Source organism: Rissa tridactyla, chromosome 2 (genome assembly GCF_028500815.1).
Source record: "Rissa tridactyla isolate bRisTri1 chromosome 2, bRisTri1.patW.cur.20221130, whole genome shotgun sequence".
In the NCBI taxonomy this organism is placed as follows: Eukaryota; Metazoa; Chordata; class Aves; order Charadriiformes; family Laridae; genus Rissa; species Rissa tridactyla.
In genome coordinates, this window is record NC_071467.1 from 54,557,448 (window position 1) to 54,845,805 (window position 288,358).

At 42.4% G+C, this 288,358-nt stretch overlaps 3 protein-coding genes across 16 annotated transcripts; all 3 read right to left on the minus strand.

Annotated features, from left to right (window-relative positions):
- Window positions 1–6,532: 6,532 nt before the first annotated feature.
- AKAIN1 (A-kinase anchor inhibitor 1) lies at window positions 6,533–23,607 on the minus strand. Of its 2 annotated transcripts, none has more exons than XM_054192548.1 (2): window positions 23,472–23,607; window positions 6,533–8,811 (listed from the first exon to the last, which is right to left on the minus strand). In XM_054192548.1, the coding sequence occupies exons 1-2, from the start codon at window positions 23,485–23,487 to the stop codon at window positions 8,621–8,623; spliced, it is 207 nt and encodes a 68-aa protein (XP_054048523.1). In that variant the 5' UTR covers window positions 23,488–23,607; the 3' UTR covers window positions 6,533–8,620. The 2 variants fall into 2 exon arrangements, with proteins under 2 accessions (XP_054048523.1, XP_054048522.1); XM_054192547.1 differs by lacking the exon at window positions 23,472–23,607 and adding an exon at window positions 10,509–11,188.
- ZBTB14 (zinc finger and BTB domain containing 14) lies at window positions 8,677–43,448 on the minus strand. 7 transcript variants are annotated; one of them, XR_008465023.1, is made up of 6 exons: window positions 43,357–43,448; window positions 40,924–41,007; window positions 37,963–40,647; window positions 27,980–36,193; window positions 26,580–26,684; window positions 8,677–8,811 (listed from the first exon to the last, which is right to left on the minus strand). XR_008465023.1 is itself a non-coding variant. In XM_054192545.1 (3 exons), exons 2-3 carry the CDS (start codon window positions 40,924–40,926, stop codon window positions 39,304–39,306), a joined length of 1,347 nt encoding a protein of 448 aa, XP_054048520.1. In that variant the 5' UTR covers window positions 40,927–41,007; window positions 43,357–43,448; the 3' UTR covers window positions 36,211–39,303. The 7 variants fall into 7 exon arrangements, 1 of the variants encoding a protein (XP_054048520.1); XR_008465020.1 differs by lacking the exon at window positions 8,677–8,811 and having other exon boundaries at window positions 24,120–26,684; window positions 27,980–36,014; window positions 36,127–36,193; XR_008465021.1 differs by lacking the exon at window positions 8,677–8,811 and having other exon boundaries at window positions 24,120–26,684; window positions 27,980–28,138; window positions 31,732–36,193.
- A 26,486-nt stretch (window positions 43,449–69,934) lies between these two features.
- EPB41L3 (erythrocyte membrane protein band 4.1 like 3) lies at window positions 69,935–171,054 on the minus strand. Of its 7 annotated transcripts, XM_054192578.1 has the most exons (27): window positions 170,925–171,054; window positions 139,577–139,809; window positions 133,775–133,972; window positions 113,892–113,996; window positions 111,428–111,470; window positions 107,372–107,447; window positions 105,699–105,917; window positions 105,292–105,379; window positions 101,631–101,783; window positions 99,521–99,618; window positions 98,019–98,194; window positions 95,654–95,874; window positions 91,475–92,041; window positions 87,215–87,268; window positions 85,092–85,127; window positions 84,865–84,930; window positions 84,188–84,379; window positions 80,749–80,823; window positions 80,244–80,345; window positions 78,770–79,498; window positions 78,109–78,231; window positions 77,190–77,579; window positions 76,001–76,132; window positions 75,464–75,562; window positions 74,174–74,254; window positions 73,792–73,908; window positions 69,935–72,535 (listed from the first exon to the last, which is right to left on the minus strand). In XM_054192578.1, the coding sequence occupies exons 2-26, from the start codon at window positions 139,796–139,798 to the stop codon at window positions 73,798–73,800; spliced, it is 4,356 nt and encodes a 1,451-aa protein (XP_054048553.1). In that variant the 5' UTR covers window positions 139,799–139,809; window positions 170,925–171,054; the 3' UTR covers window positions 69,935–72,535; window positions 73,792–73,797. The 7 variants fall into 7 exon arrangements, with proteins under 7 accessions (XP_054048553.1, XP_054048547.1, XP_054048548.1 ...); XM_054192572.1 differs by lacking the exons at window positions 85,092–85,127; window positions 87,215–87,268; window positions 91,475–92,041; XM_054192573.1 differs by lacking the exons at window positions 78,109–78,231; window positions 78,770–79,498; window positions 80,244–80,345; ... (2 more) ...; window positions 91,475–92,041; window positions 170,925–171,054 and adding an exon at window positions 154,592–154,649.
- Between the last annotated feature and the right edge of the window lie 117,304 nt (window positions 171,055–288,358).

Consider the following 288,358-nt stretch of genomic DNA (forward strand, 5'->3'; position numbering starts at 1 on the left):
GGTAAGATAACGGTTTTCTGTTACCAGCAAGAGAAAGACTTTTTAAAAAGACAAAGCATAATATAAACCTGTGTCTCTCACATACATTTACATGCAAAAGCCTGGTCAACAAACCAGAAACAACAAGGAGTAATGTGCAAGACTTTGGATACAGAATTGTACTGGGCTATGAAAGCAGTGTTGACAGTCTGACATAAATGTGCCGTTGTGGGCTTCATGTCACATAATATCACAGGCTTTCTCTTATCATGCACAGGCACTAGATTTCCTTTATCATGGAGTGTTCACACTAAAATTACTGTGTTGTTTTGTGGTGTTTTTTGTTTGTTTTTTTTTAGTAAAGGCTTCAAAGCAGGCAAGAAAGACCGAGCAGTGAGAACCTGCTTGGGGCTGGGCAAGTTTCCGTTGGTAAGTAATTTATTTCCCCAAAACAAATCTCTGCTTTATTTCACCAAAATATTGTTCTCTGCAAAAACATACTGAAGTGATTTACATGATAAGAGATATAAAGATCTATAGGAAAAGTATGTAGGAAAATTATTTCCCCAGACCATCCCTGTAGCTCTAGCATCATCTCAGAGTTCGGACTGTTGTGTTCAAGGGTCTTCATTTCCCACTTCTGGCCTTTTTTCCTGTTCTTTTCTGTGTTGGTGGTCTGGTGGGGTCCTTCTATACTTTGATCAGGAAGGTCACGTCACAGAAGATTATATGGTCCCCAGAACCCATCACTGCAGCTGTTGCTCCATTACTGCATGCCAGAAAGACTGGGGAGGGACTAGGTGTTTTAGCTATGCTCTTGCATTGCTAGGGCAAAACCATGGCTTGTCCATGTCCCTTTATACCACCTGTTATTCTCCTTGTGTCTGCACTGTCGGAGTTTCAGTCCAAGGTGGAGGCAAAATGACAGCAGGAGAGACATAGTACAGTCTAATACCCAAAGTGACAGTTGCAAAACAAAGAGCAGTTGTCTGTCTCCCCTAGGTGTCTGCAAACATACACTGAATTCTTAGGCTGATGCATTGTTCCTCTAGAGAACAAGAAATCGGCTTTCTTTGCCCTTCTGCAGGACATTTGGCATCTCCCTGAGTGATGACACATTTGTTGTCACCAACAATGTGAAAATTCATACACGAAAGCACGTTTTGCTTCTGTAGATATCGACACTCGGGTGAAATGAACGGATCACAAAATAATAAGGAGTGGGGCGATTACCAGGAGAACTCATTTTTTATCTGCTGTCGAGCCTCAGCGGTGGAGGGAACAGTCTCATCTGCGCGCCCTAATGAAATGTGACAGGCATTTAGAGACCGAAGGCTGACATTTCCTGACAGCATCACCATCTGCACACTGAAAGCTGCTAGCATCCGGACATCATAATCTGTTAAGGACTGCTTATTATTGTACCTCCAAATCACAGGTCACGCAGATCCTGGAGTTATATGTCATCAGCTTTGTATGCAGTCCCCTTACCTCGGCGAAGATCCTAATTCTCAGTCTCTCACTGTGCTCCCTAGTTTAATGTTTAACTTTCCAAATAATCAAGGCAATAGCCTAAGATGTAGATATTTAAAAGGGTGGGGTGTGTGTGGGGGAATCCTCTAGCCTGCCAGCAGACCAAATAGATGTTAACCTAGTTCTTACCAGGGCAGATAGAGTTACATAATCTGATTTCTAAGAATAAGGGATTTTTCAAGGAAGTAAGGATTTAGTATATATGATGTACAACAGTTTTTGCAGCTTCAGAATCATAACGTAGCAGTAGTTTCTACAATCCTACACACAATGCAGGTACAGGGACAACTGTTTAAAGAAAGAATGATGCGACAATATCAGGGTTTTTTACCTAAATCAAGGAAAAGCATGTTACCTCAGAAATTCTGTAACACAGAGACGAAAACAGGGATTACAGGACTGATCCAGTATTTTTTTCTCAAGCACTTTTTTCAGATTGAGGAAAAAGGTGACCTTGAGAGACAACAGTATAAGTAAGTGGTGTAAAGAAGAGCAGGCAAGAAAAACCCCACAAACAGCAGAGGAGGTTAAATTTAACTTGCAGACTTCAGGGTTTCTTTGCATTATATAGAAGAGGAGAAAAAGCTGAAGGCACAAGTCAAGTTACAGAAGCAGATGTGCCAATTTGGCCTTGAAGAAAATGGTTTTTTCTGAGGTCACGTACCTGAAGAGTGGTCTTGAATTCCAAGCACGTTTGTTAGAGTACCTGCCTGGTAGTGAACGTGAAGCACCCAAGAGTTTCTTTTTTATTATTTAAATTAAATTAAAACAAAAAAAATCAACACAACCCCGGGCAAGGAGGGACTTGTTTAGCTGCTCCACCTGGTGGAGGAACATTCCTGGTCAGGTAGAAGCCCAGTGCCTTCTGCAAAGTTTCACTTGGCGCCTGGCTTGAGACATGCCTGATCTCATCCCTCCACCTCCTCTGAGCAGTGATGAGCAAGCTGTTACCTGTCTCAGGCACTGATCCTTGCAGCCAGCTTTAGCGGTCAGAAGGAAGAGTTTCTGTATGAAACAGAGCTCCTGACTTGGTGGCATCCCAGTGTTTCAAGTGCTGAGGAAATAACAGAAATTTGCAGCCTTGTGTCCTTTCACCCAGTTACCAGAGACAAGCATGGCATGAGGCTGATTTTTTTAAACTTGAGGCTGATGCAAGGACACACTGGGTCCTTGCACCTCTAGTGTCTCAGGTATCTCTGTTTTGTGGATCTCTCAATTTGACTGCTGTCTGGAAGTGTATACATGAAAATAAAGAAACATATGAAGTCAAGAGAAGAGCCACAAAAGCAGCTCAGTGCTGAGAGGGTCCTTTTCCCAAACAGTGCAGCTTCTGTTGCTCACTGCAGGTTTCAGTGATCTAAACAGAAGAGGACAACAAACTCCCTCTTCCTGCCTATGGATCTAGGAAGTCTAATGCTCAGTAAAACAAAGTGGCTGATTAAAGGAACTAGAATTCTGGGAAATGCGATGGGAGGAGTTACAAGATCTGACAACTTGTTTTCCTTAAGATTGCTGGACTGCACACATATAAACGTCTTCAGCTGGCGGACTACCAAGCAAACTAGTAGATCCTCACCACTGTAGATACTCAGATCTGAAAGTCTGCTCTTCTGTAGTGGGGAAAAAGCACCACAAACCAGGTATGCAGTCTATGGGAAACCTGAAGTCAGATGGACCTAGTAAAGTGTCACAAGTCAGGGCAAACTGTATCCCGGGAACAGTTTTTTCCTTGGAAGCGAATATTAAAGATCACTGCTTTATGGGTAATCCCTTGGCAAGAGAGGGCAAGGAAGGGCTAACACAGTTGTGCTCCTTAGAAATAAACACATGCAGTGAGCTGTGGGAAAGGGTCAATATCCCACCAATGAGGCAAAGAAGATTTATTATATTCACTCTCCCTGATCTGGAAGCAGATGGCTTTCATAGTTCATCTTGTAGCTGAGGATTTTCAGAATGACCTGTCTCGTGAAAGAAATGAGGGGAAACAGCATTAGCAGGAGGTATGTTTACCAAGCAAATACAGAGCAAGTGCATCCACTATAGCAACTGGAGACAGGGGCTTAATCTTCTAGGATGTGTGTATACACATGAATGCATGTGTGCAAAGAATAGCAGCTATTCACTCCCTAGGGCAGTAGCAAAGTCATCCCCCTGCCAAATTCAAAGTCTTCTGTAGACAGAAGAAGACAGCATTTAAGTCTTCAGAACAATGCAGTAATGTTCATCTTCCACCTCATGTCACAAAGCAAACAATTACAGTCTTCACTAGCTGGTGTTTCTAAATGGGTTTCAACTCTGAAAGGACATGGAGAACATTTTCCTTAAAGCTACCAGGAGTGTCTTGCTCCCATGCTTTAGAATCAGCTCAGGTGGATTCAGTTTCCAGCTTGCACAAGAGTTAATTTTCTCTCTTTCTGTACAAGTTCTACACTCAGCTACTGCCACAACACATGTGAATGATTCATGATGATCTGCCCCGTGTGTCCTCCTGCTATAGGCAACTGAGAGGGAAAAACACCCCCACAACACAAAACACCCCAACCACAACACCACCCTCCCCCTCCACCCCTTTCTTTGCTTTAGGACATTATTTATTGTTGCTACTCAACTTTAGCGAAAGAAAAGGCAAAAGCCATACCACAATGGAATGTGTGATTCCACAGGGTTTCTAATCAAATCCAAACTAAACATGAATTATTGTTGGTTTAGTGTTAAAACTAGCAAGCTCATATAACAAAATCCAAGTAGCAAGTCACTGGAGGAAAAGTTATTAAAAAAGAAAAGCTGCTTATGTTAATTAAACAAAGAAAATCTGCCTGGCAGACACAAACAGCTTAGAAGCAAATGCATTTAAAATATGTATCTATTTCTTGGTGTTCCCCAGAGTTCTCAAACACAGCTAGTATGTGTACTCATCCATTCAGTCTTAACAATTAAAGAAATTGTTGGTCATGTTGACTAAATCCAGTGAAGATACAGTGGTCTTTAGAAACAAAAGCCCATGCACATCCACCAGGTTTTGTGAACGCAGCTCTGGAAGTAGAAAGAAGAGACCCTAATTCTGCTCCCTTTGAAAGGCAGGATACAGCACAAATTAAAAACTTATGAGGCCTCAGAGAATCCTTGTCTTCTGGAAAACCCAAAATAGGGAAAAAGGTTCTGCCAGAGTTTATCATGAGGCACCAAAAGCCAACAACAAGAAAACCCATCCATTAGAACGCAGGCTCCATCAGTACTGCTGCTTACTCCTTACTGAACGTCAGGCAAGGAAGACATTATCAACAGCTCTTTTTTTCCCCCATCACTCACACAAACTCTTTTAACAAGTTGATCCATGTGTTGCAGGAACTGATTGAGAGAAATTAGGCTATGCTAATATTCAGGGTTTCATTAATTTAATTTCTTCTCAGACCTGAGTGGGTAACCAAGAGACTTAGAGTGAATCCCACATCCTTTCAAGAATTTATTCTACTTCCTCTTATTTTTTTCCCCTAATTTAGATTAAACTTTTTTAGAAAAGCTTCAGAAATGACACGTTAACCCCTGTATTTGACATTAGCACACATTTAAAGCACAACTGCAGCATATTTTGTGGTAGTCATATTGAGAATAGTTACATAGCTATTTTTATATACGTGCCATTGTAGGTAGATTCCAAGATCCTTTAAAAATATCCCCCACAAAAAAATATAGACATGACCTAAGTAGAGATTGTAAGATTTTTGGTGTGTTGTTTGTTATTGAATAAATATTCAAGAATTTTCAACTCTTAACTCTAATACTATCACAGAATGCTTTTATTTTTCTGAAATGATAGAATTAAGATGGCTGTTTCCAAGTCACAGGGTTTTTTTTGTTTTTTGGTTTTTTTTTTAATTTTAGGGCAGAGATTTCCAATGTAACCACACAGAACCAAAAACTTTATGAACAGTGGTATTCAGCAATCTCTTAACAACATCCTGCTGTGTCTACATGAATTTCCATTTAGGTGTTGCTGCTTGCTTGCACTACAAAGAATAGCACAAGTATGGTAATTAAATTGCCATAATCAACCTGAATGAAACTATAGCAAGCCCATTGCAGGACAGCCACGGACACCTGATTCTTCTTCATGAAAGGAGTTGTGATAAATGTACTTTCAAATGTTTGTGCATCCTGCTATTTACTACTGACCAGTGCTAAAAGGTGGTTTGTTTTAAATACGTATTGATACCATTTTGATTGTCTTTTGAAGACATGAATTATTGTGCTGAATAATGCATTAATTACTACAAACCTCTTGAGCACATTGCTTGCTTCATACAATTGTCTAGTGAATCTGAAAACTGCTTCCCTTCTTTTGACAAGAGAAACCAGAGACATGTAAGGTATTAAGACTTTCTTTAGGAGTTTCTTTATTTGTAATCAGACCTGCATCACATCTGTAATAATTTCTATAGTCTGTATTTTCTCCAGAAAATATAATCTGTCAGTGAAGATACCAAAAATACCCGCTTTCACCATGTAGTAAGCATATAACAAGCCAAGGGTAAAGTTCTCTTTTGTGCAGTTCTCTCACACGCGGTACGGATCTCAACTACGTATCCTGTATGCAAGTGGTGTGCAGAACACCCTTTGTCAATAGGAGACACTAAATGCATGCCTTAATTTAGGGATATATGCTATAGACAGGAGACGTGTTATTTGGCTTTCAGGGAAAACTACGGTTTTGATGCTACAGTATTTGTTTTTCCTCAATAGGAGACCAAAGAAGACTTCCTTAAGGCTCTGTTAGGCTTCCTACCATTTTTATCTTTCCAAGACATTATACTTCAGACAGCACTGAAAAAGATGGGCATGGTTTAATGGTTGAGTAATAGTGTGTCTAAAAGGGCTAGGGCAGTAAAGGAATATTAGAGAAGAGCACAGTGGGAGGAGGAGTGGAACAGGCTCATGTGAAGCAGTGGCAAATGCCTGGATCCACTGGCTTTTGAAATTCCTCTTTTTCTAACACAGTGATTTTTAAAAAAATGGACATGTAAACAAGTTTCCAAATTACAGGAAGATTATTAAAATAATTACCAGGAACATAGAAAAAAAAAGACATATCACAAATACGTCTTTTAAAGTAAAAAGTAAAAGTAAAAAAAGTAGAATAATCCCAAAGAAATGGGGATTTTGCTGTCCTATAGCTCTCCTTCCTACAGCACCATACGTGAGTCCATGGCAAACACCATTTTGCAATACAGAGTCTCCCTCACAGGCTTCCTCTGCCTCATCCACTAGACTTGCCTGTCCATCAGCCTCAGAATTGAACCTTTACTCATTATCAGTTTTCTTAGGCTCTCAGAAAGCAAAGATCCAAACAGTGCTTAGAAAAGAGCTACCTCTCAACCAAAGGTCAATTTATGAAAACACTAATGTTAAAAAAATGACTCTTACGACAAACACGCACATGTGTCAGGACTCAACTACTTCCAACTTTCAAAGTTTGCTGGGCTGGGAAAATTCACCCAGTGTCTATAGAAGTGAACAAACTGTGTACTTGCAGTCCAAGTCAGTTTTCATTATTAGAGGATTTAGAACAACTTTAATCGTGTCAAATTCTTCTTTGCATTTTTAAGTGAAAGAAAATTGAGCTAAATCGTTATCTGGTATGAGTCAGTGCTGTTAAATTAAAAAAAAAAAAAAAAAGAAAAGGAACCAAGCAGGGTTCACAGGCTTAATATTTACAGTATGTGGCTATTCATGACTAAGCCTCTGGCCATGAGAAAAAATGCTGAAATTGTTTAACACAAGCAGTAGGACACAGTAAGTAATAACCAATTACTTAAACCAAAAGGTTTTTTTGAGAATCATCTAACTGAGTCGAAAAGCAATTACAGAAGTTTGTCTCCTTTGCAGATCCTGTGCATCTGATTCTCTATATTTCTAGGTGTATTACTACAAGAATTCAGCTGAATCAGAGCTACAAGCCATTTCTAGAATTAAATATACTGTTATTAATTTCAGATGTATAACAGTGCAATCATTATTATTGTAAGGGAGCATAAAAGTGAAAGCTACATTTATTTAATTTGTATTTTCAGAAACATCATGGATTTCTTCAGCTATATAGAGCAGTTGAAGGATAATTCTGTATTACCAGCTTAAAGCAGTGCTATTTAAGGTGAATCTATGTAACAACTGCAAATATCTAAAGTCACTTTATGCCCAGCAGGTGAGAAATATCTACCATGACAGCATTCAGACACAGTATATTTCCACCCTTCAAGATATTAATAATTTCAAACACTTTCTTTTTAAGACACTCCAGCCTTCACTTTCTGTAAATCGATCCCCAGCAAACTTGCAAAACTGAAGGAAAAGCTGGTGAACTCCATGTCAACACATCAGTTGCTCTTCTTTCAGTAACAAGAAAAGTAAAAGGAATAGTCGAGGCACAAGTGATTCTTATGCAGAAGTATAGAAGTATTTCAAACAAGTAGACTAAAACTTCAGTACTTCTTTTAACTTCCTTAAAAAAAGACATAGATCATAGGTCTATAATCCCAGTCATGGATCACAGTTACTGCAGTCTTACCGGATTACTTTTTTTTTTTCCCCAAGATGAAAAAAGAAATTGGTTCATGGAACTTAGCAAATCCACTTTATACTAGCATTTCACATAGTCCGTGTTTAATCAAAGCAAAGTACAAATTCACGCTTCAAGGCAGCCTGAAAGTATTCTGCTACACTCAACAGGAAATTATTTCTTCAGTGAACCCAGTAACTCAAAGAAGAGTCTGTCCAGCTGAACTGACATAAACGTTGCACGCAGAACTTACATGAAAGTGCACTGACAACAAGCTTTTGAGAGTAAGTCCATACCATAACAGCTTGTGCTTGGAACTACTTTTATAGCTATGGTTATTGTTTCTGTTAAGAGGCACTGCATAAACATGGAGTTAGTAATCTAATGCACTTAATATTTCTCAGCTGAGGACTATTGCAGCTTTACCCTACTTCTAGGTGTGATTATACTTTGGTTTGCTTTTCAACAGTAACATTGCACTAGCAATACAGCTGATACTAAAGAGAAGGCTGAAAACGCTGCAGACTGGAGGACTGAAAAAACCAATCCGCTCCTTTACTTCTTTTCATGCTTCTTGGTTAATTTTCCTCTTTCTATCTGGAGGCTTGTACTGCTGTTTGTTCGCTTCTCCTTTTGCTGGCTCTCCTGGGAAACTTGCTGCACTGCTCGGAGGATAGCAGTCTGCACAATCTGCTTGCTGGCGTTCTGCAGCTTAACTTCGTCTTGCTCCGTCCCTGGCTTCTCACCTGTCGGAACCAAACAACAAAGAAAGGGAACTAAGCATTTGTGGCTACTCCTTGAACACCTGAAGGATGAAAAAGAGGAGGGGAAAAAAACGCCACTGAGGCATTTAGGAAAACGTAGACTCAGTTTCTAATTGAAATGCTTAGGCTAGGTGCTTGCTTATTTACATCACTACATTTGATTTTAAAGGTTTTTAAGATACTAATCTCAGTTTATTCTTAATTGACTGTTGTGCTCAAGTATTTCATTAAACAGGATTTGTATTTTACTGTCTGGTTTGAAGCCATGTATTAAGACTTATGTCCTGAGAGAAACAAACCAGAATGAATTAAAGGTGAACTGCTTTTATGAGAGGTCCACATCTAAAATTGTGAGAAAGTCCCAACATTCTTTAAGAACATTCCTTTTTTGCAAGGAAATTTAAGATAGAGATTAAAAGTAGAATCACCTGTTTACCTTAGTGATATACTTGAGCGAAGGGACAAGGTCCTGCATCTGGGTGGAGGCAATTCCCAATATCAATGCAGACTGGGTGGTGAATGTACTGAAAACAGGTTTGTGGAGACGGATTTGGGGATACTGGTGGATGAAAAATTGGACATAAGCTGGCAATGTGGGCTTACAGCCCAGAAAGCCAACCATATCCTGGGCTGCATCAAAAGAAGCATGAGCAGCCTGTCAAGGGAAGTGATTCTGCCCCTCTACTCCACTCTGGTGAGACTCCACCTGGAGTGCTGCATCCAGCTCTGGGGCCCCCAGCACAGTAAAGACAGAGACCGAGACCTCTCGGAGCATGTCCAGAAGAGGGCCACTAAGATGATCAGAGGGCTGGAGCACCTCTGCTATGAGGACAGGCTGAGAGAGTTGGGGTTGTTCAGCCTGGAGAAAAGGCTCTGGGGGGGCCTTATTGCGGCCTTTCAGTACTTAAAGAGGCTTATAAGAAAGATGGGGACAAACTTTTTAGCAGGGCCTATTGCGATAGGACAAAAGGTAATGGTTTTAAACTGAAAGAGGGCAGACTGAGACTAGGTATAAGGAATAATTTCTTTTACCATGAAGGTGGTGAAACACCAGAACAGGTTGCCCAGTGAGGTGACAGATAAGCCACCCTTGGAGACATTCAAGGTCAGGCTGGATGGGACTTTGAGCAACCTCATCTAGCAAAAGATGTCCCTGTCCATGGCAGGGGGGTTGGACTAGATGATCTGCAAAGGTCCTTTCCAACCCAAACCATTCTATGGTTCTGTGATCCTACAATCTGTGAGTCCAAACCAACCACCAGCAAAATAGTCTTACTGTGTGAGAAAGAAATTATTCATTATGTCTAATGTTTCTTTGAAAGGACTTCAAAATATACTTATTTCTATCATGTCCATAATATACATGTTCTGGCTAAAAGTAAAATACAAAGATGGTTTAACTCTACTGAAATTGAAAAATCAAAAAAACCCCAAACCTGCAATTCTACTGAGATGACACTTTGTCTACAACTAAGAGGTTAAAATCACAAAAACTTAGAAAACGTATTTTATGCTAGAAAAGCTGACTGAATGGAATCACTTGAATTCTTGGCACAGTCAGCTTCCCTGATTCAGTTTGTTCCACTCCTCAGCACTTGAAACAGTATTTTTTGGACAAAATTCAATGTTACTTAACAGTAAAGTACAGATATTTCTCTGTTAATAAAATATGAACTCACTTTGTATCACACAATGAATTAGTCTTCTTGCTGGGCTGAAAAAGATCAGCCAACTCAGGTAGTGTTCCGAAGATAATATGTTAACAAAAGTGTGGATGAACATGGAATTGTAAATACAAGTTAGTATGCTGGAATAGGCTATGAGGCTATATGAAATGTGAAAAATTTGACAACCCCTACAGCCATAACACCCCCCTCGAATTTATTGTTAAAAACATACTGTCGTTAAGCACATTGCTGTTGAAAATTACTCAGTTTTCTTTCCTTAGGGGCGCTTCATTATTTATTTGGTTCTTGACACTTAATCTACAAAATCTGAACTTGAAATGTTTTTACGTTAGGAGGGTCATCCAGAGCAACACCCAGTTGAAAAAAAGGACAGTTTTCCAGTTAATTTCTACTGGAGTTTTCCGTTGTTTATCATGGAGCAAAGCCTGCCTGAAAGCACCACTCAGCTAAGACCTAGATTACCTCTGTCCAGCTCTAACTCGTTAGGTGATTCTTTTATTTGCTGGGAAAACAAACCAAAAACAGAGAGCCCCAAACCTCTGGAGTACTTCTGCCCTGCCTGTGATGACTTAGGTATAGATATGAACCGAAAGGAAATAAGGCAGTTCAAACTAACTCGTAACAATTTTACATCTATATAACACGGTTAGGGTAACAGTAACCCAGGTAACAACAGCTAATCGGCTTTGGACATGGAGAGAGTCAAGACCTTGGCCTGGGGTGATGTCATGGTGTCACCAACGAGACCATTGGCAATTTATGCTGACCATCTACATTAGAAAGCAATAGTGAAAATACTAGCCTTTTTTGAGGGAGATATCTGACACTGCATAGACATCTTACCCTGCATTGGGACCATTACTTGTAGGAGCTGGATCCAGCCAGACCGGATCCAGACACATCAAGTAGTCAGACACAAATGTCCAGTTCACCTGGGTGTGTGCTGGCCCATCTGGACAAGATCCTGGGCTAGGTGACCCTGCTTGAGCAGTGATTTGTACAAGATGATCTCCAGAGGTCCCTTCCAACCCCAAGCCTTCTGTGATCCTATGATTCTAGTTGGTGAGGATGCCATAAACCCAGCTTTTCCAGTTCCTGAAGGAGTAAACAGCAGTCTCTGGAAGAGTATCCTGACTACCTCCTCTTCTTTCAATTATTGATTTCAAGGAAATCAGTTAGCACAAAGCTGTTTTCTGAGAAGCTCATTTATTTATTGATATGCTGGACCTACTCTGAGCAAGAAGAGAGGGATTGACAAGGAAAGCAGAAATGACTCATGCAAGGATCCCAAAGGTGCTAGGCTGGAACGTATCTATCAAACTGCTCCACCCTGCTGAAACGCAGACTGCTGTGGACATAAACAAAGGCAGAAATTTGAGTGCCTATAGAATTAATCAGGCATTTTAAGAACTGCATATTTTCAATTAGGTAAAACAGAGACGTCGCCCCTGTTGTCTAAGTGTTTAGCTAATCAAAATAAGAGTTACTAGGGTGATAAGATACAATTAATCTTTATCTATGATATTTTTTTTAAGATTTGAAGAATAACTAGCTTAATTAAAATTCCATGACAAAAGGTCACTTGAAGGAATTGCTGGGAAAAACTTGCAGGATAGCAGAAACAGCATTCTGCCTACTAGTTCTTCTTGTCTAATGACTACTTTTTTTTTTCTCTTGATGTCAGAAAATCTTTTCTACTTATTCTCTAACTTTAATGCTCACCTGATTTATACAGGAACCCAGCACCTTAATTCTGTAAATAGAGAACTGAAAAATCCAGGTTAAGTGATGTTAAACGCAAGGTAGCAATTTTATCGTTAAGACGTGACAAAGTCAACTCTTTAGCATGTTTTTATTACCTTATCTTTCACTTGGTAAGTTTTGTGCCAACTAACATAGCAGATTAAAAGCAATTTGCAAACACCAGCCTGGTTCTTCAATCTAAAGTATAGTTTGAGAGATTAAAAAAGCTCAAAATCTTGGACTGACTGCAGGAATCAGTCACATATTCCACTTTCATCTAAAGCTAGTGCCATATATCAGTACCTCGAAATTCTCTTGGCTTGCTTGAAGATGTTCCCTGTGAAGGAAAATATGCTAGCAGTTTGGAAAAAGGCTAAAAGCATTTGAAGTTAATTCATTACAATTACTAGAACTAATACTAGTTTAAGTCCAAGAGCACCTTGTGTGGGAGACGTTCTCTGTGATGTTTCTGGACTATGGAATATGCCTAGAAAAGTATGCATGGAAAATAATAGCTACAGAGAAAGAGCATTTAGCACAGATCAAATCTTGAAGAACTTCACTCTGGTTGCATATGGACCTTTTCTCATTTACACACTTCACTTCCAGCCTGCAATCAGTCTCCTGCACTTCCTGTTGATATTCCCTGTGCCTTTTCCCTTTCAGCTTGCTACAAGTTAAATTTAATATTCTTATAAATAACACTTATTCTTATAAATAAACACTGCTACTAAGTAACACTCAACCACAGTTCATTTGTTTGAATCAGCAGTTAAGTTCTCCACCATATCTTTTCATAGGATTGCTGGGAATACTATTATGAAGCTAAACTACCACAGGCATGACCTTGCTCTTGCAAAGATGCAAGACCATTCCAGATCCACTAATGCTGGCAGTGAACTGTGGGGGAACGAGACACCTTTCAGTATATGCAGAATCAGTGATTTAGAAGGTAACAGAGGCAACATTTCTCACGTGGAAAGAGAGCAGGGGCTAAATGGTGAATGAGTTGTGATAGGAAGGAAATTTGGACCCTTGAAGAACATGGACTAGAAATAATTTATCCCATACTTTTTGAGAAGACATTAGTTATGCATGAGTGCGCATGACCATGAATGTACATCCACTCTCAGGGAACTTCTACTGTCCTTCAATTATCCCTTTTGCTTCTTCACCTGTATGAGGTTATTGCTTTTCCCAGGAGAAAAGGAATGCCTTTAATTTTAATTCCCCTTTCCTCAAAGCATGTGACATTTATGCAGCTCATCATGTCTTCCTGCAGGTTGGGTCTCATTCTGTCTTGAGGCACAATACAAACATTGCATTTTAAAAGAACAGCTTTGCTTATATGACAGGTTCCATGAATCCCAAGGGCCATGCAACAGAGGACAAAAGTTTATGTTGTTCTTCACAGGAATAACAAATGCAGTTTAATTCCAGCAAATGAATACCAATAAAGCTGTTCTTCTGGAAAAAAGAAATTTTTGTTTGTGTAAAAAACTTTGAGCTTAACCATATTCAAAGCTAACAATAAAAATCACATTCCTCTAAGCAAACTCCTGAGCAATTTAGAACTCACACTTAACCAAAATATTCCCCTCTTAGCTACAATTTTAAATTATGCAAAATTTCTGAAGCTGAAAGAGCCATGAAGCAAATATTCTTTCTTCATTTTTACATGGGATTATGCAGGTATATCCTTTAACCAGAAAATTTACTGTTTTTTTATCAATATATTGCTTTGGATTCCAATAGTTAACCACTATACTATATTCTGAAGCATTGCAACATTAGAATTTTTTTTTCCATTATTAATAAAAATTAATAATAAACCTATGAAAATACTGCTTTCTGGTAAATCTATTTAAATTCTATTGAAAATTACTACTGTGATTTTTATAATCCAACTGTCAGTACTAATGACATTTTAAATGGAATTGAAGCATAAGTAAGCAAGACTGCGTTGATGAGACTTCATCACAAGGTCCAGTATGGATGCATGGGAGCTGTATTTATGGAAAAAAGTTGCAGATTATTACCTAAATTGTGTTTACAAACTGTAGATATTTTGAAAAATTAAAGAACCTGGCAAGTTTGTAATGACATAACGTATGTGTATATGTTGTAGTAACTAACAGTAATATTCTTTGCATCAATATTGTAATTCTTCTACTACAAGAAATGAAGTTCAGTTCTTTAACCTCCCATTGGCACTAGGCAGTGACCTATCTCTCCATCTTGCCGGCCACAGCATAGAAGTTTCAGGTGAGCCGCTTCTGGCGAATATTTTGTAACCTGTGAATTGAAATGTTTAAAAAAAATCTTCTTTGATTTGCCTTATAGGTTGGTGCTAGGATTTCACCACTAGAAGCCTGATTTGAAGAACACATAAAAAATGAGGCTGCACAGCATCCATAATCAGGAAGTGTTAATGAGTCATGTTAATTACATACAGAATGAATGAACACGGCAGTCAGCCAGGGTTGAAGGCTTTCCAACACATGTGCACAAACCCAACTTTATGCATAAGTATCATCAAACTATTTACAAGATTAGAAACCCGATTTGTCTCAATGTCAGTAACGATGCCAGTTCAGAGACTTCATGAAGAGGTCCTGCAATGAAGTTGTAAATTTAATCTTAAAACAATTAAATAAGAAATGTATTCTTAACTGTATTAGAATTAATTCTATCCAGTACTGCTTCTCATGCTCTAAAATGGAGCTATCCTGACTGATAGCTGTCATGTATCCGAGGGCAATCCTCAGTTGCCTTAATTCCTTGAGGAAGAAGGGAGGACATTGAACTGTATCAGAAATACTAAAAGTACTTTCATATAAGATTGTTGTGTTTTTCCAATTCCCTAACCTGTGGTGTGCTGGGAATTTTAACACTCACTTCCACTAGAAAAGTCACGGCTCAGTTCAGTTATATTTTCTGGCCAAACCTCACTCCTTAACTCCTGCTGTACAACCAGCAAGGAAGAGGAACTGTATTAGGAAGGGGGCCAGCGCAGACTACTTTGCTCTTCAAAACAAATTATAAGAATGAAGCAGGAACACCCCTGCTCCAAACACAAATCCAGGAGGAATGGAAGGGCAAAACAGAAGAGCAGAAACGCAGATAAACTGTCTCAAAGGACATAATAATATCTCCATAGTAATACTTAATTGTATCTTTTTGATCCAGACATTAGCTATATCTGAACTGAGTTTTCGTAATTTTTTTTTTCTACTGAGTTCTGCTCATTCTTAAGAAAAAAGCATATCAGGAAGTCTCTTTGGTTTGTTTGCTATATAAAAGCCATCTTTTTGAAGACTCCAGTGAGTTATTTCATACTATTTGAAATACACAAGCCAAAATGAAGCTTCCAAAGTTTTTTAGATTAAGAGGTTGTTGGGATCTACAGATACATTGTCTATTCTTAAGCATTTTCTCAACACATTTTAGTAAGATTTCTTGCCTATTTTAATAAGACTAACTAAAAACAGATTATACACTTCAATCTATATGTTTTCTAGATATTTTCACATATAGCAATAAATTCGCTCCCTAAGGACTACGTCTTTTCAGCTTTGAAGACTGGATGAAGTTCAAAGTAGTAGTCACTGCAAATTCTGCCACACCCAAACCCATAAGTGTGATACTCAGATTTTGGTCCTAGAAGGAAAATATCTGGATCTAATACTGCAAACTAACCTTAACTTATGAAGATTTTTAACTCCTAGGCTCGGGTTCAGTGTATTAAAAATCAGATACATCCTAAAGAGCATCTGGGACTAGGTGCTCCAAAGTTAATGCAAAACTTAAATTCTCTTCATCTGTAAAATGTTCCTATTTCTTTTAGGGAACATGCTTCAAATACAGAAACAAGAAATCTCTCTGCATCACCTGCTGTGCTTCTCCCATGGAGGGAGAGGTCCAATGGCACAGATAGAGGTAACCCATATGTCATCTAACTCCCCCTGCCTTCTATTTCTACTGTTTAGGTGCTCAGAGATTCCTAGCGAAAAAGGAAACATTAAGCACAAAAAGCAAGACAACATTTAGGCTTCTGAATCTGTACCAAGAAGCTTATTGGTGAACTTGCACAAATTCCCATTGAAGTACCTAACTTTGCCAGGTGTTAGAAGATTTTTGCTATCTACCACTGCATAGCATAAGTGAAACGAAAAAGTTTTCAATGAAGGCATATTCCACTACTTAAGTTTTATTTTGGTAGCTGTTGTGTTTATATTTCTGCAACTCTTGTGGGTTTTGGTCTTGAAGGACTCTGCATGGGTTAATTAAAAATCTGAACCTGACTGTTTGGCTTTTTTTAAGTGAAGAAAATAGGGAAGAGGTTATGCAACCTGTCAAAAGCCAGCAAGTCAGTGAAAACATCCTGCTACATTTTAGATGTGTTTCATTTATATCCGATTATTCAGAGTCAAATTTCAGATGTTGTCTAGTTAAACCTCAGCTGAAGCAGAGCCCTTCCTTATCTCTAGAAAAAAACCCCAAAACCCTAAATTTGCACATGAACAAAACAGTCTAGAAAAACTTTCCTGCTTATTTTAAAATGTGAGCAGAGTTTGAAAGCTGTACATAAGGCTACTACTAATTGAGGCTGAGATTTTTTTGTATATATATATATATATGTATGTATGTATATACACAAACTCACAACAGAAAGTGAATCAAAGATTATATAAATTTAAAGTGTACCCTGAAAGAATAAAAACCATGTTTTTTTCATAGCTGTAATCTTGATGGCATCCCTGTTTGCAACAGGATGCCATGACATGCTGTTTTCCCCTCTTGGAGCTAATTCTTTAACTTCACAGAGAAATATTTTCAGCTCTATTAAGAAAACTTACTTTAAGACAAAATGTAATGAAAATCTGCAAGTATCTAACAGAAGCAGTAATGGATATGCACACTGTCCATACTGACAAATGGTGAGCAGATTCACTGATCAAAGTAAGAAAATACAGTGTCATTATATCAAATATGCATACCACAAAGCGAAGCAAATGTAAGTAACCCACAGGAGATTATATTTGCCTTACCATTAGAGAAATATTTGAGCAGAATATGGCTCTTCAGGCTGAAAATTTCAGACTCTTGACGAAGAAAAACAGCATCTACTGATAACATGACTACAGTCATTTGCAGGGTCAGAAGACAGCAGCACAGGGCTCACCTGCCTTGACTTCCCCGGCAAAGCATTCTAAGAGAACCTGAAGCATTTTATGGCTATTCAGGTCAGCTTTTCATTTCTGCTAACATCAATAAAGATTCTGCTCCAATTGCAATCCCTTAAATAAAATAAATCTTGTGTAGGAGCTTGCAAATCATTATGGAAAGAACACACTACAAACGGGTAACCAGTACTCAGATAACTTAAGAAAGCTTATAAAGAAATTATTAGTACATTGCTTGCAAAGAATTTTTGCTTAACTTAGTATTTGTAAACTTAATACAACAGATTATGTCCTCAATAAAATCCTTAATAGACAAGATTGTAGGTACAGGAATAAATCTACCCCTCGCTGCATTTTACAGTAAGTGCATTTAATTTTCATTATCATGATAAAGCTTACAAAGTTGGAATTATATTATTTATGTCTATAACAAGTACAACAGAGCAATTCATCTAGAAGAATAATGATTTGGAGGGACAAATTTTAGAGGTCAGTGTAACTCATTCCTTTTGTACATTCACCATTTGACTTTCCTGCTCAATACATGAGGTCCATACACCGTCCCAGTAAGGATGTTAACAATGACTGTATCACTTAATACCACCATCCCCCGACTATGAACAGCTCCTTCACTACAGGCCACTATACAGCCACCGAGAAGACAGAATTCTTTTCACTGCTAACCTGAATGGGATTCAACAGTGATATGGAAGTGAAAAGCGCCAGCCTTGTTTCTTTAAGCCTTCAGTTCTGTTAAAAATAATTTGAAAAAGTAAATTCCGTGTCAGTTTTTAACACTGTGTTGATTCATAGTTTAAAGAAATATTGTACCTATGACTGTTGACTACTTTTTAAGCTTGCTAATTTCATCACATTTCTGAATATCCGTGAACTAACTTTCTTTCACCTCGCTAATGAGATCTGCTAGTGGAGTTTCACAGCAGGGGAAAGATCAATGCATCATTAGGGAGAGGTCAGCACAAGAAACAGTTTTTCCTCAGTAAAAAAGAACAAGAAATTTCCTCCTATATGATTTCTTCCTACCAGATGACAAACACTTTGATGTATTTTTGAGATCTCTCAGCTGCAAATACACTCAGTTAGATACTTTTGGGGGGCAACTGGCCTGCATACTCATACTCATCACAAATTCTGGACAAGAAAACCATTACATCAGATTTCATGTGTTCTGCCGAACAGTCTTGCCTGTAGCCTCTGAATTATGTCCATGACATGGTCTTTGTCAACACTAAGCTCATGAGAAAGAATTCTACATGTATATACTATTACACCTTATATAGGGGAAGGGGGAGGCTGGGGAAGGGGGTTGGTTGGTACTGCAGAACTTAGAGCATTAGCAGAATGTAGCACAGCAGTTAACCAGTTAACACAGACAAGGATTGTGCCCTGCCTTACTACAATTGTTACCATGGGTGAAAAGCACTTCAGAACTGAGAATCACAGAGTACAATATTCAGTGCAAACACTGGCGATATCTCACAACAGGTTATCTTCAAAAAAGTAAAGTTATTGGTAGCAATTTTGCCATTCATTAAAGTCCCTCCACAGTGTCTTGATCTGTGCATTGCAGACAAGGTTCTCCACAGTACCTGTAACGCTATAATCAAAAAAGAAAAAGGCTATCAAGAAATTTCATGTCTTCACACCCAGCAGCACAACAGGTTTGTTGCTTTCCCAGCTTTTCCGCTAGATAAGATCGGGACTATTCAGACAAGTAAGCACATCTGTTTCAGCGTGCAGCTGCTATGTCATCAATTGCAGCTTAATGAGATTCCTAAAATGTTTGGTACAGGATGTGCTTCTGATCTTCAGTGTCATTATGCAAGTCTGCTATACTGTTCCTAGCTTAAAAATGTCAAGAACAGCTGTGCTGCTGAAAAGCTAGTTGAAAAGCTATTGGCGTTGCTATTGTAAGAAAAAGGTGCTGAGCAGTGAATATTCTGACCTCTCTAATGTTTATCTTCAAACTTAAAGTGTGCTCACACATCTTTTTTTTAAATAAAAATATTGATGCAAAAAGTGAGTTCTACCTCCTCCTCCTCCTTTTGGGATTGCAGGCTCATAAGTAAGTCCTGTGTGTTCCTAGTTACAGAGAAAATGTCAGGTAAGAATGAATTCTTCAAATTACACTGAAAAATAACAAGATTCACCTGAAAGATGAAATCACACAATTCAAAGTAGATACAAGCTTAAAGGGTGGCAGCATTCGGACACTGGAAAAAGCTGACAATGTAAATGTTACAATCTTTCTTGATGTATTCAAGATCAAAACTGATTCCTTTCTAAAAGACATTATTTAGCCAAAAATACAAATTCCTATTCAAGCCAACATAGCTCTGTACAGTACCGACTGGGTGAAAGAGTGATGGCCTGCAATTAGGCTCTGTAATTTGGTAATTTGTTACAGTCTCACATTAAAAAGTAAAATTCTCAAAATATACTAAAATAGTCACTGAAATTGTAATCTAGCAAGAGTTGCTTAGAAAAGCCATTAGGTAGCTCAAACATCCTTACATGTTTATAACTTTATTCCCAAGCTAGTTTTAAAAATGCAGGCCATTTTTGTGCTATATTAATACACACACATAAGGGCAAAGTTCTAAGACATAAGCATTTGAGTGACTTGTGCAAAATAGCATCAGAAAAAAGATCCTTGGAGCGTGAAAAACATGTTTGTATCAGGCTAAATTGGCAGTAAACAGTATTATTTTAAATTTTATTTTAGCTTTTCACTTCAAAAAGTTTTAGGGCTGAAAATAAGCATAGGATATGCCCATAGTCATTTTTGGGGAAAGTAACTGAAAGCAATTTGCAAAGAGGTTGTATGATATAGATTAGCAATATTTAAAATTATTGTTAAATCTTATGGGTTCGTTTAAAAACAAAAATAAGATTATTAATGATCAGTTAGCTTGATATTGCAAGTGATCACTCCTTTGTAACTAATGACATGGTAACAGGAGGCTTACTGCCTTCTATATTTTTTGCTGATGCTTTAGAACAAATAATGTTTTAATAATGATTCTTTCCTTACCTTAAAATGACAGATATTTAATCTGTGGAATTATTTATATTTATCAATCTTTTATAAGCTAGTTCAGCATTGGTATTTTTTTTAAGTTCTGTAATACACTTTCTTCTGAAGTCTTTTAAGAAAATCTGCTAATTCAAAAATGATGACTTCTCTTTGCTTTTTGACCTAACCCAAAACTTTGAAGTTTCATGCTTCTCTACCACAGTCCCATGCATACATCCATCATTACATCTGACAATCAGTGACACTTTTTTGTCTACTTGTCAGGCTACCTAAAGCGGTTCAGTCCAAGAAAAGTAAAGAAGCTAAACTTTGCAATGTGTACTTCGTCCGCATTTCCATTACATGGATCATCCCTTGTTGTAAAGGCAGTACATCATCTGGGAATCCTCCAGGTGTAATGAACTCACAGACATCTCATAAAGTGCATTTCCTATACACCAACCTATCATCAGTCAAACAGCACAACAAAGTGCAACGAAGCCCCATTCAGATTAAACTAAGGAAAAATGTACTTTTCTCAGTTACTTTTTCTGGAACAGATTAAAGTTAATTAACACTGGGTATGAAGAAAGGTCACATATGAATAGTAGCTTTTTGCATACCTGTAAATAGCAACATACTGTCTACAATGAGCCAGAAAGTCCAATTTTGAACATGAAATAGTGGCCTTGTAAAAATTTTGACCTATCTATCTCAGTAATATTCAGGCCTGTTTTGGAGGGAGGGGGGTGGTGGGTGGTTTTTTCTTGGTTTGTTTGTTTTGTGGGGTTTTGGTGGGAGGTGTTGGGTTGTTGGGTTTGGTTTTGGTTTTTTTACATATTAGCTGGTTGTAAGATTTAGGGAAAAGAGCTGAAGCTTAACAGGAAAGTATCTATTCAGTCAATAGTCAGTTGGCTTCACCTTTTAAAAAGTATATTTAAACCGGGTAAGCTTCTTCTACTTGACAGTTTATAAACATAGCACACTAATTCAGTACTCTGCAACAATGTAGCCGCTAGCTGAAGGAAGTGAGCATCATCTTATTCATATGCAAAATCTTATCTTTGTCTTCAGGTAAGCAAGTTCTGTTATTTTTTCTGGAAAAGAGTTTCCTTTTCGTTGTTGTTGTTTTCTTCTCTTTTTTTCCACACCCCTTCTGGAAGGATGTTACCATTCCAAGCCTAACCATTTATAGTTAGACAAATCTTTTTCTTCCTCCTGCCTCCCCCCGCAACAAATAAAGAAACAGAAAATAAGGTCATTTATCACAGTGAGATAAAATCAGAAAGTTGACTCAAGAAATGAAACTCAATTTCTTAGTAAACTTAGAGAATTCCTATATCATATAGCCTTAAGTACTATGAAGATGCTAAAGATGTACAAAATCCTGATTATTTTTTTTAAATATCTGGAGAAGAGATAATGCCAGGGCAGGGCTGATTTACAGTGAAGAAAAGTGATAAAAAAATGCAGTCTACTCAGACTTGCTCTGTCTGAATACAAGAGACTGTCAAGCCGCTCTGACTGCTTTATCATCTCTTCTGCAAATTCCTACTTAGTTACCCTACATATATTATGACAACATTTGCAAGGAAACCATGGGCTTTTCTTTGTGTAAAAGCAGACTGAAGAAGAATGACTATACAAGACAGATTTTTTTTTTCTTTATGGATTAGAGTTATGAAATGAACAATTCATGTAGTTATTAATGAGATTTGGGGTTTGTTCATTGTCAGCCTTTGGGGAAAATAAGCATGTTTCCATTATTTTAATCTCTTTCTGCAGTATTCCATCCCGTGGTGCATTTCAAAAATGAGTTCAGTTAATGGTGACAGACTGCCAGATAAAAGGAGTTCAGAAAAGAGACACTAATACTGAAAGGTGTAATACGAAAAACAGTGGCTGGTTCTACTAAGATAAATAACTTGGTTCCAATTTCAGAACAGGCTGTATGGGAAAATATCAAATTAGACAACTGTGCCATTAAAGAGACAAAATGAACTTCTGGTTGTTGAAAAAGGACATTAATTTCTCAAAAAAATTAGACTTTGTTGAGTTAGCAAAGTCAACACCAAGATCATTTTTTTAAATGAAGGTATAAAGCTTTTGGATTCTTATCCCTTCAAAACTGGATATAGAATTTCAAAGCAAGACAAAATTTTTATTAGCTTTGCAAAACAAAGGTATTAATAGTTACTCATTGTCAAGTTGCAGACTTTACTTTCTCTTTTCTATTGACCTACTATTTTTACTGGCAATTATACATCTTTGAAGAAGTTAATTGCAAGTCATTTCACTACAGAAGGCATTATGCATGGCTTACATTCATATCCTAGAGCTCCCGGGCCTCTCATCCCTTTCTGAACAACAAACTGCTTATTTCCCAGTGTACCAAGTCCAATTCAGATCCTCTGTATCTTCCCTTCTTCTATGGTGTAGCACATATACACTACACAGCAGATATTCTGCACCCTTATAAAGCAAGGTCTCACATTAGACATGAGCTCCTGCTGAAGTCTTCAATTTTGTTTCAGTAAAAAACAGCCTGAACAAACTTTCTGTTCTCTTCCATTTAAATACTTGGGGAGGAGGGGATGGAATTTGTAAAATATCTCCATGAGTTTCAGAGATTGTCTCATTGGCAGCCGCCAGTGTGGGTGCCAGGGGAGACACATTCTCCAGTAACTACAAGGCCATGTCCCATTCCTGACCCTTTTGTGCAGTCTGACAAACACAGTCCCCTGCACTCTTCTATAGGAGGCTCCTGTCCCTGATGGGAATGACCGGGGTGACCCTCATGACTTCTGGCTCCACAGCTAAACACCTCCTAAGCTAAGCCACCTTCTTTGAAACCTCATGTCTCTGCTCGGCGGCAGCTCTGGTTCAGCTGTTACCCCCTCCCCCGCAGTCCCCGGAGCAGCTCTCCGGCACGGCCGGGGCCTTCCCGCTGGGCTCCCCCGGCTGGGCACGGGAAGCGGCTGCCCTTACCTGGAGCGAACACCATGGTGCCGCCCGGGCGCGGCGCAGATCAGCACCTCGGACAGCTCCCCGGTTCCCGCACGGCTGAACACCTCGGACAGCAACCCAGTCGCCGCAAGGCTCAGCACCTCGGACAGCTTCTCGGTCACCGCACGGCTCAGCACCTCGGACAGCGCCCGGCCCCGCACGGCGGCGGAGGCGGCTGCGGGCCGCGGTCCCTCCCTCCACAATGCGGCGGGGCGGGGAGGGGGCCGGGGCGCCTCCACCGCCCGCACAGACACACATGCACACCCCCCCCACAGACACACACACGCTTCTCAGGGAATCATCACTGCCACAACTCGTTGCCCTCCCCGCAGCGGGAGCAAGGGGGAAGGGCAAAGAGGAGAAAGGTAATAGCGATCTGCCCAGCAGGGAGACCGGCTAATTGCTCCCAATTACCTCTCGGCAACAGCCCCGCTGCCTGACATTTCGGGGTGCGCTGCTTTCACCACAAGCTAACAGCCCTGCTAATAGGCTCTGGCAGCACTGGACTTTGTCACAAGATTTTAGTTTTCAAAGGTTCAAATGCTGAGGAATTTATACTCTGATTTCATGGGCCTGTTAACCCAGCTCTGCTGAACAGAAGCACTTTGATTTAAGAGGGAACATGAATGTTTCAGCATATAAAACATGACCTCAGGGCCAAAAGGTAAATAAATTAATGAATAAGTAGTAAAATAAAGAAGAGGAGGGTAACCACAGAGAGAAGACAAAACTTAGATTCTTCCACCAACTTTTATATTTCACATTTAATTTGCTTTTATTTCTAAAACCCATGCTCAGAGTTCCTGTGGACCCTGAACTTCTGCAACAGAAGTGAGAAGCGCAACAGCCAGATGGGACACAACTCAAAGAAACTAACTGTCCTGTTTAAGCCTACATGCGCAAGGGGTATTTTAAAAAACACTGATTAATCAGTGCAAATTAGAGAAAGCATTAAAAAAAACCCCAACGAAACACAAAAAAAACCCAACAATATTTTTAGCATGAATGTTTGCATGTAAATTTTTGCAATATGAAATCCATTTTCCAATCACATGATCATAACAGATATTCCTACAAGCCTATTTCGTTATTTTCATAATCAAGCATTTTATACACATAGAATTCTCCAATTAAATCTGGAACATTTTAAGTCTCCAAATAAGGCCTTATTCTTAAAGTACGGATACCAAAAAGCACTGACCTGCTTAAATTATTCTGCCTATATACTTTGGTATGAACTCAAGAATACCACCACCATCACAGTCAAACTAATCATCTGGTGACAGTTTTTTCTGGTTTTGGAACACTGTACAAGATAATTTCTCCTTGGGAATGTCTTCCAGATTCATTATCACATATCATTTCTACTATCTGATTTCTAGATATACCTTTTATCTTCCCCTTAGCAATTTCAGCTTCTTTATTGCCATTTGTTTGTCTCCTGTCTTCTATTTCAGAGATTCAATTTCAATTCTCTCAGATGGCAACTGAATTAACTAACCTGAACCTTATACCTCTGATTACTGAGAAATAGTGCTCCCTCTAAGAATGTTACTTCAAATATCTTTAATCTATCCTTTTTTCATTTTTCATCGTCCTCATCCACCTTATGTCAGAACTAACAGGATACCTGCAAACTGAATTAGAATAATTTTTAGTACAAGTATCCCACATAAAATACAGAAAAGACTACAGTCAGCAATATTCAGCATTCTTCACAGATAGACCAAGGACACCCTATAATCTTTACAAAATCAGGACTGATATAGGTTTTGGAAAGACTGTAGGAAAACTTTCACTGGTGTTTTTTATGATGCATATGTTATGTGGCCCCTACATACTTGATTCATGTGTTCAATGGAGATTCAGACATCACGAAAAAAAAAAAAAGATGTTAATACACTTTTCTCAAAAAAAAAAAATTATTGGATATATTTCTATTACATATATCCTCAAAAGAAATTAGATGTATGTTTCTAAGGGAGTGGCTTTTGAGATGGTGGAGCAGCTTGTTAAAAGATTTTCAAAACAGTAAATATGATTCAGTGATGCGAAGGTCTGTAACTAACCTCTAAAATTTTCCAAAATTATTCAACTTGGTAACAGAACCTACACAATTTTGGTGATAGAATACAGGTCATTAACAATAATATTCTACACACGTCTTTCTTTAACTGATATCTGTATTTAATCTAATAAATTACCCAATCAGGCACATTTTATTTGAGTCTTTAGTTTTCTTGCTGAAATTAAAAGCTACCAGCAATTAATGTTTTCTGACAGGGGAAAAAAAAATGTTATCAAAAAGCATCTTGGAATTATTTTTTTTCATTTAATTGATTTTTGAACTTCAGATTTGGTCCCAAGTTCAAATGTACAAAAATCACTGAAATAAATGCACAGGACAGAGTTTTGTAGTGAATTGTCATCTCAAAAAAAGTGCAGTTAATGCAGTACAACAACCAAAACAAACAGTGTGCTAATAATTATTCTCATTCAACTTCAGATGAGTAGAAAACAACATCAGTTATGTCCGGTTATTCAAAAAAAGCCCTTAAGAATGAAGTACAGTGCTAAAAAAAGATTATAACATTAAAATACAATACATGGCCTTGTTCATTTAAAAATGTACCATCAACTTGTATGAAACAGAAAATACAAAAGCACTTACAAAAACATCTGTATATATTTTTATCAGTAATTATACAGTCCCCGCCTTGTGTATCATTTAAGTTCTTACTGTTTGAGTGAGGAATTACTGGTTTCTGTATAAGATCAGAAGACTTAAAAATTCTTGGGTATATATCTACAAAGATTTTTTTTAAGATGTCTTTTTAAGTAAGCCTTGACTTACTTAGAGAGTACTTTGCTGTTAAGAACTTTAACATTTTAAACAGTTAACTTTAACATTTTTAGACAGTTACAAAAATCAAGTTGACTGATGTCACTTTAAATCATTCATTGCTATTTGTAATTCTGTGGTTTTACATCTTAAGTAAACCCTTTATTCTAATGGAGCTGAAAACAATTACTTGGCCACATAGATTCAGAAGCTTAGTAAACATGTTTTAAGGAAGAAGCCATTTTTACCTGAAGACGTTCAATGTTTCAATGTTTTGTTAACAAGACCATACAGCTAACATTTTACAGGCAGGCATCTGAGTGTTTCTGGAAGAATCATTTGGAAGCAATCACCTAAATATAAATGAAAACATTTTATAATAAAATAATATAAATATAAAAAGAGATAATCAGGAAGATTTTGTTATGTCTCTATCAAATGCCAATTCTGTATCTTATAAAAAAGCTTTCTCCTCAACTTTGAGAATGAACTAGCTCTGAGCCATTTTTTTATTTCCTCACACACATCAACATTAATAATCAAACCTAGCTCTTTGGGAGGGAAGATTAACATGATCAGTAAACTGCCTGAACTACTTGATGTCTTTTGCTAAAGAGGGTACTATCATAATGGCCTTCAAAAAGCAATTACAGTCTTCTTATGATTAAGTTTAACAATAAAAATCCTTACTAGCCAAGATGCACACATTACATCTGAAACTGCAAGGAAACTGTTTAGAGGAAATAATTGTGACAGAATATCAGCAAAAAATATCTAAAATTATTTAGACGAATATTTGAAGTGTCAAATGGCAATTTGTATTACAGGGATCATAATATTCAGTGTCCTAGATCTAGACTAGAACAATTAACGTCTCTGTGATTAATATACCTCTAACAGACAGATGTAGGGAATAAAAACAGAAGGGAAAAGAGAAAAATCCAAACTGGTAGAAGTGCCATTCTCCTGAAAAAGGAAGTAAGTCAAAGGCAGCTACCTTTCCATGAATACTCCAGAAGAACAGCAACACACAGATTTTCAGTAGCCAAAAACCTTGAAAGCCTGCAGCAAGAACATGCAACATTTCCAGACACAGGAAAAAGTGAATTCTATTCGATCAAAGATAAATGTGGCCATTAGAGTTCCAATACATTAGCCTATGTATTTTTCGTAATTAACCTGATAAATCGTGTAGTAGTCCAGGGCTGAGATTTACAAACGTGTATAAATTTTTAGATAGAACCTAAGAGAAACAGCTGTTTTGGGTTCTTTTTGTTTTGTTCTTTAAATATCACAAAGACGAGTCCACCCCAGGACTTCTCACAGAATGTAAAAAGATCCCAAAAGCCCCACTTCTATCTAGGGAATCTCTCATGCTGGTTACATCACCACCCTCACAATATCTGAATGCCTCGCGCTCGTTAATTATTATCTTCCAACAGTCCCATAAAAAGTAAATTGGTATCTTTATGTTACAGATGGGAGTCGAAATTACAGAGAAGCTGAATCCAAAGCAAAAAACAACCAGTAAGAAACAAAGACCTAGATAAATTTAGGTCTAAATACAAGACTGAATGATTCACCTAAAACATTACTACACATAGAACTCTGCAAAAATCAGTGGAGCCAAAGTAATTGCTGCTCCCACCTGCCACACCTCTGTAGACAGCCAGTCCCTTCACCGAGACAGATGAATGAGTCACAGTCCAAATTTCAGAGCCTTTAGATCACACAGGAATTCTTTTATACAGCAAGGAATTCAGTCCAGGCAAGTCCTTGGCTAATGACTCTGGATCTAGCAGAGACACTGTGAAACGCAGGAAGAGAATTTAAGGACCTCACACACAACCACTGACTCATGACATGGACAAGGCCATACCATTCTGAACCATGCTAAAGACTCACAGGGTACGTTGGGAGTCTGCCACAAGTAAAATTCTCATCTTCAAACCTTTTCTGTTCTACTACCATGACAACACATTTGTTAGACTAAAAATGAGTACTTTTGGCATGTGACTTCCTCTTTTCTATAAAAAGAGTTTTAAGACCCTGATTATACTACAGCTTATTGGGGTGTGTAACTTGACACAAGTCAAAATTAGGCATATCCTCTAGTCTTCAAAGAACTTAAAAGGAAAGAAGCAAGAAGCATTTATGACTCATGTCAAAACCCCTAGCCAGTGAGCAAAGGAGAAGTCAGCTTTAAAATAAATGAAGAAATTTTCAAACATGCAAGAAAATACTGTTTCATTAAAGTCCTCAATAAAATCAGATATAATATTTTGATAAATGTAAACAACCTAAATATTAAACTAACTACATGCTTAAGTTAATGCTCAAAGAAAAGAACAAAGATACGTAAAACGTAATTATCAAAATCATCATTTTAATATGCTACTAAACAGCTTAGATTGTTCAAGAACTGAGAATAGGAAACTATACTGAAACACACCAATACAAAATACAAACAGTAAATAAGCAATGTGGTTTCCTAACTTATCCTGTAGAGTCAAAATGATGAGAATTTCATCACGCACGGCTAAAAATTAAACAGTTTGGCCAAATAAGACAAATATATGAGTTTTAAACTATGTTTGAAAATATCAACCTTGTTACAGAAGAAAGGATTTAAAACAGTAGAGTATCAAAACTTTAAATTAGGTTAGCAAGATTCACAGAGAATAATCCATGTCCAATTGAAAAGTATCTATAATAGGACATCCCTACTCTAGCAGAATTTATCACATCCATCAAATCGGGGCTCCCCTCTGCATTTAATCCACCCTTGGAACAACGAGAGATCTACAAGAAAGTCATACAACTGGATAAAAGAGAAGTTAGTTACTGAAGTGGAAAATAAAACCTATGTTTCATATTGAAAACATTTACTAACCTTATAAAATGGGTAATTGTTAACTTTAATGAAAACACTTCTGTCTAACATACCTCTGTTTATGATGGCAGTCATGACATTTTCAAGCAAGAGCTTCTGATGTATTTCAGGGTTTTTTTCAGACTGAATGGCAAAACTAGCATAAGCAAAATTGCCTGTCACACACTTTAAAAACTTTAGGTTTTGTTACTATGTGTATAGCTGTACATAACTGTTACTCCACTAAACAAGGTCAGTTATCTTCAGACCTCTAATTCATCTGAAATATAAAAGGGTATAGCAGCTCCTTCCTTCTTGCCAACTAGACGGTTGAACTCTTTTCCTTTATTTGCTTTAAGATCAAGAATTCCAGAAACAAAGTTAGAATACATTTAAAAGAAAATAATCAAGTCTCTCCAATAAAATCATTCAATGAGATCTTTTCAGGGGTGTCAGGTTTCACGTACAGTGCTGAAAAGTTAAAGATTGAAACCTTATACCAGCATTACAAAGTTTAAGTCTCAAAATCCTGGTTTAAGTTCTGTTTTACACTTGAAGTGCAAGAATACAGTGACCATGATTGTTATAAATCATACTGGAAAATCTGAATGAATTAGTAAAGTATTACTGGGTACAATAACAAAACCAATAATAGGTCTAATATAAAATAAGGCATCTTGCAAAAAGAAAATATTCAATTGTTGTTACTTCAGATGGGGGAAAAGGCCTTGTTAAAAGTAAGGCACAGAAAATTATCAGAAATATCAGAGAACTGAACTGATTTCCGGGGAAGAACTTTTCACTGAAAGAAGGCAACTCTCAACAAAGAATGCCTTCCATGGCCTCAGCTACACAACTAAAGAACTACATTTAAAACTCCTTAATCTGAAGTACCAAATGGAAATGTAAGAATATCTATGATTTTTATATTCAGGCCTTCAAATGGATTCATATTTATACCTGGAAAGAAATCAAAATCAATCTTTCTAAAAACTTCAAGTTTGCCACAGAAGCCTAAAGTAGAAAGACAGGAAAAAAAAAAATCTTAGCATGAAATCAGTCTATCTGACGTCACCTAATGAAATACAGAATCTATCCCTACATTTTGGATTTATATTATTTGCAATAACTAAAGGATTGTTTGATAATTTTTACACAGTAAGTGATCTAAAATAGACCTAAATAAGTATGAAGTGAACATTGTCTACTGCTAACCCTCGTAAGCATTACCATATGTTGCAATAATATAATTTTTCATCCCTTTGGGGTCAGTCTTGTCCTTCAGTGAATTAAATACTCATTGTCTTTTACAGCTATTCTTTTATCTTTAACCTGAGCAATTTTTCACAATTCAAGGCTTCACAGGATTGTTGTATGAGGCAAAAAGGGTGAAATTAATTTAAATAATAAGATAGAAAGAAAACAAAACTTCCCATTACTCTAAATCCCAAATGCTGTTCACCTGAAAAAGCAGAAATGAAGCACACACATCTACCTCTTCAAAATCCCACAAGTCTACCACCAGCGGTTATTGCAAAGGAGTTATCTCTCTGTTCCTTTCTGTTTCCTGTCTGCTTCTCACAAACACTTTGCAGCAAGTGCTGTGATTCATCACCTTGTATTTAATGTGATGCCAAAGTTGGCCGAGTCCTGCTCCATTCGTTCCCCCAACTCCAGCTATGTGCTCCTGACACTTGCCTTGGACCAGATCTAATGAATTGGTTCAACAAGGTAGGTCAATGTAAAACTAACTCACTGAAGCACTGAATTGCTTTGTTATAGAAACTCACTTGACTGGCTTATCCTAAAGCCACAAAAGCCATTAAATCTGAGGCAAACAAGATGGAAGAAAGAGGTGCAAAAGGTAACAGCAAGAGAGGAAAGGAGAGAAGAGGATTACCCCTTTCAGCAACAATTTGCAGTTTTACTATGGCAGGCAAAACAGAAAACTGCTGTCTTAGGAGGCAGTTCTACAACAGCCAAAGCCGATCTAAACTGGGGCTGCTCTTCTGCTGACCCTAGCACTGAGGCAATCATGTGGGGCTGCTAAGAAGGTTAAGAAAAAAATGCCCCAAAATGGTTATTATTCAGGTGCTGTGGCTCTCCCTGAAGTGCTTCACTGACACATTGCATGAGTGCTACTGCAGGCAAAAGAACGACAATAAATTGCAGCAACCGCAACTTTAGTTGTTTGAAATCACCATGGATCTGATGCCTTGACCTTGTTTAGCTTTTCCCTTAACTTGCAAACAGGGAAACATCTCATGATTTAGCTGTGCCCTGGACATGAAGCCTACTGCCTTAGTGCATTACTTCTCTCTTTTTCTGTCACCTAGGATAGACAAGTAGGTTTGAGCTAAAAGGAGTGCTAAGCCTGTTCCTGTGTTCTAAGAACATTGAGAGCAGATCATCTTTGGATCAAAGCCGACAGCCATTAGTTTGTTAACAAAATAGCACATACTATCCAGCATATTAACAAGTAATCAGAACATTAGCTCTACCATAGTTCTATGCATAGTAAATTCTACCTGGAGACATAGGCGAAATTCTTTTCAGCTTCACTTGAACCTCTCCACCCTGAAAAGTCTTCAAAAAGAGAGAATTCAACAAGAATAGAAGAACATAACTTAGGAATGAGATTTGTCCAGACAAGATAAACTTTAAGGAAGTGACTATATAAGACAGAGCAAGCTGTCACTCATTTCACTACAGTTGAAATAAGAAGGTCCTGCTCCTCCTTCTTCCCTGTTTACCCTCATCCCTGCTTCTGCCTGAAGACCGTCATCACTTACCTTGCATTGATACAGAAGTTCACCAGACACCTTTTGTGAGCCAGAAAGGAAGGGAGACAGAACAAGACTCACTCTTTCAGCAGAATTAAGCTTTACCATACAAAGGCTACTTCGCTGTGCCTTTAGAAGACTGTATTCTCAGAAAAGAAGCTTTATAGCATAACAGAAACAAATAAAAAACAATTAAGTTTTGAAATAATTACAGAGAAACATTCCATTGTAAACTATTTTTTCCATACAGAAGAAGGCACTTTCTATTCACTTTACCTCTTTGCAAAGTAATCAGATCAAATCCTACTGCCATCTGAGAAAAAATTCCTTAATGTCCTAAGCACATCACATGAAAACTTCCATTATTTTGTAACAGGAAACGGGGGAATGATAGTGGTCTTATTTGGGATACAAAGAAGATCAATCCTCTAGTGTAAAGACAAAAAGGGTTAAATGTTGCTTAGATATAGCCAGTCAGTATAACTAGATATTCCTAGTGTAATAAAACTGTATGAACACATACTCCATGGCTTTCATGAAGGAAAAATAAATCTATACACTGATTCTAAATGTTGCAGGGTAAGGTAATGAAAACAAATCAACAAATTATCATCTGAAGCTACTGACTTCTTAAGCAAGTGAAAATCTGTTCTTAAATATAATGTACCCTAAATATATTAAATAAAAATCTGCATTGGAGTTTGATAAATGCAATGTTTAGAACATTTTCCATAGCATATTCTTGCTTTTACTCCAACTCTTCTCCCAAACTTTGCCCGTGCAACCTTAAGCACAACAGAAGCCTGTAAACAAACTTTAACAGTATGCAAGATAGAACCAACAAATATCTTTAAAGACACAGTCCTGAAAACTCTACTCTGTAAACCCCAGTTATGCTGATGGCAAGTACAGAAGAGACAGAAATCATCCACAGGCAACTGATAACTTCCCTTAAAGAACTCCTGCCTGAAGTTACACAGGGTCTCCAGTTAGTGCCATTTCCAATTCTAGAGCAGAAGTGAGTTTTTGATCTCAGACTGGAGTTCCACCATTTTACATTCTCTTGTCTGAGCCATCTGCAACGTCACTACAACAGTTTGTTCCTATAAGCACTGCTTGTGGTACCGTTGACCCTGAAAAAATGGATCTTTAATAGTGAAGCATGAAAACTTGGAGTATTTTTGTCTTTTAATATCTTCTAAAGATTGAGCTTCCTGGCATTTAAGTTGCTTGCATACACAGATTACTCAAATATATAAATAGGCCACTGGGAGAGGGTCAGAAAAATACAAATGTAAGCACTGTAGGATTTTGGGGGGTTTGGTTATTGTTTTTAACAGAATGGGTTTGCATCAGAAAACAAGTTTTTCTAAAACAGGAGAGTGCTTTTATACTTGGGTGGAAAAAGTTGAAATGACCAATTTTTTTAACTCTCATGATTTTATGATTCCATAAAGATGGCCTATATTCAACACATTATATCCATTAATTTATTTTACTTCTGCATTAAAATACAGCTTTAAATCTATTTATATGCATAATATGTAATATGTAGTTACTGTCTTAAATACTTCTTCAAAATGACTCAGTATTATTAAAAAGAAAATACATTTGGAATTTATATTCAGTAAGAATTTCCATTTCTTGTTAGTACCACTCATTTTACAAACTTGTGCTCTTTCAAGGACTATGGATGTAAAAAAGTAAAATAAAATTGTATGTATATCTTGGAAAGAATCTAGGATACAGGCATCCAGAAGTTCTGCTTTGGCCACGCTTTTTGATATCTATATACTGAACAGGTCAGACATGGTACAACTTTATTCATACAGTCTACGTGTTTTTCAAGTTTATCTGTAAAAAAGTAGATGCTTAGCTACAGATTATTAAAAAAACCCAGTAAGACTTCAAAAGTCTATTTCCATTTTAAAGACGTCTAGTGCTGTTCATATTAGAACTGCTGAAGTTCATAAATTTTCAGAGTTCCATAAATATCTAAAGGACCAAGGCTTGCAAGTAAAAAAATATAAAGTAACAGTGGAGAAAAATATATTGAAAAGCATATCAATATTGTATAAATCACTATTTTTAGCTATTCTATTGTTTCAGATCTCTTGTATAACATCTAAAAAATCACTCCTGAGAAGAGATGTCTCGACTCTTATGACACATATCTAACAAAATCTATTCATGGAAATCCTCCATCTGTTCTGAAATGAATGTTATTATAATTGTTTTAGATCTATATGGAGACAAATGACAGACCAACTGCTCTAATGGAATTTTTAATGGAACATGCACGTTTCTGGCTGATTGGGCACACTACTGTGATCTACGGACTGACTGTTTGAAAAAGATGAAAATTCCTTAGATCTGTCTTAATCTTCTAGCTAGCATTATCCTATTCTGTACTGATCTGTAAATGTTTACATTCAGAAAAGCTGTATGTTGTTGGCAGTAGATGTACTTCGTTTCAGAAATGCTTTGTCTCTTCTGTAAGACAGAGAGGTGTCTAAATTGATGAAAGACTTAATAATAGATAATCCGTCTCTAAAAATATACTCTAAGCTTAGGGGAGACTTTCTGATACCATCTGATATTTTATTCTGTATCTCACCCAACTCTATTAACTTAAATATTCTTATTCACCAGAATCATGAAGAATACCTCTAGATTAGAAAATTGGTGCCTGATCTTCAAAAGAACTCTAGTTTGGGTAACTAAATGGCAAGATTTATGGCAATGAGAATTTAGTATTCTGTACATTATATGTAAGAAACAGAAACTGAACTCCTCAAACTTTCGCTACCAAAGTCAGCATGAGGCATTTTCTTTCACACAACAACCTTTAAAACTCTGATCTCCAGGCCTAAACCTTTTAAAAAGATCAAAGCAGAAAAATGAAAACCACAAGTACTCAATTGTGAATGGCTTCATTTTCTAATGTTTGTTTAAAATATTGATAGGAAGGGTGTGTAGAAGAGGGGGTGGGGAGTTGAGAAGGGCTACAAGTTATTCTTTCCTGAACTTTTACGGTTTCCAAACGGAGCTGTGCCAAATAACAAGCAGTATACCCATGGATAACACAATTTGGATCAGAAATTAATCAGATGCCGGAGTTCTAAATGCATTCTCTTTGTTCCTTTTCTCTTTACAGAAAAAAAATGCACTATTTTTAAGAACACACAGTTCGCAGAATAGCAAAGTTCTTATTTCAAGTATTTCTTTTCACTCTGAGTTATTTAGTCTTCTAAGGCACAAAACCTTTTAATTAAATGGTTATACTTCCTTACTTGCAACTGAGAAGACTTTGGTTTAGCATCTCAACTGGTGTTGACCTTATAGACCCATTTGGGTCACCAGAAGAACCTCATTTCACATCAGCTGACATGCTGCTGCATAGGTAAGCCCTGGTCATGCAAACACCTATTTGTATACTTCATTCCAATACACGGAGAGTTCCATTGAAGCCACTTGGTCACCTAACATCATAACTGAGACAGATGTTCAGTACAAGCCAAAAAAGTAACCGAGTTTTTGCTATCCTATGTATATTAGACATAACTAACTCTGACTTCACAAAGCATAGCTGGAGAAGTGTGTGTTTAGTACTAATTCCATACACGATATTTTTGCTACTCAATTCTGAGAAAAACAATTAATATCTAATGTTATTTTAGCCATCTATGTTTCCATAGCATCCTGTCATTCCTGCACACACACCAATTAGCTAATCTGCCTGCTGTTGGAAACCTTGTTAGTCTGGCCCGAATAAAGTCAACAGCAAAATTCCCACTAATTGGACAGAATCTCATGCACTGTCTCATAAGGTCTGAAAGAAGTTGCCATCCTTGTAAAAGCAAAAATAAAACCTTGCCCATTCCTCCATCAACAGCTCATAGCTTACGGTTTATCATGCTGGAAAACTGTGGCTTGGAGCTGACGTACATCTGCTTCTGTACATGGTGTCTTCCGGCACAGACAGGAGAGAGCAGGGAGCAGTAGGGTCTTAAGATGCACAGATTTACCTGAACGTCACAGACAGACCCTCATAACATATAAGCTAACATCCTTTCAGAATGTACACAATGAACAGGATTAATTTAAAACACATTAACAATAATGTACAGCCAAGTTTACCTCTACACTTGCTCTCTGAAACCTTTTCCAAAAGTTTAAGCTTAAGTATTCTAGGCCTTCTCCCTGTCTTGAATAAAAACAATTGAGAAGGGAAGAAAAAATTATCTATTGGCTTTCAAAAAAAAAAATAAAATTCACATACTTCAAACAGACAGCAGTAGTAGAAATCACCAATAAAATTCTCAACTTCATAAAAACAACTAAGCCTTTCCCTTCCTGATGATTATTGTCATCATTGGTCTCAGGAACATTAAGCAGTTTTCCGGCTCTAAGCAGCTAAAAGCCAGTAAGAGGTCAAGGCCCCTTTCAAAACCTTTGACATGGGAACAATTCCACTGGTTTCACTGAACTTTTCCTGTGACAGACTGTTAAGACCAAGTCTCATGTAAGGTGTTTATGCCTGTCCAAGGAATGTGAGACAGTAACATTTGTTCCTGCCTCTGCACACTTTTGTATTACGGTATGTATAACATCAATCGGTCCTAGTTTTAAAAAGCTACAAACATCATGTAAACCTTACAGATGTAACCTCGTATAATTCTTAGAGCTGTAAGCTTTAACAATAGCAAAATTTACTCTGATGTAAAACACAACATCATCACACTTTCAGTTGTGTATCTTTTAATGCAAGCCTGGTTTTCTATAACAATTTCAAATTCACAGCCTGACTGCCTGTGCTCAAATGTCAGAGGACGATTTTCTTCAACCATAAGCTTTGAGCTCTGTCTTTACATTCAAGCATCTGCTGTCCCAAGGATCTCCATTTTCATTTACTACATTTTTTTTCCCAAAAAAAAATGATGCTCTTGTTGAGAGGTTATTTAACTTATCCCTCAGCTTCAAGACAGAATTAACTACATTTAAACCATTCCTAACAAATGTTTGTCTAACCTGTTCTTAAATATCACCACTAGTGAAGACTGCAGTGCCTCCCCGGGCATTCTGTTCTAATAACTCATTATTCAACCCTTTAAAAGTTTCTCCTAATGTCTAATATAAATGTTCACTGCTGTAATTTAAGCTCATTACTTCCTGTATTCTTCATAGAAGACCTAGAGAAAATTCACTTTCTTCATCTTTTACAATTTTGAACTCTTATCACAACAGATCTGTTTTGTATGGACTTATCAGCACCAATTTTATCGTTTAAGAAAAACTGAAGACAATTTTAGATAAGAAAACGTAGCAAGGCTAGTACATTTAGAAAAAAAAAGTAGATCCCATTTTGGACCTACTATCTTTATATCTATGATCATATACAGTAAAACACTTTAACAATGGTCATTTATCATGTTCCTCAAGAGAACCAATAAAATGCAATGAATACACATCCTCTGATGTTGCACAGATACAAAATGTATAGTTTGTTTACAAACTAATATTACTGAATGTAAAATGAAGCAACAGTTTAAAAAAATATATTGGTAAAGGTCCAAAGTTTACATTTTCTAAAGTATTAAGTTCATGTTTTATTTACAGACCAGCTTTCAAACAATTATTGGCATTTTAAGATAACTGCTTAACCTGATGAGTACATGAATAAAATGAAGCTGTAAAAAAAACCCAACCAAACAAAAAAACAATAATCAAAGTTCCATATAACAGTTCCAAAAATGCTATTTTCAATTTCTATTTAGAAAAGCAAGATGTGATCTACCACACAGTAACTTACCAGAAACTGGTCTAACACTAGGTATCGCAAGTGATCAATGTTATCCAACCACATGCCAAAGAGTGCATTTTTTTTCCCATTACAACTTCAAATGAAGTTTTGACAACAGTTATAGTATTTACAAATTTAAAATAAAGGCTCGATATCCCTTTGGATTACATTACCGCTGTTACTGTGTCTTCTCTCCTTGACTACACGTAGCAGACTGCAATCCAAAGACCATTTATTTTGCCGACTCTGTGAGTTAGCAGTTAAATAAGCAGCATCTACCCCAGCTTGTCTGAAAAAAAAATAGGCAACTCTAAGTAACAGACTATTAGCGAACACTGATTCTGGATCAATTATGACTGAAATCTCTCTCTGAAGTCTCCCTCTTGCTGAGGTGTGCCAGAACGCAGAAGCTTTTAAACTTGAGCAGGACTTATTAGCTGGTATGACCAGCCATGACACAAAACTCAGCCTGAAAGCTGTGGGCAGGTATGCGATAGCCCATGGCTGTGCTCTGCAGCTGCGGAGGTCTGGCAGTGACGCTTGGTCACTCACCAATGCAGCTAATCCTCCCGCGCTGCCAGAAACACTCCTTTGCCTCAGTTCTGCTAGCTTAGGTGAACTGAAAGATGCATAATAAAAACTACAGCCTCAGGCTGTATTGGCTTTAACTAATTTCCACTGGGTCTGAGTAAGGAAAATATCTCCTTCTCCATGCTGCACCCTTTGTTCTTCGTGGCTCTGTCCCATCTCCAGGGGCCTGCCTAAGAGTGAACGTAGAAACAAATGAGGCAGACTCTTTTCCCCACAGACAGGATTTGTGAATGCCACGACCCTTCTGCTTTGCCAGCCAGGACCACTGCAAATAATGCATTTTTTTCAGGAAAGCAAGTATTTCATTAAACTTGCCACCTTGATTAAAATAAGAGGATGTCTGAGGGAATGGAGAAAGAAGCAATTTCATTTTGATCACCATCCTCCCTTACACTCTGTTGTACCAACCTCTAGCACCTGCATTACGTGAAAAAGGACGAACTAAAAACCCTAGGGCATCAACATCTGTTTCTCAAAAGTTGCAGGTATAACATTTTCAAACTTATGTAAAACAAGTATTTCCTTTCCATGGTTGTTATTTTATGAGATCTCAGCATTTTTAAACGTAACTCACTGATTTCGATGTCTACATCGTATGCAGTATTCCATACTGGATGAAACAAAACGTCAGCCAGTGACGATCCCTGTTTTATAGGGAACTTGATCATATTCTCAAATTAAATCAGGTACTAGTGCATTATACTGCTAACGACAACAAAATGATTTCATATTCTAAGAATACCCATCTCTGAAATGTTTTAAAATACCTAAACAAGCAATGCTATGTGTTCCTATGTAGCATTCAAATCCTCTAAAAATATGTTTTCTTGAAAAGATAATTCTCAGTCTAAACATATACCAACAATAGATTTTGTTCAATTTAATTTCTTATATTATTTCTGATAAAGTTTCTGCTTTAGTTTTTAACTACAAGCTATAGTTTCTAATTGCTGCTCTGCTTCAGCAGCCATAGCTGCTGCCTGTAACTGTTCTGTTTCACTCTGGATGGAATTGGCTGTAGTAACTTGTTTTCTTTCACTGTGCATATTGTTCTCATGCCTTTTTAGATCCGACGCTTTAGCAAATGCTTTAGTGCACGAACTGCAGACAAAAGGTTTCTCTCCTCGGTGTCTTCTTTCATGGTCTTTGAGGTGGGACTTGTGCTTGAAGGCTTTATCACACATATGGCATGCAAACGGCCTCTCATTACTGTGAACTCTCTCATGCTTTTTTAGATCTGGTGCACGAATAAAAGACTTTCCACATACCTCACAACTGTAAGGCTTGTAACCTGTGTGTATTTTCAGGTGCTCTTTCAAATGAGCTTGTGTGGTGAAGCCCTTAGTACACATTTCACAAACAAATGGTCTATCAGCAGTGTGTAATTTTTCATGTTTTCTCAATCGCGCTTCATCAGAAAAGGTCTTACCGCAAGCCTGACATACAATGTGTTCCCTGTGACCGTAAAGCAAATACTCAAACTTCATATCCCCAGCTGCTGTGGTCCAGCCTGGTGTCTGTTCATCTTTCACTTCACTTATGCCATCATTAAATGTTAAAGCCTGAGGGGTCTGAGATCCTAAGTCTTTCGATTCGGTTGTTTCCATAGGCTCTACTTCTTGGCCATAGCAGTTTACTTTTCGAACCTCTTCGCTTCCCAGCTCTTTCAGAATTGCCTCCTGCACTCTCAGGGTAGTGGTAGGTGATTTTCCATCTTCCTGACTTGGGGGAGTTCCTTCCACTGTCACATCTGATGGACTATCATCATGATCTCCAATTTCTTCCACCTCATCATCTTGGGTATCATTAGGTTCCCCCATAGGACGGTTTATTTTTAGACAATACTTGCTCTTGGACTGTGTGTTTTCTTCAGGACTAGATACATCACGTTTTTGAGAGCAAAGTTTATCCAAAAATCGAATACCAAGAATCTGGCCTGAAGACATCATCAAATTTACATCCTCTTTCTTAACAGAAATCTTTGCAGTGTACATATAATTGAGAACTTCCTCAAAAATATCAGAACGAAGAAAATCTATTTCTATTACTGATGAACTATCAACTTCTAGTTTTTTGAAAAGCTTTTTGAAGTAGGTACTGCAGGCAGCAAGGACACATCTATGTGCTCTGAATTTAACATCTTCAACCACGATAGCTATGTCACAAAATTCTCCTTCCAAACGTTGTTCATTTAATGTTTTCAGGAACACAGTTTTGTGATCGTCGTCATTATATTTAATGGTTTCAGACATACTGATGAAAAACTCCTGTAAAATGACAAGGGAAAGTTTTTCAATTTTTAGTATAAATAGTATAAAGTAGTCTAAGTCATAAAATCCCAACAGCCGATGTCATCTACACACTAAAAGAATTGCCGAATGATATTTTTTTTCTTAATATGACCAGAAAAAGCCTTTCAGATTATAAAAGCATTACTCTTAAACTTCTTCTAAAATGTTAATACTAACAAAAATGTACACAGGAAATACTCTAAAGGTGTGAGCATACCAAACTAAATGTGAAATATCAAATATAAGCCTTACCATGAACAATGCGGGAAATTTTCTGTACAAATGATTATTAAATATTTGACAGATGATTAATCCTTACAATCGTCCAACTTCAGCCTGAAAGACAGGAAGATAATAACATTTTAAGAAATGATAAAATCTATTCCAAAAATTGTTTTAAATTTGTGAAACACAGTATTTTCAATTATTTAAAATTACACAAAATGCACTGTTAAAATTTTGACGAGTTCTACAGATGACTGCATAAATTGATCTGATAGTGCTGTTGTCATAAACCACGTGTTTACTTTCCTCTGGCTACTTCACTTCCCTGACTCCACTTCCCTGCTACTTACTTTGCACTGCATCTAAAAGTCTGAAAAACCTCTACAAGAATCAACAGCTTAAATCCCATAACCAACCCATCAAAAAGGTGTTTCATCTTCTGCTGAATTAGTGAGCTGAGCAAGCCTAGTGGAGGGTCTGGCAAGCAGAGCAAACATCGCAAAGGACAGCAGACTGGTCTGTGGATGGATGTGCATCCAGGACCAAGGAAAGAGTCACCGAGGATACCAGATCTCCAAAAATGGAGATACTTGAACAGCAGCAGGCTAAGGCAAAACAAGTAAGTTAAATTATTCAATCTCCCATAGGCATCCAATTATGACAGAAGCTGTAAATGTGGTGGTGTGGAAAGGAGGGAAATTCAGTATTTGGTTCAGACACTTCTCTCCATCACCTGGCACAGAGCTACTGGGAACTCCTTTCCTAAATTCTAATTTAACCTTGACCATATATGAAATGTAAGCAGCTGACAGGTATGCAGCTTCCACTCTTGGTGCTAGGCGTTTCACGTGCTATGGGAACACTTGGCTCCCTACAAATACCTTTGCAGGTCTGTCACCTCAGCATATAGAGACACAAAAGAACTGAGGAAAGCCAAAATCATTTTCTTAGTCCTCAATAATGAGATGTTAAGATAGCCAGACAGGAAGTGCATAAATATTTGAAATAGACAAAAGAAAACAAAGCCAAGAAACACTGTGTGCATTTTTCTAGGCTGTCTGGATCTACCATCCCAGGAAAATGTATCAATCCAGCACTGAAAAGGGCAGGACCGACTATTTCAACAGGACCCCTTAAGAGTTCTTTGCAAGCTGGCAAAAATGCTGTTTTCTTTTTAAGCAAACAGCAAAATGTCACCGCGAGTAATCTAGCAGCAATCCCACCCTGTTTTGTTAAACAATATGCAGTTTTGCGGCAATACTGTTGAGACTTGGTAAACGAGAACCAATTACAGGAGAAGTGACTGGCTGAAAACAGTGTTGCTGAGTACACAGGGGTGTGCAACTGGTGAAACAGTTACTTCTCTGCCAGTGGAGCAGGGCAGGCAGTTGACGGGCCAAGGCAAGGGGAAACTCCCGTTGCCACTGAGCTACTTACTCCGCAGGGCCATTCTCATTATTCCTACACGCATACGCGCTTTTTACACTGCCGTTACCACCACAGGAACGGAGATGGGGGCGAGGGGAATATGTCTGGGGTTGTAACTTGTTGGTACAGCTCCTGCCGCCGCCGTCCCAGACACGCTCGGTGCCTCGCCGCGGCTCCGAGGGCGCACGGGCGCGGCGCCGACCGCCGTGCCCGCCACCGCCGAGGCGGCCCAGGCGCACGCCTGCTCCACGCACCCGCCGGCGAGGACGCGGCGCGGGCGGGTTCCCGGCGGGGACGGGCCCTGCCGAGCCGCCGCGGCCCCGCTCGCCGCCGCCACGGGAACCCGCGGGTTGCCGGCGCGGCCCTGCAGCGGGGAGACGCCGCCCGCGCTCCCGGCCCGTCGTCGGGGGCGCCCGCGAGCAGCAGGCGGCCCGTCTCCGGAGCGAGCCCGGCGCTTCTCCCCGCACGGCGACGCCTCACGGGGCTGCGCGGGGTCGACAACGGCGGCGGCAGCGGCATCGGTGGCGTCCCCCTCCCCCCCGCGCCCCGCTCCCCTCCTCGCCCCAACGGCTCTCGCGCGACGCCCGCCCCGCCGCTGCCGCCGGCCGAAGCACCGCCAGGCCGCGGCCGCGCGCCCTCTTTGTTGCGGCCGCCGCGCGGGGCCCGCGCGCCCCAATGTGCGCATCCGCCGCTGGACGCGTCCTCCTCCTCCTCGCCCTCCCCCCGCCCGCCCGCCCGCCGCGCGCGCGGGAGGGAGGGCAGGGCGCGCGACGGCCGCGAGCTGCTGGTGCTGACGGCGGCAGCGGGCGCGCCCGCGGCACCTCCATCTCACCCAGCGCGAGCTGCCGGGGCTTTAACGGCTGCGGCCGTCAGCAGCGGGAGGGAGGCGGCGGCAGTGAGCGGCGGCGGGGGGGGGGCGGAGGGGGGGGGGGGGGCGCGCGAGGTCGAGCGCGCGCAGCGCAACGGCGGCCCTGCCGTTGGGGCGGGGGGGGGGGGGGGGGGGTACGGAATGGGGAGAGGGCTCGCGCTTACCTGCCGCGCGCGCACGCGGAACCGCACTCCCCCGGGAGCGCGGGAGGGGGGGGCCGCCGCCGCCACCGCTGCCGCCGCGCGGGAGGGGGCCGGGGGGGGCAGAAGGGAGGGAGGGTGGGCGGGTGGGAGGGAGAAGGGGGGGGAATTTGGGGAGGAGGGGGGGGCCGGGGGGGGAAGGGGGGGGTGTCTGCGCGCGTCTCTCCGGCCGTCACCGCCGCCTCCGGCACGAGCACTCAGTGCGCGCGCGCGCGCCGGGGGCGGGCGAGGGGTACGTGCATGCGCGGTGCGAGCGGGGCGCGCCGGTGGCGGCGAGCGTGGCGGGGAGCGTGGAGGTGGGGAGGGGAGCGCGTCGGCTCCATCTCGCTTTTCGGGGGGTCCCCCTCGGAGAGGAGGGGAGCGGTGGCGCGCACCGCGGCTTCCCCGGGGGCGGGGGGGTGGCGGGGAGCCGCTCCCGCCGCGCCGCGGGCACCCGACCCGCCGCCGCGCCTGCGTCCGCGTGGGCGAGCCCGGCGCGGGGAGGGGGGGACGAGAGGCGACGCGGCCGTTGAGCGGCGCGCGGCGGGGCGGGGCCGCGCGGCGGGGCGGGAAGGGGAAGCTCGCGCCCGGCGGCGGCGCGGGAGCGTGAGGCGGTGCGCGCGGGGTTAATTTCGGGGTTGAATTTAGGCGGGATTTTTAAAAATGGGCGATCTGGCGGGTGGGGGTTGGCGGGCGGACATAACACCCCCCGGTGTTGGAGCCGCGGGCGGCCACAGGCATGTTACGGCTGCGGGGCAGCCGCCGTGCTGTCGCCGGGTGTGCGGTGACAGGCTGCGCTGTCCTCTGCCTGTCACAGAGGATGGGGGGACACGGCTGCCTACCAAAATCCGCGATCCCTCACTTTCCGTTGTTCAAACGTCCGGGGGGTTGAGTTTTAGAGAAATAACAGGGCCACTAGAAAGAAATGGAAGCTATTACTTGCGCTGCTCATCTTCCACCTCCGATTTTCCTTTTCAAAACCAGTTCGTGGTGGCACAGCTTTCAGTGAGATAATTTGGGGATAAATAGAACTTCGACATGTTTCTGTCAGTGTAAAGACCAGCAGTTCTGCTATTAAAAAAAAAAAAAAAAAGGTGAAATAACCACTTCTGTTGAAAATTACAGCAGTATAAACAAGTTACTGGAGTAGTGGAAGCATCCTCTGGGAGCAACATAGTGACTTTTTTCACCAGGTTGATAACTCCTGCCTCTTCCTGAGTCATCTCTGTGATGTTTTTGTGTCATGCACTCATATGTAGTGAGGTGCTCTCCAACTGGATCACTCTGTCTTTCTTTTTTGAATTATTAATTGAAAGATTTTTCTTTTTTTTTTTTCCCACCCACCTTTAGGTAGAATGAAATAAAGTTCATACTTTGCCTGGGTAGTCAAAACTGCCAGCCTTGTTTTTGTAGTAACAGCAGTGATTTGCATTCAGAAGGCAGAACTAATCGTCTTCAATCTTTTAAGTATTTTTGAATCCTATACAAGAATTCCCTCCGGTGTGGAGGGAGCTTCCCTTTTGCAGTTTTGTGACATGCTGTTTCTTTCTTTGACAGTGCCTCAGACACTCTTGCGATAACCTTATTACTCTTGAGAAACATGTAACTGCTGAGTTTACCACGCCGACCAGCAAATTACACCTCTTCCTTTTGTTATGCTGTCTGATTCTGCTCTATCTGTACAGCACCTGGCACAGTATGGATACGCTTAATATTTAGGGCCGGGTTCTGCTGTAATGCAAATAATCAGAATTAGACTCCGGGTGGAGAAAGGCAGGGTACCATAGGAAAGGTACGGCTATTCGTTTTTCTCTCTGCTTTCCTGTGTCACAGGCTACTTCTGCATGGTTTGAATTGTATCGTTAGTAGCTCTCACTGAGATACTAAAATAGAGGAAGTGTATGTTCCAATATCCAGATGTGTTAACTGTGAATTGCGCAGAATGAAAAATAAAGCATTGTTACTGCCTGACTGTGTCATATTTTTCATTACGTGCGATGTCCCAGGTATTTGACGTGTGGTCTGAATGTGGCAGTGCTCTTTGGTGAGCTTGCAAACGGAGAAAGACTTCCTTGTTTCTGTGTGGAAGTGCTGGGACACTGACAGATTATAAATGCTATAGATAATATTATAAAGTGCGTACAGTGAGCAGCAGGAGTAAAGGCTGTTAAAATCTAGCAGTACCGAGTAATAATAATAAAACTGCAAGTGCAGTTCAAGGAGCTGCTAGTAAGTAGCTTATTTAAGCTACTGCAAGTGAGACAATTACGCATTTACACGGAACTACTTTTGCTGAGTGATTGAAGTGGGCAAGAAATAGAAGCCACCGTCACATGAGAATCCAAGTTTCTGGTGAAACCTGCTTGTCTAAAGCGCACCTGTGAACACGTACCCTATACACCCCATGCACACCGTGTGCTGGAAAGTAGCAGAGGACCCTAGAAGTCGCCTCAAGTGCTGGTAAGTGGAAAAAACAGGCAGAATAGCTGCATGTATATAAGTGAATCGTGATAACAGGTCTGAATCTGGGCGACTTGCACTGAGTTTTGGAAATAAAAGGTAAAGGCCACAGAAATTTCCACTGAAAAGACCTGGGATTGAAATTATGTATTACTGAAGGTGAAGCATAAGAAAACACATCTCCACTGGCATGTCTGCAGACTAATGTGTCAGTTGCCAACAGCAAGTATTTTCTCAGCCTACTGGAAAATACCCTTCTGCAGAAAAAGTGTAACCAGGAGGAAAAAATTGTCCTGATCATGTGTCTGACTGAAGCACTCTTCCTGTGAAATTACCCTGTACCCAGCCAAACAGATTAACATTGGGGCTTTGAAGCAATTTTCATGTTTTCCTATCGGATGAGCCGAAATGTAGACACTGTGGAACTGTTGAACCAACAGGCTGTTTCCAGACTGTTTGGATTGCAGAGATATCTGTGGGGGGGAAAGAGCCCTTTGTAGGATGCGCTTGTTTGTTTAGAAAGTTGTGTAACGGGAGTGAAGAGTGACAAGTGCCACTTTCTGCAACCATACGTGTGGTGTGGGAGGTGGCGTGCAGGAAGGGTTGAAGGTTTGCATCTAGCATGTTCCAAGTGGCGACTGGTTTTAAAATGTATATTGAGCATCAGTGGGTTTTTGTGTGTTTGTGATGGTGAGGTTTATAAAGTCTATGTGAGTTACAAGCGATGATACAAACATCGCAATATTATGGCCAGTTTTCATGTATTCGAATTGTCTCTTGGTCACGCAGAAATGGTCATCATACAAAGACATAGATTTTCTGTGTTCACTGTTCATGGGTTGGATTTCTTGTTAGGCCAAGCGGGAAAAAGAAAGTGAAGATACAAAACATCCAATATTTGTGAAAAGGAATCGCAGAGCCTGTTAGTATATTCCCACCCATCAGCAAGGGCCGTCTATGGAAGCCTCCCAAGAGCGCAAGTGAATGCGCTAGGACAGAGGAGGACAGTCAGGGAGCAGATGCTCCTTGCAGTGTGTGTTTCCCATAGCAACCTGGCAAATTTCCCAGCAGAAATTTGCGCGTGAGTTAGTCATGTTTTTGCATCACTTACTCACTTCTGTATTTTCAAGTATCCCCACAAAAGAGGGAATAGGAGGGGCAAATGAGTAGGAGCAGAGCACAGACAACGGAGGTTGGTGGCACAACCCTGGCTGAGCTGTACGAACGGGAAGAGGTGGTGAGAGGCCACCTCACCACCCGAATGGTTGAACTTGCACTCGTTGTTGGCACCTGTGCCAGGAGGGACACGAGTCCTCTCTAGAGACCCTGATCTCTAAAATCTTATTTACTAGTATTGTATTCTAAGTAGAAGAGCATCTTAATTACATACTTTTCTTATCAATTAATTCTAGTACACCTTGTGATGTGTTTATCTACAGTCATGCATAGTAATGCATGATGATACACGTTTGCAAAAGTTGCGGTAGGTAAGAGATGTGGCCACGTGAGCACAGCACTTCACGCTCTGTGCATGCACAAGGCAGTCCATGTTCTTTTTGTTTCTAAGCAAAATAGTCAGGTCTAGCTGTAACTTGTGTAATTTTACACATCTTATTACTGTCCCTGTTGGACTGTCTCTCTGTCTCTATATGTCCCTACCACCACCTTTTTGGGGGTATATTTCTTCATGGTTTAGGGTTTGCACTCCATTCCTTTACTGATTTTCTCTGTTTCTTCTCTATATCCCCACCGTCCTCTCATTTTTCCTTTTCTTTCATCTCTCACTGTCAATTTCCTTGCTCTAGACCCAATTCTTGACTTTGTCTGACATCTTTATTTGATTGGAACCATGCGAACAGTGAGTGAAGAGGGATGGATGCCACTTTCTGGCACCAAGTGCCGGAGGAATTTTATGAAATATCACTTCCTCTGCCTCTCCCTCGGTGTTCTCTCTGGGTCATCTTCTTCCTGCCTTGGTCAGTTGTGATCCTGTGCCCTGGTGCTGAAGCCAGCATCTGCTACGGGTAGAGGCGAGGCTTTAGGGAGCAGCAACATGTACTGTCATCCACAGCACCCAGTGGGAAGCGGACACTGAGCAGAGGTGAGATGTCCGAGGGGAGAAAGAAAGAGCGCTACATGTATTGGGATCCTTCACTCTAAGGAAAGATGGTATCAAATGAACAAAAGCCTAAAATTACATATTCAATCTTAAGCCACATATTTATTGACTTTTAAGTTGTAATATGTAAGAGGAATAGAAGGCATATTGGTGACCTGGTTAATACTCACTAGTCAAGAGCTGTTTCTGTGCTCGGTTCCTGTTTGTATTGCAGATCTGCCAACGTTATGAACACATGGCTAAGAAACAACCGGTCCACAAGGGTCTAACAGCTTCCTCGTGCCTGGTCTATCAAAAAAGAATAGATTTCTCATTCACAGGTCAGGTATATTTTTGATATACGGCACACACATACCATCGGGTCCTGAAACACTAGCACGGTGATCTCGGTTTCAGCCATGTTTCCTGTTCGAGGCAGAGTCTTTCATATATATTCAGTTAATAGAAGAGACTGCTATTCCGTGAATTATTTATGTGATGGCCAGTTTGTTTGCATAAGTAGGGCAAACAAATTTTTTTGGATGAATGCTCTGCTGGTGTGAGGAAGGGCAGAGCGGAACAATTTAACCCTTCTTTGGGGTGGAGTTGTGGTTACCAAGTTATCGTGGATCTTGTCGTGGCTATGCGAAGCTAATTTTTATCCAAATGTGAATTTTTGGACGTGGCGTTTTCTGAAAGAAGCCAAGCTTGCCAAATGTAAATAAGTACTGTTCACTATGATGTATTTGTTTTGTCAAAAAAACAAGCCTTTTACTTGTATTTGTTTATTGGAAACTGTCCCTCACAAAGACAGATAGGCTATAATTGAAAAATCAGTCATCTCATAGCCCCAGTGCCCCTTTACCCTCATCTTTGTCAACCTCATGTTTTGTTATTCCTGAAAGTTAGATGTTTATTGTTTACAGCAAGGATAACTCGTTAAATTCTCCATTGCTATTTTTGTTATTTAATGCCCTATAAATAAACTAAAAGCAATATCTAATTTGATAGTTTCACTTCAGTCAGCTATACAACAACAGAAGGAAATGGAGCCTTGTCCACGCTACACAAAATACTTGAAATTCTGTAGCTGGGACTGAATGACCAGAATTCCTGCATTCATAAACCTCTCACAAAATGCCGTCAACAGGGAGGAATCAAGCCCCCACAGTCGACAGCTTGCCTGCTTCTAGGTAATACAGCTGCGATCTTCACTAGTTGGTTGCAGACACTGATTTGTGGACATTTTTCTAACCAGTAGAGCGTATTTTGGCATTCATATGCTCAAAGGGAGGTGGAAAGTTTCACACAACAAATAAGTTGTGCGGCTTTATGCGTGACATTTTATTTAAAGGTAATTGGGTTTTCTGTACATTTGCTAATAATTGTGAACTTTCACTTTTTTAAAAGTGTAAATTTCAGAATGGAGAGCACTTTCACTGACTATTCTAGTTTGCACATTTCAAGCCTTTGTCAGCACTTTCCCCCAAGGAGATTGGAAAGATTTTAGCCTGTTAATGCCTGTTAATACTCATTATTTATCTGAATATTTGTAGAAAGCATGGTAATAATTTTATGATAAAGATTTTAGCCTGTTAATACCTGTTAATACTCATTATTTAATCTGAATATTTGTAGAAAGCATGGAAATAATTTTATGATAATGCAAGTAGAATTCAGAACTGATCTCATCTAACAGTGAAATCATTAAACATCACTGGAAAACACATCACTGAAAAAAACCATAACCACAGAAAAACATTTGACCTGAGCTGGATTCAGGCTACAGGCAAAAAAACTTTACTGCTCTGTCAGAACAGTTAAATGTCATTGATTGTAACCTGTTCAAGAATAAGAAAGACTTAGATAATAGGAGAAGTGTTTGATTCATTTTGAGGGAATAAATGGGCCTAGAAAGCTGAAAGAGTTATCTTGGTGTCATACAACGTTAAGGAGTCGAGATTTGGCTTTTCAACTTTCTCAGTCCCATGGACAACCACACAACCTTTTAAACCAGTCATTACAAGTACAGAAAAAGAAGGAAAACCTTCTGTATCCGCTTCTGTTCCCTGGATTGACAGTCTCTTTTGTTGTATTGAAGGTGGCATTAACTATCCTGGAGAAAGAACTAATTCTAGTAGTCTGTAACATAATTTATTCGAACTAACTTCCTTTTAATTACCTTCTAAAGACAGGCATACATAAAATAATAGCAAACATAGAAATAGAATTTTAAATTCATCTGGTGCTTACTCTTGCTTACAACCTTTTGCTTTCAGAAGAAACAGCCTCACACATTGCCTTCAGGCAACTCTGGGATGCAAGTCATTTGCACCAGCAATAAGCACGTTTAAGATACCACTTTTTGCTGATGTTTTTGGCGACATGGTTAAAGGAATGCTGCAGAAGATGGTGTCTTATCTGCCAACCCCAATTGGTTCACAGGCAGAGGAGAAACAAGAAGAGAAACAAAAAGAGAAAAGCTAAGGTACAGAAGGACAAATAATACAGAAGTGGGAAGGTGAAATCTAAGGTAGGGCTGGCACAGGTCTGGTAAAGGCAGCGGTACCAGTGGTGTCCCCCCCAGCTTGGGCTGGTCAGAGCATCCTTGGAGCAAGGACCAGTGTTTCTATGATGGATCCTGGCCTTGGAGCAGTTGCAGGTCCCGTGGTAAAGCGTTCCCCTTACCATCTGCTTGTACTTCTACTATTGGTGGCAGCAGGCCTTGTTGTTGGATGAATTTGGTTTTCTGTATTTAATGTTTTGCAGATATCATAATATAAAATGAAACTCATGATAGGTCTGTACATGTCCCAAAGAGGCTGCATAATATTTGCCCAAGGATACATAAATATATGTGCATACATATATATATATATAAAAATATATATATAAAAAAAGGGTAAGCTGAGATAGGGAGGTCATGTGCATGGTTTTGGCTGGTGGACTCGTGATGGATATCAGTCTCTCGCTGTTGAAACACAGCACACAGTTCCGGTTCCCATGCTCTGAAAAGGATGCAAGGGAAAAAAAAGGAGCAGAAGAGCTTCAAAATTATTCGGAGGGCTGCAGGAAGTGTTTTACAGTAAGAGACTTGAAAAGTACAAGCTATTTAGCTTCTTCAACAAGAATGCATTAGGATGATTTGATTACAGCGACTTAGACACTTACTTAACTTAATGGAGAGAAAATACTGAGTGAATAAAGGGATCTTTAGTCCAAAGAAAAAAGACCTGAATTGCCCATAGCTGGAAGCTGAGACCATGAAACCATTCAGATAGGCAATGAAGCATACATTTTTTAAACAGAGGGAGTGATTAACTGTTGGAAAAAAACAGCAAGAAAACTAATGGATTCTCCATCTCTTGAAATCCTCAAGTGAGAAAAATGAATGCCTTTGAAAGTTATGCTTAGTCACACGCTAGTTAATTGGCTCAAAGTAAAAGCAGCAAGTGACATTGTGTCCTGTTTTATATAGGAGGTCAAACTAGATGGCTATAATAGTTCTCTTTGGCTTGCCAGTCTATGAAATACTGCAACTGCCAAAGCCCTACATTAAAAGAAAAATAATGCTTTGAAGTTAAGCAGTCCAAGAGTAAAGAAGGCAGAATAAGGGTTACTCTAGTAATCTTCACTATGATCCTCTGTGCATTTCCATTATGATGCACTCTTAACTGCTCAGTCACTCAGATTTTCTTCTCAACATAGACCATTACCAAAGTTATAATCCTAAATCCTTAGAAATCAGACTCTTTTATTGCTTGGTCTAAAGAAATAGCTCCTACCTCTTTTCTTTTATGGGGGTCAGCCCTTAGTGAGGGGTGCAATGAACAAATAATTGTATAAAGGACTGGCAAAATGAAAGGCACTTTATTTATATCAATGTCAAGTTAATGAAAGTATGGGTACTCTGGACCTTTAAGGAGGGGATACCCCATTAGGCCATCAAACTTGTCCTGCCTATTCTGAAAGGCAACATGGGTATGGAGAGGGCATCGTCCTGTCATATTAAGACCAAATATTCTGTTCATAAATGCAGACACAGGATACTGTTTACAGCCCAGTTGCAGAATGCAATGTATTTTTGCAGGGAGGATTTTCTTTCTCATATTTATGTGTGTTACGTCAGAAGCAGACAAACATCATGAGACTACCATATGTCTGTTAGGAAAAGGAATGAGGTTAGGAGAATTTGCTGCCTAGCATTTTGCTTGAACCCCTTCTCCTTACAGGCAGTGTGAATGTTGCCAATCATAAGGGAAGTAGATGTTAATCCATAATTTATAATCCAGTGTACAGATAAAACTGGTTTATCAACTAACATGAATTTTTGAACGCTTCATATTTAGAAAGTAATACCAAATTTTGATTGAGAAAAATGTATAAAACTATGTAATTATCTTTTAAACCCATTATAAAGATATTCCTTTCTATGTCTCTGTAATAACAGAGTATTTAGCAAATAGATCTACTAATTTAAAGTAAAATAATGGTGTTAAATACATGTTTAGGGGAGAGAGGAAAGACGGTTTTAGTTTGTAATGTTGCCTGCAGTTAGCAGGCAGTCTCAACTGCTGTTGAGAACTGCTGAGAACTGCTCAAATGTTGGCAGTCTCAACATTACATTAAAAAGTTGCACTTTTTAGTACAACTAAATGAGTACATTAGTACATGAGTAAATTAGTACAACTAATAATGAGTATGAAAAAATCCCCTAAACCTACATTTTGTTTATTTCTAGTGTGCCCCGCGATTTTTTAGGCCCTTCCCAAATGTCTTACTGTTCAGAGATCTCATCCAACATCCACTAAAGTAACTAGAATGGCTCCCACTGTTTTCCATGGGAGACAGTGTCAAGCTGTGTTAATGATAGGATTGAGCATGTTCTAGCTCTCTTTGGATGCAGTGGAGTTTTATTCTGATAAATCTATAGCTATTACTATAAACTATCGGTCTCATTTCTTATAAGATGAAAAAGACTATGTCTCCTTTTAGTTTGATGAGAGTTTGGAAAGATAAAAATCCTCTTAGAGTCAATATAAGTATTATTACTGCATTTCCCTTTCTCAGGACTGGACTTTGCAAAAATTGTATTTAATTAAGTGATTACTTCTAATAAATGTTGAAGCTACTTACATCCTTCTGTGTTACTCAGTATGAATAAAGTTTGTGGAATGATACGATGACTATGCTGAATCCTATTAGATGTACTGTTTAAAACTGAAGCAGTCCCCTGTGAACTAGTCTGGATATCCTCCAGTGTTCATTATTAGTATATGCTTCATCTCTGTATCATATGGCTACTTGTCTTCCCCAAAAGAAACAATGCATTAACTGCTTGGTGGTTTTGGCTCCATCCCTCTATTAAAATTTACAGGCCTCAAGAATCCCCAAATACTTTTATTTTTAATTCACTACCATGTCAGAATATTGGAGCTTACCTTTAATAGTGTAGGATTACATAGTTTATACAAGTTTATATTTCTTTGCTTTTCTAAAGAGAAATAAAAACAATAATACCATTAGCTTCTTAGGTCAAATTAAAATAGTAAATTATTAATAGGCATTAAAGAGTAAGACAAAAGGAAAAGTATTTGCTTTGGTGATGGATTGGGAACTTGGCTGGGAATCGTAAAGCTGCATTTTGTCCTTGATTCTTCTCTAAGAGGTCATGACCTTGGTCACTCACGTCTGTTTCCTCCTCTTTCTTCCCTTAAGCTGTGCCCATTTTGATGCTTAGGTTATAAAGGTTACCAGAATAGGCATTGGCTCCAACTACATTGCCTTCCACATTGAAAAACAATATTCCTGTGATCATTTTTGGACCTTGTCATGATATTTTAATATAAAGAGAGATTAACTGTTGGTTATGGGATTTGGTGGGTACACAGAAACCCTTACTGTATATATAAGTTTATATACTGTAGATAAGAATGATTTTCATCATCTCAGATACACCCAAAAAAGCTTTACAGAAGATCAGAATTTAATGTCATATTAAGTGAAAACTGTAGGTAGGATAGCTAAGGGAAAATAGTTGGCTATCACTCACTTTGTGTACACCAGCCATTCCCCTCTGTAAACGCGTTGAGTAATCTCTCGAATACATCCAAATTAATAGTTCTGACTTTTAATGCAAAAACATATCCAGAAGGAAAAGGGCTGTCTGATAGGAATAATAGATTTGAACCATGATCAATAGTCCTTTTTTTGTGCAATCTTCAACAAATTGCTTTGCCGCAGTTTTCTAAATTGTTAAGAGATCCAAAGATAAGTATATCAAAGTGAAGATGTGCAGAAAATACAAACTTAAGATAACACAACTTAAGCAGCTCTTCCCTTTTCTCCCCCTTCAGTTGTTTCTTCGCTGATCAGCATCTTCCACAGGCTTGTTAAAGAGTCTTCAATATTTGCTGGACTGCAAAAAAAATGCAGCAAACAATAGGTAGTAGTCAACAAAATACTTTCCTCCACTATCAGTGTGGACCATAGTGACAAGTACTGTGGTGGCCACAAGTGATTTCAAGGGATCATATTATTCAATAGTTTAAATTCTCCTCACTTTGTAATGACCTATTCATTTTGCCTTTGTATGACTGCGTCATTTGTGTCAATTCCCTCAAGGAATTAACAGAGTAGAATATTCCTAGTGAAGAGACTAGGGTTTGGTGTTGTTTTTTTTTTTATTATTTGTTTTGTTTTGTTAACCTACTCTTACCAGAGCTAGATCCAGAGCACACACCACCAATTCCTTTTTTTTGAACTAGTTTCCTGTGGAGTCCAATGTCAAAAAACCTAATACTATGGCTTTCTGAAGCTCAGGTCTGCCTGTGTTTTACTCTTGTCTTTAAATACAGCACTCTCCAACAGGGTTTCAGGGCACCCTAATAGCTGTAGGTTGGCTTTGCTACCATTGGAGAAGCTTGAAAAGATCCCAATGCCCTGTAGCTGTTTAACCTATGGCAAAATAATCTGACTTCGACCTCTAAAAGAACTGTTTAGATGCATTCGACTGACGTACAAAGATCCCCAGGGATAACATATGTCGTTATGTATACTGGTAAACTCGGTTACCAAAATTAGAAATGCAAGGACTACAGCATAAAAAAGGTATAGTGCAACAGGTACAGCAGACAATTCAATTTGCAATTGGTCTGCTGCAGCAAGAAGTTATAGCACTGCCGAGTGCTTTTTGCTGAGGCAGGAAACCTATGAATTTTACAAATTTGAAGAGCTTGCATAAAAGGGGAAGATTGGAAAAGACCCATGGGATGCAGCTGCTGCACGCTAGAATGATAATTGGCTGTGGTGTGCCACTTCTTCTGTGATGGTGTCGTACTGTTGGACTTGGTCTGAGAACAGTGTTGCTTGTTCAGCCAAAGGACTGTCAAAATTTCTGTCAAAACAGACCTTTCTTACCAGCTTGGTTGACCAAAGTTCTTTCAGATGCTTGTGTCCCCAGTATAAGTGTATGTATTTTTCAAACTGATACACGATGTTGAATGCAGATGGGCTTTGCAATCACAATCAGGTTGTGTGCTTTTTTACTGTTCAAGTTGCATGAAATACAGGAAACATAACTTGCAATAAATTACGTAGGCTTATGTGGATTATTAGTCCGATGGGAATAAGTAGAAGTTACATTTGCTTGGTTTGAACAATTTATGTTTTATAACCACAGTCCGTTACGGTCTTTTCCACATATAAATATTTCCAGCAGCTGTGACTGCCAAATTACTTGGAGCAAGTGAACATTGCTCAGTCTTTGTAAGTACAAAGAGACTTAATAACAATCATGCCTTATGGTCATCCCAAACATTACTCATTCTGCTTTACCTAATGCATACTTTGGATTTAAATGCCCACCAACACCTCAGCCAAAGCTGCTAGTGGTATAACTTCAGCCTGTGATGGGAATATAACAAGACTTTTTGCTTGATATGTGCTAGTTTCAAAATAAGGTAGGGTTCTATTAATGATTTATGGTACATCTGCAGCAGGATTTTACAGCAAGTTTACAGATGGATTATTTTATGCATTGGCAACTAAACTAATCTGTATTTACTGTTCAATCCCAACTTCTTATTCATGGAATTCAAGGTGGATGGCTAAGCATCATTCTCTGCTTTCTAGCTTCTGCAGTTTTCCTTCCCATTTTATTTTGACGTGAATGCAGAGAGATGATATCAGAAATGTGGGAAGAGAAACACATGCTAAAAAAAGAAATTCTTTTTGGAAAACCCTAGAGGAGCTTCCCAATCAAGATACCAGTCATCTGACTGTGATACTGGAAAAGATACAGCAGCTGCAAAGACCTTGCATAAATAGCACAATATACATACACAGTCCAGGAATGATTATGACAGCCCTTCTCAGTCTCAGTACCTGTATGTAACGTAAGTCAGAGGAGGAAGGGATGGGGAGGATAAAGGAGAACAATTTTCATAGTATCAGCATAATAGCTCTGGCTACTGTCTGTCAAGTAGTACAATTTACAGAAAGTAACACTTCCGGTCTGGCTCATCCTTGGGTGATGGGTCTCACGCAAGTGAAATCAATGGAAAGTCTAGAGAGGTTCTACCACTTCATAGGCTTTTCCATCTCAACTATCATCTCTCCCTAAATCAAATGCAACTAAGCATTGCTGATGTTCATACCCGTTAGGTGGAGATGTGGGCAAATAAAGCAGGTGTGTGGTATGCTGCTATTGCATTTGGACTATCATTCTCTGAGATTACCATCATCAAACCAGAGTTTTCCATATGTTGGCCAGTGCTGTCCATAATGGTGGCATTCACTGAAATTATAATCAGGGTTATTTATGCACTTTTTTTAGTTAGAAGTATTTTCTGTTTGCAGCAATTTCCAGATTTGCTCTCATATTAATAAGGTATATGGTTAGTAATGGAAGTAAACCAAACTTCTTTGTGTCAGCCTTATGTGTGCACAATTACATGCTGTCATAGCTGAAAAAATGACAACAAGGAAATTTCCGTGAACATTTAAACAAATCCAAGTGCTAGGATAATTCTTGCTTAAAATATATTCATATGAGGGAATGTGGCTGTTGTTTCTGCTAGACCATCCTGTTAATTTCTCCCACCAGTGCCTATGGGAGTGCCTATGCCACATGTGCTGGAAGCAGCTTAGGCCATATGATTGGTACCTTAACAATAAAAGCCCTGATTTCAGAGAAATCTTTCAAACAGATTGAAACTTGGCAGAAGCAAGAGTGAAATGACAGCAGCTATAAACAACACCTCTTATATTGATATAGGTTCTGAAGATGTCATTCATTTCAGTAGGAGAAGCCCCTCTGTTTAGGTGTATGATGTCCACAAAGCATTTCAGTAACATCATAATTTCCTTTTTATCCTGTGTCATAGCCTTTGGCAGTTAGGAGGGCAAATGCTTGTAAGGTGATGTACCACATACAATCCACGCTTAGCTCTGTTGTAACCTACTCCAAAGCCAAATTTAGAGAAACTTAGCAGGGTTTTTTTTGTTTGTTTGTTTGTTTGTTTGAAGATCACCATATGTAAGTGTGCATTCTCCAAGATTGTCATTTGCTAACATAATTGTCATCTTGTTTCTGGAGAACCTGAGACAGCCCTTATTGACTCACTAGCTTTAAAAGCTCAGGTGCAGCTGTATTTAATTAAAAAAAAAGAAAAGGAACACCTGTTAGAACTTTGGATCAGTACGCTGTTTATTAACTTACCACACTAAGTGTTAACATTATTATGTACGTTTGCATGTTTTGCTGTAATAGTTACAAGATAACAGGATTATGTATGATCAACTCAGAGGCTAAATATGTCATAACAGCCTTAGGCATTGCAGGCTGCTTTGGTTCAGCAATATTCTCTTGCAGTCCTCTAACATGCTTTTAAAACTTTTTGCTTGCTTGTTTTGCAGGAGCAATTTAACCATGAATTCTGCTCAGGCAAATATTTTGCTTTGCCTGAAATATACAATATGTCGCTCACAGGAGTTCCACATAAGCAATAACTCAAGTAAGACTTGGGTGCCATTTCCCCCTTATAAGATCACTGATGCAGAACAGACCAGAGTGAGGATATGAGAGCTTTCCCTTTTCATTCTTCTTATTTTCAGATAATCTCGCCTCCTCTGACTTTTAAAGCATTTGGTCTCACCTGACTTTCCTCTTATTTTCTCCTGGGTACCTGGACCATATAGGCCACTATCTCTAATTTTGACTTACAGTCCTCTGTTGAACGTCTTTCTGCTCGTCTTAAGGCCCCTCATGCTCAGACATCAGTGACCTCATTGATGACAAGATTTAGGTGCTTGTTTTCTCATCCTCACCTCTGCTCAATTTCTAAGCCTGCCTCAAAACTCCCCACAAGGTTAATTATCCAATTAGGGTCTTCACTGAATAAAACCCTCTGTGATCTTTGGCTATGTTCTCCCTTGGCACAGTTCAGTTTCTTGCATCATTGCTCTTGGCCCCTATCATCATGTCCTGTCACTAGTCCAGCCATCAAAATCCACGTCTTAATTTCTCTTAGTTTACCTTGGTTTTTCTCCCAGGCAGTCCATTGTGGGACTATTTTGGGTTTGTTCTGGGAATTCGCTATAAACATGCATAAAGTATTCCTAGAGCCCTGCTTAGAAATTCCCCTTTCAAAACTCTTCATAATAGATAAGCCATGTGCGCTGGGATCCTTTATTACTAATATCACTTTATAGTCATCTGTGTGTTTTTATCCAGTCGTGTCCTGCATTACTGTTTGACTGTAAGTTTTTTGGTGGAAGAATCCACATTCTTGCTCTGCATATGTGTTATAGCTCGCAAAATGCAGTCCTGGTCCATGACTGGGGCTCCAAGACAGAATGGTAAAACAAACCATATACTATAATTATGATGAACATAATTGGTTATTAGTTCCTCTCTTTTTACTGTGTTTCGTTATGAAATAAGTTAGCAAACATCATGCCAGATGTACAACTTGTGCTCAATACATTGCCTTAAACCTAGTGGCATGATTAGGAGGTTCTAGATTGTGTATTTGTGCTGTTCCCTGTGGGAGAAAAAAATACTAATGCAGTTCAAAGCATAAGCATACTTGCCTTATGAATTACATTCACATGGTAAATTCAACTTCACCTATTCAGGCTCTCAAATATCTATGGTCTTCAGACCATGCCTGGCTTGGTTTTCATTTGAAATCTGTGCTGTAATTATAAGGTTGCTCTGATATTGAAGTTCTAGTGATTTGTTTTGGGTTACTGCCAGATAGCGGGTGGAAAAATCCCTTTTATAGGAATATTGGTCTTCCGAAGGAAAATTCTGAGACAAGATCATATTTCAGAGAAATGCTATACAGTTTCATGAAACATTTGGAGAACTATGATTTTAAAGGGCAAGAAGGCTTCAAAAGATTGAATTGTAGTTCCTAATAATAGTGGAATGTATACATTCTGTGTACCGTTTATCAAATACCCAAAACATTGTATCTAGAATTAGGAAGACCTTGGAGAATTCAGTTTGCTGCCCAAACAAAACTTGCCATAGCAGAATTCCTTTCTTCTTTTCTCATTCAGTTTTGAGTCATGCTCTAACTGTTTTTCATTAATAACACAAATAATGTATCCTGCAAGTTCTGTTCACAAGTTTGGTTTTCACAGCACAAACACATAGTAAAACTTCAGTTACAATTGACTTTTCCCGCTTTCAGTACAACCTGCCACATCTGCTATACATCTCCTGTAAGCTATAACCTTCTTTTAGGGTTATATCCTTCAGACCTGTTTGTTTGGGCTAGTTCGAATCTCAGACCTCAGGGTCTACAGACTTTCTTTTCAAAACTAAACCTCTTTTTAGAGACAAATATTTCTGTTCATCTGGGTGATATAGGCAGATGTTATATTTTCTTCTAGATGTATCATAACTCTTTCCCAGTCTGGCATTGAAGAAAGGAATATGCATTCTTTAATACCCACATGACAAATTTCCATGTTGTGAGATGGAAATCTAGCAAGATTTCCCCCCACATGTTTGAAGCTGTTCCCCCCAACACCCTCTGACATGCCCAATTCATTTGCACTTGCAGTGGGACAAAGACACAGAAAATAATATCAAATCAAAATAACAGGTTTTCCACCGAGCTGATATGTCTTTGTCACAGGATCCTTCTGGCTGCCTATGATGTATGTTGATGATGATGATGCCTATGATGGCTGCCTGTTGTATGGCCTGTAAGGCCATATCCGCACTTTAATCTGTATTTACCCTTGCCCGTCACAGATAACTTCCTCTGGCTGAAGCACATTTAGAGCTGTGCCCCCAAACTTCACCACATCTGTTTCAAATACCAAATCCACCCTAGCAGCTGAACCCGCCGACCTTCTGCAGGATAGTGACACTGTTATCATTCAAAGTGCAAATGTCATCAACTAAGTTCTCATTCTGTTTTGCTTGCATATCAGATGAAAATGGTAATTAACCAAGAAAATTGCCAATTTTATATGGCTGAGCTTCCAGCAGTGATCCACTGTGTTGATTATTAGCAGCCATTTGAGCGCTGCAGAGCAACGAAGACAGAGAAAGTCACCAAGGACAAGATCTAGAAAGAGAAATTACTTCAGACGTAGTCTTCTGGAAGACCTGAGAGCTGTCAGTTGCCTCTCAAATATATTTTAGACCTAGAATAAGATTTTGTTAAATCTAATCTGATTATCCAATACTATTATTTACTATTATTGCTAGTCCAATAGTATTATTGGACTATCCAATAATTAATAGTGCAATACTATTATTGGACTATCCAATAATTTTATTTAAAACATGAAGTATAACAGTAAAGAGAAAGGAGAAGTAAAGGAGTTGCTCTTAATGTTCTGGTAGTCCTAGGACCTGCAAAAGCAAGATCTTGTCAAGCTGTGCTGTTGAAGAGCATAACATACAACATGGGCATGTGGAGGAATCTACCCTTGAATGACAGCAGATAGCTGTTGTGAACTGGATGGGCATCTCTTGCAAGTGAAGCAAAAATACATTGAGACAAAACCAATGTATTTGTAACCATTTGTGAGGTTGATGTCTCTCTTACTTGCTGAATAGTAGGAAGTGCCCTTTTTCATTGATCCTGATAATTTTAGGCTTTTCATGAGTTGCTACGATTTTCTGGGGAAAGATACTAACTTCCTTTTCACCTTTGCTGTGTTGAGCTGTGGATATTCTTCTTACTGTTGATGTCACCTATATGTGAATTTGAAAGAGCTGGATGTTTCTGTACACCAAATGACTGAGCTTAGTCTAAAAGAAGTTCCTATTAAATATATTGAAGGATATATTAAGCTTGTTCTCCATCAGCAATGAGATTAATCATTTATACCTTAATATTTGCAATGGAATATGTTGAATTCAGGCTGACATGAGTTTTCCAATTGGCTCTGTCTGGCAATAATAGTAACACACCCTACATTTGTGAACTTCTGCTCATCAGCCGTAGCAGCAGGGTATGAAGTGGTATCAATGGTGGTTGGCATTCATAGGGAATAGTTGTTAATAAATGGATATAGACAAGTTGCGCCTATCATTGAAAAAAAAAACCCAAAAAACCAACAACAAAAATAGAAAATTGTGGAGGAGAGGGATACATTATTTAGGTTTGAACTTCCCTTTTGGTAGCGAAGTATGCATTTCTGTTCAGCTCACACAAAGATTAATGCTCAGTCAGATCCATTGGGAACTAAAACCCAATACCTAGGTATTTATGATGTGGTAAGATCCTAGCCCTGTTTGCCATCATGGCAGGCTCTGAACAGGCCACAGGTATTGACTAACAAGTAAGTAGGCATGAGAAAATTTTCCCTGTCAGCTTGCGTGGATATGGTTGCCTATGAAAATTTCTGTCATTGAGGTAATAGGAATATTGTATTTGTAGGTTGAATCCAGAAGACTAGTAAAGTCAAATCTTCAGGTCTTGTGATTTGTGTCACTGTTTTCTTTTACCAGGAAAATGACAGTAAAGCTCAGCTTGAAGTGTGGCCATGACTCCATTCCAGAGAGGAAAGACATAGATGAAGCTGAAAGCTTTGTTAGAAGGTGATGGTGGGTGATGAATGCCAGAGGCCCATAATGCATACAATGAGAAACACTGCAGAATGGTTGGGGGGAATATAGAAAGCAGAAGCAGAATGAAGAGAGGCGGGTTTCTCCTCACTGCAGTTCTAGATCAGTTAAAGTGTAACTAACTGAGCAGGGAAGTTACTCTGCTGCAAAATAGATAGATAAGACACCAACAGGTCCAATGCTCTCAAATACCACATCTTCTGAGGACAAAGTCTTGCCCTGTCAGAAGCAAAGCCTGCATGGGATTATGACTTCTATCCATCAGTATGTTCAAGAGAGAGATCCTGCTGTCTTTGTCTAATTTTTCCTCCCCTCGGGGAGAAATGGATGCAGAGGATGAGGCATCTATATTAGAAATTCTTAGGCGTAACTATTGTTTCTGAAGATCATTATTTCTCTCTCCAGCAGCAAAACATTGCTGGAGGCAGGAAGGATATGGGTGAGTTTTAATTGTTGGTGCCAACACAGTGCACATCAATTTTGACAGATAGATTATTTAAGATTTGCTTTACCGATCGATATGTAACAAATCTACTTGCCAGCGTAGCTGAGCACACAGAGGTCTTCTTTGACCAAGCAAAGATTTTAAGGTGGACATCATTAGCCAAGGATGTAGAGCTGGAATCAGATCATTTTGTAGTCTCAGCAATAGCTGCTTTGCATAATTGCATGTAGGTGCGGAGATATTACGAGTTTAGTGTAGAAATACTTTGAGCTGCTCACACTAATTTGTAGTTTCATGCCTGCTTACGTAGGGGCAAATGCAAATGAGCATAGTACTGCATCAAGAATCTAGCTGCCACTTGACATTTGTGCTCATGACTGAGTCAGCAACAGTACCTTCACTATGATAGCAACTGGAGCTGTGCAGGCATTGGATACAGACAGTCTTTCCCCTAGTATCTCCCTGGTGTATGTTAAAAATATCATCTAATAATAAGACAACTGTCAGTATATAAAGACAAGATTGGAGTTATGCTTTAGTACTATATACACTGAAAACATGTTTTGGAAGTTAGCAACGTTATGGGGATGGCCTTTTCTATTCCATCTCTGTCCATCAAGATTTTAAAGTAACAGCCTGCAAAGGTGAAATCTGCCTGTTTCAGATGGTGAATGGTTATTAGTCCATCAATATTTTTACTCTTTTTTGAGACAGCAACTTGTAATTTATGATTGCAATGAACACTAGGAGCACATCAAGCTGTTTTTACAGGATACATGCTAACAGAAGAGATATGCTGTACTGTGTATATGAATATTTTATTACTCCTGCTGTACAACATTTTGACCAAATGTCACTTAGACAAATAGGTTGTGTTTTCTCTACAGAAGTCCTGAATTAGCACTGTACACCCTGCCTCATTTTCCATTAAAAAAAACTAAGAATTTTACAAAACCCACCTATCTATTGATTGTTGTGTACCACCTTGAAGTACTCCGTACTGCAACGCTATTCCCTTATATTAATTGCACATGTCTGGAGGTTTTCTTTTTTCCACATGACAGTTCTGTTATGAACAGCCACAAGATTTTTCTAATCCTCTGCCACCGTGGTTTTTTGTCTTAAAGAAGCACAAAAATAGTGCTGTAGGTAAAGCACAACATTTGACATTATTGCGAAGTCTTTTTACTGAGACTCAGTGGTAAGAAGCAGCTTTCTTGATCCTGAACTGTTACCACCTACATTATCTTTCAGTCATATCATCTTACCCAGGCTCACAAATAAGTTCCGTCATTCATAGTGAAGGAACTGATTTTCCCACCATAACATGTATCCCACCATAACAGTACTGCTGCTGCTGGAGGAGTCTAGTTAATGCAGCTGGTAGGTTTTTTTTTTCCCCATCAGCAGAATTTTTTCTGTTTTGGCCAAATTAGGTTTCCTATAACAAAAAACCTTGTTCCAAATCAGTAGAGCAATGGGGTTTGGCCTGCCACACACCAGGTGGCTTTTCTAACATTGCAGGGTTAGTTGTCAATAGGAGATTAACCTACTTCACTGGAGAAACTGGAATCAGCTCTCCGTGATGTACTTATACTTCTGGCCAAACAAGGACGTGTAATGATAAAATTTGGATAGGGAGCCAACTGGTGTTGCTGTTGTCCCAACAGTCATTAGCTTTAATTGCTGGAGTGGTTGATGTACTTGACAACACAGATGGAATATGCAGGGTGTCAGCCAAGGTTTCTGTCATCCACGGGGCTATGGCAGGGCTTTTGCTCTTCCTGTCTCTCTTCAGCTGTCTCTTCCTCCTCCTAAAACCACTTGGACTTATATGTGAATGCAGCATTAAATGCCCTGAAGGAGAACTTAGTGGCATGACTGAATAAATAATGCTGATGCACCATTTCAGTACAAATGCACCAACGTATATAATCAGTGAGTTGATACCTGACTTGTTATGCCTGTGTCACAGCAGCGGGCCTCACACGGATAACATAATTTTGCTGCATTCCTAGGGTTTATGTAAGGGTCATGTGTACAAGAATGGGAGAAGACAGTCCTGTTCCTCAGCCCTTGCTCAGAGCAGATCAGATAGAAACCAGCTCCAGTTCAAAGGCTGCACAATGCTGGGCCCCAGTGAAGATGCCCTTTTGGTCATGGGGCTTCTTTATTGGCTGAAATAAAACTGGCTGTTTATTCCAGAACAGTTTAGGTGTCAACATACAGATGATGTTACCTCTTTATTCTCATACACTAATACATATCAAATTTCCTGGCAGTGTTTCCATTTTGCCTTCACGCAGGAGTTGTAATGGGGTAATGATGCGAGTGGCAGAGCAGTTCCTGCTAAATAGTGCTGCAGCTGTAAATACACACAAATTGGTTAAAAAGAAGCAATATTAACCTTACTTTCAACAAATGAGACAGAAATATGGGCTGGCTGAATTCACATTCATGGGGAAGATCACAGTGAGGCAGTGTAAAGGGAGACTGGACACACACCATGAGCTCCGAAGATTCCTCCAGAAAGGTGAGTAAAAGAAGGGGAGCCTGTTTCTAAAAGAGCAGTTGGAGGGTCAGGAGGACTTAACTGAGCACAGAGAGGAGGATAGGATTCAGATAGAAAAGTCAAGTATGTGTCTACAGAGAGAGAATGGAGAGAACAGTCATGGAGAATGACAGTAGAATACTGGTCCTGAGTCTGGAGAAGACAACCAGACATGCTGTGGTAGCTGTTGTGAGGGAAAACATGCTCACCTGCAGAGTGGGAGAGAGCAGCTATAGCCAACAACATGGCCCTGGATGTGAAATTCAGAGTTGGCGAGGACCAGAGGAGACATTTTTAGAATGAGAGGAACTAAAGATTTAGGAAATAAACCTGATATTGTAAGGAGAATATGCTCTCATTGGAAGGTATGGGCTGGACCCCATGCAGAAAATAGAAGAAGCAACAAGGCAGCACATATATTATCTGCTGGGGGCTGGGGAGGTGTATTTAAATAGAAGAGTGTTGTTTAACGTTGTTAGAGAAAAGAATATTTATTGTACTGAAGAAAAACTATCTACGGGATTTCCCTCATGCATGCTTTTTAGTGATGGGTCAGAAAGAGGAGCAGAGAAACTAGGGCTGGGGTTTGAAAGGTCTGAAAGCAGATGACAGCCCATCAAAGCTAATGGACCAGAAAACATGAAAGAGCCAAATGTCAGTGTGAGAGAGAGTGGGCTGATGCTGAAAGAGATCAGATGATGGCTGAAGAGGGAAAGGGTCTATATAAAAAAAAATAATCAGAGAGAGTACTGCTCGATAAAAACAATCATGGGAAAGACACCAGTGATAAGAAGAGAAGAATGAACCAAGACTGAAATTTGAAAAGAGATATGAAAGCAAAGAAATATGCACTTAAGGGTTGGATGTATCATCATTGTATGAGTTGAAGTTGTTAAGGATGAGTGGGGAAGACTGCAAGACAGAGAGAATTAGCAAGACTTTAAAGAAGGTTGATAGGTAGGATAGGATGTAACAGCAGAATGAATGGAAAAAGAAGCAGCAGATGCAGTCTGCTCAAAAGCCAGGAAAAGTTCCAGGAGAGAAGATGCAGAAAAGGGAGCCTGATAGATCAAACGCAGATGGGTTAAGTTGGAGATTATGAAAGAAAGCAAGAAGGGACAAAGAGAATTTAATATAACTGTGAAGTGGTGGGATAAGCCACTATTACAGGCTGTCTTCCCAGAGTTTGCAGAAGCCTCCTTGTCACAGAACCACCTCATGCAGATGTTCAAGACAGTCCTTTATTTCTGTGATGGTAGGCCACATGTTGCAGTGTTTTCATGTTACATATTCACTTTCATAGATTGATATGACAAAACGTATTTGTATTGACACATTGCATCTGATTATAGGAAAAAAATAATCTTGTGACATGTCAATCACCAGATGGCATTTTGAATGTAAAACCAAATCCGTTGTTTAATGTATATTCAAGGATGATTTCATAGAAATACTGTTAGAACAAAGACTGTTCTGTGGGAACATGTGTGTGTGTGTATTTGTCCAGTAGCTTGGGATTTAGGAGGTCTAAGGATTAGTGGTGAAACTGTCAACTCTTTTGTGAGCATATAACAAGATTCACGTTTCTCTAAATTGTATATGGATTAGAGAAACGACTGAAGGAATATAAATGCCTTTAGAAGCCTTCATACGCCAAATCCATCACCGAGTTTGGCCAGAAAACCAGTGTGTCTGAGAAAGAACCTCGTAAATCCATCAAGGAAGGACATCTGTGATAGTAGCACTCTTGATCTAAAGAAAGAGCGAGCATCTTATTAGCTGGACTCTTTCTAGTGGCAGAAGCTTTGAAGGTTTCTTAATGATTTGCTGTTGTACCTTCAGATATATTGCTTTCATTTTTTTCCTTGCTCTGTTGTATGATTTATGATGTGTCCTTCCCTGAGACCTTTAATGTGTTTTGTCTACTGTTGTATCTTTTACACTATTGTCACTCAGGATTATCCACCAAAGAACACACGCCTGGTACTTAAAAGCAACATGTGCACTGTAAGGCAGGACTGGTTTGGAAAAACAGCACTCTGGGTTGCAGTTCAGGCAAAAAGCTCCACACGTTCCAGGATCTGTGTTTTGCAGTTCAGATTAGTTGGCACTGTTGCCTGAGCTTTGGTTGTGTGCAGAAGTTAAGAGCCGCAGTGCACCTCACCACAGACACAGACAGCAAAGATAGTTCTAGAAAATGAAAAAGAAATTCTTAGTAAACTCTGGGCAACAAGAAACGAGAATAAAAGGTTCTTATTTAAAAGTTCTGCACTGGAGAAAACAAAGCTGGTAGACTGTACAGATAAAAGTCTAATGTGTTTAAAATGAAAATAATTTCTAGTGTCAGAACTCTTTTTTCTCTTTTTTTTTTTTTTTTAGTTTTCTCCTCTATGTCACTGTAGTCATTCTCAAAGACAGGCCATTAATCCTCCTTACGGTGAGTGATGGTCATTTCAGCTGCAAGAGTGAGGTCATTGATTTATGGAGGTTACAGCTGCATTTGGGGGCATGAGATGAAGGAAGAGAGTTGACTGAGATCTTTGCATAATTTGAGCATATTGGTTTTCCTTTAAACAAGGATTTTTGAAATTCTGTTCCTAACAGTCTTTACAGCAGCCATTAGTTCTAGCTGAGAAGCAGGACCGATGTTGAATGGGAGACACAAAAAAGGGTGGAGGAGGAATGAAATGGCATAAGCCAGAGAAATTTACAGTATGCACAAGGACTAATAGTACTTCCAAGATAATAGAATAATCTGGTTTCAGTTAATGAATACAGGAATTTGTGGAAAATATTTTTATATAAAAACTATTAGCAATATTCCTCATTGTTTATTTAAACCTAAATCCCTATTTGAGACAGAACTAGAAGATGCATAACTATCTTTTTAAGTGTATGACCAAGGTTTTATTAGGAAGGTTAGTATTTCGTGTTACTCTGAGGGAACCCAGAGCAACCGCAGACAACCTCTTTGCTGATACGGCATAACACTAATGACAAAAGACACAGCAAATCATCACTTGCAATGAAACAATGGTAGAGCCTTTGGAATCTGTAGATTTATGAAAAGTGCTTCATTTCCTCTTTCTTTAAAAAAAAATACATGCAATGAGTAAGCATTTCTCACAGTCATCCATTAGTCCACCCCTAGTCATCTCATAGTCCATCCATAGTACCTGAAACCACCACTATACCTTGGGATCTACACAGGACTTCAGGAGGTCCAGTTCAGCTCCTGTTGTCACAGGAAGCATTTCTTCATGTTCATCCATTCCCAGATCCTGTTTGAGAGGACTTTGGTCTTATTCCACTTGATGGGGAGTTTGTTTGGTGTCATTTCATCAGCACATAGCCATAAAAAACATCAACACTGAAAGTCTGTAACTAGAGAGAGTGGGTTTCAGGAGCAAAAGAAATTGCAAAGGCATCTCCAGAGATTAGATCAGTGGAGCCAACTGAAGGAGGCTCAGTACCATCAAAAAATACCTGAAAACAAGTATCTGCTTCTTCCTGCAATGGAGGGGAGGGGAAAGAAGAGAATCTAGTAATTGTTTTTAATCTCCTCTCATTAGACAAGTGTTACTCTTGTATGTACTTCAGAAGAATATGGATCTAAGACTTGGGAATGGGAAATTGCCCAATTAAGGATTTTCCTTAAAGTTAACAATATAAAAGAGCTCAGACCAATTTTCAAAAAGTGAACTGTAGTTTGGGACGTATTTACCTTGAAAAACACCACTTTTCTTCTTAATGCTTTGTAATAGCTAAGTCAAATGAAAATAGTGTTTCTTTTGGTATTAGTTTGAACTTTGTTCATTTGAGATAGTCTTTTGTGTAGGGTCTCTGAATGTATGGTAACTAACAATATAAAAATGATGCCAGCCAGTTTGATCAAACACGTGGTTGTCTGAGCAGGATTTTGTTTGGGCAATACAGTTAAGAGTATATACTATGTGCTGCTGGTGTGTTCAACAAACATTAAAAAAAATTAATCATGCAACATTATCTCAGCATTGCCTCAGGCAGGTCACAAACTTTTAATGGACTAGACTAGGAAAAATGATTAAAAATTAAAGTTGGTTCCTAGCTCTGCAGAACCTGGCCATTATTGCTCCTTTATAAAAAAGGGGAACACGTTTCTTTACCTCATTCTTATTACCTGTGAAGAGGGAAGATTTAAAGGTGAAGCCTGTAAATGGACCTTGTGGTCCTAACTGATGGAACTATTTTGGGTTAAGGTAAGAAATTTGCAGCAAGATTTGCCAGGGTGAAGCCTGGACTCGATGTCCAATTTATTTGTCATGGAGAACTATTTATAAGGAACAATAAGTTCGGCAGATACAAATTGTTGTACAGGTGAGCCACATCACCTCACCAGCTGCCTACATCTGCTCTGGGAAGAAATAAGACTAAGCTGTTAAACCCTCATTTTGATCTAATATCTGGATTTAGAGGCCCATTAAATTTTTTTTTACATGTTTGGGCAGAGAACAGCATTACTTGCCATTTGTGATGAGACAGCCTTAAAAACCTTCAGAGGGATAAATGTTAAGTGATTCCAAACTGCCTTAACAATGCCAAATCAATGTATTCATTCTTTCTGTATCTGTAATGGTCACAATTGCTGTGATTGCTTGCTACGCCCAACCTCCCTGGCGTGCAAAGCCCTGCCTGGCCATCCTGGTCCCTCCCCGCAATGGTGCAGGGCACCCAGGTCTCACAGGGCGGAAGCTGTGACTCCAGTCGTAACAAGTGAGGCTGTCCCCAGTACTGGTGTCTGCGTTGGTAATGGTGCTTTGAAGTAACACAATGTTTGATGGTTTGTTTTTTAAGCTGTTTAACGTCGAGAAGCCAGACAAAGACCAACAATAAATGAGAAGAGACGGAGACAAAAGATGGTTGGTAGAAACAGGCAGGTGTTCTTTATTTCATGTGGCACAGCATTAGGCAGACAACCCATGAAACAGTTTCTAACAAAAACCAAAGCTATCACTTCCAGGAACCATCCCCCAAACAAGGGTCTACTGCCAACAGTGGCACTGAGATGTCCTTGCCTGTCCACTCTCATCTCCTCATAGTTTGCATATGCTTAGGCCGTACCTTAGCTGTGAGTGTCCTTTCCAAGGAGACTAACTTCTTACGATACAATATCTTTAGACAGCATACATACTGTGCAGTATCACCAAAGTACAATCTCCTCAAGCCATGCTAAAATATAACGCTAACTCTGGAGAGAAGGCTGTGCAATCGCCTCGGTCTCTCTGAGGTAATACAATGCTGTTTCTTAGCTGACAACATGAGGGGCACCTGAGGGAAGATCAATATGGCTTCAGAGTCTATTTTTAAACTCCTGATGCAGTAGCGAGAACCTGGCATGTCGTCTGCTGAGACACAGGGCGAATGCCTCCTCCACCCCCGGCTGCCGCCGGGCGCTGGCAGCACCAGAGAGCTGAGCCTACTGTCACCGAGGGGGCTGAGAACATAGTTGCTCTTCTACACATCTGAAGGACCAGGAGGAGGAGAGGTCAATCAAAGATCACAGCAGACCATAATCTTTGCGTTGGTCTTTAGGCGAGAGGTGAGCGATGATGGCGGTAGGGGGAGTTACATAGTTAGCACTCTGGATTAAAGGCATAAAGAATGGCTGGTGGAAGGAAGACGTTTTAGAGACTAAGGGCAAAGCTTTAAAAGCATTGGGATATTACTTTTAGTTATTATCTACAGGTTATTCTCTCTATATATACTATTTTTTATTTCTAAATTAAGAAAATAAACATTTATTAATAAGTCACTGGGTCAAATCCTGCTCTCCACTGAAGCCAAATCCATTGACTTCAATGTGAGGGAGCCCTGTGTAAACAATGATGGGCAAATTTGGCCCTTTATGTCCTGAAAAGTCTGCTTGTACCCATTCCTTTCAATCCTGCAAGGAAATACAGATAGAAGGATTAATTAATTGTTACAAATTTCTTTCGAACTACCAGGGGAGCGTCAACGGGATGTGGCAAAAGAGCAAGAAAAAGGAACTGTACAGTAAGTACAGTTTTAAAGAGAATTTTATCCATGTTTCAGAGCAAAAGTACAAAAAGAGAGTGGATCTGAATCAAGCGCTACTGGCCTTTACTTTCTAAGCAACCACAAAATCCTTCATTTAGACTCGGTGAAACAGTAACAGAACTAGAGAAAACAGAAGGAACCAAATGCTCCTTTTCCTCTGCAAACATCACTTGCCCGAAGGTGTGAACACTGTCATCCCTTCGGACGCTGCGCTAACTCCAACTGTCTGCACAGTGCAGTGTCAGCCGCTGAAGACAAAACGTGTCTACTGTGCAGATGAGGAAAACCTGTGGTGTCTTACGAAAGTAACTTACGGTTTTGAGCATTAAAAAACACTAGGTGCTTTTTAGACACAGAACAATACGATTTTGGATGCATTTACCACTTTTATTTCACTATGCAGAAACATACATTCACCATGTGTTGTGATGCAGCTGACAGTGTAATGGACGCTATCCCTTCAGTGGGTATTATAGCTGGACACTAACGAGTTTTCAGTGGACGTTCTGTACAGGTTAAGGCTTGACTCTGAACTAGATAGTAAATGCTGACCGGATTCTCAAACAGATTTTTTTTTTTTTTTCATTTTTTCCTCTGAGAACAAAAGGGAAATCAATAGAAAACCATCACGGTTATTTCAGATTAATAATTTTCTAATGCTGCAAACTAAGTAAAATACAGATTTTTTTTTTCTTCTCCAAAATAACTACATATAATTTACAAGGTTAGGATCTGTGAAGGGTGACTGGAAGCTGACTCTGAACAACGCTGACAAAAATCGTTAAAGTTAATATACTAAAATCATTACTACCTCATAAGGTATTCAGTCAGGTATACAAAGCACACTTTGTAAGCATTTAAATATTTTGATAAGAGTAAAGATTCGTCATTGTTTATCGGGCAGTAATAAAACCAGCTGAAACAAATATAAGATTCAAGTTGTTTACTGAATAAACTGTGTTATTGGCACATCTAATGTGTGGTAAAACATTATACACAGTACCTATACAGCTTCTAGCATTTGGGGGGTAATCTTCATTTACAATATCCGTAAACAAAAGGCTTGCCACCTAACAAATTTTAATTTGTTTAGACTTTCATAAACTGTGAAAGGCATGAACTGTTTATGTGTTACATGAGATCACTGTTTATATTGTTTATGAACGTGCAGGTATAGCTGAAAACTTAGACATTTTAAGAAAATTAAAAATGCTGCTTTTCTGTAATTTTATCGTTGCTTCATGCAATATTGTTTAACTGCTGCTGATTCAGATTGCTTTCTATGGGAAGGTATCTCTGCCAGTTTCTTTATTAACAGTCAAGATCGATTCTTCTGTACTGAAATTTTCCATAGACAGATACAAGTCAGTCAGGTTGGAACTGAGACTCCGTATAGGTTCTCGTATTCCTACTGGTGTGTATGTCTGGATTCATATGCAATTTAGGTTATTCCTGCAGGAGAGAGAACCGAGTTAATTATCTGAAGCAACTACTCTCTTGCCAAAGAGGTTTTTGTCAATTTGTTCGTTTAACAAAAGCTATTTGAAAACAGCATCACCCCAGTATAAGCAACTTGGCGCAAATCCAAAGTCCACTGACGCGAATGGAAAGAATTCGTGACATCAATAGACTTTTAAGCAAGCCACATTGCGTTGTCTCTGAAGCAATTAGCAGAATACCACAAGAATCACAGCTACTCACTCCTCAGTGACTGGTTCCATCTCCCTAATAAATAACAGACACTGCAATTCAGTTTTCTTTAGGTTCTGCATATCCAAAGGCAGGAGAGCAAAACAGCTTCAGAAGGTGCTGTGCATCATACTCTGTTACTTACACCGAATGCCAGGGAATATCTATTGTTTTAAGAATAAAATGCTGCTATCGATTTAAACAAACCAGACAAGCAGCTTTTTTTTTCCCCTTCTGCATACAGCATTCAAAGCAATTGGTGCAATGCTGCTGGCATTAACGGCTTTTGCATAGCAGGTTAGTATGCATGACATGTTTTTGCACACAGAACAAATATAGTAATATTAAGACGTCTGTTTAGCCAGCCACAATTGGAGAGCATGCCTTTACTAAAAAAAAGCTTGACACGGGAAAAGCTGCATTATCATCTCATCCTGATAAACAATGCTGCTTTAAAACATAAAATGTTCTTCCAAATACAAGAAAGCCAAGACACCCAAATTCCGACACGCTAATTCACTGGATTTAAAAGAAAAATCAAAAGCAAGTTGGATCACATTGTTGCAAGTTCGGAATTAAAGCTTAACTTGTAACATATCCGCACGTGACGTTTAAAAAGCGGCTGTAGGTTTTTCCCTTGGCATTTTTAAACAAAACGCATACCTTTAAGAACAAATTATCTTTGTTCTTAAATGATATAAAAGCAGACAACAGACTTTTTTTGACTTTAGAATTAGAAAATTAGACTCTATCAAAGCATGGACAATGAGGACTTTCCAGAGAGCCAACAAAAGCAAATGAGCAGTTTCTCTTTCTCCAGCTGGCACCACTAAATGAAGAAAGACGTTTAGGGCTGAATGCGGTTTACATTCAAACACCAGAACTGATAACCAGCACAAATGCAACTTGCAAATGCCAGGGAGAGAAAGCGAAGAGTTAGAGGTGAATTATGGTAGGAAAACAACCGTTGCAGCATGCCAGCCCAATCAATGCCTAGGAAAATCATCTAGTCCTCTTACCTGTGGTCAATCCTCCCCATCTTCTGGTGTGATTTCTGTCTCTTTATGTACCACTACTTTGGTCACTGACATGTCAGGGTGCTGCTCTTTGGCTTCTTTAATTGCCTGAGCCAGCGCCTATCCCAAGGAAACCACAGAAGGGCAAAAACAAAAAGGAGGTGGAACATGCATGATCAGTAGCAAGGTGGAGAGATTCATGAGATATTACACAATTTACAAATGAGGAAAATGATTAAAATATGAAATATACCATCACTGATTTAACTACTAATCCAGTTTAATTTAAGGCATGCCAGCATGATATAGTATCTTTTAAAGCAATGTTTAGAAACGTTCTCTTTGGCAGTCTTCAGAATAGCCTTTAGCAGCTTAGAGATTTTACCTGATCATGATCAATATCTGCATCTCCTGTGATGACTATTCGTTTTTCAATTCTTGTCTCTGAGATGCCTCCTTTCACAGTCTAGATGGGAGGGACAAATGCATGTCAGTAACTTACTTTAAAGAGTGCTACTACTCATCCAGGGAATGATCGCCCAGAGCTTGATCAGTGCAGGAACCCAGATGTGACTGGACTGAACTATCTCGAACAGCGTGCGCGGAGGGGACAACCCTGAACCGCAACCTGAGCACCTCTGAAGTTGGCCTGCTCTGAATGGACTAAATGACCTACAGAGGTCCTTCCAACACAGATAATTTTATGATTCTAATCAATCTGCACATGTGTCAGGAGGGATGTTTGTATGTATGGCAGGTATTTATGGTAAATTCATAGAATCATAGAATTGTCTAGGTTGGAAGAGACCTTTAAGATCATTGAGTCCAACCATCAACTTAACACTGCCAAAACCACCAGTAAACCACGTCACTAAGCATCACGTCAACCCATCTTTTAATGGGTTCATCCCACTCACCCCATGAAGAAAAGAATGGACATACAGACAGCTCATATTAAGACCTAGTTAAGTCCAACTGCAGCTCATCTACTGAAGGGTGAATTTGGCTACAGAAAAATGAAATCCTGTCCTCAGGGAATACTGGTGGGAGAGCAGAGGGTTTCTGCTTAGGGAGGAACCGTTATTTAGATGCTATCTTGGAACTTAGAAGACCCAACATCATTTTTCTGTGTAGCCATAAGCTTTTTGCCTGGCTGTGGGCAGGTGCCTTAGGGTACCACCCAGCAATGCAGCCGCAGTGTCTGAGCTGGCTGCTTGTCCTGTTATGACTACATGATACAGATTTACTATGTGCTTTCAACACCATGCAGGGATAATAGCTCAGGACTCAAAGGCAGTATAGTCATGTCAATGGAGCCTTATGCTCAGCCAAATTATTCCTTCCTGGCTACCATATGATGCCAACGTGGCTACTCTGCTTCCAGGTCCAGACAGTATTTGTAGCTAACACAAGTGTCTCTGCACAGCAACGTTTTGTGCTTGCACAGACATACCCTAAGGGTTTATGACTCTCAGGACTCTTGTCAAGTCCCTGGATGATGCCCTAATGAAGCCAGTATAGCCAAAGACATGGGAATGAAGACAGGTACCCAAAACAGACAAGATTTTGTTGAGAGTATAAGCAAGTGTCCACTTTTAAAAATAAATAGTAGAACTGAAGTTAAGAAAACATACACCCTTGTGAAAAAAAAGCTCTCTGTTTTCTGAGGACTCACTTTGGTGATATGTGTAGTGGTTGTAGTGCTGGTGGTTTCAGATGTGATAGTTTGTGCACTCATCAACACACCCGGTTCTGAGTCAGCACCACAATCCACCTAGGAAAGAGAAAACCAGTCATCAAAAACATGCTCCTGAGCACAGGGAGGCAAGAACTGGACTGGCTGAACTTCCCTATTTCTTCAGTTTTTGATAGAGTGAGTACCTAATGGCAGGGAAATAACTGCGATAAGGGTGAGACCATGTGTCAGTACTTCTCTCTGCATCTGGAGACTCCCCTTCGCTTCTGGAAGGACAGATGAGAAGCTGGACTTTCAAATCTGTACTTTCATCAATGTTCTCAAAAGGCCCTAGACCAGGACATGAGAGTCACCCTCAGGTAAGCTATACTTACGTACATCCTCCTCAGGCTAATATTTAATACTTGAACAGCTTAGAACAGTTGACATTAAGGCATACACTTAAAGATGGGTGAAGAAACATGGGTTCCTTAAGGGCATCTTAAATTAGACCCTAGCTTTTGCAGAATTTCTTACCTGAGAAGACTCATACGTAATGGTTTTTGTTTCTGTATGGACTACTGGCACTTCCTTTGTTGAAATTTCAAGGTTTTCCCCACCAGCAGAAACACTACTGAAACTGATAGTCTCAGTCTTCACAACTGGTGACTGCATGAACAAAAAAAAAGGAATTGGAACATTTAGCAAAGCTCATGGATTTCTCAGGATGGTTTTTTTTTTTCTTGGGAAAAGGCAGGGGAACAACGAAAAAGTGCTGTGTTTATAAAAAACCAAAAGAGAAAATTCACTTTGTTATAGTGGTACCTACATGTATATAATGCTATCAACATTTACCACTATCCTGGATTTCAGGAAAACAAACTTCAAAAAAGATCTAAACACTACAAGAGACAATGGGCACAACCTGAAACACAGGAGGCTCCCTCTGAACATTGGGGAACATTCTTTCCCTGTGAGGGTGACCGAGCACTGGCACAGGTTGCCCAGGGAGGTTATGGAGTCTCTGTCCTTGGAGATATTCAAATGCCGTCTGGACGTGGTCCCGGGCAACTGGCTCTGGGTGCCCCTGCTTGAGCAGGGGGGTTGGAGATGACCTCTGGAGGTCTCTCCTAACCTCAACTATTCTGTGATTCTACATTTTCTTAAAATGACAAGAGAATGAATCATCCTATTCAGGCTTAGTCTTCCATTCAGCTCTCAGAAAAAAGAGCAAGAACAAGGTTTTTTTTTTAACCCCTCTGCATTACAGTTCTTGAAAATCTGCTAATGGGGTTAAGATAAGGAACCTGGGTTGTTTAAGACACAGGAAACTTATTGACAATTGTACCAGGCATAGAAAAACCAATATATTTTCTGTCATTGAGGACACATGAACTTTGCCAATCTTGATGGACTTTCCCAAAGAGAAGGCCAGCTGAATCCTTTTAATCCATTGCATAAAATGTCACCAAATTAGGTATTTCTCTGTAGCATGAAAAGCGCTTTTAGGTAAAATAGGCACAGCATTTTGCCAATAATGGAAACCAGCAACAAGCCTTGAAGGTGCCATGCAAGGAGGAAATAAGAGGAGAAACAAACTGCCTGCTGCAAAGATGCAATCATACAAGCTTGGTACACTTGGCTTTCCACGAGAGGAATTAACTTAGTCCGCTACTGCCTACGTTTACAGTTCAGCACAGACACGACCGATTTAAGAACGAGTTACCTCAAAATGAGGTTTTGTTTCCAAAGACTCTGAAAGGTGGACTGTTGTACCGTGCTCCTCCGCCTGCTCACACGAAGCAGCAGCCACTCCTTCCAGTTTGGTTAGGGCTTTCCCAGCCTCCTCCCTTTTTTCCTCCTTCGCCCCCTCAGTCCCAGCAGATCCCTCCTTCCCTTTGGCGCCAGCAGCCACCGCCGACGCTGCCTCAGCCTGGGCATCCAGCGCAAGTCCAGCTGCTTTAGCAGGATCCCCGCTCACATGCACATTCATCCCGCGTTTCTCCTCGACAACCACAGTCTCCTGTACAACCTTCTTCACCGTATCCTGATGCGGCTGAGCGGTTTGCTTCGTTTCACTGGAAGTTACCTCCTGAGATGTCGTCGTGTCTATTCTCTGCAGGGAAAGAGAATAAACCCCCCCCGCTCAGCATCACAGCCCCCCTCATCAAAGACAAGACTGCCTGCAACAGCTCCCCAGCTTAATGTACTGTGAACATAAAGATAAAAAAAATGGGTATTACATTTTGCCAACTTATTTCTCTCACGCTGCATGGGATTTGCATCCTCAGGACGTTATCAGAATAGTAGAAATGAAAAACAAAGCAAGATTCACAGCTTTTAAAAGTGAAGAGAAATGTCACAGTGTGTTTCTCGTTGGTATTTTTGCGTGAGTTGTATAAAGGCAAAATACAGCACCCTGCAAAATGACCAAAACAAAGTGAAATGAGGGAAAACCTGGGTTTGTTTGGTTTTTTTTTTCCAGTGAGGTTTCTGTTGCAGTGTATTGTAACAAAGGAAAAGGCACACGAATACATGCATTAGTTATACAGGTCCCGAGTTAATGCACAAAACCAGGAAACAAAAGAAAAGCAAAAGTAATCGGTGTGCAATCGTAAGGCTGATGGAGGGAATCAAACGGCCACCTGAGCCCAGCTATGCGAAGTAGAAGTAACCCCTCCTATGAACTCAGTTGGTTTTCTGGCGGACTCTATTAAACTGAAGATGTCTGAACCGTCCAAGGTTTTTTCACCGGTGGACTGTTTAGTCTAAGTAGACAAAGAAATGCAGAGTCATACACGGAAGAAAGGCAGACCCACACGCACAGACATATTAGTTACCAAAACCGGAGGCAGGGACAGAGGAACGGGAGAGAAGGTTGCGGGGGCACGGAGAGGTTGGAAACAGGAAAAGAATGGGAAAATAAATCAGTGCAAATTCATAATGGCTGTAGTAAGCAAGAGTTACAAAGCATAGTTGTTAGCGTTGGCGTTTTGCTGGTTCAAGCAAACCTTTTTTTTTTTTTTTTTTTTTTTCCTTTCATTAACAAGCCACAGCAGCAATACTACACTTCGGTAACACGGATCTTTAAATAAACCGGAAAGGTTGAAAGCCTTATATAATGTCTGCTTCAGACCGTGGGACGGATTCAAAGTATGAGGGGAAAAAAAATAAGCTGGGTCGGCTGCTGTCAACATAAAGCCAGGCAGCAGGAGAACCGAAAGGTAGGGTGGCGTGAGGGGATTGCCTAAAAGAAGTCATGCTTTAATCTTTAAACCGTGGCACGAAGTCAAAGCCACTTGTTACCACTACTTTTGATGCAGACGACTCGGTAACATAGTGAGCAGTAGCAATGGTAAATGGCTGTTCTCTGGAATATCTCCACTCAGACAGGCTCTTATCTCTCCGGGCAAACGCCCCTGCTTTTAGAGCTTCACTGCCAAGGTGTTTTTCTGCTTTGCCAAGCTGCAAGCTTCCCAGTGTACCATGTAACTGCAAATCCTGGTCCATCTTTAGGGTCTTTTTCAAACTCTCTTCTTCCGGACTTTGCAACTGAGATTCTGCTTCCTTTATGGGTGTCAGAGAGTCGGACAGCTTTCTTTTCGTGCTCTGCACGTCGGATCCCCGCCTGGCTTTCTCATCAGTGACAGGCTCGAGGATTTCATACTCAGCCACTACCGGAATGGTTTTCACAGATTCTTGCACTTCCCTTTCCATTTTTTGCAAAGCTTCTACTGAAGGCTGTACTGTTTTCTCGCCCTCTTTAGCTTTGCTTGCCATGGTTACAATTTTCCCAGATACGGTATCATAGGACTTTCCTAGGGTGAACATTTTCTGCTTATTCTCCTCTTTGGATTGTATTTCACTTTCCAAGTCCTCAAAGCTCTGCATTAGAATGGTACTGGATTTTAATATCTCAGGTGGAAAGGCAGTTTTACTGCTCACAGTCACTACTTTGTATGCCAGATTTTTTTTCGATTCACCATCAACTACCTCAGAGGGTATTTTGTCTATAATAACCCAATCCTCAGTGCCCTATATTTGAGATATAAAAGCTAAATTAGAATAACTGAAGGTTTAGCTGTACTTCAGGAGCACTAAAGTATGAAGACTTTTAAGAAACCAATGCTGCCACTTCTGAAATCATATAATAACTTTTACCCTTGTACCTCTTAGAGCAGTTATCAAACAAATAAACAGCATCACCTCAGGCAAAGCATAGTTCCGTTGTAGATTCCCTCCCCACAGAGGCCCAAATAATGTGGACACAAATATTACTTTTGCCACACTATTTCCGTAGTAATTTGAAGCAGGGTAGCGTTTTAGTGCACCATTTAAAACGATAATTGGAATAATTCTGAGGTTAAAAATCATATATTGCAATGGTTCATAACGTTACAGTCAAAAACAAATTACAAAAATAGGGCAAATAAGCCCATTCAATGGTTCCCCATTTGGCACAAACACACTGTTGATGCGGTTTTAGAACAGTATGCATTTATACGTAGATGTAGCCTATACTGAATTTCCTTGTTCTCATTAGAGTAACATCAACCCCCTTCAGCGTTGTTTAAATTGAGTAGTACAACACAGTAAACGCCATACTGCTAAAGATACTGAACCGAACTTAATGCAGCATCTTTTTTCCTCCTTATGCGAATATGCTATGTGATTCGCTTTGACTATGCAATCAGCATCCACTTAGTTGACCTTAAGACTGTAACTTCTGCATTTAACTAAGCGAAGGCGGTAGTTTAAAATCGAAGGAATTAAAAATAACCTCTAGGGATGATGGGATACTTTTCTGGATAATGATTTGATGAGAAGTAACCAAAGTGCCAGCAGATTCTCCTTCCTGCAGCTTCTTCTCTATCACACTTGGCTAATAGAAAAACCAATAAGAATACAAAGTTCACCATCACTCAGCACAATCTGAATTCACTTGACAGTATAAAGGAAATTCATTCTAATGACAGAAGTGCCCCATTCACCATAAAGTTCTCAGTGAAGCTTATGCTGGAAATGCATGCACAACTGCAAACAACATCCACAAACAGCACCGTGCAAGTAGATTTCTAACTAGCAGAGAAATCAGTCTCTATTAGGAAGCCATAAGCTCTGGAGGGGACTCATTCCTCAGAATTTGGCCCCCAGATTACATCTCTCTCTGGAACTTAAGAAAATAAATTAAAAAAAAGTGGTTCGGAAAGGAAAAACCATAATAAAATAATAAATAATTGCCAGCCTATCTGACTGCATTTCAAGAAAGTATTATTTGCTTTTACCTGAAATTCAACGAATGTAGTACCTCCCTTCTGCAAAAATATGAGTTTTTCTGATTTTTCTCTTTCTTCTTTGGTCTAATGTCAGGGGAATAAATGGTTTTAGTAAACGGAGGGTATAAAGTCCACTTACTTTACAATAGCTCATCATATTTCTCTGCTCTACAAATTATTAATTGCATGGTAAACTAGGAAACAGAATTAAATAGAATAATTTTACAGCAAAGAGGTTTCCAATAAGAAGTGAAATCAGTGTCTCTGTGATGAATGCCGACACGAGTATATTGTTTGTGTAGCAGGAAAAACAGTAAATTGAATAACACCCAGGCGTGGACGCACTGTGTTCATTTCACCTTATATTATTCACTTAACTGTGTCTGGTGCCAACTTCCAGGGCTTCCATCAATATCCTAGAACAGGCCCCTCCACCTTCACCCTGGCTTTAGCTCTTTCCTGAGTTTGCAGCCTTCCCTGCAGGGAGCAGGCAGAAGGTGTGTCCTCCAAAGATTTCAGCTCTGCTTTGACCCTTACAAGAGGTCTCAGAGTCCTTTTCCGATGCAGGAAGCTAACTGTTACTGTATGATCAATATAGTGTGACACCAAAATCCTCCTCACTTCTATCCCATCCATGCCTTCCCAATGCCGTGACAATGCTAAGAGTATCTCCACAACTTGACCAACTGGGAAAATTTTAAATGTTGATAAGACTCAATTTCCTAAGCCTTTTGAACCAAGCTTCTGGGCTTGGCCACCTTTTGCCTTTGACCGGAGCAAGTAAGCCCCTGCAGAGCAAAGCAGTTCCTTGCCAAACCCTTTCTACCCACTTCAATGGCTAGTGTACTCATTAGACATGCCAATGGAAGTACTCTGACCGGCATGATAAAAGGGTACTGTTTTAAATACACATACTCCATGTACTCAAGAAGAAAGGTAGACATTTACAGAAAGATACAAAACTAGAAACAGAGAGGGAGAAACGACTCATCTACCTCACTGCAATGAGACGCATAACTTCTTTATTTCTAAAATGCTGGTTTAATCCAATACAGGTCAGACTACACACTGTCAAGAAGTTTGTCAATTTGATGGGTCATTTTCTGCAGCTATCTGGCCCACCATTATGGCAGATATTTAAAACTGTATTTTTCATAACTGAAGAAAACCCAAGTATTTCCCCTATTATTGTAAGAAACCAACTGGTGACTAAACAGGCTTAAAGTCCAACTGACTGAACACACACAGGTGCCAAATGCTCAAAGCATACATTTTGAAAAGCCGTATGTTCCCTTCTGCTCTTGTTTTATTATATTAAAGAGCTACAGGTAACAGCACTGAATAAATTTTTAAAGTGTATATTTTAAGTTAAACATGTAACTTCTTTGACTAGAAGAAGCTACTACATAACGCAGTGCTCTCTATCCTGACTGCCTCCACGTTTCTCAGTAGACATCAAGGTGCTGATTTTGACCTATACACAACTTCATTTTTTCCCTAACAGACTCCTCTCTCAGCAGGACCCATGAACTGAAACCACCCCGCTCAGCAGGACCAAAAAGGATGGTCAGATGTTATCTACAGCAGGGGTCCTTTAGTGCCAGAAGTCACCCCAGAGTTAGGCTCTGATAGCTCAAATCCACTCACATTTTTCCACAAAAACACCTTCCTTTGGATGAGATTCTGTGGGACCGCTGTAATTTACTTAGATGTATATAAGATACAGTAACTGGACACTGCCTTTGAGCAAGTCCTCTTCCAGTAGGAGAAGTGGTATCAGATAAAGATAACTCCTGCCCTTTTCCTTTCCAAATGAATGGTTAAATTCAGATGTGTTTCCTCAGGGTGAAGCCTACATAACTGTATAATGCTTTGCTGTTGCTTGGGCATTTTAATTAAAAATTGTTATTAATTTCTAAAGCCATAAAGACATGGAACGAAGTGAGGTGGTTATAAGTTTGCTTCACCCAGATTCTTCTGATTGAGGCTCAGCTAGCCAGCTGCCCCCTTTTCAACAGCACCTTACATCTTTAATATGTTAAATGCATTCAGTTTATTACACTTACAATTTTACTTTTAAGAAAGAAAACCCGTATTTTCAACTACAATCAAACATGGTTTTAGGGTCTATTATGATTCCTGAAAAGGGCAGTAGGAGCAACATTAAGACTCCTCCAAAAGGTAACCGAGTCTGCTTTTTAGGGATTTTAATCCAACTTGGTGGCCATTCTAATGCATGTCTGATGCCAGTTATCAGCCACTGGTTAGATGGGTATAATGTGGGAAAAGAGGAGCTGGGGCTTTTTTTCTTGGCAACATCCCTTTCCCTAAGAGAAGTTGACACGTGGTGTCTGTGCGCCTCCAGGGATTCCCTTCCCCTGAGAGCTGTGTGTCTGCAATGCCAACCTCCAAGGTGGGAAGCATAAGACTCTTCCGAATTATACTCTCAGGCCAGTTTTTGCTGAGTTCCTTACAACATTACATCAGTGCTGGGGGGACAGAAGCAGATTTTATGACCGCTTATTGGTCTGTAATGCTACAAACAAGTAACCATAAAGATGATTCCTGCAAGGCAGAAACCAGACATCCATCCGCAACAGAATAAAAAGATTAATCTTCATGCAGACCACACAGCATATTTCTTTTTGCTTCACTGGATTTAAACCAAGGCTGTCTGCTTTTTTGAAGATCTGTGTGTTTTAGCGCAACATGAATGTTACATTGTTACTCTACGTCTCATTATCTAGCCACAAACTAAATAAAAGGCAGTTTTTTAATTGGCAAGTTTCTTGCACGCACTGCAAGACTGCACAGCGAGCAAGATTTTTTCACGCATGCACACTGCATGAAAATGCACATGCTTAGCAATCTGCATTGGGTCTTCAACAAAACGATATCCTGCAGACTGCAGCAACTATCAGTTCCCTTATGGAACTGGCCAAGCAGGTCTAATCATCATCATCATTTCTTCCCCGTCTTCAAAGACTGAGACAGTGCTGCCCTTTGCTTGGTATTTTCTTGTCAAGCTTGGTACCGCACCCCCGATCCATCCTGCTACACCGCTGCTCCCAACCAGTCACCATTATTTAAATTTTCTCTCCATCACCTCCATGGTTCCTTTCACGCATGGCTGGACCTCCTCAAGCTCACCCAACCTGTAAGGAAGCCTGCATTTTTGCACCCTCAGAGAGACCCAATTCTGCCATGTGGCTTACGATGAAATTCATACGCTAACTATATATATTATATGTGTGTATATATATATATATATATATAAAAGGTATCTGTTCCTCCTCGTATGTTTACTGCTAGAGGCCAAGTCCTGAGAAAAAGGGAGGACCTGCAAGTGGGGAATGGCCTCTAACTACAGCCTCTAAATCTACTGAGAGCTACTATAAGTAAAAACGAATAGACAAATATGTAATGAAGCCTTTCAGCTCACGCTGACCTCTTCAGGCACTAGTGGTTCAATCATAGGAGCTTCCTCCTGCCTCGCTGCAAGCCGAACGGGAGATGTGGAAAGCCTCTTCTCCCACTCATTAGACACAGCCGTTTCTGTGGAGGTTTCCAAGAAGGTGCGTTTCAGCTCGCTTATATTGGTCTGATGTTTCATCAGATCTTCCTGGGTTTTGTCTAGGTCCTGGACAGTTTTAAAAGAATAGAGCAGTTTGTAATACATCCTAAGCCAACCAAATCTTAGAGCCAAAACACACAACTTGGTTAGTAAAGAGGGAGGTAACATCTCAGGGAGCCGGGGAGCACAGCACTAACACAACACTCTGTGAAAATGTGGCATTTTGAGAGATAACAGCATAGCATATCTCGTACAAGTGAGTATAAATATACTCGTAAAGAGCTTAATCGTATCGTTATCGTTTACACCTGATAAAGAGGCTTCAAACCAACATACATATATGCGCGTGGACGCACACACACATACGTGCACGCATATATATATATTTATAGTACAAGTTAGAGGAGTCATCATAATCTGAGAAAAAAAAAATCTATTTAATTTATTAGCAGGTGGGAATACACAGTTCATGCATCATAGTGCAGATTCACAGTTTACCACTAAAACTAACACACATGTACGTACATGCACTGGTATATACCAATACCAACCTCTAACATAAGATTACTATGTTTGACATACACATTTTCACCCTGTATTCGCTTAATCAGACTATTCTGAAAGAAGTGAAAAAGAAAGGGAAAGGTAAGGGACACAGTATTGAAAGGATACAAAATGCTGTTTCTACACATTTCTTCACAGAGAACCAACAATACCATGCTGAGAGAGGTGAACACCTCCAATACTTGGGCAACATCTGGGCCTTTGGTTTCTGTACCTGTGCCTTTAGATCTCCGTCCTCCTCTTGATCCGACTGCCAGCATGAGAAAGATTGGAAAACAACACCTTACCCACTTGTATGACCAAAGGCTTTACAAAAACCAGTGAGAGGAACGCGCTAGGTTAAAATCACATTTTCTCTACGTTAAGGTCTTCAGGAGAAGGCGTAGACACACTGGTTGACTTTGCACGGTTCTCCTGACGCAGAGCAAGGCCCCTCTTAGCAAACTTGTTAATTGTGAATGGGGAAGTATTAAACATTTTCCTTTGATAAATATCATTGGTGTGCCCCATATTCATAAATCTCTATTTAGAGAGCAGCTGTTGGACCTTCTCACTGAGACTGCGGCTGGTTTTGGACCACATGGCAACAGCAAATTCTTTGGAAGCCCATAATCCCAGAATTTAAACATATGGCATCTGCTGGGCCACAGGCAAAGCTTCATATTAACTCACCACAGGTAAACGACCCACAACACTTTCTACAGAATGAAGCACATTTTATTTGCTAAAAATATTATTTCCTTAACCTCGGTCTCTTTCCATATTTATATAGTTTTATTTCATATTTAGTCTGTATATATTCTTTCAGGATCTATCTGCAGCGGTGGTGTTCTGGAATTGCACACATTTCAGCTCAAAATTCACTTCAGCTCACATTTTCAAAAGCAATGCAATATGGACTGCCAAAGCAGCCCCCTTTCCGAGGGCAGAGTTTTCAGATGGCAAGTATACCACACGTTTTGAAAATCAAGTATCCAGAAGGAAAACTGAGGACCACAAAATCTTCTCCCCTAAAATAAAGACGGAGGACAGGGAGATTATCATGCCTTTTAAATGCCATGGGTTTAGGATTATGTTTTACTTTCTGTATGGCTCAAGGCCTGAAGCCATACAGCGCAAGAGGCACTTCGAAGCATTTTGTACTCCAGGCTCATCTCAACAGACTTTCTGTTGTGGCTCCATTTGGCTTCTTCTAATGCTCGTGCCACTATTTCATTGTTAATTTTTCACATAGTCCTAATTAGTCAAATGACCCATGGGAAAATCTTTATCTGTTGATTACTTTATAACACAGCTCAAATCTATTCTATTTACAGTTGAGGCCGAATTGCCCTGACGCGTCATAGAGAGAATTCTTCCTTGACGGTACTTTTAACAGTCTGAAATATTAATGAGATCCTACTGAAAACCTACAGTAGTGACTGTGGTAAGACTCTATCTTCTACCAGATGTCAGATCAAATTCAGCTCATGTTTGCAGCTGCAACCATATTAATTATGAAAGCATTATATGCACTTCACTGGAGTCACAGAGGGTTGAATTTGCCTGCTCAGTCTGTACACCGTGTTGTGGAGATGAGGCTTCTCAGTGTGGAGAAAATATAACAGTGCCTCCTATGAAGGCAATACCTGGACTACTGGTGGCAATATGTGAAGATGACACGTGAAATTACATTCACGGAAACACTTTGGTGTTTATAATCTGGAAATACCTTTATTCAGAAAATTTGAAAACTGCTTTATACTGTCTTTTCCCCCTCTCTTTCCCTCCATCTCATACAGGCTGCAGATGATAAGAGCAAACAAGCAAACTGAACAACCCGGGGCACAACCTGTCCAGCGTGACTGTTCCCAGTTGGAGTGGGTGACGCTGCCACCACCCTGCCTCCTGCACAGCACAGAGGCCTGCCCATTTCCAAACCAAAGGAAGAAATAAGAGGAATCATAGAATGTGTTGGGTTGGAAGGGACCTCTAAAGGTCATCTAGTCCAACCCCCCTGCAGTAAGCAGGGACATCTTTAACTAGACCAGGTTGCTCAGAGCCTCATCAAGCCTGGCCTTGAATGTCTCCAGGGATGGGGCCTCCACCGCCTCTCCGGGCAACCTGTTCCAGTGTCTCACCACCCTCATCGTAAAGACCTTCTTCCGAATGTCTAATCTAGAGGAACCTGCAGGGAGCACCGAAAACTCCCCGAGCAAAGCTCTCGCACATGCAGACGCGCGCAGAGAGGGGTCCTGAGCTGCCGCGGGAGACATGCGGTTTGGCACTCAGGGTCAGGGAGAGACGAGGCAAAACGCTCTCCCCCTGCCAGAACTGGGTGCCGGCGACTGTACAAACCTCGGTGGCAGTGGTCTCACCATCAGCCGCAGTATCCGTCTGCTCACTGTCAGTCTATTGGGTTAGACAAGTAACCGGGTCCCAAGAGGAAGGCAGGAATAAAGAATAAACCCAGCTCATCAGTACACACGGCTCACACGGGGGAGCTGTTAAATTCAACATCCCTGCGAACTGCATTAGCATTGCTTTTCAAACCACGCACAAGTCAAAGAAGCAAAATAAAAATGCTATATTAGTAAACAGAACAGACTCAGAGGAAGACTCGAGGCGTACTGTACACAGTATATGGCTTTACTGGAACAAATTTATAAGCCAAACAAAACATTACTGGAAAAGTGTTATTTGAATAGCAGATTTTTTTTCTTAAGAAAGCCAGGTGGCTTTAAAAAAAATGGGGAAAAAAAAATCTAATATTTTTCTAAACAAACTTTTCCTCCTATAATCTTTTTTTTTAAAGAAAATTATTGATCAAATTTTTGTTCTAGCCAATATAGATTAATGTGGTATTTGACTTTTTCTCCAGAGGGGGAAAAGATAATTAAAAAAAAAAAAAAAAAAAAAAAGGCTACTTTAACAGTCACCTGACTTTCAGCCCCTCATTTGTACAGAAGTTGTTCTTGTCTCCACATTTATACACCATGAGGCTGTCTGCATTACCAAGGAGTTCAAATAACCGTACCCCCAGCCCATCTACTGTCTGTCTGTGGAGTAATGGTAAGGCTCAGATCCCATTCGGTTCCAATAAAGAGCAGCTGTTATTGTTAACGATAGTAAAAAAAAAAAAAAAAAAAAAGAAAACTACCATTAAAAGAATCAAAAATACTTTCTCATTCCATTTAAGAATATGGATGAAAGCAGGAGAAAAATAAAAGTACCCCCCCCACACACCCAAAACACTTACTAGGTACAAGTGATAGAAATGAAACAAAGCACAGCATTGTACAGACTGATCTATCCCTGTTTTGCTTGGCACCGTGAAGAACATTTTAGTGGAGAACGCAAGTGTTGAGATTTAATAAATGGAGAGTCGAGCGTAGCTTACTACAGGCCGAGAAAAGAGTTCAAATGACTATTTTTGATGTTATGCAAGCTTATGGAAAACTAGTAAGTAAAGAAAGTGCTCCCTACTGCCCCAGATTGGCATATCCAAGTCATTTTAACATCAGTGAAAGCTCTGGTTTTGATTAGAGATTTTCTGTGATCCTTAGATAATCTAAAGTAAGCCAGGCAGGTAATTGAAAGCTAGGAACGATACATCTCATCCTCAAATCACAGCAGTACGAAACAAGAGAAAAAAGCAGCCTACTGGTGGATGGAGTTATCAGTCTTAACTTTGAATTTCCTATCTTCTGTCATTTTCTGACAACTGCAGTGTTCCATAAAACTGCTTTTTGGATATTTTTTCATTGCTTTTCTCTCTATCATTCCTTTCTTTGAATAATTTGTATTGCTTGTATGACAGGCAGGAGAATAAGCAGGTATTTTGGACTATTCGGTAAGTGCATGAATGCAAGTTATATGCAATTTTTCAAGCAACAACCACTCACTAGACAGAGTGCTTTAATTTTTAAAATGAAACTGTCATGCCAAACAGTCTACCTAGCTGGTCAAATTGCTTTCAATAAAGTGTTAGAAAATGGTTTCTTTATTAAGGAAGAATCTCACATAACATTATAGGCAATTGTAAAGGTATAGCAATATTAGAAAAAAACCCTATGCATTGTCATTTCTATTAAAAAAAAAAGAGAGAGGAATTAATGAATCTAGGCATTTAAAAGGAATTACAATATTTGTATCAAGGCATTGTAACACTTGAGTCTGGCACATAGCGTTCATTTAAGAACTTGAAATTGGGAACATTAGAGGAAAAAAATCAATAGAAATATTAGCTGCTAAGGTACGAACACAGAAACTAATTAAATCTAAGGGGAGAAATTCTGCTTCTGACTGCACAGGCTGCCTCCAGATGCACTGCTGAAGGGAGAACGGAGCTCAGCAAGGTGTGAGATCGGTTCAGGATGCTGGCTGCCGCCTTCTGCATCACTGTGTGTGCCATCTTTTGTGACTGGGGGGAAAATAAGGTTTTCTATTTCTTTCACCACAACAGCACTGAAATCCCGAATAAGGCGTAAAATTCACTTCATTGCAACACACGTGTCTGCTAATAAGCCAATCAAGAGCCACGGAGTCAAAGTCAGCATTACTGAGTTACTTGAAGTAAAGACCTGGGGTTGTGGCAGAGCAGGGAATGGCGAATTAAGGCTCAGGAAGGCAGGTCTCCTGCGGAGTGGAGGGCAAGAAAGGTCGGGCTCAGCTCGGAGATGGGCTGTGGGGCACTGAAGGACAGGGACAGGCAGCTGCTGGTGGGGCTCGTGGCGGGGCGAGGGACGGAGCAGGAAGGGAAGGCAGCAACCTCCCGAGATGCTGCGGCTGCACCTCCTCTAACTTGCGATTGTAATTGCTGTGATTTGTTTTGCCAATGTAATGCAGACATGCCCGAGTCTAAAAACATACTCACTTTCATGCAATATTTTGAACAAGAAATACCCCCTGGATTAGGCACAAGTCTGTGTTGTCTGCCAGGAAGCACCGCCAGAGTAATCACCCTCGTAACAGAGCGACACTAAAAAGCCTATTTTATACGTTTTTATGCTCAATACTTCCTAACTTTACTAACGAAAAGAAGTGCTCATTTCTGAAAGAGGAACAGACCAATGTATTACATAAACACTGCCTCATTATTGCCTCTGGAGCTGGCACTGTATTAATGCTGTTATTGCTATTAGATTAATCCAAGTGCAGAGCTAATGCAAATTGAGACGTAAATGCTATCTCAAAATGAGGACATGAAATGAGACCGCAACATTTTGGATGCCTTTTATCAGAAATTGCACATTATTATTCAGTTGTTAGGCTTCACAGAGCCAAAAGCATCTAAAGACAATGTTTTTACAAGATAAATTAATGCGACTTTTGGCTTTCCATAAAAAGGAAATGAAATCTTGCACCAAGTCTTATAAAACCAACAACGGCACAAATGTTTAGATGCACAAGCTGGTTTATTCAAGACAACTACTGCAACGGCATTGACAAGTGGCCAAAACGGCTTTTTACAAATGGCCAACTGGTCTGCGATTACCTGATCTGGGTTTGTTTTTGTTGTTTTTTTTTACATACAACACAAAACTGTATTTCTGCATTTGAAGATGAAAGGGAAAAAGGAAAAACGAGGAAAACCCAAACTCATTATTTTATTCTGCTAACAAAGAATAGCTAGGCACCAGTAGAAACTGCGATGCCAGTCACCCTGTTACTTAAACAAGCAGATTCCTGGATATATATTATCCTCTCCACAGTTCCCAGAACCACTGTGGACTCCTCTTCTCCTGCAGTTGGTTTATCTGCCTGTGAGAACCCTGGTGGCTTGAGGCATCGTTTTTGGCAGTGCTAATATAACACTGCAAATGGCAAGACGGCCCACATGGCATGTTCCCCCCAACAGCTGCAGAACAGCTGTCCCAATCTGACCTCTCGCTGATACGTTGGATTTAATCACGGGAAAACAATTTAATCTGCAGCAGAGACGGTATTAAGGCTGAAAATCCAGATCCAGGTTTCGCTGGACCAGAAAGCCTCTTCTAGGCTCGGGCTACAGCTCACAGCCTCTTGCAAACAGCTGAGTCCACCTCTATTTTGAACATCCTGAAGTCTGTGAGGGTGCCTATAATTATTGGCTAGCTATTTATATAAATATAATGTATATACATACACATATAAATGCATGTATATATAATTATGCAGGAAATTGTACTTAATTCCCACTATTTAGATAACTATTCTAAGCCTAGTATAAACTGACAGGGGGAAGAAAAAGGTCTCGGTGGGTTCAGATACAATACTTCAAGGCTGATGAGTGGCAATTTGTTTAGGGCGAGTCACTTTGCATCAGCCGACACAGTTGAAACCAAGCCACTTCCACACAGTGTTGTGCCTAACCCTGGGCCCCACGCTGCACTCCCAACACGAGAAAAAATGATAAAAAAAAGGAGAAAAAAACCCCAACCAACACCCAAGCCCCAAACCAAAAAAAAAAAAAAAAAAAATCAAAATCAAACCAAACCAAACCCGCCCCTTCTAACATATCAGCACAGACAGAAATGAGGCTCTGAAAGTAGGACCACTATTGCAGCAATCTAACACTGGTTAGGACTGAAGCACTGAACACGAAAAAAAGAGTGTGTTCGATGCCGAGGTACACACCTCTTCCTCTGAACTGTCACTCAGGTCATTGGCAAGTGAGGCACTCAAGGAGGCCGCCTTGGGCTCCAGGTAGCAGAGGCACATAGCCAGAGGAAAGGAGAGAGTGAGGGCGTATGGCACTGAGAAAGAGGCAGAGAGCAGAAAGAAAAAAATGAAGAGGAAGCAAGGCACCAGGGAGGGGGAGCGGATGGGAAGGTAGTGCTGCACGCTGGCAGGCAGGAGGTTGGTTTCGGAGAGGTTAGGGAGCGACAGGTAGCCGTCGTCATCCAGGAGGGAAGGAAATGACTCTGGAAGTTGCAAGGAGAAGGAAAACAGCGTTCCGCCTTTGCCGGCTTTTTGCTTATAGCCGAAAGCCACGTCTTGCTCGGCGGAGCAAACTCGCCCCTTTCTGTCGGAGTCCGGCTCCGGCTCGCCGTGCTTTGGAGGGCTCTCTTTGGGCGCCTCACAGCCTAAGGATTTTGTTCGAGCGCTCTCCTTGCATCTCCTGCGAAGCTTTGCTGAAGATGCATGGGGGCCAGGCTGCGAGGATGGCGAGGGGTGGCGGGAGTCAGTGCCAAGCAAAGATGGCTGGTGACAGAGGAAGAGCAGCAAACAAGGCGCAAAAGCAAAAGGACAAAAAGAAAACTGTAATTAGTTAATTTTCTTCCGTGATGATAAATTATATATATATATATATAAAAAAATTATAAACAGTATTTTAACACCACAGCTTTCCACTTGGTTAAATGGTGCGTGTTCCCATGCCGCACACCACAGGTATTAGGGAATCGGGGTTACAGCTTCCAAAAGGCAACTTCTTGGTTCAGCATTTGTCTAGCCATCTGCAGCACAGGATCTACACAAAAACCTTCCCGGCCGTATGCGGAGTTTCAGGTGCCACCAGTTTCCACTTATTCTAAGACTGGCTTCAGATCATACGGAGCGTTCAAACATGAAGTACATGGAGAGCAACAAAGAAATGAGGGAACATATTTCTAATACCAACACTGCTTGTGACAGCACTCCTGCGGTCAGGAGGAGACCCAGCAGGGGCCAAATGCTTCCCATCTATGCCTTAGACAGTCTCAGCAGTAATAATTAAAACTCTATATGCCCAAATTCTTTCATTACAACACCACAAAAAAAAAAAAAAATTCTAGGTCCTAAACCTAAGTAAAACACTTTTTGGTTTGGGTGGGGGCATAAATCTCTACACTAGCCATTTCCGATGGAAAAAACTGTACTAGCTCAATACCCACCCCAACAGCCAGCTCCTCAGCACGGCTCCCATGGCCACCTAGGCTGGTCTCCACACAGCCCTGCCCTCACCTCTGCCCACCATGAGCCACAGCGGGGTCCTGGCCACCCACCCTGCTGCCCCCCACTGCTTCGGCAGCACATTGAAAGAAGAGAGCTGAGGGTTTTGGTTAGGCAGACCCCCTGCTCTCTCGCTGGGGACATGAAGGGGGGCCTGACCAGCGAGAGGTCCATGCCACACACAGGCACATCTCCCCATAGCCAAAAAGTGACTCTTTACCCATAGCGAAGAGGCAAAAATGTACCCAACACTATTGCTGCAAATTTTACCGCAATGCAAAGAATATTGGCTACCAACTAGCAGGATTTTCTTTGATACACCATTTGTAGGGCATTCAACGTGTCTTTAAGGTCACTCAAGGGCAAAAACTTGGTAGGAGCAGGGAGGTGATTCAGCAGGAGGGGTGCTCACAACTAGCTGACTGTCACCTAACACGCTCCCTGCAGGCTGCCACGACTGCTCTTTGGAAGGACAACAACAGCCACTGCCAACAAAACACCCCAGTACAACATCCTGATGGATCGGAGATGTTTTGGCCAAAGTCAACTAGGTGCACTTAGCTAAAGTGGCACGCTGGCTCCATGACCAAACCCTAAGTCCTCCATCCACCATGCAATCTCCCCGAGGAGCTATAAAAGGCATTTCACTCCCACTGCCACCCCCAATTCCCCAGAGCAGAATGGCTTCAAAGCCAAAACAGCATTTGCCTGCACAAGCTGGCGCCAAATCTGAGCCAACAAGCAGAATTTAGGAACAGGTTGCAGCAATGCTAGCTACGAAGCCTAATCTTTACCAGATAAATTAACAGTAGGAATGGGATTTAAGCCCAGTATTTACTCCTTCTCCTCCCCTTAATATTTTGCTTCTCTGTCTTCTCTAACCAGAACAGTTAAAAACCCAGTCTATCAGTTCAGGCAATCTGCATTCCCAAATAAAGCAACCAAAACCAAGCCTAACTTCAAACCGCTTACAAGTGTCTTCGTTATGGGCTTAATGTAGTAAGCTCAGGTCAAAATTTAATGCTGACGGACTGACAGAACTTTATGTGAGCTGAACACACAGAACTTCTCTTTATATTGTAAAGGCAAAAAAGCCAAAGTAAATTTATTCTTTGCTAATACAGACTATTCACTTACTGACATCTTTGCAGTGTTAATATTTAGAATAACTTCTGGTACTTAAATATATATGGACAAAAAAAAGGAAAATGTCTTAGTGAAAAAGCTGAAAACCTACCTAATAAAATTTATATACCCTTAAAAAGGAATTTTATTTCAAATTTGTCCTGTGTTTCTTGAGACCCTATTGTCTTTATAATGATCGATGAAAGTGTTACCAGATCCAGTGGAAGCAGGACTGAGATCTCTACAGGCTTACAGAACTGAAGCTGTATTAGTGGGTGCTTTAAACAGAACGCCCCTCTTGGGGGAAGGGGTGCAAAAATAATTCATTTGTGCATGTTTAAGTACCATCAAAATATTCTCCTAAAAGTATCTTTGACTATTTCTGGCCATATGTAAGGAACAGATGATCTTCAAAATGCAGATGATGTCTCCATTTACCTAAATTAACAAACACTTGGAACAGAATTAGTTTCTATTGGATATTTACTACGTATTTGATTTTCGTCAATGTTTCTCCATGCAGAAACCAATGGCGTTTCAAGAACACCTCAGTGAAATTTTACAAAGATTATCTTTTAATGCTACAATTACAGTGCACAGTTTCAAAACAAAATATTTTCTCATCTGCAATTTCCAGTAATTAATTTTTTTTCTGGTTTTTGGTACCTTAATTGCAACTCTTTTTGAGGACTTAATCCTTTAGCTATGTAGCTCATTGTGGCCTTATATGATAAGGCTAGAAGTTCAGGTTCTAACATTTGCATGCCTGACAGTTTTGTGGGTGTAAAGGTATACATCAAGGTTTTTCCTCATAAACGAAGAAGGTAAATCCTACTTGTTTAGCGAGTGCATTCCATAGTACCCTTTTTGAATGATATCCTAGATTCAGTATTTCATATTCTGCTTTCTTCTCCTTAATGTAAAAGAAACAGAGGACATGTTACACTCAATCTTTTCTTATTCTACCTTATTTCCCTTCACTGTCAGTCTCTGAAATTCCGTATCTTCTCTGTCTCTCTGATTTGCCCCTTCTTAATAAGTCAGTAGATATAATGCACAGCCATGTGTGTACATGTATACGGTAGTGGTGGGATTGGAGACGGTGACAGATGAATCAAATCTAACAACTGAGCAGAGAATCATCAACAAAAACACTTTTCTTCAGTGCAAAACTTCACATGAGGGAAGCAAATGCTTTTCTAAGCCAGGAAAAAAAAAAGCTTATAAAGTATATTAATACCCAAGAGTCAATAGAGAAAAAATGCCTGTTGAAATACATGCGAGGAACCAGAGCATTATGAGAAGTAAATGAGAAAAATACAATTGTTTAAAGCACAGAGCTACATATAAGAACACAGAACTATTTCGTTGCCTGTCAAAAAATAACAAAAATGATGCCTATACTGAAGCCAAAATACGACTGAAGACCAAAGGAACAAAACATGCACTGCTGGGCTACTTTTGGGTACCTCCTAAAGAGATCTTGTATGCTATATAAAAACCACTGCGCTGACTGTTAAATGGATTTACTTTTCAAAAAACAGTCTGAGGCAGGAATTGACTTTTACGACATCATGCAAAATGTGACAGGACTATAAAAATACTGATTCAAGACACGTATATACACGTACATACAACCGTGTACATTCCAGTTTCCTTTCACTGAATTAGGTATCTTCTCTCTCCTTAACAATACTGCGTCTCTCCGAGCGCTCTCCAGGCAGGTCAGTTTAATACAATACCCCCCCAAAACTCTACCTTGGTGTCATGGCGTATTGCCGAGACTGGAGTGACTTCTTCTGCTCTTTTCTTTTTGCCCTCTTCGTCATCTTTCTCTTCTTCTGCCTTTTTCTCCGGAGTCACAGTGGTTATCAAGTTGGTCTGAGAGATGCCCTTTGTTGTGGCGTACTGGCCAGTACCAACCTCTGCAGCAGACACAGAATCCTTCATGTACATTTCATGGTTTTCATTCACTGATGCTAAAAGCAAATATTTAAAGAGGGAAAGTCTGAAATAGCTTTTGCTGAGAAGCTGCGTAAATTTAAAAAGCTGGGTTAGTAAAACATTTGAGATATTGCTGAAAACACAACTGTGTGTCATGTTTCAGGAAACCAGAAGCGTGTGCATACATTTAAATAAACTGTTTACTTGAAATAAAGCTTGTAGCTCTTATATGCGTAAACACATATCATGGGTGTGTATACACACATTGCTGTAGCTAATGTGCGCATTACACAGTTGTTAAATGTTAGCAAGCCATTAAAAGAGCTACTGTAGTAAAACATCAGAAAAAAAATTGATGCATTGCCACAGTTATCAGGCAGGAAACATAAGGAAAACCAGCTATGACATCAGCCATGGGGGTGGAAGAGATTTTTTTTTTAAAATCTGTCAGAATATAACAATGCAGATCAAATACACGGTAAGTAGCACGCTGCATTGCAGGAAATTACAATATTGATGTAACACAAGCAAAATATCTGAGAATCAAGAAATGGGATCTTTGTATTATTGAGTTTTAAAGTCTGCCAGTTAAGTGAGCTCATTATCCTAAAAAATTCTGGGAAGTGATGGCATTCGATTCAGTGGATCGAACCAGAATATTTCAGGATGTGAACGTTCGATAATTCAGCAAACTTAAATATACATAAGTGATTTTGAAATAAATAGTAAGTTTACAGATGGAATGTGATCAAAAGATTAATGTATTCCCAGACCCTGCTCTTGACAATTGCATAACTAATTTCTAAGTCAATAGGACTATTTAAATTTAGAAAGTTACTTGCATCTGTAACAAATGACAGGGCTGGGATCACAGTGTAATCACAATGCAGAATGTGACAGACACATTTGTGTTATAGTAACAACATCAGTGAAGAAATCATAAGCATTGATTAAAAAAAAACAAACCTCTTTCCCCCATTTGCACTTAGGCAAATTAACATCATAAAAACCTTGCAGAGCCTAAGAAATGCTGGGGGAAAAGCGTTTCAGATATCTCGTCTCTTGGGAATGGGCTTAGGAGGCAGGAGAATGCGAAGGGAGTAGAGGGAGACATCTTGTTTAGATGTTACAAACAAAATAACGCAGAAGGATAATTTCTGCTTTGAGACACATGCACAGCAATCAGGTCACCAGTTGCTTGGTAACGAGCAAGAAGCACATCAGAATTAGAAGATTCCAAAATAATTAATGACAAGCAGCACCTTTAGGGGAAGAAAAGAAGGCTTGTCACTAGTACTTTTAAATCAAAGCTTCTGCCCCTCCCCATCATCAGCTATATTTGTTGCAATTTGTTTGTGATATTCTGTGGGAGAATTCACCTTTTCTTTTTTTTTTTTTTTTAAATTGTAGCAATTCCGAATTTAGCCTCAGTCTTTTTTTTCTACAAAAATAAACTACAACCTCTTTTCACTCAATAGCTGACAACAGTAACAGCTGATGAAGTTGCTGAGACTGAACCACACGCTGGTTTAACCTAAGAGAGCAGCAGAACCATGACCTCCATGAACTGCAAAGAAAGAGAGGAGGAGGAAGGACGTACTATAAACCTGCATATGTCACTCTCCATCTCACACCTTCCAAAGCAATGTATGGAAAAAGTCTGTAAACGCTCATCCAACTGGGACACGAAGTAATGGGAAGCAAGTGTTGTTACTCAATAAAGGGAAATAATTCATTTATGAATTGTAACATACACTCAAAGGAAAAGGAAAAATTACATAGGAAAAAAAGCCAAGTTAAACCAAAACCCAAAGAGTTACTCATGCAAACCCTGAAAAAGCGTTGAAGCCTGAGTTGCTTGGGCAGGTTGGCAGGTCCAGGAGCCGTGTCCTTCCCCAAAAGGGGTTAAGTCCTTTACAGGCGTGAGGACAAGGAGCGGGGCTCCATGAAGAGGGGGCTCCCAAGGACCTCCTCCAGGCAAACACTTTGTAAGGACTGCAGCAGTACATTTAGCACAGTATTTCTCTGCATCCTCCCCTAGCCCTGCAGTGAACGCGCAAGTACTCACAGCCTCCGCTCTGCTGAAGCTCAAGGAGATGAGAGGACAAGAGGATTATACCTCACCTAAAGCAGTGACCACTGTGATAACTTTTGACAAAGTCAATTAAGAGGACCTTACCCCCATCTAGACTGCGAGACATAGTGTAACGTTTACTAGAAGACCGCTCAAAGTAAGGTGCGGGACGGTCTATGAGGGCGCTGGCTCTTCTCGTCTGGGCCTGCGTCCGGCCGCTGTAGCGAAACTTGGAGCCCAGTGTGAGGAACTTCTTTGGAGGCGCTTCTGGCAGCAGGAGCCTAAAACACACCAAGCGGCGCACCCGTTACTCCCCCTCCTCCAAAAACCAGTCCACTATGTCTGCAGAGGAAAGATGATGACTGTTGGGTATCACTCTCCATCATAACTTGTGTCTCTGTGGCTAAAAGGGAATCAAAGGATGTCCCTCACAGAGCATGACAAAACCGCTTAGCTAATCCATTTGAAAAGCTGAGTTCTTCCTAATGGGCAAGAATCACCCAGCTCCTTCGTGCTTGAAAATCAGATTTATTATTTTCTAACCACTAAAACTAAAAATAAGGCATTCCTTGTATCAGGGACACTGATCTGGGCTGAAATACACACATATTTCTTATACTTGAAATTTATGACAGTGCTATATAGCTGAGGACAGGGCCAGAACAGATTTCCAGTGGATGCGGGACAGATTCATTCACAGGGACGCAGACATTTTTCAGGTTAGAGCCTTCCCACCCTCTGTATTTTGGCTATGGGAGTTTGCTGAAGAAGCCATTCTCCTGCTATAGAGTTTATGCTTTAGACATTGGTTTTCCATTAAAAATCAGAAAACACCCAAAAAATGCAAATTCAATTTCTTGTTAGATCTTGTGCTACTGAGACTGCATTTCATATGAACATACAGACAGCCTGAACCAATAGTTTTAAGAAAGGAGAAAAATTCTTCAGTCCCCACAAACATTTTGACAGGAGTTTTTAAGCGTTGGATGCCCTTTCACGCCATTGAAAATCTCATCCTTTTGGGTTCCCATTAATAAGTCTCTCCGTGCTGACTATCTCAGCACAAATTAATTACAGCATTTATTCCACCATCCCAAGCTTTTCTCGGGTCTTCTTAGATGTCAAAAACATACCTACAAAATTCCTCAGTAACACAAAAATTACAGCTATGGATTGGTATTCACCGACTACTGTCTGTATTTTCATATGTAAATAAATAAAAATCTCCTTTTTTTTTAAACTCTTACCCACATCCTCCAGTAACTTTGCATATAAGCCGTTCTCCCTATACAAGCTTATGTGCAGAAGTGCAGCAGAGTCTTCCGTCTCTCTAATTATAGTGGCCAATAATATCGTGGCACAGATAAAGCAAAATGATTAATTGAGACCATATAGTGATTTTAAATATTCAGCATCTATCCGAAAGAGTATGAATAATTTGGGTGAAACATTTCAAATTTTGAAGAAGCAATAACCTTCCCTTGTCTGCTCAGAGATACCTTGTAATCAAAAAGACAATTTGATCTGAGGGGCTTCGTCTCTGCTGACAGAATTGGTCTTTTCTGTTGCGTTTTATATCACAACTTTAGGAAAAGAAAACCACATACCTGAAAAATGTATGGTGCTCAACACACACTTTCCATAAGCGCTTTGCAGCACGATGATTTGGCAACTTAAACCCAATAGTACTTTCAAACTGCTCAAACTGGGTAGGAAAAAAGAAAAAGTACGTATTTGATGCTGTGCGTCTATTTTTACAGTGTACACAGGTTCATCTTAATTTCCTCCATCTGTATCATCTCATTGCAAGGGTGAACATATGTGCTCACGTGTATAACCACATATATACATATTCTACAGACTGCTGTCTGGGAAGGAAGCTGTGAGTGATAATCAAAGGCAACCTCTGAGGACTGTTTTTCGGGGGAAACCCAGACAACGAGCAAGAGGTTTTTTGATGGTGACAGGGATGTTTTATGGCGTATAGTAACAAAGAGATCAGTTAAGACTTGGGAGACTTCTGAGAAAAACATCATTTAAGTGTTTTAACCCTGTCGGTTTAACTTCACCAGTTTAAGCAGCGGGAAGCCTGGTAGCAGCCTGGAGGGGAGCAATAGTCCCCCAGGACTGATCTGGTCTCACACAGCCTTAGATTAAGGAGATTTACAGTGAAAGAACTAGAATTTGTAAATGATGGTGTTTTTAGCTAATTTATCTCCTGGGGAGGAGGGGGAAAAGACAGGTAATTGAAAAAGTCATCTGGGGATACTAAGAGACCTTTCTAGGTTGTGCTGCAGATTCATATTCCAGATGCAAAAGCTGTGCCACCTACAACCGCTGTAACGTGTTGAAGGCCACATGCAGATAGCTGAGTAGGTGGAATAGCGTTGCTGTGACAAGGGAAAGGTACGCAGAAGGGCACTTGTAAGGAAGCCTAGGTCCCTATGGAGAGCTGACAGAGAGAAATAAGGCAGGAAACAGCAAAACAATAAAGATGATATAAGCGACACATGGGATGGTGACTCACATCATCATTGAATGTGATTTGGAAAGAGACTGCATTGATTATTTTGCATAAGAAACTATGACCTGGTCACAGGATGACTACATACCAAGACCAGCAGAGCCCAGCAGGACTTCAGTGATGGAGAGCTTGAGTACAGGCATTGGGAACATCAGTGGCTATTCATTTATTTTAAAAATCAAACTCAAGACTGGGAAGTTGGTCACTAAAACTGTGTCTGCTGAGAGGCAGGAGATGTAGGTTTGTGGATTTTAGTTTAGGACTCTAAAAAAAGGCTCAAGCCCTGGGGGCTGGTAGCGGGGTGGGGCCCAGCAGATTTCCCATGTCATTTATGAAGCCAGCACTGGAGACATTGGCTCGGGACTCCCAAATGACATATTGCACTAAGGGAGAAACACCAGTCCTCATCCAGGTGATTTCTGCCCTGCTATACAGCTCCACCCTCTAAAATAGATATGGGGTTTTCATGTACCACAGCACTTAAAATGGAGATGCTCCTTTGCCTCTGATGCTCCTGAACTCCTCCTGGAGTTTTGCTAAGATTTATCATCTTCTGCGTTGGTGCCCGCTCAGCCCATGAGGTAGGTATTTGCTGTGCATCCGGCTGAGCCACGAGAGGGCACTCACTGTACGAGATTTCACATCACCTTCTCCAGAGCCAGAACGTGTGCTCCTGCCGGCCTGGGAGGGCTCACGCCCGGAGCTACCAAAACTGCTGAATGGTGGATGCTTGACTCCATTTTTATCAGTCTCCGGATTTCTATCCAGACTCCCAATTTACTAGGCTGATACACTTACAAAATTTCATATGCCCTGTCTACATCTCTTGGTGGGAAGATGAATAGACATTAATTTAATATGAAACATGATGGTGGGTGATGAGCACTCCATGAATAAGCAATATGTTACTTAAATTCCCCAACTATTCATAGTACGGATGAGCTTTTTACCTGCAGATGTCCATATTTATTCTTTATGTTAGTTCATGGGTGTAAACAGAAAAACACCAAAAGATGATTTTACCTGTATTTTAAATAAAGTATTTACCTAATCTTTCCTAAGAAAATCAGCACAAATTAAAAAAAATAGAAATGGAGGTGAATGTTAAAGGCTTGTAAGATGTGACAAATCAAAGAGAACATGTGTTTTTTTTGAAAATGTTAATTCACTAGAGAGCGTCAGGATGCCCTTACCTCCCCTGGTCGGATTTTGATGTAGAAGTTGTTCCTCTTGTAGGAAATTTTCAGAACCTTTGGCCAGGCAAACCTATTTATTCTGAGTCTGTCTCGATATATTAAGAGACCACTTGCACAAACTCCTAGCATGATTTCCACTCCTTCAGAATCCTGGAAAAGCAAGCAGTGCACTTTGTTGAGTATTTCTCTCCTTATGCCCCACAGTACTACAGATTCTTGTATATTGTGTTTCTGTCTGAGCTACGTCTTTTTAATGCACCAGCTGTAGTGACCTGATTTCTGAGAGCTACCCTGCTCATTGACTGCATTCATGCAAGTAATAGTAAGGTTGGGCAGGGTGAGAAAAACTGAGCGTTGTGAACGTTTCCTTATATTTTAGAAAGATTCCAAAAGAAGGGGGAACATTGTAGACGTTATGAAAAGAATTACGCTTACCATATAGCAAAATTTTATTAGCATAATAAAAAAAGGTGTTATTAGCATAAATACCAGGTTGAAAGTAAGTAGGACAGCATACAAATTTACTTCTCCCAGCACCACTCATCTCCATGACTAAGCCTTGTGAATCCTTAGATAGATATTTCTTCTGTGGTTTGCTCATCATGGCTTCAGTTGGTTTGCTAGTTTCTTTAACGCCGTTGTGCCTATGCTCAGTATTTTCACTTTAAAATGACCAGTGGGCAGAAAGTTGGGCATCTGTACCAAGAAGAGTCTTTAAAAGTGTGCGACTGTGCCTGTGCTATAACCCATTTTTGACAGGGAAGCTGTAGGTCGGACACATTAGCACTATAAAAGATTTGGCCGCAATCTTGTCAGAATATACCCACAAATACGTATTTTTAAGTAAGAATTATACACTTCTCTTTCCTTTAGAAGCCTTCAAACAGTCTAAATCCAATCTTCACTGTTTGCTATCAGCACTAGGCTGTATAATTCTGTTTTTTCATTTAGCTAAGTAATAACACTGCCGGAGAAAAGAAAAAAGCACAGAGTTCTTCGTTAATTATTTTAAAATAACTTAAAGTTACAGAAGTCTGACAACAGAAGCTATGAAGATGTCACCCTACGATAATACGAAATGAATTCATCATTTTCCTCTGGTTTTCCTGACAAGCCATCTTTTAGACACACAGTGAAAATCTGATTACATTTTAAGATGAACACAAAGGCATGCATGGTCAGTCATGATGAAAAGGCTACAGCGCAGCTTGAAATACAAAAAAACCCCATGTTTAAAATCCGAGACAGAACATAGAATTAGTGCCACAAAGTCACTTCAGTGTTAGAAAACACAGCAATAGCGGACGTATGTTGTAACAATGATGGTATCACCACTTAAAGGTAGACTTTTTTCTAAATAAAGCTCTCAAGTGAGATCATTGTCAGGTACTACAGCAGAGACCAAGCTGATTTTTTTCAGTGGACTTCAATTTCACAGTTTCCTAAGCAAAGCGTCACGTCTAAGTACAGTGAATACATTCTGAAAAAGAAAGTCTCATTGCCAGTAACCCCTCTGCCTGGCAAATGCCTGCAATGCAGGCGCACTCACATACGGCACAGAGCTGCAGGTGCAAGGGGCTCCTTCTTCTGGTAAACCTTCTCAAAAACTTGCTGAGAAATGCTGCCTTCTCTCAGCCCCACCTGTGCAGCAGATCTAAGTGCATTCATGGCTTCTGTTACTTGTGGGGGTCAGAGACTGCTTCTCAATGCGACACTACTGGTGTAAAATTAAACTCGAATGAAAGAATTTGGCTTTCTTCAGGCGTGGTGTGGTTGCATGGAACAGAAGACTGCTAGCATCCCTGCAGCTCTGCATACGAATGGAGGGCTTTATCAGAGTGGTGACAGCCCAGAGGACAAATCTGTCTATTTGAACACATTTTTTTATCGTAGCCTTGTGTTGGATAATTGAGAATTAATTTTAACAGCAGCTGGCGAGTCCAGCATCTGTTGAATACCTAAGATACTGGCACAGCCTTAATGAATTGACATCTGCATAGAGACATCTGCCACAACGCGACTTCAAAAAGGCATCCACAGAGATACTTGTCCCCTAGCTTGATACCATCAGATCTCCCTGGCAGACCTAATTAAAATGAAGCATTACTTCTCATGCAGACTCTACTTTTCCCACCTGCACCTCAGTTTTCAAGATTACTGTTGGGTTTCTTAACCCACAGGCAGACCTAATTTGGTGAGCACTGCAGCTTGTTTAATTAAGAACATCACTTTACAGAGAGATCGGCTCTTCTACCAACTTCTCTTGCTCTGAGTCTTTCCACATGAAAAACAGAAGAGTAAAACTGGATTCTAACATTTTTCAGAAAAAAAATAAAATGGTTACCTCCGGATATCCTGTCTGAAATTTCACCGCCTTTCTCCAATACTCTGAAAAAAATACTTGGGCCTTAATGCTACGCTATGTTAAATTTTCAGTAACGAAGCCTGTAACGTATTTAGAACAGGAACTCACTTTGCTGCTGCTTTGCAGATTTCTTTGTCTTGGACAAAGGATGCTGGAAAAAAAGCTACTGAGAGACATTCGGCAATCCGTTTCTATCTCTGCTCCAAATGTGCCTCAAGATTTTGTGCCTATCTGCAAGATGCAGGGAAAGCAGCGGCATGCCTCCTGGTAGAGCACTGCCCGTTGAGCCATACCCAGATTTTTCATTTTCAGTGAAGGCAATTAACAGAACACAAAAGATTGCCTTGAATTCAGTAACACACATGCACAGCTCCTACAAAATGCCCCAGGGACACGGTTGCAGGCCTTTTCAAGATCCAAGCTGCAAATTTATCTCGGTTCTTGAAAGGAGCTGCTGCAGCATAAAAACAGGCTCACAATAACTTAACCTTTACAGAAAATGCAGCACTCTCCACAGCTCAGGATTCTTTGTTCAGTGCTCATTTGCCAAGGATGCTTGCTAACCTCAAAGATGTTAAAATCCATTAGCCTTACTTTGAAGAGTGACGAAAAAAAAAGTAATTATTTATTTGGGGAAAAAAAACCTAAAACCAGACAACCAACGCAAGGCTCTCCCAAGCCACAATAAGAACGACCATGTTTTATTCATAACTTAACCTGACGATGATTAAAGAAACTACTTCATCATGGGAGAGTGTTTCCAGCAGAACTGCTGCCCTTCCAGTCAACTGCAACGACCACACTTCAGAAGAGAGACAAGCCACTGTCTCCCCATTACTATCAATCTGGTTAGGCTTCCAGCAAGGCTCAATACTTGCTTGAAAGTTCTCTGCGGTGTTAGAAATGATCCGCTTATCTAGTTAAGATACCACAGTTGGCTTTATTAAATTGGAAAATGTAGCCGAATGAAATGACAATTGATCACTCTCTGGACAGCTTCTAATATCCTTCCTCATTACTCTGTCCATTCAATGTTTTCCCAAAGGATTTGGCTATTTAATCAACGTGAAAGGTTGATGTGCAACATCTGGGAATCTATAGGCTAGTTTATGTTACAGTTACAAGATATATTTATGCTTATCCCATGAGTCATCTTTCCTCATGTTGACACATGATTTATCCCACAAAATGTCTGTCTCAAAACAACAAGAAAGAATAAATCAGGGAATCCATGCAGATTCAAGTACTGTGCCAGAGGAGAAAGGTGACCCGTGAAAGAACTATAATCCATACCTTGGCATGGTGGAGATCTACTCCATACATTGACAGTTTTTTGGCGTTCTCCAGGAAATGCATCTCAGCCTCTGCAGGTGTCATTCCCCTGAGGAAAAGCAACCAATTCTAGCATCAATGTTAAGGAAACAGACCGAAATAAAATCCAGCGCTTGGAAAACACTTTCAGCCTGTGAGAACTTCAGCCGTACCCCTTAGATGGCTGGGTACCTACCAGAGCCAAAGCTCTGGTGCAGACAGTGTTATCTTTCAGATCTGCAAACCTCTTCTCTAACCAAAGACACGGCGAAGAGTCTTGTCCGAAAAATTTTCCTATTAGGTATACTGCAGCAGGTTTTAATGTTTTCTGATGCACCAGGATGGTACCTGAAGGCAGGCTACAGCCCCCACCGATGCCCTCCGCCTACCTGTGGCTCTTGTGCAGCTCGATCACTTTATCCTCCAGCTCTTTCGTGTGATTCGGCGCGAAGCGAAACTCACTGACGTAGTCGCTGCCGTACTCGTCGGGGTCATAGTCGCCGAGCTCCGACTGCACGGTGTAGGAGCCCAGCAGGGCCAGCGTTACAAACGAGCAGGGCAGCCGACCCGACACGATGTCATCTCTCAGCTGCAAGCAGAGGTAGTACCTGCAACCGAGCACCAAGGGGGTTCAGAAAGCGCTCCTCCACCGCTGTCCCCAAGGGAGTGCCCCCCAAAGGACCCGCAAGAGGCCTTAACTCCCCAACTGATTTACAGACAACTCCCAAGCCCAAGGTTTTTCAGGCATTAACAAGCATAATAATAATTTTGAAAAAAAAACCCTCACCTTGCCTAACTTATGAGTAGCAACATCTAATTTATCTTTATAAAGTACCATGGAGATTTCTCAATAAAATCAGTTATTACTTTGTCTAGGGACCTAGATGGAGAATTACCCATTAAACCTCCCAGGTTTCTATCATAAATCACTAAGATATATAGCTACCTGATAATTCTTTTCTTTTAGGAGAAAAAAGTAATTAAAACCCCCAAATACTGTTCACTAAAGGTAGCTGAACTCCAAGCTCTTCAAAAACTGTAAGGTGTCTCTTTAGCAAACTGTTGAGCTTTCTCAAAAATACATTTAAACAGTAAAAGCCATTAAAACCACAGTGATAAGGAGTGCAAGGGGTCACCAGATAGAAGAAAACAGAAAAAAAGTGAAGAGCATTGGCTTGGTGGTGAAGGCACAGAGTTCCCAGGGGCGATTTGAGGGCGACAAGAGATAAAAAGCAATCCTTTCTTTTGGAAGACCTCTGTTGGAGCGTGAACTCTTGGCACCCTGTCTTTCTGCACAAAGCCCAGCACAGGGAAGTCTGATCTAAGCCAAAAGGCTTCATGTTACCTTAAAAGCAACAAGTAGTCCACAAAGCAACAAAGGTTAAAAATACCCACAGGTGGCAAAATGTTAGAACAGGCTCAGCAACGGCTTGCCAATGGCATAAAACTCGTCACGGCTTCAAGGTTTTCCTGCCTCATTCCAAGGAGGAAATCAGGTGAAGTGTTTTGGGTTTGTTTTGGTTTTTTTTTTTGGGGGGTTGTGCTTGCAATCTCTGTAGAAAACCAGAGAGCAGAGGTGCAGATTGCAGAGCTGACTGACTTGGATAGCAGGGAGCAGCCATTCGTTACCACCACATTCCCTGTATCAGGTGCATCAGCTGCTCATCTCGTCCAATGACATACCAAATTTACACGCGTGCTTATTCCCATCCCACTTCTTTCCTTTCATAGTTATGATTTTACTGACAATAATAACTTGTTTCCACTAGCAAAACTGGGCAGCAGGCATCTTTGTGAAAATTAAAATCAACTCTCAGGAATATGTATACCGGAAAAGCTTGGGCTTAGGGTTAAATTATAGAAAAGAAAAAGTCTTAGCTCAGAGGACAAACACTGTTCACAGCATCTTTTCTGCCAAAGCATCGCATATTTTCCATAAGCTCATAGAGAAAGGAAGCCAATGGGAATACAAAACATTCCTTTTCTTGGATAATTAGAGTGCTAGCGCTACTATGAACAGCTTTTAAGCCCCCTCTGGAAAGGTATTTAACGTTTTAAGCACCTGGTAATATCTTCAGATAGCTGGGCAGGGTCTGGAGGGTAGAATTTCACATTAAATGCAAACTGCCAAGCACCACCTGCAAAAGAACACAGGTTGACTGAAAGTACGCTCTAAGTACAAATGGAGATGCGAGATGCCCACGCCGTTTGGTTACCAGCAGACTTAAAAATACCCCAGCCAAGCAATTCACAAGAACAGGACATAGTATCTTTTTCCCATACATCATTCTGAAGAAACTACTTTTCCCTCTCACAATTACAGCATTAGATCAGAGTTTACAACTCTTTTCTTATTTAGTAAGATTTGCACTGAAGCGAGGACCCTAAGGGAGCAGTAATTTATTACAAACACTAAAAAAAACCCCTCAGTCTGAAAACAATGTTTACTGGAATTAATCATCTGAAAACACAGCCTATGCAAGCTTTAAAAACCAATAACCCAAAAGACAGAGGCACTGGGAGCACCGCAAGCCGGAGTCCAAACGGGCTCCGGAGCAGGGTGATGTGCCGAGGTCCGGCTGCCCAAAGCAGCTCACAGCATCCTCGCAGAGTGCTGCCTCAGCACATAGCTCCTGTCGCTGGCAGACATAAATTATCCTGCAGACAAATACTGCAAGGGCAAACACAGAGAGCAGGACTGAAAACCAGTACATAGCACCGAGGAATTCTCGTTTAGTTATTTCAGTACGTTTAGGTGACCCGTGGGACGGATACTGGTTTGCGTCACCACAGTTTGTGATTTTTTTTTTTTTTTGAGTGTTAGCTTTAAATATTGTAAAGAAAGAATATCAAGACTAAAAAAGAGTTGAGCATAGTACGCAAATATAAATATAAAAGCAGGTATATATAAAATTTATTTATATAAAAATATAAAATTTATATTAAAAATAGTATAAATTCTGAAAAAAGGGACAGGTTATACTAGCGCATGTCTCGAATACAAATAAAAAGCAATAACAAAACCCCAAACCACAGTGTTCTTACAAGCAACAGAGTGGTTTTTCAGTAACGAGACTTTTCACCGAGGCCTTTGTTGTGGGATAAACCTCTTATACGGACTTCTACCACATAAATTACATGGAGAAGAGAAGGCTGAGGGGAGACCTTATTATGGCATACAAGTATCTAAAGGGTGGGTTGAAGGAGGATGGTGCCAGACTCTTTTCATTGGTTCCCAGTGACAGGACGAGGGGCAACGGGCACAAGTTGGAACATAGGACGTTCCATTCAAATACACGGAAAAACTTCTTTACGGTGAGGGTGACAGAGCACTGGAACAGGCTGCCCAGGGAGGTTGTGGAGTCCCCTTCTCTGGAGATTTTCAAGACCCGCCTGGATGCAGCCCTGAGGGATGTGCTCTAGGCAATCCTGCTTTAGCAGGGGAGTTGGACTAGATGATCTCTAGAGGTCCCTTCTACCTCTGAAGTTTCTGTGATTCTGTGAAATTACAGTATTCCTGTAGTCAAGAAACCAAAGCCAAAGTAATGACACTCCTGTTTTCTGAAATGCATTGATGTCAAATCACAAATGTAACTATAAATAAATCTCTCTCTTGAAAAGTCCCATATTGGCTGTGTAATTAGAAAATTCTCATGAACACTGTGAAAAACATGACTTTTCCTTATAAAGCTGACAGGGTTGGGCTTTCCCATGATCTTCAATGGAGGGGCACCTTCTGCCTAGGTACCTCCTAAAGAGTACGGGGTTTGAAGCTGTATCTGGTACGCTCTTCGGTCAGATAGCTTATATGCTGGATAAGTCTGTTTGCCTGGCAATACTATATGGTTGTCCTAATTGGGTGTTTGGGAGTATTTATTTAGAGATGACAGGGAAATTTCATCCCACACAAAGCCGCATCCACTCTGGTCATCCATATACCCAAGAAAACAGGCTCAATGTGCAAGAAGACTTTTGACATTTACCATGAGGACTTCAGCTCTTGGTGAGACTTCTGGGCTCCTTGATTTTAGGACCTTTTCCACTCTCTTGGGCCATAGGAGCTGGCGGGAGGAAGATCTGGCTGGCAGCGAGGATGGGGCATGGTCCCACCGGGGAGTGGACTGGCCCCAAGGTGGGAGCAGAGCCTGTGGGTGACACCTGGACCCACGACAGAGGGAAGGGGCCATGGCCCAAAGATCTATTCCAGTGGCACACACACAAAATAAATCAAACTCTATGATACAGCCTATCAGATAACATGGACAGTTAAGATACCAGAGTAGGAGACCTTCACCCCTCACTTACCCTAACTCTGTGCGAGTTTGTGGGTTATAACTAATGGGGTGCTAACCAGGGGCCGCACGCACGGTGACAGCCTCATTTCTCAACCGCTGGCATGAAATCCCTGTGGTTTGCAGTGGAATCACAGATATCTGAGTGTTGTACAACTCAACCAGCATTTAGCAGATTATATATACGTGTTTTGGAAAGCGTCATAGGTAACAGCCCTACTTTTCCACCGTTGTCCTTTTCCAAACTTCTGGGGTGAATTGTACAGAGCAAGCAAATTATTGCTGTCATCTTCTGCAAATACAACCGTCCCCCATGTCAAGTCCAGGACGAGACTCTTCTGCCCCGGTTAATCTCTCGCTGTCAGAACCTTTCATCATCTATCTCACAGCTCAGGCACATATTAAATTTCAAATCAGTGGTGTGGAGCTGAACTGCTTTACTTGCATTGACCATCAGCACCTTCCTCTCCAGATCCACCTTCTCAAGAGACTAAAGAAAGGCAGATTTTTCATCACTTTTTATTTAAGATCACTTACTTTTAATGAAAATGATACTGGCGGAAAGGTGTGGCTGCTCATAGTAAGTGGGGAAGTTTTCCAGTTAGTGTAAATTAACCCTTTGAATCTTGGAGAGGGAAGTGATTCATTTGCCAGGCCTGACCCAACAAATGTGAACTACCAGATGTATTTGCTTGTGAAAGCACAAGTTCTAGAAGAGATCATTTACAAAACATGCAAAGATAAAAAAACAACTGTGGAGGCTTTCCTGCCCTAAGAAATCACACACGCAAATATTTCATCAATTTTAAAAAGTGAGGGGGAGGAAAAAAAAAAGGCAGGTCAAATTTTGAGCCTGGCAGTCTTGACAAGGTTTTCCTTCGAGAGGTTTTTGAATTTCTAATGTCGCAGACGGCTAAATTTAACAACCGAGCTTTTTAAAATATTCATGTGAAACAGAAAATTGACTGGTTCTCTGTGAACTGAATGGTCATTTTAGGAGCAAAGTTCAAGCTTTTGAAACGCAAGAAGGAAAGATATTTTAGACAGAGTGCTACCTTTGCATCAGTGAAGTATTTCAATATGGGGCATGAGCAGCGTTCCTGGACATGATATAAATATCAGTAACACAAAGAAATAATTTATATACGTGGCCTAGTTCCTAAGGTTACACTGCTTAATGTCAAACTTCAGGTTTCTGCATCTCTGCAAATGTCAAGTTGTTTTCAGCAATGCAAGTTCACGTGTTACGAGCCTCAGTAACCGCCTGCACTCATTATGAGGTACAATGCCTAAAAGATTCAGGTAATTCCTGTGCCAGAGACTCGGGACAGGATGCAAACGATTGTGAAATTTGCTTTATCGCCCTGGGGGGAGCACGCTCTCCTGGGGGCAGGCATCGAGAAGGGGGCTGTGGTCCCATCCCACCTGTCCCCTCACCCTGTGGGCAGCGGGGCCGGGGCGAGGGGCTGGGAAGAGGGGGCTGCCAAAACCCCCCAGGTGCTGGGGGCACCCGGGTGGGACGAGCCCTTGGAGCCAAGAGCGGCGAGTTACCCCAGACATTTAGGAACAAGCCCAGAGGATTGGAGGGGCCGGGCAGTGATGGGCATGTGGTGCCCACAACATGCCTCCTGCGTGCCGGGAGCCCCCTCTGCCTCTCGCATCCCCGCTCGGCACCACAGGGATCCAACACCTCAACACCTGCACAAATACTGCTGGCAGTTTAAAGGAAGAGACTTTTTTTTGCGCAGATTTTTGGGGTCCGGATACCCCAGACTGAAAGTTTGCCAGACGCCCTGAAACAAACGCGCAAACGATAACAAACTTACTTCGGATCTGCTTCTTGATTTCCTTGGCAGGGTCCAACCAATTCTGCAAAGAAAATGTTTCCTTGTTTCAATTTGAATTAGAAAACACAATAAACATTATTTTTACAACAGTGCTATGAGTCAAAGCTAGAACATGTAAAGGTCTGCCACCCCTTTCTCCTTGGAGCAGCAGTAGGCAGGCATAACACTAACTTTCAAGATGTGGCCCTGGGTAGAAGCAGGATTTTTATTAACCTTCCCAGACATCGAGGGGCTGAATGGTTTGAAATAAAAAACAGAACAGAAATTAGTAAAATAAATCCACAGCAACCATTTTTCCAGAGTATCTTCTGGGAAAATTAAATTTCTACGAGCCTGTTAAGAAGGGGTTGGGGTTTTTTTTGTTTGTTTGGTTGGTTTTTTTGCTCTAATCCTGGAAGGTCTGAAAAGCCTTGCTAGAGGATAAGCAAGTGTGGTGTGGGGTACGACCCCATTTGCCACCCGGCGTGGACACGAGGGGCTCCCCAGGGGCAGAAGGAGCCCGAGGCGGGGGGGAAAATGAGAGGCAGAACTGCAGCACTGGGGCTGCCCCCCCATCCATGCTGCGCAGAGCCCAGCGATCACACACAAGAAAAAAAACCTGCCGAGGAGGTGGGCAAGTATCACGGCGATGTGCTACTACTCCAAGGATGCCAAGGAGCAGATGAGACTCCCCTGGAGGAGGCGCAGAGCAGCTTGGGGTCTCTCAGGGTCACTGCCACAGCCAGAGCTTGCAATTAAAAGAGCAGCCTGCTCTGTACCTGCCTCTCGGGCACCGGGAGGTAAAGACCCTGTGCTTCTGCCTTGTCCTCTAACAGAATCAAATTGATATTTAAAATGCATCAGCAGAGCCCAGAACAAAAAGTTCGCTTCCCCTCGGAAAGTTCCACTTTCACCACAGAAAGATAAACAAACGTATCAGAGAAAAAAAACAACAACAAACTAAAGAAATATCAAACAAGTAGAACACAACAATCCCGCCCCCCCAACAAAAACAACCAGTTTGCAGCTGTCCAAACCCAGTCTGTGGTGCAAAACATGAGCCTGAAGAGCTCCAGCTATCGCTGAGCACAAAAGCACACTATGCACCAAGAAATTAAAAGATGCATCAGGATTTCTGTTTTCAAAGATGACATGTGATGTGGGCACATGTATTGTCTGGCTGGAAGTTATCTGGCAGAGGATGGAGGTAAATTGCTAAGTACTTGGGCGTTAAAAACATGCACGTTAGTGATCAATAAATGTGGTGGCAGACAGTATTCTTTTAGCTGTTTAGCTCTGTAAAGTAACTGGCGATCTATAAATGTTTAGTGCTTCTAAACCACCTGTTAATAATGAATACATTCTTCTCTTTCCAGTACAGGAAAGCACACCTATCTGGAAATGCACTTAAACATCTGCCTAACTTTTACCACAACTCAAAACTAAGCACATGCTAAAGTGTTATCTTGCGCTGACAAGGACCAAGCATCTGCTTAAGTGGTTTTCTGACTCAAGAAACAAAATCCTTATATTTAGAAGTCCGTAAAGAAAGGGGAAAAGACAGGCAAAAAGACTGATTTCTTTCGTATCACATATAACCAAAACAAAGGGAAGCCTAGAAAATAAAACTGTCCTCACTAGACATAAACAGCTGAAGAAGCTCCAGCTTCATCAGGGAAGACCTTTCAGGCCATGCCAAGCACAAAATACCTTCACCTGGTGAGCTCTGCTGGGCTACGGCACATACTACTACAAAGTTCTGTTACTATTTTTCTTTCAAAATATTTCTCTTAAAATGCCAAAAACACACAGCATATTTTAGATTATCCTTTGCAACTCTTTCTTTCACCGTAACGTCTCTAAAACAATATATATATCGTTTGCACATCAGATCTTCTTGGACACTGTTAATACAGAGGTTATTCAGGACTGACGTTGAGATGCAGACAAGCAGAATGTGATTCACTACTGCTGCCAACTGCTTCTGAAGGCTTAAGTCTTTAGCCAAATCAACAATAACACTCAGATAAAGCAGGTCAAGACTCACAACCTTACTTTATCTCAGCAGTTAGCAGGAGGAGTCAATCAGCTCCTGCCTATCTGTATTCCAACCACGGTAGTATTACGACTTATTTTAGCATTGCGTGTTTAATAGTGTATCTATGAACGTAAATCCGACTTTCCTCAATGGCAGTGATGAAATAAATCATACTAGAAAGAGAATGTGATTAACTTATTTCATGTCATAAATAGCCAACATGGAGGAAAGTCAGGGAAACACAGGGGATGCTCTCAAGAGGTAGAGAGTTACAAAAACCAGTACTCAAGCTGTGCCTATGGAACTTGGCAAGGAAGATAAAAACAACTTCTGGACTGTTTGCAACTGTCTGGGGGCGGGGGGGCGGTGTCTCAGGGGAGCTCTGAAGTCCACGTGCCAAAGACCAGCTGCAGTTTTGTGGGTTACCTTTTGGTTTTCCGTGTCTCTGTACGTTAGTCCAAAGTAGTCTTTTTCCAAAAGGTTCAGATGCTCGCATACTTTGTCGAATAGCACTTGACCTCTGGAACGTTTCTGTGGGAAATGAACAGGAAAAAAAAAATAATCAAGTTTGCAAAATAAAGTAATATAAGCCTTAAAATAGCACCTTTTCTGTTTAATCCTCAAAGCAATATCCCCCAAATGATTTAATTCAATTCATCTGTCTTTCAAACCTATTGATCTGGAGCTTCATAAGAATATGCTGAATGGGGCAAATCTGCTTTTCATAAAAGTTCAAGTCTTCTTGCGGAGTTAAAAATAACACCAATACACGTCATGTTTCAAGTTTCAATGAGAAGATCCTTTCTGTCTTTCAGAAATTCCAACTTCAAATGCATGCTGAGGTGGTATCTCAGCAAACCGGAGCATTCTTTGTGTGCAACAGTAGCAACAAACAACGGCACAAAACATTCCCGCTCATGGACTACGAGAGCTGCGACTCGGGGGTGATCCACTGGAGGAAAAACCATACGTGGGGATATTTCTTGCTCCAGTAACAATGCGGACTGATTCCAGGATCCTTTTTTGTGTAACATGTGAGGAAATGTGACACACTACATCATCTACTGAAATCACTGCCAGAGCCTGGTATCTCACTGGGAAGGCAGCTGGTTAAGCAAGCAGCTTTCCAGTGTCCCACTAACCTTCTTTACTGCTAACGCGTTAGATGAGAAGATCTCTCACTGTCAACAGCCAGAGCCCTTTAGCAGAAGCTTTGTAGTATCTCTCATATTGGACAGTAAAAATTCAGGTTATCTGAGTTCCCAGCGTTACATTTGACACTGAGAAAAATTCTCCAAAAAAGACAAACACACAGGGAAACGTCCTCTTTGTAAGCTACGCGTGCCAACTTTGACATGCATTCATTATGATAAACAATTCAAAATTATTTGGGCCACCGTTTCATCGCTTCCCGCTTCCCGAAGTGCAACTCAGCTAAAGGAAAAAAAATCTCCCCACTTTATATCAAACGCACACATACATAAATATTTCAGTTGATGTCAGTGCCGCTGTTTCTTTGTCTGTAGCACACACGTGACTTGAAGCAGACTGGAAATACACTACTTGCTTCCAAGGCAGCACAGGAGGCTGACACAGGAGAGGAGAGAACGTCGCCTCCTGTCCTGGGTTGAGCAACACGGGACTAGTTTCTCTTCTAATGCTGGGGAAAACTCCACCTTTGGAAGACTGTAGTGTCTGAATCCGTGAAAATATTTACTTTATAGCCACCTAGGCCATGTGGGATTCAAGGTCTCAATGTTTTCAAGCCTTGCCAGGTGCAGGCACGAGGAGGAGCGAGGACTGGGCATTTGACCCAGGCTGGCCAACAGGATTGTTTCATACCATGAATGTCACATTCACTATCAATTAGAAAGTTTGCTGCATAGTTTCTCCCTCCCTTGATGGCGGCGGTCCAGAGAAACTCCTTGTCCCGGTGCCGGACCCCTGAGCCCTTCCCTTCCCCGCAAAGCCGTTGCGCTCGCAGTGTCCGACATTTGCTGCCCACGGCTGGGAGTGCACGGCTTCTGCTGGTGGAATGGGCTGAGTATAATTCTTGTATATCTTATATTAGTATCAGGATTAATACTGGTTCTTTAGTACTATTGTAATTATTTAGTCTTATCCTATTAAATCTATTTATATTTCAACCCTTGTGTTTCCTTGCTTTCCTCGACTCCCCTTTCCAGGTGGGGAGGGGTCGTCGGGTGATAGAATAATTGTCTAAACAACAATAAATTGTTATGGGTTTTCTGAAACCATAATACCTCTGAATTTCGGTGCCTCCACCGACAGCACTGCGCCTGGACCGTGCTGCCAGCCCAGCAGCCTTGGCCAGGGGATGGATAGTTCGCAATCCAAGCTGACACAGCTATGCCAACAAACCCGTGGAGCCCAACGCTGGCCTCAAACTATTTTAGAAGTGGTAAGCAAGCCAAGAGAAAAGAAAAAAAAAAAAAAAAGAAAAAATAATTGAGGGTTGCTGCCTAACACCCTGCGAAAACATTCCGAGAGATGATGGAGGGAGTTGTGCAGCATAACCTCATTTCTGCTGACTTCGGTATTTCTACTGAGGCTCTGATGGTACATTAAAAAGGAAGAAGGAAAGTATCCTCTACATTTTTATCAATGGGGAAACTGAAGAGTGTGGCTGATAGAGCTTAACAAGCGTCCTCCAGCTGAGCAAAAAAACAGGCACAGAAGTGCATTGCAAGCATATTGCTGCAACTTCATTTATTGTGTCTTCCAGCATCATTTGAGCAAACGGCTCTAGAGCCTTGTTCTGCTTGTCAAGTGCTTTCCACCCTGCAGTAGGAAGCATGACTATAGCCCAGCTCCTTTATAATTTCAAACAAATGTTTAGTTAATTCTTCACACCCCGAACTTGGAAGTAGATAATTAGATGTTGCCAGTTTTATACTTGATGCTCCACTGAGATGATCAGGCAGATAAAAAAGATCTGACTGTTGATGTGCAGAGAGGAACGAAGTCAGAGCCTTCAAGCCAAAATAGCCACGTTTCTGCTATAAGCATTTTGCCAAATTTCTGGCCTTTCCACGTGATAAAAAAACAAGTGGTTATACTGAATGGGGAGAAATATGCAGGTCAGCTCTATAGGATACCGGCTTTGAGAAACACCATACCTGCACCAATGCACCACTTAGACGTATTTGAATTGTGACACTTCAATGTCCTCTTAATTTTAAGAGTCTCACAAGGCCAACACGGGAGCTGTTTTATGTGGCCGTTCCGTGCAGCTACACAGATGTCAGCTTTGAGAAATAGTAGCTAGCAGCTGCAAGGTACAGTGCTTTAACAGGGAATTGCAGGAAACAGTTGTGTGGGGCTGTGCTGTAATAAAAACCAACCAACCAAAAAAACCCCCAATGCTCAGGATTTCTTGTAGGGCTACACATTGCGGGCAAGCGAGAGTAAGTACAGCAACCCTGGAAGAACTTGCATAGCTCAGTTCTTGTCCATGACAAAATGGATCCTCCTCCTACATGGAGATGGAAGTTGTACTCAGCCACTTTCCACAAAATTTCTGCTGCATCAGGATACGGGAAAGCCCAGCCGGTGCTGTGAGAGGATGTCAGAAATACCGCATTTAGCTGACAGCCTTTCCCAGACAGGGTCCTCTCTTCACCAGACGCCAGCTGTGAACTGGTGGTGGTGGAGGACCACTTTCCTTCTCACTCTCCGCAGAAACCAGTATCTCCATCAGTATCCAGACAGATGCGCCTCATGCAGCCTCGCCGCTGCCCCTGACCGCCTCTTCCCAGGTCAGAGCTGACCCAAGGAGCAGGATTTTGTGGGATGGGGGCTGCCTGGCAGTGTAGCCACCACTGACACCCTCCAAATCCTCGTGTACCTGTGTATAAGCAGCACTGCTGCTTCGTACCCAGGCAGCATTAGCATGCACACCCTCTCTCTAAAACAACGTTGCACAAAAACACGGTGAGGGGAGGCTACTGCATTAATCCATGGGAAATTATGAGGTTTAGTTAAGGAATATATAATTAAAGGAACTGAGCAGACCTCCTGTGCTCTTGCTAATTGCTTTTATTTTACTGTGTGGCCAAATAAGCATGCCAGACAAGTCATGGGTATAATTGCTTTGGCAGGGAGAGAATGGGAGGAGGAGGAGAGAAAGGTCAAGTTACAAATTCATACAGGTCCTCAACCCAACCTAAACCTTTGCCTTCCACCATTTTGGGGTGACAAGTCTAAGGCCATGAAAGACTGACGCTCTGCTAGTTACTGTGGATCGCAGCTTAATGCCAAAGATGACAACCAACTCTCAGCAGTCCAAAAAATGTGGATTAAAAAAATAAATAAAAAAAAATATCAGACTTCATGCTATAGAATACTGGCCCTGTAAATGAACAGTTCTTCCAAAAAGTAAATATGGTAAGATTCTCCTCCAGAAATATTCTTAGCCATTTATCAGGCATGAACAGGATGAAATTAAATGTGCAGATGTGGAAAGAGTGACACTTCGCTTAAGCTTTGGGTAATAAAGACAACAGAAAGAATGCAAAACATAGACTGAACGGTGTAAACGAGTATGGAAGTCCGGGAGCAAAAACTTTACACTTTTCACAGCCTGCTCCCTGCAGCTCTATAAAGGCCAGGGCTCTCGCTGAAAGCTGGAATGGAAATAAACAGCCTCCTAGTCAAGCTCCCAGTGAAAGGACCCAGCAGCAGCCAACTTGGCAAGCCTATGCCCGCCAGCAATTCCCACACACAAGGGAGAGGAGAAGCAGCCTCTCTCCTCACCAGCTTCTCCTCTGTTTTGGAGCTGAGCCTTTCCCTCGTTGGGAGGCCGAAGGACACAAAAGGCTCTCCCATCCCCTAAGTGGCTTCCCCAGAAACAGTCCATGCTCAAGCCCCTCCACATTGTCTTCTTCAGCCCATAACTCTCCATCCCACCCCCATTCCCTTACAAGACCACCAGACCAAGAAAACACGTTGTACATCACTGAGAGCGAGGAGCTCAAAAATGAAGTACTTCTATCTTGGGTGGATAACAAGACTATTATAAAGTCAATTATTCTCATTGACTAACATTTGGGTACAACGTCTGGTATTTCTTAATGCAGAAAAATAATGAGAGAGTTTTCCTTTATTGTGATTAAGCTCCTAAGCTGTAATGTACTTATGATAAACGAACATTATTAAAGTGAATAAACGCAAGCCTTTGTTATAGATACATTGTCACTTCAGTCACAGAATCACAGAATGGCTGGGGTTGGAAGGGACCTCTGGAGATCATCTAGTCCAACCCCCCTGCCAGAGCAGGGTCACCTAGAGCAGGCTGGACAGGAACGCGTCCAGGCAGGTTTTGAATATCTCCAGAGAAGGAGACTCCACCACCTCTCTGGGCTGCCTGTTCTAGTGCTCTGCCACCCTCAAAGTATGGAAGTTTTTCCTCATGTTGAGATGGAATTTCCTATGTTCAAGTTTGTGCCCATTACCTCTTGTCCTGTCACTGGGCACCACTGAAAAGAGCCTGGCCCCATCCTCCTGGCACCCACACTTTAAGTATTTATAAGCATGATAAGATCCCCTTGTCTTCTTTTTTTCCAGACATATATGTACTGCACATTAATATAATCACAGAATCACAGACTGGCTGAGGCTGGCGGGCACCTCTGGAGATTGCCTAGTCCAATCCCCCTGCTCAAGCAGGGCCACCTACAGCAGGTTGCTCAGGATCATATCTACTTGGGTTTTGAATATCTCCAAGGATGGAGACTCCATAGCCTGCCTGGGCAACCTGTGCCAGCATTTGACCACGTTCATAGTAAAAAAGGTTTTTTTCTTATGTTTAAATGGAATTTCCTGTATTTCACTTTGCGTACACTGCCTTTCGTCCTTGTACTGGGTATTGCTGAGCAGAGTCTGGGTCTGTCTTTACTCCTCCCATCAGGTATTTGTATACATCAATGAGATCCCCCTAAGCCTTCTCTCCTGTGGGCTAAGTCCCAGCTCTCTCAGCCTTTCCTCATAGGAGAGATGCTCCAGTACCTTTATGATCCTTGTGGCCCTTTGTTAGACTCTTTCTATTATGTCCTTGTCTGTCTTGTACGGGGGAGCCCAGAACGGGACCCAGTGCCGCAGGAGTGTCTCACCAGTGCTGAGTAGAGGGGAAGGATCACCTCGCTTGACCTGCTGGCAACACTACCTAATGTGGCCTAGGACACCCCTGGCCTTCTTTGCTGCCAGTGCACATTGTTGACTCCTGTTCACCTTGTTGTCCATCAGGACCCTCAGGTAATAATAAACCCTTTATTGTAGCAATCAAGCTACCAAAACCATATGTTACTGTACTGTGATAAGCAATGAGGAGAATTACACATGAAATAAACAACCAACAATTTAATACAAAGACGTGACACCAACTTCCTTGTCATGCTAATAAGACCCCAGGAACGCTCTTCTATTTAGTGAGATACAGGGAAGAGATATCAAATGTTATGTGCTGGATGGTGCTTCCCAGGCTGGAAGCTAGTTGGGGCAAAGGGAAATCTGTCAGGATCCAGAACTGCCTCCTCCAAGAGGCAAATTTTGCTGCTTTGCAAGAGCCTAGCCTTGGCTGCCCCACACCACAAGGCACCGTCTCTCAGAAACGTGTCCTTCAAGCTGCTGTAGCTCCTCATTTGGCAGTCCTGTGCTGTCCTTGAAACATGACCATTTGCAACTGTCTGTGGGGCATTTTGGCACCCACTTCGTGGGTACAGCCTGAGCCGCTCTTCTGATGCACCCTCCTCTCCCTGAACAACACACCTTCGCTTGCCGGGTAACCTCCACCCGACTGGATTGGCCACCTTTCCTAGCTTTATTCCAGCAGAGCAGTGTCCATGCTGAGGACCTGTCACCACTCCGGCTTCTTCCAGCCCGAATGCAACCCTCTGTCTGACAAATTTCTCCCTGGAGGGGCAATGCCACACTGGGACTGGTATCTCAGCAAGGCTGAGGAGCATCCATTCTCAGTGAGTTTCAAGGCACTGGCCAGGCAATGCCACAGCTGGCCTGACCCAGTGCCAGCCGTCACCCTGCTCAAATCAGGGCCCTCCCCAGTCCCTTCCAACCACCGCGGCTGTGATACTGGGCTCCCCGTGCACCTCCACAGGTGCCAAGGGGTTAATCATTGTGTACCTGATTAAAGCGTAAAGTGTTAGTCTACTCTCATACTCTATTTTTACTTACGAGCAGATTACCTTCCTCTCACTGGCAGGGAACTCAGGTGAGGAGCTGAAGGGCAGAAAACAGCCCTCTCAGCTTCCCAGAAACAAAAGCTCTTGCAACCTCCGAAGTGTCGCATTTTGGAGCGGTTCTATTTTTGCATCCGATGCTGCAGTCTCATGTGGATGCAAAACGCTGAGCAAGGGCTGGGGGAGGAAGGTGCCTGCAGCATGCAGGAATGCCCCTCCTCTTTGAAAGCAATTACAAGAAAATCACATTCAGACCAAGTTCTACAGACAAGGGAAAACCCACAGACAGAACGAGTCCCACAGCCAAACAGTTATAGCTGCGATGCATTTTATTACAATTTTTTTTTTATCATATATTTTATTATTATAGCTGGGATGCTGGGAGGTAATAGGGATGCATTTTCGCCACCAATAACCACCATCTCCACTGCACAGCCCCTAGAAAGTCAGGGCAGCCCAATGCACTGAAACTTTGCCCCCTCCCTTTCCGTTGAGTCAAGGAGCACAGCGAGACGAACAAGTATCGCAGCTGCAGACCCGGATTTCTAATGGAAAGGGTTGGCACGTATCTTTCTGCGCGAACACATACGCAAACGTTGTGCATCGCCACTTTCCTCGGCAAAGCTGTCAAGCAGCCAGCGAACAACACGACACCACCACCAGCCTGGCGTTAAACTCTGCACAATTACTTTAATAACTCCAGTTGGGCACCATCGCTGGGAGAGGGACAAACAGATTAGTATCACGAAATCCCGGTAGGAATAATTGGACTTTAACTGAGGTTGAGGTTATCTGGTTCACATTCCTAATTAGCGTTTGCACTTTCCAATGGATCTTAACAATGTAGCGTATAAATGTGTGGGCTGGCTCTAGCCTTGCATGCTGTAATGTATTTTGGCATGTGGCTGTACTAACCTCTTCCTTTTTCCCCGTTCTTTCTGGTGGAGAAGTATTAGCTAATTTTTTCATTTGCGATGTGCATGAGGAAAAAGATTCCAATCATTTCCAGACCACTGATTTTAGTTCATTTTACTGTTTCGATTTAAACTGCATTTTGCAAGTTATTTTGGTAGACACTTGGATTTCTACACTGCACGGGCCACGTGGTGACCTCCTCTGTGCGAACAAGGAAAACACCCATAAAAGTTAAAAGGTATATGGCAACAAGTAACTAGCACACACAAGGGGAAGTTTCTCCCCCACCACGTTGCAGCTTCTGCAATTATTCTTGCAACACAAACAAGTGTAAATGATTAACTGGTTGTCAGGAATACTTTACTCGCCGCAGTGAGCACTCTCTTCCCACAAATTCCCCCAGCTCAGTCTCTGAATTGCTGAATTCCAGCCTACTGACAACACACTTTCTCATTCTTTCCTCATGAATTACCCAGTTTACACAAAAATATGCCCAATCCCAGAAAAAAACCAAACAACATTACTTGCACCGATAGTCATTACTTGTAAGTTCGAGTGTATGCAAGCTTCCAAGATTCACTTTTGTACTGAGAACCCCATTTCTGGGGGAGGGATTTGACCGTCACAAATATGTCATAATTTAAAATGCATAAGCAAATATGTGCATAATTTAACGCACGTAATATGTGCATACGCAAACATATACAAATTCATGAGGAAGCAAACATTCAGTGTGGTTGCAAGTGCAGAGCAGCTGGCGTCCACACACCACGGCGCTTCGCCATCTACCAAGAATCAGTCAGAGGTCCTGAACTCACACAGTCATTCTGGTAAGGAGCACATTTTTATCTGCAAATGAAATAAAAATCTACATACTATGACACTTCCCACATCTTTTCTCAAAGAGTTTGAGCTGGTCAAGATACAAAGGGCTGAATAATTCTAGAAGCTAATAATTGCATTTCAGGCCAGAAAGTTTCCAAATAGGAAGAACATATTTTTTGACCAAATCTTGATTAGAGGATGAAAAAAACAGCAGAAGGTTTATTTTTCCCAAGGAAGATAAATGGACGAAGCCATTCCAAAGGACTTTAACTTCATTTCACTTCTACACATTTGTATTTCACATTTTCAGAGGATTTGCTTTTGTGTTGTTTACATTTCTCCACAGTTTCTCTCCACAGGGAAAAGAAGATGAGGGAGAAAGGTGACAGAGGAGAAAAGAAACCCCAAATTTCTTCAAATCTACCGTTTCTCAACTGAAGTTCCCAGCAGAAAGCTAAGCGGGGGGCATCCAGGAAGAAGAATAGGATGGAGAATCTTTCCTGGAGCATCAACTGGCAGAGAATCAGCAAGTTTTTCTCTGGTTTATTGAAGTACATCTTACAGACGACATGTATAACTTGCAGGACGAGAGCTTTTAAAAGCATAACATGACTTAACCACTGGCATTTAGGCCCCTCCATCCTTTGCTGTGCTTGCTGAAAATGGCACTGGCAGATCCAGAAAAATCAACATTTTGTTTATCTGAAAGTTCAGAGCATTGACAGTGGTGTTCTAGGCATTACACAAAACATTTTCAAGAAAGTCACTTCTGCTACTGAACAAAAGCTTTGCTGAAATTACTGTACAACGTTGTACACAAAAGACAGTGGTAAGATATACAAAATGACAAAGCAAAAACCAAACACCCTACTCCCCTCTCCCACAGAGACAGAGAAAAGCTTAAAGATAGAAGAACTGGAGTCATCCGGTCTTTTTACTCCAACTATTTTATGTTTCTTAGGGAAAAATCTTGGTTTTGGCACATGCAGAGTACTGTAAATCAACATTTATAAGGACACATGTATCCCTTGGATGGACATAATACTCTCAAGCAGTTTGTAAGCAGTTCGCCAGCATGGGTAGGAGATACTGAACAAGACCTTTCTGCCAGGCTTTCAGGTGGCAAAGAAAACAAGGGCAAGGAAATAAAAGTTTCGAAGTAAAACACATTCATTTTTTGGTTGTCAAAAGGAAATGCCATTTAATCTTTTACGAACTTAATTGTAGCTACTAATGAAACTTCATTTGGAAAAGTCCCAGGTCACAGTTCCAAATACAATCTACTGAGTAAACAATTTAGCCAGACGTGAGAAGAACTAAGAGCTAGGCAATTTCAGAAAGCTATAGTTGAATAAAATCTGCATTAAAAAGACTTTCTTCCCCCCATATGAATATACTTCATATAAAGAGATGCTTTTCCTGAAAGCTGCATGCTGATACAAGCTCTCCAAATGTTCCATTTCCTTATTGACATTTTTATGTGTGAACCTGCATATACATCCCAGTAGGTGACCAACGTATTCTAATACTCTGAAATAAAACCTGCAATACTATTTGGCCTATCTCTGCTTGTTAATTTAGAACTCTATCCCATACTGCTCTGCACATGTAAACAAACATCACACAAGAAAACTTACCGTAGACTAGAAAGTATTTTGACATACAGTGATGACTGTTTTCTTTTTTCCCTCCATCAGGGCAGTACTATAATTTATCAGCTTATTGTAAGGTATTGAAACGTATTACCATTCCCGAAAATAACCTTTTCTGACCCCTATCTCCCAAGTATTTAATACAAACATTTAGATAAACGTGTAACACTGTCTATGCTATAGTTACACACCTACACCAAACGTCAATGACATTGTATAACATGACACAGTTTTTATCAGGGGCAACCTTCTTTAATGCTGTTTGAGCTTGCAATCCTAAAAAGCCAGCACTAATCTAAAAACACCCCGGGGACTGCTAAATCCCAGTAAGAAGATTGGTGACTTAGTGCCGACGGCGGCATCCAACCAAATTAGGGTTTTTGCCTTCTACCTCAGCAGCAGAGAGATCACACCAGCACGGACATCACATGAGCTTGCACACAAAAGCTACCCAGTTTGCACGCCCGGGAATAAAGCGGGCACTTCGCACACGGCAATGCAAAGCAGCAAGAGGAGGCACCTGAGAAATAATAAATACTCTGGAGCACGTCTTTATACGTGTCACGGCTGCACGTGTGCAATGGCTACAGAAATACCTGTCAAACGTGATGATTATCCAATGCTCGGGCATCCCAAGTGCATCAACGGAATTCATACTGTAAAAATTGAGATCTTACAAGCACTACTCTCTGATAAAGGTAAAAAAAGAGCGGATACTATTTCTCAAATAGCAGAGAATCTCAATCTCAACATATTGATTGGTCTCACATATTTGCTAAATCCTGACATAAGATAAACAACCGTATTCCGTGATTTTGGAGGCTTTTCAACAGAGAAAGCACCCCCTTTGCTCAGCTTTCTTGAGAATGGAGATTGTCTGGGCTTGGATCTCACTAGACGTACGGCTGATCCACTGGCTTAATGCCTCCTGACTGCCCGACCGCCTCCTGCAAGATGCTCTGCGGTAACTCAAGCGGGTCTCCTGGGATTCAGTACAGCAGTTGAAGCTTTCCAGTGGGGGTTATAAATATAAATATTTTTCCTTATTCTGTCTATACTTGGATGAGCTCAGCAAACACTCATCTCTCCTCTGTTAACTGCTAACTATGCCCAAGCCTAGCACCAACACAGCAAGGGGAACTAACGCTACATGTACCATAAATAGTTACTGGCATATATCAGCAAAAACCAACCATAAACTTTTTGTTTATTTGCAGCTGAAAAAAGCTCTACTGATAACACAGTCCGATTTACAGAGTAATCTTGCCATATGAATTTAAAAGCCACAGAGCTCTCCCTGACCTACATTGTCAGGCTGGAGTGGAAAAAAAAAAAAACAAAACAACCCAAAACATCACACAGAAACCAGAGCAGACAAAGATGCTCTAGAGACAGGAGAGGCAGCACGATGATCAGGCTTTTAGATCTGGGGTACTTTAGACAGAATCGCACCATTGACGCTGGGGTTCTCCAGAAAAACAACGTAGCCTATTCTCAAGTTACATCCAAGCTTTATCCACTTCAGAGCAAAACCATTTCTGCCAGAGCAAGATAAACCATGAGAGACAGACCTCGCTGCCTATCAAAGCTTTGCTTTACAAGCAGGTATTTCCTCACCACCCAGTCCCATCTGATATTTTGTTTACTGTATCAACAGACTGGGATAAGAAAACATAAAAGCAGCTCAGTGAACACCTCATGGGGCTCAGCTGGATAAAATCACCCATGCGAGGTGTTAGGATTTTATATGACAGCTGATATTTTTAAGAGATGATAATAAAGTGAACTGGGGGCCTACAGGAAAGCTGGGGAGGGGCTGTTTGCAAGGCCATGTAGCGATAGGACAAGGGGCCATGGTTTTAAACTAGAGCAGGAGAAGTTTAGATTAGACATTAGGAAGAAGTTCTTTACCATGAGGGTGGTGAGACACTGGAACAGGTTGCCCAGAGAGGTGGTGGAGGCCCCATCCCTGGAGACATTCAAGGCCAGGCTTGATGAGGCTCTGAGCAACCTGATCTAGTTAAAGATGTCCCTGCTTACTGCAGGGGGGTTGGACTAGATGACCTTTAGAGGTCCCTTCCAACCCAACACATTCTATGAATCTATGACTTATTTAGTTTTGGTCTGGAAACAGCAACTCTGAATGTTAATGTAGGGACAGCACCTATAAAATTGGAACAACTAGCAACAGAGTTGGAGGTGAATTTAAATGGCTGGAGCAGGTAACAGGTGCTCGAGTAGCACAGAAACGGGGAATGAAAGGAGGAGGGAGGCTTGGCAGATGAGTGACCGGGCAGCGACATGAATATCAGCAACTTCTCTGGGAGGATGGGCAGGGGGCAGAGCGGGGAATGGACGCATGGTCCAGAAATAGCAGGAGGTTTTAAAATCTGACCATCCGTTTGGGGAAGGGAAAAGGGTAAGCAAAGCCCTTCATCCACTGTTTGTGACTGATATTCCAGTAGCGCTTTAAAATGCTCGCTCAGGTTGGGTGCTGGCTGCACCAGGCACCCCAGTAAGAAGCAGCAGGCGCTCTGGGGTGAGGACCTGGAGAAGACAAACATGGAGGGACTGACGCAGTCTTGCCCTGGTGAGGCTGTCAGCAAGGACAGTGACAAGGACAGGACCCCTGGAGCCACCAGACCTCTGTCTGCCCAGGGTAAAATGTGGGTAAAACATCACCCTCTCGTGGGCTCCTGCAAACAAGTTAACCAGCAATGAGCCTTCCAGAACCTGGGTTTGAGTGTGCATGACCAAAAAATTTTTAAAAACTTCGCCAGATGGAGAACAAGCTCCTGTTGCCTGGCTTGTGTCCAACTGGTGCACCAAGGGGAGGGAACTGGAAGCAACATTTCATGAGGGAGTTTTCAGCTAATCATTTATTCCCTAGAAAATGCGGTTTCAGGGCAGCTGAAAGTATTTGTCAATGTAGGTCGACCTCTCTCAATAGTTTTCACCATTATGAAAAACAGCTCATGCCTCCAAAGTATCAAAATGAAGATATTTGTTCGCTAAACCCATCATTTCACTGCCCAAAACATTTTCAGAAACTATTAACGAAAGGCAAGAGATAAGATGACTAGATGCAGAAAACAGACGTGGAGAGGACACGTACAAATCACTTTTTTTGTTGTTATTTTGAACTTTTGGCCTTTATTTTGATTGCGACCATGTCCTCTGCCGTGCCAAAAGGTGGAATTTAAAGCCCAACCTGCTGCTTACTTGGTGCGACGTCTGAAGGAGTGACTTGGGTTTAATTCGCGGTTCTCCTCCAGTCTCTGTAAAATACCTGCATATTAACTGGAGGAAATACGAGAGACCCCAGCTGTCTAATTGCTTAGGTGTGTTTTCCTTCCAAGGTTACAAGAGACCTTTTCCCTGATTACCAGGCAGCCCAGATGTTCCCAGCTGTGAGGAGCTGTGGGGGGGGCGGGGGGGGGCTGAGCCTCTCCTGGCGAGGAGGAAATGCTCCAGCCCCACTAGTGCCACACCAGCATCCTCCCTCTGCCTTGTGGCACTTCCAAAATGCTTGGCTCAACCTGAAGTGACTTTTTTTTTTTTTTTTTAACTTTAGATTTCTTTACCTTCAGTGAAAAACCTTTAAAAAAAGAAAATAAAAAACACTAAAAAGGTAGCCCTAACACGTTTATTTTGTTTCAATTACCAAACTGAAGCAAAAAGCCTTTTTCTGCTCAGCCTCTCAGTTGATTATTACGAGCTGACAGCATCGGTATCGATTTCCAGAACATTATGGTTCCTGAATTGACAAGTATTTTAACTCATAAAAAGCTGCACGCAGTGTTCGGAAAAAGAAAGCCAGAAGAGTTGTGTATTAACTCTATTCAGCTGGAACACATTCAGGCAATACCGAGACTCCTACTGACATGTGTCAGGTAACATAGATCTTAACTGAATCCCCTGGCTAATCTAAGTCATCCCTAATTAGCGGGTCTGGGGACAGAAAGCATTCTGTGTAATGACGACGATGCATCTCAACCCAGTCGCATTTACTGAAACACGTCCTGGGGAAGGAACAAAAACCTAAACCAAAGCTCTTCATATTAAATTAACTGAAATGTAAGCAATGAGTAGGTCAAAAGGAAAAGACTTATTAAAAAAAAATTCCCTCTTGCATTCCGTAATCAGTTTCACATGTAAAGCCATTTGCAAGAGACTGTGTGGAATCCATTAAACAATTAAAACGCGCAGGGGGTAACTGAAACTGTATCCTTCAGAACGCAGAGTGCATCTTATTACAGAGGTTTCCTTCCTGACCTTAAAGCCTACCTCAAAATGGATGAGAAATTCAACATTATTAAACTTCCCGTGCAAAAGCAGCAGGCAGGTCCATGCCAAGACAGCTCCTGGGGAAGGGCTAGCTGGGACACTGCGTGGGGAGGGGGGCAAGGGGGCCAGGCGTTCCCCTGCAAAACGGAATACTCCATCCTATTTGAGAATCCATATATTTCATGTCCATTTGATCTCCAAAAAGGAGTTTCAGCACATACTTGTGCAGGGCTGAAAGGGACCTGTTCACTCCAGCCTGCCTCTGTCCATATTATAAACCCTGGTTTCAAATGTGTGGAAATAAAACTTCCCACCATTTCAACTCAACCATGCCACCTGAGGACGCAGGGAAACCCATCCGGAAAATGGGGTCTTCCATCAGGGAGGAAGCCACCAGAGGTTCATCACAAAGGCACAGCAGCGGCTACGGGACACACAACTACTGCCCAGGTCCCGGCGGCAGCACGACTGAGAAAACTGGATGAAAAAAACCACCAAACACAGTGCTTTTTCACCACTCCCCTCCTACCTCAGCTGACCCCCACCCACCAAGAAGAGGGGATACCAGTGATGCTTTCTGAGACGTCGGCTTTCCAAGTGCTCTGCAGCCCATCTGAATCCTTCGGCAACTCACTCCGTTTGATGTAGGGCTGCAGAGATGCCACAGACAGGCTGCCATGGAAACATTTGTTTTCATTTACTGGTGTCCTGCACAATAAGAAAGTCTGAGCGGTAGAGGAACGAAGAAAGAGCATAAATTACCAATGGGCTCAGACAGCTGAGCCTTTGAAAATGAAATCTAATTATTTTACCACCTATTCAGACAGATTATGTTATAGCTTTCTGATCTCACTTTGCGATTAATAACTTGTATATGTTTAGAGCAGAAATGATGAAGGCAAATTCCAACCTGTTTTAGGAAGACACTTCAAATTAGGCTACATGTAAGGGAGAGGATGACAGCTGGTTCCACTTGCATCTTTTAATTAAAATGCAGTAGTCTAGATAATAGAAAATTGAGTTGGGTCAGAGAGAAAAGAGGAGGGAAATAAATCCTAGAAACAGCATAATTGTACTACATCACTTGAAAACCCGTACTTAAAGTGGGAAGAACCCAGAAATAAGTTATTTCTGCTTGTTTTTTTGTATCAGGAAAAACCTGAACTAGAGCATTTATTGTCTTTTTTAATGATATCTTTTTTAACAAATCGATTTGAAATCTTGCATCTGGTTTTATCTTTAGTTCTTCAAACCAACAAATGCAAAGTACGGATCTAGCTTGCTTAACAGAGAAGTCTTCAGCATCCTCCTTGCAGTGCAATTTTAGCCCCAGCTGTGGACTTGTCCCTTTTGACAAAGAGCCTTTCTGATCGTGATGCTGGCTGGGAGAGGGCCAACAACGAGCCGAAGGAGAACCGCTTCCAGCAGGGGTGGAAATCTAGGTGGAAATCACCGCTTAGCCTCCCTCTGAGCAGACTGCGTTGACTTCTGTGACTGAGAGCCCATTATAAACCTCCAGCTTCTTCACGACGTGGGAGAACCACTTGGTGACCCTGAGGCTGTTTTTCTTTGATAGAGCACCAGGGACAATGTCAGCGTACAGCAAATACTTCTGCTCCAAAAGCCAACAGCTGTCCCCAGACAGGCAAAACACCATTAGGTGGTCATCCCACCTCTGAAAGGAAGCGCCCTTCTTAAATAAGCCCACCGCTACCATCTGTAGGCTCCCAGACAAGAGTGGCAGTGAGGGTACAGGTGGTAACGCTTCTGGTTTATGGTTTTGGAGGAGGATGAATGAACAGGTTGGGTTACCTACTTAACCTGGTTTTGGCTTGTAATGTCTTACTGCATGAAAGACTTTCTGGGTCAGGACAGATACAGCATGCAGGCAGTAACACTGCAGGGCCTAAGAGAAAGCTTTTATCTGGCGTTTGCTTAAGATCCTTTCACCGAAAGGATACTACATTAGATGAACCACTGTTAACCTCATCTTTGAAGTTACCTCTGCGACATTTTCCCCTGTAGATGTATCTCATACAATATGAAAAAGTCTTGGTGTCACAAATGCAAAGTACTGGACGTGAGAGAGACTGAAAAATACAGCAGAAGGCAGTAAAGATGCTCAGCATCAAATATGGAATAAGGAAGAGGGGCTTCTGAAACACAAGACACCAAGGGGATAATGGATTAACCAAACCTGCCTCAGAAGCATCTCAATCTGTGAGTACATGCGATTTCGGCTGTCAGGTCATTAACTGGATGAACACATAATTGATAAGCTGTAGGTTGCGCTCTACTTGAGAGCAATAAGCTCCTTTAAATGATATTAATATTTAATGTATATAAAAGCATTTGTCATTCGCAAAACACTCTATAGAGTAACTGATGGATTCTATAATGATCCCCAACTCCCAGACTAGGGAATGCAATTCTGGAGGGATAAATATCTGGCCCACATCCAAATCAAGCAAGATTCACTGACAGAGCTACTATTCTAGCTCAAAATTAGCTTTCCAAGTGTCTCTTCCTTCTAGATTACACTGCTTTGTAGCCTTCCGTGGGCAGAGGCATGACACATAGACAGAGATGGAAGACGGAGCTGGCAGCATGGGCTGACATTTCTGACTCACATCCACCGATTGTCACATCCCTACCCTGGGCCATCATCCACATCAAAAGATGTAGTTAAATGGGTTAAACACAAGGAAATATTAAATATTTGATTGCCGCGTGTTGCCTGTCCCTATTCTCTTTCTTTTAAGGAATTCATCTCAGGGAATTTAATGACCTCCATAATTTGTTAGGTCTTTCATTATACTTCCCCCTCCCCCCCCAGTTTAAAGGGATACAGTAAATTCACTTGTAGGTGATCCTTAAAATATAGTAGCATTTTCCTGAAATGTGAGATTATTTCTCACACTGCAGCACTGAGTTTCTGTGAAACGGCCACAGAATTTTTGTTATTAAGCAAAATTCCTGTAGGAGAACTTCACCTTCAGCCTCCCACAAGAGACCGAGATGTCTCTTGAGACAGAACCTCCGTCTCCCTGCCCTACTAACTCCCTTTATACACACTTTTTCTCCCTGGGAGAAAAAGCACAGTGAAAGTCACATCGTTTCGTTTGGCTGGACACAGCATCCTTTGCTGTAGCTGAACTTTAGGCACATGGAAAGTGGAATCCCCTGGGGATCTAACAAGCATTCCCAGTGGCCAGAGTGGGCTGTGCCTGAGAGGTACCTGCAGTTGCATCCTCAATACACACAATAGGCTGACAATACCACCTAGGAAGGATTCAAAGTCTGGATTGTCCACTGAAGGTATGTAAACACATGCATCTCTCCAGTTGCACTTCTTTCCTGAAATATTTGTGCCTTCTAAACTATTCCCTGAAATATTTGTGCCTCCAAACTTCTGTTTCAATGCACCCAATGGTCTGCTCATCATCGTAGCTTTGTCATTTGAGGATTCAAGCTTTTAGAAGCTCTATTCTCATCGATATTACATTCTGCCTAGGAAGTCTAACCATCTTAGAAGTAGATAAAGTGATTATTGATGACAGCCAATACAACTTCAAAATATTTCAGCAGTGTAAGTACAAAAAACACATACAAAATTTATATTGGACATTATTCAAGAGCTATCCAGAACTTGCAAAGCAGAGAAATCTGACAAGGAATAAAACGTGATGGCTTCTATACACTAGCATTTTGACACTTCAACTCAAACATTGAGTCCAAGTTGAGTGTAAAAGTAAAACTTCCTAAAAGAAAGTATTATTCACAGCATTTTTTTTGCATAAGTGGAAGTCTAACACAACAAATCCCCCTTTCTGTTCCATCTCATATTCTCATAAAGCTCAGCCTGTTAGACAAGATTTCCATAGAAATCCTACTTGGTAAAATTTTCTTGATTGGATTGTATTCCAAAAAGTGAGTCACATTTTACAATCAAATGGCAAAAGCTGAAACAAGTTTGACTCTTTCCATCAAAGCCAGTACAGTCGTTCTTACAGCTTAATGGTTCGCACGCTACTCTTGACAGACAAAACTGGGACCGCGGGTCAAGAAATGACAATTTAATAGTCACAAAGTATGTGGCCAGACAGCTATTGCTAGTCTGAAGGAAACAACATGGGACTTGGCCAGTGAAACTAAATGATACTCGACAGCACGACTGTTAAGGTGCTGTAAGAGCAATAAAATCACAGCTCCTGTGTTAGTACAGAAAAATTTGGCACAAACCGTAAAGATGCGGTTAAATAAAAAGTTCCTCCTCACCTGCCACCCTCCAAAGCGCTTAAAACAAGAGCAGCTGGAGGATGCAAGGGCTGCGCAATCTGATTGTAAAGCTATCAGGATTTGGCTCTCAGTCAGATACTCCTTTCCTCCACCCTCTCTTCTTCGTGTTCCTGCGGGTTCCCCTTTCAAGCCTGTAGACTATCCTATCTCTACCTTTAAGCTCTTCCATCCTCCCCAGCTGGCTTTTCTTCTCTGCCATACCCTGTGGTTACCTGAAGGAGGATTGGCTTTGCTGAGCCCTCAAACACACATCCTTCCCCCTCCCGGCCGCTCCTTGTGGCCTCCTGACCTACAGCAGGCTCAGGGTGGGCTGGTCCACTGCCCAAAGACCACTTCAGTGACAGGTGAGGGTGAATGGAGAAATGGGTCCACTCTGGGCTGCTGAATTTGCTCATGTCCACTATGAGATGCTGAATTCGCTCACGTTCTGCTTCTCCATGGCCTTCTGGAGTTGAAGGCAAGGCATCCTCTCAGCACAGGTTTGCTCACAGGCACAGCCTGGTTCCTAAGTGACAGTGCAGCAAAAAACATCCCTCCCAAAAGTAGGCTTCTGGCAAAATCCCAGCCGGGAAGGCAAGTTTCCTTACAGAAAACCACCAGCAACTTTCTGCCAGTAACATTCAGACACAGTTATGATTCACAGACATGATGGAGAAGCACATAAAACTCACCACTCTCATCGCTATTTGCACCCATGCCTCCCCTGGGTGTCTCTCATGCCCCCGCTAATCTCACGATGGTCAGAATTACTGTTTGGACAGTGATTCAACATGAGTCTGGACTCAGCAGAGTACCAAGGAAAAGAGAAGCCCTATGGAACCAAATCCTTCTTTGTTTATGGGCTTTGCTGCCCATAATTCATTTTCTGCATTCTGTTGTGGCATGCGCCAATATGAAATTAATCCAAAGTCTCTGGCTGTTCCAGGGCCTGCTCACGATCTCTCCTCCAGCTCAAATCTGTGCAACGTCTTCAACCTCCAGAGAAAACAACGGAAGCATATCTGTGCTTGGCACCAGCAAAATATCGGGCCATTCATTCTTTTGCTTAAATTAGGAATCTCGTTTCGAATATTTTCCTCTAGACAGGACACAAAAAAGAGGACAAAATGTAATTTACCTCTACTTCACATGCATATTCCGATCCATCCAGGAGCGTCACTTTGCACTGCATATTTTTCGGTTTCTTCACGATCTTTAGAGGAGACTTGGAAAGTTTGCTAGATGATGATTTTTGAGAGAGCTTGTCGTCCTCTAGCTGCTGGTATTCCAGCTGTTTTGCACTCGCAGCAGCAAACTCCTGTTCTTTGTCTGTGGCCTATAAAGAGAAAGAAGGATACGTTTTGAAGTGAGATAAATCAATCACGCAAAGCAGTGCACTATGCACCCTGTACCCAAGCATTTAAGTGAGCCTAGTGTGGGGCTTGGATGAGAAAGCCCCTGATGCAGGACACAGTCTTCTTTCTCTATTGAAAAGATTTCCCATATTCCCCATATTCCTCCCAGTCCTCCTTTCTCACCCCAAAATGTACATCCAAAATGCCCCATGAAGGAGTGGCATGCATGAAAATACTTTAGGCTTCTACTTTTTCCATAGATACAAAATCCCACTTGGACTTCTTGGACCTGTTCTTTTGGTCTGATAGGAATGCTGAATAATTGGTAAACATTGTGGTGAACATATATTCCTAGGGTTTCTTGATATTACTTTTAAGTCCTGTACCCATTAAATACTATGATGCTACCACGGTGTCATACAGAATAGGAAAAGACCATCCGGTTTGCACTAATTTCACTCTCAGTGCCAAAACAGTCCCCTGAATGAGGGGATGGTTCCCCCCCATGACAGTGTGAATTCACAGGGGGATGCTGACGTGCCTGGGAGAGCGAAAGGCTCCCCAGGCGCCTGAGCAAAGGGTTAAACAAACAGGATGGAAGTGAGGGGTTAAACGACTTTTATGTGCAGCCGGCCGGCTAATGGATGATAACTGCAGGATGAGAGGCTGAATTTTGCTCTCCACAGATGCCCGATAAGTCCCTCAAGCTGGCAAGAAGTACGTGCTACTTGAAAGACAAATATACTGCAGGGAAAAGGGGAGAGAAGAAACAACAGTGGTTACTTTTGCTGGGGTTTATCTGAGGGTCAGACCATCTGAAGAGTTGCCGCGATGCAGCACAGCCCGTGGTCCTCTCCAAGGCACTAGATGAAAGCCAGAACAGCTCTACAGCATTTCACCCTTCCTAGCAACAGCACTATGCCGCAGTCATTACCTTTCTCATCAGTTATGCCCCTGATAGTCTCCAAACAAAACCTCAACAGGCGTGCAGTAATACCTAAGCTGAAGCTTAAATGAAATTTAAAAAAAAAATAATTAAAAAAAATAATAAATCTTTCCGTTATCTCACTACAAGTTAAAAAAAAAAAACCAACACAACTGTTTTGGCTCTGAATGATTTCAGTGTAATACGCAACAAGCATTGCTGGAAATATATTGTAAATTAATCCTCCAAGTCTGCTTCCATTCACTGTATATAATAAACCTCCATGAGAATGGAGCAAATCCGTCCAAAAGCTTTAATCTGCTTTGAGACCAGGACAACCTTGCATTGTATAAGCAGCAACAACAGCGTAGCACTAAATCACAGGGAACTTTCCCTGAGGGATTTCATACAAACAAGCCATAAACTTCCGCTCCACCTTCAGGTGAATGGGGGAAAGAGGAATTTGGAATTGGCTCTTCTACCAACAGTGCCAGCTCCCATCAAAGCCCCAGCAAACTGCAAAGAGGTGAGGTAAGACCCACACTCCTCCTTTCCCTGCGAGAGAGGACATGTCGAAGGTCTCCCGGGCTTCCCTGGGTGGGGAGACTAGAAGGAAGTGGGACCAGAGAGATAAAAAAGCAACACAAAAGCTGCTTTCAAAATCCACCTCATTCCCTGAGCCGTGGATGTTCTTCCCCAGGGGCAGCCCTGCGCCAACCGGCTCTTCCCCCATCTAGCTCCAGCACTGGAGGACTTTCTCCTTCCAGCACTTGGACACCAGCTCTGCGTCTGGACGTCAAGGTCCTCTCATACCTCGAAGGCTGGCGGGAGATGAAGGGCACAATGTATGGCAGCGGATTAGCTGTTCGCTGAGCATTTAACGCTCACAGCAGCTGTGAGGAAGGGGGAGAGTCCTCCCAGGCTCAGAGCAAGGCTTGAGGCCAGCTATCCCTCTACCGCAACCCCGGCCAGCTGGCAAGTGGTCCAACCTACTGTACCAAGAGGAAAACAAGCCTGAAGATGTCTCCTGTTAGAGCGTCTGTGAAGAGCTGCACTGCTGCTGATGGGCAGAGGGGCTCTTTGATGATTTCCATATGTTTTGTTAAAGAAATCTGCCATGGGAGGTGCACATGTGTTGGTGCAAAAGTCATTCCAGGGCTGGAAAAAATATAGTCATACCCAGTGGCTCATTAGTTCTCTCATGTGAGAGTTAACACTCCACCCCCACAAAAAACAACCAACAAAAAACCCCAAATGCATGGAATTAATCTTTTTCAAGAAAATCAGAAAGCTGCTTGAGAGAAAACCCCACAACAACAAGGGCACCCAGCAGCCACGTACATTTGAGAACCATCTTCAGCCTGCAAACAATTTCTGTGAATCCTAATGGACTGGTGACTGTTTTCCTTCATGAAGACACTCGGTATCTCAAGACTACAGCAGACATTTGCTTATTTGTAAACATCTTTTTTAAATAAAGTACTGAGGTTATTTTGTTTGTTAAGGTTCCTGTCTACATTAAGATCAGGGGAATGTGTCTAGGTTAAAGTCATACAAAGAATTTTCTCTCATTTGTCTGGAGAACAAAACATGCCAAGAACTATTAAAGAAGATCCTCCAAACTATGCTGACATGTTCAGGCACTGAGGTGCTTTCAGACTGTATTAAGCCTTTTCTTCCTAAAGGAACCTGACATCATGGTATCTTGGGGAAAAAAAAAAAAGCGTCCAGTGAAAAACCCATGTACTCAGTGAATTATTTTGAACTCTGCAAGCATACTTCCATTTTCTCCCAAATTCTTCCCCAAGACACCTTTGTGCTGTATTTCTGCAGTATTTTCAGTGTCATGGACTCAACTCTAATGGAGCACAAGGTGCTTCAGGGTTTGTAGTTTTTGAACATAAGCTGTCTCATCTCGATCTCTGTATTACTATACCTTACTATGAGACAGTATGTTCAACCCCTTCCGAAGCTGGACCCCCTCTCAAAGGAAGCCTCTGAAGTCACAGGATTCAGCAGTAACAATCTTTGACACTTCACAGCTGCTCACTGGGGTATGAAGTGATATTACCAAGCTTGCACAACTCATGAATCTCATCTACTTACAATAGTTGCTCAGAAATGTCAGCGCCCAACCCATGCGATGCCTTCGTGCTCATTTTCAACGAGCTAGGAAGGCAGGAAGATAGGAAGATTGCATTATTATACCTGATAGAAAGGACTGTGGTAACTGCTGATCTCAACATGAAGAAGCCTTTTCATCTTCATTAAAATGTTCTTTTTTATGTGTATAGAATGGCAAAAAAAAGTCACTGTCATGGATCGGTAACTTAAATCTTTCTTCCCAAGGTTCTCTCATACGAGCAACAGCAAAACCCATCAACTTTCTCACTGTGATTACAGACAGCAAGAGAGAGAATGATCCCCATTACTCCTCCAGTTTTTGGCTTTCTTAATGACACCATTGCCCATAGCTCTGTCTTAGTGCTGCATTAAGTGGTTCTTTCCTGTGATACAGACACTCAAGCCACTACAAAATACACTGGGCAGATCACTGCAGTGGATCTGGCAGCCATCTTGCAATAGGGACTTTTGGATTCAATCTAGTAATCTCAACGGAAAGGTCTCGCATATCCCTTCACTAACCCAGTTCTTCTATCAAGGCATCTATAGACACCGGCTCACAGGTGATCTTCTTTGGGAAAAGAAGGGATCACACAACACACGAGAGCATCTCAGGTCTCCAAACTCACAGCTCCGTAAACACAGATGCACAGGTTTGGTGCCTAAGGGGTTTTTTTTTTTTCTGTTGTGGTTATTTTGGGGTTTGTTTTGTTTGGTTTAAGATGAAAAGAAACGTGGAGCAGAAAGATTACTGAAGATTTAAATTAACAGAAGAAGAATTAAATTAATAATATTTATGCCTAGGATTGTACTTTAAATTAATGACCAGCTTGTGCAGCACCTTTCTCTTTTGGAGAAACAGCCCTGCCTCTTTTCCGCAAACTAACTACATGCAATTTCTGATCTGTTTCAGAGACCAAAATTGTCCTAACGCATACCTGGTGGATGTGGGAGCAAGAGCAGAGAGGTCTTTGGTGGGCATGGAATGAGCCTGATCAGGGTTTATCAATGGTAAAAATGGTTAGCAATCAAAAAAAAAAAAAAAGCAGTTCTTCCAACGGTTGATCTTCAACAGCAACAAACATCAGAAATCCTGCCCTGCTATGCTACCTCTTGAGATATTAGAATTCAGACATGACACCTCTTTTAATTTGGTCCCAGAAACATTTGTCATCCCAACCATTTAGGTAACGGATCCGTAAACCAGGAAGACACAAAGATATTTTGTTTTTATCTGAAGTTGCTTACACGCCCATTTTTTCCCCACCAACAGCAAGTTTGGGCTGTATCTCTGTGGACAAAAGCTTAAAACCCAAGACCACAGCTAGCCCCAAACAGCTTCTACGGGAGCACTCACACTGATTTTAAGTAACGCCTGACATCTGCTTGCTTCACCAGCAAAGTCTCCCAACTAGGTCAAATAACAGGACCCCAATTCAAGCAACCTGATTTTTTTAACGGATGGAGGAGAGGAGGAGTTAGACCGACTTATTCTACTCTTCAAAGGTGAATGTGATCAGATGGGGGTCACAGCCTTACAGAGCTAAGGGATGCAATCTGCAGGTACCTCATTAATTGTGTGTCACTTACCCATGAAGAACAATGCCTGTTAATCCTATTGACTGGAAATTATTAACGGGAAAAAGAAAGCCAGCTTCCACAAATTTAATAAGTGCAACAATGAACCAAAAGGAAAAGCATGTGATATAGCTCTTCTGAAACCTATTACATGAAAAGTTAAAGTAATTCTAATGCAGTCATTTCAGAACTATGAGAAGGGACCACAGATTTTTCATGGCTCACACATCAGACAAGCAAGCATGAAATCAGTTTTCAGCAGGTGTCAAAGAAGAAATGAACTCTGAAAACATTTTCAGCATCTTAAAAATTGGCACTGTTTGCTATCTAACACACGGAATCAAAGATGTTTCTTGCTTAGTTAATAAGACTGCCCTTATATTTAAGCACTGGAAGTAGCTTAACTAACAGTATATGGTTTTAAGAAAGGCTTTTCTGTAAAACACTTGTGCTATGCTTTGCATCAGATCGGGCCAGTGGCTGAACAAAGCAATTGAGGGTAGATTTAGATTGGATATTAGGAAGAAATTCTTTACTGTGAGGGTGGTGAGACACTGGAACAGGTTGCCCAGGGAAGTTGTGGATGCCCCATCCCTGGAAGTGTTCAAGGCCAGGCTGGATGGGGCTTTGAGCAGCCTGGTCTAGTGGGAGGTGTCCCTACCCATGGCAGGGGGGTTGGAACTAGGTGATCTTTAAGGTCCCTTCCAACCCAAACCATTCCATGATTCTATGAAAGAACAGAGCAGGGCATGAATTTCAAAATGTTACATGTGAGAACTATATTTTTTTTTTTTAAATGCGAAAGACCAACCAGTAAAGATCTACCGCATCACACCAAACAGCCTCCCACGCGTATCTGAAAATCTATGTCCACTCCTAACACACCAGGCTCGTTATTTCCCAGAGGCAATACGTGGGCATGTAGCTAGCTGGATACAGTGGGCATGGGCTCCCTTACCTGCTCCTTTTTCACCGGCGTGCTGTGGGCTGCCACGGCCGAGAACTGCTCAAGCGCGTTCTGATGCTCGTCGCTCGGCTGCTGCTGCTGGTCCGGCTGCTGCTGGTCCGGCTGCTGCTGGTCCTGCGGCTGGGTCTCGGCCGCCCCTTGCTGCGCGGGGCTCTCCTGCTGATCCTGCTCTTTATCCTTGGACTCGGAGTCCGATCCCGATTCTGTAGTCATGGTTGGTTATTCTGTAAAACAAGGTGACCTACTGAGTATGGTCTTGTAGCCATGAATTTGTCGGCTAGGCTGACAAAATGGGGAAACATCAGGCACAAAGCTTTAGTCTTAGTATGTCTGGCCTTTAAAACTCAAGTGGCTATTACTGGCCCAAGGAGGATCCCTTGGAAAGCTTCCCTGGTACAAAAGACCAGGTGTAAATCCATCCATACTCTGAAGAAGACTGCATTGCTACAAAATCTTATTCTACATTATAATATAAAGACACCATAGGAATTATGCTGAAGTTACGTACAGACATACAGTTCTACATAGTTCATAATTCATAAAACGAGTAACACATCGAGAAAAGCTCGTGTGATTGAGGGCCCTAAATTCAACACAATTCACCGCAGTTTGGGTTTCTAAACCTTGTGGAAACTTTTGGAAACATTATATCTTTTGTTCTTTACATTGAATTCAACAGGGCTTCAACTCCTCAACACCTGCACTCCCTTTTGGAAATGGACTCAAGCGCTTTTAATGTTTCCAGGCAACATATACACTAGAAACATCTGGAGTGGGCCCACCAACATCACTGCAAACATACAACTGTTCTTAAGCACAGTTCTGTCCTTCCCGCTTGAATGCGCCCACATTTCTGTCTTTTCTTTCTAAATGCTGGAGCATCCGAAAGAAGAGATAAATATGTCTATTAAGTCATTCTAAGTGTTAGATTTAAAATAAAGTGAATATGACTTTCCTTGGATGTGAAAAGGCTTTTTGAATTTAACTTAGTCCAGTACTAAATCAAAATGAAAACATCAGCAATACTCAATCAAAATCTTAACTGTTTCAATTAAATAGTTTCATCACAAATATGTGGTTGGCACCCAATTCTCATACTATATAGAAGCAAACCCCAACTTTAAAAAATACTGTGATTTTGTATCAAAACAACTATTTGAAAAAGCAGACTGTGCCAGTTCAGTAAATAGAGTCTGCTCTTACTGTTTGTTGCTTGTACACTCTTAGTCCTCATGGACTTATCCTTGAGTATTTTGCTTTTAAGCAACTCGAAAACAAAACATTCTGCTGCAATCTATCTCTGCTCATCATCAGGCCACGATTTCTTTATCCTGGTAACCATAGCTACTATGTAATCGTAAGTAGTTCCACAGAATATACATCTGCTAATTTATCTGCTAGGAAGTCACTGTCAACTCCTAGCGTACACTACAATGTTTACTAGTAGAAACAGGGTTATTAAAGAGCACCAAAAAAAATGACAGGATTTTTTTTTTTTAGTTAAATGTTTAATAAGTGACATTGCTTGACAGAAAACGTTTTAAATGAGGCCAATTACTATTTTCAAGCTCATTTATATATTGTGGATTTTCAAGGCTGAGCCCTGGAGTGAACACAGCAAAGTGCCCAGCACTCAGCACTCAGTTTTTGCACCATGTGTGGGGACGGGGGGGCGCGTTCCTACCTCCTGCATGCCAAAACAGCACAACACAGAAGCAGAACTAGAAAGCACCTTTATGCTGATTTATGCTTCAAGCCACATTTTCAAAGTACTGAAGTGTGACACACTTGTTTAGGAATACATTATAAATTTCTACACTCAGACTGGCACAGTTATATCAAAATTACTCTTTAAAATGCATCGCGTAAACAGTTGTCTTTGGCATCTGCAAAAAGCAATAATTAACTCATGTCTTTTAAAATGTGACCGTCAGGAAGGCGTTCATCTCATCAAGCTTCAGATGTCCACAGCTGGGATGGTCACTTTAAACGCAGAGGAGAAAACCAGACGTTTCAGAGCAATTCATCTGACCTATTTTAGATGCCTGCTTTAAGCTGCGATAAATCACATACTAGCACGACTTCGTCTGACTGGCTACGAAGGAAGCCTAAACAAGTTTCTCCGATGTAGATCAAACAAACCCATCCTCCATTTTCAATTCTATTAAGCCACTCTTTTTTGTATGCTTTAAAAATTAAATTGCAGAACAATGTTAATCTCTCAGAGTTTTGTTTTGCCCATCTGTCAGATCAACATGGAATAAACTATTCTTCATCGGATGCTATTATGGTTGCCTTGCTTTGAAAGCACTCAGGTCTCTACAAGCTTTGTAAGTTTTTCCACCCAATCTGAAACCATGTTTTGTACAAGTGTGTGAAGATATGAAATGCAAATTAATCAAATAATGAATTCAATTTTTAAAAATATGTGCTTCATTTTCTTTTCCAGAAACTGAGAATTACTAAGTAACAAAAACCTAACTTACAGCTATAAAATAATTAATAAAACAACTCCAAACAGTATAGATGATCAATACAAAGTGTTACGTATGGAAGTTGTACAAAGTCTTCAGGATTCTTTAAATTTTTTTTCCTATTGATATGCGTTAGAGCAGTGTAACTAGAACACAACTATCGTACTTGCTGTTTGGAAAGAGTCACCCCAAGTATCTTGTGGCATTAATCTACGTAGGACCAGATTGTTAGTTGAATCTCAAAAGCCCATCTTCCTTCGGCTGCCACCACTGCATCTCTGGAAGCTCATTTTTGCACCCTATATAGCTTCTTTCTTAATGAACGTTTGTAACCTGGCTGTTGGTAAGCATGGAAACACAGACATTTAAATTAGCCCCATAAAAAACAACTTCATGTCGCATGAGACGAAAACAAGTTTTACTTTGCACCTCAAGGAACAACAAATGCAGTTCACAAGTTCTTCTGGGGCATTCCCGCACGAAGCAGAGCCCCACAATCCTGTGAGTTACTCTCTGGGATTGGTTTTCTCTCCAGTTACACATGAGTCCTCGCTTGCTCTAAGAGTGCTTTGTTAGAAAACTTCTTGTGCGTTATCAAATCTTTTAGCATAAGTGATTCCCTGGATACAATATTCCTGTCATTAGTCAGACAGCAGATGGATTTAATTAACCCAAGGTTACCCATTTCCAAATGTCTTCTTTATTTCCCTACGCATACTAATATGTTTAATAACAAATACTGAGAACAAAATACTATTGATTTCACGCTGTTATCTTAGAGACATAAATAGAAGCAAAGCAAACACACTTTGAGTCCAATTTCTTCCAAACTCCTCCGGTGACTGTATTGTTAAGATTTATCTCATTCCATCTAGTGCAAGTTGAAAATACCTAAATTACAAGGCAGGAAACAACATTCCTCTCAGTGCAAACCAATAGGTTTGTTTTACCTTCCTCAGCAAACAGCTGCTTATCCAAAAGAAATTTAAAAGCATTTCATTTTTTATAAATGGCACAACAATCCTTCTAGGAAGAGGTACTCACTTATTGGAAGAAATAACAGTAATCTTAAAGAATTTAACAACATAAATATTACTCTACCTTTGTTTGTATGCAGCAAACCTGACAGAACAGCCACTACTGTCTACACATTTGTCAAACACACATAATTGCTAAGAATTTCTTCTTATTATTTTATTAGTTTATTTACTATACCTCGCTATGTAACAAAACCATGACTTCTAACGTGAATTTCAGTACAGGAAGAAAGAAATCACTGAAGTTCCTTGAACTTTCTGTTGCCAGCAAAACCCCTGTATCAAATTCCCCTTTCCAGCAAACAGAAAACAAACTAATGAAAAGAAACCAAGAGCACTACCTTATACAAATGAGGTAATACTATGCGAGCCAGATGTGCTCTTGGATAGCTAAATTTTGGCTTACAACCCAATATTCAAAGACTCCAAAAAGATTAGCTGAGTCCAAACCTAACACAGATGCTGCTAATACTGGATAGTCTAAGGCTAAGGTCTATTTGGCTACAGAATTCATTCAGAATGAAAAATCAAGTGTTTTGATTAAAGGAAAAAAAAATATGCCAAGAACTAGCTTATTTTAATCTGTGTTGAAGAGTTAAAAATTAAATTAAAAATGTCTGTACTTTCACCAGTGTAAAGTTTTAAAATATAACTGAGAGTACTGCAAAAAATAATTAAGGGACGATAAACATTAATATAGTGTCCAGGATTAAAGCTCACCTTCAAAAAACTACATGGCATATTTTAAATTAAGTTTTTATGAGGTCAAATCACAGAAGAGAAATCTTTTCACGCCCTTACACTATACAAAGTAAGGACATTACATACGGATTGCAAACCCTGCAAACCGCTTGCGCAAAGCCTACGTCCTAAAACCTTCCAACACGCCCAAGTCCTCGTTACCTACAGCTACCAACATCTTGCAACTTGGGAGATTATCCCTTCCGTTACCAATTACTTGCTATGGACTTAAGGAACATCATTTCCGTTTCTCCATATGGGAACCAAAACCGTGTTGCCCTCTACTAATAACTCTCTGAGCAGGCAAAGCCCAGGGTATGTCACCTGCTCCCCTCCAGCAAGTGACAGTCACAATCTACTGTACAGATCCATACATCCAACAAGTTATTTGACTCCTTGCCTCCCTTTCTCAGAGCACAGACCGCCTGGGCTGCATCTACTCAGCAACAAAATTCACAGCTAATTGACAGCAGAGTCCGCACTTTAATTAACCCAGCAGTCATTAACAAACCTTTATTTATATATAAATAAATGCTAGTGAAAATATCTGCTATATTAAGCAAACGGAAATCACATTACAGAAGAAATTGCAAATTAATTCCGAATAAATTGTGAGGTAATGACAAAACAAAACTGAACCAAGTACAATTAAATGAACTATACATAGCCACTAACTGTTTCCTGTAATGCACAGATTAATGATTTACATTTAAATGCTTCTTTGATCTAATTAATTCTCTTTGTGGAAAGTTCTCCTTTAATTACTGTAATTTCTGAAGATTGTTATAAATCACTGCAAAGGTCCAAATTTGGGAGTTACATAACAAAATAATGATTCCATACTTCAAAAGTAATGTTCTGCATAATGAGAGACATATTTATCCAATAACGATGAGATGCTGATGAGAAGAGCATATGGAGAACAATATTGCCGCTACGAGCAGTAACAGAAATGTCAATATATGTTTCAAGAAAAGAATACATGCCAGAACACTGACTTCTCAGCTTGAAATATAAACTGTTTTCATCAAACTGCTTGAGGACTCACCCCCCCATCTGTCGAACACGGCTGTGAGGCTCCAGCCCCGCAAGTATAACCCTTATCCTTTCACTCACAAATACACTGGCTATACTGAGTTTAGCATCGCACCTTAACCACATACATATAACATAAACTTAAACACACTAGACTTCAGCACATGGAAAAAAACATTAAAAGAAAGTCAAAAAAGGAATGATGAGAGAGACATGAGAAAAACCAATGGAGAAAGGTGCTAAGCATCAGGATGAGCTGCTACCACGCCAGCACAGCACGGCCCAAGTTAAATGACTTAACAGATCTTAACAAGCCATGGGCCCAAGCATAGGTGTGGGAGAGAGACTTCAGGGAGGACAGATTGGTGTTAAAGGTTATCAGGAGTGGTCAACATGGATTCACCAAAGGGAAACCATGCTTGATAGCCTATGATGACATGACTGGCTGGGTAGATGAGGAGAGAGCAGTGGACGTTGTCTACCTCAACTTCAGTCAAGGCTTTTGACACTCTCTCCCATAACATCCTCATAGGGAAGCTTAGGAAGTGTGGGTTAGATGAGTGGCCAGTGAGGTGGACTGACAACTGGCTGAATGGCAGAGCTCAGAGGGTTGTGATCAGCAGCGCAGAGTCCAGTTGGAGGCCAGTAATTACCAGTGTTTCCCAGGGGTCAGTACTGGGTCCAGTCTTACTCAACATATTCAACAACGATGTGGATGAGGGGACAGAGTGTACCCTCAGCAAGTTTATTGATGTCGCAAAACTGGGAAGGGTGGCTGACACACCAGAAGTCTGTGCTACCATTCAGCAAAACCTGGACAGGCTACAGAGCTGGGCAGAGGGGAACCTAATGAAGTCCAACAAAGGCAAGTGTAGGGTCCTGCACCTGGGGAGGAGTAACCCCATGCACCAGTACAGATTAGGGGCTGACCTGCTGCAAAGCAGCTCTGTAGAGAGAGACCTGGGAGTCCTGGTGGACAACAAGTTGACCATGAGCCAGCAATGTGCCCTTGTGGCCAAGAAGGTCAATGGTCTCCTGCAGTGCATTAAAAAGAGCACGGCCAGCAGGTTGAGGGAGGTCATCCTCCCCCTCTACTCTGCCCTGGTGAGGCCACATCTGGAGTACTGTTTCTAGTTCTGGGCTTCCCAGTTCCAGAAGGACAGGGAACTACTGGAAAGAGTCTGGCAGAGGGCTATAAAGATGATCAAGGGGCTGGAGCACCTCTCTTATGAGGAAAGGCTGAGAGACCTGGGTCTGTTTAGCCTGGAGAAGAGAAGACTGAGAGGGGATCTCATCAATGCTTTTAAATATCTAAAGGGCAGGTGTCATGAGGATGGGGCCAGGCTCTTTTCAGTGGTGCCCAGTGGAGAGGACAAGGGGCAACGGGCACAAACTGGAACACAGGAAATTCCATCTCAACATGAGGAAAAACTTCTGTACTTTGAGGGTGGCAGAGCACTGGAACAGGCTGCCCAGAGAGGTGGTGGAGTCTCCTTCTCTGGAGATATTCAAAACCCGCCTGGATGTGTTCCTGTGCAACCTGCTCTAGGTGAACCTACTTTAGTGGGGAGGTTGGACTAGATGATCTCCAGAGGTCCCTTCCAACCCCTACCATTCTGTGATTCTTTGTTAATAAGCAATAATAAAAAAAGGCTGGTTGGAGGTATTGAAAAACTTAGCATGAGTTAAAATATATTTTTGGCTTCCTAGCAAGGCGCACAATACTGATGTCTTTAGAGTTTCTTGATGAAGGTGAAAGAGGAAAAATGGAGGCAACGTCTGAGGAAGGAATCATGTAATCCAGAGGAGATGGAGGAGACACCCCATTCAGAAGGGACAAAAAGGCCATTTCAGACTTGAATTACCCGTAAAGACCCAAAACTCCCCCACCCCAGGTACGCATGCATCTCTCTGGCATCACCACCAAAAGAAAACGTAGTTCTGGAGAGATTATCCTCTGCCTAGCAAGCGTGGAGACAGGAAACCTCAAAAACTTTTAAATAACGGGGGTGGGGAGATATATATATCAAAAAGGGTTCGTACACCAAAGCAGCACCAAGGACACATGACTCAGGGATGAACACAAAAGACCATCATCAACATAAAAGGAGAAATGAAGACTAAGATGCAAAGCGACTTACAATCAGCAAGAGACGTGGCAAACAATAAGAAAAGAGTCTATAAATACATTAGAAGGAAAACCAGCCTGTTAGTGAACACAGGGAAGGCTGAATTATTCAGTGCCTCATTTCACAGCAGCTAGCTAGGACCAGATACTCAGGGCATCTTTCACCTGACGTGCAGGATGAGCAAGCACAGGCTGGATGGAGTAAGGGACGAACAGAGCAAACACATCAATAAGCCAGGCGGTTTCAAGTCAACAGGAACCACTGGAAATGTCCCTACAGTGCTTGGTGACCTACCAGCAATCATCTCTCAGCCATTAACCACCTCCTCGCAGATGCCAGAGAGGCCAGGTAAGGTCTAAAAAAAAATTAAAAGACCCAACACAGCACCCGATCTTATAAAGGAAGGTGGGGAAGGAAAAGCCAGAAATTACAGCGTATTTTTAATACCAGAGAAGTTGCTGGAGTACACTGCTAAAGGATTTCTAATCCTGTAAAAATAGCAAGATTAGAAAAAACCAAAACAAACAGTCAACATGAATGTATCAAAAACTCACATCAAACCAGTGTAATGCCTCTCTCACTCTCTGACAGGGCATCTGTCCAGGCTGATAAAAAGGAAGCAGTACAGACGACAGAGCCTATCTTTAGAAAGGCTTTTAAAACAGCCCCACATGACTTTTTCATGAGCGAACCACAGAAATAGTTTAAATGATTAAAAGGAAAAAAAAAAAAAGGAAAAAAAAAAGGCGTGCAAGTGATCAAAAAAACCCAAACCCTAGTCTGCGAACAGTTATCAGTAGCATGATGACAACCTGTGAGAACTTATTGATTTGAGGAATCACAGCCCTTTGAGCATCAGTGAAGGGAGAGTGCCTGATCTGTGCTCAGCATCACGCAGGGGAGGCTGGGGCAGGCTCCTGGCATCCTCACCAGGCTTAAAGAAGAGAAAAGCAGTCTGACAGAAAACTATATATATATGCCAAATCTTACTACCTTCCTGTAAGGGTAACAGCAACAGGAGTGGGGACGTCAGTAGTGAAAAGTGAAGGGGCTGCCTATGGCTTAGGCAGCAGGAATGACGCAGCATGAGGGTCTGAAGTCACGCATTAAGCAAGACAAATTTCAGGCTGCTCAGAGAGGTGGTGGAGTCTCCATCTCCGGAGACATTCAAAACCCACCTGGACGCGTTCCTGTGCAACCTGCTGTAGGTGACCCTGCTCTGGCAGGGGGGTTGGACTAGATGATCTCCAGAGGTCCCTTCCAACCCTGGCCATTCTGTGATTCTGTGACATGATGCTGGAGCTGTTCTGCCTTCTGCGGCACCAGGGAGAAGGTATGTGGCATACCGTATTTCAGTTTGGGCTTCATATTTTTTGAAAAATAGGCATTAAAGAATGCCAAGACAACAGCAGGAAGAACAATAATAGGTTTAGAAAACGTGACCAGTGGAAAAAGGTTTAAGGAGCTGAATTTGTTTATCCTGGGAAAGGGAACAGACAGAGGGGAGCTGCTGAGAGCCTTGCAATACATACAAGCTTCTTGCAGACAGAAAATAATCAAGCATTTGCTAACAGCGGAGCAAGAAATTGATTGGCATCAAGTGGGATTTACAGTAGATGGTGCATCAACTATAATCACAGTCAAGAAGAGGCTATCTATAGCTGTGTGGAGTCATCGTTGGTGACTTATGTACAGATAAACAGCAGCAGCAAAATTGTCTGTTTGCTACTTTATAAAGCATAAGCAATTAAAATTTTGTTGCTTTTGCTACCCCTTCCACTTGGGTTGGCAACTCTGACTTCACAAAATGCATATATTTGCTTCTGCTTCAGAGCACCTGGAAGCGCAGGATAACATTTTTATTTCCTGTTTACCTTTCATTTCTATGATTCAGTGAAATTACCCGGGTCCGTTTTGCTCTCTTGATGGGTGGCTTCCCACAACAATAAACCCCAGAATCACTGCAATCTCTGTTGCCCCTCCTGCACACAAGGTTTACAAAGAGCACGACTGACGTGCTGAAGACACCACATCACCTTTTGGAGGTCATATCACCGAGAGCACCCCAAGGCTACCCTAATTTCTGAACAGGACAAGAAAAATCAGGCCACCATAACCCGTTTTGGCTGGTCTTTCCCACCCTGCTGATCCAAGCAGTTTTCCCCATGGGCAGACATGGATTTACCGGAGAAAGAAGGCAACTGCATTCTCCCACCAAATGCTCTGTGGAGGTCTCCACACACAGGGTGCAGTTGCCCCCGCACCTTTCCCTGCAGAAAACAGTGGCTTGGCTCTGCCCCCCCTCATCTCCCACTGCCAGGATTCATCCCCCAGCTCCAAAAGCGGGATCGTGGCCACTGCCACCCATGTGGGTTCATGACACGGTTCCTGCAGATGGCTCCCATCTAGGAGAAACCTCCCCCCCCAACAAGATGGCCATCGCACACATGCCTGGGAGTGCTGGGTGTAACTATAGAAAAGCACAGTGATTAAACCCAAGCCTGACAGCTATTTCATTCATTAAAAAAGAAAAAACCGACACCAAATACAACCCCCCCCCCCCAAAAAAAAAAGGTAAAAGCAGGACTCCTGAGAAACATAAGAAACTGCTACTCATAACAGACTTCAGCAAGGCATCTGCCCACTGACAAGCTTTAATCCGCCCAAATACTCGATTGCAGGAAGGTAAGGGGGAGCAGAAATAATAGACAAATAACTCAATAAATAAGCATGCTGGGAAGCAACAGGAAATTGGGGGGGGGCAGGGCAGATGTGAGGAGGAGGAGAAGGAAATGAAGGAACCAGTAATGGAGACTATAGAAGCATCCCACAGATGCTGGTCATGAGAGAATTGCATAGAAACACCCCCGAGTTCACCTTTTTGACATTTCAATTTAAAAAAAAAAATATAAATCCAGCCAAAAGAAAACACAACAAAACTGCCTGCAGTGCTGTGATTACAACTGATTGATAAATATTTCATTCAGCAACTAAATAGGCAAGAAAGAGCCCTCAATGGCATACCCTGATTTTGTGCAGACAAGTGACTTTGATTACTTGGGTTACATATACGTGAGGTTTTGACATTTCTGAATTGCTCTGGAGCCAAGCATTCACGCCGGGGCCCCCTGTGCATCATTCGCTATTTAAAAGTTGTATTTAATGCTACAGAGCCTGAGTGTGCTTCAGGCATCAGATCGTTTAAGTTCGTATTCTCTGATATGGAACAGAAAATAGAATTGATTCAAAATTAAAAGAAAAAAAAAGGAATTGCACGAGTTGCTGACACATGGCAGGTGTGCTACATTATCACACTACCCTCAGGCCAAAATACTGTAACACCTGTGAACAATATTTTCTATTTCATACGCTACCTAAATAGACTGTGCTCCAGCGCTGCCAAGCTGGTGACCTGCCCAACCTCACAGAAAGAAGGGGATCAGAGAGGCAAGGTACTGATCAGAGCATCAAGCCCATCTCTCCTCCAAGGGCTTCCTGCTCCCCCTCCACCAGACATTTATCTTTCCAGCTCAGGTGATGTAAAAGCCTACGAAGTAAAACAAAACAATGAGGAACTACAATTGAAAATATCGGCACGGCTTTTCTGATTTCCTGGACATCTAACTAAGTAGAATTCAGCAAAGAAACTAGTTGGGTTTTGCTTTATTTTACTGAGTGGTGCTTGAAAAAGTCACACAGGACTTCTCAATGATGATGAATTAAACCCTCCCCTGCCTATAATTTGCAAAAGCGAGGTAATATTACAATTATTTCCTTTTTTTGCTTTTGCAGTGAATGGATACTTTTCCCCCATATTTATGGGTTTGGGGGGATTCTTTTTTACATTTTTGTAGCCTTTTCTCCATCCAGCATGGTTCGGAGATGGAAAAAAGGAGGCATTTCGGACAAAGACAGATGTTTTAGAGCCAGACGGCTAACGCCTCTTCCAGCCAGCCACTGCCGTTTCCACCCTCCGCTGCTGCTCTGTCCCACCAAGACGGAGGTTAGCTGTGTCCAAGAGCTCTGCTCCCAGCTCCCCGTCCCCAGCCCACACGAACTGCTCCCCTGAAGCATGCTCAGCTTCAGAAGACCACAGCGTTTTCCATAAACCTGCCCAGCACGGATGGAGCCTTTTTAATTTTTTTTTTCCAAAAGGGTCATCAATCATTTCTTCTTGGAGGTAGGTGTCCGACACGGGTCGTGCGAGACAGGGCGCTTAAGCGGTGGCTTCCCCCATGGCATCCCAGACCAGCGCCCGCTCTCCATCACCGGGAAGGGAGCTGCAGGTTTTCCTGAACACTGGATTAAAATAATTGGGAAAACTTCCAACTCAGGCAGACACAAATGGAAGGAAGAAGTCACAGGTAGCAAAAAAAACCCCAAACAAACAGAGGAACCACCCCTGAATCCATACTGGGTCCTAGTTAGATAGTTAAATAAGGGTGGCTCTGTGTGAGGGGAGTGACGGTGCTGAGGCCTGGGGCTGAAAGCGCTCCTACTTCATCTTCCTCTTTTTTTTTTTTTCCTTCTTTTTTTTTTTAACCCCCTAAATATCATACTAATTTTACACTCCATTTTTCAACTTTTGAAGGCATTAAACGGGTCTGATGCAGTAAGGCTACAGGACGAGGCATCACAGCGTGTTCAGTCGTAATAGCTTTTGTTTTTCTGAAATGGATTATTCAATTCGCATTTAGATTTTAATCTCCTGGGCGCTCACGTCAGCTTTGAACGTAAAACACACCCTGCAATATCGAGTAATAGACTTGCCAGTTTGGAGCACCGCATCAGGAAACCACTGGCTCCCCAAACAAATTAAAAACTTGCGAGTCTGAACAACCAAACCCGTGGCATCAGACAGACAGCTTTTTATACTTAAACTCTTCTGGGATCCCCATGCTCCCCAGCGCTTTAATTACCTGCTACAGATTACAAAAATACCGTTCATTTGCCACCAGCAGCCAGCCCGTGACACCTCTGCTCCAGGTTCTACCGTCACCCCAAAACCACCCTCCCGCCCCTACGCAGCCGACGCCGTGCTGGAACCATTGACCGGGAGAAACTGCCAGCTCCAAAAATGCAGTTCAGCACGTCCCTCCCCAAAACTCAAGTGCACATTAACTAGCAGTCGGCCCCGACGCCTCAAAGCCACCAGCTGTTAAATAACGTGCTGGATGCAAACCAAGACCTACAGATGGTGTGGGAGCCGGGACTTCTAGGAACGAATCGGTCAGAGTGGAAACGCACGGACGACCAGAGTACTGACGGTGGATCCAGGCATGTGCGGAGTAGAGCGATCTCACTTAAAAATCACTGAGTAAGTGGGATTCTCTACCAGCTTTGGTTACGCTTTGGTTACGTGCTTTAGTTACGTGTTTTCAAAGCAGGGGAAGCTCGTGCACATTCTAGTTAAGTCCCGAGGGTCCTTTGCACGATGAACTCTACAAGGAATTAAGAGCAAGCTTTTTGTATCTTCACGTAACATCCCGATAAAGCCAAAACCTTTCACCATCTGTGCAGCTACGCTGAACTACGAGGATTTGAAGACCGGCATCCAATACAGCCTGACAAAGAAAACAGTCTTACCCTTTTTACCTATTAAACCCTGAAAAGCTATACATACAGCTATATAGTAATTACACTATATACTCCTGACCCAGTACCATAGCGGATTACGCTGTCTCTGAAGATGGATGTCACCGAATCTGGCAACTCCTCCTCAATGTGTATGACTATCTTGGACTTAAGACACATAGAAGTGACAGCAGCTCAGAAAGGACAGATGGTGTTGGGGCAATAGGGACAGACAAGGGGCTTGAAGTGCCCCTGCAAGACAGTGGTCAGAAAAATATGGGGGAGGAAAGGAGGGAGGGAGAGAATAAGAAAGTGGCAGTGATTTAGCTTAATCACAAAAGTGAAAGTGAGAGGGAACGGATAAACTCCTGCAGCAGAAGGAGGAAGAAAACTCTTTGCAGCTTTTAAATCATTGGGGATTCAAAAAAGAAAGTGACAGAAATCATCCTAGGTTACTCAACAGGAGCTGAGCATTTAAAAGAAATAAAAATCTATTCCGTACCAAGTTGATCATTTGAAAGCGGAAGTGAAGGTAATTAAGCTGGATGCCGCTATTTCCAAACTCAGGGATGAATGACTTTACAAGCTAAATTATTTCCTTCCCCACGTACTTTTTCTTATGCGTAGCTCTGGTAAAGATTTGACAGTGTGTTTTTAAGGCTACAAACCACTAATTTGGTAGGTCATAAATAATCCAAATGATCCCCCTTAATTTAAGGGAGAATCCTACAATTCAGAAATAAAATTAAAGACTTCGATACGAGACCCTGTTCGGTGTGCTGAGTTCTGTTCGGTGTGCTGAGTTTCAAACTTGTCTCATGTGCTAATCAGGAAAATCCTATCCAGGAAAATCCTAACCAGGAAAATCCAGGAAAAGCCCAAATCACTAAAACAGGTCCATAAACAGTGGCTTTTCCAAGCCTTCCTCCTGACATTGTACAGGAACCAAGGCAAGACTCTCTGGGCATGTGATAAAGTACAGTTGTGCATTTTATCTACTGATTATTTTATGCCAATCCATTTCTTTCAGTACCCTTAAGATCACAGTGTGTAAAGTTTGATTTATTTATAGTCTACATTACGTGGTACTGTAGGGGGGGAAAAAAAAAAGGTAACTGTCTCGCTCCTTACTGGAAATATTTGCCCAAGAAGGCATTTATAATTTCAAAGTTTAACTTATCAAATAATTTTGGTATCTTAGTGCACAACTCGTCCTTCTCAGAAGCTAATAAATATGCAGAAAATATAGAGAATTACCCTCTACTTCATCAAAAATTCCGGTTCAACAACCAAAAATTTCTTCTAGTAGCTATGGCTGATACTAGGATAAAAAACAAGAGCTGCATTTCACCTCTCCTTCCCCTCTTCGCTCTGCAGTCTGTTCTCTGCGGGGACAGAAATCTCCATGCCAATATTCACATGGCCATTACATCTGAACTAAAAAATGAATGAAGTAATCCACCCCCTCCCTGGATGCGCTGAAAGCCCTGGGGAAGCGGTACCCTGCAGCTGGGGTCCAACCCGCGCTGCCCGCCGTCGCCTTCGCTATAGGCATGTGTTTCACCACAGCTGGGGCCACAGAAACCTTACCCTTAAGAAATCTCTCTTTTTTTTTTTTTTTTTTTTTAAGGTTTGCAAAGAAGCAAGAAAGCAATTAATCCTTCCCCCAGCTCCAGAACAGCATTAATTATCCTTACTGCAGCAGGCACTAAACTTTTTTGGAGAGATACAGCCACACAAGCATGCCAAAAGCACCACCAGCAAAACAAGCACGTCAGATACGTGCTGGGTTTTAATTAGGGGGCTCATCGTTTCAAAGTGTCTTGTATCAGTGCTTCATGGTCCCCGTCCCAGCCCCCCTTGCCTAAACTCTACCTGGTATATATTTATGTCAACTGTTACTAAAATCCCACAGTGCTGAAGTTTCCGTGCTCCCCACAGGCCATTTATTCCGTTGATTCCCAAGCCTTACTGTTTAGGAAAGTTTTCCCAAATGTCTGACCTAATTCCTCCTACTTGAAATGTAGGCACACTCCTCCTCGCCCTGACGACGGTGGATGTGTAACACGGCTCTGCAGCTTGCAGACAGCTGCCGTTCGCCCCTCCGACCACCCTCTCCTCTGCCTCTTCTGGCCAGTCCTATTTTTAGTCCTCTCTCAGGCTCTTTTCTCTCTCCTCTGTTCTCCTTCCCATCAGTCCACCTCGTTCCCCAGCAATAGCATCCAAACCCTCCACCCAGCAGAAGATCAACTGTGCTCACTGGTGCTGAACAGGCTGCGAGGACGGCTTTATGTCTGAAAACAATACTCCTCTTTATACCTCCTAGTAGCAACGAGTTCAGTATTTTCACCATATTATGACACTCACCAACTTAGTTTTAACCTTTGATCTGTTCATAATCCCACACTGTTTTCTCCAAACTCCTGCCTAGAGATCTCCCAAGTGGAAGAAAACTCTCTTAACTACATTATATTCAAATAAAAAGTAAGGAAAAAAACCATCTACTAGGTAGATATTATTTTTTTTTTCATTTTCTATTTAAACAGTTCCTTTTTTTGTGCTAAGTAAAGCGTTTATTAACGTACGAGATCTAGTTTCAGTGGCAGAGTGCACGTGATTTATATTAGAACAACTGTGGCTCCCTGCATGCGACGTACATTCAAGCCACGATACTCTCTAATTCATTCAAATAACAGGGAGTACCAACTGGAAACATTTCCAATTTCACTTGTAGCTTCCATCCACTGCTGAAACACCCACTGCAGAGACTGTCACCTCAGTCCCCGGCAGGGGTTAAGGGCATTAGCAATTTGGCTGGGCTGACCCCCTCAGCGTGTTTTCTGTAGCCGTTTCAGAGGAGCTGAGAACATCTTCCAAAAACCGCAGGAACTTGACATTGTCATCTGCTTTCAAGAGCCTCAGGGCCATTAAGGTGACCCGAGCGGCAGTGCTGGCTGCGTCGTAACTTATTAATAAATTGGGAGCAAGCTCACATCTGCTGGGAAAGGAAAGTCTAGTCTACCCCATTTTATGGTCTCTAGCCGAGTCAAGCACATTAAAATATGTATTACTTCTGTCTACCTGTCACTTCTTGTAATATGCTTAGGTGAACCCATGGCTGCAAGCCAGAACCCAAACTGTTTCAACACAAGCAGTGCTTTTGGAGAAAAGTTATTTGCAGCAGACGTGTCAGGTCCCTTTCGGTCTGCTGGCAAATGTTTGCCTCAACCCTTATCGAACCAAAAGTTAAATGGTGGGGAAAGACTGCAATTTCAGGTTAATCTGGGCATCTTAATACGCTCACAAAATGAACTAGATGTCCACGGAAAATAGAAAATCGAAAGACTGATTGAGGTTGATTCCTTTAACGTGTATTTGAAGAACAGTTTCAATACTGGCTTCCTAAGAGGGAACAAAACCCCCACCAACGTCACACCACTGAGGAGAACATCTACTCTTCCTGTCCCTGGCACCGACAGTAAACGTGCCACGGGGACACCATGTCAAGGAAGGGGCTGACAGGCCAATATAAGATACCACTTCATTCAAACCAGTCGCTAGACAATGGCTGGCAGTCAGACGACTGAAAACTTGCAGAGAAGCTAGTTCAAGCCTGCTTAAGTGGATGTAAGTGTGGACTTGGATATTTAGGAGTTCTTAAGAAGAAAAGCAGCTTGCAATATTTCAGGGTGGGGTTCTGAGGCTTTTTTTTTTTGTCTAATCCATTAGTACTAAATAAGACCAGAAACATGGCAACGTCCTTTGTACCCAGAAGCGCATCTAAGCCTGAGAATTACAGCTGTAATTAATGGCTCTTCTGAGCTGGGGAGATGAAAGAATCAACTGGGGAAAAAAAAAAAAAAAAACTAAACCAAAACTACCCCAAAAACCGCAGCAGCCTGCGGACTGAGCAAGCTGAGGATTTCTTCTCTTGCTCACACACACGCACTCACACGCAAGCATACAATAAAGGGCACAACTCCCAAAACACACATACTCGAGGCTCTTCCCTGTTCCACCCCCATTTGTAATCTTTTATGGTCTCGTAAAAGCATACTGCCTTCAGGAAGATGAGGGTTCTTTTTATTTCTTATTATTTCATCTGCAGTCCAGCGTGTTGCTTGACCTACGCCGACATAACCTTACGTAAAACAGGTTCAAGTACGCAGTTTCACCATCCCCAAAGTGAGCCGTATTTTATTGGGGCTTTTTGTTCTTTCCACCCCCCCACCCCACCCCCCCTCCGCTCACACTTCAGAGGAAAGGAAACGCCTGCTGTGAATTCCTGTCCAGCATTTTAAATACTAAATACCGCAGGAAGCGCTTTCTTTCCATTGCCAGAGAGCTTCCCAAGGACCGTAAGCCCTCCAAGAAAGAGAGGTGGAAATACCTTTGTCCCTCCCCAGCGAGCAGGAAGCAGTTGAGCTACAGCTGGAGCCAGCAGCCTGCGGTGCCACGGCACCCACCCAGCACTGGGTGATGCCCCAGCCCCCTGCACCCACCGGGACAGAAAATACCATCGGTGGGATAACCGGCCACTTCACTTCACCGCCAACCAGCTCCACTTGTAACCAAAATTGGCAAGTACCCAAAAGCTACCAATTTTTTGGCATGAAGATGCCCCATCCCTGGAAGTGTTCAAGGCCAGGCTGGATGGGGCTTTGAGCAGCCTGGTCTAGTGGGAGGTGTCCCTGCCCATGGCAAGGGGGCTGAAACTAGGTGATCTTTAAGGTCCCTTCCAACCCAAACCATTCCATGATTCTATAAGATCACGTGGTTATTTTTCAAGCCGCTGGCTGTACTACCCTATACACTGCAGCCATACATTCATTATGGCCGGTCATATTGAATTATTTGCAGAAAGACTGAATTATTACCTTTTTGCAACAATCTTGGCATTGTAACATACAGAAGTTTCATACGGGACAGTTTTGTACCTTATTAAACAAGGCACACTTTTCTGCTCTACAAGCTTTTAATTGTCAAGGAAGATCATGTACAGCTATAAATCTATGAAGTGTATTATAAATAATGCCACATGTTCAAATTAGTTGGATTTTATAGGGAGGACAATTCCTTTAGTTTATTTCCTTTAATGCCCAGGCCACAGCAGTCTGTAAGGTACAGCAGATCTATTACTGCAGCTGAATAAAAGACAATCTTACAACAGGGATAAACCCAAACTTCTCCATATATGCTATTACACTTTGACATAAGAATAGAAACTGCACCAAGTCGCTATTGCATGTCTGTTTTAAACACTCTTCAAAGCAAAAAGGCTGGATTTTTCGTTTGGTTTTTACAAGGGGTGGGGTGAGGGTGTGTTTTATTTGGTTGCTTTTGGGTGTTTGGGGGTTTTTTGCTTTGTTTTGGGTATGGATTTTTGGTGGTTTGCAGTTGGGTTTTTCTGGTGTTGTGGGATTTTTTTGGTTTGTTGTTGTTTTTTTTTTACCCAAAAGATGGCTCATGTTATCACTCTTAGTCCTCTCAGAGGATGAATTCTAGTTACTGTAGTGTGTTAGAGAGCAGTTTTGTTAAGTCACGTATGCACATAGCAAGTTTAAGTCTGGCACACATCCCCTCCAACTCCTCCTCATTCAAACAAAATTTATATAGCAAAAAACCTGTACCATGGAAGAGGGGGAGAAAAAAAAAAAAAAAAGCAGCTATTTTCAGACCACAGTGAATGTACTTGAATGAAAAAACCTAAACTCAATCCTGAGAAAAGTGACAGAAAGGGAAGACTGATTCAGCCTTAACACTGTAAGGACTGTAACTGTCCTAGCAATTTGCACCATTATTAATCTCAGCAGCGGTGTCTGATCTGTACAACAGAATTTATAGGTACTCTAAGCAGATGCAGAACTATTTCCCAACCTACACACTTTTAAAGGTAAAAGGACCTGGAATTTTCCCTCAAACAACCAGTGTGGGTTTGCAACACGAGCTACAGCGTGCTTACAAGCCCCGCAGGCCCTGGTGGTATGGGGTTTTCTAACTCGTTTTGATGTGCGGGTCTCGGCAGACACGGGCAGCCTTGGGACCAGAGTAAAGCCAGTGCAAAGCACGTGGATGTCAGGTTGTCAGCCCCCAACATTTCACTGTAGGGATCTCCTTCTCTCAGGCCGATGCCCCCTGCCTAATGCGGACACAGGCTCGTGCTTCTCTCCCGGTTTATATTTATCCCTGGCCCAGGTGCCATTTTCCAACAGCGAACACAAGCTCGCCCGTGCTGAAGGCTCTGAAACAAAGGCAGGAATTTTTGCCCCCCGCCCCTTTCCCTACACACACCTCTCTGTGCGTGTGAGCCATTAAAATGATTTCATACAAACCAGGTTCACGTGTCAAGGAACAAGTGACCTGGAGTTTTTGAATGTTCAAAGCCAGCGTATGTTTGGCCCTACACTTTCTTTATGTTCTATATGTACTTTGCCTCCCTGAAGCCCACAGCAAACAGCTGTCATTAACATTCACCCCTTCTGCTAACACTTTCCTTAATCCCTAACTGACTTTCCAGCCTATAATTAAACTTTCCAGCTGCCGCGCTCAGAGATGGCACCAATATCCATCATTTGTTTCTAAGCAGTCACTAAAAAGCTCTTTTTCCAATTTCCAAGACCATGGGCTAGGACCGAAGCCTCTTACACTTACAGGTTTTAGGCTAAAAACCTTCCATTCACTTACAAATTGTCCCATCTTTCACTAGGGAAATTAAATGGCCGAATAGTATTATCTTAATAATTAAACTAATGCATTTTTATAGTGCCAATAGGTGGAGTGCAAAGAGCTTGAAAACTGACAGATAAACGCTGCAAGTGCTTCCATTTTTTTGCATGGAAAATACACTGGAAAAGAGCTGTATAATCACCACCATCACTGACAAAGCTGTTCAATCCAAGCCCAAAGTTTAAACAGCAGCCCTGAGATGAAAGAATTAAGAATCTGAATAAACGGAATGAGAGACCAAATATCTTTCTTCAGATTGCAACAGTAAATTGGGGTTAGCACTTCAATCTTGAAAATCCAGTTTTCACACTCATGGAAACGATTACTTGAACAGCAGAGATGGTTGGCAACATTTTTGCCTGATGCTATTGTTACAGTGTTCAAGAGGACTTGATATTCTATGAGAAAATTACCAGCTTTGCTGGTGAAAAAGGAAGGGAGAAGATGTCTGAAGGAAACACTGTATTTTTGGGTGACACTACATGACAAACCTGTAGATCCAGGACAAGAAAACCCCACCAGCCAACCAGAAACTTGTCTTTCTTTTGCAAGCCCCAGGTGTCCAGGGAAGTGGCTGAGGCACCATCCCCGGAGGTATGTAAAAGACAGGTAGACATAGTGCTTAGAGATACTGTTTCATGATGTTTTTTGTCAGAGTTCGGTTGATGGTTGGACTAGATGATCTGAAAGGTCCCTTCCAACCCAGGCAATTCTATGATTCTATGTCCGGGACATCTGCTCAGCCTCTGAGTCCACAAAGCTCCCCCACTCCAAGCCTGAAGGCTGGATAACCATGCACGGCATCCTCAATCCCACAGCTCTGCAACTCCATGCACTGCAAAACCAGGAGCCAACGTCTCCAGATATTACCCGTTACAGACCAAGGCAACATCTGCTCGACCGTCAAAGTGCTACCATTGCCAAAAGGGAGCGGGCTCCATTCATAACATGCCTGGCCAGTGGCCACCGGCCACCCTGACAGCCCATCAGCCCGCCGTACTCGCATCGCCTGCCGATGAAGACGCGGGGATGTTGGGGGTCAGCCACCCCCATGTCTCCTCTTAACTTGTTTAGGAGTTGCAGCGTGCTTTGGCTTCGCCTTTTGCCTCACGTGTCAAGAGATAAATTGAGTGCTTAGATGCAGCCCTCGCGTTTCGGCAACTGCTGGCTGGTTTCAGAGGGGATGAAGGCTGCAGCCTTGTTATCTCCTATTTATACAAAGCGGCGGCACCTTCAGGAAAGGAACGCGTTTGTTTTCAATTTTAGCCCGCTGGCTGAGGTTAACAATTTCCCATTAAGGTTTTAATATTGCAAAAGATTTCAGTAACTGCGCAGGATTCAGCGGCTACTGTAAGGCTATTTTGGTAGGCTACCAGAAGATTAATCATTTGGGCCTTGTCAAGTCTCAAAGCCCCGCTGCTCAGCAAAGAGATCATACCAGACAGGTGCAAAAATTCAAAGCTTGGGCAGTTATGGCTTCTTCCTAGTGGCAAGGCAAGAAAGGTCAACATTTTAAGTAGAAATTAATTTGCTTTCAGCTCTATCTAAACTATAGGTGAAACTTTCCTCCCTCCTTCCATTAAACGTATCATTTTAAAGGTGAATTTTGAAGAGTGCACGTGACATGCTTAAGCTTCAAATACATATGCTTTCAGAGGTTAGAACGCAAAAACTGCGTTTCATTGAAAACTGTTTGTCATTTTTAATCACAGGATAACTCGACAAGAGGTGTGACTGATGCAATTTAAATTTTCACCTGACAAATTGAATTATTAATCTTCATGGCGCCTACAACAAAGGATCAAGCAGAGCAGTCAGTCAGTCAGTCACCAGCCCCAGGAGCTACTTCAGAACACCCTTGAGATGGGGAAGCTGGCTCGGGACCTCTGTCCTTGCCCCCGCTGCTACCTCCAAGCTTTAGTTTTTCTGAAGCAGGGGAAGACCTTGGGCAGCCCCACCGATAAGAAATGCTGCGGTTCTCAAGGAAGGCAACAGAGAAACAAAGTTGAGGGCTTTATCTGCACCTGGAAAGAGCTGTTCGTCCTGTACAGGCAGCCCTGGCAGGGAGGACCAAGGAGCTTGAGGAGCTTTTCACTCACTCCTGAATGAAAGCCTTACCCATTACCAGTCACTACTTCTTTTCCCCATGGAAGGCAATAAATACTCCAAGCTCCCGCTAAGTTTTCAAGGAGTTGCCTTTTTCTAACAGAATACACTTGTCATGATGCCCTGCCCATGGTATCTGGAAGATACCATGCATTTTGCAGAGCTGTCATCCAAAGTGACATTAAACTATACTCTTAGGTACTAATTTTGTATCTCTCTGGTATTACTGATCAATAATTTCCTTATTATGTGTCTAACCAGAGTTCAGAAAGAAATAAAGTTCTAAAAATTTCCACATGGTAACTTAAAATGGGGTTCCCATACACCACAATTTCAGAATACTAGGTTTACGGAGAGTAGGTTATATAGAAGGTCTTAAAATGAAGGCCAAATGCCACCAGAAAGCACGATTCTTTGCTTGAGAATGTCAAGATGTTGGTCTTAAACGTGCCACTAGTCAAAGAGCGACTTCTGCTCAGCCCACTGCTCAAAGTAGTATGTTCTTAAGTAGGAAATAATCCCGCTCATCATGTAAACACTTATTCAGACTCTTGTTAATGTTTGTGCTATCCCTTCTGAATTTCTGGACAGTTTCTTTCAGGCTCAGCAGCCAACATTTAATTAAGAAATATTTAACCACTAGAATTTTTGAAACAACGGCATGTAAGGAGAAATAATTGCCTATCACGTCTACTTTACAAAATCAAAATACAGCCAGTGGAAACCAGATACAAAACACTTGCCTTTGGCTGAACTACTTTTGTTTAGAAAATGAACAGACAATGCAGTTCCTTGGCCGAGACCTTGATTTGTTTGCCAAGTCCCATCCTGCAGCGATTTTTCTTCTTACAACAACATCCCAGGAGCAGAGGACATTATCAAGGAAGCAGACTGGCAGTTCCACGGGTTAGGAAAAAACGATAACCCTGGCGTGCCTTAAAAGAAGTTAGCAAAGCACTTTCAGTAAACTATGTAATGCAGTATGCAGTAAATATATCTGGTTTATCCTTTTATAACTGCTTGGAAGCTAGAGAATGACACATACCTTCTTAGCGCAAATTTTATCTTTATAACACAATGGCTTGTTGCTGCATCGTCTATTGCATGCTAGCATTCTTTTTACTAAAAAAAAAAAAAGCACAGCAAGATTTCTTACAAATCTATGGAGATATTAAACGCTTGTATCAATTTCCACAAACTGTTTAGAAGACAGAAGCATAACTACACTGATCGCATTCTTCAAAGCCACATCACAGGATCAGAAGGTCACAGGGGCATCTTCTTTCACACCAGCTCCCTTGGTTTTAGATAGAAGAAACACTGACAAGAGCTAGGAAGCGGCGCTTCGGATGATGGAAAAGGCAGGACATGGGCAAACAGCAAAATGAAGTGCAATAACCAAGCTGCTGCTGGGGTGAGGTGATTCAGAACAACAAGGGATAGGGAAAACCCAATGATCATGTCCGCATGGCAGACAGGTAAAAATAAAATTGGAGCTGAAGAGGGAGGGAGTCCAAAACCAGACAGAGAGTTTATTTTATCACAGACACTCCTGTTACAGAAGCTGCTGGCATCCTTCTGGCCAGCGTAACGCAGGAACTACATCTGCCTTAACTCCGTGGGTAACCCCAAACCCACACCATTTGCCCTATACCGGCAAGTGACATTTTATGCCTGTTCCTATAGTGCAGCGGTGGGAAGTTGGTAAAAACTTAAAAAGAAGGAACTTCTTTTTATTCTTCAGCTCTGCATCTTTAATTCAATCACTGTCCCCTCGGGCTTTGCTGCTCTGCATTACCATGTTAGTAGAGAGGCTGCAAAGTACAATACTCATGGTTTATATATGATGTGAGCGTAAGAAAAATAGTTTGGGGTTTGGCACAATGAAGAACAAGTCAAGAAATCTGTGTCACACCACTGGCAAACGAGGATAAAACACTTTCAAACTTCAAATGTGAAATTCTGGATGGTTTCGTTCGGCTGTGCAAGCACTGTGGTCAGAGGGTACAGATTAGAAATAATAACCTTAACATCAACATTTTCAAGAGAAAAGCATTCTTTTCAAGTAACCTTAGCCATAATCAGTATTTCACCACCACAATAACTGCGTGGTATATTTAGTTGCTAACGCAAGTAGGCACACGATTTATGCAGACGGAAAGCCTAGTTGAATATATTTAAATATATTGATGAAGGAGGTGGGCGCTGTCTTTTCTCCTTGACTTGGGACAACTGCTGGGGGCGGAAGCATTGTCTGCTGGCTCTGCTTTGCCAACCCAACAAGTGGAAAGGGAATTCCCAAGATTGGAATAAACGAAGACAAATCAACGATTGTCTAGTTTTTGAGGTTGCCATTAAATAAGGGGGGCGTGAGAAGTGGTTGGGGGTGGTGGTGTGTTTTTTTTTTAATTTTCCCAAGATATCTACTATAGCACATTAATATATTATTTATTGTCACTATATATACATGCATAATCTACATACAGCTTTAATGGCATTGGGGGCAGAACGGAACGCATCATGTAAACCAGTGTCAGTACCAGATCCAAACTGGAGCAGACCCTGTCCACCACCTCTGTTTGCTGGAGAGCAGAATTACCCACACTCAGCTCGCTACCCCTGCAAGTAAGTGATCAAACCCTGACAGTGTGCTGGCACAGCGTTAAAGGACCCTCCTAATTGCCATGTCTCAAATTCCAGCTCTAAGCCTCCAACAAGAGAGCCTGCAAAACTCTTTAATAAATCATAGAAATCAGTGATGGAAATTAGGTCATCTTGCCCACGCCTCCTACCCGCACTGTGAGTTTGCTGCCCGTACGGGGCTGCTGAGTGCTCTGTCTCCGCAGCCCCTAAACCATTCCAGTGCTGAGGTTGCCCCCAGTTCCCCCAGCAGGCTGTTACAGAGCCCAGTGAGCCTCGTCGTCCGTCCCACCTACCAGCCTCCTCCTCCCCCCAACTCCGGTTTTGCCTCTGTCCCATTTTGTTCTGTTCCTATTTATATCTCCCTCCAACTCTGCCCCCAAAATCTGCTCTTGGTGCTGCCACAACCACCATCCGGCAAAAATTGTTGCTCAGGAAACGTTCTTCTGCCTCTCCTGTAATCCCACTGTAGTGTGCTGCTATTTTTAGGAGGAAAAGGAGGTGGTAAGGGAATGAAAGGCTGCCAGCTCCAGCTGTACAAGAATAATGCTCCAGTACGTGGAAACTACATTACAGTGTTTCCCTTTAAGCACATATAATTAACCAAAACTTTCAGTCTTCTGGAATGATCCAAAAGAGAGAGACAGAAGAAACGGGAAGGACAAATTCCAAGGTAAAAAATCCCACCATCTCACTCCACCTTCCGACCCGGCAGCTGGGCTTCTCCTCCCAGGGTGGTTCTCCAGATTTCACACCGGCGTTCACCTAGCGAGCCGCACGGCTAAACCAGCGACGTACTGCCATAATAAAGCGATCAATTCGGAAAGCTGCTTACAACAAGAGGCAGCTTTGCCTAGCGCCTGCCAGCCCCTCAAGCAGGAGCAAGACCTGCGTTTGGAGACAAGGTAACGTGTGGACCTCCGACAGGGCAGCTGCCCATCGCCATCCCCAAACCTCCCCGGCGCCAGACGCCCCATGCAAAGGGTTCTGTGCAACCAGTGCCTGCACCACTGTCGTGGTTTGGGCCGGAACGGCCACTGAAACAAACGAGAGATGCTCTTCCCAACCTCTCCTTTCAGGGAGAGAAGGATGGGAGAGGAGACTTAGGTTTAAAAGAAAGTAAGCTACTTTAATGAAACATTAACAATAAAATAATAAAAAGATAATAATATCAAAAAAGAAAAGACCATCTAGCTAAGCCAAAAGGACCCGGCTTTCCTGAGAGCACACTTTGATACCTCACCCACCACCTTTACCTTTATCAAATCCCATATTTACTGATACGTGAGGTCAAGGACACCCACTGGGAACAAACTAGAGGTACTAGGTTTCTTGCTGCAAATAATTCTCGTAGGCAAGCGGCAATGTTTCTCTCTGTATAGATGTCTACACCCATATGCCAACCCCAGCGTAGCAAGCCCAAGGTGCTGGGGAGCGGAGGGGCTGAGCGCTGCCTGCTCCAAGCCTTGCTCTGCAACAAGCGGTAATTTAATTGAAAGAAAACAGCGATGAATTCAGCGGGGCTGGTGAAGTAATCATCTCCAGGGTCCTTAGAGAGATTACAGCTTCCTGACCTAAGTAAGCTACGATTTAGTAGGGTCGGATTTTGGTACCTCCATCTAAACCAAATCGAGCCCGGCTTCACAGACAGACTTACTGATTTCCGTGGGAAGACTAGCAGATAAAGATACTCCCTGATGTGAGTCAGGGTGCAAGAACAGGTCTCTCAGTTAGCATAAACATATGTTTCCTAGGTCTGGAAGAGCTTTCCCCCCCCCCCTCTCTTCACAGCCTGTTTGCATTTGCTAGCTTATTAAACAAGACTTTATTTGCAGCCAGCATGTCCTAGGAAACCAGGGAGGTGTTACACATAATTGCCCTCAGACTCATAAGGAGTAAACAAGGTAACTTCCACCACCAGGGACTCCTTCTGCTCCTCCACCACCACCACTAATGTCATGCTCCTCAGCTGCTGGGAACGGTGTCACCTCCTGCCACCAGGGAAAGGTTGCTGGAGCATCCCAGCGTGTGGCTGCCTCCCCAGATTTATTCACCTCCTGCGGGAGGGAGGTGGAGAGGGCTGAGGCTGAGCAAGGGGTGAAGCTCTGAGGATGAAGAACGTGGAGGGATAATCTGAAATCGGGAGGAGGGGAAGGGGTGCAAAGGCTCAGCCACCTGCCTGGGTGATGGGAAGGATGGACGGTGCCAGAGGTTCCCTGCTGGGGAGCCCAAGGGAAGGGGCACCCAGACAACAGCCACAGCTAGGGAGAAGGGGATGTGCGGTGGGAGCAACAGGCAAGAGTTTGGCTCAGGGAGCAGGACACAACTAAAGAGAACAGCAAAACCACAGGCATAAGGGTGCAGCTCGCTCTGGTCTGACATGGGCTGGAGATGGGTGTCTGCCCTTCCTCTCTTCCGTGAACATCCCACCATCCATCAACAGGGCTCCAACCAAGAGCCCGCTGGGGTCAGCTCTTCCCACCTCAAATATATTACACCGCTTGCTACCTGCAGCCCACCTGGGATCAAAAACCAGTCCCTGTTTTAGGAAAAAGGCCACGGCAAAAGCCAAGCGACAGACACACGCTATACCTTGGGTAGTTCAGATTTTAACATAGCCCGGGAACAGAAACATCAACCATTCTCCATTCCAGACGGGAGCTTTCTTCTCCCACCTCGAACTCATTAGAGCAGTGCTATGACTTTTCCCTTCTGTCACGTTTGTCAGTAAACACACGTTTCATACAAATACATGCATGTGAGTGTGTATCCAAAATTGTATCCTGCTTTTTTCTCTTTACTCTCCCTCCTCCCTTCCCGAAATATTTCTTTATATTCACATATGCTTTCCATTTATTCTAGCCCTTTACCCCCCACGCACTCTCTGAGTCCCCGGTTTCCACATTCTTCTTTAACCCTCTAAACTATAAAGACTTTTCGCAGTGGGATCAAACATCTGGTAGGCTATCCTCATGCAGATTTCAGTACTCCTTTTGTTTCTCAGCTTGCTAACAGATCAGTTTTGATAGGTAGTGAAGCCACTGAAAGGGATCCTCTGTCTGTGGCACACAAAGTATTTCCAAGATCTATAAGGGAAAGGGTAAAAATTGAAGGGGTCTATGTAAAAAGGGTTTTTCCCTCCCCTCCTTTTTTTACTTCTGTGTACTTTTAAAACTTTTGTCTATATATTACCCTGTCATATACTGCATCCCATAGGATGCAAATAGATTCGTGATTTAGAAGATTATAGTTTCCTTTTTGCTTTTATCTGCTTTATTCAAGAACAACTATGCCTGCTGATACAGTCAAAGTGCAAGTAAAAAGTAAAGATTTCGTTTTCCTCTAGAGACAAAAAAGCAGACAATTACTCAAATTGCATTATATCAATTACCGAGGAACGGTGTCTGAGATACGGAGTTTGCTGTCTATACAGCACATTGTCTCAGATTAACTCAGTTGTCCCAAATACTGACCCATTTCTGCTTTTCCACAGATATTTAGTCCTCGGCAATCCTCCCGAGTTTCCTCTGCACCAATGCTTATGGTGACAACGATTGAGACTGGCAGGGGCGGGCGCAAAGGGCCCGTAGGATTTCTCCTACTGAAGCCAAGATAAGTGCTCACGCTCTTCTTTCCCTACTACCTGTGCTGTTCATTTTAAGAAATTTGACATCTTTCCAAAGAAAACAAGCATTTCTCTGTGGGTGTTTCTAGCCTCTCGCATTAGCGAGAGGAAGTGCTGTGTGTCCATACACACATTTAGACTTGGAGCATTTCCCCAACCATTAGAAATGGCTAATATTGGAAATTAAAAATTAAGAGAAATGTGATAAAACCTTAATCTAATCCATCATCTTTTCAGCAGTTCATCTCTTTTAAAGGCTTCCTTTACAGTACTGATTCAAACTACTTAGCGATGCTTATTTAAGTCTAGTTCTGGGTAACACTCTTTTACATACTCTGTAACTTTTGTACCAAATAGGAACAATCCATCAGGATCCTTCAGAATAAACACGTTTTCAGCTTAATTTTGAGCTTGGTTGACAGCAATCATATTTTTCAATTATACGCACGCATGTATTTTCACTTGATTAGAGAGAAATTAAGTCTGAACAAAACACTTTGAAAATTCAAACTCCGCAGTCACAACGTATTTCCAGTTAAGAATATGATAAATAAGATGCTAAACCACAGTATCCCAGGGCCGTGCTATACACACTGAAAAAGCACAATCCCGCAGACTCACAGCAGCCCTCCCTGCACGGACCAACCCTTTGTTTTCAAAGCCCAAAATACATTGAACGCGCACAGATTCTCACACAAGGACACATTTTGATGTGAAAAAGTCACACAGTTATTAATACTTTTATGCTGAGAATGCTGTCGCTTGAGAGATAAAGATGACGCTTCATCTCATGAGAAACAAGTATTCTTTTATAACCGCTTTTAAATGGTTTGATGTTTTCTCTGAGTCAACAAGCAGTCATTTACTGGTACATGAGATTTCCATGAAACAAGTCTGAATGTCACCCACCGTGAATAACACATTTAACACATTTCAAGAACTTTCTGTTAACTCAAGAGCATGCCTGAAATACAAAGAAGCGACATTTTACATATTTTTTAAAAAAGAACCATGCATAAGCCCCCAAGGAATTCACAATCATTGCACCAAACAACAAATCTTACAAACGTAGGTGTGAGCATGCTGCTGTGGGGTCCAACCTACCACCACTGCCCATATTACCTATAAAACCCCCCCAGCCTTCAAAGAAAAACCTTCATCAGAGGGTAAATATTCGGCAGGTTTTCGCTACAGACACGCGCAAAAAAAAAAAAAAAAAAAAGACCTCACCCTGTTTAATTCAAAAATTATGTAAGTTGTAGCTTCACCTTCACTTGCTCCTTCTCGGAAGGGAGAATAAAACCCCAACTAAAATTAGACCTCTCCAGTTTTGCTGCAGTTCCCCAGCAGACAGACACAGCCCTGCCCTGTGAGAAGCCGCCAAGGCGGAGGTGCAGGGTGGGGGGTGATGCCACACCCTGCGTCCCCCCCACTCCTCCTCTTCCTCCTCCTCCTCCCAAAGGCGCAACCTGCCCACCGCAGAAGGAGGCTCCCATCGGATGAGCTCCTGACGCGCGTCTGACCAGCTCCTCGGTCATACGGGACCACCCTTTTGGGGAGGAAAGGCCACCAAGCTGCATCATTAACGGAGGGATGCGACCGCATGCAATTAGTTTGGGGAGAGGTCCGGGCTGTGCCGGTTTGATTAAATAAACGCAATGTTATTTTTTAATGCTTCCCGATGTGTTTCACGTTCTCTGCTGCAGCGAGCAGGTCCGCAGCATTGCCGAGAGCCCGAGGAGCCTTCCTGCTCAAGCTATGCCGCAAGGAATAAACTTCCAGTGGCTCGTGCTCTAATGCGGTGCTCTCAGGCTCTCTTCTCCCCTTATTGCCATGCAGGTCTCATCCCTCAGTTAAGAGCTGAAACTTTCCAACCCAAGGAGACGAGCACAGCAGTATTCGCCTACGCTACATTATGCATGTACACATGCAGGTGCAGCGAGACCCGCCAATTTAACCACATCGGTGATGCAGCGGGGTGATCTTGACCATTTAACGCTCTACAAAAGGACTGTTCTCTATAGATTCAGAGGAAAAGCGCGCACTCCATCACCTCCGACTAAGACCTTACTGGTCAAAACCTTTACATGCTTTGCTTATTTTTTTTTTTTTTTTTTTTTTTTTTACGAGACTTAGTTATACTTGTTTTCTTCATAGGCGTCTCCCAGCTTTCCATGGACGCAGGCAAACAGGCTGACAATATTAAAATTTAAAAAAAAAAAAAAAAAAATAAAGATGTCATTCTGATTGCCACACTGCACAAGGACAGAGGCACGTGGGACACACCTAACCCGCAGCTTTTTCCGCGTCGAGCAAGGCCTCCGGCTCCCCATCCTTTTGACAGCAAAAGCCGGGAACTTCGCAGCCGCTTCCCCCCCCCCGCCCCCGCCTCCCTTCCGCTTCACAAGCGACGGGGGGGGGGGAACACGTTCCGAGTGGGGGGGAAAAGACTTTTCCCATCCCTGCCTGCCTCCTAAAAGCCAAGCGCACGCCGGCAAACGGCGGTGGGTGAGGGGGGGGGGGGGCTGATCGTCGCCTTCCTCCTCCGGCAGAGAAATAAATTAAATAAATAATAATTAAAAAAAAAAAAAAAAAACCAACAAAACCAACACATCAAGAAACTGCAAAGCCAGAATTACTTGGCTGATGTACGGAGTACATCGCAGCCCCGGACCGCTGCTACCGCAGCGGTCCGGGGCTGCGATGTGCTCCGTACATAACCACACCCGCCGCATTGCAGCAGCGGGCACCCCGGGGGGGGGGGTGTGCTCCCTACCAACTCATACACCCCCAACCCCACCCCCGTCCCTTTGCCGCCCATCGAAGTTTCCAAGAGAAATGCGTACAGCCCTAAAAAAAAAAAATAAAAAAAATTTCAAATTGCAACGTTCCCCCCCACCCACCCCCCCCGGCTTTCCAGCTGCGGCGGGAGCAGCCCTGTGACCCACCGTCCTCGCTCTAGGAGGGGGGGGGGGACACCGCTTACCGCCTCCCCCTTCCACCCCCCCCCACCCCGGCATCCCGGCCTCACGCACACGCCGCTCCCCCCCCCCCCCGCATCCGCTAACTTAAAAATGGCTCCTAGGAATGAGGTTTATATATATAAAAACACGTATATATTAAAAAAAAAAAAAAAAAAGCAGGGGTGGGGGGGGGGGGAATGTAATCTACCCGCGTCCCCCCCCGCTACCCAAAACGGCATATCCTCGGCTTCCCCTTGCGGGGAGGACACTGCAGGCAGCGGGAAGGTACCTTGGAGGCGACGGGGGCGGCCGGCGGCGGTACCGGGAGCGGGCGGGGGGGGGAGCGGGGTGCGCCCGGCGGCGTCGGCCCGGCCTCAGCAGCGGCAGCGCAGCCCGGCTCTGCCCGGAGCGTCCGCCGCTTTCCCAGCAAATCAGGGCTGCGGAGGCTCCTCCGGAGAGAGGGAGGGAAAAAGGAAAGGGAGGAAAAAAAAAAAAAAAAAAAAAAAAAAAAAAGAGGAGAGAGAGGGAAAAAAAAAAAAGCAGGGGAAATAAAAAAATAAAAAAAAAAAAAAAAAAAAGAGCCCACTTCGCGGAGAACGGCAAAAGCTGGATGCCGGGAGGTTTCTGGAGCCAATCCCCCCCGCCGAGGGCTTGCTGCCCGGGCACACAGCAAAGAGCCCACCCCCCACCCCCACCCCCGGCACCGGGATCCCCACCTGCGTCCGGAGGGATCCGGCCGGTTTTTGGCTCGGCTAAATGAATTCTTCTGTTCAGGCAGATGAATTTAGCCGCTGCGGTTTGCAGGCAGACCCTAGCGATGGAGAGGCGCGGCTGTGAACTTAAAAGCAGCAAGCTGGGGTGCTGGCAAGCTCCGGCTTTGATTTCCCCGTGGGGATTTTTGCTGGGAGGGCAGGGTGTACCCACTTTTTCACTTTTAACTTCCAGTGACAAACCACATGCTCTTACAATCTGGACTCTATTTCACTCAAACAGCATCACCGAAAGAGAAATAAACAGGGTCTCTGCCACTCACTGACTCCCAATCCAAAAAAGGTAACGTAAAACTGAAATGACTTTGGAGCTCTTACTACAACATAGACCGCAACACACCACATGTCAGAAAGCATCAAAAATTCCCAGCGCATACAGAAGCCTTTTGGGAGGGGGATAATCCTACTTGCACCACTTCATTTTGGTAAATACGTAGCTCCTCTTAGAGCACGTAACTGAGTTCGCCACTAACTACAGGCAATACGAGCAGCTACTGGATCCGAGACTCTGCCGCACCACGGCGCTCAGAGGCACTGCTCCTTCCCTTCTCATGAGGACCAGAGGTGGCTGAACTTGCTCTTTTCCAGGGGAGGAATTGTCCACGGGAAGGGTAGCGACGGCTGGCTATGGGAGAGCCATAGACTGACACGCTGTCACGCTGCACCTTCAATCCTGCTGCAACGCAGTGGATAAATTAGGCTTATTCTCTCATTAGATAGTGTATTTTGAGAGCTCTCAAAAATTATAAGATCCAAATTATATTCAGGCCTCTGATATGAATCGGGGGAGGAAATCTCCTTTGATTAGCAGCATCTCTGTGGGATTTAAGAAGGGAAAGAGGGTTTGACAGTAGGCAGCAGACGTACCGTTTCTCAGATCTACAAAACTGCGCTGCTCTGTGTTTAATGTAGAATCGTAGCAAGAAGCACACACGCACACAGACACCCTTCACCTGCTATGCAGGAGTGCCATTTAGCAGATCTGGCACGCTGCAACATGCATAAGAAGGAGAGAGACTTCAAAAGGAAAATGCATGCCATCAACTAAGAGAGGGCATACTTCTAGTCATGCAGCTGAAATAAAGAGACTTGCGCGCTGTTCTCCACCAGGAGCTCTGGAAATCATCATGAATCACAAGGGAATGAACTTGACATCTGAGACATACACTAGAGTTAACAAGGTTTGATTTTTTTTTTTTTTTAAAAAAAAAAAGTAAGAAAAGGATTGAGATGGTTTGAATCAAATCGAGTCTCAAAAGCAAGCTAGGAGACTTAAGAAATATTATTTGAAAAACAATGCAAGATTTACCAGCTCAACCTTTTGCAGCTCTTGTACTGCCTGTTACAGAGGAAGGTGTTGATGCTGCTTTTAAACGGAGATACGTGGCTGGAGCATCAGCGCTTCACAGCAACACATGTTGTCCCTGAGCAGTACTGCAGGGGGATTTGCCCCCCAGGTACCATATACTCTCTGATCCCTTTTGTGGATATACCGCATATATAATAGCATCTTTCATCCAAGGATCTAGAGGGCTTTCAGCACATGGATTTAACCTCAAAACATCAAGTGGTATTAACAGGCTGTTCCTGCAAGCAGGAAATCTTTGCAACAGGTATGAGGCAGCTGGTACCTGTGGGTTACCAGTGTGGGCCTAAATTTCAGAGTTCTCAACACTCACAGTATTTTTAAATGATTTATTTTTTTCATTTTCAGATGTTACTTTCTAATTACAAAGTGGGTCAGTTGGCCGGCTTGCCTTGCCTTCTGTAAGAGGGGAGCTCCATGGAAGTTCAGGTTCCATGAATCAGCAGTTTTTAGTTGTTACTTAAAAGCCCCCTGTTCTTCCAGTAATTTACAGCAAGCCTGAATCCATACTCTTCTCGCACAGGTGGGAAACATGAATGATCCCCCCCGCACTTCACTGGGGTTATCCCTGTGCTCACTTACATGACAGAAAGCTCGGATGACAAGTCCAGGCAGCACTAGAAGAGACTGATCTGCCTTGCCATGGGACAGCAGTTTTATTTTTGCTATTTTCTGGCCTTTCTGGAGGTGGTGCTTCAGACCTGGATGTTTAATGTTTTTCGAGTTTCTGTTTGTCTCAACTCCCAAGGCACCAGGCTTGGTGCAGCCCAAGACAGTCCTTTCTCCCCTCCACAAAGCGCCTCGCAAGCAGACACGCGGCTATTGCTGCCTGTTGCAGGGAAGTTTTTAACCCCAACATTCTGCTCATTTAAAAATAGCATCAGCTTGGGCGGGATGGCACACGCTTGTGGCTGCCCAGAACACACAGCCTTTGAACCCTTCACATCCTGCTGCCCCAGACACAATGTCCCTGCGTGCCACTACCCACCTGCCATCTCCTCCCAGTTTTGGTGCCTGCAGAAAACCTCTGCCAGCCTGCTCCTGCCATGTTATCCCCTTTCCCCTTCCCATATCCAGCGTGCCCCATTCTCCACCCCCACCCAGCCCCTTCTCTCTCCACCCCATTACCACCCGCCAAGCCAGGGGCTTCCCAACCCTCTATTCCTCATTTGTCCTTAACAAGAGGTATCTCTTCATCTTCCTCCCCTCTAAAGCAGTTTCCTTCTTCTTGTGCCACATACCTTCCCTACACTTTCTCCAGGCCAGGATCCTTCATTTCCTACCCATGCAAGGAGCTAGATGTCCATCCAAATTGCTTCTGTGCTGGTCTGGAAGCCAGGCTGCTCCCAGCACCCCATCCTCTGGGGAGGAAGGCTCATAGCTCTTGAGACATCAGCACCCAACCGTATCAGCAATAGTCAGAGTCACCCAGGAAACTGATCCTAAACTGGGGATCTCTGCCCTCCTTTCTATCCATACATCCATCACTTTTAGTTTTCCCATTTCTCCCCTTCGGTGAACACACACAACTTGTTTGGGAAAGCCCTGCAAAAGGAAGGAAAGGAGTTGTTCCTGGCATGAAAAGCCAGGGAAGAATAAAGGCAAAGACAGCCTCTGACATGACGCAGGTAAATTAGAGGTAGGAGCACCCCCTTTCCCCATGGGGTACCAGTCAGAGGAGGGCAGCCATAAGGAAAATGGGCCCGCAAAGAATATTTGGCCATGACAAGGCCTTTTTTTTTTTTTTTTTTTTTTTTTTTTTTTTTTGTTAAGAGGAGAGGGGAACGGGGAGACACGAGGTCTCTGCCAGGAAAGGATGAATAGGCAACCCTGGAAGAGCAGGGACAAGGATTATTGCCCAGCCCTGGCAACGGCTGCCCAAAACATTCTTGTGATTCCCTAATTGATTGGACATGGCATTCAAAATAGCACATTACAGAAAAGCAAGACACAAAAATGCTATCAAACTCAGCAAAAGGCTGTCTCAAGCCCAGCCAACGATGAATTAGCTGGGTACAGCACTTCAAAAAAAATGGCAAGTACTGTAAAAGTACCAGCATTATTACAGCATTATTAAGAAGATATTTCTTAGCAGACAGGAGCTTGGCACTATCTGTCTAGACGGGTAGATGGGTTTGGAGTCAAACAGATTTTTATTTTTTTTTTTTTTTTTTTTTTTATTATTACCGTATCCACTTCCATTTATTAAAAGCAAACTGTTCTGTCCATGACTCATGCAGCTTAGCTGTCTGCATGGCAATGAAACAAAATTCTCATAATTAAGAGCGATCACTGTGAGACAGCAGATGAAGGTAAGATTTAGAAATCAGACCAAATCTTCTATTTCTGTCCTCCCTCACTGCAAACATAATGCCCACAGACCTCAAATTAGCCAATGTTACCATTGCCTTCAAATACAAGGGAAGTAAGCCTTCAGGTGAGCTACCCCCTTAGCGCAACTCCAGTGACACAGCACTTCAGATTTATTCTTGACACGGGTTTATTGACCTCAGTGCAGGGATTTATTTGGCCTGTCGTTTGAAGTAAGTCTTGCTCTGCCTGTCAGTGCCAAATCCACCTCATTTTAAGACTACTGAAGGAACAATCAGTAAAATTTGGCCACAGTGCTTCTGCAACTGAAATCCTGCCTATAGAAGATTTACCGCAATTAATTCAGCACTGCCCTTTGCCACTTTCATATCTGTAGCTACTTTCTGACTGAGAGCATTAACTGGATTATCAAGCGATTACCTCCTGCTGCAGTTCTCCAACCCCCATCGTGAACCAAAACTAACCAAACTTTTACGGATCTGAGATGCTTTCAGACATACCTGAGGCTGTGCCCAAAGCAGACCAGAATTAGTTTTAAGACAGTGTAATAAACTGAAGCTTTTTGTCTTAGGTTTTCACCTTAAATTTGTTTTGTCTATGCATTATCAGTAATGTGGTTTAATATGGTTTTAATAGTAAATCGGTGCATCTGATTTCATATGCACTGACTACAGCAAACAGAAAATACAGAAAATATGCAATATGCAGTTAACACAAACTTATTTTAATTTAAGAAGGGTTCTGAAACAGCCTAACAATGAAGACAACAAGGACAACTCTCATTTTCTATTGGCAACTCTAGGACTGAGGGCTTCCTAGACGACGACCACCTCTACCAAGGTCAACACAGGCCATCCTCCTTTACTGGGGTGCTTTCTGTTGAGTCCATCTATTTCAGTCCATGAAACTCTGCCTTTTTGTTCTCATTCCCAAAGTGCAAGCTGTTTTCCCCTCTTGTGGGGCGTTAAACAGGAAAGCAGATACCTTCCTTCCCCCTTTTCCACACCAGTAAACTCAGTCTTGCATTTTAGTTACAAAACTATCTTTACGCCTTCTATGTCTTCTTTTCATGAAGCATCTAACTCAGAGGAAGATTTAAGCAGGAATTTATCTTAAGCATAAGCTAAAGCCTCACTGCCTCAAAGGAGAATCAATCAATGCTGGTATTTATTAAGTACCATCAGAAACAGAAAAGCCATCCTGAATCATAACCGCCTTCTAGAAATCTCTTTTTAAGATACCTGTTCCTCATGACACCCATAATAAAACAACTCTCAGTGGCCAGGATTAATAGGCACAGCCCACGACTGCTTTTATATCATTTGTCTTTGTAAGCTGCAAGATTTACCAGGGAGGGAAGCCACTTTAAGGAGTGTTTGCATAGCACCCAACACAGTTCACCTCTCATCTTAATGAGGGTTAAAAGCAATTAAGGGCAGTCTTAGTAGGTTCTTTTTTAACGTACAATGAATATCTATGCTTATCATAATACTAAAGTGTTATTAAGAAAAGGTTAGTAACAAGTCCTGCTCAAGAATGAACACATTTATCCTACGTCTTACAAGTATTGTCTTACAATTTACACGTACTAAGACATCACAGGTTTTCTTTCATGGTTAAAAAGATTACCTTAGTTCCATGGATTCCTTACAATGAAAATATTTCTCACCCAGCATGTCTGCAGGAGAATTTTAGGCGCCTTGGCTATCTTTCCTGTCAAACGATCCCTCTCCATTTTTATCCTCTCAGAGTGCCAGAAGAGTAGAAAACCCAGCTCCGATATTTGACAAGTAAACTTTACCCACAGAAAAGGAAAGGGCTGGTGTTTTAATCTACCAAATATGATTATTGAAGGAAACAAGAAAGCAAACCCTCAAAATATACAATGCAATTTCTCCACCTCTAGTTAGAAAAGTGCATGTTTATTCCCAGTACGCTGCCTCCTCTTGCTCCTAACTTCTTTCCTTGCACAGTATTTTAACAGCCAGCAGAAGTGGCTGCTCTTCACAAACCAAGGGCATGGGTCTGTGTCCAGGTTGTGCCTGGTTGCTCCAAGCCCACCTGGCCAAACGTAGTCCTTGCTCCACACAGCCTGTCCCCATCCCACCATCTCCCACACTTTCCCAGCCAGCTGAAGGTCTGTGTTACCACCAGGAGCAAAGTCTCCATATTTCCCCACCGTTTCCTGGCTGTTCCTTCACACCTCCATTTGCCCTTTTCACTACAAGCCACTAAAAGCATTTATCAAGGCCATGGGAAGTAGTAGGCAAACCCATCCTAGTTAAAACTAAAAAGGGAAGATATAATAAACTTGATCAATTCCTCACCACAATTCCTTAAGTTGTGCCAGGGGAGGTTTAGGATGGATATTATGAAACATTTCTTCACCAAAAGGGTTATTAAGCATTAAAACAGGCCGTCCAGGGAAGTGGTGGAATCACCATCCCTGGAGGTATTTAAAAGTTGGGTAGACATGATGCTTAGGGACATGGTTTAGTGGTGGCTTTGGCAGCAGTAGGTTGATGGTTGGACTCGATGATCTTAAAGGTCCCTTCAACTTAGACGATTCTATGATTCCCCATGAGATCTCATCAATATGTGACTGAAAAGGAGGGGGTGCGTGGGTGTGACACAAGAAGTGGGGATGACGGACGAGTCACACTACCGCCTCTTTTGGCAGACATGCCAGCCTGTGCTGGCGTCAGACTGTGGTGTTGGCCACCAGCCTTTATTTATGTCAGCGACTGCTCAAAATTATACCCTGAACCTTCAGCCCCTGCCTGACAGGGCTCCCAAGGACCAGTCCATCTCTGACCAACCGACCGCCTCTGAGGACAACCAGGAGATCCTCCACCCTATGTTTATAGCTGCTCAGGTGCTTTCAAAACACATTACCTTTTAAAAACATGCTCTAATTCAGTTTACAGTTTAAGTCTCACATTGAGTTGATGGGATAGTGCCAGTAAAGCTGAGTTGAAGGTAGTGAAAAGAGGAGAAGCTCATCCCTTCCCTGTGCTTCGACAGTTTACTCCCCCTGCAACTGATTCTCGCTATCAGTACTTACGGAGGGAAAAAATCAGGGGATACCGATCCAGGCTCTTCATGTCTTTCCCTTGGCAAGGTATCACAGAATCACAGAATGGGTGGGGTTGAAAGGGACCGCTGGAGATCATCTAGTCCAACTGCCTGCCAAAGCAGGTTCACCTAAAGCAGACTGGACAGGAACGCGTACAGGTGGGTTTTGAATATCTCCAGAGAAGGAAACTCTACCACCTCTCTGGGCAGCCTGTTCCAGTGCTCTGCCACCCTCAAAGTACAGAAGTTTTTCCTCATGTTCAGATGGAATTTCCTGTGTTCCAGTCTGTGCCCATTGCCCCTTGTCCTCTCCACTGGGCACCACTGAAAAGAGCCTGGCCCCATCCTCATGACACCTGCCCTTTAGATATTTATAAGCATTGATGAGATCCCCTCTCAGGCTTCTCTTCTCCAAGCTAAACAGACCCAGGTCTCTCAGCCTTTCCTCATAAGAGAGGTGCTCCGGCCCCTTGATCATCTTTGCCACTCTCCACTGGACTCTCTCCTGTCCGTCTTGAACTGGAGAGCCCAGAACAGGACACAGTGCTCCAGATGTGGCCTCACCAGGGAAGAGTAGAGGGGGAGGATGACCTCCCTTGACCTAATATACTAGCATACGTTAAAGGTAGGTGCCCTATGTGCTCCCACCCAGCATATGGTATCCTGGGATAGAAAAGTAGCAGAAAGTCACACTCCACTGGTTTCTTTCTACCTGAAATACAGCTAATTGCTAACTGGACACAGACCTGCAAAAACAACCAAGGGAGGGGGGATCTGCTTTTGTATCTGTGAAAACTAATCCTCTTAAGAGCTTGAAAATGCTACTGTTACATTAAAAGAGAGGGAAAAGAAAAAAAAAACAAAAAACAAACACCACCAAGTCATCATCTTCAACTCACAGCTTTAAACTAAACAAATTTCACTCACCCACATGACAAGTGATATACATTTGTCCCCTGGGCCCCGAAAAATATCCAAGGCAGGCATCTCAGCCTCTCACCCTTTTGAAAAGCTTTTTACGCTTTGCAAATAAGGAGCCCCGCGAACAGCCTCTCACAGTGCAAATGTTTAATTTACCACACATCTCCTGAACCAATAATTTTAGGAGGGGGTTTGCTCAGTCGCCGCCGGGTTGCTCCCAGTCAGCCTGTGCGCAAACATCTGTCCGGCTTCTCCCGAAGAGACGCGCGCACAGCCCGAAGTTGCCAAGCAACATCCTCGATGCCTTAAGCATCGGGCCAACTCGCCTGCTTTAAAAAAAAAAAAAAAAAAAAAAAAAAAAAAGAAAAAAAAGAGAGAGAGTTACTTGGAAATAAGGCCGATAGCAAAAGCACAAGCTTACGTAAGGGCCCTGCATTTAGAAGAGGTGCTCTGCCTCTTTCCCAGAAGATTTCTGGGTGCACAATTTGTTCTTGGTAGTAAAATAAATGTAGTAATTCCTGACATCACCGAAAGAAAGAAAAAAAGAAACGGGAAAAAAAAGAAAAAAAGAAACGGGAAAAAAAAGAAAAAAAGAAACGGGAAAAAAAAGAAAAAAAGAAGCAATTTGTGTGCTGGAGTTCCTAAGGTTGCAATTGAAACCTAAACAAAGATTTTGCTGAAAAAACAAAGTATCAATTTTCTGTGTGAAAACAGACAAAGTTTACTGCCTCCCCATCCCTTAACCCAAACGAAGGAACAGGCAAATGTTGATTTGGCATATCAGAGGGCCAACACAGTGCCACTGGTCACAGCTAAAGCTAAGCACGTCTCAGTGGTTTCAGACAAAATATAAAAATACTGTATTTACAAAAAGCCTGTGAAGAGATCCAGGCTGTGTTCTCCCCCACATTTGAACTCGTTTCCCCTCAAGCGTCAAATTATTTCCAAGGTCCTCTTTAACGTACCAATCAGATCAGTCAAACACCCACTTAGCAAGGTTTCAATGCTAGGTCCTCTCCCAAAACAAAGTAACAGACAGAAAAAATGGGACTGGAATCTCTATTGCAAGATTAAAAAAAAAAAAAAAAATCACGTTAATAGTGTCAGGACTTACAAACAGCGCTGCTCCTCAGTTTCTCTGATGAGATCATCATGATTGATCACATCAGTCTGCAATTTGGTACCTTGACCCATGAAGCTGCTTAGGAAAAATTTGCAATTGCCATTGCACCTATTAACATGTTATCATCAAATATCGGTGTTCTTAACAAAAGTAACCAGAGCTCATGGTATTTGGAATTCCCCTGAGGCGTCGGGTAAGTGCAATAAGGCTGTAAAGGGAGTATTTTCACTTTAAAAAACATTGTTTTCTCCTGACAAGACACATAACTGCAGAAATGATGAAAGCCACAAACATTTTGTCAACAGAAAAACACGGTGGCATTGATACTAAGCATTGCATTTACACAATATGCAGCACAGTTGTTTCCTCTGCAATTTTAAGATAATTCTATTATTAATTAGTTTGGAATAGATTGTACCAATATCCTCCAATTCTGACTTTGGTACTGAAACCATTTTGGGATGTTCAGGCCATTTTACTGCTTTTTGTACAGCAGCTAATCCATAGTCTAAGAGTTAAATTTTAAGTGGAAGAAAGAAATTAAAAAGAAATGTCAGCAAGCCAAATAAATGAACTCATAAAACAGCCTTCAGAGGGTTTAGATGACTTCAATGAGTTGCCCTCCTACATTCCTTTCACATTTTGGGCAGAAAAGTTGGAAAGAGGAAAATTAACCATGGGAAGTATCCTGTTCCTAAGGTTTTATTACTGCTCCTTGTCCTTTACATTCCACCCTTACCACCACCAAGCCCAGCGCTCCGACCGTCCCTCTAGGTCTTTCTGTCAGGCAAGAGAGAGCATATGCAGTAGCTGTATGCATGCTGACAGGCAGCAACTGCACATGCTGATCCTCTATCAAAACATACGTTTCCATTAGTCAAACAGGCTACCTGCCTGGCTATGGCCATTTAATGGCTGAGCTCACGCCAAAGCAAAACGTTTCCCTGAGAGAGGCAAGGTTTGCCTCTGAACTCTTCTAGACCCCCATGGCTACACCACCACCATCCCTCTTTAGTCTTCTTACTGCTGCACAGGGTGGATTTGAATGCCTAACATCGAAGATGCTATAAGCAATATCTCATGGTATGTAGAGCCTCCATGTCTTTCCCCGTGCCACACGACCTCTGCTTTGCGTTCACCATACAAAATCCTGTTTTATTTTCTGCTTTTGGGGGGGATTCTGGCACCCTTTAGAAAGATCCTGAAAGTGATTATACAGATGAACGAGGAAATGCAAACTCTTGTTTCTCATGTTCCGCCCCACCGAAAAGGCTGGAGAAATCAGCCTCAAATTTCCACCATGATTGTGGTAATATATTTTTGGGGGTGCAAGAGTGCCAAAACCCTTCAGACAGCAAGACCATTTTTGTGCAGTACTCTGAAATGAGCTTCAAAGAAAAAGCCTTTTCATGCCATCAGGAAATTCCTTGCTGGCAGATTTTTGTTGTGTTTTGTTTTTTTTTTTTCCCCCTGTATTTGAGGAACAATTAATAACAACAACAACTTATAATGAACATATCTTAGAATAACATGATAAAAAGTCTACTGTTTGGGAGAAATACATTTTCTCTGCTCCACAATTTCCATGGCATCTAATACTCTGACGTATGTCCACTACTACATTTAAAGTAAGGACTTCCAACCTTAAACTCCCCAATGACTAACTTACAAAGAAAAGCACAGCAAAATTTTGTTTTTCTATAATTGACTGGGATCTTGAAATGCAAGCGAATTGTGAGGTCTCTTGCAAAGGCTGCATCATCAGTGTGGATATTTTATTCACTTACCTCTTCAAAGCCTCTCTAAAGCTAAAATTAGGTTCCATATTGTCATTTATCAGTTGTATGTAGACTAATCAAATAAAATTTTCACTTCGCAACTTCCCAGATATCACAGTATGTGGCGTGTCTAAAGTTTGTATAGAATTCATCAGTCCATAAACTTAGCAGAGCAGAGCAACGTTCACCAGGCAATTCCGACATCTGGAAAACTTGCCATAGACCAGCAGTTATCATGCATTATATACAGGCAAACTGAGCTATTATGGTAAGATTACGTAGCACGTTACATCGTATTTTCTTATCTCTTTGATCCTCAATATGCTCAGCTTCTGTACTGGGAGAACAGCAACTGCTCTTAACCACTTCTTGTTACCTTTTTTAATGTCTGAAGCCAGAAGTAACTCTCTCTCTAAAAGAAATATGTATTTATATTCCTTTGCTTGGTTAAATGAAAGCTTCGAAATACATTGACCTGCACTCCATTAGCTGAAAGAAGGAAACAACTACCAAAGATCCTCCCTTCAGAATTTGTCTTGGAGGCCCACACTCCAGATCATGAGAACTTTAGTTGTATAAACTATCTGAAAACAAAATTAAGATTTACAGGAATAAAAGAAAAAGAGTAGTTTGGTTTTCCTTTTTTACAAAAGAAAAAGAAAGCGATGAAAAATAAGGAAATTTTTGAAACATCTACAGCCTTTATTTACCAAGTGTAAAACTTATTAAATTAAGGATAAGGAATGGTTGGGGTACAATTTCCTTAGCCCACAGAAAGTCTTATAGCTATACTCAGGCAATCCCAAATACCTGAGAGTAAGCTGTGCGCACAGAGATGACACATTGGAAGTGGAACGTGAGAGAGAAACAGCAGCTGCTCGCAACTGCGCGGCCAACGTCAAGCTTGGACAAGCCCGCGGAGCATCTCCACCTTCTGGGCCACCAAGCTGAAGACCCATAGTGGGAACTCATCTCCACAACTGCAAACCCCAACAGCAAGAGGGCTGGAGAGATGAAGAACACAGCCAGCGTCACGGGTACCTGACCAAACACGACTCCTGGATGATACACCAGGAAAGAGATCCCATTGCAGGAAGCGTGGATTTTAAGTACTAGGATGTGGTCAACCCTGGCAGGTTATGAAGAACCACTAACAAATTAACCCAAGAAAACCAAGCTCTGTGGAAGAGATGAGCTGGAAATACCTACTAGTGGAAAGGATTAAAACCAGTCTAAATTCTTAACAGAGAAAGCATTTTGAAGGCACTGCAACATAGCAGTACTAGCATTTTCAACTGCATTTTGTATTCTCTTCCCCAAATTTCCAGTGTTCCTATACCAGTTTCTGTACTAGGTTCTCTTTATATACAGATATTTTGGGAAATAAAAACCACCAGGTCCTTCCGAGAGTTTCAATTTCCCCTTCTTCCTCCCACCCACATCTTTACATCTCCTGGTTTTGCTTAAGCCTCATGGCTCCAAAGAGCAGTAAAGTAACTTGTGGAAGGGAAGCAGAGTGTTGTAACCGTCTGCTACTAGAATAAGAAAACTAAACACGGAAAGGAGAGGTGGGATGAATCATGCGAAGCTGTGTGACATTTCTTAACTCACAAAAAATTTAACTTTCTAAAAATTTGTAGTTAATAACAGCAACCCAGTGTTGTATAACTCAAGACTCCCCAGTAGACAACCAGTATAAGCGATTTGGACTTGCTCTTATCCAGGCTTCTTATATCTCTACAGTTTTCTTTACTGTTTGTAGTCTTCTTTGTACTTCAGTAAAGTTTACTTTCTAGCATAAAAGGAACTCAAACTAAATCATGTGCATGAGAATGAGAAAAAAAACATAATCAAGACATTTTGTCCAAGTGTCCATCGTTACACTGAGAATGCGCCAACCTACTTGAACATCTATTATGTTCACTAGTAAGTGATTTTAGGAGGTTAAGTTATCATTGGAAATCTTTCTATTGCTATGACAAGCAAGACCGAGCATTTTTCTTAAAAAAACAGGTTTAAAGTCTGATTTGAAAGCTGCACGAAACCTGAGCGCGTTGGTTGGAGGAAAGGAGGGGCCAGGCAGAAGCAGCCCCCCCTCCTCCATACCCATTTCCTAATGCATATTCTGCTCTCAGGCAGCATCCGATAATCATATCGGATTTCGCAAGATCACTTTTCTGCCTGAACAGTTGTGTTGTTTATAAAACCAGGAATTAAAGTATCATTATAAAATACATAAATAAGCAGACCCTCTGCCTTTCTGCACATAGGTTATCCTTGGTAGCATCAGTGCTACTGAAATGCCTTATCTTGACGCCTTCTTTTCCACTTCAGAAAACCAAACCCCTGAGAAGCAACAGCGACTTTCTAAACCTCTGTTTGAAAAATCTTATCAGTCACTCCACAAGAGCCTAAACCAAACAGACTCTCAGGAGTCCCAGAGAATACAGCAGAGGTAAAAAAAAAAATTAAAAAAATCAGTTACGTCTATATCATCTGTTACAGTAGTTATGCATAAGCAAACACGATACTCCCTCCTGCAACAGAACAGGTCTTGTCTTGACAACTCAATGGGTGAAGTCCTGGATCATCAAAATGGATGGGAAAACTCATCAGTTTAATGACACAAGGGTGTGTTACTGCCCTGTGCGATCCAACAGTCCTGGTGGTCAAGCAGCTGGCCCAACAAATCCAATAGAAATACAGTGTCAAACAGTACTTTGGCTGACTGTTCTGTTTCACAAACTAGACAAAGATAATTAATAGCTGTACTGTTGTATAAATATGGGCTATGGGAAATAAAATTTTGATGCCATCCCCTTATTTTTGTTTTACCCAACAGTATTAATGGTGTATTCATTGATGAATTTTTTAAAAGTGTCTCTATTTTTCTTTTTTTGTTTCCCAAATAAATGAAAAAAAAAAAAGCACATTCAAGAGAAACAGCTATGTTATGCCTAGTAATGAAGTAATTATTACAAAATATATACTCATCCCAAATGTATTCTAGCATATGATTACAGCCCATTTGATAATTCAGTTCCAAATGCAGTCGATATTTGAAAGTTACACACACACTTGCAGGGAAAAGACAGCAACTGTGTTTAATATGGGTAGTTAGTGCAATTACAATAATTTCTCATCCAAGTTATGTTCGCAAGTTGATTTTGCGTGCAGCGCTCAGTATTAGACCCATCAGACACCACCATACCCCGCCCCCCCCGCCCCACTTCACCCCTTGCAGCACATGAAGGTCAGCTGCTTTTAACGCCGGAAATTTAGTGAAACAGCTTGGTTTGTTATTGCATTGGAACTGGTTTTAGTCAGGGCAGCTCGCAGCTAAATGGCAGGCAGAACAAGCAAATTCAATTAAAATAGCTCTGAGGCAAAAAGGAGACGAGTGTATTAGGAATAATATAAATGGGAATTTAAATGGGTGTTACATGAGCACAAGCAGGCCATAACACAACCTTGTCTTTCCCTCTTTTATACCCGTGTTTTTCTCTTTAACTATGACAAATATTTTTAAATAGGTTGCTCCACTTCACACTTTATCTTATCTCAGCACACAGCGAGCAGACACAGAATAGCCAGAGTTTTCACCAATCCTGCCACACCAACCCTTTCTTGTAGAGGAGAACTTGCTCATTCTCAAGCTTAATTTTTATTCCCTGCCACAGAGAGAATGTGCGCAGAGCATCCTTTCTGCAGGGTGGCAGGAGTGTGGGCAAGGAGGCAGGCAGGGTAAGAGCTGCCACCAGCCCCTAAACCAAGGAGAGGGGACAGCAGGGCGCAGCCCCTATGGCTCCAGGGCTGCTCTTACCAGGAGCTTCAGAAATGAGTCTGCAAGTCATTCAGGACAACAAAAACACTGCCAATATTCACAGATTCACACAAATGGCCACATAAACCTTTTTTTGTTTGTTTTGAATCACTGTATGACACTGCTCCACATGTCGTCAAGGATAACATAACATTTTCTTGGGCTCACTTACTCAGGATCAGCAGCTGGGGACCTCTTCTCTAGAGCTTGTTTTACTCTAATGAGTCCTAGAGAAGAACGTCACCCATGAACCTTGCAGCTCCACGCCTCCCCAAGAGCCAGGGTCCTCTGGACTAGGGCTCATCTGTGCCTTGCTTTGCAATTAATTAATTAAATTTCTTCCCTTCATTATTGCTTGTGGCACCACGTTTACCTCCCAACACCAGAACGCTATCTAGATAAGGAAGAGTCAAACCCATTTTAGTCCCACCAGGTACCAGGCGGTCCCACACAACACAGAAGAGAAACAGGAATAAAATTAAAATTTTCGTTATATTCAACTACTTCGATGTCTCTCGATGAAAGGTTTTTTTTTTTAAACTGACATGTATATGTGTTTTCATAACATCTACATCTCTCTTCTGAAAACAGCCTTAAGAAAAATTGGCTTTCAATGGGACTCTGTTACCATAATAGCTGTAATGTGCCACTACATCCTTCTGCGCCAGCACTGGATCAGATATCAGGAACCATCCAAACTACTGATTCAATTCTGTTTCTGTGACTCTTAAACAAGTTAAAAAAAAAAAAAAAGAAAAAAAGGTCATCAAAGCAATGTCTGAGTAACACATGTTATTGAAGCTCAACCTCAAACTCTTCAGAGCTAACCGAAAACAGTCATTGTGTGAACTAACACAGTTTGGGTGTTTTTTTTTTTTTCTTTTTTCTTTTCTTAGCATCAAAGAAATGCCTCGGCAAGCCGAAGTATTTTACTTTCTCAGAACATGCCTAAATTTTTTCCTTGTGGTTTGCATGATAGTCTTAATAATCTGAAAATTAATGGATTTGGGATGAAGACAGACCTCAGGGGACACTGAATAAAATCTTTTGTCCTTATTACCATCTACTATTTGGGCCACCTTTTTTAAAACAAAAAAAAAGGTAAACATTTTTCCCCATCTTTTCTTTTTTTTCCTTTTCCCACTCCCAATTTAACAGTTCTAGCAATCATTTTCATGTGTCAGTATGAAAATGAAAAAGCTTTTCCTATTGATACACATAAGTAACATCATTAATTCTTTTCCTGTACCGTCTCAGAACTCCAGGCAGTGACAAGAGCTAAAGCAGCCATACCCTGTGCACCACCAACAACAGATAACCCTTGCTTTAGACAGCCAGGATTAAGATCAGCAACAGGGCTAAAGTGAAATTACTCTGAAACTAAAACCACTTTTCACAGCGAATCCAAGCAACTTCACATTTCTTACATGCAATTCTGTTTATGTTGTGTCTAGAGCAAGCGTAACTTGGCAGGAGCGCAATACTCTGCAGACAGATATGGCAGCAGGGGAAAAGATAGCAACTCTAAAAATAAAGGCTCTAACAGTATCATAAGCAGGAGCCAAAACGCAGAAGAAATACGCATTCACTATCAGCGAGGTGAAAGGGATGGTGGCAGCCCAATGCTGCAGAAAGGCCCACCAGGCCTCTGAAAGACTTTTTTTTTTTTTTTTTTTTTTTTTTTTTTTTTTGAGTGAACTGGCCAGGACAAACTGGCCTGGACAAACTGGCCCTCTCCTTTTACATCGATAACGCTGAGGATATAAAGACTGCCGAGCTGCAGAGGAACGTGTCACTAGGGTCAAGCTTTACAACCAGAAAATTGAGAAAGCTGAAAAAGGAATACAATCTTATAGATAAAATTACCCACCAGAATACATTAAATTAACATTATTATGACAGAAGTCAGCACTTAAGAAATGCCAGAATTAAGTTGCCTTCTACTGATGCATTATTTCCAACCCTGTTCCCTTTTATTTTTTGTCCAGGAAGGAACTGCTGCCTTAGCCAGTGTAAAGGGTGAAGAGTATTTAAGGAATTGAGCTATGAAGACAGAATTATCAATTTTCTCGCATACTTTCCTGTAGTGCTTAACACTGATAAATGAGCGCTGCAAGAATAGCCATCAATACTGATAATCACCATCTTCCCAGCCACCATTTTACACAGGAGACTGAGCCACACACATTAAAGTCAAAAGCATCCATCAATTTGGGATGCCAAGCTTGCGCCACCCAGGGAAGAGCGTTTACATCACTTGGTATCTTCTAGCACAATCCCAATACGTTTCAGCTACAGCTCATCGTTTTTGCACCGTGATTCTCAAATCTCAGCTCAAACCTCAGAAAAGGGAAAATTCAGATGAAGTGACACAGCATCACTGGGGAGCTCTGGGGCGATGGATAGGACTGAACGATCAGTCCAGCCCACTCTGCTATTTCATCACCTGCATTGCCTTGTCCCATTTATTACAGCCTTCTGCAAAAAGTAAATGGGAGGTTGGCTGGCTTTCAAACATACCACTGAACGAGTCCTGCTCGGGTCGAGGCAGAGACACCACCCTTCGGTCCCTTCCTCTGACTTGTTTCTGTTCTGCTCCCTTCTTTTCCCCCACTTTTGGATCCTTGTCATACTCTCCACTCTGAGGCTTTCCTTCCATCCAACCCTAGTTATATCAACTTGTTCAAATCCTCATTGAGCACAAAGTTTTCATGTGTTATTCCACTCTGTACGGCCTTGCCAAAAAGCCATGCACCCTGCCAGGCTAATAGGCTTTGCCTGAAAGCACGAGAATAATAGAATTTTTGAGAAAGGACTGTCAAAGTATTTGAATACAGGTAAAGCAATATATTATCCTTTCATTCCTGAAAACAAGATTAAGATAACTTTGGCTTGGGAAAAAGCAAATCCCTTCTCTTCCACTCCAGGTGAGGCACATATTCCTCTTGGATAAATGGGTTAGTATTTAAAATATGGAATAATTATGGGTGGAAAAACACCTTCTCTGAAGAAACACCAGACTATCAGTCATTCCTGCTTAAAAAATAAATAAATGTAACCCCCCCCCCAAATTTATAAAGCACAGGATTTTATATGAATCATTGAATAATTCAGACTGGAAGTGGCCTCTGAAAATCATCTCATGCTGAAAGCAGGCTTAACTTCAAAATTAGATTTAAGCATTTGTTCTGTCCAGTTTTAAGTACCTTCAGGTATGAAAAGTCCACATATTCTCTGGGCAACCTGCGTTGATATTTGAGCATCCTTACTGTGAAATTTGTTTATTTACAGCTAGCAGGAATTCCCCTTGCTGCGATGCACTCTCAAGATAAGTCTGACCCATCTTATCTATAAACCATTCACAAGATTCTCCTTTGATTTTTTTCTTCTCCAGGACACATAAAGCCACACTTCTTCCTCTCTTGGACCATCATTCTGTCTTTTAAGCTTCCTTGCTATCTTGATGGCCCTCATTCTAAGACTGAAAGTCTTTCTTCCATGGGAGCAGGACCCAAAACTGAGCATAGGACTCCAGATGCAGCCTGTCCACTGCCGAGTAGAGGAGACTTCTCTTGACATGCTCTTTTGAATCAACTCTGCCTGTGGTTGGCCTTCACTGAATGCCTTCTTTTCTTCGGTCTTCACTGATAAAGCCGTCCCTCACGCATCCCATACCCTGGAGGCAAGGGGGAAGGTCTGGAGAGAGGAAGATTTTCCCTTAGTTGAGAAGGACCGGGTCAGAGACCACTTGGCCAAGCTGGACATTCATAAATCCATGGGCCCTGACGGGATGCACCCGCGAGTGCTGAGAGAGCTGGCAGATGTTATCGCTAGACCGCTCTCCATCGTCTTTGAAAAGTCATGGGGAACAGGAGAGGTGCCTGAGGACTGGAGGAAGGCTGACATCACTCCAATATTCAAAAAAGGCAAGAAGGAGGACCCAGGGAACTACAGGCCGGTTAGTCTCACCTCTGTCCCTGGGAAGGTAATGGAGCGACTCATTCTGGATGTCATCTCCAAACACATAGAGGAACAGGAAGTTATTGGAAGTGGTCAGCATGGATTTACCAAGGGCAAATCATGCCTGACCAATCTGATAGCTTTCTATGATGTTATAACGGGTTGGCTGGATGAGGGGAGAGCCGTAGATGTCATCTACCTTGACCTTAGCAAGGCTTTTGACACTGTCTCCCATAACATCCTCATTAGGAAGCTGAGGAAGTATGGGCTAGACGAGGTGACAGTGAGGTGGATCGAGAGCTGGCTGAGTGACAGAACCCAGAGGGTTGTGATCAGCAGCACAGAGTCCAGTTGGAGGCCTGTAACGAGTGGTGTCCCTCAGGGGTCAATACTTGGACCAATTTTGTTCAATATATTCATTAATGACCTAGATGAGGGGACAGAGTGTATCCTCAGCAAGTTTGCTGATGATACCAAGCTGGGAGGGGTGGCCGACACTCCAGAGGGCCGTGCTGCCATCCAGCGTGACCTGGACAGGCTGGAGAGCTGGGCAGAGAAGAACCTAATGAGGTTCAACAAAAGCAAGTGTAGGGTCCTGCACCTGGGAAGGAAGAATGCCAAACACCAGTATAGGTTAGGGGCGGACATGCTGGGAAGTAGTTCTGAGGAGAAGGACCTGGGGGTCCTGGTAGACAGCAAATTATCCATGAGCCAGCAGTGTGCCCTTGTCGCCAAGAAGGCCAATGGCATCCTGGGCTGCATAGGGAAGACTGTGGCCAGTAGGTCGAGGGAGGTCATTCTCCCCCTCTACTCTGCACTGGTGAGGCCACAACTGGAGTACTGTGTCCAGTTTTGGGCTCCCCAGTTCAAGAGGGACAGGGAACTACTGGAGCGAGTCCAGCGTAGGGCAACCAAGATGATTATGGGACTGGAGCACCTCCCTTATGAGGAAAGGCTGAAAGAGCTGGGACTCTTTAGCCTGGAGAAGAGAAGGTTGAGGGGGGACCTGATTAATGTTTACAAGTACCTAAAGGGTGGGTTTAAGGAAGACGGAGCCAGGCTCTTTTCAATGGTTCCCAGCAACAGGACAAGGGGCAATGGGCACAAGCTAGAACATAGGAAGTTCCGTTCAAATACACGGAAAAACTTCTTTACAGTGAGGGTGACAGAGCACTGGAACAGGCTGCCCAGGGAGGTTGTGGAGTCCCCTTCTCTGGAGATTTTCAAGACCCGCCTGGATGCAGCCCTGAGGGATGTGCTTTAGGCAGTCCTGCTCTAGCAGGGGAGTTGGACTAGATGATTTCTTGAGGTCCCTTCCAACTCTGAAGATTCCGTGATTCACTGCTGACTTATGTTCCACCAAAAGAACTTGCATGTCCTTTCCTGCAGAGCCATCGTACAGTCCGTGCTGTTGCTTAGGTTTATTCCCTCCTCCTTTGCTGAGCTTTGCAGGGTTCCCTCCGAGACCACTAATGCAGCTTCTTCTGGTTCCTCCTTGCTAACTCCTCAAAAATTCAGTCCTTTGCATGGCACTGTAACAATGAATGGGATTCACTGACACTTAACAGGGGAAAAAATATTTTGGAGCATAAAGTCATCTGTCAGGTCCACCCATCCAGCCCTGAATCCTGGCATGCCTCTTAACAGCTCATGTCCAAGCCTAGGATTGAGCCGTCTGCTGCCCAGTTGGGGAGCTCAAAAGCAGCCCAAGTAACGCAGTGCAAACTCTGCTCCCGAAGACTTCATTGAAAAAGGTCCCCAAACCACCTCCCTGCAGAAGGAACAAGATAGGCTTCTTCTAGCATTGCTTCTGGGAGCATTAACTACCCTCATGTGAAGGCACACAAAAATCAACGCACGGTAGGAAGTACTAAACCAGACGTGGAACAAAGAGAAATGATTGATCCTTTGGGGAATGAGGTGAAGGATGCAGAATTGATAGGTTTCTTCTTTCCCCTCCTCTGAAAAGAACATGAAGCTGATGGATGATTTTTTGAAGGAACATCTTGTTAAAAATGTTGGCAACACATCAACAACATTTCGGGTCTACTTAATCAATTAAAATGGCTGTCTCCGAAAGAACCAAATTAATATCAGACATGAAAGATGAAGAAAAAGCAGGAAGCTGGAGAAAGGAACACTTAGCTAACTCATCCCTTTGAGATTCCTGTTTAATGACTCTTTGCCCACAACAGAGAGAATTGTTTGTCAAGTAAAAAGTTCATGGAAGGTAAATCACTTCATGCATCACCACTGAAGCAAAGTATTGATGCTAGGATGCTAATTGCCATCTAAGTTCCCACGATATTTAATTGTACCAGTAAGTGACATGACTGGCTTCTTCCTCAGAAAGGTTAGTGTGGGGCCCCACACAAAAACAGTTGCTGGTGATCTCAGCTGGGATGTAATCACCTGCCCAGGCCAAGGGCATCATAGTTTTGCCATGCCCTCAGACAAAAATAGTTTAACCATGTCCCTTCTCTGTGTACCTGCTTTGGCCAGCTTTGCTTCCTCCTCGTCCTCTGTCCTTTCCCAAAGCATTAAAGCTCCACATGCTACTGTCCTTGGGGGGTTTTTTTTGTGTGATTGCATGTGATATCTAGCCCTCAGCTAGAGCGATGTGAGGAAGGCTGCCCAGCCTCCCAGAGCACACTAATAACAGCACATGGACCTCATCATCGACACTTGACACATGTTTCTACTGTGCAAAAAAATAGAAATTGCTGTTTGCTACCAATTCGGCTGCAGTTGTGGTTACTGGATTGGATGTCAGGGTCAAAAACTAGTTGTGAAAAAACACAGATCTCGTGCTCTCCATATGGAGCCAGACTCTCATCTGGCCCAAGCTGGCAGGGCTCCACATTGACAGTCTGGCTCCCAGTGTAAATGGGCTATAAACACAGTCTTTGCTTCATCTGCGAGGCTTGGGGTATCTTAAATTTGACAGCCACTGAATGAAACTTTACTCTGGGGTTATGAAGTAAATTATTGAACTGACTTGTTAAATTACGTTTCATTAGCAGCAGGAACATTACAATCGCACCCTTTGTTATTTGAGCCTTCAATTTGATTTTGTCAAGACTGTTTCATCGTTCAATTTTCTAAAGCAAATGATTCTGAAAGGTTGTGCAAAGGGCATAAAAAAGCAGCAACAGAGTAATGACTTTCTGAGTGATCAGTAAAGGGTGGTGGAGTGGGTAATTTCTTTTTTAAAAATAATGAAATCAAAGTTTTCTAAGGCTTCTCAGGTCAACAGTCCTCAATGACTTCATACTCGACTGGCATATTCTCAGCCCAAAAGGCGTACATCCTGAGGAACATCACATCGCAAGAGCTTTGCACGCCCACTTTTGAGGTGCTGTGGTGAGTTGTGATTTGATATGCACCACAGCAACAGAATTGCCAGCTGCCAGCAGAAGAGGAAAAGAACTGGAAAACAAAGTTTGAATTACTTTTGAAATGCATCAGCCTAGGTATTAAGAGGGGAAAAAAAAAAAAGGAAGAATGGCTGATTCAAAGCTTGTAAGGAATAACTAGGTTTAAACTTACCTCTGCAGAGAACGAAATCACATCTGGAGCTTATAGCACCTTTTTCCACAGAAGCAGAGCATACTCGTGAAATTTTAAACAGCACAAAATGAAAGACATATCAAACAAAAAACAGATTCTCATAAAAGATTTCGAAAAATAACATCTTTAGGCAAGTAAAGACCATGGACCTACAAAGCTTATTAAAAATGTTTAACAACCTGCTTTTTCACTTCCACAAGTTATTCTGCATATTCTCATACACAAACATTTTACGTTTTCAGCTGCACCTGAGAAGAGCAGCCTCACGATAGTTTTTCACTGTAGGTGCCCAGACTGGCTGATGAACTTCAAGACTAGTGGATTACAGCATGCTCCGCGCGCAGGGAAGTTGTCAGGAACAAGAAGAAATGCAGCTGACCAATTATCACACAGAATTTCAGATCATACCACTTACCACCAAAGATGAGAAAGATTTGCGCTAGCTGTTGGGTAGCTTCTGAGAATAACTCAGGGTAATAGGTTTAACCTCCAAAAGCACCACACTTAAGGAGCATCTTCCCCGAGAGCTCTTTTCCCCTGCCATCACACGTGACACCAGAGAAGGTACTGAAGCTCAGCCCCATGAGAGCAGCTCCGAGGACATGCTGCACAATCTCTTTGGTGTCTCAGGTCCTTCCACCTTCAGACTGCTATCACTGTGCTTGGGTGCTACCTGAGTACGCTGCCGAGGACATGAGGGCTGTACTGGGATGCTGATTCACGCTAGTTACGAACCTCATGCAGAACTTGGGACAAGCTTTTCTATTTGTGTACCAGCAAAGGAAATGAATGACATTTGTGTTGAGGTGAAGCGTACTCTAAGAAAAAACACAAGGGCTTATTTGCTGATCTGCATGTACTCCCCCATCACTATCAGCAGTAAAAGGAGGCGTTCAGGTAGAATGAAAAATAATAAAAGAAAAAAGATTGTGCATTGTAGTCCAGTTGCAACTCCTGTGAAAACAAAGAAAAGGTCTGAAAGCCTTTGTTGCCACCTCCCAGTGGCATATGGCCTCTCCCTTAGGTGAAACCCCCCCCCAAGCCTTAATTTCCCACTCTAGCTCGAAAATGGTACAATGCACAACAACACAAGGTCCTGCTCAATGACCGAAATCCATGGCGTCACTGAAACACCTCTGCAGACACCAGACAGCCCACGAGGGTCCCACCTAGTTTAGGAAGTCCTGGGGCAACCCATGCCTGGAGCTGACCCCACACTGGCCATCACACGAGAAGGATCTCTGCTGTTTTTGCAAAAACGCATTTCTCACAAGCATCCCGGCCACGTGTCTGAGGGAAGTTTTGGTGCCAGTGGACAAGAAGCATCTTCTGAATCCCACATCAGATGAAGCCACATTATCACGCAAAACACAGTAGATATTTTAAGCAAGTTAATGGCTCTGATTTAGGGAGACGTCACCCTTGGATTTGAAGCACAGCAGGTCCATACATCACCTCTCCCACAGGGCTGCTCTGTGGCACAGATGCCAGCCCCGTTACGAGCCATTTCCAAGTGGCTAGTGGATAAACAAGGGAAGTATCGGCAGCGAGTGGCCCCAGGCGCGGAGGGACTGCCCGGCCATTGCAGATGTTTCATCCGCAGTCACTGCCATCAGAGAACACGTCTCTGATTCCCAGCAGGGAGGCCTCACTGAGCAGCTGAAACACTCCGGTCTGGTCATCAGCACTAATTGAGGAGAGGAAAAGGGTTATTTTGAAGTAGCATAGCCTAGAAATTAAACCCAAGCCTCCTGAGGAGGAGGTTGGAGGATTACTGCACCTCCTCAAAGCCATCTTAGTTTTCCTGAGTGCTTCCTAACCCACAAAACGTGCAAAATACATTGCCTTCTAGTATTAAAAGCATCATTTAGTTCTTCCCCATGAAAAAAAAAAACCAAACAAAAATAAAAATCGGGCAAAGAGCTCTGCCGTTACTAAGAACAGAGATAACCCAACCCTACTCACCAGTGGCATCTATGGAATGAAAAACGCACAGTGCTCTGAATTTTTACACTCTAAGGATGAAAATTACAAGCTCAAGGTGGTCCCTTTAAATATATTCTGCCCATTCCTCTTAACATGTTTAGTAAAAACATCCCATGTATTGTACAGAGCAAGAAGTCAGTCCAGAAAAGTCTACACATAAGATGTGAATAAACCAGAAACATTATCCAATTCATTATAGAAAGTGTTATGAAAAGGGGGGAAATACTTGCACATAAGAAAACAAAGTATTTTTTTAAAGTACTTGGAAAAGAATATGCAGTAACTGTGGCCAGCAGCAGGGCTCCTTCATATGTTCTTTTCCACAGAAGTCTTAATAGCAGAAATTTTAATTTCAGAAAAATTAACTTTCTTATATTACTTTGTTACTAATTTTGACATATATATAAACTTGAGAAACAAAAATAATTTAATTCTTAAAACAGATTATGGAGAAGGGCTTTCACATAATTTATGTTACTACTCTTAAAGTATACTCCCCACTTCCTTGAATTTCACAAGTGGCTTCATCTTAATTCTCTCACTTCCCTTTCAAGAAGTCACACCACCAGGGATGGAACACATGTAATTTACCAGTATCCCAGAAAATACCACTGCAACATATTTTCTTTGGAAAAAAAAAAAATAAAGAAAACAAGCACATTTAACCTTTTTCCCAAAGGACCATCAGTGCCAGGCAGCACAAGCCAGTTGCCAGAGCTGTCACAGTGGTGGAGGTTTTGAGGATCTGCACCGAAACCACAGGAATGTGAAAGCCTTGCCTGGAGCCAGCTGGCTGTCACAGGGTGATTGATTACTTACTCAACCAAATTGCAGAAACAACCAATTTTGAGGTGATTGGTTTTATTTTGAAGCCTGATTACGGTTCTAAACACCCCTCCTTAACATCAGCCTGGTGCTGTTTTAAGAGACTTCATTAGGATTTGTGTTTCCACTAGACAAAAAAAAAAAAAAAAAAAAAAAAAAAAAAATCAGTTTTGCCTGTGTAAAAAGAGCTGCACTTGCCAGGACATGTGCTAAACCCAAGACTAAACCTGAGCCTTTTGCCACCTTGACTGACAAAACAGACTTTAGCACAACAGAAGTCGGAAGAAGAGAAAAGCCTTCACCTGGGCAACCCATGGAGCTGACCCGGGGATACTTTTGCTCCGCTTGCATGTAATGACATATCCCTATATACACAGCGAGAGCACAGCGGTGGAGGGTATGACATTTTTTATTAGTCCTTAATGTTTATTTTACTATCTGTCCATGCAAAGATAGCCTCCCAGATCGTATCTCATCAAATGCATAATGAGCCAAATTATTCTCTACTACTGTAAATCAGTGAAGGTCCATTGATCTCATTACAGAAGAGCAATTTACACTTGCAAAGAGGGTGGGGGACTATTTCTGAATAAAGAAATAGAGCAAAAACCCTAATCCGGGGGAGCCAAATTCAGGAACAAAATGCATACAGACCACTGCCCTTTTTTTTCAAACTAAACAGATGTATTTATACCAAATATTCACAGTAAAGAGTTAAACAGTTTTTAGAACAACTTTCTGTGCTTCAGAGACTTTGACGACTCTCTGCAGTCTTTGCAGAGTTAAATAAAGGCAGTTTCCTTCCCCTGCAAAGCCACCAGCGCTTGGGACTCGCTTGGCATTTCTAACGCATTCCTCCCTCCATCCCTTGGCGATGATGGCCAGGGCCACCGGTCACCAGCCGCCCTATTCGCCCTCTCCTCAGCAGCCACCAGAGGTGACATCCGACAATGGAATGCAGAAACCTGAGCAATACCTCTGCGAACATCATTGTCAAATCATCTGGTGGACTCTGTGCGTGCGTTTTACAAATTTGGGGCAGGAGGGAGGATTCAGGAGGAATATGAGACTCCAATCTCTCTGCCATGCATTGTTTTATATAAACCTCTAATAAATTAGAAAAAAAAGGAGGGGGGGGAAACAAGGAACACTTTAAAAACTAAACATCAGCGGATCTTACTCTATGAGCTGACGATTTGTTTACATTTCCTCTTGGTATGTTATAACATACGTTTTGCTACAATATAGGCTAGGTAGGAAAACTCATTTCAACGTAGAATTACAGAATCTGCTTGTGAACAAATGGACAAATCAGAAAATGACTTGTTTTTGCATCGTGTGTTAATCACTTTCAAGCATATGAATCTAAAGGCATCTTTTGTTAACTAATATAATAAAGAACTATTCCTACTGAATTTGATTTATTATTTAGTATACACAGATGTAGTCTTATCAGGGAAACTTCCAAAACAGCTGAGTAGAATTCTAGTTAATTCTAGCACACGGCATGAAGCTAAAGAATTAAGAAAAAAATAAAAATATACAAAATGGCTTCAACAGGCCAAATGCTTATTTAGCAGAAGTAACTTCTCACATACAATATTTTCAAAAATTGCTTGTTCAGCTACTTTTTAGTCCCCTATTCAGCTCAGAAAAAGTCCGAGGAGATGCTGAAGGCTGATAATTAGCCAGCAGGAATCCCTCCCAGTGGTCCTCCCAGATGGTTGTTATTAAGCGAGACGAGCTTGCTCTGCTGGGCTAGAGGCCACAGACATCACCCAGAATCCTATGGATCTCTCGGGACAGGATCCTGGGAAAATCAACAGCAACCTGGGACTGTTTTTTTTTAAAATGTCTCATGCTGCTATAGTGTCCTCCCATCAACTACTGCTGCCCTGACCACTTGCCTTTGCTGAACCTCTTACCTTCTCTCAGACCCACAAGAAGAGATGAGATGTCCCTCCGCTCAGTACCAAGTACAAGCACCCCAATGGGATAGAAATGTTCTTCTCAAATCTCTCGTAATAATAAATAATAATAATAGTAATCATCATCATAAATCACTGGACTCAAGGCACACCACCCCAGATGGGGAAAGCATATGGAAGAAGCTGCAACGACTGTGCAGAAAAGATCTCTCTCTGCCCTGGGTCCAAGAGCTCAAATCTCCTGCTGTTGGAAGTAAGGATTTTTTGGATTTGAGTAATAACTATAAAATGCTATTCTCTCCTATGCAAGCGCCTCTTAACTTTTTATTAATTTCAGTATCAGGAGGAGGTATGCCACTGCATGAAGGAGCAGCAGTTGCATCCCTCCCAGTCGCTGCTCCAAGGCAGGGCTCGCAACCCAGGCACAGGACCGGAGACAGAGGGGGTTCCCAGGGCACAGCAGGGCAGGCAGGAGAAGCCCACGGATACCCAGCAAGCCCATAACCAGAGCCACTTCTTCTCTCTGGGTGTCACCACAAAAGAGAGCTTTAAGGAAAATGAAAAGCTCACAAGAGCCATTCCTTGAATTTGAGGTACTGGTCTGAAAACTTGACAGCTATTAAAAGTCCTTCCCTGGCTGTATTTTGTACAGGAGCCAGGGCAAAGCAGAACTTAGAGAAGGGCAGCAGGCAAGAATCATCTTTTTTTTGTTTAATAGAGAAAAAGAAGAACAAAACGTAGAAAGCAAGAGGGCTACCCAGTATTTTCTCAGCTCTCATTCTTGAAGAAATCTCCAAGTGAGAGCGGGGGCAGATCAACGAGAGGGAGGGAAGGAGCTGGACCATGAACCTGATGGCAGAAAGAAGAATCGAGGGAAGGATGCGCTTATGCTGGACCAGCAGAGCTCTAAGCTAAAAACATTATACCATAGGAGAAGGAGAGAATTAATTCATCCTGAAAAGTCAAAATGGTTGGGCACTTTCTGCCAGACACATTCTGCAGCGTGTCAGTGTCGTTCCTCTCCGTGACCGAAATAAAACCCGGGCTGTTGCCGTGCTGCCTTTTAACTGTGCTTAAAAAGAATACTTCCAGAAGGCAACAGACATAGGAGAAGGCAGCAGCACTTCATGGGGAGGTGGTTTTCATCAGTCATTGCAATGTATTTGTTCAATACATGAGTAGATCTTCATGTTGTGGGCCAAAGTACAACTCTTACTGCAAAGCATAGTGCCCCTACCATGGATGAAAAATGCATTTATCTAACAAGTTACATATGCAAAAGAAAAATAACAGTTAAGCCACTGAACTTCAGGGCATTCCTATTCAAGAGTTCAGAGAAATCTGATATAATGAAAAAAATATTTACCGAATACATGTGATGAGCCAGAAACCTAAGGATTCTTTTATGCCCAGACACAAGAACAAATCTAACTGTGTTAAAATGAAATAATTAAAATCTCTCCCCGTAAATATGAACATTTGGAAACTACAAATTAGTAGCTAAAACATTAACCTTATTGCAATGATTTTCTTCTCCCCGTGAGGCATCATCTACATATTTAATGTTGGCATGAGACATTCATTAAGGGCAGGGAACACATTGTAGAGGTTAAACAGCAAAAGCTGTGACCACTCCAGATAATAACAGCAAGCCAGACAGCTTGCCTTCTAGGTTACTTTAAAGTCAATTCTCAGCCTATGATCGTAAGAAGTTTCAAGGTTTTCACGGGAAGTTTCACAGGGAAGTTCTCGTTTCCTTTTTCCTTTTTTTTAAACTTTAAATAAGTTCAAAAGAGCCATTCTAGGAAGGCATCCAAACAGAAACAAGCTTTCTAGTGCTGCCGCTGGGGTCCCGGGCCTTGTGTTTCTCTGCAGTTTCTCTCAGAGCATCTCAAACTCCTTTTCGATCTCAATCAGAAATTTCCAATGGCTCTCCAGTCCTCCGCTTCAGATGCGGGAGAGCCACAAAAATCAGAGTAGGAAGAAAATGAAAAGAGCTGGTAAATGCAAACATAGCATTTAAATTAGAAAAAGAGGGATTCGAGGGAAGAATGGGAAAAATGGGAAACCATCCAGCCGCTTGCATGCCCGTGCAAAGAGAGCCACCAGCCCCGTCAGCCCTGCACCCCACGCAGTTGCCCGGGGCGAGCAACTTGAAGGGGCGAAGCGGTCAGCGAGACGGGATCTGAATGAGGAGGTGGTGACAGGCAGAGCCCCGCGAGAGGCATCCGGGCTCCCCATGGCATGGCAGGGGGACACGGCAAGCGCTGGATGTGGTGGCGAGCACGAAGGCAAGCGTAGGTCAAGAGCAGTTAATCATTGACAGAAGGAAGTGGGGGAGATCCAAAGGAGGCATCCAAGTGTCACAACGAGTAACGTGGCAAGGCGATGGGAGGCAAAACCACGGCAGGAGTTTGAGGGGGGAACACCCTTCTGGGGAGTTATGGATGTGCTTCAGGGGAGAGACTGCATTTGTCAATAAAGGGGTTCCAATTTCTGTCTCGTTTCCTTTTTCTGGCCGTCCAATAGGTGGCTCAAAGATTTTTCTTTCCTTTTTTTGTATCAAGCAGTAGGAATCTATTAGAAGCAATATTTTTGCAAGACGAGCTTGGGACATAATCCAACAAACAATTATAAATCTGCTTAACTTCAAGCCTTCTGACATTAATGAGACTACTCCCATACCCTGTCTTAAGCAGGTGCAGAGTATATGTATGAACACTGTCTAATTAACCTTTAGTTGCATGATGGCCTCTGCATTTTCTGCTTTACCTCCAGACTGCGACCCTTCTTTAAGTGCACACCCTTCTCCCATCCACTTTCTCGCCAGCAGCCTTCAGGAAAAAAGGGTTTTCCTTTTTTTTTTTTTTTTTTTTTGTAAACTGGAAGTGTTGCAGCAAGCCAAAGCCATTTCAATAATATACAGAGTAGTACCACTATAACATCAGCCACACTAAATTTTAAACATAAAGCCATCAAATGCTTACTGCGACGTATGTAAAAAGTTATCAATCAGGCTGATCTGAGATGTAGTGCAGTCAGAGATTTTACAAGGAACATCTCCTTTGTAAAAGAATAAAAAGATTACTTTCTCTCAACAGTAAAATGGCAGACATTAGGACTTAATAGAGGGCAGGAAGAAATGAAGCGATTCCCCCACACAAGAAGTCTTTTTTTGAGAACATCATCAGATATTTTAGTTTTCCTATGCATTTTTTTACCCATCTTCTTCCAGAGAATGAAATACCAGTGTACTTCAGAACTTATCTCCAAGTCCTCTTTTCTAAAAATCCCAGAAGCGATGGTTTATTTCCCATTCAAAAATAAACAACACATTCAAATACAGCAGTTAAAATAAGTCAGACCAGGAAGCAAGATACCACCACTCCTGCGCAGCGCTAGTATTGAAGTGCTGCTGGCAGCTCTATAAATACACTTTGGTGACAATAACATCTCAAATATCTCACTCGGAGGCATCACCATTTATCAATACTGTGTTTTTCCTGCTCTGATTGAGCTAGTTTGAAGTAATGACAAACTTGATCTTTAAATATTCAAAACTCTGATTATTGCACCTTTCTGCATTTTTTTTTTTTTTTTTTAATTTTCCTAGTACTGATAACATTTACATTTTCCTTTGGAAGAAAGATTTGTCTTCATCGCCTTCATTTGCTTTATTTTATCTCTTTCAACATTGAGCACAGCACGGAAGAAATATTTGCATGTTAATGCAAATCAAAGCGTAAAAGCAATCAAATCAAACAAAAAGTAAAATCATCTCTGGAAATAATGAAGTTCTTCCCCTCTTACAACATTAATTCAGCACTTTTTCCCTACCATTCACTAGCTGCCAATTCTTCCCTTAATCAGAATTACCAAGAAAAACAAATCTTCAGGAATTCAACATTGTGTTGTGCATAAAAAAAAAAAAAAAAAAAGACTTACAAAACTTTTTCTCTTTTTCTGATATGTGAGAACAAGTGCACTTTAATGTCAAATTAAGATCATATCCCAGTTTTTTCCAAAAACTTTCAGGTAAGCGTTGCCCCTTTATAACTTCAGAGCCAAGCAGAAATTTAAGAGGAAGGGGGAAAAAAAAAAACAAAACAAACCACCAACATTATAAATGCTATTGCATACTCCAGTCCGATCTAGTTTTATATTGCTATTGACAAAGCAATCAGATCACAAATAACTCCAACTAACCTTATGCCTACTTTTTTAAGGATAACAGCTGCAAACGTGCTCGGGCTTTAAGCACGAGGGACACTTACCGCAAGGGCAGGGGCAGTCTGGCAAAGCAAACTAATAAAGCCTGGATTACGCGTTAACCTGCAAAGTGCACGGCAGGCAGAGCCGTATTTTTTGGCCACTGCACTACAAAGCATTATGTCAGAAGGCATCCTCCTTGGGTTTCGTTAACAAAAATGAGAATCAAGCGAGTTTAACGGTGGATATTTGGCTTTAATAATGCTATTTAAGTTTAGATATTAAGTTATATAACTTGTGTCTTCAGAGTGGGCAATTTCATTACTTTCTCCTTTAAACAGTGGCTTTAATAATGAAGGTTTTAAATTGTTTTCCCCATAATAAATAAATTAAGCTAAAAAGCACTTGTCAACACTGAAGAGCTGGATCCAGTCCCACAGCGGACATTAAGGACACAGATTAGATCAAGCCAACAAAACACTTAAAGCAAAGGTTTTCCCTATTAGCTGTTGCAATTTTAAAATTGAGATCCAGTAATAAGATTTTAATGCCAGGTGAATGAGGTCAGACAAAGAAGAAATTATGTCAGCAACAGCAGGCAAAATCTTACCAATTTAATGTCCACAAATTAGAGCAAGCTTTCCTTCAGAAACCATTAATGCCTCCATAAACATAGAAAAAACCAAACGCAAATCACTTCACAATGTCGAACTTGCGAGAAGAGCTAAAATACAACGATGGTCGTTACTGTTTCTTACAGGCACATTATGAAGGACGGATGTCAGGAGATCCATCTCTTCCCTGAGTAAAAAGATAATTTAATGATAAAAGCAACGGTTTAGGCCATGAAAGCAACCCTCCCAATCTCAGGGCAGTAAAGTTGCCTTCCTGATTTCCCTTCCTCTAGTTGAAATGGATGTCCTTTTAGCAGCAAGTTTCTAGTTCATAAATTTCCAGCGTCACATGGTACCCTGGCACAGGCCCAACAGCCTACACTCAAAGACGCCTAACTACGGAAGACATCAGTCCTTGGCAGTGGGGGAAAGGAGTTCGAGTCAGGTAACCAAAACCAATGCAAAACTAAGTGCCAGTTAGGTCTAGCTCCCAAACCGGCTGGCTCATGTTTGTGTGGGGGAAAGAAAGAAGAAAGTGCAAGGGAGGTGAACACACATCCACTGCCACACAGGTGCTGCATCCACCATGCAGAGGAATGTTAACAGCCAGGAGCACACCACACCATAGGCTGCCCTCCTCAGGCAAGAAATAAGGATCTAAATTAAGGATCCTGACATCTTAACACCCTTAATCTAGTTAGTTGATGTATTAGCATATTATAGAATCACAGCATGGTTTGGGTTGGAAGGGACCTTAAAGATCACCTAGTTCCAACCCCCCTGCCATAGGCAGGGACACCTCCCACTAGACCAGGCTGCTCAAAGCCCCATCCAGCCTGGCCTTGAACACTTCCAGGGATGGGGCATCTACAGCTTCCCTGGGCAACTTGTGCCAGTGCCTCACCACCCTCACAGTAAAGAATTTCTTCCTAATATCTAATCTAAATTTCCCCTCTTTCAGTTTAAAACTGTTACCCCTCGTCCTATCATTACACTCCCTGATAAAGAGTCCCTCCCCATCTCTCCTCAAGGACCCCTTCGGGTACTGGAAAGCTGCTATAAGGTCTCCCCAGAGCCTTCTCTTCTCCAGGCTGAACAGCCCCAAGTCTCTCATCCCGTTCTTGTTCTCTCAAAACACACTGCCTAGCCCTTCAATTAGCTGACACCAATTGCCTACCCTTATTATTTACTTCCACAGTGCATTGCGTACCTGCTACCTCCACCATAAATGAAAACACACGGATGGCTAACTATTTTATACCATTACTTTTACTTGGAGATACTGAGTCCAAAGTAGTCGTCTTAATACTCTACCTCTCCTTTTTTTTTTTTCCCATCTTTTATTTATAGCTTTCTTTTTCTTTCAGGTTAAATAGGCCAGGACTAATTACATCTTCTTCATGACCTGCACTGCTTGAAACCATCAATCATTTCTGCTCTTTTCCAGTCCTTTTCTCTATTTTAGCACTTTCCTCACCTAACAGGGTGACAGAAGTGATCAGAATGCTCCAGACCTGATTTTCATGTGCCAGAACCACCTTTCCAACCTCATGTTCTCAAGACTTTCCGTTTTAACTGGTGCCATAAACCCTGCAATAGCTCTCACAAGTACAGCAAAGCATCTCCCCTCTAGATTATCCTCAACTTTGCCATTTTGTGGTGCAGAGGGACCATTCAGCATTTGCTTCGTCACTTCAGGCTCTTCTATGCTCAGCAGAGGGAACTGGTGGATGTAGCAGCACCTGCTCTTTAAGAGCTTCCCCTGGTGCCAGGAGCCCCTTGTCTGTAGTTCAGCATCATGACCAAACGCAGCCTTTCTGAGGTTTCTCCCTCCTCCATTGAGCTTCATAGGATTGTTTTGGTTGGAGACTCGTAAGATCATCAAGTCCAACCGTTAACCTAACACTGTGAAGCCCACCACTAAACCATGTCCCTAAGCACTACCTCTACCTGTCTTTTAAATACCTTCAGGGATGGCGACTCAACCACTCCCCTGGGCAGCCTGTTCCAATGCTTGACACCCCTTTTGGTGAAGAAATTTTTCCTACTATCCATCTAAATGTTCCCTGGTGCAACTTGAGGCCATTTCCTCTTGTCCTATCACTCGTTACTTGGGAGAAGAGACTGACCCCCACCTCTCTACAGCCTCCTTTCAGGTAGTCGTAGAGAGCGATAAGGTTTCCCCTCAGCCTCCTTTTCTCCAGGCTAAACAACACCAGTTCCCTCAGCTGCTCCTTGTAAGACTTGTGCTCCAGACCCCTCACCAGCTTCGTTGCTCTTCTCTGGACATGCTCCAGCACCTCAGTGTTTTTCTTGTGGTGAGGGGCCCAAAACCGGACACAGTACTCGAAGTGGGGCCTCTCCAGTGCTGAGTACAGGGGGACAATCACTTCCCTAGTCCTGCTGGCCACACTATTTCTAATACAAGCCGAATGTTGTTGGCCTTCTTGGCCACCTGGGCACACTGCTGGCTCATATTCAGCCGTCTGTCAACCAACACCCCCAGGTCCTTTTCTGCCAGGCAGCTCTCCAGCCACTCTTAGAATCATAGAATTGTTAGGGTTGGAAGGGACCTTAAAGATCATCTAGTTCCAACCCCCCTGCCGTGGGCAGGGACACCTCCCACTAGACCAGGCTGCTCAAAGCCCCATCCAGCCTGGCCTTAAAAACTTCCAGGGATGGGGCTTCCACCACCTCTCTGGGCAACCTGTTCCAGTGTCTCACCACCCTCATGGTGAAGAACTTCTTCCTGACCTCCAGTCTGAATCGTCCCATCTCTAGTTTTAATCCATTCCCTCTAGTCCTACCATTACCCAACATCCTAAAAAGTCCCTCACCAGCTTTCTTGTAGGCCCCCTTAAGATACTGGTAGGCCACTATAAGGTCTCCTCAGAGCCTTCTTTTCTCCAGACTGAACAACCCCAACTCTCTCAGTCTGTCCTCATAGGAGAGGTGCTCCAGCCCTCTGATCATCCTCGTGGCCCTTCTCTGGACACGTTTCAGCACGTCTATATCGTTCTTGTAGTAGGGGCTCCAGAATTGGACACAGTACTCCAAGTGGGGTCTCACGAGAGTGCAGTAGAGGGGGAGAATCACCTCCCTCGACCTGCTGGCCACACTTATCCTGATGCAGCCCAGGATACGATTGGCTTTCTGGGCTGCAAGTGCACACTGATGGCTCATGTTGAGCCTCTTGTCTACCAGCACCCCCAAGTCCTTTTCTTCAGGGCTGCTCTCTTCCCCAAGCCTGTAGTATTGCACCACCACAAACAATCTCACACCTGATCAGGATGCACTGGCAGCTCCGCCATGGGGCCATGCTGGGGGACGGGGACAACTCCTTGGGGACCCTCCCTCCCCTGCCAGCACCAAACCAACCATCTGCCTTGGCTGTGGACACCACCATCACGATCACCAGCAGCGTTAGACATGGCAAGCATGGGTTCAAAGCCCACCTCTTGCAGACTCAAAGCAAGAACATGAGCAAGATGTCCCATCCCATTAACTGGTGAGTGACAACAGAAACCCCCTGTACTGCCTTTGTGGTCAATTTTAGCCCCAGCTAGAAGTACAGTGTTGGTTACCATGCACACCAGTTTGTGCGTGGTACAGTGCTTGAATTGCCAACACTGTATTATTAGGCGCTCCAAAAAGAAAAATACTGCCTTGTCTTTTCCATCTAGAGTTTTACAGATAGGTTTTAAAGGCATAGCAGCAGTTCAGATTTGGACCAAATTTCATTTTGTTTAAAGAGAGAAAAGGCTTTTTACAGAATATAAGGGCAACAGAGATATTTCCAAGGTTTTTGTTTTGTTTTTTTGTTTTGTTTTTTTTTTTTTTTTAAATCGCAGTCAAACCATTTCTCAAATTCTAAATCAGTAATAAAATTTGAATAAAAAACAACACAAGATATCTAGTGATCTACTAGATCAGTGTTAGACCCAGAGGCCATTTACGTTTGCTTTCATTGTCCACTCTAGGAGAAACATAGAAACTAAATAAAAAGGAAAAATAAATGGGATTTACTAACGTGCTATTTTAAATTAAAAAAAAATTAAACAGATCAAGAAATAGGTTTTGCCTACAGAAGACAGTATTTCATGTCCAGCAGGTCCACTCCAACACTGCTGTCTCTGTGGGGTTGAGACCAAGTTTACACCTATATGGGACTGGAAGATCAGAGGTCGACAGCTACATCCGTGTCTCAAAAGAAAAAAAAAAAATCATAAAACTTACAAGAGTTCTCAAGAAGGCATGCGTACATACACATAAACACCCCCCACAATTGCTGACCGCCTTCCTACACCCAGTGAAACAAGCACAGTCCAAAACCGGGAGGCTCCCATGATGTGCCAGGGCTCAGCAGGGCTGTCCGGTACCCAGGGGGGTTTCACCACCTGCATCCCACTTCCATGGGCGCCCTCTTCAGCCACCACTCCTGACCTTTTCCCCTCCACGTTGCAGACACACGGGTGCTCCAGCACCCTGCCACAACAGCTCCCTGTTTCCACACAGCGAAGGGAACCATCTCACAGCTCCTTCCCGGCACCAGATGGTTCCCATTAACTTTGTCCGCGCTCAGCTCGCAAGTGTCAACTGGAAAGCCCAGACCCCAAATATTTTACTGATGAAACAATAACGGGCCCTTTGCCAATGACGTGGGACTGCATCCCAGCCCCTGCTCCGCACCGCTCTGGCAATGGATGGAAAACAAGCCAAGAGCCGTCTTGTGAGTTGGGTCAGGGATGTCCTCCACCTTTGCAAGGGGCAGGTGGCTCTGCAACTCTCCGCACCCGAACCCTCAAGGTAAGTGACCGCCGGGGGGGGGGGGGGGGGGGGGGCAAGTCACACAACCCCACTGTGCCTTCGAGTCACAGCAGAGGTCTGCAACATCCCCACGCAGGCAGGCAGGGAGGGGACGGTGGCTCAGGCACGCAGCCATGCTCAGCCCGGGCACAGCGCCCGCCTGCCTCTTCCCTCATCGGTCTCAAAGCGTGGCTGCAAGGTAACAGAGAGCTCAGGCTAAAAGCTTGTTAAAGTGGCCTCAAATCTGCCTTTAACCAGAGGAAAACACACAACTGGACAAAACTCCACTGTACCGATAATTAAATATAGTCCTCAGATCGCCCAGGTTTTCCTCACTGCAGATTTGCTGCCATTCCCTCCTGGCTAAACATTTCCAAGTCCCCACTTCTTCAGTTTGGAGCGTAAAAGCTCAGGGAAGAAGGCAAATCTGTGTTCAGTCTTAAGTATTTCAACTTTCTCAGTCTGATCCAGTTTCAACAAAAAAACCCCAGAAGTTGCTTGGATGATTAACACCACCTTGAACACATGAAAAAAAATTTTTCTTCATGCATCTTGTCTGTTTCACAGGATTATTTATCATCAAGGCACTGAAGACATGAGACAATAACCACCAAATACTTTTTTAGTTTAAATTAGGTCAAAATGTGATATCCTTTTTAATAATAATAATAATAAAATAATAATAATTAAGTAGCCTTTACCAGAGGATTAAATTTTACAAAAACTGTAATATTAAGAAAACAATAAAAATAAAGGACAGAAGCCCACATGCTTCTCTAGAGAAGCATTACATATTGGGAAACTATTCTGTTGACTGGATATTAATATCCAGTACACATTTCAAAATTCATTACTTCTTAAAAGAGCTCCGCAATTAGCTTTCTAATTCTGATTTCTATAGACTAGCACGCTGGTTTCTAACACGCCACATCAAGAAGTGTGAAAATATATATAGGAACCAACCACAAAATATCGCAGGATCACATTATTGCCATACTGGTTTAATTTCTTTTTAGCCGTGTACCATTTCACAAAAGGATGATTTTAGCTTCAAGTGCACGTGCAAGACAGACGCGGTGTTTCAAGTTGCCATTCGCATACAGGCTGTATCAAGAAATGTCTCATTCGAGATAATCATCAAGGAAAGTGATGCCTATCGCAATTCCTCCTCTGTGTCCTTTATCCAGGCTGCAAGGACGTTCAAGAAAAGGAACCGGAGTCTCATCTTGCATTTAAACGCTAGATGGAGCCCACTTCCCAAGACTGAGAAATGAAAGCTCTCCTCGCAGCAAATTCTTACCAGCCTATTGCGATATCTGGTCATGCATAAACATGACAGCACTCAAACAGCTGCGGTGACTGTCCTTACCGCAAAAACATACACTGGCCGGCAATTCTACCTCTGCATAAAGAGACAGGCTTTAATGCTGGGCAACTGCAAAAGAATTAATATTCCTCTACAGATACCTTAGCTTGGGTTAAAAGGTCCACAATACTTGTAGAAACTAGGCGCATACGGATTTTTAAAGTAGCATATGACAAACGCAATGCTGGGTTGAGAGAACTATGACCGAGTTTGACATCTCTTTATTTTGACAATGCGCTCTACTGATTCCGACTAGATGAGCACTTTGCACACATAAATTTATATTAAATAGGAAGAATCCTGTTTCAGTTGGTTTGGATAAGTTCTAACAGCAAAGCTTATTTGTGGTGCTTGATCAGACGCCATCACTCTCAAATGAAACATACCACACGTTTAACTAGAGGCAAGTGAGCTTTGGCATTAAAAATACGATGCAACAACACCAAACCTTAGTACAACTATTCTGATGGGGGGGGGGGGCGGGGGGCGAAGTGAGCCAGGTTGCCAAGATCCAACTTGAGCTGCCTCACAGTTACTGGATAAATCCATTTATCTCAGGCTCCACCACAAACAACTGCCCCTTCTGCAGTATTTTGGCCACACTCTGGACCAGCTTCGCAATGCAGAGGGCAGGCAGAAATCGCAGGCAGACAACCCTTGGCCTTTCCTTCGCTGGCCGAAGGACATGCTCGCGGGAACGGCGAAAAGTCGCGCAGACAATAAAGTTGTGCAAAGCCTCGGATGCGATTCCCAGCAACGCAATTCTGCTGACAGCCGAGCTATCGCTGATTGCTTTAACCTTTGCTCAGTCCGGGCCACTGCCTTCACCTAACTCTTTTCCTAACAAACCTATGGTAATAGCTTCGTCAAGGTTAAGATAAGCACGGAGGCAGCTAGCTTTAGCACAGAAGACTACCTTTTGCTCACAAACAGCGACCCATCCTGCTCAAACAACATTAACCACAGTAATCCAGCTTGCCTTAGGATATTTTCTGAATCGCCTGGGAGGAGAGACGAAGGAAACTGTTACACGTTCATCAACTTGGATCCTAACTGCAATTTCCAGAAGGAAAAATACAGCGCCTACGAAGAAAGGTGCAAGTTTTCCCTAGAGGGCCCTACTTACTCCTTATTTCTACGAAAGGCCCACACAGCACATTTTCTTGGTCCTACACCCCTGTGGACGAAAGCCGGTCTTGCAGGGTTTCGTAGATTACTGCTGAGATGCTTTGAAACCAAGCAAAGGTCTCTAAAGGCAAGATCTGCTGCTAGGAGATGGTGGCTGGTACTCACCACCATGCTGAGAAGCGACGGCTCCACTCCACCAAGGAGCACGCACAGGACGATGCTCACGTCTGCCCAGGCTGTTTGTCAGGCTCGCGAGCAAACATGCTGCTGCCATAAAAGCAAGGGGCTTTTTCCAGCTGTAGCACGCATACGGCCAGATCAAACATTAACACTTCTGTCTGTGAATATCCTGGTTTAGTCCTATTACATTATGTATGTTCTCCAATATACCTGAATGGAACACACTCAGACGGGCGGATTGATTTGTGTCTCGGTTTTGTTTATTTTTTTTTATTTAAACAGTGGGTACAGCAAGCACCTAACATTTCTTTTAAACAGCAAATCGGAAAATAGTTAGCATCTGTTTGGCACTTGACCTAAAACCATCTGGGAGAACACGCCCATTTACTTCCACAGGCTTTCGGTTCAATAAAACAGGGACTTTATTAGCAGGAAGAGTATCTCGCTGAACGCACAGATTAAGTGTCAGCAAAAGGAGGAGACAATTGAAGTACCAGCCACAGTTGCAGGTTTGACAAAATAGTAATGTTTAACTACTTCCTTATCACAATCTTCCTGTACAACTATAATTTAGGAACCTTTGCCACTGTAATTTTCTCTGCTTCATTCTCTTTACAGCTATGCTTTTATGTGTCAGACTAAATACTTGTTCATCAGCACTATTATCCATGCAACAACTGAAAATGAACAGCTACGGGGGGAAAAAAAAACAACAGAAAAGAATAAATACAAAGACTTTGCATATGTATAAAAGAAATCAAAATAAAAAGGCAAATCACTCAGTGTAGTAGTCCAGACTGGAGGAAAAACGGACATAAAGTCACAATAGTTACACGAATGTAACTCTGAAGATAGTCACTGTGCACACACATGGAGCAGCGCAGTGACCGTCAAGGTAAAGTTAAGGTTAAAATCTAAAAGCTTTTAGATTCTTGCAGCAATAATCCTGAGGGCCTCACTAGGACCTCACCCACCAACCACATCCCACCACAGCTGGGGCAGGACGGGCAATAATGACAGTTCACTTGCTACGTGGGTGGAAGCGGACAGGATAGCGGTTAAAAAAAAGTGCAAAAATGAGTGAAAAGCTTTGAAATCCCACTTGGAGTTTTCAACTGTTGCTTTCCGTATTCACCTGTATCGCCTCCAAACACAAAGAAGGAAAGTCAGTCCATAAATTAAACTAAGTCCCTTCTGAGAGGAAAAAGAATCAAGCTAACAAACCCAGAAATACAGCAGAGGAACTGAAATCTGATTAAACACTTAAATTCATTCACTGGTGCATTCATAAGCCCTACACTACTAATAGGGGGGTTTGTACATTTTATGTTTGTTCTCAAGCGTTTGGCCGACTAACTCAATATTGCAGGCCACCTTCCTGAAAACACAAAGGATTACTTGGGGCGTTGCCTAAGCCATTGGCAGCCCTTTGCTCCTCCAAAGCCTCTGTGGCCACCTCTGACCCATCCACACTCCTCTTCACAGGCTCACCTATTTCAAGCTGCAAGGTTGCCTCAGTGTCTTGAGCACTTCTCTCTTCCCCCCGGCTCTCCAAGAGCTCTGTCTGGCTTCACATCACCACCCATAAGCACCTACCTCGCGTTGGGCAGCTGACTCCCCTTCAGTCCAATCAACCATAGGTTTTAATCTGCCTCCTATTCGCACTCCCACATAGTTTTTGAAGGACTGCGAACAGCCATAGCCCAATCTTTAAAAAAGAAAAAACAACTAAACAAGAAATCCCCCAAAGACTGGAAGCCTTCTACATGAAGAATCTAGTTCTCCTGAAGTCTGCTCCCACGAGGTAAGTGAGGTTTGTTAACTGATATAAAAAAAAAGTCAACTGATTATCTCCAGAATTTTGCAAACTAGCAATACAGCTACTGTTGGTGTAAAACAGACAGAGGTTGGAACAATTCCAACCGATAACCATACAGCATACAGTTTCTTCAGAAGCAGCAAGTGGTGGGTTTTAATTGCTTTGCACAATGAAAAAACAAAAGCAACAAATGTTCAGAGAGGGCCCCAGACATCAGCACTCCAGAATGAGCCCAGCCAGATGCTGCATTCCTCCTCCTGTTACAACAGCCACCACCACTCTTGCCATTATCGCAATGCCCTCCGTGACCCTGCCGCTTTACTCATCTTCCAAGCATAAAGGCCCCCTCTAAATTCAAGTGGTTTTTAATGGACCACGGGACAATTCAGGCTAAGAGGGACCTCAGGAGTTCTGTGGTCCAGGCTCCTGCTCCAAGCAGGGCCAGCTGTGAGATCCAACTGGGTTGCTCAGGGCTTTGTCCAGTCGGGTCTTGAAAAGCCCCAAGGACGGAGACTGCACAGCCTTCCTGGGAAACCTGTGCCGCCCCCGCCTGGCTGGCCGTCCTTGGGGTGAAAAAGCTTCTCCCTGTAACCAGTGTGAACCTCTCTCGTCTCAACTGGTGCCCACTGTCTCTTGTCCTTCCACTATGCACTGCTGGGAAGAGCCTGAGGTGACATCAGTTCTACTCTTTTAGTGAAATGCAATCGATCCTTATACTTTTAGCTCTGATATTTATCTGTTTATGCAAAGTACACTTTGCTCTTCGATTTAGATTGCCATTTCAGATTTTAAACTTTACTGACTGCATTTGCCAAAAATTCAAATGTAACCCAATCAGAGCTAAAGTGAAAAGTAAATCTAAGAATAAAACTTGGGTGGAAAAGCGCGTCCATGTGATCACGTCAAACTTCTCCTGATGTACCGTGGTGACAGCAGCACTTCAGCGCCCATAGTACTGCACTTCCAGATATCAAAGCGGCATCTCTTTATACAGGTGCAACACAACAGCCAATTATACATGTACATTACAAAATAGCCAAAAAAATACATTTAAAAAAAAGCAAAGCCACAAGGAATGCGCTCAGCTAGTTTTCAGGCTCAAAGAGTTTTGGGTAGCGCGTCCATCAGAGTAAATACGCATTACTTCTGTTCCTGGGCACAGGAGCTATTACTCTCTCAGGCTGATCAAGGCTTCTTAGCACATCAAAGCACGGCAATCTGAAGCAGCCAGTCCACTTACAGACCTTACTGCTACTCAGTTATGAAATTACTGTGTACAGGGCTTCTTAACTGCACTCCTAAGCCACGCTGCAGAGGAATAAAAGATATATAACCGGAACTAAGAGAGGAGAAAAATGCAGCAGTGCAACATATGTTCATCCTGCCTGAAAGGTCATATGAAATGTGATTAGTGCCATTATCCTCCAGGACTCTGAATATTGCCTTGAGACAAGGGCTTTCCGGCATAAGCTATGGATCAATAAAAAGGATTAAGCAGCAATACTTCGGAAATGCTCAAAAGTAAAATATCAGGTTTTAGCTCAGATTTCTCCAGAGCTGCGCCTGAGCAGAAACTCTTAAGTTTAAAGACCCATCTTTCGGCCTCAGGCTCTTTGTATCAGTGCAAGATGCAGGTGCCACAGACTGGGCGATGGCAGAGGAAGGAGGAGATGGAGAGAGGGGCTGTCACCCCCCACCCCCCACCGAAGGAGCGAGCACCAGCTAAACCCGGCTGCAATCTGTCGGGGAGCAGCCAGCACCCAGCCCCACGCTCACTCCCACGCCTTCCCCAGTACAGGGACACCGCCGCACCGGGAGACATTCACATCTCCCTAGGACGGGATGGGCAGCCGGCACCGTACCCGAATTGTATTTCCCTTCTTCCTCAAAACGTAAGGCTGTGCATAAGCGAGGCTGTCACCACACAGGTGAGAGGTGAAGCAAGTTGTTTTCCTTAATTGAGCCTATTAGTAGTAACGAGTCATTCCTGCTAGGTCTAAATAGCTCAGAGATAAATCCCGAGGCTCCTAAGCCGCCAACCACCTCCAGTCAGTGCTCAGAGGCAGCTTTACTCCTACAGACCGTACTGGGTGAACACTGCCACCTCCAACTGTGCTTCTGGAGCAGATCTCCAGGCTGATATACGTTTGCAGCAAGTGTTTTCCCTGCAGGTGTCCTGTCACCTTTAATTGAAAGTCCAAAGTGCCAGAGCCTCATCCTTGGGAAGCAACAGCAGGTACCCCCCAGACTGGTATTCCGCAGGTCAGCCCTCTGCACACGAGCAAAGAATATGACCCTGACTGAGCTTTGTCTCTTTTTAAATAAAAAAACCCAAACCTCTACTAGATCTCACCAGAGACTACTTGGGATGGAAATCCTTTTTTCACAAAAAATTCTGGTACAATATTTAATGCAAACACACCATCGACGCATCATCTCTTAAAGTTCACACCACCGGCAACACTGGCGCCAGGAACAGTAAGGAAGAACTGCACAGTGCTTTTCTGAAAAGCCATCCAATGAATTAATCATTTTCTGTCTGAACTATTTGCAGAAACAACTGAATAAGCCAGAAAAGAAAAATTAAAATGTTCTAAGCCGTTGCTTCACAGTATGTCTTACAGAAAAGTCATTTAAAAATTATTACAAAAGCAATAACACTCAATCTTATAAAATGGCACTTTTTCAAATTAATCCACTGCATGTTAATTCCTTCACCTTTGCCAAAAATAAAATAGAATAAGAAAAAACACAAACCACTCCATAAAAAAAACCAACCTTGAAATTCACTAAGCTTTGCCTGTTGCTTCTACACAACCAACATCCCAAAAGCAGATTTAGCTTTCATCAAGCCCAACTTCCCATAAATAACTTTCTTCCTCATTCTCCCAAGCAAGCATAAGGAAGTGAAACGCATTTTGCGGACTCACCAAAATCATCCGTATTCCAGGAGGCAGCCGTTTGTCCAGTTTGTGAAGTCCATGGTTGCAGCGTGGTCACAGCAATCAGCAGGAAAATGAAGGGAAAAAGAAGAAAGAAAAAAAGAGCACTTTAGATTCAAGGAACAGCACAACACTACTGTTTTCTGTAAAGTCTGCACTGTAGAATAGGTTCAGATAACTCACTGAACGGACTGAACATATACCCACACCCCTCGCACTTAAAAAAAAAAAAAACAAACCCCAAAACCCCCACAATAACAATGTCATATTGATAAACGAATAATAATTACAGTCTAATAATGATTTGTCAAGGCTGGTCTCACCAGAAAGATTTTTGTAAGGAGGAAAAATATTATTAAAAAAAAAAAATAAATCTTTCACTGTACCTCCCCCCATCAGGCAGTAACAGGCGGGCAACGCCACATACAGAAAAGGTGTATTATTTTCTCATACTGCTGACATTTCTAAACCCTTGATGAAGAGATGTAACGTTTGGCAAGGAAGTCAGTCAAAACTGCCACAGGCCACAGCGACTGCAGATTTTCAGGATGGGGGATTGATAATTTATTCTTTGCAATGAAGGGACCTGCAGCCTACCCCACAGCTAAGTATGTATGCATGGTTATACATCTACAAAGTGTCAAGAACACCCAAGCTGAAATAACAATTTTTTTGGGATTTGGACACCCAACAGTGTCCGGGTGACCAAACCCAGTATGTGTCACTTCTCTCCTACCAATAAAAAGCCAAAGAACGAATTTTACACCTTTCCCAGGCTCAGCGTTGATTTCTTTTGGCAACTGCTCCAAAACATTCGACCCATTTAGCATGTGGGTTTTTTGCTTTTTTGTTTGGTTGGGGGTTTTCATTATTATTCCTTTGGAGAGGGAATGCTCCGAAGACATCTGTACAAAATGCCAATTGCTATGGGCTACCCTAAACAAATTGCACATGTACACGTAACGGCAGTGAAAGGCGTGCTCTTCTCTTGACTAGAGAAATCAATCGCATTTGCAAGTTAAGGACAGCACAAGGTCCCAAGTGCAGAGACACCAGATGAGGGGAGCACTGAAGTGTAGAGTAGGTGGTGGCAGTGGTGATGGAAACGCTGACATCTTCTCCCAGCAGCTGTATCATCATCAGCTTGACCATTGTTCAAACAGCGCCAAGGCTGACGAGATGCCAAGAAGCCAAAGGTCATTGCAAAGTCTGTTGTGACAGATTGGGACATCTTCCCATTTCATATGTTTCGACCATCCAAATTCTTCACACCAACTGTTCTCAGGAATACTGATATCCTCAAAACTCAGTGATCTTCTGCTGGGTCCCAGCAAAGGGACCTGGGGCCAGAGCAGCATTTTGGCCTCCAGAAATCCTGAGGAAGCAAACCACCCGCAGAGACCCTGGTATGGTTTCTTTTTGATCCCCGCAGAAACCATGCCACGTGAAGGAAAATTTATCTGTTGGTGTCAAAAAGGAAAACATAACTGGCACAGTCAAGTAATTTGCAGCTCCCCTATGGATAATGGCTGATGAGTTACCTCCTCCTCTGCCTCCACGGCCCATTAATAAGACAGCATGAAAGACTGCAGAAGAAGGATGACGATTGCTCATGTATTTACCACTTTGCTGGCGAGCAACTTTTTTTGTTACTGTTTTTGTAGGAGTGCTTTTACAGAAGGAGCCTTTCCAACGCCTTCATGTGAAGAATATCGGAGAGGAAAGGGAAAAGAGAGATTGCAAAGGATTTGCCTTCGTTTCCGATTTCTCTTGTCAGTCTTGTGAACCGCAGTCCTTCCCCAGAGATGTGACCGTGCACCATCACTGTCACTGCGACTGCAGCTACAGATTGCCCTCAAGAAATCACATGCCTTTTCTCTCTGCAAGGGAAGTTGAGATTACTGGGAGGACATTTTTACTGGAGCAGACATGACTCCAAGAGCAACCTGGTCTAGTGGGAGGTGTCCCTGCCCATGGCAGCGGGGTTGGAAGTAGATGATCTTTAAGGCCCCTTCTAACCCAAACCATTCTACGATAAGATACTCCCGAGGACTGAAATGACCATTGAGTGACCTGGATAAACACAGGTCTTGAAATTAAAAGCAAGTGAGATTTTGATGGTGGCACAGAGCAAGATGAACATTACTGGATTTATCAGGAGATGAGAGGTCAACAGGTCACAGGAAAGCAGATGTTGAGTAGGTGGAAACGTGGTGTGCAAAAAGAGGAGGAAGGAACAAAACAAACGAGTGTGGATGACTCAAAACTGGCAGAATCTGAGCAGGAGAGCTGCTGAACTAGTTTGTTTAGGATGGGGAGGGGGTGGGAGAGAGGGATAGTAGTGCAGCATCCCCATGGACAATACCGCATATGCATTTCTGAGTGAGAACGAAAGGTGGTTGTTGAAGTTTGACACGTTGTAAGGGACAGCTTTCCATTAGCAGCTCAGAAGGGTTGGAGCGGGTGGGGGGGCGAGGAAGTCATGATAATGCCACGATGGGATGGATGAATGGATGGGATGTAAATTGCCTTGAGACCCGCAGCAGCATCCACTGCCTACACTACATGCCAGTTGCTTTGGTCAGGGTGAGGAGAGACACATAAGAGCAAGACCACAGAGACATTCTGCACTCCCCCTGCTCCTCTTCACGTGCTATTTTTGCATGACACTGGTTATGAAACTGAAAACGCTGGTTCAGCTTCAGGCAGCAATTTTAGGGTCAATTGCTTCTTCACCAGACACTGAAATCACAATTTTTCAAGCATCAAATTAACTGTGAATGTTTTAGGGGACAGTGAACTTTAGTTATGCATTATTACTGTGGGTCCCCCTCCTCAAAAGCCTCTCTTGTAATCCCTCTTGATATGCCAGGTGCCTTTTTTTTTTTTTTCTGAAATCACACTTTAAGATGAACTCTGCAATTACACTACATGCTTTTTGCTCCATCAACTCATTCCTGACTGTTACGCGCTCTCCAGCGTACAGCTCTCAAGTGGAGGAACACACTTCCAAAACCACGCGAAGCATTTTATCCATTTATCGCAAAAGTACATCAATATATGTTTTCCAGCTGAAAGCTTTTGAAAGTTTCCTCAAAACTTTCATGGTTCAGCTTGGATTCACTCCTAATCCACAGACGGGCTAAAAGACTCATCTGGCACCAGTGCACCACAAAAGAAATAAACAATAAAGCCTTAATGAGGTCGGCTGTCCAACAAGAACCCAAAAAACAGGGCGATGCATCTTTCCCTAATACTGTCAGTACAACACAGAACAGCCACAAGCCTTGATGCTGCAACTGATTTCACTCTGGATCCAGTTGGATCAAACTGGTATTTAAACAACATCCCAGCCAATGCTCCAGCGGGCTAGGAGAGATGGAAACTAATGGAAATTGGAAAGCCATTGCTGGGGATGATGTCAGATTCGGATTTATGACGTCACCTGCCAGTAGAACTTCTAGGACAGAATCAAACCTTTACATTTTACTTTTCTATGCAAACGTTATTACAGTGTGCATGTGAAAAAAAATGTTCCTTAAAATGGAAAGACCATCCAGCAATGTCCTGCAAATTCTACACATCTTCAGCTAACCTAAATGAGAAGTGCTATTTTGTATCAAAATGGGATGCTCATAAAACGTAATGGAAACAAGATAGTTGACATGAGAAACGATGAAACCAGCAGTGCTATGGAGATTTAGGTCATACATAACGTAAAGTTGAGTTTGGTTTGCCTGGTCTCCACCTCAGGTCTAACAGCGCTACCTTCACAACTTGATATCTGACCATCGAGACAACTGGGAAAGCTTATCACATCATGACCAATGAGCCACACAACTGAAGATTCCCAGGTGCTTCCAGTAAAGCAAAGGCAGCATTAAACATCAGCAGTATCAAAATCTCTCCTCCATTCTCGCAACATAAAACCCAAGCACTATCTGAGTTTCACAGAACACAAGCTGTGGTAAGTCCTCAGAAGGTGAGAAACGTCAGGTCTTAGCAAGGTTTCGTAGGTTCACCCAAGAACATCTCCATGAAAAAGCCATACACCCATATGTAAATAAGCATACACATAAACATAGTATATGTATGTATACATATATAAAATATATATATATAAATTATACGTAATTTATATAAAGTGTGCTCATCACCCAGCAGGTGGCACTCGTACCACAAGCTCCCGAGGCCACTGTGGGTGGCTGTGAGCAGGCGCTGCTCTAGAGGAGGCACCATCTTCCTGAAAGGTAAAACCACCATGGGCAGGAAAGTGTCCACCACCCTTTCGCAAGACCTGAAGTGTCAAGTCCAGCATGAGGGACAAAACCCCATTAAGCTTACTGGCCAGGCACCACCTCCATTAATTCCCTCGACAGCTGCAAGACTTTCCTTCACCGCTGCTAATTCTCAAGTGCTCTTGCAGCCTTTCCAGAGGAACAGCATTTTGGGGACTGAAAGGGTTCTCGAATATTTTTGACATAGAAGCATTGCATTACGATGTCAAGAACAATACAAATGAATGTAAAGCTTCCTTCAGACTTCATCACTTCTTTTCTCCATTTAACACACGCAACTAGCTTTCAATTAGTCCCACTAATAATTTGGGCTTTTGAAGATCTCATGAATGAGCAAATCAGAACTGGCAGAGGAAATGCTGTTTTCCTTTGATTAAAATTGAAGACTTGTTTTCACCCATGACTTAAGTGTCACTATCGTATGTACATTCTTAATATACCTCTTCTTCAGCTGAGTGGTGCTTCAACTTCAGCTGAGTGGGTTTGTTTTTAAAAAAATATTTTCCTTTCAAATTCAATATTCCACCCATTCCCTCCCCTCTTTAAAAAAAAAAAAAAAATCAGTTTAGAAGCATCAATCTGAAAATATCAGCTTTGCGTGGAGCAGTGCTGTTCCCCGTAAGAGAATGCCTCGTGTCAGATTGAAAGATGCCTTTCCAAGGTCATTTCATGTTCCAATGGGTTTGTTATGAAGTTGTGGAACGGCAGATAAGGTTGCGCGAGATAGTAAAGTGCCTTCCTCAGCTAGTTCTGGGCAGTAATGTGCAACCAATATTTGAGCAAGGGACTTCTATAACATTTACCTCTGAAAGAAACTTCATATGCTGAGACAAATGCTGCTGCAGGAAGGACAGGAGTAGTACTGAGATACTGATAATCTGTTTTCCTGCCGTCTCCCAATTAAAAAAAGAAAAAAGTCAAAGAAAAGGCCATTTTCTTGACAAATTGACATTAACTGCACATGTTTATGGCACTTGGCAAAGGCTGGGGGTGTTCTAGGAACATTAGGGGGTATCTCTTCAGGAATTCTTGTTAAAATACCCAACCCTTCATAATAATGAGAATTTGATGTTAAAAACTGTTCAATTCAGAATTAATAGTGATGCCTCTAAGTTACAAGAGCAAGGATACCAGAGCAGATTCCTAGTGGGTATCAGGACTAACAATTTCCAAGGTTAAAAAGGAAAAAAGAAAAAAAAAAAAAGACATAAACCCACAAAGCCTATCTAAGAATGTTTCTTTGAAAGTCTTATAGTCACAGTGTGAGGAATTATGAACCAATATTTTTAAACTGCTTCTAATATAGCCCAAAAATGGAGGAAACCATATAACGGTATCCTCTTAGCAAGCTTTTAATATTGCCTGAACCTATCCCAAACTCTGAAAAAAGGTAAGCGTCTGCCAGCACGCTGAATTGCGTGTCACCATTTCAGCCATCACACCAGGCACTAAATCCTTCCCTGGAAAGAACAGGGGAACAACCATACCAACTCCAGAGAGACAGAGAGCGGTGGGGGCGGGGGGGGGGGGAGAAATCCTTCTCACTAATGGTTAGCTACATTTTAATGAGGTTTAAAGCTTGAGGAAGGATCACCAATTTGGGATCCAAAAATGCAAGCGCTTGGCATCTACACAGCTCTAGGAAAGGGGGGTGGGGGTGTCTTTTTAAGTCCCAAACGAGCATTTTTGGGGGTCCAACAGCCCGTCAGGAAAAATTAGAAAAATGGCCACCCAGCGCTGAACTGTGCACCAAAAAATGCAGAGTTTCGGTCCTTCCAGTTCTGCATTGCACCCTGCGCTCCCAGCCCCGGCCCCCCGCATGCCCACACGCTCCCGAGCAGCCCCTCCGCGCTCCCCCCTCCCGACCCCTTTCCATCCCCCCCACCGCTGGCGGGGAGCGCGGTGCAGCCGATGCCCCGGCGCTTCCCGCAACCACTCCCGCCGCTCTATTACTACTACTTTTAATTTTCCTGCCAGTATCACTTTTCTAATGAACTGCTGTTACTACAGCAATGTAAGTGTCGCCGGCTGAGTAGCTTTTGTTGATTTTTTTTTGGTTGTTTTTTTTTTTCAACATCCGAAAAGGTAGAGAAGGGGGGGGGTACACACCTCATAAATATCCACTATTAAACATTTTTAACGCTAAAGACGCACCGACCCCGCCGCCCGCCCGCAAAACCTTGCGGCTTCATCAGGACTGGCCCCAAGCCCACACTAAACCACCCCAAAAACGGGCTTCAGCCCCCTACACACTCCCCCCATTAGCACCGGCTGAGCTTACCCGCAGATGCTCCCGCGGCCGCGCTCCAGCCTGCGCAGCGCAGCGCGGCTCCCCCCGCCCCATCCACCACCACCCCCCCCCTCCTTCCGCAGCCGCCCCCGCCGCGCAAAGCCCCGCGTAACTTTGCGGCCGCCTCTGCGCACCCCCAAAACCCCTCTGCCGGAGATGCCGCGCTCCTCCGCGGAGGGGAAAGAGAGGGGGAGAGGCGGGAAGGGCGGCTGAGGGACAGGCTCCGGCACAGAGCCGTACCCGCCTGCGGCACTACCGCACCGCACCGCGCCGCGCAGCCCGCTCCGCCGCCGGAGACGGGGCGAGCCCTGCCCGAGGGCACCCCGAAACAACCCACGGCGGGGAAGGGGCGGGGGGGTTGGGGGGGGGGAGAGGGCGGACACCCCAAACAGCTAAAAGGAAAAAGCGGAGCCCGGGGAAAGGGAAGAGGCGACCCCGCGCCGCAGACCCTGCGGAGCGGAGCGGTGCGGTGCGCAGCGGGGGCGGCCGGGGCAGCAGCGCACGCCCCTCGGCCCTCCCCGTTGACCTCAAGCCAAGGACAGCTCGGCGGTCCCCCTGCGCATCGCGACCCGGCGGGCCCCGTTGCGCCGAACCGGGCCGGGCGGAGGGGAGAAGCGGCCCGGGGTAAGCGATGGCGGGGGAGCGAGGTACGGCGGCTCCTCACCTGAGCCTGCCCCGGGAGGTGTTTTCCGCCGCTTGTGGGAGGCGCCTCCTCCCGCTCTCCGCCGGGGAAGGCTGGCGCCGACAGCCCCGGCCCGCCGAAGTTACGCGCCGCCGCGGAGCCAGGCTCCCACCTGCAGCGCCCAGCGGAGTCCGGCAGCCCGCACGGCACGGCTCGGCCCCGCACGGCTCGGCCCGCCCCCCCCGGATCCCCATTGGCGCCGCCGCCGCCGCCCCGCCTCCGCCCGCCCGGAGCCCCGGCGGGGGCGGCCGGGGAGCGGTGGGAAGCGGGGGGACCGGAGCCCCTCCGCCCGCGGAGCTGGCGGTGGGGAGCAGGCGGGGAGCGGTGCAGGGTATCGGCTTATCCTGCCACCCCCTCTCCGCGGTCCTTTTTTTTTCTTTTTTCCTCTTTCTCAGGGGAAAAAAAAAATGGAAAAATTATAAAAGTGGTTCGGTTCCGCGGCGCTACTTTGTGCCATCAGGCGTACGAGGAGCCCAGCGCCGGCGCTGAGAGGGCGCGATGCAGGCTCTGCCGCCCGGTCCGAACGAGCCAAACCCGGCGGTTAATGCCCCGAGGCGGCAGCGGTGGCCCGGGCGCCGTGTCACCGGGCCAGCGCTGCGGGACAGACCCGGGGGAACCACCAACTTCTTCGCAACAGCGGAGGGACGGGGCCGGGTGAGCAGCCCCGGGGCTTCCCGAGCCAGAAAACGCGAGATCCCCATCCTACCGGTCTCCTTCCCTCAATGGCCCATAGCAATTTTCTGCCTTTTTTGTTTTGTTTAAATTATAGGTAGCCCTTGCGCGAGAGTGCTCTAGACACAGGGAAGGACAGTGTGTAGGAGGTGTGGGACAGAAATGATAATACAGCTGCACTGGCAGGAGTGTGAAAAGGCAGTTTCCAGATAGTGGGAATCCCCCCTTGGATTTGGGAGCGACCACCCCTGGAGAAGTGAGGTCACAGCTCTGGGAATGAAAGCTTCCCAGGATGGGAAACCCTCAGCCAGATTTGGAGGTGATGGGGATACCCACGCAAAAGCGGGAAATTTCCTGGAGAAAAGCACACCGAGGAAGAGCCAGAACAGCTCAGGCATTGCTTGTCTTGGGCAAAGTGATTGTGAGACGTCCCACCGGGTGACGGGAAGAGTGTTCCCCAGGCCAGCCACTTTGGGTGTCATGCCTAAGTCATTAACGCCAAGCTTATACCTGACCCTAAAGAGGTCTGTAAGTCACCACGAGGCTGACTTATCTCCCCGTGGGAGGCAGCCAGAATCGCCGCAATTAGAAAGTCTGACGGCTACGCTGCACCGGCGCTTAAGGCCTGGCAAATCCCTCTGCCCGGTGGCAGGGAAGGCTGTCTTCCCGGGCGGGCTCCCTCCCAAACGCAGCAGCACCGGGCTGGGGTGAGAAGGTCTCCGGCGTCCCTTGGCCCTCAGCCAACAGCGCCTGCTAGCACCTCGGCCTGAAGTTTGCCCGTGGTGCAAATTATTGCTGAAATCCACCACTCGTAGTTTTCAGAGTTCAAAGGATACCCGTGGGGGGGATCTCCTCGCGACAGGGGCACGGGGGTGCCAGCCGCCAGTGGCAAAGGTTGAAGTTCCAACGAGGAAAATTTTTTTTTGTTCAGCACGCAAGATAACTTTCTGCGATAAGTTATGCTTAGGTTGGCTCAGCGAGAATATCCTGCTATCGAAGGGAGTTGTGTGGCAAGCAAATTTCTTGGACGTCTGCATTTATTTATTTATTTATTTATTTATTTATTAACTGGGGAGCTATGTACAGTTATTGACTTTTACAGCTTTGCCAATTGATATGCAAGACGTGATGGGCTCAAAGAGCCAGAGGCAAAATTTAGTTAAATGGCCTGAGTTGATTTTTCTGCTGTTTGGCAAAGCATTCATAGAAACTAAAGTCCCCGGTCTATGGCAGGGGAGACTGGGAACCGGGAGCTGGGACACAGCCCTGGCTGATGCATCAGCGGGTGTCCACCAGCTGAGAGCTGGCATTGTCACACTGGGGGGACACGGCTCCAGCTGGGGACTGTGAGGCTGGGCTTCCCGGCTGGAGAAGGGCTGTGAGGCAAGGAGTGAAACTGTGAGCGGGAAAGTGTTTTGAATCACGCCATGCAGATTTCCACTGGCTATTGCAGAAAGGAATGATGATGCACCCCATGGTATAATGGGTTTCTTACCCATTCTAAGGTCGAGGGGCCTCTGGGAAGAAACGAAGTGTGTAGAAAAAATGGTATAAAATAAGTGCTAGGGGTGGGAAGGCACTCAGGGGAAGCTGGTGCTCTGCCACGGATGGCAGCCGGTACCTGGGGGTTTGGGGGAACTGGCTTCAGGCAATTCGGAAGCAATCGCCCGGCCCGTCTTTATTGGACAAAATGGCCAAAGCATATTTTGTTCCGCTGATGTGGGAAAAGGCCGCGCCAGTCCCTGTCGGGGAGGCATTAATTAAAGGAACTAATGGCAACTTCCTAAAATATCCATCAGAGTGATCAGGATGTCTGCTGAGAGAAATCTGACTTGCCGGGCTTCAAGTTGTGCCAAGTCATTGTGTTCATCAGGAAATGAGAGTGTTCTGGGGCAGGTAAAACAGAAATAAATCACGCTGACCCTCCTCCAGTACTCTCTGCTCATATTTCCAAAGCCACGTTTCAGGAGGTGGCTTTCATACATTCGTTACGTATTTACTCAATAGGCTGTAACTGCTCTAGGCATTTTTTTTGCTTTGCTTATATTGTGGTTAATGCTTTCAGCATGTTGTACAGGCATCTCTCCTTACTAAAATTGCCATCCTAAGCACCCGTCTCTGAAATTCCTTGGCGAAGGTTCCCTCACAGAAGCGGCATTAGGAGAATGTTAATCTGATTTATGGTAACAGGTATGACAACCTGTGGTAATAGGTGACATAAAGTTGAAACCTTGCGACAGAGAGGACATACGTCTCTGACCGTGATGCGAACATGGAAGCCCCAGGGGGGCGGCTCAGGAGAGAGCAGAGCCTGTGAGCGCCGGGTGATGAACAAGGGGAAGTATTTACAGGATCACTCTAAAGACCCATTTACACCAGAGAGCATCATTATTCCCACACATATCAGTACTTCCTAGCGTGAGCTGGCCTCATATATCCAAACTTTTATGGGCCCTCCGTATTATTTGTGTGGCAGTCGTGTTTTTTTGTTTTGTTTTTTTTTTTTTTTACTTTAAATGAACCTAATTAATAATGCTTCATCTGCCACTGCTTTTTAGCACGCTGCCGGGAGACCAAGTCGTGGGAGAAGGTTGCCTGGCGGTGGCTGTTCTTCAAGCTCTGAAGGAGCAGTCCAGCCCTTCTTCAGCTCTGTGCTCTGAGGATGAGGCCAGAGGCACAGATTTACAATTAAGTTTGGGTTCACATAAAAGCAGTAATAAATACTGCAGTAATAAATACTACAGTAATATACTGTGCAGTTGGCGCTTTCTCTGAGGAAAGGCCTTTCTGCATGGTCCCTGCCATCCTCTGCCCTCCAAGGGCATCCCGCAGACCTTCCACTGCGGCACGGATCCTCGCTCCCGTGCCGTGCAAATCGGTTCCTGAAAAGTTTTCTGGTCCGACAACTTCCCTGCTTACAGGAAAACCCAAGAGCACTTGTTTAAACGCTCCTTTTCCAGCAAATGAAACTATACACCACAGAAGCAGCTTTGCTCACGCCGGGTCATTTTAAATCGATGGGGTTTGTTAGAAGGACCAGGGCAGGGTTTGTTATAATTTGCCGGTCCCTGAGGATTGCTCTCGAATCAGAGGTCATTATTATCTGAGATTAGAGCTACCCACAGCTTTATTTTTACACTATCAGCGCACACGATGTTTGAAAGACAAAAAGACAGAAAGAGGCAGCGTCCCTGCCCCAGCAAATATATGGTTTGGGGACTGAAACAGATTTATTGAAATCAATGTGCACTTTATCATTGATTTCTTTGTGCAGTGAGGCCTCCTTTAAAGCTTGACAGCTTTTACTTGTAAAGCTGAAATGAGGCTAACCTGAAGTATCAACACAGAGTGGTTTGATAGAATAATTCTTTCTCTCTCTCTCCAGACTCCTGAGACACCGCAGAATTACTTTTATTTAAAAATATGTTTATCACATTTACTCCAAGTGCCCAGGCTGCCTAAAACAATACAAAATGCATGAAAATTCAATTTAGCATCGTCAGGGGACTTGACTAGATGATCTAACTGGTCGTTTATAGCTAGCTATGACTGTAATTAGGTGTCCACATCATGCCGTCTAATATTTTAAATTCATCCTGAACCATGTTTTCGTTCAGCGAAAGGAATTTACTTTAGCATTATTCTTTCCCCACGTCACAAGAGCAATTTTTCACTGTTGATAAGAAAATGTCATTTGCAATTTTTTAACAAAAAATGGCAGAGCCATTGCTATGTCACCTGAGTTTTCCTTGCTTATTGATTGTCTCCTTATTTAGTGAATAATTTCAATGAATTTGAGAATAATAACAATCTGTAGTGCATATCTATCAAATTGTGCAGGAAAGACTTTAAATTAATTACGGTGAATTAGGATCCCGTCATATGAAATGCTGGTTTTGCAGCCTCCATAGCTTGACCCCCGAAAAGAATAGCAAGAAATACATTATTTGACATTTCAAGTGGACTGACAGCCTTCTACAATGAGGTGACTGGCTTGGTGGATGTGGGGAGAGCAGTGGATGTTGTTTACCTTGGCTTTAGTAAGGTGTTTTGACATTGTTTCCTGTAAGACCCTCATAGGTAAGCTGCTGATGTATGAGTTAGATAAGAGGACAGTGAGGTGGACAGAAAACTCCCTGAATGCCTAGACCCAGAGGGTTGTGATCAATGGCACAAGGTCCAGCTGGGGGCAAATCACTAGAGGTGTACCCAAGGGCTTGATGTTGGGACCAATACTGTGTGACATCTTCATTAATGATCTGGACGATGGGGCAGAGTGCACCCTCAGCAAGTTTGAGGGTGACACAGAACTGGGAGAAGTGGCTGGTACAACAGAGGATTGTGCTGCCATCCAGAGGCACCTCGACAGGACGGAGATTAGAATCTCGTGAAGTTCGATAAGGAGAAATGCAAAGTCCTCCACCTGGGGAACAACAACCCCAGGCACCAGTACAGGCTGGGGGCTGATCAGCTGGAGAGCAGCTCTGCAGAAGAGGACCTGGAGGTCCTAGTGGGTAACAAGCTGGTGGTCAGCCGGTGCCCTCATAGCAAAGAAAGCCAATGGTATCCCGGGCTGCATTAGGAGGAGTGTTGCCAGCAGGTCAAGGGAGGTGATCCTTCCCCTCTGCTCAGCACTGGTAAGGCCACAGCTGGAGTGCTGGGTCACCTTCTGGGCTCCCAGACATGGACTCACTGGAGAGAGTGCATCAAAGGCCCCTGAAGATCATTAAGGGATGCTGGCTTCTGAGGCATCAGGGGAGGCTGAGAACTGGGACTGTCCAGCCTGGAGAAGAGCAGGCTCAGGGGGATCTTTCCCACGTGTATAAATACCTGAATGAGGATGAGGGAACCAGGCTCTTTTCAGTTGTGCCCAGTGACAGGACCAGAGGCAATGGACACAAATGGAAACACATGAAATTGCACCTGAACACAACCCTCCCCACACTTTTTACAGTGATGGTGATCGAACAATGGCACAGGTTGCCCAGAGAGGTTTTGGAGTCTCCCTCCTTGGAGATATTGAAAAGCCATCTGAACATGATCCTGGGCAAGTGGCTCCGGGTGGCCCTGCTTGAGCAGGAGAGTTGGGCCAGGTGACCTCCAGAGGTCCCTTCTAACCTCAGCCACCCTGTGATTCTGTGACTAATTCAGTTGCCCCACAGAGCGGCACTCTTCCTACTTCTCAATAAGAAAACAGCAAAATACTCCACTGAAATTCCATTTTCTGACTTCGATGGAAGAAAATATGTTACACATCATCAACAACATACCAGTGTATTAAAACCATATTATGCTTGTAGAAGAAAGAATATTCTTTCATCCATTGCCATCCAATTTATGACTGCATTAATCTGAAAAATTAAATAAATCCACACGGATCTCCCAATTAGTGATGCAAAGTAGGTATATTGTTCAGTTTGAAATAAAAGTATTTCTGTTCGAAGTTTGGGATGGAATGCGTATGCTCCCATGTTTCAAATTAGAACAAATTAGACAATTTCCAATCAGAAAGCTATGTCAAGATGAAGGAGATGGCAGTATTGTGGGTCGGCCATTCTGGCCTATAATGGCTCATCAGTCCAGGCCAAAAGCCCAGTAAAACCAGAGAAACATCTGTCCTTGATCTGGTTGACCTGAATATGCAAGAGGCATGTTGTGTTGTGTGACAGGAGTGGTGGCTGCCTGCAAGTGTGAAGTCTGGACAATCACAGACCACACTGAAGTGGAAGGGCATGCTGATCGTCTTTCTTTCAACCGAAATGAAAGAGAAATTAAAGCCTCATTTGTTTAGTGGTAATTGAAACAAGACGAGCCACCGCCCAAGGTGCAACGCAATATAGGAAGGCTGGATTGGAAGCTCGGCCATGTGGCTAGAGGGCTTTCACTGGAAACTGGTTGCAAAAACAGGAAACGGGGCATTGATTTGATTGAAGCTCTGCATTAGCTTGTGGGTGGAAAGAAGCACAAAGCGAGCAAGCAGCCGGACAGGCAGTGCGTGTGTGTGGCCCCAGAAAGGTAGCCAAGAATAAATGACTTTTTTTTTTCTTTCCGACTCTGAAAAACCCAGAAAAACATCTCACAAACAAGAAGGCTGCTTCTAACTGTACAGTCCTCCTGTGTTTCGTCAGAAAAGAAATATGGTATTTTAACAGAGTGCTTACCTGACCCGTAAAAACGATTTCGATTTGCAGCGACCCTAGAACTCTGCGAACTTTGGCTTCCTGCAGGGAGCAGCCTTATCTAACTGCAACATCATGTAACCTACAGCGCTTAAATCCGTCTCCCATAAAGCCAGCTAGAGTCCCATCCCACTATCAATTAGGGTTCTTCTCGAAAAACAGCCTGAAAAAGATGTGTATTGCAACCTTGGAGCTACACAGCTTCTCCCACAAAGTTATGAAACCTTTCTTCCTTTAGGCATAAACAGTAAAGCAACATCTAATTTGTATGAATAACTCTTTCAGCTGCTTAAATACTTCCAGCCTGATGAATTTTTTAAGCTGTTCTGATTTCTCTGAACATATTTATCTTCCACACCTGTTATTTTAGTGCAAACACTGGATCATGCCATGCTACTAGTGTTTCACATTTCCTTCTATGCTTTTTGAAGATGTGTGTTTTGGCAGCTTTTTTGAAATGGTAAAATATTAGTTTACTGTCCTTTAGGTGGTTCTCTGGGTAAGGTTTTGCGTCTGGACTGTCTGTGGCATGAAAAAAACCCCAACATTTGATGCCAAAAATCCCTCTTACCTGACTTTAGCTGTTCTTGTTGAACTGAGTTTTTGCAGAAATGAGTAATCATGCATGGACTACTGCTTTTTTCTTGCCAACTCCTCATCTTTAAGTGTGGTGCCATTTGTGTACGGAGCTACCCAGATGTGTGTCGCAGCTTGATTTCCTGGGGCTGTCTGTGGAAACGCTTCAAGAGAAGCAATGCTCTCTACCCCAGTGACATGATAAATCCCTTCAGGATGATACACGGTATCAAAGCAGCAAAGTTTTATTACATTTGCCTTAAATATGTCCCTTTTCAGTTTGTTGAAAAGCCATCCTCCCTTATGAACGTGTTCATGAAGCCCGTAGAAAATGCTTTTTGTCATGTCTGACTGAACCTTTTTTAATTTGACGGTGGAAATTGTGAATCTGTAGTCTGAGCTGGTTGTTTGTAATCTGGGCTTTTTCACTGATACCACAAAAATAGCTCCAATTTGAAGGTGAAAATTCTAGCCCGCATTTCTGTGCCAACGCTCACAGAAGAAGTCTAGCAACGCAGGGGGACAGAAATGTATGCCTTAATCCTCTCAGCGAACAGGTGCCTCATAGTTAAAGACAGATGAATGTTTATTTGGAGTATTTATTTGGCGTATCCCCTGTCAGCCCCTGCCTCTCACTACCCCATTGCAATGCTAAGGACTCGGATACCCGAAGCACGGCATGGCAGCTCCCCCGTTTTTGCCTTCTCCCGCACACGGTTTGTGGAAGCGGAGGGAAGCTTGTGGTAAGAGCTGAGGTGGGAAGTGTGCGTAGCCCTGGGAGGTGGGAGGAAAGCCTTGATATGTAGGGAGAGGGGAGGAGGGAAGGATTCAGATCCCCCTGAGTTTGGGATGAGCTGACAGATCGGAATCTTATAAATGTGAATTGCAGATTCCCTAGCTTTTGACTTCTGTCTTGGTTTTCTTTCCTTCCTTTTTTCCTTGTGTGTTTTTTTTTTTTTTTTTTAAACAATGTGAAATAGTGAGGGCTTATAATTGCACTTTGCTATAGTAACTGTACCTGTGTTTTAGCCCTGGTGCAGCAGTGGGAGCTCAAAACACAGTGCAGGACCTCCAGCGGTCCTCGCCCCGGGGGTGGATATCCCATGAAAGAGTTGGGCTGCGGGGGCAGTGCCTGCTTTTAGCCCTGCCTTGTGAAGGACGCGCTCCGAATTGTGAGAGTTTGGGCACACCGCTGCTGGAAATGTCCGCTGTCAAGGTTATTTTGGGGACTCCTTTGTCCCAGTTTGGCTGGATGGGCTGGGAGTCAGAGCTGGTGCTAAGGCAGGCACTGTGATTTACGGGGCTTGCGCTGCATCTGCTGACACAGGTGGGCTAAGGATGGACAGGGAGGGCCAGGTCCAGCTGTAGGTGAGGCTGGTTTTATTGCCACGTGAGCTGCCACAAACCTAAGAAATTGAGCAGAGCATGCTATTTTACTATTTTCTTTAAAGCTTAGGCTTTTATAGTGGGGAAAATAAAGATGACAAGTGAGCTGAAAACATTCTGAGGATCAGAAAATTTGTAAAAGTGCCTCCTGGCAGCCATTATATTTTGACTATGGCATTTCTCTATGGCATTTACTGTTACCGCTACAGTTACTACTGCAACCCGTTAGGTTGCCATATGTGATTTTACAGCACGGATCATGGATCAGTTACAAAAGGACCATTGCACATACTGATGATCGATAATCTGCACCAAATGTTATATTAAAAAAATATGTACTTGAAGCAGGAGTATCTAATGGACTTACACATGTTTTCAGACCGTACTATTCTCCTTGACTAGACCACAGATTTCCAGCTCTGGAGAGGAAGAGTTTAAGCTCCTGACAGCTGCAAAAGTTTTCGGAAAAGCAACTGGTACATGCATCATTAAAAAAATCCAGAAAATTAGTCCAGCCCCTTCCCATTAGTGACTGAAAGACAGAAGATGATAATTCCTTAGAGAGATAATGTTTGTCTCGGGTGAGTATCAATGTGGAATCTTTTTTTTTAAAGTTAATTTTCATTTTTAAATAAAAGGATCAAAACTAATGATTAAAACAGGACCTCAAATAGGCTTCTTACTTATTATAGAAAGAAAGAGATTATTAACATTCATGAGGGCCCTACTTAAAAAAAACAAAAGACTTCAAATGAGCTGAAGAATGGACTAGATCCTGCAAACAATAGGTAATGCATTAAGAAACGCAGAATAGCGTCAATTAGACTCAACAACTACAAATATGTTTACATATTTGACCTCTTTTATATGATTTACTAACTCCACACAGTAAAAGCAAATGCATGCAATTGCCAAAGCAGTGAAGCAGATATATCTAAGTTCAGTTCTTTGACACCAGTAGCATCTTTCTTAGTTGTATGAGTGGAGCATAAAAGCTTTCCAAAACTAAAGCCATAATTTTTCAAATGTTGCTGGAGAGACAGTGAATCTGCACGGAAAAGATACGGCTTGTCCCCTTTTGAAAGCTGGCCCCACAGAAGGCAGCCACCTGCTTTACTTATGATTTCTAACCTGAATATTAATGTGGAGACTAGGTGTGAAGAACAAAAATCTAACTACACAGCAAAACCCTACCTGTTATTAATGTGCTTTTTATGAGCAATACTGGATGGTCATCATACGGTCATCACTCCAGCGAGGCAATAGGAAAGAGCTTGTAAAGAGCAGCAGGATTGTATCCTGGAATATTAACAATGCAGGAAGGGTCTGCAGGAAGGCCTTCTGACTTCAGCGTTACTTCTGTAAAGACTAAAGAATATATAAAGTCCCTAAAGAATAAAAATTGATACACATTTCCATGCATGTATTATTTTAGTGAAAGCTGTAACTTTTTCTGTGAATTCTTTATGGCAATTTGTCTCCCACTACGCTACACCTTACACATCTGATCTAGCAGGCTGTCTTGCTTGCAGTGGTTAAGACTCGTTTTGTCAGTCTGTTTTTCACAGACAAATTTATGTGCTAAAAATCTTTCCCGGCTGCTCTCAACCACACCTGCCCATCCCGTGCCATACACGCCATATGCCAGAGTCGTGGGTAGTGTAAAGGGGTGTACGGCACGGATTTTGATGGGGCCCCCGTGATCCACCCCAGCAGAGAGCTGAGCCTGACACCTGTGCAGGAAAACATAGAGCCTTAAAAGCGTGATCAGCAGTTTGGGAAGAAGGTCAACCATGTGTTTTAGTGTTACCATTTCTTCGATAATCCTGTGGCTGTGCCAGTTCAGAGGACGTACTGTGCCTTCAAAATTAATATTACAGTCAGACTTGTCACTTAGCATTTATTCCGCAACCTTTTAGCTTGATAAGAGAAACTTTCACATCTCTATGTTATTTACAAAACTGGTTTTAATACCTTTTAGACTCTTTCGATAAAATTTACCTTGCTCGGTAAAACATCTAAAAGAACAAAATTACTTTTAAACGTAACCATTAAGTGCTCACCTGAATTAGAACATTATTGACTAAATTTCATGCCTATAATAAAGCTAATATAGCAGGTTACTGGAGAAGAATTTGAGATTTTAATTCAGATTTATAATAAGACAGAAGGAAAATAGCTAATGGATATTGACTACCACAGGTTACTGCGATGAAAGCACAATGGTGCCAAGGAATTTTTCCTCACACTGAAGATGAGTTTCATAGAATCATAGAATCTTCATGGTTGGAAGGGGCCTTTGAGATCATCAAGTCCAACCATACACACACAAAAAAACCCCCTACAATCTCTGCCACTAAAGCACGCCCTGAAGTGCCACATCTAGACGTTTCTTAAACACCTCTAGGGATGGTGACTCAACCACCTCCCTGGGCAGGCTGTTCCAGTGCCTGACCACTCTTTCAGTAAAGTAACTCTTCCTAATATCTAATCTAAACCTCCCCTGCCGCAGCTTCAGACCATTTCCTCTGGTCCTGTCATTATTCACCTGGGAGAAGAGGCCAACACCCACCTCTCTCCAACCTCCTTTCAGGTAGTTGTAGAGGGCAATGAGGTCTCCCCTCAGCCTCCTCTTCTCCAAGCTAAGCATGCCCAGTTCCCTCAGCCTCTTCTCATATGACCTGGTCTCCAGACCCCTCACCAGCCTGGTAGCTCTCCTCTGGACACGCTCCAGCACTTCAATGTCCCTCTTGTACAGAGGGGCCCAGAACTGAACACAGTACTCGAGGTGAGGCCTCACCAGTGCCGAGTACAGAGGCACGATCACTTCCCTACTCCTGCTGGCCACGCTATTCCTGATACAAGCCAGAATGCTGTTGGCCTTCTTGGCCACCTGGGCACACTGCTGGCTCATGTTAAGCTGTCCGTCCACCAGCATCCCCAGGTCCTTTTCTGCTGGGCAGCTTTCCAGCCACTCTTCCCCAAGCCTGTAGCGTTGCTTGGGGTTGTTGTGATCGAAATGCAGGACCCGACACTTGGCCTTATTAAACCTCATACAGTTGGCCTTGGCCCATCGATCCAGCCTGTCCAGGTCCCTCTGTAGAGCCTTCCTACCCTCAAGCAGATCAACACTCCCATCTAGTTTGGTGTCATCTGCAAACTTATTGAGGGTGCACTCAATCCCCTCATCCAGATCATTGATAAAGATATTAAACAAAACTGAGCCCTGAGGGACACCACTGGTGATCGGCTGCCAAGAGGATTTCACCCCATTAATCACAACTCTCTGGGCACAGCCATCCAGCCAGTTTTTAACCCAGTGAAGAGTACACTTATCTATGCCATGATTCACCAGCTTCTCCAGAAGAATGCTGTGGGGCACAGTGTCAAAGGCCTTACGGAAGTCCAGATAGACAAAGTCCACAGCCTTCTCTGCATCCAGAAGGCGGGGCACATGGTCATAGAAAGAAATCAGGTTGGTTAAGCAGGACCTCCCTTTCCTAAACCCGTGCTGGCTGGCCCTGATCCCTTGGCTGCCCTGCACTTGCCGTGAGAGCTCACTCAAGATGATCCTCTCCGTGATCTTTCCTGGTACCAAGGTCAGGCTGACAGGCCTGTAGTTCCCCAGATCCTCCTTCTGACCCTTTTTGTAGATGGGCATCACATTAGCCACCCTCCAGTCATCATTTGTGGTGCTATGGATTGTTCCATCCTAAACAGCAAAACTTTTCCCAAGTCTTACATGGAAACTTTCAATTTATATTGCATTAAAACATTCTACATCGATACCAGACTTCGTAGGAATTGCATAATTTTTTATTCATTACCTTTTGTAAAGTGAGTCACTATACAGATAATAAATCACATGGAATAATTTTGCCATGAGGTAACAAGGATTTGCAGTAGAAGCAACAGTAAAAGTTCAACTCTCAAACAAATTTAGTTGTTGCAGAAATGCTTTTTCTGAAAAATGAAAATATTTTTGACTGAACTCCAAAATGGAAAAAAAAAATCAATAGCATTCATTGGCAAAACCATTCCATCTATTAACAGGGGAGGAACAACTCAGAATTAAAGATTTGACAGAATAAACTCAATATTCTTAACTTCAGAATTCTATAATTAAAATCTTAGATTTATAACCTCAGTCCTACAAACATATCTATAGCAAATAGTATCAAAAGACAATGTGATGAACTGGGATAGTTTTCTATCCATTTTTATCTACTGCTCGGTTTAACTGTATTTTGGTTTAGAAAATATTACCATACCAAAATGAAAAAAGTGCCTTGGGACTGTAGATATAATCTGTTTTATCTTGCTTATAGGCAGGAAGCCATCAGCAATTGCTCCTAAAGCATATTTCAAATTTTGTTCCAGCCTGTGACTGGCCGATGCGGCTGATACAGATACTAATGGCCCAGCTCAGACTTGAGAGGTGGGTATCATGCTGTCAAACCCAAATGCAATTTTACCCACTGTACCCCAGGCCCAAACAAGGTCCTAAGAAAGAATTAATCCTGTGGAGAACTCTAAAACCTCCAGGCTGTGAAATGTGGGCACTTTCTATTATTTCCACAAAGCTCCAGTTTGGTTTGGACAATAGCTCTTTAGGATTTAAGAGATGTGAGAGCTGCTTGGCACAACCAAATGCATCCTGCAGATTTCAGACTTCAGACCACCTCCCACATGGGTGTAATAGGAGGGAGGGAACATTTCTAGGTTCCTACATTGGCATTTTGGACAAAAAGAGATAAGGAATGATTCCAAACACTGTGTGCTTCCAGCAAAATGGAAAACTCTATCTCCTCTGGTTAATAAGCAAACAGCGCATCTGGGTAATTCTAAATATCGAATCTAAATCTCCCCTCTTTCAGTTTAAAACCGTTACCCCTTGTCCTATCACTGCACTCTGTGATAAAGAGTCCCTCCCATCTTTCCTGTAGGCCCCCTTTATGTTAGTAGCAGTTTAGTCAAATACTGTGAGGTATTTGATAGGTTTCTGTTCCTTAGCTGTTACAAATGCTACTGTTTATTTTTTAAAAATACTTTATATTAATATTTTGCCATATTTTTTCCATAAAAATTTCCACCAGTGAACTTCTGTACTGCTGGTAAACGCAAACAAGTTTTGAGAATCAAACTTGCTTCATAGTCTAACAAACAGCCATTGAAATCCCTCATCTTTCCAGTCATTATTATTAGGATATCACTAGGAAACATCCTGGCCTGGTACAGCCTTCAGACTATTACCCATTACTGCTCTTCCATGTGGGTGGCAATGAAGCTGCAACACATAGTCCAAGGGGGATCAAAAGAGACTTCAGGGCTTTGGGACTTCAGGGCTTTGGGGCTTTCCTCTCTCCTCCCAGTTGTAGGCAGCGACATTGTAAGAAACAGACAGGCCCAGTCTGTGAATATGTGGCTCTGTGGATGGTGTCACCACCACAGTTTTGGGTTTTTCAGTAATGGGATGGCCTACATGGCACCAGACTTCCTGGCGTCACCAGGCTTGAAGCTAGGGGGGGCTTGAGGAGGCTTGAGGTGAGAGGGGGGCAATATCAGGCTTGTCCATGACAAGCTGTGGGGTGACAGGCAATGGTTAGAGGGACGGGGTGCTAGTGGAGGGCCCGCAGCCTGTTGCTCTGAGACGTGTTGGCTACACTGCAGCACACTTGGAGTCTTATGGAAATGAGACTCACAGCTTGCACCTGGGCTGGGGCCACCCCTGGTATCAGTACAGGCTGGGGCATGAAGGGATTGAGAGCAGCCTTGCCAAGAAGGACTTGGAGGTACTGATGGTTGAAAAGCTGGACATGAGGCAACAACGTGTGCTTGCGGGCCAGAAAGTCAGTCATATCCTGGGTTGCATTAAAAGAAGCGTGGCCAGCAGGTCAAGGGAGGTGATTCTACCCCTCTACTCAGCTCTGGTGAGACCCCACCTGGAGTACTGTGTCCAGCTCTGGAGTCCTCAGTGCAAGGAAATACATGGACCTGTTGGAACGGGTCCAGAGGAGGGCCACTAAGATGATCAGAGGGCTGGAGCACCTCTCCGATGAGGACAGGCTGGGAGAGTTGGGGTTGTTCAGCCTGGAGAAGAGAAGGCTCCGGGGAGACCTTATTGTGGCCTTTCAGTACTTAAAGGGGGCCTACAGGAAAGATGGGGACAAACTTTTTAGCAGGGCCTGGACATAGGTTGTGATAGGACAAGGAGTAATGGCTTTAAACTAAAGGAGGGTAGATTTAGACTAGACATAAGGAAGAAATTTTTTACAACGATGGTGGTAAAACACTGGAACAGGTGGCCCAGAGAGGTGGTAGATGCCCCATCCCTGGAAACCTTCAAGGTCATGTTGGATGGGGCTCTGAGCCACCTGATGTAGTTGAAGATGTCCCTGCTTATTGCAGGGAAGTTGGACTAGATGACCTTTAAAGGTCCCTTCCAACCCAAACTATTCTATGATTCCATGAAATGGCCCCTTTGCACTGCACTGCAGAGCCCTCTTGGCCTGGAGATAACTTTAGAGCTGCCTACAATTATCTCTGAGTGCCTTTAGCTTCCAGGCTGGCACCTGAGAGAGGTAAATATGACTCAGCTACTTTCTGGCCAGCATTTTTTGCTCCTTGCAAAATAAATGATGCAGTAACCATCCTAATTCCTCCAATATCTACAACTAAGCAATTTTTTAAAAGTATGCATTTTGCATTATATATTTTTTATATATATATGTTTATTCACTTGGAAAGACAGAAAATTTGCCAAAAAAAAAATCCCTTTTAAAGTTTCTGAACAAAGTAAGACTACAATAACATACATAGGTGGAAGAAAAAGCATATTCATTCTGTGTTTTGATTAGTAGACCATTTGCAGGAAGAAATACTTATTGCAGCAAAAGCTGTACCAGGTAACAGATACTTTCTTGGTTAAGAACTTTTCATATTTTCAGGGAAAATGGTTTTCAAAGTGGAAACATCATCATATTGCTTATGCAAACTATTTGAGCTAAGCGAAGGACTTTTCAGAGTCTCCAAATCCTTTTTTCGCTTTAGCAAAGACCTCGACCATTGATTTGATACTCCTTTATGGATGAAAACATTATTCGAGAATGAGAAATGTTGCCGTTGAAATCACTTATCAAATAATAAGCCATTAGCTTGTTTTCTTCCTGGAAGGGATGATGCCAAATAAATTACTTTCGTTATTGGTCAAATATCACCAGTACTTGGAGAGCCTTGGACATAGTTTTTAAATGCTTTGGTGGATCTATAGCAATGCACTTTCTACTGCTGAGGACTTCTGAGACCCCAACTCATCAAAATGTATTTATTCAGCTCAGCTTACCCATTCAGCTCCAATTCAGGCCTCCTCTTCACAGGAGGAGAACTTCACTGAAGAGTCAGAGGACACAGGAACAAAGAGAAGGGTTTTGTTTGTTTGTTTATAATTCTCTTTTGTGAGATCCCCCAGGAGTAAAAAAGAGAATAGTTCACAGTCTGGTAAGATCAGAACAGCAAAAGTATTTGCAGCATGGCACACAATAAAGCATTGCTCACTTGGAAATACTGTACTTCCAGCCAGCACCATCCTGTGAGACTCACAGATCAGTTCCAGACTCTGCTGCAAACTTGCTTCGGGAGCTAAGATTCCCCTCACCTCCGGAGACTTTTCTTCCCTGGAGAGCCCTAAGAGACTGATGCAAAACAGATCTGACCCTCTACAGAATATCTTGTTGTTTTTCTAATTTTTTCTTCTATGGATCGGTAGATTTTTAAATAGTACTTTAGAATTTGAGGTTCTTTTTCATTCCCAGTGACAAAGTTCATATCCCAGTAAACTGGTATTTATTTTATAAGCCTGTTTTCTTTAATCATGTCATGGAGCAGACCACTAATTCTCTCCTTCTGGATGGCTGCGGTGAGACCACACACGGTCTCCACTCTGAGCACTAGCAGACTGGAAAGAGATGAGAAAACAGAGCAAGAACAAAATACCATTAGAAACCCAATGCTGTTCTCATTTAAATTGTTCTTATAAGGTTCCTCACCAAGCTGGCAAACTTCAGGATCTTTGGTCTCTGTGGCCTGGCTATCAATCTTTTTTTTTTTTCTTCCCACTGGTTTATCATTCCAAAAGTGATGGCAAAGCTACATGCGAAGAGCTACCAATTAGCCCTTGGAAGTAGTCCGAAACAACCAGTAGGCCACGCTACACTTTTTGGTTAAAAGACACTAAGATCAGTACAGGACATATGGAGCTGATAAGCCTGAGTGAATAAAGGCCTCTGTGGAGAACCTAAAGAAGGAAGTTTTGAAGTGCAGTATGCCAGTTATACGGAGGGATGACACTGGTGGGAAATCAAGTCTCTATATTAAAGTGCTCATTGATTAGTTACTTCCAAAAGCACAACGAGGATCTATTTTGAGCACACAGTGGGTACTCATCCAAACTATGCTTCCCCTATTTCAAGCAAATTGGCAAGCTGGAAAAGTTTGGCACAACTACACAGACTGTACTGGCCTCTGTTTTAAAGGGAACTGCAGTTTGTATTTTAATCTCACCTAGCGATGATTTTGAGAAGAAACTTGCATTTCCTGATTTGAAAGTACAAAGCATTCAATTTGATCTTGACAGCAGTGATATTGTCTAAAGGAGAAACAGATTGTGATAACTACCCCTGCCTTGACATAAAAAGCTGTCTTTTATCTTCCCGTCCAAGATGACATCATCAGCAGGGAGACATCTTTGAGTAGCATGGGTCTCACCTCAACATCTGGAAAGAAAGCAATAGTTCGGAGACCTGGTTGTTGTTTGCAGCACCTGTGTTGTTCCTGGGGCAGACGTTCATACCTCTACTGATGCAAGAGACACTGGAGAATCAGTCTGAAGGTGTCACTGACTGCCCCCATCTCTGCGGCGTGCCTGGTGACATTCACATCAAATGTGTTTTGCAGTCAGGGATTCAGGTATAGTCTTTCTCTTCAGGACCGTAATTCTACCTCCTAGTCTTATCTTAAACCCATGATTTTTAAAGATAAGTTCTATAAAATATTTCTTTTATTTTATGGACATTACAAGCACTCAGAGAAGTGATGGCTTGCAATGCATGCTCCCTGCGGTGGCCGCTGGTGGCCCCATGAGGATGGGCGCCCTGTTTGCACATTCTTCATGTTGCAGCTCTTAATTTGGGCACCTTCCTCTGCTAGCATCCGAAGTTAGGTGCCTGTGCCCTTCCTCAAATAGCCTTGGTTGCTCCTTCTAGGTCTGCCTGTCCTATTGACCAATATTATCACAGAATCACAGAATCACAGAATCTTCATGGTTGGAAAGGACCCTTAAGATCATCAAGTCCAATCAAACAACCTACAATCTCTGTTACTAGACCATGCCCTGAAGTGCCACATCTAGACGTTTCTTAAACACTTCTAGGGATGGTGACTCAACCACCTCCCTGGGCAGGCTGTTCCAGTGCCTGACCACTCTTTCAGTAAAGTAACTCTTCCTAATATCTAATCTAAACCTCCCCTGCCGCAGCTTCAGACCATTTCCTCTGGTCCTGTCATTATTCACCTGGGAGAAGAGGCCAACACCCACCTCTCTCCAACCTCCTTTCAGGTAGTTGTAGAGGGCAATGAGGTCTCCCCTCAGCCTCCTCTTCTCCAAGCTAAGCATGCCCAGTTCCCTCAGCCTCTTCTCATATGACCTGGTCTCCAGACCCCTCACCAGCCTGGTAGCTCTCCTCTGGACACGCTCCAGCACTTCAATGTCCCTCTTGTACAGAGGGGCCCAGAACTGAACACAGTACTCGAGGTGAGGCCTCACCAGTGCCGAGTACAGAGCTGCCTGGCATTGAGGTCCATTAGAACTGTTCACCCACTGGCCACAGGCATGTTCAGGAGGTGTTTGGGAGGTCAGCCTGCCCCAGCCGCAGGAGGTGCTTTGGCAAAGGAGCTGTGGTGCACGGACCACCCTTCGGGCACTGCAGCAGACAGAAAGCCCAGTGCTGTGCATTGCAGGCCACAGAGTTTGCAGGGGAATCCAGCTACTCAGCAGCTCCGAGCCATACTGTGGCACCTTTACTGTCTCTTACACTTCACGTCTCCATTTTTCCATGCATAGAATGTTTTTTTGTGATCATTATTTTTGTCCACACATCAAGCACACACTCTCTAGGTCATTACCAGCTGCATGAGCTCTGTTTGTGCCATGTACCTTTACCATATATTCCTACTCTTGCTATCTCCCTACCCAGACGCTTCTGGTGGCATTTCCAGTCATCTGTGAACTTCTGCTCGTCTTTTGATGGACCTCAGGCCTCCCACTTGTTATTCTCTATTCTCTAGCTGCCCATTTCTTGTGCTCTCAAGCTTGCCTTTACTGCAGTTGCATAGGCACAGTAACATAACTTCTTGTTCTTCAGGCCTTCATAGCTTTCCTTTAGCCTATGGACAACAACTGTCATCAAGGATAAAAAGATGTAGTAAGCCTTTGCTGGCTACAGTCCTCCATGTCAGATTGCCCTCTGGGAGATCATTCAACGTAATTTTCAATTTGTATATCTGTAACTGAAACGATGTAGTTTATTATTGCCACCGATCAAGAGTAAGTCTGAAAGTCCGATTTTTATTTGAAACGACCAATTGATTCAAGTGTTTCAAGCAAAGCTTCGTAGCTTCAACTGCAAAAAAGACTTTGGGTGGATGGTGAAATAAATCAAGAGTTTATTTTCTAGTTTTTAACAGGCCATTTGCTCAAGGTGGAATATGGCCTCTGGCACAGCATATGCGACAATCAGTGAAAAGTGCCTGTACTGGGGAAGCGGCAGCTACCATCTACTGTTTTTATGACAAATATTTACCTTTATGTGTTGCATTATTTTTCTAGCCAACATCTTTGTAACCAGCTCTTCCACAAACTGGAATGAAACTGTCTGAAATGCCATGGCAGCTCCAGATAAATGCAATCAGGAACATCTTATTGTGTCAAACTGAATATAAAAATGAATATTAAATTCAGCATTGTATTGAATTAAATGAGCTTTACTGCCTGCAAAGTACTCCTTGTGTTCTTCATTTCAGCACTGAATTTTATTTATCTTCTCCCAAACTGTTCCTTTCCAAGATGTGTCCCAGGCTGTCAGACTGACAATGCTGAATTACCTTGTAGCCTAGGAATTTTGAGGAGGAATCTGGAGGTTTTGGTGGCTGGGCAGAGGACAGGTGGTGCATCTGGCACACAGTGAAGAATGTGGGAGGTGGTTTGGGAATGTAATAAGAGCACATTAGCTGGATGTTTCTGCTAGAGTATTCAGTAGCAAAATATTTAATGATGCTGACATTTAAATTGTGATAATTAGATTTCCTAGTTAGCACCACATTGAGAAGAATGGGAACAGTTTATATATTGCTCAGAGCTATTATTTCAGACTGTCTGCAAACTCTGATTGGCAAGAATGACCTGGTTCATATTCTATTTATATATGAGTTTTATTTTGGCTTTAATGAAAGCTTAGCTTCTGGATCGCAGTTCTCTACCATTATGTGGCTCTGTGAGGGTGGGAATCACAAAAGATTTGCTTTCAGCCAAGCTCAGAGCTCCTCTAGTGAGATAGCCCCGCAACTCATTGCTTCTGCAAATACTGGCCTGCAAATATGGCCATGACACCTACCATAGGTTTTGAGGGAAGGGAGGTTATCAAAACATCTTAGAAGATACACTGGACATTTGAGCAGAAAACATTTTCCTGGCAAAAAGATTGCAGGAGGAACAAAGTAAACGCTTGACATTATTACTTCTCCAAGATATTTGCCCCCTTGCCTTAAGAGGTTTGCTACGCTAGGCAGAACAGAGAGCAGCACCCACTGTGACACAGATGACAGTCTCCATCTGATGGCCAGTTTTGTGGCCTTTTCCAGTGACTTTGGGGAAGCGATCCATGTGAAAAAACATCTCCTGCCAGCTGACTTTTTTCCCTGTCAGTGTTTTTGCAACAGAACGGCTTTGGTGGATGGGCTGAGGAAAGAATCTACTGTCTTGCCCATTTTAAGAAATACTATGATCATTCTCTTCTTTTTCTCCTTTAGGCAGGGGACTGGCCTCACCATTAACTATTCCTTTGGCCCACATGACAAACGAATTATTTCAGTTTGGATGTTCTCGTCAGAGCTTTGGGGAAGACAGCTTGTCTTCTGAGGTGCTACCTGTGGCCAGCTTGCTCCTCAGCCAGGTGTGGCTCTGCACGAGTGCAAGCCCTGGAAGGAGGGAGCCCATCACCCTGGGGTGGGGGCTCCTGCCAGCTGAAGGGGCAGGAGCCCCTGCCTAGGATTGAAGGTGGGAAGGAACCTGAAAGGAGGTGCATCTGAGGAGGTGGCATTGCTGAGGGATGACCTGTTCATGGGAAAAGAAGGCTAGAGTAGGACTGGAGAAGCAGAAGAAGCACATAAGGGATAAAGGGTGGGATGCAGAGAGGCGTGGTGGAGATGGATGGACATAAACCACCAAATAATAAGGGTAAGAGCAAAGGGAAGTGAAAAGAGAGAGCATGGGGACAGACAGTCTGTATCCACTGGGGTCTTCTGCCCTCCAAGAAACCAGGCTGATCCCAGGAGCATCTCCACCCTTCTGCCGTGTCAGTCAATATCTAAGAAATCCAATAATAATGTGTGAATCTCACCTTCCCTCATTTCCAAACGGCTGGCTTACAGCCTAGCACAACCCCCCACTGCTCCACTAGCAAAAGCGATCAGGAAGCAAAGATTTATGCTGTACTTGCGGGGATAAACAATACTGCTGGCTTAATACTAAAGTTCAAATGGTGCATGCCTGGTTTTTGAAGAAATCATTAAGCCTTCCAGAACAACTCCAAATGAGCCTTTTTATTAAAAAGAAAAGAAAAGGCTGCAGAACAAAGCACTCAGAATTTAAGGAAAGCATCCAGAATTAACAGGGACTCAATATACCCCCATGTGTGTGCTTGCTGTTAGACAGTCTTTAATTAAGTGATCATGTAATATTTCACCCAGAAGACCTTTGCCTGATTCCACACACACGGGCAATGAGTCTTCACAATTTTTGCAGCTCTTGTAAAGCACATTGCTATAGCAGGCATTTTATTTTGCTCCACAGTAATTAAATGCATCTATTGAGCTGTAGTAGGTTAACAGGGGAACTATCTGAGGAGGAGCAGAAGGGAGGAATGACTTGACGAGTAACTAATTGTTCATAAAATTCTTACAGCGACAGTTCCTACAGGGATTTCTGAATTTGCAAGCTGCCTCATCTCTGGGGTTTTTTTGATTTTTTTTTGTTGTTTTTTACAGTGCAAATCAGTCATTGTTTATTTTATTTGGCCCGTACATATAGTAAGGGTTGAACTTACATAACAGCCTTCCCCTCGGAGGAAGCACTAAGATGGTCTTTTGACCTATATTACTGTCTATTTTCATGAAACTTTCAGGACCTGAATACTGCATAACTTTGGAACTGCTGTCAAATCTGGCCAGTGGCAAGTACACAGGCCAAGAGACAAATTCCTCCTGCCCACACGCGCACTTGCACTCACACTCACTCACAGTTACTCAGGCAACCACTCACCTGAGTGTGAGCACCCGAGCCCTGTTTCCCCGGGCCAAACAGATTCACTCCACATATGGAAGCTCGCAGAAGACTTTTTTTTCCAGTGTCTACAGCATTAGACTTGCACAGAAGGGTTTGACTCCCACATTTGTGAAGTAGTCCCGAGTTCCCAGGCAGGGAATGCCTGGCCGAATGGAAAGCACCGTCGCTGCCAAACTAGGTCTGTAAGGGAGGGAGGCACCAAAATTCAGCTTGTGAATCCCTGCTGAGGGAGCATCATCAGCTGGACAGCCTTTAAAACCCCGTGCACTGTTTCATCAGAAAGGATACCTCTCACCGTACACATACCCTCGAGCTTGAAGTATCTGCAAACAGTCACTTTGCTCACAGTATGGGAGCTTATCATCAGGCAACTAATTCAGCTTTCCTCCTCTGGGAGAATAAATTCTATTTACTTACCTGTTATCAGCAACAATAGTTGTTTAAAAAGAATGAAACAGAACATGATTGATTAGTTCTTTCTGCAGCTCTCTGAGGATCCAAGGTTGTTTTTGTCATTCATCATGCCACATTCACACAAGACCGATTTCTTTCAAGGTACCAGTGCGGCTATCATGGTAACGGAGTGGATTATTCAGCAACGTGTTAGGCATTAGTAGCTGTTTTTCTCCCATCTTCACTGGAACATGCATATAAGATTTCTAAGGCTACCGTATGCCTTACAGCTTTTCCTCCCATACTTTATTTAGACAGGAAAACCTGTTGGTTTCTGTATAAATTTCAGTGCCTCAAAATAAACTTCAATCCTCTGAACTAAAACTGGAGTTCAGATGTATCTCTTTGCAATCAGAAAAGAATGAAACTAGAGCCTTTATTTATTTATTTACTTCCTTATTCTTTATCTGGATGGGTAAACAGCAAATTTTCTCTTCCGTTTTGCTGAAAAGTCTCTTAATAGGGCTTAGGTCCTTTCTTCTCCCTTGGGCATTCTCTTCATGGAGTTGCAGTTGGTCAAAATCGAGCCAGCAGAGCTGCAGCCATGCTGTTGCTTATTTGCTTGCTGTTAAAGTCCGTCATTGGTTCTATAATAGACAATATAATTTCCCATTTGCAACAGGTGGTGGAGCAAATGCAATCCAGACAGGCACTGGCCCGACACAGCAGCTGTGGCTCTACCTCCCCTGGGACACTCCATGAAAAAGTCAATACACTTCCAAGGCATGTTTTTTCCTAAAAACTGTCTGTGTGCTTGGATAGGGAGAGCGTACACCTCCCTTGCCCTGACCCCAGCCTTTCTTTTCCTCCACCTGGCATGTTCGTCCTCTCCCATGGATCTCTAAGCCAAGGCTCCCTCCTTGGGACTGGGGAGCCTGCATGTCAATGCTGAAGACGATGGTACGCTCTGCTTTAGCAAGGTGGAGAGACTGAGGTTTTTTCCCCAACAAATCTTAAGGGATTAGGATGGGCTCTTGTGGACCATTATTTTTGTCAGTCCATTGCTGAAGGGGTAACACCGATCCCACCGCAGCCTGAGTCTTCTCTCTTTCTTCCCTTCTTTACTGCCTTGAAAGCCCCCCATTCATTCAGCTGCCTTGTGGACTAGGAACATGGGGGAGATAAGGGAGGAGGGGGGATAGGAAGGCATACAAGTGATCAGAGGATAAATAGCCTAAATGATGCACTCATATTTTCTTGTTTTAGAAACACCAAATGTATATGCTGTCTCTTTCTGTCTGGCACCTATGAGGATCACATCTTGCCATTCCTGATTAGCCACAGCCACGGTGAAAAAGAGCTGATGCTTAAACTCCCCTTTTCAAAACATGTCCACACTGTGTAGGATCTCACAGGGAGAAAGAAGACCCATGGGGATAGTGCTTGCATTGAATGAAGAACAATTATTGCTCTTTGTGGGTGAAACATAGGACCACTACAGGAGTTCCAGTAAAAAAAAAAAAAAAAAAAAAGAAGAGAGACAAATGGCTGTGAATGAACTCCACTGAAGCACTCTGAGGCCCCAGCTCAGTTTTCAGCTGAAGTAACATTAAGATCACTTTTTAACCGATTTAATTTAAATTAAGTGAAGGTAGTGACTGGTAGGTCTGAGGGGGAAATGAAAGAAATGCAACTGAGAAGAAAACCTGCTACTGCACTGGATCCATCACGCTTTGCACCAATCCATCCATGCAACCCCCGCCCTGCTAAGGAGGGGGAGGGAGAGAGCGGCTTGGTGGGCAGCTGGCAGCCAGCCAAGGTCGACCCACCACCCCCTGCAACCAGATGATCAGCACTTCTGCATGCCAAGACCAGTGTTTCCCAAGGGCATGCATTACGTATTGGGTAATAAGCATGGGAAGCCTCCAGGCTGTCTCTTCAATGTCAGATGCTGGAGCAAGCAGGTAGCCACGTGCACATGGGCTGACATCTTCCTACCCTTCAGTCTGCAGCTTGGAGCACCAAGGTGGACCATGGAGGAAACCACGCGCTCCCTGGCAGGCAGCAAGGCACCCCTGCCTGAGCGACTGGGCTCCCTGGTGTTTTCCTCGGGGTTGCCGTGGCACATAACGGCAAGACTGCATTGGGTTTTCAGGACTGAGCCCTTACTCCATCTTTCTTAATGAAGTAATCAGCTCCTTGCAGCAAGAACAGTCCCTGAGCCCAGGGAAACCTCCGTTTCAAAGGGACTCCAGGGTATTACTCTGACATAATAAAATAATTGGCTGTAATGGGAAATGCTGAAGGAAACGATGCCAAAAAGGACTGTCAAGAGCACAGAATAAATACTCCAGGAAAAAATGGAAAATACTCCTTTAATGATTTCACATAACCAGAACTGTCGGCATTTCTGTTTAAACTTGTAAACATACATTTTCCAAAAGAAGCTTTTATTATGTTCCTTTCAAAAATAACCCTTTCCTTCAAATCTATAAAAATATAGGAAGGTGTACTATGTCACAGAAGTAAAAAAAAAAAGAATTTGTCCTGCTCTTGCTTGACTTGATAGAAAATGCAAGAGGAAATCTTAACCTTTAAACGCTGTCTCAACATCACGATTTCTGAGCCGTTTAGGCTGAAGATGTAATATGTTGGTGCTCTGAGCAACAGAAGACCAGGGATGCTGGTACGTGAGTGATCATTTTCTAAGGAAAAATTAGCCTTTAGCTTTTAGTAACAATCTACATTTTTCCATGTTATTTATAGCAATGTTTCTAGTTCTGAGTCACACATGCTGAGAAATGTGAATGAGATCGGCACCGGGTTTTTTTTTGTTTTATGTAAACAGAAGTGACCTGGGACCTCTCATACAAATGGTGCTGTGCATGTTTCTGAATCCACGGGTTTTGTATCATGATGATTAAAAGTAGCTACAGAAACAAGACTATGCGTGTAAAGCACATAGCCGTCCCAACTTATTCTCGTGGATTTTAAACATCCATTTTGTAAAAGCAGCCCTAGCAGGAGCTTCATTGCAATCGAGTGACAGTATAAACCAGAAAAAAAAATGCAGAAACAAACAGGGCTTAAATCACAACACATCTATGTCCCTAAGTAGCAGACACCCTCCATCTATACCTACATTTGGCTCCAGTTGCCAAAGTATTTGGATATATTAGGAGATTTAGCCTTTTGGAAGCTGCAACCATTTTCTGCCAATTTATGCTATAGTGCTATATTTTTAATGAGGTCATTTACTGGAGGGTTTTGGACCAAAATCCAGAGCATTCCCAGATTGGCATGGATTGCCAAGAACAATTGGAGATAAAAATAGAGTGGATGACTCTTTCATACAGGGAAAACTGAAATATGTAAACTCATTTTTAATTATAAGGTGCTTGATCTGGGAGATGTGTGATATATTCCAAATCTAATTAATGCTTAGCTTTTTTTTTTTTTTTTTGCTTGATTTATTCATTCTTGAACAGATTTCTAATATTCCTCTGTGCTATTAAATATAGTGGGCCTGATTCTCATGAACAATATGCTTGTCCCCTTCTGATAGCTCAAGGAGCCCTGAAAGTGAGCAAAACTGGCAACAGAAAGTTATGCACCTTCTTCATGCTCCTTCTATGCCTTCAGAGCAAGGCCGAGACTATTATAAGTGAGAATAAAAGTAGTTTTGCTTCTTAGAAGGGAACAGAAGTATTCCTTTCACAGGAGAATTTATATGTCTTTTGCACAGCTTTGGCTTTTGCATTGGTTTAGCTACAGCAAGCTGGGCAGATAAAAGGTGTTTACAAAGAGAACCATGGCAGGGGGGTTGGAACAAGATGATCTTTAAGGTCCCTTCCAACCCAAACCATGCTATGATTCTAAGACTGTTTATCATTCTAGCTTAGTTCACATCTGCCAGCAGCCAAAGTGTCCTAAAACATTTCTAAGTCCCCCAAGAGAGGAGCTGTATGCTTGTTCTATTATTTTATTTCTGTGCTAGTAGCAATGGTCTGAAATATGAAGGTCACCGACTCTCCAGAAATTCACACTTCAGTGTGACTATTCACGTTAAGCTGGTTCAAGTGTATATCCACAGAGCCTCATAAATGAGGGTCACTCTTCAGACCAAATTGTACCCTCTTGACTACTTCTTATATGACTCTCTAGATTCTCGTTTAATTTACATGGAGTAAAGTGAGCTTATGTTCAGGCTTTGAGGTTAATGGTGTATTCCCCGGAGTAAGTTCAGTCCAGTCACTATCAGTGTCGTCACCGTTACAACAACAGACTTCAAGGCTTTGTTTTATTGAGCAACTATTCATATATTCTGAGATTTTCTTGAAGGGGAGTTTGAATTCAGCTAGCAGACTTAAATTGGCATCTAACTCGACGCCAAGATAATACGTGTCTCTGTTTATCATCGAGACAGGGAGCTGGGTACCACTGAACTGACTCTTCAGAGGCGTGAAAAGTTTGGATGTTAATCAGTTAATTCAGTACCTAAAAATGCCTCTCGAATTGTTTGAGTTAGCGTGTTTCCAAATTTAAATAATTAATTTGTTTTATGCCTTGCTTATTAACCAGCTCTGCTCTGTTGTGGCCTGCTATAATCATCAGTAAGGGAAACAAAATTGGAGGATGAAGAAAACTTTGAAGAGACACGATGAGAGCTGTGTGCCGTTCTCTGTTAGCACAGGGGGTTGATGGACCATTCGTAGCTGTTTAAACAGACAGTGTCAATAGAAGGATTGGCTCTGGTGCCTGTGCATCATTTTCTGGTAGAAAGTACATCTTCACTATTGCTTGCAGTGCGACGCCTAAGACAAAGTGCTGTATCATAATGGGGAATTAGAGCCAAACTATGAACAGCCTTGTTGGCCGCGACTAATCTGCAGGATGACAGTATTTTAAAAAATGAATAAATGCTACCTGAGCAGGGGGGCAAAACTGCAATATCGGAGAAGACACAGCATATTTTCTCATCAGCAATAGAGGATATATCTCACAGTATTCAATACATCGGCTGTTGTAATCATATTCAGTACAGAATGTGATTGTTTTATGCGTTTGATTTACTGTTATCTTTAATTAGCAGCAATTCTGTCTTTTTGAACAGTAAATGAGTTTGGTTTAAGAATTCTAATTGTAAAAGTCTCTCAAATTAACAGAATGGAAAAAAATACAGTCATAATGAAGGAATTTATTTTTTTTAGATTACAATAAGCTATTACAGGGAACAGAACAAATGCGTGCAGGAAAATGATTAAACTGTGCGGAGTTCTCCACGCTGTACCATGTTGTCCTGCCTTCCCCATTTTGGATAGACACACTTGTGGGCTCTTTCAAGCCCAGAGCTTTCCCTTCCTACGGCCACAGTCAGTCTGTTTCGACGGAGACACTTCCTGAGCCTCAGCCACCCAGTCCGGGGAAGAACGCGAGCACATTGACTCAGTCTTTAGATCATCATTTTCAAAGGCGGGAGTGACTGGAAGATTTTCCGCCACTTAATATAGCAATGGGTGTAATCTTCCAGAAGAAATGTCACTCTCCCACAGCCTTGTCTTGAATCTTCCGTCAAAGGAAATGGGCTTATGTATTGCTAAAATATGTCAAGCAGCTTCTGACACTTCAAAGCATCAGTGTGCTCAGCACAACGTGGACTAGCTAACACTTCCAAAGCGACTGTACACTGAGGATCACACTGCTTTAGAGACAGACCAAATTCTTCCAAAACACATGTCAAAACTGACGCAGCAACCAGTCTCGCAGACAGTTCTGCTGTGTACTCTGCCTTCCGTAGACCTGCCACGGGGCAACGGTCAGCATACTTGCCATTCAGTACGTGTATTTGCAGCTCTTTCACGATATATTACAAAACTACCTCTGCGAAGCCAAAAGGACACGTGAATGTAATTTCGTTTTCCACAAAGCATTTGCTGTGTTCTTTGAAAGGTTAACCCGCCTTACTAAACTGTACAAACATTATTTCACTTTTATTGATGCTCTTTTCAGACCATGAAATGACTTGAGTTTTAATCTATTTTTTTTTTATACTGAAAGGAACAGACTAATTCAATAAGCTCTGCACACAGAGGTATTTCAAAACTGTGTTTTCCAAAGCTCTTTCTTGAAGTTGCAAGGAGGGAAAGGAAAATGGTGTGTCACAAAGAAGAGGTTATTGTTAAGATAAATACAGTTATATTTACTGGGCTGATATTAGATTTATTTTTTTTTTTTATTCCAAGGTATGCCTAGAGACTGTGGCAAGCTTTCATGCAGGAAATGCTCCATGCTACTTGGATTGCGAATAGTAAGGTTATATTTTTTCATTACTTTTTCTTAGGAAAAAAACCCCACAATTAAAATAAAGGAAAAGAAAATTCTGAAAGGATGATTTCATCTCAGCACAAAATTCTTTTCCCAAATGTACTGCATTTACTTTGCCCACTCCGCTTTTCATGGAGAACCTAGCAGGGCTGGCTGCTCACTGGTGTGGTGGCGAGTGTTGTAGCCTCCAGTCTGGTGCTACATAAAAGGAAAGCGTAGGCAGGCATTTGCTCACTTCGCTTTGCCATATAGTTTCCAGAACCATTTTTCCATCCTGTGCTTAGAGGGGAAGTAAAGGGTCCTGACACACCTGAGCATCTCTGTGGGCCTAACTGCAGAAGTCTCACTGCGGTATCATTGTGAGCAGTGTCTCCAGCTGAACGAGCCAGATGGTGGACTGGGGCTGAGGGGTGGCTGCACAGCAGCCTCCCGCGTTCAGCAGCTGCTGTAGGTCCCATGAGGTGGTTCCCCAAAGGCTGTTTTCTCTCAGGGGACCTGGACATCTACCCAATGCTACCTCACAGTGGCCATTCTTGCACCAAACCAGAGCAGTCGATGCGTTCTCCTCCCATGGGAGACCACAAATATGTGGGGCACCGTTCGGGACCAAGATGCTCCTATTAAATACTCCAAATTCTGAAACAATAAAAATAATGCAGAAGTGTGGATCGTCGTGATCCTGCTGAGAGCAATTTGTCTCTACTGATGATTCCACGCTGTATTTTCCTGGTGAGGGGATAACACGCCACAAACACCGCTTCCAAATTCAGTAACGTATTTGAGCATGTGTTTAAGTAACACTTCTTTGCTCTGTGGAAGTGGATTTGACTATGTCTGCAGGCTCTTGAGTTTCATAGTTCATGAAATTACTTCACATAGCAAAATATTAAGGAACTCATACAGATTATACAGGCTACATAGATTCGGAAAATAATGGCAGACGGCATTAGCTAGCTGATACCTGGTACTTAAAAGGAAAAAAAAATCAGCAGTTCAGACTGCTCTGCTGTGAGCCTATAGAGAATCCAACTTGTAAAAATGTGTTGAAAATTCGCTTGAACATCAGGCTGGTCAGACTGACCAGAATAATAACGTCAGCCTTCTAAGTACAAGTAAGGCAACAAGGATTTTCTTCTTGACAGAACAATTCTGTCAATACTGAAACCTGCAGCCCCTTTGTTTTTTCCTCCCACCCTTCGGATTGAGCATTTGGGCATTACTAATCCTCAAACTGACAGCAGCAAATGATCTTTATGGCAAGTGGAAAGACTGTCCCAGGGTAGCTGCCTATCAAAGGTTTCTGCTACGGAATCTGTGTCAAAGTGATCAGCACTGGTGAGGCCACAGCTGGAGTGCCGGGTCTAGTTCTGGGCTTCCCAGTACAAGAGACACACAAACATAGTGGAGACAGCCCAGTAAAGGGCCACGGAGAAGATGAAGGGACTGGAGCATCGCTCCTGTGAGGACAGGCAGAGAGAGCTGGGACTGATCAGCCAGGAGAAGGGAAGGCTCAGGGGGATCTCGTCAATGTCTATAAATACCTGAAGGCAGGATGCAAAGAGGATGGAACCAGACTCTTTTCAGTGGTGCCCAGTGGCAGGACCAGAGGCAATGGCCTCAGAGAACATCAGGAAATGCTTTTCTGCTGGGAGGGTGACCAAGCCCTGGCACAGGTTGCCTGGGGAGATTGTGGAGTCTCCAACCTTGGAGATACTCAAAAGCCATCTGAACATGGTGCTGGGCAGATGGGTCTAGGTGGCCTTGCTTGAACAGGCAGGTTGGCCCAGAAGATCTCCACAGGTCATACTCAAAGTTTCTAGACTGGCGTTGTCTTTTGCTTCTCTGCAAATTTTTACAAGCTGCTTGAATTTTATATTAAAATGCAGCCGGTGACTACTGAGGTACCAGTTGTAAGAACCATAATCCAGATCAGCATTCAACTTAGGTCTAAAACTAGGGAAATTTGTGTATTTCAGTCAGCCTAGCTTTGACTCATGATGAAAAAAAAAAAAAGGGAAAAGGTAAAAAAAAAAAAGCAAGAGCCCATTTTTTACATCTAGCTACTCTGTTGATTTGTGGTGCTTCATTAACATCCATAGCTTCAAGTGTCATGAAAGAAGATCACGTAAAGTATATATTTCATAATGCTAAATGTTACATGAAATAGACTTCCTTGTTAATGTCTTGTCAAGCCAGTACACACCATCCACAAGATCTGTCTTGATGGCTGGTAGGAAACACCACACATCCTAGGAGAGAAATGAGGCCCTATCTATAGGACATACATCGAATTGAATGCTGCGTTAAATATGAGGAAAATAGAATTTTCTAACAACTGCTTTGCTGACTTGTTACATTTTTAGGGCCAGGCTCTTTTAAAAAGAATTGGTTTAACTAAAACTATCCTATACATTTGGTATGAGATATTTCTGGAACTGTAAACAAAGTTAAACTTTCCCACTCTGTCATAAAAAGCAAGTTTTTAATTTATGTTTTTAACATGATAACTGAAAGTTTATTCTGCAGCCTTTGACAGGTATTTTGCATATTGTTTCTTTCTGCAAGTAATTAAGAATTCTGTTCAAAACTTGCTGCACATAATTTCTGATATCATATTGGCACCCTACATTTTCCTTATTTAAAATCTCTCATACTCACAGGCACAGACATTAGACCACACACTCATCCTTTCTTCTTTCATTAGTTTAAACCTGTTGTGGATAGCTCAGGGCTCCCTTCTTTCCCCAAGAGTATCTTCTTAGCACTCTCTGAAGGCCAGACCCGTGCATGAAATTTCAAAATCCCAATGCACTTGGACATCTTGGGCTTTCTCACCAAACTGTAACGCTCCATAGAAGTAGCTTTCTAAACACTAGACAAAATTGTATTTCTTCCCAAGTAGGACAGCAATGCAAACATACAGAAAAACATACACAAATATGAGAGCATAATGTACTCAAACATGAAAGCATAATGACAGTTTTAACTCTTCAGCTGATGAGTGTTGATAACATTTGGTTATGAGCACATAACTCAGGAGATGCATATCAGACGGTTGCGGTAATTCCTGTTATCTTTCCTTGCAGTAAGCCACTGTGGCTGGAAGAACCATGAGATGGAGAAGAGGTAAAGAGCTAGCACCTCCAAGGCTGTATCAAGCAGAGGGGAAGAGGAGTGGGGAAGAGGAGGTATCATATAAATTGATTTACAGAAGTCCTTGTAAGTTTTGGATAACTGAGTGTTTCAAAACATTATTTATATTGGATTCTGTGAGAGAAATCAAGGTAGACCTGTGTGACAATAAAATTGAAACCCTTTTTATATTCTGTTGTTCAGTAGCAAAAATAATGGAATTGTACCAAGATACCAAATATATTTAATGTAGAGAATGATTTTTTAAAGTAACAGCTAGGACATTTTGCTAAACCTGAATTTTGAAACGATTATTTTTTAAAAAAATTAAGGGAGAAATAAATATTTATAATATCTGTAAAAAATACCTTTTATGATACCACGTCTCACTTTTCTGCAAAGTCAAAAATTATAACATTGTACAAACTCTGCATGTAATATTAGTTCTACTTTTACAGAATTTGCAGATTTTCTTCTAAGGCTTCTTTCATTAGTTCTTGACACCCAAAGACTAAGCAAAGACTTTCTTAAGTAGCAAATAAAACAATTTAGAGATTTAATGGACTGTCACTTGGAAGGAAAATTATCTAAATACAGGCAGCAATTGGGTTTCACTGTAACCATTCCGCTTTCAGCTCTTCCCATTACCCTAACCTTTTGCACTGCAGTTAAAATACATTAACAAGAATGTGAACACGGCTAAAGTGATAATTTAACCTGGCAAGATTCGAGGCCATATAAAGTAAATCTTATTAAAAAGTCCTGTTAAGACAGACAGAAATAATTTTGTCCCATCCTCCTCTGTTGTATTCAACTCGGTCTGAACAGCCGCCGTTCAATTTGCATAGGAGCTCACATTACCAATAAAGGGGAAAAAAAGATTGGCACAAACTGCAGTCAGGAACTTGACTTCCTTGCCTGTAAAGGGAATGGCCATTTGTCCTCTACTTAAAATACATGGTAGTAATATAAGAAATAGTCCTCTTTTATTGTTGCAAGCAGCGCATGAGAACTGTTGAAGGAAATTTCTGTGTTTATCTTTTCTCTTCAGAAATCAAATGAGATGTGTGAAATTTAGCAAGAGAATGTTAAGGCTTCATTGTAAATTCAGTGTATTTTTAGAGATGTGCTATCTGCTTTAAATACTTTCTAATTTGGATCTGAGCAAACAAAATCTGCTAGCTGAGATAAATACCTATGTAGGATGGAGAAGATTTTGGCTGGGATATATGCAATCATCCATATTAAAAACCTTTAATAAAGCACTGAAAATCTTTGTGGTGCTTTATCAACACATAATAAAATATAATCTTTAGGACCTGAATTTTCACTTAGGTTTCACAGATCAGAAGAAAAATATTTCTCCCTTGGAAAGCTGTGAATTTGGACACGGATCCTCCCTACTGTGACCGTCTTCCCCCGCAGAACCCAGTGTGGTAGGGAAGTCCCCAGCAAGGGCTGAGGCAGGCTGCTCGCTGCAGCATCCAGGTAGAGTTGGCATGGGCATCTCTGCACCTGCAGCAAAGGCTGCTCCCCAAAAAACCTAAAAAGTGGTTCAGGTGCCTCGCCGTGAATGCCTGGAGTTATCTATCCTATTGCCCATAGGGTGTCCTCCTGAGCTGCCTCTCCAGCAGAGTACAGGGTTCCTGGAGGTACCACATCATGTCTGGCCATTCTGTGCAGATAATTTCAGTACCGTCGGGCACCTGAACAGGCTCTTGCAGCTTAGGCAGCTGAACCTGAGGTCCAAGTGGGGTCCCAAGACCCCACTGCCTACATAGGAGTGAGTATTTAAATGTCTTCAAATATCTAGGTCTCGATGTCTAAAATCTGGTGGTGGCACTAAAATCATTATGCGGCACCGTACTGTGAATGGTAAGGGTATTCTGACAGCTATTTTTAAATCCATTGTAAAAAAAGTCTCACCAAATTTGCATATTCTTAAGCTAGTTTTGTTAAACTCTAAAGCTCTCTTCTTGGCTTTACTGTCACCATTTTAGCTTATGTTAAAGGCTGTACATACAGAAAAAAAAAATAAAGATTCATTAGAACACATTAAACACTAACGTGCTCTAACAATGCTTCCTTTCTCTTGGGCTAGCAAAGTGCTAAGCATTTTTGGGAGTCCTAGCACGCCACTGCAGGAGGACGGTTTCTCTGAGGCTTCCAGACTTGTTTTACAGGTAGGGGAGAGAAAAGAGCCATCAATATGTGCTCCCATCCGTTCAGCCAACTCAGTCTGCTGTGTGAAGGGGCAAACGATGACCCTCCTTTTCCCTTCTCCTCCCGGCAGAGCCTGCCCTCCCTGCGCAGCACCCCACTTTCTAAATCACAGCCCTGGTGGGGTGGGGATCCCCAGGTCTTGATCTCTGATCTCAGGGTCATTCCCACTCTTCTCTTCTGTGACTGCCCAGGCGAAAACAGCTCTCCAAAAGCTGCCTGCTCTCAGCTGCATACCGTAGCTGAGAGAAGTGGAGTCAGCTTCCTTAAGACCTCCCCTTCTGGTTCAATGAATCTTGCCCTGCTGCAAGTCACCTCATATGCCTCCCTCAGGCACCTAGCTTCTAAAGAGGTCAGAGTCCAGCCTTCGCTCCCGGACTAGCCCTTTCTTTGGGCTGGCTGGAAGCAGCTTTTTGCTCAGTGAATGGCTTTAAATCATCTCCCTCAGCCCTTGGATTTCATTGTGGTCAGCATGTGTCTAGAATGAAGAATTGCAGCATCCCAGTTATAAGCATCCAAGGCTTTTATTAGCTATGATCCTAAGAGCCTAATTCCATGGTTTAATCATTAGATAGGTCTTCCTGCTAGAGATCAAACTTCAAAGTCAGTCTTAGGTCAAGTTAACATTGTTTAATAAACGTTCCCCCATACCAAACCGTGTACTGTCAAAAGGTTAGTGATCGCCCACCACACCGACTGCCTTTTCCACCTCTGGAATCAATTGGCTTCAGATAAAATCATAGTTGAGAAATGTTTTTTCCATTAGTTATAAAAAAAACCTCACCTACTAGAAGTTACAAGTCATCAGCAGGATGTAACAAATAAGTGAATGATGCTTGTCTCAGTTGTGAATGAAAATCATCTCATTCATCTCAGAAAGCTCTGTGGCAGTAACACTGAGACTATGAGTCTTGCAAAAAGTACCTTTACCTTAACTGATTTTACATAATTATAATTGCCTTCCCCTATATCTTTGGGAGGAATACCAGAACTCGATAGTGGTAACATTTAATGCAAACTTTTTCATATATGTGAGTTTGGGGCACACGGAGGATTGATGTTTTGGGTACAAGAACCATACAGAAGCTGAGCGTTTCTCTCATTTTCTGAAATGTACAAGTTAAGGATAAAACAATGTTTCTGTGGGACAATACAAACAGGAAAGCTTCAGCCACCTGATATACAGAGACCAGATTTTCAAGAGATATTTGAAGTGATCAAGGAGTGTTGGAAAAACTCTGTCCTTACAGAGTGCAGTCTTGGACTCTTGGCAGCCAATATTCCTCACAATAGGAGGGAGGTTTGCCAAGGAATTTTGGATCAGGTCTCTACACTTATTCTAGTCTTTGAAATGTGTTTTGCAACCCATGGAGGAAAAAATAGGGAGAAATTAAAACTGTGAGTCAGAAACGTCCCTAGAAGGTGTAAATTAAAGGGTTAGAAGACATCTCACTTTTAAATATTATTCACATTCAATAGAGAAGAGCAGCCCCTTGATGTTGCACTGACTTTCTGATTTAGAGCTTAGTAATTAAAAGCAGCTATTTTTAAAACTGATGTTTGTTAATCCAAGATGCTGTTACTTTGCATTTCATTCCAGGCAGCACTTTTATAAGTTTGCTCATAAAAAGCACCCCAAAAGGACCAGTTTTAAACCGAAAATCCTGTGAATATTTATCTACTGGATTTAAGACTTGATGAATTTAAGGAGCTTAGGAAAATGCCAGCAAAAGTCCACCAAGTTTCTAGCACCGCAACTGATGCGATATAAATTGGAAACAAATTTCTTTCAGAAGAGAGGGCTTGCATGGGAAATTGTAACTCTCATTGGGGCTCCAAAGGAAGAGGGAAAAAGGTTGTGATTCTGCCTTTTTGGATCCCTCCATGGCTGATCATCCCAGGGGAGGGAAATGGGTGCTCTGCATCGACTGGAGGATGAAAATCTCTGGGCCCTGGATTTTTATCTGATTAGATAAATATAAATGCTCATTGAGGTTAGATTTGAAACTCCACGGTGTTTCTTTGTCACCCAAAGACAGCAGTGCCAGCTAGGTGTTTCAGATCAGCTGTGGGGAAAAGCAGCCTGAATAGCATTAAGATAGATTAGCTGCCATTAGCTGCTCATTAGCTGGGCAGAAAAGATCCTGGAGTTAAAAATTAAAGTTGGGTATGTGAGATTTTGAGTGCTGGATTATGGGATTTTAAAAGAAGACTTGACCCCTGTCTGCTGTTAATGTTTTTAATTTATATATTTATTCCTAATTTAATTTTTTTCTGCTTTACTCCACTTATTTGTAAGTTCCATTTTCTTCTATTCTTCTTCCTGTAGAAGTGAGCTGTACTATTTTTAATCCTTTCTCTACTAGAAAGAAGGTTGAAAATGAGAGTATGTCTTTACTTCTAGTAATATTCAAGTCACCAGGTACCTAGTTAATGGGTCTTGCTCAAATGTTCACGGTTACACCTATGTCTAGATCTGGAGTCTGAAGAAAATTTCCATCTCCTCTGTATGCATCAACAAAGGGGTGTTGTAGATCTATTTTCGCTGAGTGTGGAGCACAGTCTAATTTCTAACCAAAGCTCTTAGGAAAATAGTAAGTTTCCTTACATGGAATGGGTCTAGATGTACATGACCCCAGGCTTTCCTTGGTAGCACAGCCGTATTTGCAGTTTTTTCTTCCTGAGTTTGCTATAGACAGATAAGAAGCTCTGGAGTGTGAGACATCAAGGCCTGCATTGTTCCCCCTGTGTGAACCTGGAGACTGTGCCTAAGATGGCTTGGGAGCAGGTCTCTCAACCCCATTTAATTTACCAATGCAGAGTCCAAACTAACATGTTTTGTAAATTCAGATTTTTCCAGGGAGAAACCTCTGTGACCAGAGGATGCCAGGCCGGAATTTAAGTGACGTTACTCTGCAAGTATGCTTGGCAAATGAAAGATGAAGGTAGGACCATCATTATATTTGGTCTGAGAACTTCAGCAGGCAAACAGGACTTCATACAGACAAATTATTGTAGTTTGAATATTTCCATTCTTGTGAATTTGTATTTTGTCAATCTTTGACAAATATCTTAGCTCGTTTGTCAAAAAAAAAAAGAAGTGTAAGTTCAGAAGCATGTCAACACCTTCTGTTTTGTCATCAACTGTGATAAGGTTAACCTTGAATATTTTTGAATTTATTTGGTAAAGAAGAAAAATGACATCTGTTTTGTAACCTCACATCTTCCTACACTTTCTGACAGCATGCTGCATTTTCACTGAACTGTAAGATATGCTCGTGAAAGCTGAGCTAATCAGAGGTGGCTATCCAAAGTTCAGTCAATAAATAGCTTGGCTTTCTAGCTTGCAACAATATAAAGGCAGATCAATAAGAACTATGAAGATTATTTCTCCGTTTCCTTCTGCTTCATATTAAGCTAGCCATGAAGGACAGACTGTTTCCCTTCTATCAGTTTTTTGTCCTTAGCTATTATGCTGCACCCATTCAGTGGACAGAGAGAAGTGTATGTGAATACTAGGCTCTGAATATTTGTATTTAAGTAATACATTCCTAAACAATGCCTCTTTATAGCCTTTGCATATTCGGTACCAAATCAGAATGTTTCATTAAAAAATTATGTAACTTTAGTCTTCCGGATGTCTGTGGATTTTTTCTTACTGTTCTTACAGAACTGGCTCAGTTATGAATATGTAGACCAAATCCCTGTCTTGAAAAATTCCTATCAATACCAAGAGCAAGCTTTTGTTCTGAAAAACAAGTGCACAGTTTCCACCTTAACAACATAAAGCATAGCTTCAGTAATGTCAGCCCACACGGAGCTTGTGAAACGTCCGTTATGTCAGATTACTTTCTGGAGAAAGGTTTAGTGAATGGTTGTACTGAAAGAGCGAGGAAGTGTCCAGTTTGAATTGAATATCAATGTGAAGATTAAGCATTGACCAATGTGAAGTAAAGGATATTTCTGAGACAAAATGGAAAAAGCAAGAGTCGGTAAAAAGAAACACAGCTACATACTTAATATAAGCTGTAGGGAGAAAAGGCAAGGAGAAGGATCCAAGAGAACCAAGACAGTTTTAAGAGTTTACATAAAGGCCAATTATCAGCAAAACCAGCGTCTATTGATGTTGGGGTTTTTAAGCATTGATTTAAGTGAGTGTATATTTTAGATCTGTATCTCATCTGCAATTAGGGTTATTTGTGACGAGACATTTAATGCAATTTTCAGCAGAGCAGTAAGATACAGACCAGAATATGGAAGAAAATACTTAATATTCACAAAGAGTTAAAGATATTTTAATTGTCAGGATGGCTGAAATTCCAGGAAAGAGTCTAGGGAAATAAGCCAAAATAATCTTGGAACAATTCTCTCTGAATATTCACTGATAACAGAGAAGGTCTGAGAACAGGAAAAGTTCAGAAAGTATCTCCAAAAAATAAATTTGGAGAACAAAACAGAAAGCTTAAACTCAATACCCAGGAAGAACAAGTCAAAAGTGTCATGAAATGGTGGGGGTTTTTTGGTCTTGGTTATCTGCCCTCAGTGCCAAAGAATTCTGTCATTGCAGTTAAACTCAATGCTAGATAAAAATTGGGGGTAGTGGGTAATACAGCGCCACAATCCAACACTTCTGTAAATAACTTCCACCTCAGAGTAGGAACAAATGTCAATTTGGAGCACTCTAAAAAGAGCATCACAAACTCTGCACCTTTGAAAACTGGGGGTACTGCCTGAAATCTGTGAAATGAATCTCAACGCATGAAACTGCAGAGGAGCGAGATGGGAAATGAAAAAACCCCACAGAGTAGGAACCATTCAGCAGAATAGCTCTACTGCGGAAGCTGAACTAGCTTGTATAGTTGATCATGAACTGCATGCATGCCGATGTTGTGATGCTATTTCAACAAAAAAACCCTGAATTTTTGTATGTTGTCACCTGAGCATCATACCTAAGACATAGGAAGCAGGGTTTTGGGTTTGTTTTCCGGCTCATGTGGTGCCTACAATCAGCAGCCAGGGCCCAGTGTCCAGTTCTGGATACCACAGGGTGCAGACAGAATTACAAGGAGTAAAAAAAAAAAACAACCCAGGGAGAATCAGTTTCAAACATCTGAAGTGGAAAAGATGAAGGAACTGGACCTTTTTGAGAAAGAAGAGAGAGAAAAGACTATCCAAGCATGTAAAAGTTTTGCTATAAGGGTGAAAATCATCAAATGTTCTGCGTGCTCTTTAGGACTACGACAAGAAATATTCATCCCTGGTGTTCAGCAGAGATTTGAAGCAGATATTAAGAAACAGTCTGGGTTTGGTCAGTGCGGGTTTGAGATTTTCCAAGAATGGAGGCAGCTCAGCCCCTCTGGGCTGCTTGTTCCAGAGCTTAACCACTGGGATTGACCCAGGCTGCAGCATGGCCTCTTGCTCTGTCACTATGTGCTGCTAAGTCGATCCCCATCCCCTCTGTAATCACCCCCATAGGTAGTTGTAGACAGGAATTTAATCTCCTTTGCTTTTTAAGGCTGAACAAGCCAGTTCCTTCTCCTCTCCTATGTCTTGTGCTCCAGCCCCCAGATATCTTTGTGACGTGCTCCAGCATCACCATGTATTTCTTTTACTGGGGAGTCCCAAACTGGACATAGCTCTGCAGATGTGGTCTCACAAGTGCCAAAAAGAGAGGAAGAAGCACTGTGCTCAGCCTCTTCTCTGTCCTGTAATGTAGGTATGCGAATAGTTCCCATTGCCATAAAAGCGTGTTGCTGACTCAGGTTAAACTTGTCTGTCAGGAATCCCAGGTCCCATCCTGCAGAGCTGCTCCACAGCCAGTCAGCCCCAATGCGTGTGTGGACTTATCCCATCTCAGGTGCAGGACTCCATGGTTGTCTTTCCTGAGCATCACAAGGTTGCTGCCAGCCCACGGCTGCAGCTTGCTGAGGGTCCTCAGTTTAATAGTCCCATCTTTCAGTCTTTCAGCTGCTTCTCCCCAAATTTTGTATCACCCACCAGTTTGCAAAGAGCACACTCCATCCCTTCCTCCAGATGACCAATAAAGACATTAAACAGTATGACCCCTGGGGATTACTACTTGTATATGGCTGCCAGAAATTCCAGCTACTGACCACTACTATGTTAGTCCAAAAGCCCAGCCAGTTTTTTATCCAACTTGCAGTAAATCCTCACAGTCTGTATTTCACCACTTTGCCTACAAGTTTACTATGGAAGATCCTGTCAAGGTAAAAGCTAAAGTAAAGGTATACAACATCCACTGCTCTCCCCTCATCCACAGAGCCTATAATTTTTGTTGCAGAAAGCAATCACATTGGTCATTCTCCATTTGCTCATGGTAAATCTCTACTAGCTGTTCCCAAAGACTTTATGTCCTTCATGTACCCGGAAAGGGTTTCTGTGAGGACTTCCACCATAATGTTCCCACTCACTTATGTGAGACTGACCAGGCTATAGCTGTTCTTTCATTACTCTTTTGAAAGTGGGCATAAGATTCCTCTTTCACCAGTCACAGGAAACCTCTCCTGAACACCAAGAGAAGTTCTGTGTGACATTAGCCTTCTCCTTCAGCTCCATCCCTGAATTCAGTTCTCCTCTATCATGGAAGCAATATGTACATTGTCCTCCGCTACTTCACTTTTCTGAATGCTGCTACTAAGAACTGAGACTAAGATGTCTGAGATGAAACCTTGCTAACTGAAACGAAGAAGGCCTTGAGAATCAAAGTCTCTTTAAAGTGCTTTGCCACAAGGTTGCCTGCTCCTAGGCAGGAGTAAGCCAACATATTCCTTGGTATACTTTTTCTTGCCAAAGTGCCTATAGAAGGTCATCTTCTTGCCCTTCACATCTATCCAGTGTCAAATCCAGCTGTGCTTGGCTTTCCAAACTTTCTCCCTGGAATAACTCCGAATGGTAGTTGTGCATTGCCTCTGGGTAGACTGTCCCTGCCTCCATGTGTTCATTTTCTTGATCACTAACACAGTCCTTTCTTACCCTTTGAGAAGGCTGCCTATGAAGATCAACCAGCTCTTCTGAGTTCCTTTGCCTTTCAGGGCAGTATTCCCTGCGGTCACGAGACTTCTTCCAGATACTCAGCTTTGCTTAATTGCTGTTCTTGATCACGGTCTGTAGTAGACATCCACCACAATGTCCCCTCTGTTGCCTACTCATAAGCTCTGGACAAACCTGTTATCTATTTCATAGCAGTCCTCTGTGCATTTGATGAATTCTTCTGCACAGTGTGCAATGTCTCCTCCTTGTCCACCCAGGCTGTCCTTCCTAAAGGGCTTGCAGTCATCGGTTACAGTGCTCCAATCATAAAAAACAATCCATCCCTCCAATGACACCATAGCTCTGGGGCTGCTTGTGAGCGCCCAGCACCTCCTTCCCCATGCTGTGTACGTTTGCGTTCCCATTTTTCCTCCTTCTGACATCATAATTCAATTTCAATATGTGAAAGGAAAGATACTCATAAACCCCGAGTGTAGACTTGGAACTAAAACTCTTCACATGGGGCTGTCTCAGAGTAGGCAAATGTAGAAGTACAAGCTTCTACACGCTCATGCCAAGCCAGATCAGGCCTAGATGCAGTATGTGTTCATCAAACCCTAAGCTTGTAAGTCCATGTCCACATGGGTGAAGTGCTGTACCAATATGTCTATGTCACCTCTACACCCTACACAGCTAGCAGTTTGTCATGTACAGGGTTCCCAAACCTTCTGAGATCACTAAATCTAAATAGTTAGTCTAAATGTACAACTAAACTGTGCCACTTTGTATGCAACAGAGCGGACATTGTGGTGGATGTCTACTACAGCCCAGGCAACCGTTCCAGCAGGAATGGGCAAGTCCTTACCCAGTCTGGGTGACTGCAACCTGGCTGGATGGAAACCACTGTTGACACTTGCTCGGAAGTTTCTTTGCAATGAATCATTATGTTACACAGGCCTGTCTTTGGCCATGCTGAGACAGGAAAGCAATTCAAGCTTTAGCAAGAAACGTGAAAAAGGCATTCTAGAAACTCTGTAATATCTACCTTCAGTGAAGCCAGGAAAACATTTTCTAAGATTCTCCCTGCTGGTCTTCATTGTAATGCAAAATCCCCAAACCAACCCTTCCCAAATATCCATCCCCACTAGTTTAACATCTACTTGCCACTTATGAGTTTGACTTGCTCCTGTCTGCAGAAGGAAGAGTTGCAATCTGCAAAGTATGGTACGCAGCTTGATGAGTAATATTAAATGCACCCTTTTCTATGGTGTAGCCAAATTGTTAAAAATAGAAACAGACCAAAGCCTTCCTAAGGAGGGATTTCTCTTTCTCCCACCATCAGATGAAGCTCTTCAGACCCATAATTTAACTGTTTGCCTCATTGTAGAGGTGCTAAAAAATTCGTCAAAAGACTTCAGCTAGTTAGTCTGCAATTTAGCTTGAAAAGTTTGTTTCTTCCCATTCTTTCTAGTTTTTGAATAAAGAGATAAGGGATAACGCCCGCTTGCCACGGTAGGTACATGAGCTATAATTTGCAATGAAATATCATGAACTGTGCCATACTACAGAAGCTTTAATTAGAGTAATTTAAACACATTGTAACTTACCAGTGATTTTGCATTCAGTATATTTTAAACAGCTGAGCCCTGAAAAAAATGCGGTGATTTGCTCACCACCACATATCAATGGGCTTCTGCAGCTGTGGAATCACACTCAAATCGAGCTTGCACAGGCAGCCAAATTATTCTTCAGGAACTGGAGAAAATCAGAGAATGATGTCCCTAGAGACAGACCATCAAAGAAAAATTAACTGTTACGTCTCCTATGTGATTTTTGGCTATTCATACCTGGATGGTGGGGTTGTTGTTTTCTTTTTTTTTTTTTAAATAAAAAAGGGTTCCTAAACATTTTGCCTGTTTTTCTGTTTAACCTCACACATTCGTTATTCTCCACTGGGGCAAGAGGTGGCTGGCCAGTCTACACATAGGGCCATGAAAGTGACACTCTAGCTAGCCAAAGCAGAGAAATACGCTCCAAGAGAAATATGCTGTTAAGAGTGCTGTGAGCATGGACTCACAGTAGAAAGGAAAAGATACCAGGTACTACTGGCAGTTTCAGAACAGCTGTTTGTTAAAGGATAATCTCACAAGACTGTAATTAAGAAGTGAGCATGCTTTTGAGTGAAGGAATGACGGCTAGAAAAAAAATTTTCCTAACTCTTTCTTGGCGATTACATTAGCATTGTATATATCCCCTGTGTATTCTATTATGTAGGCCCTTGCCACTTCCAGAAGCTAGAAATTATAAAAGATTTTTTCATTCCTCGCGCAGCTGCTTAAATCAAGACCAGCTACTGGTAGGAGACATCTAATTTGATTTCGCTTTTACACATGCTGCACAAGCGCTTAGTGGGAAATTACGCAGGAGATTCAGCATCAACATCACCATCCCTCCACCGTGTCTCCATAAGGCACTTTACAGAGGCTAGTTTGTGTTCTGCATCTGGTGCGGGTTTAAGTCCAGCCTCATGCCCAAACACACATGCTCTACACACAGAAATCCGTAAGTGCAGACCTGCTCTGTGTCTGCTATTAGAGAGGCAATCAAACCTATCACTGATACATAGCAAAAAGAGAGACTGGTGAGTCAAGCTAACTGCCCATCTGCCATTAGGTGTTTCTGCGTGCTCAACACGAGGACCAAGATGTGTAGTTGGGGTTGACTTAAGCAAAAGTTCTGACCTCCTCATAGCCAGGGCCCATCAGAGGCTGATTTGAACAGAAAAGTGGCAGCTCAGGTGTTCAACGTGGAAAAACCTAAAGATTTCCTTTAAGGAGAGATCAGCTTGTAAATAGAAGATTTTTATACTTCAAAGTTTAGAAAGGTTAACATCCTTGAGATTAAATGTTCACCACAATATCTGTAAATGGTAGAGAAAGGTATCAAATCTGCAAAGGGCATGCAATTTCTACACAAAAGGAAAGTATTTCTCTGAAAACACTCTCTCCAGGCAAGGATTGTTCTGATAATATTTTCAAAAGGCAGCACAACAGAACAGCTAATCATTATAGGCTTCTGGAGGACACCCTACATAGTTAATTCAAACCTAAAACACAGAGGAGTAGAAGCACTGTATTCCAGCACTGTTGCTTTTTTTTTTTTTTTTCCCAAAACTACCTTCCTGAAAATGTAATTGAGTCAGCTGTTCAAGTGACAGCATTCGCAACGGGGAAAGGATGAGTCTTCAGTGAGTGATTAAATTCTGGAGCAACCCATTTAGATAACCATAAAAATATTTTATTGCAGATCTAGTCCAAATCCAGGAATATGTTTGTGTGATAGGAGAAAAGAAGAGTAAAGAAAAAATAATACAAGCCTTTTAAATACATTTTTCCTTTCTTGGGAGCATTTGAAAATTGTAGACTGTTTCTGAGACAGAAACTTGTCACAGGACGGCCTATGACTGCCCACCAGGCTGTGCCTTCACACTTCTTGAAACCGTGCGTGCCTTCTGCCCACACAGCAGGCACCAAATTTCATTAGCGTGCTCCGACAGGAGACCAATTAGCAGGGCTGTGACTGCTCTAGGGACACAGATGAACCCTTGCTTAGTTCAAATACTCATTTTATCCACAAAACTAATAAAACAATAATAACCAAACTTCACAAAGCAATAATACTAAACAAAACATCTACTTGAATGACTGCTGATAGCACTCACAGCCCACCACACAGCTGCACCTCACTTGCGCAATGAGCCATTACAGCTACAGCCCACGTATGGCTCCAGGGAGGTCAGGGTCCCACACACAGCCCCAACAGGGAACCGGGGAAGGATGCCCTGTTTGGCTCAGATCAGTGGTACGGATAAGGTCACGCCAATCACAGTCCAAATGGCAGTAGCACAGCTAACTTCATCTCAGGTTCAGCAATGAGGGTTTCCACCCATGAGGATCATCTACCATGAGATTTACTTCACCATGTTGGGTATATATCACCAGTCCCTGTGCTGAACATTACATGGGTCATAGAATCACAGAATGGTTCGGGTTGGAAGGGACATTAAAGATCATCTAGTTCCAACCCCCCTGCCATGGGCAGGAACACCTCCCACTAGACCAGGCTGCTCAAAGCCTCATCCAGCCTGGCCTTGAACACTTCCAGGGATGGGGCATCTACAAACTCCCGGAGTCATCCAGTTGCTTTTGAGGGTTTCGTCTGGTCATTGCCCCTTGTCTCTGGCAAGGAGTAGGGTGCCAAGGGATGGTGGCACAGTGCACGTGAGGTGTCCTTTGCACCAATATTGCAAGCAGAGGGAAAGCTGGCTAAGAAGTAAGGGTAAAGAGAAAACAACCCAGCCCTGGCCTCTATAAGCCATCTGGGCCCACTACTACAGATAAATTCCTTCAATAACTGTATTTACTTTGGAAAAGGAAATAGCTTTGATTTCAGGTTTCACTGTGTAAGAAGATTTCAGGATCTTCCTGTGTTATTGGTCAATCTGTCTTTCATTTGACGCATAACAAAGCTTGAATGAAATGTTTTTCATAAGATACTTGTCAGCACCGTATAAAGATGGCGTTAGTTATTGTGACCTAATACAATGTAATCTATTTTTTATGATTAAAAAAATATGGATGCCCTAATGTGCTAGAGAGAGAGTTATCAAAAGGGATAATGGTACAAGACTTGATATCTCCTGCAATGTGATTGGCATTCCTCCTTTGAAGCGTGATTAGAGAAAACAATACTTGGTAGTAATACCAGAAAGTTGTGCAACGCCATTATTTACTGCCTTAGCTTCCCTATCTTCTCGAAGCACAGCCTAATCTTACAAGAACTGCTAGCTAAACACTCACTGTTCTGCCTAATCACATTGCTCGCTTAGGGGTACATATTTAATACTAGTCAATTTACTAATTTCAAAATGCTGAAAAAGCCACAACTCAAATCAATTGGATCCCTCCCTTTAGAAGCAACACGCTAAAGAATCTGCTTTCTCTGCAAAGGTTTATCACACACCTTCTCAGCTTGAATTCATCTCTAAATGCCACCAAGAGTGTCTTCTCAGCAAATTTCAAAGCACATGCAGGACAAAAGAAAAAAAGGGAGCATAGTGAAGGAGGAGCTTTTATACAAGTAGGTCACAACCAGCCCTAGGCGTTTATTCATTAACACTTACCTGAGAGTGTCCAAGAGCCTCAGGTGCTCTATGTAAGAAAACAGGCTGAAGCAATAAATCTTTTGAGAAAATATTTGGTGTTTCAACTGTATCAATGTTTGTCCTGCTGCCTTTCCAATCTATTAGATAAGCAGCAACTTGTATCAGCTCAACCTCAGTCTTTTTCTCCCGAATGACCACTTTATTCACCACAGGTGCATCACATTCATGAGAAAGGCTCGGTCAGGTGAATTGGATTTGCTATAAAAACCCATCCCAGGAACTCAACTTAGCCTATAGGTTTTGGTTGAAAGTTCTAAGTGTGTGTAGCCTGGTAGGTGTTGCTGCCTGAAGTGCTCATCTTGATGGACTTCTATGTAAGCTGTTAGTACTGTTATTAGCAGGTAGGTAAATAAGTAGCTAGTTAAATTTTACTTCATAACTGTTTTCCTGGCTGTAGCCTTGCTCTCTAAAGAGCTGTAGTTGGCTATGCAAATGTGCTGTGCATGGAGAAATGGCAACTTACATCCCCTGCAAATGTGCTTGAAAAATGGTTAAGGGTAATAGGACTTTGTGGGTTGGGAGAGAGGAGACAGAGAATGGTGTGGTCTGAGCTAATTTGACATTAGTGAGGGTAAAATGCCGCTTTTGTATGCGGAAAACCTAATTGCTCAGCATGTTTGTCTTGTGGCTTTTTATTATGGTTCTGTATTGTACCTTATGACCCTGTTTTTACTTCTAAAGGAATCTCCCTTTGAAATATGTTCCCTGAGGTATAAAATGTAATGTAGTGCTGTCCATTAGTACTGGCTTATATGGCAGGAGGTAGCAGTCTGCTATGAATCTAGGTTATGAATTGTTTATATCTTTCCTATTTTAAATCTCTGTTCTCAATATTTTTGTCTGTGTCTACTTGTGACGCTAAAGTGATTAGGGAACTCAAGAGGAGCAGAACCCAGGTCTGTTTGAACTGAATCTGTATCCCCTTCCTTAAAGGGAGCGGGGGAGAGGATTGTAAAAATAATTTCTTTTCCCTTTTATTTTATTTTTTTATTTAACTAATGTCTGTCCTTGGACAAAATTGGTCCTGAACACAAAGTTACTGGTTAATGTATGTTTGTAGAAACCTGACCCTCTAAGATATAGCTATTTAGTATGCTGGGCTATCCTGTTGTTGTCTTTAATAGGCCTTCAAAGACATGCAGTTTGAATAATAACCTAAATCCAAGATTGTTACAAACTGATTATAGGCCTAATAAACTACAGCCACTGGGAATAGTTAATGACAAAAGTGTCCCACTTACTTGTAACTTTTGTGTATTGTTTTTGTTTATACTTTAGCATTTGCTGTTGTGATGCTTTTCAAAAAAGCAGGACAGTAAAGTTTTTCTCAGCCTTAAGGTTGTCCTTTAGGTTTTTGATTTTGATAACCACTTCAAGATGAACTGTTTTTACTGGAACAATGCCAAGTCAGTAGCTTTGAAGTGTAAATCTCCTGTTTTGATGGCCCAAGAGGTGTAGATGAGCACTGGTAATGCAGGTTTACCTTGCCCTGAGAGTACTGGGTAACGTGCCTGAGGGAGGGCAGCCTGGAGCTGAGGGCATTTTATCACCTCTGGAGAGATGTCTTGTGGTTTTACAGTGTGGCTGAGGGACTGGGGACAGCTGCTGGGGTAAGATGTAATGAGAAGAGGAGATCCCTTTGTCCTTGTCCCTTACTGGCCTCTGGCTGCCTGTTCTGTCTTGCTGCCCGACAGCCTGTCTGGGGCTGCTGTTCCTTTTCACCTGTGTAACAACTGTCTTAAATCCAATTTGCCTATTTTCCACTTGGCTATGGAGTAAGTCTGCTGTGACTTTCCTTAGGCTCTCTAACTGCTTTAATAAGAGCATGGCCTTGGGAGATGTCTTAATCTCAGAAGCCAAAAGGGGGATATTGGGAGGGGAAAAATAGTTCCTTAAGTTGCTTGCTCTGATCTGCAGAGTTGGATTGGTGGGTCCTCTGCAGACTGCTAACAGGGATAAGTGCTTGCTGCTCTCTTAGATAGTCTTTCTTTTGGGATCCTTTTATTGCTGAAAGGAACATATGGACGTGCAGTGTAAAAGGTTTCTGCAGTTAAGGAATGAGCGAGCTGATTTATATTCTAATGTTGATACATATCAACAGTCTGTATAAGTAAAATGTATGTTTAGGTTATATAAATATATGTGTATACATACACAGAGCATGTGTATTTGTATATATGTATACAAACTGTAACTTAAGACTCTTGCTGCCATATTTTTAATTCTGAAAAACAGCCGTCTCTCAATCCAGAACCCTCTTTTCAGGGCTCCTTTATTAATTGTTAGTTTTGTGGTGTTCATTATTCCTCATACTGATGTTGCACGTAATGGTGTCAGACTGCCTTAAGATGTTAAACAGACTATAGAAAGATAAATTTTCTGTAAGACTTAATTCAAAGAGATTTGTATTCTTGCAGCTCTCTTCCATGTTTCCAAATACAATCTCATGAATTTAAATAGATCAACTACAGTTGATGTCTCTTCTTGATCTATGTGAATTGCTTCTGAAGCTACTGATCATATGCTTTTGTCTCCTTCATGCTGGTGGTGCAGCTGCTTGTTCATTCAAGGCCCAATTTCTGAGGTTCTGGGATTATTCCATGCCTCTAAAGTGTCTCTAAAACTGCTACTTCTTACAAGTAATCAATGCTAGTTCATTCTTGGCAAGGATATAACCCACACCAGAATTTTGATGGAAAGGTTCGATTACTCTTTCTCTTAAACTTGATTGTCAGGAGCAAAAGGAAGAAAGGAGATGGGACAGTTTCCATAACTCTCAATGATATTGTGCCTTACTCTGTAATTAATAGTGTTTATAGCTTTACGTAGTCTCTCTTGTGCCTCCTTCCTCCTATAGAAAGGTGAATTACTGCTTCCTAAGAATCCATAATAAAGACAAAATAACTCCTGTAAATAACTTTTTTTTATAGTTCATTTGAGCAGTTAATTAAGAGTGTAGTATTGTTTCTCTTTTCAGTGACTGAGCAAAACTAAAAGCAGTTTCTAAAGAAAGCATAAGTCTATACACATGCTGAATGTGTAATATATAACAATTGCTTATCTTGTACCATTAGGTAATATTTTCTTTTCCTGTGGATGCTTCTGAATAATAGCCTTGCTGGAACTTCTACAGAAACAGTCTTGCCATTTCAAAAGTTTCCATTTCTTTGTTCCCTAGAGTATCTCATCTAGCAAGTGCTGTAAATTTCCTTCTCTGCTCCTGACATCCTCGTGTGTGTCGGAGGGCATATATGTAGCATCACATTCGAGGTGGAAATGGCTGACCCACAAAAAAACCTCCTCTTCTCTGGGTATCTGACCAGCCTTCAAGTGCACAAGAGAACTTTGGCCATAGCAAATGAAAATATCTCCAAGAGGTTTGTGCCACGTTAATTTGTTTGAATATGAGGGTAGTAAGTACCTACAATAATTCTGACATGCTGCACAAACCACAGCATGTAAGAACTGTTTGCATAATGTGTACTCAGAACTGTTATTCATCCCCAAGAGGATCCCAGCAAATTAAGATTTCATTCATGAAAAAAGTTATCTTATCTTTTCGGATTGTCTTTTCTTTGAAGACTCAACAATGATCACAAAATATATCAAAGCAGTTAATTTTCTCATGTTGTACTCAAGTGTTGGCAAGCCTGTGCCTTAATGGCTTCTTAGAGGATGCTTAAGAAGTGGTGTCTGTGTCCCAAACTGTAGCAAGCAGAAGGCTCTCAACACCTTATGGTTGATAATTACATGCAAGTTTAGGTAATAGGCTGCAGTGAGAGGTCAGTTTTTAGCTGTCACATTTGGGAATTCATTGTCAAAGATACCTGTCACCTGGGAAGTACCCATGCTTATTAAAAAAAAAAAATAATATTGGGGGATGGAGAGGAGGAAAGCTCTGCATTTACTGCGTTCTGCTGCTTCTGAAGGTCAATAAGTTGCATTTCTAAATACAGAACTGAGCTTTGTCCAAAATCATGCCTGTAATTTCGCTGTGTCATCCTATAACTCGTAACTCTGGGTGTGTTGTGTGCTGTAGTAAAACATTGCATAGTTCCAGACTAAATTTGTGCAGCAAACTTGAATTGCCTCGTGGCAGCTTGCCAGGAGGCAGGCAGAGGTAACCTTCCCCCCTGTCCTGCCGTGAGCTCCTTTCCTAATGCATCCCAAGAAAGCTGGAGCAGATGCTGCGGGTAGTTACTTTGCTGTATACACCAAGGGATCCTTCCCTCCCAACACACCCTGCTAACAGAGAAACCAGGGGGAAAAAAAAAAAATCAATACTGAGGCTTCAGTTTTTGAGATTTACAGTCCAAGTACAGCTTTCATGGTGATAACTGGGAGTAGCTTGCTCTTAGTTCTTTTGTTGTTGTTGAAGGAAATGTCTTCTTTTTCTTTTGTCCCCCAGACAAAAGGGCATCAGCACCACAAGGGGAGTTTTACAGAAGCATGTTACAGTATGCACTCCCTGGCCTAAAAGCAGTAGTTCTTGACTCTCTCCATTGGTCGTATTGCAGTAATACAGGTGGAAATATGTTCCAAAGAAGAAAAACAACCAATCAAACAAAAAAACCCAAAACCAAACCAGAAAAAAGCACAAAGGAAACTTGGAAAACTTAATGGGTATCATCTTGCTAGAGTGAATAGAAAAGGGCGCTTCAGGGATAACTCTGTTTTCTTTAGACCACATAACTATTCTTCAAATTGAGAAGAAAATTACTTTCTTGATAACAGTCAAGAATCACAAAGGCTTTTTGCTGAGTTCAATTCCCTCTGCTATATGTTCACAGGACACAAAGACAATGTATAAATTGGATGGTAGTTGACAGTTCATACTTGCACGATGGTATAATAGTAATGTATTGTGTAATTTCACTGTAGTCCAGTGAGTTGTCACTATTTCTGGCTTTAACACAAAATGCAGATTGGCAATGCAGGATTATTGTGCTTTACAGGGCTATGTCTATAATAGCATGTGCTTCTTTGGAGAATGCAAAAAAAACCTAGACCCTCTGCTGGTGCTGCAGTGTTAGATACAGTCTTTGTGTCTAAATGTGGTGAGCATATGAATGTGAAATGTAAGAGGAGATTTGCCAACTGCTGATATCTTTCTTATTTCTCTGCCTCCATATGTCTTTCCACTGGCTGCCTCTTACGTCACAGTTTCCATCCCCCTGCTCAGATGCTTTTATATCATCTTTGGAAGAAGGAGCTGTGTTCCTCTAACAGAAGGCATGCATAATGTGAGCTACTTATTGAAATAGAAGCATTTTCTTGGACCATACATATACTTTGATTTTGCTGAGCTCTCCTTTGAGCATACAGGTAGAGAGGTTGGGAGGAAAAAAAAAAGCATTACCTTTCACCTCTGAATAGATCTGCTGTCCCTCAGTGCAGGATGAACTGCAACAGGAATGGGACTCTGCAGAAACCTTTGTTTACACGGCAGAAAAGTCATCCAAGTTGACTAAGCAGTTCATTCTGCTTACATACACCAATACACAGGATCATGTTTATTAGACAAGGCTAAAAAATTCCCAAGGAGGTGTGTGCAATACTGATTCTTAAACATTATTGAAAAGTATGCAAGTTTGCAGCCAGATATGTATTGTTACATTGCTCCAAGTGAAGAATGGAAAATGTGGTTTCAACTGCTTCATTAAAGAAGCAAAAGATAGTTAATAGGAGTCGCTTTGCAAAGAAATATTTAAGTTACTGATTTAAAACTCTTGTTTAAATACCAAAAATGTAATTTTCTCATATAACTTGAATTCTGTGTCACTAAAATACTTTTCCAGCTAATACTTTTTCCTGGCTATACAATATGTACAAAGCAGACCTTATTATTTATAATGTGTGGTGTCAAAACCAGTGACTCCTGCCATGTCTTTTGGACAGTTAGAAGTCTAGGAACTAAGTTTAAGGTTAAAATAAACTTATTTTCTTATTCTTTAAATAAAGAGCATTTTTTTAATGGTACTTGTAAAATAGGCACAGTTTTGTTTCCCTAAAATAATCTTCAGTCCCCATACAAGTAAAAAGAAATAAGATGAGGTGATATTTTTTTTACGTGTTTGAGATGCTTTCTCTGGTCCATCAGGTATGTTCCTCTGGAGAGGAGCGTCCTGACCCTCAGCAGCTCTGTGCCTGCTTCCAGCCTGCCTTCCGTCCCTTGCTGTGGCTGAAGGGAGCCTGGATGCTGCGTGGTGGTCGGATGTTCTCCTGCAGCACTTGCTGCATGGCTGACATGTGCCCTGGCTGCGATGTGTTCTGCCATGGACACTGCTAGCTGAAAGAATGTGCTAGCCTGAGTCCCTTTGCACTTCTTGCTCAAATTGTGTTTAATTGGCTGATTAGTGAGGCTCTAGGCAGGCATGAGCTAAGGACCTGACAGTAAGCGGTTTGGATGCGTGTGCAGGGTCTGGAAATATGCATAGATTAAAACTTGTAATAAAGGCTTAGCTCTTCAGACATGGTATTCTCTCTCTCCAAGGTTGGGTACTCAGTCACTTGAGATGGAGACTTCCAGATATTCCTGTGTGCTTGCAGATAATTTATTTTGAAGGAGCAAATAATCTATATTTGCTTTTCCAAGTGGATATGAGGTACTTAAGAACCATTAGTTTACTGAGTAAATCCTTCAGATAGCAGACAATCGCTCTGGCTGGATATTACTGGAGGCCATCATAAGCAGAGGCTGAGGTGATGTAATGCACTGTATTTCTGATTAAAGATTATCTCCTTAATTGATAGCTGGAAAGCAGACACTTGAAGTATTCTGACTTGTGAAATATTGCTGAGATAATGGGATCTGTAGAAGTGCAACAAGAAATTGTCTGTGATAGAGTAAGGGGGCAATATCTGGACTGTGCTGTGTCAAATCCACGGTGTAAAGCGGATGGTGTTAAGCCCTGTCTTGGCACACAAAAAATGCTTTGAAATAAAGACAGAAGCACTTGGGGAGGAGGTTTCCATCCTGCCTAGTGCTGGCTCAGTTCATGGGTGCTTCACAAGTGCTGGTGCCAAAGGGACATGGGAGTGCCAGGTCTGGATGAGCTGATGGCTGGGGGTGTCCAGGTGTGGATGGCCAGGCTGAAACTTCTGCCTGAGTGAGGAGGAAACCTTGCTCACAAGAACAGGGGTTTCCCAAATCAGTTTTGGGTTTAGCCTTCCCACTTCTCTGTTTAGTGAGGGTTTTTAAGTGCCACCTTTGTGAAGGAGTGACAAAGTTGGGACGTCCCTGCAGAGCATGCTGGCAAGCTGATTGTGTGTAACCTCTTTCTTTTTAATTATTACTTCAATCCTGGTATTGTAGTTTCTCATGTATCAGAATTGATTGAATCTTAGCTTTTTAAAGAATGATGTTTGTCTGTATAAATGATATGCCTACCAAAAATCAAAGTAATCTCAAGTGTATGCTAACTGATTATCTTATGCAAATTATCTTAAGTTTATCATTGATAACACTCTTGCTTCATTCTAGGGAGTATAGATGCACTTTGAAATGCAGATTAATGTGGCCAAATGAATTCACCTTAACTGAGTTTTGCTTTACTCGGGGAGTGGGGGCAGCAGGGATTACAATCTAAACCAGCTGAGAAGGTACAGAATATCTGCCTCTGTTAAAAGATCAGTACAGCATTAAAGATAATAGCTCTTTAATAGCTGCTGAGAGATATTGATAAAGAAAAGCAATGACTGGGACATGTTTTATGGGTGTATCAGGCTTTGCTGCAGTGGGAATGTGGCACAATCATTGCTGTATGATTTTAGTCAGTATAAAGAAACTTCTACAAAAACCTCTTTAACACAGTGTGTAATCACTATAACTCACAGGGGAGCACTATTATTCAAGGGAGGATGGTTTATCTTGCATATCTAACGCTTTTTTTTCTAATTATAGTGTTTTAAACAATGGCTAATAAAGCAAGCTACACAGTATCGTTTAAAAGCTAATAACTGCATTCCACTTGAGGAGTGGTGTTGGCTTTCCTTCTCCACCAGGTAGTGGTGGTCTTTGTAAGACACTGTCCTCACTATTACAAGCATACTGCATGCTAAAATGCTGAAACTCTGCCCACGTACAGATATGTTAATGGTGGATCATTAAATACAAGTCAAGCCTTTCTTATCTTTCATCTGTACTCTGGGAACAATTCATTCAGTGTGGTCTGACAATATGTTGAATCGTAATTAGCCACTAAGGAAAAAGTATCTTTGTAAAATATGTGTTGCCTCTATGAAGGGTGGGTGCATCTGCCTCTAATGTCTCTCCACTAAACATAAGTATTGTTCAGTCCATAGCTCCCCTTTCTCTTATTTTCACCCTCTACATCTTTCCTTTGGCTTCACCTCTGTAGGTAAACAAACCCTGCAAATTTACAGACTTCGTAAGGAATTAGTGGCCTTCTCTTAAATAATAGCTTGGAATGCCCTAGTCACTTGTTACTTGGGCTACTAGTCAGACAAAAATAGATATCATCAAATACAGCACCATATTTGAGAGGTGTAAGTTGCCTCTTTTTGCCACTTTCATACTGGGAAAATAGAGCTAATGAATGAAAATGTCAAGAACCTCTTGAACCTCAGTGCCTCTTGATTAATAGACAACGCTACACACACAGAAGGCAACGGATAAATTTTCTTCGCTCTCAATTGGCTGTGTTTAGACTCTTAAAAAAACCTGTACGTACAGATCTGGGAACACTGATGGTTTTGATCACTCAGTCTCTACTCTGTTATTTAACTGTGGCTCTGTACTCCCTCCCACCTTCACCCTTCCTCCTCCCCCTGTACTAAACCTCTAGCAAAAGGTAAGGTGAGATGGGATAGAATATGCCTCAGTAAAATGAGCTCTCTAGCTAAAGTCATGTTGTACAGATGACTTGTTTATTGTAGTTGAACTTGGTTCCTCAGTTCTTCCTGCTATGGTTTGGTGTCAACTGCAACAAAATTTCACACTTCTGAAGGTGCAATAAACCAGTAAGAAGGAGAAACTTAGGCACAGTAATTTCTATGTGTTTTCTCCTGATCTAACTTAATTTAGATTTAATTGATAGGCAATAAAATGAACAGATTTTGTGGCATACTGTGATGACTTAGAGGATGATGCAACTTCATATGGAAATATTGTTTCTAAGAGTATTTATGGCAGGTTCCTTGACCTGCCGTTTCCTCTTCTCCTACTTAATAGTGGGGGAGCTGAATGCTGAAAAGGCATCTTAACAAGAAAATTACACAAGTATCTGCCTGAAATGTCCACTCTGCAAAGCATGTGGTTATTTCTGGGGGAAATAAGGCCTGATGACCACTCAAATATATCATAAGATTGAGGAAAGTAACTTGTCCAGCTGTGCTAGAAGATTATAGTTATACAAGTTGTATGTTTTAGGCACAGATTGCCAGAGGGCAACGTTGTTTAGAGAAAGACTTGTTTTCCTGCCGCTCCCAGGTCTGATTGCTCCAAATGTGTTTTTCTTCATGTACATCAGATTATTTCAGTAAACTGATAGCTCTACGGGGAAGAGTGATGGGGGCAGCACTGAGGCCCCAGGCAGCCATTTAGTTGAAGCATCTACGCTTGACCAGGACCTTGGCAAATCTTCCCTTTGTCTCCCAGCAGTCCAAGCAGCGTCTCTGGACTGGGATGCAAACTCTGCCCATCAGCCTGTTGAACTGCATCTGCATCCTACTCTCCTGTGACTGTGTAGCGAGGGGAAGGACTTTGGGCAGAAAGCAAGGCCCATAAAGAGACTTCTATTTTAGGCTTCCCGGACCTGTGCCAGCAAAAATGCATGCCATGATCTGTCACACAGCTCAGGAGTTTCTGACCTACCTGGTGAAGCAGAACTGTGTAAAAGTGGTTGTCATGGCTCGGGGAGGCTGTTTTGCATGAGGCAGGGTGGCCATAGCAGACTTCAACGCCATCCTTCAGAGGTACTGAGGCAGTGTTACCCAGTCAGCAGTTTCCTGTGGCACTTCCCTGGAGGGCAAAAACTGTTTCTGGGTAGAGGCAAACATTGCCTGCCTTCCAGGGTTTCTGTATGGTATTGTAGTTTAACACTGGCAAAGCAATCAGTTGGGCAAAGGGGAGTTGTTTCACACTAGAAAAATTAAAGCTTAGAGCAGCAGAGTTTAATTATGTGTTGTCATCCACACTGAGCATTTGATTCCTGTAAGATTGAGGAGGTGAGAAACAGCAGAGGGGTAGACTGAGCTCTTTGGCTAAATGCTGTCTACATCTGCATGGGACAGGTCAAGTTTCCTTGTTTCACAGAATCATAGAATGGTTTGGGTTGGAAGGGACCTTAAGGATCACCTAGTTCCAACCCCCCTGCCATGGGCAGGGACACCTCCTGCTAGATCAGGTTGCTCAAAGCCTCATCCAGCCTGGCCTTGAACCCTTCCAGGGATGGGGCATCCACAGCCTCCCTGGGCAACCTGTTCCAGTGCCTCACCACCCTCACAGTAAAGAATTTCTTCCTAATACCCAATCTAAATCTACCCTCTTTCAGTTTGAAACCGTTATCCCTTGTCCTATCACTACACTCCCTGATAAAGAGTCCCTCCCTATTTTGATCAAGGGTGATGCTAGTTAGGCACAGTTAGTAGTTGTTGCCAGACTTTGGCATAGGACTGAGGGTGGGAGGAACTTATGCATTTGCTGTTTCAGAGCCGCTGGTTGGGATGCAGGTGTCTGCACAAGTTCTGTCAAAAGGCTGATAATGGAATTAACGACTTATTTGAAGAAAGCACTGTCCTCTTCTTAAATGTTTTGGATGTGCTTGGGTGGTCTTCCAGAATTTTTGTGGGGCTTTTAAAAGCACATTTTGGGGTTCTTTAAATGCTACAGTGGCAGGGACCTTTCTTTGCATAAATTGCAGTCTTCAGCTCTTAGCTGCCTGCCTTGTGCTGTGGCTTGTTGCAGGTGGACAAGTATTTGTTGTTATCACCTGGGCTAAATGGGTTGGCAGGGCTTAGCAACAGTGGGAGAGGGAGTCTGGGGGAAGCTCAGAGCCCTCTGGGATGCTGCTAGCACTCAGGATTTCCACCTGTGCTCTTTTTTCTTTTTACACAGGTGCTGAAGTGCTTGAAGGACCAGGATGCTACCACTTCATCAGTCTCCAAGGGGTTCAGGTTGTACTAAGTAAAAGCAGAAAAATCCTGAGCCCTTAATTCTTGATGTGATGACAGCCATGGAATGGTTGTAAAGATTCTGTGGACTTGCAAATAGCGTAGGGATGGCTGGGCAACAGTTGCAGCTCTAATTCTTTTTAGGGGATGGCAACAGAAAGTTTTACACTAGATGTTCACATGTGAAGCAAGGTTTAAGAGGAAAACAGCGTAGGGAAAGAACTCGGTAATATTGGCAAGGCTGATGTTATGTATTGAAAAACATAGTAATGCCCATCACCTTGTAAAGGATGCTGAAGCTTATTTCTATATGCTCCTATACTCTGCCTGAGCTGTCATGTTTCTCTTTGCTACATTGGAGACAGTCTGCAAAATCCCTACAGAAGGCCACTGTGCAGGCGCAAATGCAAGAGAGCTGACATGCTTGTGTTAGCGTAGGGGGAAAAAACAACAACAGCAACAAATGTCCACTGCTATGGCAGCTTGTTACCTGTTTTAACAAGTTGTTACAGGTTTTGACAAATCTTCACACAGCAACTTAGGCTGAGTGCAAAAAAGGGTTTGTCTAAATCCCTGCACTACGCCTCAGCTGTGTGTCGCTAGTGAGACAAATACCTCGGCGGGGTTTATGAAGTTTTACTGGCATGAATCCTGCTGTCACTCTAAGTGCATTAAATGTTATTTCTGATTGATCTATGTGCATCTAAATACTTGTTTACGAAGGAGTTAGATGTTGCATTCTCTGAATCTGATTGAACTATTTTCATATGTACTTACTAAGGTTTTGTATAGCCTTGAGGCTTTGCTTATGTGATGACTTCTGAAAGAGGAAAAGGGTTTTGCTCTCTCAAGTAGCTTGACTGTGAGGAAGGCAGAGGAGTATAATAGTGTTTCAGCAGCTCCTATCCCATTACAGGTACTTTAATGCACGTGTTCTACAGCAGTTACGTGGTTGGAAGGGACTCTCTGGGAGACCTCAATACTGTTCCTTTCTTCCAGTTACCTGTTTGGACAGAGAAGACATGACAGCAATGGCAGAGCTTCCTTTTCTCAAAGCTGATGTCAGAGAGATATTTGAAAGTAAGTTTCATGCTGTTTCGGGATGAAGTACTAGGCTAGATTCTGCCTTTCATTAAGGATCATCCAGTGGCTGATCAGGGACTCGGCATATCCCTGATTAAATGCTCTTCCAGAAGGACAAAAATCTTCCATTGGAGCCCAGGCACAAATATCATGGGTAATAGCTGATTTTATAATTAGTTTATGCCCACAGTGCTTCATCTCCAGAGGTAGGATCCGTCTATTTCCATAAGCATTTGGTCTCTTGCATTTTAAAAAAAACCTTCATTAGTCTCTTTTTAAGGCATTGGATTTGACATACAGTCAACAAAATTCTTAGAGTGTAACTGAATACAAAAAAAGGAGATATCTGATTAGTGAAATTGCATATGAAATATATGCAAGCATTTAAATCTCCTTTTTAAAACTAGCCCTTTCTGTGGAACAACTCCTCCACATCTGGATTCTTGAAAGAAAGTATAATAGTCTTCATATGAATTCAGGGTGAGTTTCTTAAGCTTCTAATCTTTATTCTGCTGCAAAAATGTGGGGTTTTTTCATATAGGGAGACAGCTGTACTACCTATGTCTTGAATTGCCAAATATTAAAATATTTAGAGTGTGTATGAATTTTTTAGGCTTTGCCTATTTAATTTTTACTTTATCATGGATGTAGGTTTTGTGGGGGTGGAAAGGGGTCTGGTTTTCCTGCGAATTTTGAACAAACATTTTGGTTGTCTTGGAGAGCAGATTTATGAAAAATATAGCTGCCTAAATTTTATAGCTATAGGGGAAAAACTCATTGTTGCCATGTCTTAGAAGAACTTGAAGTTAAGACAGGTTGTAATCTGAGGATTGAAGGATTTTTCCCCATACAGATGAATTTCAATTGGTCTCTAGAATCTATTTGCTTGTATGTCTTCCTTAAAAAGTGGCACTTCAGTACAGCTGGATCTATTGCATCAGAAGACCTGCACTGACTGATGAAGAAATGTTCATGGTTCTTTGGGATTCTGTGTATTTTGCCTCTGAAAGAAGTACAAAAATCTCTTTGGTCTTCCAGTGCATTTTCTGCTTGTATGTAGACAGTATGGATGAGAAAAGCATCTCTTCTGTAACTTTACTGCAGAGGAGTCAGAAATGAGATGGGATCAATGTGAGATGTTAAGGTAGAGGTGGACATGGCAGGGGTTTGGGGTAGAAAAAACAGTAATGTGTACTTGGGAGGAAAAAAGTTAGTGTGTGCTGGTCTGATCAGATGGGAACGTGTTGCTGTTACGGGAGATCAAAGCTTCCCTGGCAAACATGATTCTGAATGTATTCAACTCCTGAGTCTTTGGCTCGGGTTATTGTCTCAATCTGGTTCTCTAACTACCTTTAGGTAATGTACCTGCAGTCCCTTGATAAGGCCTATGTTTCCATACCGCTGTGTGCTATGAAATGGCACACTCATACTTTAAAGTATGTGAGACAGGGCAAGGGCAGAAGTCAAGCACACAGTGCTCTAGAGGCAGTGGTTTAATCCTGAGGTGGCGTCTCCAGCAAATTTTAGATGGAGTTGTTTGACCTGGTTGGAAGTCCCTGTAGTGAGTCAAACCTCAGAGATGAGCCCAGAGTGAACTATTATAAGCAGTTCTTTCTTTTTGATAGCTGTTGGACTTTTTTCCTTGTTTTCCAGTTCCTTTAAAAAATGACTTCAAGCCCCGAAGAAAGAGGAGAAGGATCTTGGAGAATCCCCATCGTGGGAGAAGAAAGCTTTGGTGTCATAGGATGAAGGTGGTAAAACGAGAGTTGGGTAGGAGTAGGCATGAAGACATGGTCCAGGAGCAGATTCAGACCGATGAAACTCCAGAGGCAGCTCAGCAACTGTTGTCACCGGTACAGCTGGAACAAGGAGGAGACCATCTCTCAGCTGCGCAGCCAATGCCCTCTGCTCAGCAGCCCCAGGGAGGGGACAATGCCCATGTGCAGCTGCAGAGGCAGACAGCACGAGGACACATGGCCCCAAGTATGGGACCACAACAAATGGAGCAGGGGTGGGAGGCCCCAGAGGTGACTGTGCAGGTGCGGCCTCAGAAGCTGAGCCAGGGGTGGGAGTCCCCGGAGGTGACTGTGCAGGTACGGCCTCTGAAGCCAAACCCCAGATGGGAGGCCCCAGCAGTGACCGTGCAGGTGCAGATACAGCAGCATGGCCGAGGGCCAGCTCTCCCACAAGTAACTGTGCAAGTCCAGCCACAGGAGCAGGGACAAGCAATGGCTGGTATCAAGGTCACTGTTCAGTTACAGCTGGGTCATGACCCAGAGGAGGTAACCTGCTTCCAGGACCAAAGTGAGGAAGTGTTAGGGAATGGAGAGCAGCTGAGCCCAAAACAAAATTGGGGAGAGCCAATGGCAAGATCTGAAGGTGAGAGAGAACTGGCTGTGGTGGAGCTGGTGCCACAGGAGGCTCCGAGCCAAAAGCAGGATCAAGAAGTGAAAAAACCCCAGAAGGACCAGAGCCAAGAAGAGGAAAGAGTGGAAGTGATGGAGCTACAGGAAATGCAGGTTAAAGACAAAGCAGACCTGGATGGGATGGTGACAAAGGAGCAGCTGCAGGACCAAAGCCAAGAGCAGGCACAGCTAAAATCAGACTTGCCCCCACAAAAAGAAGCTCAGAGAGCTACAGAGATGAGGCAGGAGCAAGGTGATGTCCAAGAAGCACCCAAGGAGATGGTGGAAGACCAGAAGGAAGACCTGGGGCAAGAAGTGCCTAAGAAACGCCCACGAGAGACTCCAAATTATTTTGTCTCTATTCCGATAACAGATGATCAGGTATTTTGAAGTAGCTGTTCAATCAAAACTGAAAAAAACCCTTAAATAAGAAGCTAGGGATAAGTTTAAAGTTACCTTGGTTTCAAAGCTTGTTAAGAAGCCCAGAGTGATCAAATTCTGGTCCCTTACCTGAAGTGTGTGTATTGGGTCTGGCTGGGATGGAGTTAACTTCCCCATAGCAGTCGTCACAGTGCTGTGCTTTGGATTTGTAGCTCGAACACTGTAGATAACACAACAGTGTTTTGACTACTGCTAGGAAAAAAGGTCACTGTGAGGATTGACTTTGTCCTTCCTATAAGGTCTGAGTGGATGTGTCTCTCCTCAGTAATATCTTATGTTCTGTAATCTTCTCCCAGGAGAAAGCCGTGGCTTTCACCATCTTGCATTGTCCTATCCTACATTGTTTTACAGTCATATTTAGTGTAACAGAAACTAGTATTGATTTGTTTGTCTTCTTCCCCACTGAAGTTCACAATTGAGGATTAGAATTTCCTTCTCTTCCACAGAAGAGAAAATGGGAATAGATTTATTCTCTCTACTCCATCTCTTACCCAACAAACTCATTCCTTGTGTCTTAGGTAGGCAATTAATCCCTAGAAGCCCTGAGTGGAGTCTGCATGCTCATACTTCATCCAGGTGTTATATTCTCTGTGATTTCCACACTTGCAGCAGTGCTGAAAAAGCATCAGAATCTTTCACCTCCATACTGTTAAATCAAAACACAGCAAACAGCAGAAGTTCAAATAGAAATATTTTCTTCTAGAGGTCCTAAAGCATTCCAATTACCACAGTAAATGTTTCTTCTGAAATATGTCAAGATAGGCTTGCAGGGCTTGGATATTGCAGGCACTGTTTTATAATCCATGGAAATAAATTCCAAAGATGATACAAAAGACAGATTTCACACTATTTTCTTTAACTAGTTATGCATGACTAGTTTGAAACCCCTTAACTTCCGCATAACCCTATGTCTCTTTGTATAGGGCAGGGGGAAGGAGGGAAAATATTGGCTCACCTTGAGCTGCTTTTTCCCATTCTGCTGGCATGAGTTTTGAAGCCCACACTAAATTTCCTAAAAGAAGGGGACACAGTGACAGTGTCCAGTTCCCAAAGCTGTGCTGTCAGTACATTTACCAGGAACAGGTTTTTTGCCCTTCAGCTTCCCCTACAGATAACTGACTTGTTAATGGCAATGTTTCATTAGCGGCTTCTCAGGGTATGCAAAAGCAGACAGAGCCCTGATGCTTTGTTCCAGCACATGCTGCACCCCTCTTGTCTGGGGCTCTCTTCTTGTTGCTGAATAGCAGCATCGTGAGGTGGGACATGCCCCACGCAGTGGACCTCGACATAGGGGCAACAGGTGATTCTGTGCTCAAGTGGACTATGGAGAAAAGAGAGAGAAAAGCTTTGGGGTGCAAAGACAAGAAAGTGACTGTTCCATCCAGCAGAGGCAGGCAGGAGGAAAGTCTTAACTTGAATCGGTAACTGCTGTGTCCCAGCTAGCATGGGCAGAACCGAGAAACAGCATAAATTGTGTGAATTATTAATGATATATATTCCTCCTGGGATCTCTTATTACAAAGCAAATGCACAAGGCAAAACCTGAATGTTAGCTTGCATGAACGTAGTGAAAATGTAACCCTTGGCTACAAGCTTCTGTGATTAGTTTATGGTGCTTTTACCAATGAACCAAATAGATATTGTTCATTGCAATATATAACTTGATTCCTTTTTTTCTAGCTTAGGTTTCCATGCACTATCTGGCATGACTGTATTTACACTGCTGAAAAGCAATAATTAAGTAGGATGACTCTATCTGTTGTACATCTCTCCTTTTTTTTTTTTTCCCAGCATGATAAGGAACTGCAGTACAGTAGCTTACTTTGGCAGGCTTTTGAGTTTTTGTTTTTACCTTAGTTAAGTGTAGAAACTCCTACGTATGCGTTAAAGGGAGATGTCAAAGGTGCCTTCCTCTTGGTAGGCAATTATTTGCTCTGGCTTTGTCTTGAGTGGAATAATCTCTGAAGGTTATCTGGAGGATGGCCCGATATAACTTTCAGTGATTCCTACATATGACTGGCTTTTGAGGGGTGAACAGAAGTGCAGAGCACATCAGGAAGATAAATGCCAGGAAGGGAAAATAACTGTGTAAGCTGCAAGACAATGTTGGCAGAGGAACAAATGGGTATAAAGTGGGCAAAGAATAAATCTAGGCTGGAAAGTAGAAAGTTTCCAGCCATCTAAGGGAATGAGATCATGGAACAGCTTGAGGGGACATGAATGCCTAGCTTATTCTGCTATTTTAATGAGACTGGAGTGTCCTAATATATGGCTTGTGATCACATCTTGTGCAGCTCTATGAATGTTCTGCTCTTCTTTCTCCTTTCCTTCTCTCTCAATTCCGCTCTTCCAGATTTCCCTGCTCTCACACCAGCTCGGGTAATCTGGCAGCTCTGATGTCTCAGTCTGGATGCTCTGCCCAAGATGTTCCCAGTTTATGCTTCTCTTAAGTGCTACCTTTAGGGGTGAGAGTGAACCGAGACAGCCCTGGGTCCCTGGGTGAGCCTCTGAAGGAAACACTGAAGGGTACAGTACTGTAGGCCTGGTATATGTGAAGGGTGAGTAAATAAATATGTGCACATATACTTAGAATTTGTCAACAATTTCAGGTGCTTTTATGTCTAAAGCAGAGGTTCATGACCCCCCCCTGAATATACAACATGGTTGCCTGTTATACTGTAGGCCTTGTAGTCCCTTACAGAAGGGTTTTAAAGATGCTGTTAGTCTTTTGGGTAGAATTAATTTCCCTTAAAATTTAAGAGAGCTCTCCAGATGATGGGACCTAAGGCTGTCTCCATTTTCCTCCCTTTCAACAGGGCAAAGGAAAAACCCTCTTGCAGTCTTGATGGGTGCAGCAGCCCTTCTCCCTCTGTGTCTAAGAGGGCTCCAGGAGGCTGATGTCCAGCCTCCAGCGATGAGCTTGGCCTGGGGTGGATCTGGGAATGTTGCGGTCTCAAGCTTTCAATACTCCATGACAAGTGCTTCTTTCCTGTCCCCCACCCAAAAAAACTAGCCATTCTACCAAAAACGTAGCACTTATAGAAAAGTGCTACAGACTCATGCACAAAAAAAAAGGTGTAGAGGTAAGGTAGACTGTTCCCATGGGAGAAGCAGCAGAAAGTTCTGAAGGTGCATTTGTGAATCTGACCAAAAAAAAGTGTAAGAAAAGACATTAAAATTGCTCTGCGATAGTTAGATATCTACATGAAGGAATTTCACTCAAACCTGACTTCCCAGCTGTCTGATCCTCCAATTGAGGAGGCAAAAGGATCTTTCTTATTCCAAGAGTATTCTTAGAAAGATTGGGCAAGGGAGAACATGAGGCTATTCTGTGGAATTGCTGTCAATACTTAGTCTATCGAAGCAAAGATTTTAGTTCATGTGGTCAGACAACTTGATGGCTTGACTCCTGCTCCATGTTTTCATGATCTAAGCAAGTGTGCTCTAAATACCAGGCCATAATAAATTGTACCTCAGTTGCAGTAGGAATTACCTTAATGTAATAGTCATTTCTTTTTCCACTGTGACAAATGTACCATAAGAATCTGAATTCAGGGAGCTTACTGTTTGTGTCTTCAAATGGATTCTCTTAATTGTGTGTGGCTTTATCCTGACATTTATCAAAACTTGTTATACTAATCTCTTCTGCTGTGCAGGTTGTAGGACTATTTACTGGACTGCACAAAGACTGCCAAGGCTTTATGTAGAAAGATTGCAAAACAAAAACATATTGACCCAGCTGTTTCAACCTATGTAAAAATAAAGTGGAGCTCTAACATGTGTGAGCATCTAGGCATGTAAGCCAGAATTTGCTCAGTGAAATAATCTGAAAATCTATAAATGACTTGGCTGTAACAAAGGCTTCCACCAGGTGCTTAGTCTCTGTGTGATTGAATTCTTCTTCCTCCTGCCTTGTTCCCATGACTAGCTTATAAACCTTAACAGATCATTTTGAAAAAAAAAAAAATCTTTCTTTGGAGTCAGTTGTGTAAAGGCACAAATAGACCCAGAAGAGCCAGAAACTGGCCATGCAGTTCTAGAAAATACCAATTCGGGAAACAGCACGTTTACCCAGTTGATCTACTTTGCTTGCTGTTACAGTTTCCTTTTGGGAAAAGACATCAGTTTAGTCTGTGATCAAACTTGTAATCAGAAAATGG

What these genes read in the sequence shown, in the direction of transcription:
- AKAIN1 (XM_054192547.1), bottom strand. Translation starts at nt 10,611, where the DNA reads ATGTTCATCCACACTTTTGTTAACATATTATCTTCGGAACACTACCTG. An exon ending in AATTCATTGTGTGATACAAA is followed by an intron (nt 8,812 to 10,508) that starts GTGAGTTCATAT and finishes TGGTTCCGACAG; the next exon opens with GTGAGAAGCCAGGGACGGAG.
- EPB41L3 (XM_054192578.1), bottom strand. Translation starts at nt 139,798, where the DNA reads ATGACTACAGAATCGGGATCGGACTCCGAGTCCAAGGATAAAGAGCAG. An exon ending in CTATCTGAAGATATTACCAG is followed by an intron (nt 105,918 to 107,371) that starts GTGCTTAAAACG and finishes GCTCGGTTGCAG; the next exon opens with GTACTACCTCTGCTTGCAGC. An exon ending in CAGATATTGATCATGATCAG is followed by an intron (nt 73,909 to 74,173) that starts GTAAAATCTCTA and finishes TCCTTGGGATAG; the next exon opens with GCGCTGGCTCAGGCAATTAA.